At 43.0% G+C, this 288358-nt stretch overlaps 2 protein-coding genes and 1 pseudogene across 17 annotated transcripts; 1 reads left to right on the top strand and 2 right to left on the bottom strand.

Annotated features, from left to right (window-relative positions):
* Positions 1 to 61807: 61807 nt before the first annotated feature.
* On the top strand, positions 61808 to 91468 carry FOXN4 (forkhead box N4). 5 transcript variants are annotated; one of them, XM_056528841.1, is made up of 10 exons: positions 61808 to 62584; positions 63759 to 63860; positions 83555 to 83718; positions 83805 to 83905; positions 83990 to 84100; positions 84548 to 84672; positions 84761 to 84857; positions 85924 to 86131; positions 86671 to 87042; positions 89836 to 91468. In XM_056528841.1, exons 2-10 carry the CDS (start codon positions 63778 to 63780, stop codon positions 90084 to 90086), a joined length of 1512 nt encoding a protein of 503 aa, XP_056384816.1. In that variant the 5' UTR covers positions 61808 to 62584; positions 63759 to 63777; the 3' UTR covers positions 90087 to 91468. The 5 variants fall into 5 exon arrangements, with proteins under 5 accessions (XP_056384816.1, XP_056384815.1, XP_056384818.1 ...); XM_056528840.1 differs by having other exon boundaries at positions 61809 to 62584; positions 63762 to 63860; XM_056528843.1 differs by lacking the exons at positions 61808 to 62584; positions 63759 to 63860 and adding an exon at positions 65639 to 66189.
* Positions 91469 to 120773: 29305 nt separating this feature from the next.
* Positions 120774 to 274639, bottom strand: ACACB (acetyl-CoA carboxylase beta). 12 transcript variants are annotated; one of them, XM_056528828.1, is made up of 54 exons: positions 274559 to 274639; positions 258138 to 258645; positions 216986 to 217118; positions 214937 to 215075; positions 214534 to 214643; positions 213739 to 213820; positions 213155 to 213253; positions 212971 to 213080; positions 211721 to 211831; positions 211245 to 211454; positions 210767 to 210937; positions 208590 to 208751; positions 207916 to 208079; positions 206638 to 206788; positions 204496 to 204599; positions 203734 to 203815; positions 195869 to 196014; positions 195170 to 195320; positions 190562 to 190696; positions 189743 to 189889; positions 189425 to 189613; positions 187110 to 187210; positions 186842 to 186930; positions 185917 to 186041; positions 185204 to 185317; positions 183920 to 184033; positions 183657 to 183746; positions 183334 to 183452; positions 182779 to 182802; positions 163751 to 163888; positions 163357 to 163447; positions 159738 to 159845; positions 159343 to 159399; positions 149702 to 149743; positions 149397 to 149612; positions 148807 to 148962; positions 147502 to 147705; positions 147088 to 147243; positions 146814 to 146936; positions 141483 to 141752; positions 140982 to 141079; positions 140778 to 140898; positions 137730 to 137840; positions 129833 to 129976; positions 129336 to 129456; positions 129157 to 129253; positions 128980 to 129076; positions 127188 to 127323; positions 125880 to 126057; positions 125362 to 125474; positions 125096 to 125250; positions 124294 to 124464; positions 123973 to 124109; positions 120774 to 123854 (listed from the first exon to the last, which is right to left on the bottom strand). In XM_056528828.1, exons 2-54 carry the CDS (start codon positions 258635 to 258637, stop codon positions 123728 to 123730), a joined length of 7239 nt encoding a protein of 2412 aa, XP_056384803.1. In that variant the 5' UTR covers positions 258638 to 258645; positions 274559 to 274639; the 3' UTR covers positions 120774 to 123727. The 12 variants fall into 12 exon arrangements, with proteins under 12 accessions (XP_056384803.1, XP_056384805.1, XP_056384802.1 ...); XM_056528830.1 differs by having other exon boundaries at positions 274554 to 274620; XM_056528827.1 differs by lacking the exon at positions 274559 to 274639 and adding an exon at positions 259249 to 259385.
* On the bottom strand, positions 145569 to 145701 carry LOC130337678 (U2 spliceosomal RNA; annotated as a pseudogene).
* Positions 274640 to 288358: the final 13719 nt, after the last annotated feature.

Here is a 288358-nt window from a genome sequence, read left to right as displayed (position 1 = left end):
TTCCTCAGCGTCAGCCAGGACAGGTCTTGGTAAAGCTGGATGGGGGCTCCGTCAAAGTCAAAATTCCACAGTGAGCGGGCTTTAGCCATGATAGCCTGCTTCACTTGGAAATCGTGCACGCAGCAGACAACATCTCGGGGGGGCCCCCATGGCTGACTTGGGGCAGAGAGCCCTATGAGCCCTGTCCAACATAATCTTGTGAGCAAGCGATTCCCCTAGGGTCAAGTTAAAGATGGTTTCCAAGGTGGAAAATAAGTCCTCCTCTCGAGTCGCCTCCGGCAGCCCGCGAACTCGGATGTTGTTGCGCCTACTCCGGAAGTCCTCTACATGGGCAAGGAGGTCACAGAGTGACCTGGGAAGCAATAGTGTAGTGGAGCTGGGCAATGTAAGCTCTGGTGGTGTCATGAGTGTCCTCCAGGCCCTCCACCTGGTCAGAAACATGCTGTAGGTCCTGCCGCATAGATGCAATTTCCGCCCGACAGGTATCCTTTATCTCAGCAATGACGGAACGTAAGTCCTCCTTCATCGAATTTGGGAAAGCAACTGGCTAAGGTCTGGAAAAGAAGAGGATAGCACATGTAGGCCTGAGCAAGGCAGGTCAGCCTCAGAGCCAGCATCCCAGGACAAGGAGGCCGCTCCCGGAGGAGAGGGCCCAGGGGGGTCCAGGAGTGTGAGAAGGGGATCCCCGGGAAGGCAGACAAGGAGCACCAGCATAATAAAATCCAAACAAGAAAAACAGACCACACACTATTGTAGAGAGCACACCAATAATTTATAAGAATTCCATAATTTTATTAAGTACAAAAAAGGGGGGAAAAAGGCACATATAAATTTAATACATGTACAAAATTGTGAACAAAGCTCTAAAACCATACAAACTTCCTACCAGTACATACAACCATTACTGGGCCGGCACAGGGACTGCGATCCCGTTCAAGGCCTCCTGCTTCCGCCCCGCACTGCTCCCCTGCTGTGCTCTCTTCATCGGGACCGGAGTCCCCTGTGCCCCCTGTGCTGCTCCTTCTGCGGACCCCTGCAGACTCTAGCCAACACCGTGATCCAGCCCGGCCTCCGCAGCTTCACCATACCCTGCTGCCGTCGACTCCTGCTGTGGATTCTGCTGCTGGCGGGTTAACCTCTGCAACTCTGGACTGCCATAGAACGGGGGTGAATGTATGTGGACCCCTGCCACACAGCTGCTTCCCCCCCCAGCCTCCCACCCCTGATGGTCAGTCTTCTTCTCCTGTGTCCCGGACTGTGGGCCCGCCATCTTGGGCGCATGTTGCTGGAGCCCTTAGACCTCCCCCTCCAGCCCCTCTGCAGCAGCCATTGCTCACCTCTCCTGGACGGGCCCTCGCTGTGTCCTCCTGTTCTGCCTGGGGGTCTGTGTTGCTCACTCCTCAGCAGTTTCCACCGGACCTAGGGACCTTGGCCCCCTCACCTCTTGCCTCCCTAGGGGATCTGGCTGCACATGAGCCACCGGTGCTCTCCCTCAAACAACAGAGGACCACCCTATCTGCCGCCTTGTCCGCTGGTGCTCCTTAAAAACAGTGGATAATGGGGGGCTCAATCTATCCAATACATAACATGGGTGCTCTATAAGTGTGCAAAAAAGCAATATAATCCAAACAAGAAAAACAGACCACACACTATTGTAGAGAGCACACCAATAATTTATAAGAATTCCATAATTTTATTAAGTACAAAAAAGGGGGGGAAAAGGCACATATAAATTTAATACATGTACAAAATGGTGAACAAAGCTCTAAAACCAATTAAAAAGGCTCATTGGGAGCCACAACACAGTCCTAGCCAGGGGCCATGAACCCCTTCGGCTAGTAAGCCACCGTCCTGGAATATACAATGAACATATGACATATACCATCCGTGTCACAATAAATAAACAGCACTATGTATAGGTAGGAAGGTATGATGCAATAGTATAGTCTAGCAGAATCAAATCATCAAATATCAACTGAATGTATACAAAATAGAAAACCCTGACCATACAAACTTCCCCCGTGGCACCGTCCTGTTCTATTTGTTTGATTCTTCCCATGCCGGTCACCTCTATATGTCCACAATCAGGTTGTATGTACTGGTAGGAAGTTTGTATGGTCAGGGTTTTCTATTTTGTATACATTCAGTTGATATTTGATGATTTGATTCTGCTAGACTATACTATTGCATCATACCTTCCTACCTATACATAGTGCTGTTTATTTATTGTGACACGGATGGTATATGTCATATGTTCATTGTATATTCCAGGACGGTGGCTTACTAGCCGAAGGGGTTCATGGCCCCTGGCTAGGACTGTGTTGTGGCTCCCAATGAGCCTTTTTAATTGGTTTTAGAGCTTTGTTCACCATTTTGTACATGTATTAAATTTATATGTGCCTTTTCCCCCCCTTTTTTGTACTTAATAAAATTATGGAATTCTTATAAATTATTGGTGTGCTCTCTACAATAGTGTGTGGTCTGTTTTTCTTGTTTGGATTATATTGCTTTTTTGCACACTTATAGAGCACCCATGTTATGTATTGGATAGATTGAGCCCCCCATTATCCACTGTTTTTAAGGAGCACCAGCGGACAAGGCGGCAGATAGGGTGGTCCTCTGTTGTTTGAGGGAGAGCACCGGTGGCTCATGTGCAGCCAGATCCCCTAGGGAGGCAAGAGGTGAGGGGGCCAAGGTCCCTAGGTCCGGTGGAAACTGCTGAGGAGTGAGCAACACAGACCCCCAGGCAGAACAGGAGGACACAGCGAGGGCCCATCCAGGAGAGGTGAGCAATGGCTGCTGCAGAGGGGCTGGAGGGGGAGGTCTCAGGCCTCCAGCAACATGCGCCCAAGATGGCGGGCCCACAGTCCGGGACACAGGAGAAGAAGACTGACCATCAGGGGTGGGAGGCTGGGGGGGAAGCAGCTGTGTGGCAGGGGTCCACATACATTCACCCCCGTTCTATGGCAGTCCAGAGTTGCAGAGGTTAACCCGCCAGCAGCAGAATCCACAGCAGGAGTCGACGGCAGCAGGGTATGGTGAAGCTGCGGAGGCCGGGCTGGATCACGGTGTTGGCTAGAGTCTGCAGGGGTCCGCAGAAGGAGCAGCACAGGGGGCACAGGGGACTCCGGTCCCGATGAAGAGAGCACAGCAGGGGAGCAGTGCGGGGCGGAAGCAGGAGGCCTTGAACGGGATCGCAGTCCCTGTGCCGGCCCAGTAATGGTGGGCAGGCGCACAGGAGCCGAGGCTGGAGACGACTCAAGGAAATGTCTGATGCCTCCGGAGGAGAAATTCAGCTGTCCGGTAGGTGCTGAAGGGGTCCAGGGCTTACGGGAGGTCCTCACCATGAAAAACGGCTAGGTCACCAACGATATGCAGGCAGATTTACGGGCACAGGAGCTCACTCAGAATGCGGCCATCTCACAGCGTGCCAAGCCACGCCCTCCTTATCAGCTTTTTTGATAATATTCTCCTTGTTATTTTTCAAGCTCTTCAATGAGTTAATTCTTTCTTATTTAAATTGCTATTCACATTATATGTTGTAACAGCATTATTTTGGAACTATATGGAACTCCCTATTTTTTATATGAAAAAAAAACGCTTCAAAGTCAATTCCTTATAAATTCATTCAGATCCACATACACTTCAAATAGATCAGTTTTTTCAGCAGGACAAAAAGAAAGCCCTTTTCTTGGTACCTCAAACTCTTCCCATGATACTACATGACTAGATAAATTAAACACCACTCCTTTCCTCAAAATACTATCATCTGGATTTTTCATATTTTCTCTTTGCTGTTCTCTTTTTCTTTTGCATGTGCTTACCTCCCCATTTTCTTCCTCTTCCAACTGGAGTATTTTCCGAGTTTTTATTCTCCCTACTGGAAGAAAAAATTCTGTCACTTTCTTTGGGATGTTCAAGATGGTGTGAATTCTCTTCGATTTCTCCATAATCTGCAACTGGAGGTTGTTCTTCACACTATGTAGAATCTTAAAGGCCATCTCCACCAGGGATATTTCCCAGATTCACTTGGTCAATTGATGGCAACAGGCTAGCCAGTTTGATGTTGACATACAGTCATGGCTGTAAATGTTGGCACCCCTGAAAGTTTTCAAGAAAATGAAGTATTTCTCAAAAAAAGTTTTGTAGTAACACACGTTTTGCTATGCACATGTTTATTCTCTTTGTGTGAATTGGAACTAAACCAAAAAAGGGAGGAAAAAAAGCAAATTGGACATAATGTCACACCAAACTCCAATTATGAGCTGGACAAAATTATTGGCACCCTTAACTTAATATTTGGTTACACACCCATTGGAAAAAATAACTGAAATGAGTTTCTTACTATAACCATCAATAAGCTTCTTACACCTCTCAGCCAGAATGTTGGACTACTCTTCCTTTACAAACTGCTCTAGGTCTCTCTTATTGGAAGGGCTCCTTTTCCCAACAGCAATTTTAAGACCTCTCCACAGGTATTCAATGGGATTTAGATATTAACTCATTGCTGGCCACTTCAGAACTCTCCAGCGCGTTGTTGCCATCCATTTCTGGGTGTTTTTTGACATATGTTTGGGGTCACTGTCCTGCTGAAATACCCAGGATCTTGGACCCAAACCCAGCTTTCTGACACTGGGGTGTACAGTGCAACCAAAATCCGTTGGTAATCCTAAAATGTCATGATGTTTTGCACACATTCAAGGCCCCCAGTGCCAGATGCAGTAGAACAACCCCAAAACATCATTAAACCTCCACCATATTTCACTGTAGGTACTGTGTTCTTTTCTTTGTAGGCCTCATTCTGTTTTTGGTAAACAGTAGAATGATGTGGTTTAGCAAAAAGCTCTATCTTGGTCTCATCTGTCCACAAGACATTTTCCCAGAAGGATTTTGGCTTACTCAAGTTCATTTTGGCAAAATGTAGTCTTGCTTTTTTATGTCTCTGTGTCAGCAGTGGGGTTCTCCTGGGTCTCCTGCCATAGCGTTTCATTTCATTTAAATGTCGAGGGATAGTTAGCGCTAACACTGATGCTCCCTGAGGCTGCAGGACAGCTTGAATATCTTTGGAACCTGTTTGGGGCTGCTTATCCACCATCCGGACTATCCTGCATTCACACCTTTCATCAATTTTTCTCTTCCGTCCACCCCCAAGGAGATTAGCTACAGTGAAATGGGTTGCAAACTTCTTGATAATGTTGTGCACTGTGGACAAAGATCTAGATCTCTGAAGATGGACTTGTAACCTTGAGATTGTTGATATGTTTCCACAATTTTGGTTCTCAAGTCCTCAGAAAGTTCTCTTCTCTTTCTCTTGCCCATGCTTATTGTGGCACACACAGACACACAATGCAAAGACTAAGTGAACTTCTATCCTTTTTATCTGCTTTCAGGTGTTATTTTTATATTGCCCACACCTGTTACTTGCCTCAGGTGAGTTTAGAGGAGCATCACATGCTTGGAACAATCTTATTTTTCCACAATTTTGAAAGGGTGCCAATAATTTTGTCCAGCCCATTTTTGGAGTTTGGTGTGACATTATGTCCAATTTGCTTTTTTTTCCTCCCTTTTTTGGTTTAGTTCCAATACACACAATGGGAATAAACATGTGTATAGCAAAACATGTGTAACTGCAATCCTTTTCTGTGAGAAATACTGTACTTCATTTTCTTGAAAAATTTCAGGGGTGCCAACATTTACGGTCATGACTGTAAAAAAAAAGCCCAGGTCATCTTCCCATTGTGTCATAAAAGGCTGCTTCTTGTTCAGTTTTGGCTGATTAAATGAGGAATATAAAATAGAAAGGGAACCTTGAAGGAGGGGGCTGTATAAAGCTAGCACTTTAAAAGATGTAGGAGCTATTTGGGATCTGGAGCCAAATCCCAAATAGAGATGAGAAGCCTTTGGTAAGTCTAAGGATTTAGAGGGGGGCTGGGAAGTCTAAGGATTTAGAGGGGGGCTGGGAAAAACAGGTTTAAAACAGGGAACGGGAGATTACCTGTTTTCAACTAGGAGGTCTAGCTGCCTGGTAGTATTTTATCAGGATAGGGAAACATAGGCCCCCAATTTTTTTTATCTTTATACATAATCGATCTCAAAATCCGAGGTTTGAGGCCACGCCAAATGAACCTGAATATGTCACATTGGCGGGATCATAGATCCACCAAGCGGACCAGTATATGAATAGTGCGGAAGACATAAAAGGTGGGGTAGAAGAACCATTTTCACTGAGTGAATACAGTCCAGCCAAGAGATATGTGGCATATTCCATTTGTTTAGGTCTTCCCAGATTGACTATAAGAAAGGAGGATAGTTCAATTTATATAAGGAAAAGAGATCAGCAGGAAAGGAAGAATGAAGAAGGAATGCTTATGTTCAAAGGGCAATAAGTACCTGAAATTTTACTGGCCTCAGGTGGCATGGTGGGGAACTCTGACAGTAGTTATGGCACTTTTTGTGCTGTGAAATTATATGGCACAACCGCAAACCTACTAAGACAGACCCGTCCACCTAAAATGACAAGCCGAGCAAGGAGAAAATTTATCACAGAATCAACAGTCCATAGTAACTCTAAGAGGGCTGCAAAGATCAACTGTTGAGGAAGGAGAATCTGTCCACAGGTCCAACTATTAGTTGTATTTTCCACAAATCTGGCCTTTATGGAAGAGTGGCAAGAAGAAAACAATTGTTGAATGTGAGCAACATGAAATCCTGTTTGGAGATTACTACAAGCCTTTTGGGAGACATAGCAAACATGTGAAAGAAGGTGCTCTGGTCAGGTAAGATTCAAATTGAATTTTTTTGCCTTCAATGGAAAATGCTATGTTTGGTGGAAACTAAATACTGCCCATCACCCTGAGCACACCATCAGCATTAATCTCATTGTTGTTTATGTCAATTAAAGGTGGGTTGTACTTTCAGATTACTATGCATTTTATGTTGATTAAATGGTAAAATCATATTTAGGTCTATTTGAATTCCAATTTGTAACAATAGCAAAATGGGCAAAAAGTCTAAGGGGATGAATACTTTAGCAAGGAACTGTATATAGCACTAGCAGTACCCTAGTGGTTAATTCTGTTTTGCAATTCAAGTCAGTGGTAAAAGCAACACATGCATATACTTTCTACATGACACGTGTGAAACCCAATTCCTGGTGAGGTAGTGTACAGCAGACTATGCTTTGATTACAGTGGATGAAATAATTCAAGAGAAGGTTGGGACTTTACGGCTATCGTGGTAATCGGAGCTCCCAAGGAAAGAGCTTGCTATCATCTAGCCTAGCAACGGAGAGTAGCATCTGCTTGCAGCATTCCAATATGAGCAGTGGGCATCACTTACTGTATTATCCTATATTTCTATATTTGCATTCAATGTACTCAGCCGCAAGGCAAATGTACAGATTTGTGTAGCAAAGGAGAAACTTTGGATTACTGTATTTACTACAGAGTAAATAGTTCCTATTTTTTAGAAACAAGCTCTGTAAATCCTGCTTCATAACGTATTTGGGGTGTAAAATATTTCAGAACATAACAGAGTAGTTCCCATCGTTTTTTGTCTTGGGGCACCCCTTGCAAAAATAATTTTTTTGCGGCACAACCCTTCCAAATAATATTTGCCGCGTGACAAAAAATGGCTAAAAAGAAGCAATACACAACACATATATCTGTTAGATATGTAGATTAGAGTGCTGCTATATGCAGGACTCACAGGTGATGTTATCTCTAATCAGAGTCGTTCACTTTTCTTTTTCTTCTTCATCTGGCCCGGACCGTCATGATGGTTTCCTTCAGCGACAATTCTTTACCACAGAACCTGGGGGGGAAAAAACATATTAGGCTCTGCACTTTTCCAGCATTATCCTATCTTTTTTCCCACAAATACCTCCAATCTCACACACACACAGTGCCTCCAGCAGCCTCACACACACACAGTGCCTCCAGCTCCCCTCACAAAATTCCCCCAGCAGCCTCACACAGTGCCCTCAGCAGCCTCACACACACAATGCCTCCAGCAGCCACACACAATGCCTCCAGCTGCCCCCCCCCACACACACACACAATGCCTCCAGTAGTCTCACACACAATACCTCCAACCTCTCTCCCACACACACAATGCCTCCAGCATCCCCCCAAATGCCTCAAACCTTTCTCCCCCACCCACACACAATACTTCCAGCCTCCCCCAAATGCCTCCAGTCTCCCTCTCACACACAATGCCTCCAGCTTCTCCCTCACACAAATACCTCCAACCTCTTTCAAATGCCTCCAGCATTTCACCCACCCCTATTGCCTCCAGACTTCCACCCACCCACCTACCACTATTGCCTCCAGACTACCAGCCACCCCCCACTATTGCCTTCATACTCCCTTATTGCCTCCAGACTCCGACCCACCACCATTGCATCCAGCCAACCAACCACTCACACCTTTTGCCTTTAGCCTCCTACCCAAATGCCTCCAGTCACCCACCCACGTTGCTTCCAGCCTCCTCCCCCCCAGCGCCATTGCCTTCATTCACCCCCCAGCCACCCACCCTTGCCACTGCTTCAATTCACCCCGCAGTCACCCATCCACCCCTGCCACTGATTCCATTCAACCCGCAGCCACCCAACCACCCATCCCTGCTTCCATTCACCCCCACTCCCCCTGCTTTCATTCACCCATACCCTGACCCTGCTTCCATTCACCCCCAAACTGCCACTGCTTCCATTCACCCCCACCATGCCCCTGCTTCCATTCACCCCCACCCTCCCCCTGCTTCCATTCACCCCCCATCCCCCACCCTGCTTCCATTCACCTGCCCCATCCCCCACCACTGTTTCCATTCACCCCCATCCCCCCTGCCACTGCTTCCATTCACCCCCCAGCCACCCACCCTTGCCACTGCTTCCATTCACCCCACAGCCACCCATCCACCAATGCCACTAAGTCCATTCACCCCAAAGCCACCCATCCACCCACCCATGCTTCCATTTATCCCCACTGCTTCACCTTCACTGCCCCTGCTCCCATTCACCCCCACCCTGCTTTCATTCTCCCCCACCCTGCTTCCTTTCACCCCCATACACCCTCCCTGCTTCCATTCACCTGCCCCTGCTTCCATTCACTCCCCATCCCCTTCCCTACTTCCATTCACCTGTCCCATTCCCAACCACTGCTTCCACCCCCCATCCCCCCAGCCACTGCTTCCATTCAACCCGCAGCCACCCATCCACCCCTGCCACTGATTCCATTCAACCCGCAGTCACCCATCCACCCACCTGCTTCCATTTACCCCCACTGCTTCCATTCACCCCCACTCTGCCCCTGCTTCCATTCACCACCACCCTGCCCCTGTTTCCATTCACCCCCACCCTGCCACTGCTTCCATTCACCTCCCAGCCACCCTTCCACTGCTTCCATTCACCCCCAGCCATTGCTTCCATTCACCCCACCAGCCACCGCCATTACTTCCATTCACGCCCAGCCACCCTGCCACTGCTTCCATTCATCCCCAGCCACTGATTCCATTTACCCCGCAGCCACCCAACCACCCCTGCTACTGATTCCATTCACCCCCACTGCTTCCATTCACCCCCTGTTCCCATTCAACCCCCTGCCCCTGCTTCAATACACCCCCCCTGCCCCTGCTTCCATTCACCCCCCCTGTGCCTGCTTCCATTCACCCCCCTTCCCCTGCTTCCATTCACCCCCCTGCTTACATTCACTCCCCTTCTTCCATTCACCCCCCCGCCCCTGCTTCCATTCACCCCCTTCCCCTGCTTCCATTCACTCCCCCCGGCCCCTGCTTCCATTCACCCCCCTGCCCCTGCTTCTATTTCCCCCCCCCCGCCCCTTCTTCCATTAACCCCCCTTGCTCCTTCTTCCATTAACCTCCCTGCTCCTTATTCCATTCATCCACCCCTCCTCCCGCCCCTGCTTCCATTCAAACCCCCCCCCCCCCCCCGTTTTCATAAAAAATCTCCGCTCCCCACCATTACCTGTGTGCTGTTCTGTACACGGGCTGTCGAGAAGCATCCCACGTCGTCGCTGCAGTGGACGCTTCCCTGCCCAGCATCCGGAAGCATGATCCTCTCTGGCGGAAGCGTTCAGCGCATGATGCTGACGCTTCCGCCAGGAGGGAATTTAAAATTAAAAAAAATTTAAACATGAAAGTTTTTGCTGCCGGAGCCCAAGGCACCCCGGGCAATGCTGAACGGCACACCTGTGTGCCGGGGCAATCCGGTTGGGAATCACTGCCATAACACAATGCACTGTCAAGCAGGGGCTCAGAATATATATTGAAGGTAATGGGTGATGAACAGCAGTAACCCAGGTTGGCCACTGCAAAAAAAAAAAGTGGAGCTGTCTGCTTTCGACAACATTTCTCCGTGTATGCGCTTTGGCACCCATCTAGTTGGTGGGGGGTGTTGGATTCCCACTGATAAGATACTGATGGCCAATTCTGAGGACAGTCCATCAATGAATGTCCATGTATCAAATAGTATCAAATCTTATATTAATTGTAACACAACCTCAGTCATTTATTTAGAGTCCTGTGATATGTGCCAGCAGCAATATGTAGGATTTATGAGTAATCAGTTAAAGAGCAGGATCAGACGGCATATTTCCGAATAGAAAAGTTAGGGATTTCCGCTTTAAGCAGACACTTCAAAGAAATACATGCAGGAGACACTAGTAGTTTATGTATTATGGGCATTGAGAAGGTCAGAAGTAACGTGAGAGGAGGTGATCTACGAAGAAAAATACATATATGTTCTCTGGCAATGGAAAATGCATAAAAGCATAATGAAAATTAATTTAATTTCCTCCTTGTGTTTGTTTGTTTTTTTCCTATGTGAACAGTGACATATTTATTTGTACAACCTGGTTGTGAATCCGTTTCAGGTATTCGGTTTATCTGGTTCAGGACTGGATTTTCCATTGGTAATGTCATGGACATGTGACTAGTTTTTTAGTATTTATATGTGTCTTATGCAAATTTTGTTACTCTATGACTAAGTGCGAAAGGGTGAAACGCGTCAGGGTTTTTATCATGTTTATGCAAGTTATCCAATAAAGAAATACCCTGTTTTTACTTCAACCTGGAAGCTGAAGTAGTTCAGTACTGTTCAGTAGTGAAACCGGCGGCGGGACCGGCGGCTCCGTGCAAAGGTGCGGAAGCTAATCTGGGTGAGCTGTCGTTACTACATGTATTGTAATCGTATGGAACTATAGAATAAAGATAACATGTAATTTCAACTATGAAGTGCACCACATAGAAACAAGCCCCTCCTGTGCTTTTTTTATTTATTTTGCCCCTCAAATAACTTTATAACAAAATGAGTGATGTCATTAGAAAGCAAAATTCGTCCCATATAAAACAAGCCCTAATATGGTTCTGTAGGAGGAAAATTGGAAGTGAGGAGGGAAAATTAAAAAAAATTGCTAAGTCCTTTAGGGGTTTAAAAGGAAGAACGAGAAGGAAATAGCATTCATTGCATGAATATGTTTATATTCATATTTATGAAACAAAACTGCTGTGAAAAGTGTTATTTGAAGGTATTAAAATAAAACACAGAAAAAAGAAAGCTATTGACTATGGAGGAGATTTATCAAAACCTGTCCAGAGGAAAAGTTGGTGAGATGCCCATAGCAACATCATCAGCATCAGATTACTTCTTTCATTTTTCAGAGGCATTTTCAAAAATGAAAAAAGCTATCTGATTGGTTGCTATGGGCAACTTTTCCTCTTGACAGGTTTAGATAAACCTCCCCCATGACTGTGTGAGTATTGCATTGTCTGAGTAACCTTGTGCATTCATATACAACTTTGCAACAAAAAATTATTTTCACTACCAAAAAAAAAAGGACCATGTGGTAAAATAAAATAAAACAATAAAATGTTAATTTTTTATTCACAAATATAGTCAGCTTTATTCTAGTCCTCTGAAACACGTCAGCAACTGAAAGCCATAATACAATAGAGTACTTGGTAAGCAGAAATAAGACACTTCCTTGGATCCTAGATTCTACTTTTACGTTAGGTTTTCTCTGCCTGCCGGTCTGTCTAGATTATGTCGCATATATCCACTGAAAGACAAAAGCAAGTTGTGTGCAATCCATTTTTCTGGTCCAATTAAAATTAATGAGGTCTGTCCCTGGCTGTCAGCCCTTGTTTGAGGTAATGGGAAGTGATGAGGGTCGGATGACATGTAGATTGTGTCAGGAAGGGGAACTGGAGCCAGAGGCCTAGCAGGATGTATGTAACAAACAAAGGCCCAAAATCAGTGGCTTGTGGGTCTTCCCAGGTATACAGACTAATAATCAGAAGTGTCATTTGGGTTGTCAGAGTTCTGGAGTCCTAATTTAAAGCAAATAGATCCTTAAATTACACACTAAGTATAACTGCTTAAACTTTTAGAAGACCTGAAAGTTATTTGAGGAGGGGTTTGTCAATTTTATCTCTGGCTTGAACTATCTTAGTCCATTAACAGGAATCACAAAGACATGCCTGAAGCCTAGTCTTTAGATCTATTGGTTTAAGGACTTTTATCATAATATTATAGTAAGGATAGTGCATTTAGAGATAAGATAGTGCCTTCTCCGGGCGCAAAAAATGTTGCACATGCGCCTAAGAACTTTTGTGACTTTTCTGGGTATGCATTAAATAGCAAACAGCCTTACTTAAGAAACATAGGCATTAACCTGTTAACGACCATGGACGTCTATACTCGTCCATGTGCCGTTAACTGGGTATGGCGCGGGCTCCCGAATCGAGCCCGCGCCATACCGGCCGGCCCCCAGCTGATTCCTGTAGCTGGAGGCCGATGTTAATAGCCGACATGCAGCGATCGCCGCGGCCGGCCATTAACCCTTTAGATTGCCGCTCAAAAAGCTGACAGCGGCATCTAAAGGTGCCTTTAAACCGTCCCTGGTGGTCCAGTGGGGTATAAACATAATAAAAATAAAGACATGTGGTATCGCTATGTAAAAAATGAATAAAAAGTGATGATAACAAAAATGATACCGATAAAAACTTCAAATCACGGCGCAAAATATGAGCCCTCATACAGCCCCATACGCAAAAAAATAAAAAAAAGTTATAGGGGTCAGAAGAGGACAATTTTAAATGTATTAATTATTATGCATGTAATTATGATTTTTTCCAGAAGTACGACAAAATCAAACCTATATAAGTAGAGTATCAATTTAATCGTATGGACCTACAGAATAAAGATAAGGTGTCATCTTTACCGAAAAATGTACTACGTAGAAACGGAAGCCCCCAAAATTGACAAAATGGCGTTTTTTCTACAATTTTGTCATTTCGCCGTAAATTTTTGGGTATAATGACAGATGTCATTAAAAAGTAGAATTGGTGGCGGAAAAAAAAAAAGCCCTGATGTTTTTTTAGGTGCAAAATTGAAAGGGTTATGATTTTTAAAAGGTAAGGAGAGAAAAACGAAAGTGCAAAAACTGAAAAAAGCTTGGTCCTTAAGGGGTTAAAGAAGTCACAAACCACTCCAAAATGTTACAAACCTAAACCAGGTCAGCCTTTGAACAGCACTCACAACTGAGATTTTTTATGCAAAAAGGAGAGGAGGAAACATACAAAATGATGTTCTGAAGTGATTTTTTTTTTTTTGCTTATGTGCGCCAAATTTATCAACTTTGATAAATGTGTCGCACATAAGCAAAATCAAAGCAAAAAAATACTTTAAAACTCATTTACCAAAGACAACAATGATAAATGTCCCCCTATAAGTCTTATGTCCCCCTATGATCAGCATTGTCTTAGTTGTTCAGATCTGTTAGTTCCAAGATTCCAGTGCATGTTGCTAATTTTAGGACAATATGGTTCGATATAATAGTTAGTTAATGAGATAAGAAGAAAATGTTACAATGCCCTCTGTAATGGATATATGTTTAGTATATGACACAGTGGTACTGTACTGGTCATTAACCAGTGGCTCTCAGTTAGAGTCTGTGGGGTGTTGTAGTGCCAAAACAGGTGAAAACTACATGTTGTAGACCTCTGCCCTGCAGAATTTCATCCTGTTTTACCACATCTTTATCATTGAAATGTCCAAACGACCAGATTCATTTCTTTCCAATGTTATGTTTAATTGGGGACCAGCCAAATATTTGTCATAAATTGATGAAGTCCCCGGTCACACCCTTGTTTAGTGTGTTGAACGATATGGTCCAATAACATTGTGACATGAAAATAATAGACTACAGAATTTATATTATGTGCTCAGCTTGTTAAAATGAGCTTGCCAATGGAGTTCTGCCAGACACCAAATTTATGCAGTGTCAAAGTTAATGTTGCACACTATCAACTGTTTACTTAATTGGGATTAATTTATAGCCTATGTCATTTTCAATTAAAGGGCAAATGATGCAAACAGCAGTGATTTACAACAGGTCTGGATACTGTCAGCACACTCATTCTACACTATATACAGAATATAACTAATTATGTAAAAAGAATTGTATAAAATATATGTAATATCTGACTACAATGAGCATGTTTTAGACACGAGCTTGGCATGCTGATGTTTTTTTTGTTTCTAGAGGCATTTGACTTTCTTTGTTAAAGGGGTATTCCAGAAAATGTATTTTACATTTAAAGTGTTCCTGTCATTTACAAAAACGTTTTATATAATGTAGATAATACCATTATATGTATATTTGTAATATACATTAATTAAAAAGTTTGTATATTTTTGGATGAAAAAATTCTGTCGCTGCATCTATTGCCTGTGTGTCTCTATGAGGAGTCCAAATACAGGAAGTCAGAGTAGGAGAAGCAGGGCTCTGTGCAGGCTCCTGGTTTGTCAATCTATCTCATGTGTGAGTCAGGAGTGTGTCACAGAGACTCACTGCACAGAGCCCAGCTTGTCCTCACTGCACAGAGCCCTGCTTGTCCTCACTGCACAGAGCCCTGCTTGTCCTCACTTTACAGAACCCTGCTTGTCCTCAGTGTAGAGGGCCCTGCTTGTCCTCAGTGTACAGAGCCCTGCTTGTCCTCAGTGTACAGAGTCCTGCTTGTCCTTAGTGTACAGAGCCCTGCTTGTCCTCACTGCACAGAGCCCTGCTTGTCCTCACTGCACAGAGCCCTGCTTGTCCTCACTGCACAGAGCCCTGCTTGTCCTCAGTGTACAGAGCTCTGCTTGTCCTCAGTGTACAGAGTCCTGCTTGTTCTCACTGTACAGAGCCCTGCCTGTCCTCACTGCACAGAGCCCTACTTGTCCTCAGTGTACAGAGCCCTGCTTGTCCTCAGTGTAGAGCCCTGCTTGTCCTCAGTGTACAGAGCCCTGCTTGTCCTCACTGCACAGAGCCCTGCTTGTCCTCAGTGTACAGAGCCCTGCTTGTCCTCAGTGCACAGAGCCCTGCTTGTCCTCAGTGTACAGAGCCCTGCTTGTCCTCAGTGCACAGAGCCCCGCTTGTCCTCAGTGCACAGAGCACTGCTTGTCCTCAGTGTACAGAGCCCTGCTTGTCCTCAGTGTACAGAGCCCTGCTTGTCCTCAGTGTACAGAGCCCTGCTTGTCCTCAGTGCACAGAGCCCTGCTTGTCCTCAGTGTACAGAGCCCTGCTTGTCCTCAGTGCACAGAGCACTGCTTGTCCTCAATGCACAGAGCACTGCTTGTCCTCAATGACAGAGCCCTGCCTGTCCACCTACACTTCTTGTATTTGGACTCCTCACAGAGACACACAAACAATAGCTGTAGGGACAAAAATATACACATTTTTTAACCAATGTATATTACATATAGACATATAATGGTATTCTCTACATTATATAAAATGTTTTTGTTAATGACAGGTACACTTTAAAAGAGTTCTGGGTAGGAAGAAAAAAAAATAGACAGGATACTACATGTTTTCTACTCTTTCATCCCACCCGTAGCTTTTTTAAATAAAGTACCGTATATACTCGAGTATAAGCCGAGTTTTTCAGCACGATTTTTCGTGCTGAAAACACCCCCCTCGGCTTATACTTGAGTGAACTCTCCGCCCTCAGTGGTCTTCAACCTGCGGACCTCCAGAGGTTTCAAAACTACAACTCCCAGCAAGCCCGGGCAGCCATCGGCTGTCCGGGCTTGCTGGGAGTTGTAGTTTTGAAACCTCTGGAGGTCCGCAGGTTGAAGACCACTGCGGCCTTCGACATCATCCAGCCCCCTCTCACCCCCTTTAGTTCTGTACTCACCTCCGCTCGGCGCTGGTCCGGTGCTGCAGGACTGTCCAGTGGGGAGGTCGTCCGGTGGGATAGTGGTTCCGTGCTGCCATCTTCACCGGGGAGGCCTCTTCTCCGCGATTCGGGCCCGGCCCCGGAATAGTCACGTTGCCTTGACGATGACGCAGAGGTACGTGCATTACCAACGTTCCTCTACGTCATCATCAAGGCAACGCCTCTATTCTGGGCCCGGAGCGCAGAGAAGAGGCCTCCCCGGTGGTAGCTCAGTCGGGTTGATCGGGACCATCGCGGTGAAATCGCAATGTCCTGATCAGCTAGAATACGAGTGGAGGTCCCCTCACCTGCCTCTGTCGTGTCCGATCGGCGATCGATTGCTCCAAACCTGAAATCCAGGCTTGAGCAATCGACCGCCGATTACACTGATCTTTGCCGTGTCAATGCAGATCGGTATGTGCAGTGAAATAGCCACCAGGGGGGGGGGGGGGCAATAACACTGCAAAAAAAAAAGTGTAAAAAAAAAAGTTAATAAAGATCATTTAACACCTTAAAAGTAAGAATCGCCCCCCTTTTCCCATTTAAAAAAAAAAAAACTGTGTAAATAAAAATAATTATATGTGGTATCGCCGCGTGCGTAAATGTCCGAATTATAAAAATATATAGTTAATTAAACCGCACAGTCAATGGCGTACGCACCAAAAATTTCCAAAATCCAAAATAGCGTATTTTTGGTCACTTTTATATAATGAAAAAATTTATAAAAAGCAATCAAAAAGTCAGATCAATATAAAAATGGTACCGATAAAAACTTCAGATCACGGCACAAAAAATAAAAAAGTTATAGGGGTCAGAAGATGACAATTTTAAATGTATAAATTTTCCTGCATGTAGTCATGATTTTTTTTTTTAAAGTAATACAAAATCAAACCTATATAAGTAGGGTATCATTTTAACTGTATGGACCTACAGAATAAAGATAAGATGTCATTTTTAATAAATAACACATACACATTAACCGCACCTCCAGGATACTGCCCTGCTGTGCACACAGTGAAAAATAAATGGAAACAGTTTTTTGAAAGTTTTTTTTAAAATGTGGAATATTTATTAAAATTAAATTAAAAATTACCTAAAAAAGAGCATGAAATATATCATATTCGTGACCATAAATCAAAGTACAATTCTTATGCCATTGGGCCCTAATGGCAAAAAATGTAAAAAATACATATGTAGTACTGCCGATGTTACAACAGTCCGCAATTGTGTTTGTTGTAGAAAATGCCAGTATCCAGAGTCTTTGGTTCCGTGCTGCGACGGGCCGGTATTAGTAAATCTTATAGTTGCTAGAAGGTCACTAGCGTTTGTTGTATAAGGAGGTATTCACAAGCCTGTGGAGCTCTGGCATGAGACTCCTCTGCGGGGGATCCGTGGTTGGCAATGTACCCGAGTTAGCGTGTAGCAGGATACTCGTGGTGAAAGCAGGTAACCTGGAAGTACACGCAGTGAGGAAAACAGATGATTTGGGAAGCAGGTGCAATGGGCGGCCTCCTTCTTTTCTTTGTATGTCGGCTGCAGTATAGGCGGCAGTGCTTTAATATATCGCTCAATTCAGACTTGTAGATGAGCCTAGACGCATTTCAGGGGGCTAAAAACGACCCCTTCCTCAGTAGGCAAATGGTATGGAGGATGATGAAATTCCTCCATATATATATATATATATATATAGAGTAAAACCACATGTGGTACTCATAATGGAACAAATTTGATTCAAACTTTGGCAGTGTGGAGTGGACTCGGCAATAAAAAAACTGGTTGAATTATTTAAGAGAACAGGGTTGTCGGCAACAGTGTATTAAACAATTGCTTCTTTTTCTTTTCATTACACATTTTTATTATTGCCGAGTCCACGCCACAGGTTGAATTGAATTTGTTCCATTATGAGTACCACATGTGGTTTTACTATATATATGGAGGAATTTCATCATCCTACATACCATTTGCCTACTGAGGAAGGGGTCGTTTTTAGCACCCTGAAATGCGTCTAGGCTCATCTACAAGTCTGAATTGAGCGAGACATTAAAGCACTGCCGACTATACTGCAGCCGACATACAAAGAAAAGAAGGAGGCCGCCCATTGCACCTGCTTCTCAAATCAGCTGTTTTCCTCACTGGGTGTACTTCCAGGTTACCTGCTTTCACCACGAGTATCCTGCTACAGGTCCTGCAGCAAGGGTCCGACACGCTAACTCGGGTACATTGCCAATCACGGACCCCCCGCAGAGCAGGAGTCTCATGCCAGAGCTCCACAAGCTTGTGAATACCTCCATATACAACAACCACTAGTGACCTTCTAGCAACTATAAGATTTACTAATACCGGCCCGTTGCAGCAAGGAACCAAAGACTCTGGATACGGTGAGAAAACCATTCATTTGTGCAAAAGACTATGGGCAATATGTTTTAAACCTCCGCAAAGAATTTAATACTCTTAAATTTCAATTGTCGGATTATCAGATCCCTCCGGATTACCGGCATTTTCTACAACAAACACAATTGCGGACTGTTGTAATATCGGCAGTACTACATATATATTTTTTAAATTTTTTGCCATTAGGGCCCAATGGCATAAGAATTGTACTTTGATTTATGCTCACGAATATGATATATTTCATGCTCTTTTTTAGGTAATTTTTTATTTAATTTTAATAAATATTCCACATTTTTTCAAAAAACTGTTTCAAAAAACTGTTTCCATTTATTTTTCATTGTGTGCCCAGTAGGGCAGTATCCTGGAGGTGCGGTTATATGTGTTATTTATTAAATTTGATCGGTGGGGATCGATCTTTTAGCCGCATTAAGCCTCGGAAACCTGGTTGTGAGCTGCACACATTTTCTCTTTAGTCCAAGATGTCATTTTTACCTAAAAATGCACTGCGCTGAAACGGAAGCCCCCAAAAGTTACAAAATGGAATTTCTTCTTCAATTCTGTCACACAATGAATTTTTTTCCCGCTTCACCGTGGATATTTTGGTAAAATGACTAATGTCACTGCAAAGTAGAATTGGTGGCACAAAAAATAAGCCATAATATGGAATTTTAGGTGCAAAATTGAAAGCCTTCTGATTTTTAGAAGGTGATAAGTAAAAAATTTTAATGCAAAAACGGAAAAACCCTGCGTCCTTAAGGGGTTAAAGAGGCACTGTCACCAACAGAAAATATTGATATGTTGTAGATATGGTAATTCTATCTCTAATAATTGTCTTTTAGAAATAATGTGGTTTTTACCTTATATTTGGCTGTTATATAAGATATCCCCATAACTTATGTACTTATAGCACTTAATCTTCGTTCCTGCAGAGAAACATAGTCAAGAAGTGAAAGCTGACATAGCTCACTGTCACACCCCCTGCTAGGAAGAGGAATGCAGGAGACCTGAGCAGCACAACAGGGCTGTTATCTAGCCAGAACTAGAGTCCACATGACCATAATTACAGTGTGAGTAACATCCTTGTTGTCTTTTTTTTTTCCCCTTGGTGACAGGTACACTTTAACTGGTTAACAACCAAGGATGTGTATACACGTCCTTGTGCCGTTAACGGGGTATGGCCCCGCGTCATGCCAGCCCCCAGCTGATTCTTGTAGCTGAGGGCCGGTGTTAATAGCTGACATGCGGTGATCGCTGCGGCCGGCTAATAACCCTTTAGATCGCCGCTGTCAAAGCTTCAAAGATCCACTGCTGAGGTAGCCAGGGGCTTACCTCTGTTCCTCCGCTGGTCACAGCTCTCGCATTGATAAAGCCTGGCTGAACCAGGCTTTATCAATCGAGTGCAGAGTACACAGATCACTGTGGTTCTATGGAACCACATTGATCTGTATGAGGAATCTAATGACTCCTCCTAAAAGTCCCCTTAGGGAACTAATAAAGTGTAAAAAAAAAAAGTTTCATAAAAGTTAAAAAAAAACACATATTAACCCCTTCCTTATTAAAGTTTAAAACACCTCTTTTCCCAAATTCCATATAAAAATATAAAATCATAATAAAAATAAACATATCTGGTATCGCCACATGCGTAAATGTCCTAACTATGAAAATATAACATTAATTAAACCGCATGGTCAATGGCGTATATGTAAAAAATACCAAAGTCCTAAATTGAGTAATTTTGGTCACTTGGATTACCCTAAAAAAAATGTATAAAAACTGATCAAAAAGTCCCATCAAAACAAAAATGGTACCGATTAAAACTTCAGATCATGGCGCAAAAAATGAGCCCTCATATCGCCCTGTATATGGAAAAGTGCCAGACGTGTCCCCCTGCTTAAAAAGTTTTAAAACACACATAACCCCTTCCTTATTAAAAGATTAAATTACCCCCCTTTTCCCAAATTCCATATAAAAAATATATAAACATAATAAAAATAAACATATGTGGTATTGCCGCGTGCGTAAATGTACGAACTATAAAAATATATAATTAATTAAAAACCCACTCTAAATAGGTGGCCTTGACGTGGCGAGTGGGCTTTGTACTTTTTGATCAAAACGTATATACTGTACTAACAACCTGTCAGTTTTTCAAATTATGCTGAGAAGCAATTAGATCATTATACAAGATTGTAGATGTGCGACCATGTCTGTCTTCTACCTAAATTCACATTGTTTTCTATCCCTTTTTTTTTGTTTGAACATGTGTCTGCACTCTTCCCCACCTCCTCAGCACAACCCTATATAAGTAGTAGTTAGCTACACATGGGCCATTTCTTTCCTAGCAGCCTCCCAGTCTGACTGGGAGAGCATGGTAAGTGAGCTGTAGCACCCTGTTCACACTGGTGTGGTGCTGTGCGGCGTCTGTTGCTGCCGTGGCGCCGTGTCTGTGGGGAGGTGCGACCCATAGACTGGTTTGAGTGGCATTGGGGCCGCTCTGCCAGTGGGTCGTTCCCCCTGTGGGCACTGGTGTCGCGGCGGTGGTGGTTGCCGCCCAGTGCTACACCATTTTATGCTAGGGACGTTAGGGACCCACTCTAAATAGGTGGCCTTGACGTGGCGAGTGGGCTTTGCACTTTTTGATCAAAACGTATATACTAACAACCTGTCAGTTTTTCAAATTATGCTGAGAAGCAATTAGATCATTATACAAGATTGTAGATGTGCGACCATGTCTGTCTTCTACCTGAATTCATATAATTAATTAAACTGCACGGTCAATGGCGTACGCGCCCAAAAATTCATATTTAAAATAGCATATTTTTGGTCACTTTTTTTACTTAAAAAAAAAAATGAATAAAAAGTGATCAAAAAGTCCGATCAAAACAAAAATGGTACAGATAAAAACTTCTGATTATGGCGCAAAATATGAGCCCTCATACAGCCCTGTATGCAAAAAATAAAAAAGTTATGTAGATTTGTAGATTTAGAATTGGTAATTTTAAATCTACAAATTTCCGTGCATAAAGTTATAATTTTTTAACAGAAGTAATCCAAATCAAACCTATATAAGTTGGGTATCATTTTAATCGTATGGACCTACAGAATAAAGATAAGGTGTCATTTAGATCCGTGAATCAACTCTGATTGCGAGATCCAAAGGGTTAATGCCAGGCATCAGAATGATCAACTCTACCTGGCATTAACTGTATATCCTAGCTGCTGACAGCAGCCATTTCTTACTGTTGCTTCACAAAGTGTTAATGCTAAATAACATTTATAAACACTATTTCGCATTAACGTATTGCCGCCAATTATATAACTATACATCATAGAACAGGAAAGGGTTAAGATCACACAGCCACTTCAAAAGTTTTGATTGGCCGGGGTCTCAATGCTGAGACCCCATGATCTAGAGATATTGCCAGGAGAAGCACACAGCTGTGTGCTTCACTTTCTGGCTCACAGCTCTAACTCATTGCAGGAGACAGGCTGAATAGACTTATAATGGAGCCCTTGTCCTGCAATAAATTGGATCAAGTGAAGAGCCACATGCTTGTCTCAATATCTAGCGATAGGTGCATAGGCGCGCACAGCCAACTGCATAACGTCATGCACTCAAAAGCACAAACAAGCATACACATATATATTTTTATATATTCATAGACAGACCCACACTTATATCTACATAGACAAAAAATTGAAAAACTTAATGAAACATTTATTATGACCATACATATCACCATCATACTGTTACTGACCAAACCTGTATACTGAGACTAATATTAACAATAATACCAGTAAACAAGGAAGAATATATCACCATAGATATTACCATCATACTGTTACTGACCAAACCTGTATACTGAGACTAATATTAACAATAATACCAGTAAACAAGGAAGAATATATCACCATAGATATTACCATCATACTGTTACTGACCAAATTCTGTATACTGAGACTAATATTACCAATATCAGTAAAAAAAAAAATAATATTATCTCCATACATAATACCCAATATATAAAACAGAACTACTAATAAATCTGGTGTAGTTAAGTCCAGTGACTCACAGAAGGCATCTTTTCTGAGTGAACTGCAGGTGACATTTTGACAACTTCTCCCAGCCACAACTCTTCCAACAGAATCTGCCGAACATTTTAAGCTACTTGCTAAGGAATCCTCCTTACCTTTAGATGAACTCCCCATCTGTATAAATTCACTTATGTGGCCAATTTATGCCCCCAATTTAGCAGTATGGCCTCCTCTGATCCCCCCTATAGTATTAGGCCCCCTCTGTGCCACATACAGTTGTTAAGCCCCCTTTGTGTCCGCTCATAGTATTTAAGCCTTTCTGTGCCCCTCATTGTAGTTAAGCCCCTGTGTCCCCATAAAGTTGTTAGGCTCCTTTCCCCCTCGCCCCCCCCCCAAATAATTGTTAGGCCCCTCTGTGCCCCCATATGGCATTAGGCACACTTTGTGCCCCACATATTGTAGACAGGCCACTTCTGTTTACTCATATAATAGCCATGCCTTCTTTGTGCCCAGATATAGTATTGGACCTCTTTTGTGCCCCAATATCATAGACAGTCCTTTGATGTGTCCCCCATATTGTAGACAGCCCTCCTTTGTGCCACCATATAGAAGTAGGCCCCCACACTGCCCCTTTATAATTGACAATTCCAAAGAACCAATTGTGCACTACACTATTGGAAAATGGGTGCTGATGATGTTTGGTCAGACCAAATTAATACCAAAATAATAACAATTGCACATCATGCATATCAATGCTGTTTTTATTTTAAATATTTTATTCTTTTCCAAAGAGGGTATCAATTAGATCTATGTGGCATATATTTTTTTCAGATTACACATTGTGAAAGAAGACATGTAGACAAAATCATCCTTCATGCATTGATCATGCCACTTCCATGGTTGATACCCTTAGCAGGACGTTTTGGTCATTGAGACCTTACTCAACAGGCATTAACATGATGTAATAAGGTAAAAATAGAGAAGGAAAGAAAGGGAATCCACATAGTCTGGTCTTCTGGATGAACCTCACACCCTGGAAGCCACTGCTTAAATATGCATGGTGTGCAGTTGTTGCTACTATCCTATATCATAGACAGGCCTCCTCTGTGACACCCATATCGTAGAAAGACCCCTCTCTGTGATTACGTATTGTAGACGGCCTCCTTTGTGCTCCTTAATGCACCTGGGGCGTAAAAACCTTCGGGCAGAATACAGAATATTTGACACAGTCCTGACCTCAGTATCTGAGGAAAGGGATTTAGGAGTAATAATTTCAGAAGACTTAAAGGTAGGAAAACATTGTAATAGAGCAGCAGGAAATGCTAGCAGAATGCTTGGATGTATAGGGAGAGGTATAAGCAGTAGAAAGAGAGAAGTGCTCATGCCGCTGTACACTGGTGAGACCTCACTTGGAGTATTGTGCGCAGTACTGGAGACCGTATCTCCAGAAGGATATAGATATTCTAGAGAGAGTTCAGAGAAGAGCTACTAAACTAGTACATGGATTGCAGGATAAAACTTACCAGGAAAGGTTAAATGACCTTAACATGTATAGCTTGGAAGAAAGAAGACAGAGGGGATATGATAGAGACTTTTAAATACATAAAGGGAATCACCATGGTAAAGGAAGAGAACATATTTAAAAGAAGAAAAACTACCACAAGAGGACATAGTTTTAAATTAGAGGGGCAAAGGTTTCTGCAGTAATATCAGGAAGTATTACTTTACTGAGAGAGTAGTGGATGCATGGAATAGACTTCCTGCAAAAGTGGTCGCTGCAAATACAGTGAAGGAGTTTAAATATGCATGGGATAGGTATAAGGCTATCCTTCATATAAGATAGGGCCAGGGACTATTGATAGGGTTCAGATTATTGGGCAGACTAGATGGGCCAATTGGTTCTTACTTGCCGACACATTCTATGTTTCTATGCTGCCATATAGGAGACAGGCATCCTCTGTATCTCTATAAAGTATTAGGCTTCCACACTGCCTCCATATAGAATTAGGCCCCTACGTTGCCCCTATATAGAAGACAGGCCTCCTCTGTGACCCTCATATCGTAGACAGACCTCCTATGTTACACCGATATTGTAGAAAAGCCTCCTCTGTGACCCTGTATCTTAGCTAGGCCTCCTTTGTGAGCCCCAGATCATAGATTATATGACTAAGATAAAAGAGAAAACAGCAGAGCTTCTCATAGGGAAGTGTGTCTATATGCAAAGGCAAACGTTAGGGGGCAACAAGGCTTATGGAGTTGTTTGAAAGACAAAACTACTTATCCAGGCATGAGAGTCGGTGGTGCAGACTTCCGGATTTCGGCATGGAACTTGGCTGGCCGAATAGTACAAGTGATTCTGAGTGAAGAAAATTACAGCTCCCAGGCGTGATCCACCAAGCAAAGCGTGGTTGAATAATCACAAATGTTTTTTAATTACACATAAACCATAAAAACAGGGCTTAGGAGCCCCTTCATCAGGTAAACGGTATGTATATGTTTTATGTCACAATAAAAGACATCTGTGATTATTTAATCATGCTGCGTTTGGTGGATCGCCTGGGAACCAGGATTTAATTCACTAAGGATCACCCATATTGTAGACGGGCCTCCTCTGTACTGCTGTTATACAGAAGACAGGCCTCCTCTGTGACTCCATGCCATAGCCAGGCCTCCTTTTTGAGCCCCACATCGTAGACGGGCCTCCTCTGTGCACCCATATAGTAGACAGGCCTCTTCTGTGCTCCAATATAGTAGACAGGGCTCCTCTGTAACCCACATATCATATATAGGCCTCCTCTGTGACCCCATATAATAGACAGGCCTTCTCTGTGACCCCATATTTTACAGAGGCCTCCTATGTGCCCTTATTAAGTATTAGGCTCTCATAATTCACCTATGTGAGAAAAAAAAAACTCACGTGTTGCAACGCTCCCCGCAGTTCTTGTTTTTCCTTCAGCACTCTTGCCTGGGGATCTGGGACATACATCCTGGATCCCAGGACTTTCTTCCTCTATAGGCCCATTCACTTTAAAATGTGGTGGCCACAGCACATATCGACTAGCGAACTGGCCCAGGAGGCATGTGCCCCCTTGCTCACCCAGGATGATATGGGTGTGCCCAGGCACACCCAATATGCATACCTATGGATAGATGGAGTCTCTGCACCAAGACCCTAACCGATCAACACTTTTGACATCTCTGTTTGACATGTTAAACAAAAAAAAGTCATACTATACTCCAGCGAATGATTAAGCTGATGTAATGAGATCATTACACTGCCTGCATCTGAGAAAAAGCACTGACTGAATGCTTCATAAAGATGCATATACAAATGAATGAAGTGGGGTATGGGTCCGGATCCCTTTTCTCCCCAGTTCAACAGGTTAAGGAGAACTAAGGGAAACTGTCTGAAAAAAAATAAAAGTGGGGGGCTCAAGCAACATCACCATAAGTACCTAGGGATGCTACCTAGCATAATACACAATCTATGAACAACATGAAAAGCTAAATGCTATACCAGATGCACACCCAATATCAAATGTAATAAATCAATTACATATGTTATTAATCCGATAATGACCATGGACGTCTATGCTCGTCCAATGGCCGTTAAAGGGGTATGATGCGGGCTCCCGGCCGGCCCCCAGCTGATTCCTGTAGCTGGGGGCCGGCTTTAATAGCTGACATGCGGCGATCGCCGCGGTTGGCTATTAACCCTTTAGATCACCGCTGTCAAAGTTGACAGCAGCGTCTAAAGGTGCCTGTATCCCGTCCCTGGTGGTCCAGTGGGGTGGATCGCCCCCTCGCAGCGCGATCGCGGGGGGAAAATCCACTACTGAGGTAGCCTGAGGGCTTACCTTTCTTGCTGCGGTTGCTCCGGTGCTCAGAATGATAAGGCCTGGCAGGACCAGGCTTTATCAATCGAGTGCAGAGCACACAAATCAATGGGATTGTATGTAACCCCATTGATTTGTATGAGGAATCAAATAATTCCTCCTAACAGTCCCCTAAGGGAACTAAAAGTGTAAAAAAAAAAGTTTAAAAAAAGTTTAAAAACACACACATTAACCCTTTCCTTATAAAAAGTTTAAATCACCCCCCTTTTTCCAAATTCCCTATAAATAATATATGACCATAATAAAAATAAACATATATGGTATCACCACGTGCGTAAATGTCCGAACTATAAAAATATATCATAAATGAAACCGCACGGTCAATGGCGTACGCGCAAAAAAAATTCCAAAGTCCAAAATAGCGTATTTTTGGTCACTTTTCATACCATAAAAAAGGAATAAAAAGCGATCAAAAAGTCAGATCAAAACAAAAATGGTACCAAAAACTTCAGATCATGGCCCTCATACCACCGTTATAGGGGTCAGAAGAGGACAATTTTAAACGTATACATTTTCGTGCATGTAGTTATGATTTTTCCCAAAAGTACGACAAAATCAAACCTATATAAGTAGGGTATAATTTTAATCGTATAGACCTACAGAATAAAGATAAAGTGTCTTTTTTACCGAAAAATGTACGGCTTAGAAACGGAAGCCCCCAAAATTTACAAAATTGTGTTTTTTCTTCAATTTTGTCGCACAATGATTTTTTTTTCAGTTTCGCTGTAGATTTTTGGGTAAAATGACTGATGTCATTACAAAGTAGAATTGGTGGTGCAAAAAATATGGATTTTTTGGGTGCAAAATCTAAAGGGTTATGATTTTTAAAAGGTTAGGAGGAAAAAGCAAAAGTGCAAAAACAGAAATACGCATGGTCCTTAAGGGGTTAAGCAAAATTCCAATACAAAGACATCAGAAAGAAGACACACAAAAGTAAAAACACTTAAAAAGGCTCCACAGAGCCACATTACAACACAGGACCAAGTAATGGTCACCAAAGGACATGAGTAAGAATATGATGTTACATCCCTATCCAACAAAGTGCCTGTGCAATGCCACTGTGAATGGAAAAAGCCCTAGCTGGTAAACAATGTATAATTTACAATGAATAAATAATCATGTAAAAAATTGATGTTGAAAATGAAGACAAAATGTAGGTATTCAGTGCAATATTGTTATACCAAAGAGGGAACACCTATGTAACAAAAAAAAAAGCAAAATATAGTGATGTCAGCCCAACTCAAGGTAATTCAGTAAATATAAATAACAATCACAGTTACAAACACAAAAGTTGCTGAAATATCACCACAGTTAGCGGGGATCACAGACAGAGGAAGGAATGGTAACCCTGGTCAGCCCATGTCCATAGGAAAAAAAAAACACGCATTCCGTCACTAGATGTGACTTCCTCAGGGGTGTCCTCCCACCCCTGTACTACAATTTTGCAATCATTGTGCGAACATAATTTGGTTAATATTTTAATGTACTGTGATAAAGGTTTAGAAATGATGCATCCCATCTTCCTGACCTTTAAAACATTCTGCATTGTCATCTTTTCAATGGCACTTATGGCTTTTGTTGTGTGCTTCTGATTTATTTGCTACTTTGTGATTCCTGTTAGTCAAGTATGCAGTGTTACTGTTTAGAGATATTAAAGGGATTATCCAGGATTATAAAAAAAAGAGCTGATTAATAAAAATAAATAAATAAATAAAAAACAGCACCACATCTGTCCTTAGGTTGTCCATGGTATTGCAGCTTAATTCCATTGAAGTGAATGGAGCCAAGCTGTAATGCCACACAGAACCTGAGGTCAAGTGTGGTGCTGTTTTTGTGAAGAATTTTCTCTTTTTTTCTATTTCTGGATAACAACTTTAATGAAATGTGACTATACAATAAAATGGCATCTGAAGCCCAACAGCGGGCCTTTATAAAATATACAGCAACTAAGCCAAAAGTGCAATACTTTCTCTAATATAACATTTGACAAACTTAACCGAATGTTATAATTAGTTAAAAACTGAGTTCCAAAAAATGCATTTTATTAGAAAAGGAGCATTACATTTTCAGCAGTTACCAGTACTATATGGATGTGTCATAAAAACTTCTGGTCCCTGACAAACATTAAGAAGGAGATTTATCATTGTTTTCAAACGTATGGCTTTTATACGACAATTTTTTTTAACTTACTTTTGCTTACTTGAGACCTATTTATCAAATAGTCACATGACCTTGATAAATAAATCACACGTAAGCAAAACCCGAGAAACCCGCTTACAAAAGCATTTTTTAAAGCAGAAATATTTGCCCTTATGTTAATAGCCAAAGTTCTTTATCTACCCTTTATTACCAGTAGCGTTGCTAGAGAGTGACTGGGAGGGGGGGGGGGGTGTACCGCATCAGGTGACACCTGACTGGCTGGCCTGGCACTAAATAGCTGCACTCCAACTATCCCGCAACAACCCATCCACCCTCCTCAGAAATGAAAAAATATTAAAAACATATGCCGCACCATGAATATCCAAACTCTGGAGGCTTTTTTGTTTAATTTTGAACCCGCATTTTGTGACGTTGGTGGGCAGAGTCTTGCGTCGCTGCGCTGAGGCCGGAGTTTACCTCAGGAAGGAAGACAGTGCAGCACCAACAGTCACATAAACAATAGTGAAGCCTCAAAAAAAAAAAAATGCTCGGTACATTGCTCACCCCAAAATGTGCATGAAGCTGTATCACTATGGATGTTTCTTTTTTTTTTAAGGAAAAATTTTTGTGCCACATATGGGTTATTTACGTCGTCTGTAAAAATTCTTACACAATTATTTTGTGCCTTATTCTATTTAAACACAACATTAATTTTAAAATTTAGTGGGTACGCCAGCATGTACGTGTCCTTAAATTAATGTGTGCAGTGTGTATTTTCAATCTTAAAATGAATAGTTTTTATTTATATAATTATTTTTTTTTATAATTAACATTAACGTAGTAGCTTTGTTTCATGATGCAGAACAAGAACAGTTGTTAAAGTGGGTGTTAATTTCCTTTTCTGCAGACGTATGCACTTTCTGTAAGCCAGGTTGGACCTGGAATACATATGCAACTTTTAAATTAATATTTTACTTTTTTTCTTCATAAATAGCGACTTTCGCATTTGATAAATACATGACCTCTGCAAAGTAAAAAATTATAAAAAATTACTACGTGAGCAGATTTCAGAAATGTGCTTTTGAATAAGCAAAAAAAATTTATGGAAAAAAACTCTACTACAGAGCTTGATAAATCTCCTTCAAAGTTTTTATAGTGAATATTTTTTATGAATTTTTTTTTTTTTCCTGGTAATCTTACTTCCCTATAAATGTTGCCTTTCAATATATAGAGGAATATAATACATCATTCTTATTGTAACATATATGTTTTTGTTACACTTTCTTGTTCTCTTTTCCTTCACAGATTCGTTCAACCTTATCAGTGGACAAATCAGGTTGTTCTTGTCTGGAAATAGCCCATAAAAAGCTGATCCATTCATTGGGTTTTGTGAACCTCAAGGCCCTGTAGGTCACTGAGCAAATCCTATCCCGCTGAATTGTTGACAGGTCTTTGCAGGGTTCCTTACTAAACACCAACACTTAATTGACTGTCTTCCCTCTAACCATGAAATGATTCAGAAAATGTTCGTTTTTAAGCCTATTATCCATCACAATGAATAACTCAGTCTGTCCCCATGACGGTGTCTGAGTTATGATTACTATAAAGAGTTGAACGGGATGAACAGATTTAAATGTTATCACGCAGGAACACTCTAGTACTTGCTTTACATAAGCCTCTTTATTTGTGTAGGGGGGCTGCAAACAAAAATTCTTTTACCTGCATTTAAATGTGGCCTGAATAATTACCAACAATGTCCTGAATATAATATCTAAAAATAGGCAAATGCTGGAAAAAGTCAGAATTATATTCTACCTAGAGAGTACAACAGCAGTAAGTAATACAAATACTAAATTCTTTTTTTTTCCCCTTTTTTCTTTTTTTTAAGTGGGGGTATTCAAATATGTCTAGGAAAGGGACAACATGTTATATAGTAATTACACACACACATATACATATATTCTCCTTTAGACATATAGGGAAAGTAGCTAATATAAATCAATTCTTCAACTCGTACGTCTGATATATCCTTATAGCTCACAGATTCAGATAGTCATGCCATTGGCAGACAGTGTTTATTACACAGGCTGGGGTGCCCAATCACCATATAAAAGGAAGATATACAATAACTGCTTTGTTATTGTAACTACTTTGTGAAGTAAAAGCAGTATACGAGTGTGGCTAGGTTGGCATTTGTACTCAAGCTTTTATTGCACTAAGAATAAAGTACAGTACAATATCAGCCCATTGGATGGTGAGTGCCTTATTATATCTTTCTATGCAGATCCAAATATATGTAGCTACATGTTAGCTACATTAACAAAGGGAATTATCTAAATGCCAAGAAAACCATTCATTGAGAGGTGCTTTAAATGTGTCCATTAACCCCTTTAAAACCTGACATGCGTCCACTTATTTGGTAATAACTTTTGAACGCTTTCCCTTATAAAAGCGATTCTGAGAACGTTTTTTCGTCACATAATGTCCTTTACATTAGTGGTAAATTTTGATTGATATATTTAGCAGTTTTTGTAAAAAAAAACAACAAAAATGTTTCTAGATTTGATATTTTCTGCTCATACGACAAATAGCCATGTCGCACCAAATTAATGATTAATTCACATCTACAATATGTCTACTTTATGTTCCCATTATTTGGTACACATTCTTTGACTTTTTTAGAATGTTAAAGGGTTTATAAGTTTAGTAGCAATTTTCCAGATTTTCAAGAAAATTGCAAAGTCAGATTTTTCAGGGACCAGTTCAGTTCTGAAGTGGAATCGAGGGGCCTGTATGTTAGATACCCCCATAAATCACCCCATTTTATAAACTGCACCCCTTAAAGTATCAGAATCACACTAAACAAGTTTATTAACCCTTTAGGCGTTTCACAGAAATAAAAGCAAAGTGGCGGAATTTAAAAAAAAATCTATATTTTTTTTATTTTTCATTTTAATCATTTTTTTTTCTGTAGGTGGGTGTTGACAAAGAAATTAAACTCAAGATGTATTCCCCAAATTCTGATGTACTTAGAAATATCCCATATGTGGCCTTTGTGTGCTATGTGTCTCTCACACAGGCCTCAGACATGAAGGCGTGCTGTGTGGATTTTGGGGCATCCTTTAAGTTTAGGATATTTTGTTGGCATCATATAAAATTACAGGGGCCTTGGGGTGGAAAAATTTTTTTGGGAGACAAGTTGACGCTTTCATTGGTACCATTCTGGGGTACATGTGACACGTTTTTTATGAGGTGGTCTATTCTGCGGTTGTTTTTCATTTTTTAGGTTTTTCGTCATGTGGTATAAATGTTAATGTTAAATAAATGTTGGTATAATGTTAACGTTACACTGCAGGTTGATACGATTATGGCGATACCAAATTTATATACTTTTTTTTTCATATTTTAGTTCATTTATAAAAGCTATTTTTATTTTATTTTTTTTAAATCATGTTAGTAAGCTGCCGCATTCTGTGAACTGTAACTTTTTAATTTTTTTAACACAATTGTGTGAGGACTCTTTTTTTGCGGGACATGTTGATGTATTTGGGGGGGGGGACTATTTTTGGGGAAGCATTATACACATATATAATTTATTTTCTTTTTTATATATATTTCTTTCAAAAACAAAAATTCTTTTATTTTTCACATTTTATTTTATTTCTTTTTAAAAAAAATTTTTACTTTTTTATTTTTTCCACTTTAGTTTTTTTTACTATTATACACATAATTCAATGGAGTACACCTCTGTACTCCATTGAATTATGCCTATGTCTGTCAGTACTGACAGGCATAGGATAGATCAGTCCTCCATGACAACCATCGGCGCTCTGCTTTCACTTTGCAGAGCGCCGATCAGTGACAGAAGTGGCTCCCTCCCTCTGTTACCCTAATAGACGCTGCGGTCTCAGTGACCGCAGCATCTACAGGGTTAACAGGGTGCAGCTCCGATCCGGAGTGCCCGCGGGTGGCCTCCTAAGATGAGGCTCCCCTCACCACTGATCACTTCACACAGTGAAGCAATGGAGGAGAGGGGGACGGAGGAGACCCGCACCAGATCCCTGCTATTGGTCTGTCTCTACTGACGGACCAATAGCAGCGATCGCCGGCTGGGACAGCTGCTATTGGTCAGTGGCCGGCTTCAGGGAGACTCGGCAGTGCAGCACAGCCGAGCTCAATAATCTGTTTATTCTCATCAGGTACATGTACGTAGTGATGCAGGAAGTCATCCCAAATCATCACATACATGTACCTGATTTTGCAAGAAGAGGTTAAAGGGTACGTTCAGCAGAAAAAAATTCAAAAGGGTGTAGACTGGATTGAAAAAACAAATAAATAAGCAGTACTCACCTCACCAATATCCCACAGCTATGATTTCAACAGTGCAGGATCTCTTCTGGTCCCTCTCTCTATGGGGACAACCCTTTTTACCTCTAAAACTGCTATTAGATGGAAACCTTTTTAACCCCCACGACTAAGAGCTAGTGCTATAGCTCAAAACATGTCAGCATGTCTTTTGTCTTTTTATCCTATTCTCACTTTATGCATTATCTTTGTTTTTAAGTAACTTGGATTAAAGGTTATGTTTTAACCCACTACTAGTTATACCTACACTTGGAGAAGCCGGAGGCATACTCTTACGTTAACCCCTTAAGGAAGCACTCATTTTTCATTTTTTCCTCCTTGCTTTCTTTTTTCAACTGTAATTTTTTATTAAGAATTGTCAAAATATAGTAAGAAACCAAAGAAAAAGGCAATCAGTTGTCAAAAACAACACCAAGAAGAGAATATCAGCAAGGAACGCCAACAGATGGAATAAAATGCTGTAATAACAATATGAGAGAAAATGACTTCCTCCTTGCTTTCTAATAGCCATAAAGCTTTTAACTTTCCACCTTGAGACCCAAATGTGGGCTTGGTTTTTGCACCACCAACCGTACTTTGTAAGGACATCACTCATTTTACCACAAATCTACAGTGAAATAAAAAAAATATATACCGTATTTATCGGCGTATAACACGCACTTTTTAGGCTAAAATTTTTAGCCTAAAGTCTATGTGCGTGTTATACGCCGATACACCCCCAGGAAAGGCAGGGGGAGAGAGGCCGTCGCTGCCCGCTTCTCTCCCCCTGCCTTTCCTGGGGTCTAGAGCCCTGCTGCCGGCCCTTCTCTCCCCCTGGCTATCGGCGCCGCTGCCCGTTCTGTCCCCTAACTATCGGTACCGGCGTCCCATTGTCGGCGCCGATAGCCAGGGGAGAGAAGCGGCGCCGACAGCCAGGGGGAGAGAAGGGGCAGCGGCACCCATTGCCGGCGCCGCTGCCCCGTTGCCTCTCCCCATCCTCGGTGGCATAATTACCTGGGTCGGGTCGGCGCTGCTGCAGGCCTCCGGCGTGCGTCCCCTTCGTCGTTGCTATGCGCTGCATGGCGCGGCGCATGACGTCAGTGCGCCGCGCCGTGCATAGCAACTCTCCCCCTGGCTATCGGCGCCGGAAATGGGGCGCCGGTACTGATAGTCCGGGGGACAGAACGGGCAGCCAGCAAAAGTGTGCCAGCATCCAGCTAGGGTCAGGCACAATGTATGTAGCATACAGGCAAAACATGCGATGTTCAGGTTATGTTCACACGGCAGAATTTCTGTGTGGAATTCTGCAGAAGAATTCCGCAGCAGCAGAGTCCCATTGATTTCAATGGGATTCTGCTGCACTGTCACATGGCAGAATTTCTGTACAAGTTGTTTCTAGAAACATTGAACATGTTTAATGTTTTTACGGATTCCACAAGGAAATGCATTGCCGTCTATGAGATAGTACCGCCATTAGTCAAATGTGCAAACATTCCACACATTTTTTTCCCGTGTAAACCTGTTCTTAGAACCTGTCCTTAAACAATCAAAAAATTTAAAGGGGTTATCCAGCATAAGGTGATTTTAGTATGTACCTGGCAGACAGTAATGGACATGCTTAGGAAGCATCTGCGCTTGTCTTGGGCTAAATGGCTATGTTATGAGATTACCATAACACTGTGGCTAGCTATTTTCTCTGAACTTGTATTTCCTGTTTTCAGTTTTCTTGTTTGCCTACAAATCCCATGATACCAATTTTCTCCTTCCCACACATCAGCTACCCCACCCATTGAAACATAAATGAGCTGCAGACCTGTGGTTTTCAATCAGAGTGCCTCCAGCTGTTGCATTACTTGCAGATTGCTCTCTCCACCCATTGAAGCAGACAGGCTCCCTATCATCAGCTGACTAGTGAGTCAGGTCTCGACCGCATTGCAAGCTGGGAAAAATTCGAGACAGCAGTCATTTTGTATGCTGTTAAAAATAAATATTGGGATGAAAACCACATAAGAATTGTGAGAAAACTGTCACACACAGGTAAAGACACTATATTATGAACTACACTAACTTTACAGCCCCTGTAGCATAGTCAAATAAAAAAAATTCCCGGAATACCCCTTTAAATGGTCCTCCAGCGGAAAGCATTTTTTCCCACAAACATTCTAAGGCTGCACTGCTGGGGGTTGATCTATCACAGTGCTACTCACTGGCTAAGGCGGGACATAGATTCGGCAAGTAATTGGCTGAGTGTCACTGTGACAAACTGACCCTTAGCTTTGGTCTCAGCCAGCCCTCCTGGTGCTAAATGTGTCACAGGGCCGCTTAGTCAATCACTGGCTGCAGCTGTGTCCCGCCTGAGCCAGTGAATGGGTGGACGGCACTGTGATGGATCGACCTCCAGCACTAGGATGCAGTGATACTGAGGCATCGAGGGAGGTGTACATGTTTCTTTTTTGAAGTCCCACAGCCAGGACATGTTCTTGTATACAAATCTTACCACTAGAGTACCCCTTTAAGCCTATATTCACACGAATGGAGCTTGTGCGGAATGTTCGCACGGACATTCCGTTCCACCAGAGTCCCATTGATTTCAATGGAGTTCTGCTGCACTGTTCACATGACAGAATTTCAGCGCCAGATATTTCTGCCGTGGAAATTCTGATTCCGGCATCGGAAGAAAGAATAGACAAGTCCGCAAGGAAATTTATTGGCATCTATGAGACAGCACATTTCCGAGCATTCCTAGCGCCCGCCGGATATTTCAAATGGGGTTTTGCATGTGTATTTGGTAAGGCTCATCATATATTTGTGTATTACTTATGGTGTATCTATCTCCCTTTCTGCCTATGTATTCCCATTATTAGGATTGTTACTGGTTACTATTACAGAATATAGGGTGTGATACCTTCCTTGTTCATAATTTTCTACTGGCTTACCTTTTTGCATGTATTCCGTGATAATAAAGTTGGTTTATATTTTCATTATAATTTTGAGTATATATTTCAAATGTGCAGAATGTCCGCCGGTATTTTCCAGCGGACAATCTACACATCTTACGCCTGTGTGAACATAGCCTAATTCAGAAAACCTACAATAAAAACTTTTATCTATTTACTGTATTGTAATTTGTGGCTGCTGTCAAAACATAGATACAGTGGGGCAAAAAAGTATTTAGTCAGCCACCAATTATGCAAGTTCTCCCACTTAAAATGATGAGAAAGGACTGTAATTTTCATCATAGGTATACCTTAACTATGGGAAACATAATGAGAAAAAAAATAATTTATTTGCAAATTATGGTGGAAAATAAGTATTTGGTCACCTACAAACAAGCAAGATTTCTGGCTCTCACAGACCTGTAACTTCTTCTTTAAGAGTCTCCTCTGTCCTCCACTCATTGCCTGTATTAATGGCACCTGTTTGAACTTATCAGTATAAAAGACACCTGTCCACAACCTCAAAAAGTCACACTCCAAACTCCACTATGGCCAAGACTAAAGAGCTGTCAAAGGACACCAGAAACAAAATTGTAGACCTGAACCAGACTGGGAAGACTGAATCTGCAATAGACAAGCAGCTTGGTGTGAAGAAATCAACTGTGGGAGCAATTATTAGAAAATGGAAGACATACAAGATCACTGATAATCTCCCTCGATCTGGGGCTCCATGCAAGATCTCAGCCGTGGTCAAAATGATCACAAGAACAGTGAGCAAAAATCCCAGAACCACAGGGGGGGACCTAGAGAATGACCTGCAGAGAGCTGGGACCAAAGTAACAAAGGCTACCATCAGTAACACACTACACCGCCAGGGACTCAAATCATGCGGTGCCAGATGTGTTCCCCTGCTTAAAAAGTTTTAAAACACACATTAACCCCCCTTTTCCCAAATTCCATATAAAAAATATATAAACATAATAAAAATAAACATGTGGTATTGGCTCGTGTGTAAATGTACGAACTATAAAAAAATATATCATTAATTAAACTGCACAGTCAGATAGCATATTTTTAGTCACTTTTTATACCTTAAAAAATATGAATAAAAAGTGATCAAAAAGTCAGATCAAAACCAAAATAGTACCGATAAAAACTTCAGATTATGGCGCAAGATATAAGCCCTCATATAGCCCCGTACGCGAAAAAATAAAAAAGTTGTATGGGTCAGAAGAGGACCATTTTAAATGTATTTATTTTCATGCATATAGTTATGACAAAATCAAACCTATATAAGTAGGGTATCAATTTAATTGTATGGACATACAGAATAAAGATAAAGTGTCATTTTTACCAAAAAATTTACTGCATAGAAACGGAAGCCACCAAAATTTACAAAATGGCGTTTTTTCTTCAATTTTGTTGTACAATGATTTATTTTTTTTGTTTCACGGTAGATGTTTGGGTAAAATGACTGATGTCATTACAAAGTAGAATTGGTTGCCCTCATATGCTTTTTTTAGGTGCAAAATTGAAAGGTTTATGATTTTTAAAAGTTAAGGAGGAAGAAAACAAAAGTGCAGAAACAGAAAAACGCTTGGTCCTTAAGGGGTTAAGCCAGTAAAATTTTGGGGGTAAAAACTCAACTCGTCATGTTTGGAGGAGAAAGAATGCTGAGTTGTATCCAAAGAATACCTCATGAAGAAAACATCATGCTTTGGGGCTGTTTTTCTGCCAAGAGACCAGGACGACTGATCCGTATAAAGGAAAGAATGAACGGGGAAATGTATCGTGATATTTTGAGTGAAAACCTCCATCCATCAGCAAGGGCACTGAAGATGAATTGTGGCTGGGTCTTTCAGCATGACACTGATCCCAAACACACTGTCTGGGAAGGAGTGGCTTCGAAAGAAGCATTTCAAGGTCCTGGAGTGGCCTAGCCAGTCTCCAGTTTTTAATCTCATAGAAAACCTTTGGAGGGAGTTGAAAGTCCGTGTTGCACAGCAACAGCCCCAAAACATCACTGCTCTAGAGAAGATCTGCATGGAGGAATGGGCCAAAGTACCAGCAACAGTGTGTGATAACCTTTTGAATACTTACAGAAAATGTTTGACCTCTGTCATTGCCAACAAAGGGTATATAACAAAGTATTGAGATTAACTTTTGTTATTGACCAAATACTTATTTTCCACCATAATTTGCAAATACATTCTTTAACAATCAGACAATGTGATTTTATGGATTTTTTTTCTCATTCTGTCTCTCATAGTTGAGGTATATCTATGATGAAAATTACAGGCCTTTCTCATCTTTTTAAGTGGGAGAACTTGAGTGGAGAACACAATTTTGCACCACTGTAGCTATAATAACATAGCAGAAACCCTTATGGTATATCTTGCACTATTTTTTGTCTGTTTGGACCTTCTGAACCTTATCATTATCTTGAGTTGAACTAATATATAATGTATGATATATGCAATACAAACATAACCCAAATTGCATCATTAACTGCAACTCAAAGCCCCATGAATGCCAGCTTTGGGTAAATAACTTATAATGACACAGTAATCCACTAGTGGGGACAAAAAAGCCAACTTGACTTTTGCTCCTCTGTATTCAGGCATCCTTGATTAGTTCACTAACGCCTTTTGTCAACTTTGTTTGTTTTCCTTTCCATTGTTCTATTTAGTTTTTTCTATAGTATTGTAGAAATGTATAGGTTTAAAATCCTCTAGCAATGATTTAAAAAAAAAACTAAAACATTTAATTTTTTTATTATATGGCTAACAGATCAATTCAGTTTTAGTTATTATTGTAATAGATATTGCAATAATAGCTAAAAGAGCATGGTAAAACTTGCAATAATACTCAAATATTGTGATACACAGCACCAAAGCTGTGTAGTGGATGTTCTGTTAGGTGCCTCTGCCAAAAATACCAGAATACATTAGACATTAATGGTTGTGTGTTATTTTGAGGGGACACAACATTAAAGGGGTACTCCGGTGGAAAACATTTTGTTTTAAATTAACTGGTGCCAGAAAGTTATACACATTTGTAAATTACTTCTATTTAAAAATCTTAACCCTTTTACTACTTATCAGCTGCTGTATGCTCCACAGGAAGTTCATTTATTTTTTAATTTCCTTTCTGTCTGACCACAGTGCTCTCTGCTAACACCTCTGTCCTTGTCAGGAACTGTCCAGAGTACAAGCAGATCCCCATAGCAAAACTATCCTGCTCCAGACAGTTCCTGACATGGACAGAAAGGAAATTCAAAAAGAAAAGAACTTCCTCTGTAGTATACAATAGTGCTGGGCTTTATACTGGTTCATAACAAATACCGGTGTGTTTTTCCTTTACAATATCAATTTTTCCATATTCCGCAATACCGGTGGACCCCCCCGCAGCACTCTGTCCCCACATCGGTGAACTAATCATATGTTACCCTGCAGGCGCTGCTCTGCTTCTCCTCCTGTGAGCGCTGCACATCCTTCCCATGTCGGGAAATGAATGATTTGTGAGTCGCGGGTGCAGGGCTTCCGTCCTGATCGGAGAACAGAAGCTGTCACCTCCCCCTGCAAGCTGCTAATTAATTTGGGGGGGGTTTGGGGGAGGAGAAGCCGAGCAGCGACTGCGGGTCATATATGATTAGTTTTCCAGCCGCTCGAGGGGGAGAATGAGTGAAAAAAATTATAATACCGTTAAATACAGTGAATCCGTCATAATTTAGAAAAATACCGTGATACAGCATCTGATAAGTACTGTATGGGTTTCAATTTTTAAATAGAAGTAATTTACAAATCTGTTTAACTGTTTTAAACAGACACTGGAGTACCCCTTAACACACTGTTATACAGACTGTGCACTCACTACATTGTAGCAGAATGTCATTTCTTCAGTGTTGTCACGTGGAAAGATAAAGATAAAATATTTGCAAGTACTCATTTATTTGAGATACTGGATATACATTTATTTATAGACATACAGCCCTAAATGTAAAAAAAAAGTATATAACATTATCTTGGTATAATGTCAATAGACATATATGGCAGCTAATAAACAGTTTTTACAAGCAGGAAAAAATGGGCAACTTTGACAAAAAAAACTAACTGTGATGGCTACACGACAGGGTAAGAGCATCTTCAACACTGACAGGTCCTGTGGGCTGTTCTGGGTATGTAGAATTTAGTTGACCAGAAGTGGTCTAAGTAAGTGAACTGGTGAAAGGGTCATTGGCTCTGGATGGTCAGGTGCATGTGTGTAGCTTACCAGGGGAATATGGCATAGACCGCACTATGACATTCTTGTGGATTAAACCTTCACATGTACTTCCCCCTGTGGCCAACCCCCAAAAATGAATTGAGATATTACTGTCATTAAACATTTAAGGGTGCCCTGGTCACACACTTGTTACAGTTTCTTGATACATCCTTCTGTTTCTGATTTATGAGAGTCAATATTTCATCTCACAATTTAGGGAATCAGTAGAATTCATTTTAATAATGGAAGTGAATATCAGATAATGGGCAGGGTTATACAGTCAGGGAGTGAATGTTTTACACCGAGGGACATGCATGCCTAATCCACACCTCCTGACTATATAATCCCGCCCCATCTCCTGATATTTACTGCTATTATTAAAATTTATTTCATGCCAATTTGACTGATTTCTTGAATTGTAAGACAAAGTGTAAACCCACGTATTTAAGGATATGAAGGACATATCAAGAAACTGTAACAAGGTGTGATTAGGGCAGCCTAAGTTATGTTAAGTTTTTGGTTGGCCACAGGTCCTCTTTAATGGCACAGGTATTACCTGAAGACTATGGCCTCATTCAGCAGGATAATGCACCCTGCAATAATGCAAAAATTCTTAAAGAGTATCTGTCATCAAAATTTTTTTTTATATGGTATCGTTCATTCCATATTAAACAACTTTCTATGTGACGACAGGGGAGGCCAGAGGAAGAGGTTTTACCCGTGAAACCAGCTGTTTGCCGCCCCCCCTCGCACAGCTGTTGCGCTCCTTGTTTCCCGATCCCACCAGGCCGGCTTTTATTTTATGATGATGACGAAATAAAAGTTTTACACAGGTGAGTGCAGATGTGAATTTCTTTCCACGGATAACTTTCTAATAGGATTTTATTTTTTAAAAAATGCTTCCTTGTATGTCTTTTTACATTTTGAAAATGTGGCCACTAGGGGTTTCCCTAGGAGTCCCTGGCTGCAAGCTGTTGCATTGATTTCGGACTCACGCCGGCCTGGCTGTGAGTCTGAAATCGAAGACCGCTGGCTGAGCACGTGACCAGCTCAGCGCAGCTCCCTACCTGCCAATCAGACAAGCAGGGCTCTGTACACTGAGGAGAAGCAGCGCTCTGTGCAGTGAGGACGCAGGGCTCTGTACACTGAGGACAAGCATGACTCTGTACACTGAGGACAAGCAGGGCTCTGTGCACTGAGGACAAGCAGGGCTCTGTACACTGATTACAAGCAGGGCTCTGTGCACTGAGGACAAGCAGGGCTCTGTACACTGAGGACAAGCAGGGCTCTGTACACTGATTACAAGCAGGGCTCTGTGCACTGAGGACAAGCAGGGCTCTGTACACCGAGGACAAGCATGGCTCTGTACACTGAGGACAAGCAGGGCTCTGTGCAGTGAGGACAAGCAGGGCTCTGTGCAGTGAAGTAAAGCAGGGCTCTGTACACTGAGGACAAGCGGGGCCCTGTACACTGAGGACAAGCAGGGCTCTGTGCAGTGAGGACAAGCAGGGCTCTGTGCAGTGAGGACAAGCAGGGCTCTGTACACTGAAGACAAGCAGGGCTCTGTGCAGTGAGGACAAGCAGGGCTCTGTGCAGTGAGGAGAAGCAGCGCTCTGTGCAGTGAGGACGCAGGGCTCTGTACACTGAGGACAAGCAGGACTCTGTACACTGAGGACAAGAAGGACTCTGTGCAGTGAGGACAAGCAGGGCTCTGTACACTGAGGACAAGCAGGGCTCTGTGCAGTGAAGACAATCAGGGCTCTGTACACTGATTACAAGCAGGGCTCTGAGCACTGAGGACAAGCAGGGCTCTGTACACTGAGGACAAGCAGGGCTCTGTGCAGTGAGGACAAGCAGGGCTCTGTGCAGTGAAGACAATCAGGGCTCTGTGCACTGAGGACAAGCGGGGCTCTGTACACTGAGGACAAGCGGGGCTCTGTGCAGTGAGGACAAGCAGGACTCTGTTCAGTGAGGACAAGCAGGGCTCTGTGCAGTGAGGACAAGCAGGGCTCTGTGCACTGAGGACAAGCAGGGCTCTGTGCACTGAGGACAAGCAGGGCTCTGTGCAGTGAGGACAAGCAGGGCTCTGTGCAGTGAAGACAAGCAGGGCTCTGTACACTGAGGACAATCAGGGCTCTGTGCAGTGAGGACAAGCAGGGCTCTGTGCAGTGAAGACAAGCAGGGCTCTGTACACTGAGGAGAAGCAGGGCTCTGTGCACTGAGGACAAGTGGCGCTCTGTACCCTGAGGACAAGTGGCACTCTGTGCAGTGAGGACTAGCGGGGCTCTGTACACTGAGGACAAGCGGCACTCTGTGCACTGAGGAAAAGCAGGAATCTGTGCAGTGGGGACAAGCGGGGCTCTGCAAAGCCGGCTCACTCGCACTCCATCCCCCACCCCTCTGCTGTACTCGGCGAAGTAAGGGTGAAAGCAGTCCCCCCAGCAGGCTTCAGTTACGTAACACCTGCTGGGGCACGCCCACATCCTCCTGCCGGCAGCTCACACTATGTGAGCAAGAAGAGAGGTAAGATACAGAGCTTTTTAAAGCTCTTTATAAAAATTTAAGGGGGGGGGGTTAGGAGTAATTATCGAACATAGCCTTAGTTAGTTTAGAAAAGTTTATTTAGAGACAGGTACTCTTTAAGGAACAATCTGAGGAACATGACACAGTGTACATTCAGATAGGCCAAAATGCTGAAGTATTTCCATCTGGATTTGAGGGCTAAAAATCTGCATATTACTTCCAGAGGCAGATTCAACCCAAGAAAACACACACCAAAGTGTGCTGAAAAAAATGAAAGTAAAAAAAAGCTACAAAACTGCAGTTGCTAATTTTGTTGCAGGTCCACAGCTTTTATACAGCAAAATATGTAACAGCATTGCATTGCAGATTATTTGCAGGTGTTTACTTTCCCATTGTTGTCAATAGGACAAATCGGCAATGTATGCCTGACATGAACTAGCATGTTGCAGACTTAAAATTTCCACCAGTTACCATAATTTGTCGATTTCCACCGACAAATGTATGGTTGAGAATTTCCCCTCAAAGTTCCCCAGAACTCAATCTAAATAATAATATGTGAGGTGTGCAGAAACACGTCATTTTACGGTTCATTGTGATGTTAATGTTTCACTTTTCCAATGAAAAATAAGTATCTGTAATAAGTGACTAGAAAAACATAGGTGGTAACATATAATCCTCATATACCTTGGTAGAGATGCTGTAATCCAGTGTTTACTAGTCATAATTGTCAAATTACAGAAACACTAACAAGGATACAAGGCCATGCCACAATTCCCACGAGATGGTACAGATGGTGCCTGTTACTCCTACAATACACACAATCCAATGATTAAATAGATGGATGTAACGGAACAATGTGAGAATGGAAGGAGAGAATTAGACCTGTCAAGGCAAAGGTTCAAAAGATGCGCTTATCCCTGACTTGTTCACTATTGCCAAAGGAGAAGTCTGGATTTTTTGTGTATGAGTGAAAAAAGGGCATTTGTTTAATTTATGAGACATAATGAGTTCAGTCACTAATGAAATATGACTTAGTCTGCATGTAACATTTGTAAACTGCTGGTATTCATCATTATTCTCATCTATGAAAGATATATTAGTATGCAGGTTTACTGATCTGTTCACATATGATTGTGCAGTTATCCTGCAGTGGAAAGTATTTATCATTTACTTTACATAAGATTTATATGGGAGTACAAAGCCCTGTATATTATCATTTATAGCATAGAATGCAGCCCATTATGATAAATAATGCTGATATTGGGCCTGCTTTCTTTTATTTTTCAAAGCCATGTTTCTATGTAACTGGAATCTGTTTTTGGCTGCATTTGTGTTTTATGTTTAATGTATATGTTTTATACTTTTAACCCCTTAAGGACACAGGGATTTTTCATATTTGCACTTTCGTTTTTTCCTCCTCGTCTTCTAAAAATCGTAACTCATTAAATTTTATACATACAGACCCATATGAGGACTTGTTCTTTGTGCCACCAATTTAACTTTGTAATGACATCAATAAATTCACCACAAAATCTACAATGAAATGAAAAAAACATTTGGTAATTTTTGGGGGCTTCTATCTCTATGAGGTGCACTTTTTATTTTTATTCTGTAGATCCATACAATTACAATCATACTCAATTTATATAGTTTGACACAAAGAAAAAGAGCAATAGCTACTGAAAAAATTATCACTTTATTTAGATCATTTTAAAATACCTGGGAATTGAAAATTCTAAAAACATGCAAAGAGCAGTGTAGCTAAACACCCTTAAATCACAAAGTATATATTAAATTAATAACCATATCAAAAAAGTGCCTGGGGTGATAAAAAGGTCAGTATACATCTGATCACTATATAACTGCAATAAGGTGCACTGAGGGTCTGGGACAACAGTCCTAATACTGACCTAGTGGTACAAGACTCTCTATTAATGTAGATGCGCATACAATTATAACATCACACAGTCATAGATACTGTTACGCCGAGCGCTCCGGGTCCCCGCTCCTCCCCGGAGCGCTCGCTACACTCTCCTCACTGCAGCGCTCCGGTCAGATCCACTGACCCGGGGCGCTGCGATACTGCCTCCAGCCGGGATGCGATTCGCGATGCGGGTAGCGCCCGCTCGCGATGCGCACCCCGGCTCCCGTACCTGACTCGCTCTCCGTCGGTCCTGTCCCGGCGCGCGCGGCCCCGCTCCTTAGGGCGCGCGCGCGCCGGGTCTTTGCGATTTAAAGGGCCACTGCGCCGCTGATTGGCGCAGTGGTTCCAATTAGTCTGCTCACCTGTGCACTTCCCTATATCACCTCACTTCCCCTGCACTTCCTTGCCGGATCTTGTTGCCATCGTGCCAGTGAAAGCGTTTCCTTGTGTGTTCCTAGCCTGTGTTCCAGACCTCCTGCCGTTGCCCCTGACTATGATCCTTGCTGCCTGCCCCGACCTTCTGCTACGTCCGACCTTGCTTCTGCCTACTCCCTTGTACCGCGCCTATCTTCAGCAGTCAGAGAGGTTGAGCCGTTGCTAGTGGATACGACCTGGTCACTACCGCCGCAGCAAGTCCATCCCGCTTTGCGGCGGGCTCTGGTGAAAACCAGTAGTGTCTTAGAACCGATCCACAAGCACGGTCCACGCCAATCCCTCTCTGGCACAGAGGATCCACTACCTGCCAGCCGGCATCGTGACAGTAGATCCGGCCATGGATCCCGCTGAAATTCCTCTGCCAGTTGTCGCTGACCTCACCACGGTGGTCGCCCAGCAGTCACAACAGATAGCGCAACAAGGCCAACAGCTGTCTCAACTGACCGTTATGCTACAGCAGTTACTACCACAGCTTCAGCAATCATCTCCTCCGCCAGCTCCTGCACCTCCTCCGCAGCGAGTGGCCGCTTCTGGTCTACGCCTATCCTTGCCGGATAAATTTGATGGGGACTCTAAGTTTTGCCGTGGCTTTCTTTCCCAATGTTCCCTGCACCTGGAGATGATGTCGGACCAGTTTCCCACTGAAAGGTCTAAGGTGGCTTTCGTAGTCAGCCTTCTGTCTGGAAAAGCCCTGTCTTGGGCCACACCGCTCTGGGACCGCAATGACCCCGTCACTGCCTCTGTACACTCCTTCTTCTCGGAAATCCGAAGTGTCTTTGAGGAACCTGCCCGAGCCTCTTCTGCTGAGACTGCCCTGTTGAACCTGGTCCAGGGTAATTCTTCCGTTGGCGAGTATGCCGTACAATTCCGTACTCTTGCTTCAGAATTATCCTGGAATAATGAGGCCCTCTGCGCGACCTTTAAAAAAGGCCTATCCAGCAACATTAAAGATGTTCTGGCCGCACGAGAAATCCCTGCTAATCTACATGAACTCATTCACCTAGCCACTCGCATTGACATGCGTTTTTCCGAAAGGCGTCAGGAGCTCCGCCAAGATATGGACTCTGTTCGCACGAGGCGTTTCTTCTCCTCGGCTGCTCTCTCCTCTGGTCCCCTGCAATCCGTTCCTGTGCCTCCCGCCGTGGAGGCTATGCAGGTCGACCGGTCTCGCCTGACACCTCAAGAGAGGACACGACGCCGCATGGAGAATCTCTGCCTGTACTGTGCTAGTACCGAACACTTCCTGAGGGATTGTCCTATCCGTCCTCCCCGCCTGGAAAAACATACGCCGACTCCGCACAAGGGTGAGACAGTCCTTGATGTCTACTCTGCTTCTCCACGTCTTACTGTGCCTGTGCGGATGTCTGCCTCTGCCTTCTCCTTCTCTACTATGGCCTTCTTGGACTCTGGATCTGCAGGAAATTTTATTTTGGCCTCTCTCGTCAACAGGTTCAACATCCCAGTGACCAGTCTCGCCAGACCCCTTTACATCAATTGTGTAAACAATGAAAGATTGGACTGTACCATACGTTTCCGCACGGAGCCCCTTCTAATGTGCATCGGATCTCATCACGAGAGGATTGAACTTTTGGTCCTCCCCAATTGCACTTCTGAAATTCTCCTTGGACTTCCCTGGCTTCAACTTCATTCCCCAACCCTGGATTGGTCCACTGGGGAGATCAAGAGTTGGGGGCCCTCTTGTTCCAAGGACTGTCTAAAACCGGTTCCCAGTAACCCTTGCCGTGACTCTGTGGTTCCTCCAGTAACCGGTCTCCCTAAGGCCTATATGGACTTTGCGGATGTTTTCTGCAAAAAACAAGCTGAGACTCTACCTCCTCACAGGCCTTATGATTGTCCTATCGACCTCCTCCCGGGCACTACTCCACCCCGGGGCAGAATTTATCCTCTGTCCGCCCCAGAGACTCTTGCCATGTCTGAATACGTCCAGGAAAATTTAAAAAAGGGCTTCATCCGTAAATCCTCCTCTCCTGCCGGAGCCGGATTTTTCTTTGTGTCCAAAAAAGATGGCTCCCTACGTCCTTGCATTGACTACCGCGGTCTTAATAAAATCACGGTTAAGAACCGCTACCCCCTACCCCTCATCTCTGAACTCTTTGATCGCCTCCAAGGTGCCCACATCTTTACTAAACTGGACTTAAGAGGTGCTTATAATCTCATCCGCATCAGAGAGGGGGATGAATGGAAAACGGCATTTAACACCAGAGATGGACACTTTGAGTATCTGGTCATGCCCTTTGGCCTGTGCAACGCCCCTGCCGTCTTCCAAGACTTTGTTAATGAAATTTTTCGTGATCTTTTATACTCCTGTGTTGTTGTATATCTGGACGATATCCTGATTTTTTCTGCCAATCTAGAAGAACACCGCCAGCATGTCCGTATGGTTCTTCAAAGACTTCGTGACAATCAACTCTATGCCAAGATTGAGAAATGTCTGTTTGAATGCCAATCTCTTCCTTTTCTAGGATACTTGGTCTCTGGCCAGGGACTACAAATGGACCCAGACAAACTCTCTGCCGTCTTAGATTGGCCACGCCCCTCCGGACTCCGTGCTATCCAACGCTTTTTGGGGTTCGCCAATTATTACAGGCAATTTATTCCACATTTTTCTACCGTTGTGGCCCCTATCGTGGCTTTAACCAAAAAAAATGCCGATCCCAAGTCTTGGCCTCCTCAAGCGGAAGACGCCTTTAAACGACTCAAGTCTGCCTTTTCTTCGGCTCCCGTGCTCTCCAGACCTGACCCTTCCAAACCCTTCCTTTTGGAGGTTGATGCCTCCTCAGTGGGAGCTGGAGCTGTTCTTCTACAAAAAAATTCTTCCGGGCATGCTGTCACTTGTGGTTTTTTTTCTAGGACCTTCTCTCCGGCGGAGAGGAACTACTCCATCGGGGATCGAGAGCTTCTAGCCATCAAATTAGCACTTGAGGAATGGAGGCATCTGCTGGAGGGATCAAGATTTCCAGTTATTATTTACACCGATCACAAGAACCTCTCCTACCTCCAGTCTGCCCAACGGCTGAATCCTCGCCAGGCCCGGTGGTCTCTGTTCTTTGCCCGATTTAATTTTGAAATTCACTTTCGGCCTGCCGATAAGAACATTAGGGCCGATGCTCTCTCTCGTTCCTCGGATGCCTCGGAAGTTGAACTCTCTCCGCAACACATCATTCCTCCTGACTGCCTGATTTCCACTTCTCCAGCCTCCATCAGGCAAACTCCTCCAGGAAAGACCTTTGTTTCTCCACGCCAACGCCTCGGAATCCTCAAATGGGGTCACTCCTCCCATCTCGCAGGTCATGTGGGCATCAAGAAATCTGTGCAACTCATCTCCCGCTTCTATTGGTGGCCGACTCTGGAGACGGATGTTGTGGACTTTGTGCGAGCCTGCACTATCTGTGCCCGGGATAAGACTCCTCGCCAGAAGCCCGCTGGTTTTCTTCATCCCCTGCCTGTCCCCGAACAGCCTTGGTCTCTGATTGGTATGGATTTTATTACTGATTTACCCCCTTCCCGTGGCAACACTGTTATTTGGGTGGTCGTTGATCGATTCTCCAAAATGGCACATTTCATCCCTCTTCCTGGTCTTCCTTCAGCGCCTCAGTTGGCTAAACAATTTTTTGTACACATTTTTCGTCTTCACGGGTTGCCTACGCAGATCGTCTCGGATAGAGGCGTCCAATTCGTGTCTAAATTCTGGAGGGCTCTCTGTAAACAACTCAAGATTAAATTAAATTTTTCTTCTGCATATCATCCCCAATCCAATGGACAAGTAGAAAGAATTAACCAGGTCTTGGGTGATTATTTACGACATTTTGTTTCCTCCCGCCAGGATGACTGGGCAGATCTCCTTCCATGGGCCGAATTCTCGTATAACTTCAGAGTCTCTGAATCTTCCTCCAAATCCCCATTTTTCGTGGTGTACGGCCGTCACCCTCTTCCCCCCCTCCCTACCCCCTTGCCCTCTGGTCTGCCCGCTGTGGATGAAATTTCTCGTGACCTTTCCATCATATGGAGAGAGACCCAAAATTCTCTCTTACAGGCTTCATCACGCATGAAGAAGTTCTCGGATAAGAAAAGAAGAGCTCCTCCCATTTTTTCCCCTGGAGACAAGGTATGGCTCTCCGCTAAATATGTCCGCTTCCGTGTCCCTAGCTACAAGTTGGGACCACGCTATCTTGGTCCTTTCAAAATTTTGTATCAGATTAATCCTGTCTCTTACAAACTTCTTCTTCCTCCTTCTCTTCGTATTCCTAATGCCTTTCACGTTTCTCTTCTTAAACCACTCATCATCAACCGTTTCTCTCCCAAATCTGTTCCTCCCACTCCTGTTTCCGGCTCCTCGGACATCTTCTCAGTCAAAGAGATTCTAGCATCTAAAAAGGTCAGAGGGAAAACCTTTTTTTTAGTGGATTGGGAGGGTTGTGGTCCAGAAGAGAGATCCTGGGAACCTGAGGACAATATCCTAGACAAAAGTCTGCTCCTCAGGTTCTCAGGCTCTAAGAAGAGGGGGAGACCCAAGGGGGGGGTACTGTTACGCCGAGCGCTCCGGGTCCCCGCTCCTCCCCGGAGCGCTCGCTACACTCTCCTCACTGCAGCGCTCCGGTCAGATCCACTGACCCGGGGCGCTGCGATACTGCCTCCAGCCGGGATGCGATTCGCGATGCGGGTAGCGCCCGCTCGCGATGCGCACCCCGGCTCCCGTACCTGACTCGCTCTCCGTCGGTCCTGTCCCGGCGCGCGCGGCCCCGCTCCTTAGGGCGCGCGCGCGCCGGGTCTTTGCGATTTAAAGGGCCACTGCGCCGCTGATTGGCGCAGTGGTTCCAATTAGTCTGCTCACCTGTGCACTTCCCTATATCACCTCACTTCCCCTGCACTTCCTTGCCGGATCTTGTTGCCATCGTGCCAGTGAAAGCGTTTCCTTGTGTGTTCCTAGCCTGTGTTCCAGACCTCCTGCCGTTGCCCCTGACTACGATCCTTGCTGCCTGCCCCGACCTTCTGCTACGTCCGACCTTGCTTCTGCCTACTCCCTTGTACCGCGCCTATCTTCAGCAGTCAGAGAGGTTGAGCCGTTGCTAGTGGATACGACCTGGTCACTACCGCCGCAGCAAGTCCATCCCGCTTTGCGGCGGGCTCTGGTGAAAACCAGTAGTGTCTTAGAACCGATCCACTAGCACGGTCCACGCCAATCCCTCTCTGGCACAGAGGATCCACTACCTGCCAGCCGGCATCGTGACAGATACCATACACTCATCCATAAGGTGCGCTGGCACTGCCTGCCCCAACGTACGTTTCGTCTGGCTTGACTTTATCAAGGGACGTGCAGTAACTGTTACCATCTCTACTATTTATGCAATGCTGTAAGTGGCGTTTGACGCCAATAAGAACTGAAACTGTGTCTATTGGCGCATGTGCCGGGTCCCGGAACAGTCACCCGCCGCCATCCCCCTGCCGCGTCACAGCAACTGCGCGCAGGTCCTGGAAAACGTCATTTCCGGTCATGCGCACAGAGCCACAAGACGCCCGGAGGATGGGAAGAGAGGCCCGGACTTCCCAGCGCATGCGCACCACACTGGTGCAGTATACTATTACAAGCGTAGGTTCCCTTTGCTGCCATCTAGTGCCGAAAAGTGCTCAGTGCAACTCTTCATATAGGTTCTATTTTATTTTACTTCTTTAAAACAATAAAAAAAATTATAACTTTTTGAATGAAAATGAGTATGTTTAAGACCCCTTTCACACTACAGTTATCATCCTGTAAAAAACTCAATGGGATTTTTTGAACATCCTTTTGCATGAGGCATGTCCGTTTTACTAATGTCAGTTATTTTCGCTGGCACAAAAGACAGTGCATGCATTCATTTTTGGTCCAGCAAAAAAAGAAGGTGAAAAACCGGACATTAAAATTTAACATAGAAGTCTATGGGAACCGGATGTTAAAAAAAACATCTGGTATCATCAGTTATTGGCAGGTTTTTTAGCATCCGTTTTTTTTTTTCATGAACATGCTCGGATGTAAATGGTAATAACAGATGATAATGTATAAACATCCAGTTTTTTAAGAAAAAAAACATTAAAAATAACAGATGATGGTCATTAGTTATCATTGATTATTACCAGTTATTGCATCAGTTTTTTTTCATCCGTTATTGTAAAATAACAACAATAAAAAAAGCAGAATGATACCTGTAGTGTGAAAGGGGCCTAAAGCATACCTGTCAAATCTCACACACAAAAAAACAAGAATTTTTTACACAGAACCTAATCCTGATCATGTACATGTAATTTGTATGCCTCTATTACCTATATTTACTATAAAATCCCTTTTTTCATTAGCTCACAACGTTAGAAATCATCTCAGAGGAAGGGGACGTGTCTCTCCCTTGTTGTGGTGGGAGATGATTGGTCTGTCTGCTCATGAAGCCATGACTCATGGACAAGCCTGATGCTGCAGCAAGACTGGTTAGTGTCCCAGTAGGTATGGGGACCACTAGTGGTGGGATTATAAAAAAATCTTTATTAAATATTCAAAAAATTAAATTAAATAACCATATTCCAAAAAGGTCTTTAATTTTCATCAGTAACAACATATAAAAAGTTTTTGGATCTGACAGTACCCATTAAAATTTGTCTTTTTCTGAACCCTGTAACTCTTATTTTTCTGTATACGGGAATGTGTGATGGCTTATTTTTTGCGCCGTGATCGCTTGTATTTATTGGTACATTTTTGTTTTGATACCATTTTATGGTATATGAAGAGCCAAAAAATACACAATTCTGGACTTTGGTATCTTTGCCGTATACGCCATTGACCGTGCGGTTTAATTTACATTATATTTTTATAGTTGGGACATTTACGCATGCAGCAATACCACATATGTTTATTTTTGTTTACATCATTACATTCAAACTTTTATTAGGGAAGGGGTTAATTCAGGTTTTTCATTTAATTCATTTTTTTTTTTACCTTTTTTTAAAAATTTTGGGTCCCCACAGGGAACTATTACTTGCAGTCTTCAAATTGCATACATTGATAAATGCTGCTTCATAAAACAGGCTGCTGAGGCTGGAGGCAAGCCGGTCGGCGAGTAGGCAGGTAAGGGCCCTCCCGCCGTCCTCTCAGCTGATCAGGACCCCACGATTTCACCGTGTAATGAACAGCCCTACTGACTAGCTGGGATGTTTATTTTACATTTTAGATGCTACAATCAACTTTGATTGTGGCATCTAAAGAGTTAATGCCAGGCATCACATTGTTCGGTGATGTCTGGCATTAGCCATGGGTCCCAGAGCCTAATAGAAGGGAAGCGGGCACAGGGCATACATGTACGCCCTGTGCCTCTAAGGGGTACTGCAGCTACCTGCATGATCTCTGTCTCCCCACTTTGCTGTACCATCTGTTTAGACAATTGAATAAATAAGATTTGGTTACGGATACCCGGTGAGTACTTCATCTATCTTTTTTACTGTACACTTTGCTTTTATACACTATGGGCAGGGTCATAGTGGGCACATCCGCGTACATCCGTGTATTTGATGCTGCGGATGCGCAGACAGAAGTCACAGAGGGACTGCAGAGTGAGCTACTGGCTGTGGCCAGGTATCTCTGTGTGTCCACTTGTAGTGGCGGATTTCCCTACTTGCTATGCAGCCCCTCTGTGACTGCTGTCGGCGCATCCACAGTGTGAAATATGCTGCGGATACGCCCCTTGTGACTCTGCCCTAAGTCTATGTTTCCACTTCGCAGCTTTTTTGGTAAACTGCCACTGCGGTTTTTGACCCAAAGTCAGAAGTGGATCCAGCAGGAAGGAGAAGTGTAAATCCTTCTTTTATATTTTGTTATATTGCTGGCTGTGGATCAAAAACTGCAGTTGCAGTTTGCTAAAAAAAAAAAAAAAAACTGTCAAGTGGATACACACCCTAACAGCTATCCAACAGTGTCATTAGCAGAAAATACAGGATGTTCATATACCCCCTGGCTGCCTGGTACTTAGCGCACTAGGACGTACATGAGTGTCCTACAGCGTGTATGATCTATGAAGCGAGCACATGAGCTCAAGCACGGCGAAGTCCAAGTTTGGCCAGTGATTTGCTAAGCGGCAGTATGACTCATTGTGACCCGACTTGTCAAGCTGCAGCTAAGGAAGACGACTGCATCGGGGGTCCGAAGCAAGACTCCGAAGGCACAGTGGAAGCGCTGGAGGATAGTAGAGGTTTAGTCTTTTATATACCACACAATGGGCATAGTTAGGCACTTTTTCCTTATAAATGCAGACTAATTTGCCTTTTTAGATTTGTGTCAGTATTTGTTTCAGAAATGCAAAACAGGTGATCCCATATTTTTCTCTTATAACACTATCTGAAAAAACCTAGGCCATTTTGTAACTTTTGGGGACTTCCGTTTCTACGTAGTACACTTTTCGGTAAAAATGACACCTTATCTTTATTCTGTAGGTCCATATGATTAAAATGATACCCTACTTATATAGGTTTGATTTTGTTTTACTACTGTTAAAAAATTATAACTTTTTGCATGAAAATGTATATTTGAAAAAAAGTCCTCTTCTGACCCCTATTACTTTATTTTTCTGCATACGGGGCAGTATTAGGGACTCATTTTTTGTGCCGTGATCTGAAGTTTTTATCGGTACTATTTTTGTTTTGATGGGACTTTTTGATATCTTTTAAAACATTTTTTTAGGGTATACAAAGTGATAAAAAATACGCAATTTTGTACTTTGGAATGTGTACGCCATTGACCGTGCAGTTTAGTTAACATGGTATTTTTATAGTTCGGACATTTGCGCACGTGGCGATACCACATATGTTTATATTTATTTTTTACAAATTTTTTTTCAATCTGAAAAGGGGGGTGGGGAAGTCTGCCTGGTAAGTGAGCACACTACCAGGCAGACAAAATGGCATTTCTAAGATAGTGAAAAAAAAAAAAATTTTAAAGCAGGGAGGGGTTTAGGGATAAATGAGCAATAGGCAGGGACAGAAAAGAAAAAAAAGGATGGTGGGAGCTACTGTGCTTTATTGTACAGTATGACAATAGAAGTGATGGTTACAAACAATACACCAATTTGTACAGGTAATAGAAACACAAGTGTGAAATAGCCATGGTATTTCTTTGCCAATAAAAAATAGTGCAAATGTAGTAATTGAAGACAAAAATTAACAAGACATAAATTATTTATTTAGATATTGTTTACATGTGCATATCTACCAGAGTAGCACATATAGCAGCTGTTATGGGACTCACCTCCTTTGTTAACTGAGCACTACTACAGCGTTATTCCCACAATGTCCTTTCACGATGGAAACAGTGCAATGGCAATGTTACATAGCTAAGGTAGGATGTAGTGGCATAGAATAGTACATAGCACATTTTTGGGGCTGCAGTGAGTCATAAGGCTGGGTTTCCAGTTTTTTTTTTTTTTTTTTAAAGCCTGGTGTAAAAATGCTGTGGCCAGATGTTAGCTGCAAGTCAATAGAGATTTATGAAACGCCATACCCCCTTTGTGCAATGGGGGATTTACATTGGCGTTTTTTTGTCTTTCTTTTTTTTTTTTTATTAAATAAGAGTTTAAAAAAAAAAAAAAGGTGGACACAGTAAGAGAAAAACTGCCAAAGAAGGAGAAACAGTTTTCACACAAAGGCAAAACCCCAGAAAAAAAAGGCAAAAACGCAGACACAAAAAAGTGGAAACCCATCCTTAGACTGGATATAATATGTTATTTTGCTGCAGTTTTTAGGGTGCAGTGAGTGAACCCAGCCCTAAGGCACAAAAAGAAGAGAAGAACAGTTGAGCCATGTATTTAGTGTGTGAGGAGGATCGGGACAGGAAGAGAAGAAGTTCTTCACAGCTTAAATCCTTCACAAAACCCTTATTTGGAACAGGCAAACCCAAGTAGTGTCCCTTAATAATTTTTAGTGTTGAGCCCTAATATTACTTAGGACAGGAAAGGTCAGCTCTCAGGATTCCCAACACGGCTATATTACTCCAGCATAAGCAAGAAAGGGAAGTAGCCAGTGGTAACGAGGAAATTCTGTTTATTCGGATCCCATAAAACCGCGTGCAAGCGGGATTCAGCCAGCAAACAACAACCATAAGTCAGCGTGGACACATTTCGGGTATGCACCCTTTGTCTTAGCACTAAGTGCTAAGATAAATTGTGCATACCCGAAACTAGGGATCAACCGATATCGTTTTTTTAGGGCCGATACCGATAATCGGTGGAGGTTAGGGCCGATAGCCGATAACTTATACCAATATTTCGGTATAAGTTATCGGCTATTTATCCCCCCGCGACATCGCTGCAGATCATTGATTTAAAGTGGGCTCTTTAAATCAATGCACTGCAGTGGCTTTTGCGGTGCCATAGGCCGCCGCTTCTTTCCCCCTGCCTGTCCAGGGGTCCTGAGTCCTGCCACCGCTCCCCCCACCGCCACACCGCACAGCGACGGCAATCCCCCTCCCCCCCGACTCGCCGCACCGCGACCGCTACATTGGAGGAGGCAATGGGGGGTGCGACACGGTGCGGCGGGTCGGGGGGGGGGGGCGGTCGCGGTGCGGTGGGCGGTCGCGGTGCGGGGGGCATTATTGGCAAGCTAATTGCCGATACCGATAATGCCCAAAATCGTGATTATTGGCCGATAATATCGGCCATACTGATAATCGGTCGATCCCTACCCAACACGCGTCCACGCTGACTTATGGTTGTTGTTTGCTGGCTGAATCCCGCTTGCACGCAGTTTTATGGGATCCGAATAAACAGAATTTCACCGTTACCACTGGCTACTTCCCTTTCCTAATATTACTTGTTTTAACTCCTGGCTATATGCTTTATGTGTAGTTGCCTTTGAAGGTATATGTAAATTTATAGTAGGAGGTAGGGATCGACCGATTATCGGTTTGGCCAATATTATCGGCTGATATTCACGATTTTGGACACTATCGGTATCGGCAATTATCTTGCCAATATGCCGATAATGCCCCGCCCCCTGGCCAGAGACCGCCGGCGCCACCGCTGCCCCATTGCCTCCCCCATCCCCAGTTTTATAATTACCTGTTCCTGGGGCACGCGCTACTTCTGGCTCCTGCGACGTCCTGCGCGCTGCGCAGCGCAATGACGGGTGACGTCCTCAACTTCACCATCAGTGCGCACAATGACAGCTGACAGCTCAGGAATATCGGTATAAGTTATCGGCTATCGGCCTGAAAGGTCACAGATTATCGGTATGGGCCCTAAAAAATCGATATCGGTGGATCCCTAGTGGAAGGTAGGTTTCACATTTGAAAGAGTGTGTATGTCCTGGTGATTAAACAGCCATGGAAGGGCATCTGCCATTGACAGCCATAGCCCCACAATAAAGACCTTTCCTAGGAATGCTCATTCTCGATAATCGTCCGTGTCAGCCGGAGAATGAGCAACCAGCTTATCAGTTCAACCAATTTCCAACCGGACAAATTCCGGACAGAGATTCTCAGTCTAACAGGTACTAAAAAATGATGCAGTGGAAATTCATAAGCACAATTTCTGCAGCAGAAATCCTAATGCTGAATCCCATTCCCAAGTGGAAATTCTTAGGCCATGTTCACAAATTGGAATTTCCGTGGGGAATTCCGCAAGGAGATTCCACAAAGCAAAGTCCCTTTGTATTCAATGGGATTCTGCTGTGCTGTGCATATGGCGGAATTGTTTCTGCAAACTCTGCACGGAATGAAGACGGGCATTCCCATGTGGTCCTAGCACCGGCGCCCGCAATCTGCAGAATGACCACACAGAGATTTTCTGTGCGAACATTCTGAGGTGTGAATATAGCCTTAGTTTACTTAACCCACTGGGGAATTCTGTGAGATGAATTTGTAAAGGTAAAATCCGCAGATTTGCGACAGACCCGTTGAAGTCAATGGGTAGAAACATAATTGACTTGCAGATTTTTGGATACAGAAAACCCACTGTGGATTGTGTATGTGTGAACATACCCTTAACCTCTTCAGGACATAGGGCGTATGGATACGCCCTGCATCCCGAGTCCTTAAGGACCGAGGGCGTATCCATACGCCCGTGGGAATTCCGGCCCCCACCGCTAGCCGGTTGGGGACCGGAGCCGGATGCCTGCTAAAATCGTTCAGCAGGCATCGGGGCATATCGCCCAGGGGGGTCATTATGCCCCCCCATGTCGGCGATCACCGCAGATCGCTGGACAATTCAGTCCAGCGATCTGCGGCGATTCCGGGTCAATCGGGTCTCCAGTGACCCGGTGACCCGGAATTACTGGCTGTTCGGGGCCGTCTCTGACGGCCCCGAACAGCCAGAGCCTGCAGGGGTGAGGTGGCACTGGTGCCACCTCACGATCGCCCTGATTCGTCGGCCGGATTACCGGCCGACCAATCAGGGCGCCTGCTGCGGGTGTCACTCCCGCACCGCCCCTCTTCTGGAGGACGTGAGCGGGTGCGGGACGTGCACCCCGGGTGCTGGGGACCCCGATCCCCGGCGCCCCTGTTGGGATCGGGGCCCCAGGAGCAGCTGCGGCGGCGAGGGACGACGAGGGACTGACCTGCAGCGTCTGGATCGTTGGAGGTGAGTGACAGCCTCCTGCTGTTGCTTAGCAACAGCTCCCAGCATGCAAAAAGGGCATGCTGGGAGCTGTAGTTATGCAACAGCAGGAGGCAGACAACCACAACTCCCAGCATTCCCTTATGGGCATGCTGGGACTTGTAGTTTTGCAACAGCTGGAGGCACATTCTTTCTATGGAAAAGTGTACCTTCAGCTGTTGTGTAACTATAACTCCCAGCTTGCACAATCAGCTAAAGTGCATGCTGGGAGTTGTAGTGGTGCATCTGGTGGTTGCATAACTACAACTCCCAGCATGCCCGTTGGCTGTCGGTGACTGCTGAGAGTTGTAGTTTTGCAACAGCTGAAGGCACACTGGTTGTGAAACTCAGAGTTTTTTTTTACCTAACTCAGTGTTTCACGACCGGTGTGCCTCCAGCTGTTGCAAACTACAACTCTCAGCAGTCACCGTACACCATGCACCGTACATGCTGGGAGTTGTAGTTTTGCAACCGCTGGAGGCACACTGGTTGTGAAACACTGAGTTAGGTCACAAACTCAGTGATACATAACCAGTGTGCCTACAGTTGTTACAAAACTGTAACTCTCAGCAGTCACCGACAGCCAACGGGCATGCTGGGAGTTGTAGTTATGCAACAGCTGGATGTCCCCCCCCCCCCCCAATGTGAACGTACAGGGTACACTCACATGGGCGGAGGATTACAGTAAGTATCTGGCTGCAAATTTGAGCTGCCACAAACTTTCTGCTGCAGCTCAAATTGCCAGCGAGAAACTACTGTGAACCCCCGCCTGTGCGACTGTACCCTAAAAACACTACACTACACTACCACAAAAAATAAAATAAAAAGTAAAAAACACTACATATACACATACCCCTACACAGCCCCCCTCCCCTCCCCAATAAAAATGAAAAACGTCTGGTACGCCACTGTTTCCAGAACGGAGCCTCCAGCTGTTGCAAAACAACTCCCAGTATTGTCGGACAGCCGTTGACTGTCCAGGCATGCTGGGAGTTTTGCAACAGCTGGAGGCACCCTGTTTGGGAATCACTGGCTTAGAATACCCCTATGTCCACCCCTATGCAATCCCTAATTTAGGCCTCAAATGCGCATGGCGCTCTCACCCTGTCGTATTTCAAGGCAACAGTTTAGGGTCACATATGGGGTATCGCCGTACTCGGGAGAAATTGTGTTACAAATTTTGGGGGGTATTTTCTGCTTTTACCCTTTTTTTAAATGTAAAATTTTTGGGAAAACAAGCATTTTAGGTAAAAAAAAAAATTTTTTTTTTACATATGCAAAAGTCGTGAAACACCTGTGGGGTATAAAGGTTCACTTAACCCCTTGTTACGTTCCCCGAGGGGTCTAGTTTCCAAAATGGTATGCCATGTGGGTTTTTTTTTGCTATCCTGGCACCATAGGGGCTTCCTAAATGCGGCATGCCCCCAGAGAAAAATTTGCGTTCAAAAAGCCAAATGTGACTCCTTCTCTTCCGAGACCTGTAGTGCGCCAGCAGAGCACTTTTCACCCCCATATGGGGTGTTTTCTGAATCGGGAGAAATTGGGCTTCAAATTTTTAGGGGTATTTTCTGCTATTACCCTTTTTAAAAATAAAAAATTTTTGGTAAAACAAGCATTTTAGGTAACATTTTTATTTTTTTTTTACATTTGCAAAAGTCGTGAAACACCTGTGGGGTATTAAGGTTCACTTTATCCCATGTTACATTCCTCGAGGGGTCTAGTTTCCAAAATGGTATGCCATGTGGTTTTTTTTTCCTGTTCTGGCACCATAAGGGCTTCCTAAAGGTAACATGCCCCCCAAAAACCATTTCAGAAAAACGTACTCTCCAAAATCCCCTTGTCGCTCCTTCCCTTCTGAGCCCTCTACTGCGCCCGCCGAACACTTTACATAGACATATGAGGTATGTGCTTACTCGAGAGAAATTGGGCTACAAATACAAGTAAAAATTTTGTCCTTTTACCCCTTTTAAAAATTCAAAAATTGGGTCTACAAGAACATGTGAGTGTAAAAAATGAAGATTGTGAATTTTCTCCTTCACTTTGCTGCTATTCGTGTGAAACACCTAAAGGGTTAAAACGCTGACTGAATGTCATTTTGAATACTTTGGGGGGGTGTAGTTTTTATAATGGGGTCATTTATGGGGTATTTCTAATATGAAGACCCTTCAAATCCACTTCAAACCTGAACTGGTCCCTGAAAAATACTGAGTTTGAAAATTTTGTGAAAAATCGGAAAATTGCTGCTGAACTTTGAAGCCCTCTGGTGTCTTCCAAAAGTAAAAACTTGTCAATTTTATGATGCAAACATAAAGTAGACATATTGTATATGTGAACCAAAAAAAATGTATTCGTAATATCCATTTTCCTTACAAGCAGAGAGCTTCAAAGTTAGAAAAATGCTAAATTTTCAAATTTTTCATCAAATTTACGGATTTTTCACCAAGAAAGGATGCAAGTATCGACAAAAATTTACCACTATGTTAAAGTAGAATATGTCACGAAAAAACAATCTCGGAATCAGAATGATAACTAAAAGCATTCCAGAGTTATTAATGTTTAAAGTGACAGTGGTCAGATGTGCAAAAAACGCTCCGGTCCTTAAGGCCAAAATGGGCTCCGTCCTGAAGGGGTTAAAGGGGTACTCCGGTGGAAAACTTTAGTTTTTTTAATCAACTGGTGCCACAAAGTTAAACAGATTTGTAAATTACTTCTATTAAAAAATCTTAATCCTTCCAGTACTTATTAGCTGCTGAATACTACAGAGGAAATGGTTTTCTTTTTGGAACACAGAGCTCTCTGCTGACATCATGACCACTGTGCTCTCTGATGACATCTCTGTCCATTTTAAGAACTGTCCAGAATAGGAGAAAATCCCCATAACAAGCATATGCTGCTCTGGACAGTTCCTAAAATGGACAGAGATGTCAGCAGAGAGCACTGTGGTCATGATGTCAGCAGAGAGCACTGTATTCCAAAAAGAAAAGAATTTCCTATGTAGTATTCAGCAGATAATAAGTAATGGAAGGATTAAGATTTTTTTATAAATATAATTTACAAATATGTTTGACTTTCTGGCACCACTTTATAAAAAAAAAAAAAAAAGAAAGAAGTTTTCCACCAGAGTACTCCTTTAAAATGTACCTTGCAATTACTATCAACTATCAGTTTTTATCAGTCAGGGTCTAAATCAGTGGTCTTCAACCTGCGGACCTCCAGATGTTGCAAAACTACAACTCCCAGCATGCCCGGACAGCCGTTGGCTGTCCGGGCATGCTGGGAGTTGTAGTTTTGCAACATCTGGAGGTTCGCAGATTGGAGACCACTGGGATAAATGGTCTGCTGCTGCTGGGGGCTATATCTAGAGATGGGGGGGGGGGGGGGGTCTCCACACTATGATCCTGATCAATGAAAACCGTGACATATCGCAAGACATGTCAACAGTTTGTGTCAATAATGGAGATGCTTTAAGAGCATTGGGAGCCTGCTCTTTTGAGTCCTCCAAACTATATACACTTGGAAATGAGCAGAACATAGGGTGAGATTTATACAAACCTGTACAGAGGAAAAATTGCTGAGTTGCCCATAGCAACCAATCAGATCGCTTCTTTCATTTTTGAAAAGGGACTCTGAAAAATGAAAGAAACAAATGCGCGGCCCCTATAGATCAGTGGCCAAGGCACAGGTATATGTCAGAAGGGGGAGATTTATCAAAACTAGTACAGGAAGAGTGGTGCCGTTTCCCATAGCAACCAATCAGATAGCTTCTTTTGTTTTTCACTGGCCGTGAAAATGAAAGAATAGATCTGATTGGTTGTTATGGGAAACTGCACCGCACTTTTCTCTACACAGGTTGTGATGGATCTCCCCAGATGTTCTTTCACTATACAGACCTATCCCTCAAACAGCACTACTTATCGGGTGTGAAGGCGCCATGATAACGTCTGATGGATGTGCAAATGTACATAGTACCTGTCCCACAGCTCACGTCAGCGGAGAAGTGAAATCATGACGTCATTAGGTTACTAGTAGTTTGCTATTAGTGATGTAGGTGCACTGTGGTAGTATACAGAGGTGACAATACAGGATAGATGATTGTTGTTGTCCCTGTGAGCGCCTCCCGTCCCTCCCTTTCTCTCCCCCTCCTGCTGCCGCCTTCCCACCTGGCTTTCCCGGGCTGCGGCGCGGGTCTGGCGGCGGGTATGGGCAGCGCGGGCCGGGCGGGCTCAGTGACTCGCCAACGGCTGAGCAGTGAGGAAGAGAACGGGACAGCGGCTCACACACCTGCTCCCCACACCGGACCAGTCCACAGCTGCAACACCCCCCGAGCCGGCCTGATTCTAGTGAACTTTCAAAATCGCAACGGCTATTGTAGCGGCGGGCACGTACCATCGGCAGCACTGCGAGGGGTGTTCTCTCCCGTGTCGGTGGACAAGCAGGTGACACCGGGAGCACTTGAAGAACACTATGGAAAGGTGTAAGGTCCCGGGCAGGGGTGTTTAGGAGCCCGCTGACTCACATTACACTGTGCTGAATCATAACGCTAAAAGAGCGTCTCTATCTACTACCTTATTTGCCTCAACGTGGCGATTACCGTGGCATAACCAGATGAGAGGACCTGTGCCAGGACAGATACCAGAGGGCACAAAGGCGACCTTGTTAGGGGCGAGGGTTTACAGAGCACTACCAGAGACAAGTGGCCTCTCCTGCCCTGCTAGTGACCCAGGCCTCATGTGCGCATGCGCGGTGCTGGACAGCTCCTGAGAGGGAAATTTAAAAACGGTTTGGGGACCAGATAGAATTCACACTACAAAGAGGAGGACGCGGCCGGAGACTGGACTGCTACACTGCACCGGAACCCCGACACCAGTACGTATTACTACAGATACACCGGGGATAGCTTCCTATTGTATCTGTTCCCTGTGCAAGCAGCATATGCTCAGATGTGACAATTGTGCTGACACTCTTAAAACAAAGGGTTAATCTATCTAGTGTCTGTCTAACTCTATCTATTATGTATCTATCATTTATTTTTCTATCTTATGTATTATCTATCTATTTTATATATATATATATATATATATATATATATATCATCTATATATCTGTATGCCTGTCTGTCCTATTTATTATCTATTACATATCTATCATCTGTTTTTCATTTATTTATCCTATATATTGATCTAGATGATCTATTACATATCTATCATCTATTTATCTATCTAACCATCTATCTATTATTCATCTTTCATCAGTTTATCTATCATATATTTATGCTTCTAATGATCTATTATTTATCTTTCATCTATTTATTTACCTATCTGTTCTATATATTATCTATCTATCTGTCTATCTATCTATCTGGTATCTATCTCCTATCTATCTATTACGGTATCTATCTCCTATCTATCTATCTATCTATCCTATATATTATCTATCTATCTCATAGCTATCTATCCTATATATTATCTATCTATCTATCTATCTCATATCTATCTATCCTATATATTATCTATCTATCTCATATCTATCTCCTATCTATCTCCTATCTATCTATCTATCTATCTATCTATCTATCTATCTATCCTATATATTATCTATCTATCTCATAGCTATCTATCCTATATATTATCTATCTATCTATCTCATATCTATCTATCCTATATATTATCTATCTATCTATCTCATATCTATCTATCCTATATATTATCTATCTATCTATCTATCCTATATATTATCTATCTATCTCATATCTATCTATACTATATATTATCTATCTATCTATCTCATATCTATCTATCCTATATATTATCTATCTATCTATCTATCTATCTATCTATCCTATATATTATCTATCTATCTATCTAATTTCTATCTATCCTATATATTATCTATTTATCCTATATATATTATCTATCTATTCTATATAAGATCTATCTATATCTATCTCTAATTTGCATCTATTATTATCTAATGATCTATCTATGTATTTATTATCAATCTCATATCTATCTGTCATTCTCTCCATCTATTTCTATACCAGCAGAATTTTCTTCTTAAAGATGATAGACAGTGACATCTCAGGAATTATGTCTGGCATTATCAGGACATCAGAAGAAAATCGCCCCCCCAGCCAGGAATACAGGTACCTGCTAGCATAAATGGCCCACCTATATAGTAACTGCTTGACAATATACAAAATGGACTATGGTGACGTGTATTTGTATTAAAAAGAATAATGTAATGAAAAATGTGAAATAACTTGGGTACAGAGCGTTAGGAATCCTGTCCATGTATACATTACAGTGTGTTTTATTGATCTTCCAACTGCTGTTTTCAGAATTTAGTGGAGTAACTGCTGTCTGTATTGTCTCTATAATATGTCTACAGTTACATCACCATTTGGAATATATGTAGAGAAGGAGTCAGTCAGAAAAAAAGGAACGTGAGAAAAATGGATGAAGCTATTACCATAATAGGAGCCAGTATTGAAAATAGTAAATGTAGTGAATGACTGAATATGGTGAATGTAGTGAATGACTGAATATGGTGAATGTAGTGAATGACTGAATATGGTGAATGTAGTAAATGACTGAATATGGTGAATGTAGTGAATGACTGAATATGGTGAATGTAGTAAATGACTGAATATGGTGAATGTAGTAAATGACTGAATATGGTGAATGTAGTAAATGACTGGATATGGTGAATGTAGTAAATGACTGAATATAGTGACTGTAGTAAATGACTGAATATAGGGATTGTAATGAGTGAATATAGTGAATTTAGTGATTATTTTCCACCTGAACAATCACGGAAACATTTGTTCTATACCTACAAAATAAATAAGGAAGCCATACAAAATTACTTGGCACTCTAAGTAACTTATACGTAAATACAACAGGGTCGTTGCTATTTGTAACTGAAATGTATCAATCTTTCCTTTGAGGATAAAGATTTTAGCACCCCCTGGTGTATACAGAGTAGACTATTGTAGAAGATGGGCATTGCTTATATTAGAGTTGGGTGGATATGTTTTATAGGGAGGTGACTGAGTGGAATCCCATTCTGTTTCTGCAGTATTTTTGGCAGTTTATTATGACAATAATTTGCAGTCCCCTCTGTCTATCCGTAGTGCCATAGCAGACAGGTGTTTGGCATCTTATCTAATAATTCACCTTGTTTATGTGTGTTTTGTGTTATACATTTCATAAATGAAAATGTAACAATTCCTAAAAAACTAAATGTTATAGGAGAATATAACATGGCCCCGATTTGTCCCACAATGTGTTAGTAATATATTGCACTTGAGGCTATATGCAACTTCTCTTAGCTGTGTTTCCGTTAGTTAGGAATGTTAGAAATACCTTATAATAACTTATAATGCCTCAATATTCTGCTAATATGTAAAAAAAAAACTGGCGTCACTTTGTATTGGAGCTAAACATGTAACAACAAATCCCACCATTTGATCACAGACAGTTTTTATACCTGACCCCCTTTATGTAAGCTGGGTTAACTGCATCACAGGAAAAGGCCTATTTTTATGTATTTGTTGTCTGTTTATTTATTTATTTATTTATTTATTTATTCATTCATTCATTCATTCATGTATTTCTCAACTATTTTTCTATTGAAGGGTTACACAGGTAGCATTGGATATATCATCTTGTATTTTTAGGGAACAAAAGTACATGATGAAAAGTTTGCAGTCTGTTGCGAAAAACATTGAAATATAGTCAAATATATAATTAAATAGAAAGAAATATTGGAAGGTTCTCTTTTACAGGATTTCGTGCAGGAAGTAAAGACATTTACAGTTAAAGTTTTTTTTTCTAGTACATATGGTAAGTCAATGGCTACAATAAAGTTATCCTAGTAATATTTTTGCATACTGGAGTTTTGTCTTGGAATCCATAGTCCATTTATTCTAAACCAGTAGCCACCATTGTACTTCTTTTCCAGTAGTTGTGATTGCTCCTGAGAGAGCTGCGTAAATAATGGCAAGTTTTTTTCATGAGGCCTGACAGAGGAAAGAATAGAGCTGTCACTTTGTATGAGTGCTGTTTACACTTGCCTTGTCACTATGGCACATAACGGGATCCGAGGATCACTGCGGGGTTGCTCTGCAGTCCCACATAACAGGGAGAAGAGAATGGCTCCCAATTAAAGAGAAGGCCTGTGTGAATTTGCCTCTGTGCGGGGATCTCTAGGATAGCATCTTTTGGAGCAGTCAAAGCATATTTAGGGTATGACTATTCAAGCTTTAAATGATGTACGAGTGGTTTGTCCTAATAACTGCAATAACAAGCTCTTAATATCTTAAGTGGCATGAAAAGAGACTGGGTCTTTGTCCAACCGCAGTAAAATTGCTGGAATGCAGAAATACGCTCTACAGATGTTCATGGATTGCCATTTGCAATACAGAGTGAAAGGGAGAAAGGACATTGAGCCGAGGTTACTGGACTGAATAAGTAAGCACCAGTTATCTGCTAATATGTGACTGAAAATGTTCTGTATAAGCTCCACATAATGGAACAACGTTGCAGTGTAGTTATCCCCAAGAATGTCAGAATTCTGGGGTAGGACTCGTTGACAAAAAAAAACTCCCACATTTGAAATAATACTAATACAGTGACATCCTTCACTCTTATGTTTGTAAAAAAAAAAAATCCATATACTTTACATATTTCTCAATAAATACCTCTGTATGGAATAGCACATTCTGCATTCCTTTTATATAGAGCAAAAATAGATATACAGATATATACCAATCAAACAGGGTCCAAAAGCGATTCTCTTTTGGCCCTGGTTGTTCGAATACGGGCTTATAGATGTACAGATGTTAGATGTACAGTCATAACCGTAAATGTTGGCACCCCTGAAAATTTTCAAGAAAATGAAGTATTTCTCACAGAAAATGCGATGCTCCTTACTTGGGGCAAGTAACAGGTGTGGGCAATATAAAAATCACAAAGCAAGACTACATTTTGCCAAAATGAACTTGAGTAAGCCAAAATCCTTCTGGGAAAACATCTTGTGGACAGATGAGACCAAGATAGAGCTTTTTGGTAAAGCACATCATTCTACTGTTTACCGAAAATGGAATGAGGCCTACAAAGAAAACAACACAGTACCTACAGTGAAATATGGTGGAGGTTCAATAATGTTTGGGGTTGTTTTGTTGCCTCTGGCACTGGGTACCTTGAATGTGTGCAAGGCATCATGAAATCTGAGGATTACCAACAGATTTTGGGTCGCACTGTATGTACAGCCCAGTGTCAGAAAGCAGGGTTTGCATCCGAGATCTTGGGTCTTACAGCAGGACAATGACCTCAAACATACATAAAAAAGCACCCAGAAATGGATGGGAACAAAGCGCTGGAGAGTTCTGAAGTGGTCAGCAATGAGTCCAGATCTAAATCCCATTGAACACCTGTGGGTTGATCTTAAAATTGCTGTTGGGAAAAGGCGCCTTCTAATAAGAGAGACCTGGAGCTGTTTGCAAAGGAAGAGTGGTCCAACATTCCGGCTGAGAGGTGTAAGAAGCTTATTGATGGTTATATCAAGGGACTGATTTTAGTTATTTTTTCCAAAGGTTGTGTGCAACCAGATATTAAGTTAAAGGCGTACTCCGCTGCTCAGTGTTTGGACAAACTGTTCCGAATACTGGAACCGGTGTGAGGTGGTTTTTTGCGCCCCCGTAGATCCATGCGTCCGCTCCTCCCCCAGCTCTCCGAACATTTCCGAAGCTAGAACTGGGGGAGGGCAGAGCAAGGGGAGAGAGAAGGTCCACGCCCCCTCCCTCATCTCCCCTCCCTGAGCTCGGCTGCTCGGCTGGACGCAGATCTCTACGGCACGCCCCCTCCCTGAGGACATAGATCGCCTCGGCAGGTCCCCTCCCTCATCTCCCCTCCCTGAGGACGTAAATCTCCACGGCAGGTCCCCTCCCTCATCTCTCCTCCCTGAGGTCATAGAGCAGTGCTCCCAATGAGCTCTATGTGTAAAGGGGGACATACTGCACGGGCTAAAGGGGACATACTGCACGGGCTAAAGGGGACATACTGTAGAGGCTGAAGGAGGACATACTGCATGGGCTAAAGAGCCCATGCAGTATGTCCCCCTTTACACATAGAGCTCATTGGGAGCACTGCTCTACGTCCTCAGCTCGGGGAGATGAGGGAGGGGACCTGCCGTGGAGATCTATGTCCTCAGGGAGGGGGCGTGCCGTAGAGATCTGCGTCCAGCCGAGCTCAGGGAGGGGGCGTGTACCTCCTTCCTCCCCTTGCCCCAGTTCTAGCTTCGGAAATGTTCGGAGAGCTGGGGGAGGAGCAGACGCATGGATCTACGGGGGCGCAAAAAACCACCTCACACCGGCACCGGTAGCTTGTGATGTCACACCCCACCCCCTCAATGCAAGTCTATGGAAGGGTGCGGGGCTATGACGTCACAAGCTCCCAGCGCTGTCTCCAGCGTTCGGAACAGTTTGTTCCAAACGCTGAGAAGCGGAGTACCCTTTTAACCCCTTAAGGACCAAGGGCGTAAACTTACGCCCTTGGTCCCGCTCCCGTGATATAACGCGGGGTTACACAATAACCCCGCATCATATCACGGCGGGCCCGGCGTCATAGTGAAAGTAAAATGTGCCGGTTAGCTCAGGGAGCTGTTCGGGATCGCTGCGGTAAAATCGCGGCATCCCGAACAGCTATACTTCAGGAGGAAGGTCTCTTACCTTGCTTCCTGAAGTCCGATCGCCGATTGAATGATTCAAGCCTGAGATCCAGGTTTGAGCATTCAATCGCCGAAAACACTGATTGATGCATTCCTAAGGAGATGCATCAATCATTGTTAAAGATCAGTACATGCAATGTTATAGCCCCCCCTAGGGGCTATAATATAGCATAAGAAAAGTGTAAAAAAATCACTAACCCTTTCAATGATCCCTTCCCCTAATAAAAGTTTGAATAACACGGCATTTCCAAGAATTAAAAAAAAACTGTGTAAATAAAAATAAACATATGTGGTATCGCCGCGGGCAGAAATGTCCGAATTATAAAAATATACCACTTTTTAAACTGCACGTTCAATGGCGTACGCGCAAAAAAATTCCAAAGTCCAAAATAGCGTATTTTTGGTAATTTTTTTATATCATGAAAAGATGAATAAAAAGCGATCAAAAAGTCCGATCAATGCAAAAATGATAGCGACAAAAACTTCAGATCACGGCACAAAAAATTAGCCCTCATAGCGCCCTGAACATGGAAAAATAAAAAAGTTATAGGGCTCAGAAAATGACAATTTTAAACGTATACATTTTCCTGCATGTATTTATGATTTTTTTTCAGTAGTAATACAAAATCAAACCTATACAAGTAGGGTATCATTTTAACCATATGGACCTAGAAAATAAAGATAATGTGTCATGTTTACCGAAAAATGTGCTACGTAGAAACGGAAGCCCCTAAAATTTACAAAATGGCATATTTTTTTCAATTTTGTCGCACAATGATTTTTTTTCCCGTTTTGCCGTAGATTTTTGGGTAAAATGACTGATGTCATTACAAAGTAGAATTGGTGGCGCAAAAAATAAGCCATCATATAGAATTTTAGGTGAAAATTTCAGGTAAAGAGTTATGATTTTTTAAAGTTAAGGAGGAAAAATTGAAAATGAAAAAACGGAAAAAGCCCAGGTCCTTAAGGGGTTAAGAGTGCCAATAAGTTTGTCCAATTTTGTTTGTTTGGTGTGACATTATGTCCAATTTGCTTTTTTCCTCCCTTTTTGGTTTAGTTCCAATACACATAAAGGGAATAAACATGTGTATAGCTAAACATGTGTTACTGCAATCCTTTTCTGTGAGAAATACTTCATTTTCCTGAAAAATTTCAGGGGTGCCAACAATTACGGCCATGACTGTATATGCTGAGAGCTTTCCTGGTGCATATGACAAACCTATATTCCATACACAGTGTGAAAGAAGCCTGTAAATCAGTGTCTAGAGGGTAAATGAACCCTCAGCTTTTGAATAACCTGGACTTCTAGTTCACAACGATCATCTTGTGCTGTAATTAATACAATTATGTTCTATAGAATAAAACAAATCAACATATAATAGTGAAAGTTAGTAATTTTGTCACTACTCTTCAATGGGAACCTGTCATTTGTTCACATTTTTACAAATTTTCCATTTAACTTTATTATAAAATTATTCTGAAATGTTGCGGTTTTCAGTCTGGCTTCTAAACATATTAAAGAGTACCTGTCATCCTCTAAACTTTCCCTGATCCCCCTTCCCATCTGTCCCTTTCTCTAACTATGCCTATCCCTGTGTTTATTGAGGTTTAAAATGCTGTGGAAATACCTTTTTTTTTTATCCCTCTTCATTAGCTCAGGAGCACTGTCTTTCTGAGGGGTGGAAGGAGGTGGGTCCCGGCAGGCATGATGTCACATGAAGCTTGGCTGGGACTCTGCTTCTGCCAGTCTTCCTGTATGCTGCTCTCCCTCTGCAGCAGTGTTTCCCAACCAGGGCACCTCCAGCTGTTGCAAAACTACAACTCCCAGCATGCCCAGACAGCCAACAGCTGGAGGCACCCTGGTTGGGAAACACTGCTCTGCAGTGTGCATACAGACTAAGTACAGGGGAGGGACAGCAGCCTGTCTTTCTCTCTCTCCTGTGTCTCACTGCACTAAAAAAGTCAATGCTGAGAACCAGGGGCTGAGGGAGCAATTACAGAGGCAGTGATTAAGATGAATGTGGGGGGGGGGGGGGGCACAGAGCAGGGAGTGCAGTGAGATAATACAAAGTATAAGATAACGTGTGGTGAGGGGCAGGGAGAACACAGAGCAGGGGGAGGGGGAGGTGACTGACCTCTGTTATATGAGAAGCATGTTAAGGCTTGTAGCTCACAGGCTGGGAGAGAGTCCTGAGCTGAGAGTACTTAACTTCCTGTGGAAGGACCAGAGCCTTAGTCCTAAAAGCTGTACTATGAAAAGCATAGGATGCTGCTTGCAGACCAGGCATAGAAGAGTGACCCCTAGTGGCCAACAGTATAAAATGAAAAAACTGGTATAAATATTAATATTTTTTAATGAAGATATATTACAATATCTCTTCATTAATGATTATGAACAACATATTAAAAGTTTTTGTTGATGACAGGTACTCTTTAAAGGAAATATGTCACCAGTATCACCTGCACTAACCTGTCAGTACCAACAGATAGTGCAGGTGACTCTGATGACAACGGAACTTACCTTGTCCCGTTCCGTGGCAGGGATCTTCGGTAATCTCCTCCGTTACCTCCGCTCCGGGCTCCCGGCTTGGGTTATGGGCAGAGCTTAGTGACATCACCGCTGCTGTTCTCTCACAGTGGGACCCAGCAGGGAGCAGCAGCGGTGACGTCACTAAGCTCTGCCCGTGCCCCAAGCCGGGTGCCCGGAGCGGAGCTAACGGAGAAGATTACCGAAGAGCCACGGAATGGGACAAGGTGAGTACCGTTGTCATTAGTGTCACCTGCACTATCTGTCGGTACTGACAGGTTAGTGCAGGTGACACTGGTGACAGATTTCCTTTAATAAGCTGACACTTTCTGTTCTGTAGAGAAAACTTTTAGGCAGTCTCCTCACTATGATCATAGACAGGATTGCCAGTGTATAGATAAGACTGGATCAGGTCATTCACATTATGTTATGGAAACAGTTCACCTTTTTCTCCTCCCTACACAATTACTTTTGCACAGAGCCTGCCTAGAAAACTCTCCCATGGAAGTCAGTGGGTCAGCTCCAGTCTGTTGTTTTCTACTTCCTTGGGGCTTGATATAAATTGTATCACTAAATACTGTGCAGAAAACTCAGGCAATATTACTGCTCTCATAATAATGTACAAAAAAAATTACAATCAGGTTAGGAAAAAACTAGTTTTGGTATCTAGCTCACCCCAACATGTCATAAAAGGAATATCCTGACAATGAGGCAAATAAATGGTTGTTACAGTTACAAGTGGGTACAGAAATCCAAGTGTAGCACCAACTCTAGAAACCAGTTGTCAGAATCTATTAGGACATACAAGATGGATGTGACTTGTTATTGTCAATCGTTTTTGGTAATGCAATGAGAAATAATAGAACCTGCAGCTCCTGAGCAGCAGTAAAGAACTTATAATATAAGAAATGGTATTATACAAGGTATTTGGGCTAATAATCCAAGGCTACTAATAAAAACTAGGACCACATAATAAGCCTAGTTTTACATAATTATAGCATGTCCACAAAACCCTATGATGATCTGATCTTGGTTCAGTAGACCTGGTAGGGGGGTGTTTCTGGTGTTATTGTTGTTATTCCAATGCTTAAACCAGGATGTATTATGGGCATGTGAAACCAGTGATACAAAATAAATGATATTCATCTGACATCCCCAAAACATGCATACTTAGATTGGCTAGGTAGGTATGTTTATTTTCATAGTGATCACCTGACCCCTGTGATGACACTTATTTCACTGGGAATAAAGGGCCAGGCACTTATTAAATATAACATGTTAATTCTTGGACTCCTCCCCATTTTAAACAACATGTAGTCAGAACTAATAATGTTACACCAAACCACCAGCCAATGCTTACATTGTTCCATCTAAGCATATCCATTTCATAAGGACCACCCTGATGCAAAAATCCACAAAGAGGCAGACATGCCAAAGAACAGCATAGTACCATGGGAATGCTGGCACGTCAGACTGGATTAGGATTATATTGTGGGCTCCTCCCCACTTATTAATGGGACAAGTTGATGGGCGTCAGTCATCTGTATGTCTTCTCTCATGTATGCTGCCATGTGGGTGTTCACAGGGATGTTTGTTGATATAAAGCATTTATAGGTATAGCCATTTTCCCAACCACCAATGAAAGATTTGAAGGTGTGAAATATAATTTGTAGTTGAAAGATTGTTTGACTGCTTGAGCGTAGAATAAATGACATTTACCAAAAGTTATTGATAGCATATACATCTTATATTGATTTACAATAGGGAATAGTTTTATCATTTCTTGTTGGTCTCATTGTGAATTTAAACTTGTCAATAAGTCTCACATTTATTTGTAAAATAAGGTATTAAAAAACTATTGCTCCATGTAAATAGGCTTAACCTAATGCCTCTTACAGCAGTCCTTGGGGAAGTGTTTCCTGTGCATCCCTCTTCATGATCTGCATTACACACAATGCCAAGCTTGAGGGGGTGTCACAAAACGCTCCCCTAGGGCCTGCCCCAAGTGCCACTAGAATTTGTGCTAGGTCGGGTGACTAACAGTGAGAGCCTGCTGCTGAATGTTGTGAACCGGAAACACAGGAGCAGGTTAGACATGGACAATAGTCCAGGCAAATCTCCAAAACTGGGTAAGTCCTATCCACAATGATAAGCTGTGTAGACCTATACCTAGAAAAACAGATCAGTATCTATTTGCAGGTTGCATACATAAAAATTGTACAGAAAATTACAGTATGTCATATGCTTTCCAAGTTTTATATGTCCTCTGGCCTATACAAATTACCTTTAGCAGTAACTGGCCTATACTCACAAATTACCTTTAGCAGTAACTGGCCTATACTTACAAATTACCTTTAGCAGTAACTGGCCTATACTTACAAATTACCTTTAGCAGTAACTGGCCTATACTTACAAATTACATTTAGCAGTAAATGGAGAAGGTACCTAAGTGGTAAAATAGTCTGGAAGCAATTGTACTGCCTGTATAGCTATTGTGTTTGTGCGTTATCAGAACTTTATATTTGTCAGAGAATTTCAGTAGGCAGGAAAATGTGTTGTCAATAGGATGACTCAGTTATTAATATGTGACAGTATTCATTTTATGCATAATAAAGCCCTAAAGTTGAATGCATGTTTTTAATGATGATGTGCAAATAGTTACTACGTTAAAAAAAAAAAACTATCTGCCACATGATGTTGAGCAAGTAAAAGAGGGGTCTTTCTTAAATATATTACAAGTTAAGGTTACTAGATTTCTGAGGATGGGACAGTAATCGAAAAATGTATTCTTCTTGTTATATATGAAGTTAGGAACTTTCCCTCTAATACTGAGCAACTGACATCCACCTCCTAATGGTTTTTTGCCTTCCTCTGGGATTATAGGTTGAACCTAATGGACTCATATAATATAACCTTATAGAGTAGCATATAGTTTTTTGGCCATGCAATAGTAGTGCCTAATACACATAGGATGGAAATCAGCAGCACCTAATTTGTATGGGGATGTCCCTGCTTTCCTTTGGGCTGGTGTTGGGAAAATGAAGATTTGGGCATACTGGATTTCAACATTCCTAATAGTGTACTATGTCCTAATACTGTACTGTACTATAGGTCTCTGGCAGCAGCCTGTTCACCTATCCTAATTGAGAACACATGCACACTAAGCCAACCAAATGAATATGTATGGGTGTATCAGGGGGAGTATCAGGAAGCTGAATGAGTGTTCAGCCTACAGCCATCTAGGCTGATTCTATACTGTGGATTACTCCCAGTGCATACTTCTAAAGTGCTCATAGTCCCCAATTCACTCAACAGAGGCCTATACAGTGGCATGTGTTGGAAGGATAGGTAAAGAAATCCCCCACCCCATCAATGTATATTTCTTGATCGACACTGCAAACATTGTTGGAAAACACCCAAAGGGTAGGGTCACATGTAGCGTATATGCCGCATATTCCAGTTCTAGCAAAGTCTAAAGGTGTTTATTATTACTCCCATAGACTTTGCTAGCACAGAAATGAGCAGTGTCAAATATGCAGTGGATACGCTATGTTTAACCCAGCCCTAGAGTGTATGGCCATTTGTCTTTCAGTGATAATCAATTTTTACATTCTTTCCAGATAAGCTAACAATTTAAGCGATCACCATTACATAACATACATTACTGTCCTATGACATATTTTTAAAGGGCTATAACCCATAACCCTATAACCCATTGGGGGGGGGGGGGACAAATAAAAAAAATGTGTGATTCTGAGCTTAGACTCCCTACAAAGGCACCAGATTTGTATACATGATGTAGGCTTTTTAAGGTGCATCTTTAGACTGTCTAGTTTTAGTTTGCGCCATCTTGAACTGGTTTAAAGTTTGGCACTTTTGCCACACCCCTTTCATGTAAAAACACACCTACTTTATGCTTAGCCCTGCCCTGTGTCAGACAAAGTGAAAAAATCCTTTTGTTTAAATTAGTTTTAACTGTCACATTTTGCACCAAAATTCAGGGCACATACCGTACTTTGATTTCTTCCATTTATTGTCTACAAAGAGTACACTTTCCAACATACTTGAAGGAGAAATAAAATGGATAAGGGGTAAGCCTCAGAAAGCAGATGGGCAACGCTCCAAACTTTTTTTTTAATTGATATAAATGTCTAATCGTCATCTAAAAGAAAAATTAAACCAGTCCCTGAAGTGGTCTAAGCGGCTGCTAAATTCTACAGTAATTGACCAGCTAACCATCTCCCATCATCCTCTTAAAAGCTACCAACCCTCCCTGGGACCTGCATATACATTTCTCTTAATGTAGCTTTGTAGTACAGAGTCTTTAGGCTTTGTAGTTAATATTAAATCTTTTTGCAATCATTGTTAAGTATGCTTTCTTGTTTGTAAGTACAACAGAAGAATGGTCTCCTATAGTGAACTAGGCCTAGACAAACCTCTCTCGCCATATGAGTATGTCCTTCTGTGATGTAATATAAGCTCAGTTTAGAAAGTGCTTTATTTTCTCAAACTTTATGAATTATGTTTCTAGATTTGATGCCTTATGCATGAAATCATCTAAAGCAATGGACTTCTCACCCATTATAATGTTTCACGTGCAGATACTCCATGGACAGACCCTATTCCTTATTCTTCTTTAGTTTTTCTGATGGTGCTTTTCTTTACCTGCTCATTGTACATTTAATTTAGCATACATAAGCAATACTAAGAAGGAGATTTATCAAGCTCCATAGATATTTTTTGCATAAAAAAGTGTACTTGCGCACGTGTGACTTTTCTATACATGCTGTGACTTTTAGATTTTTGCTTATTCCAACGCACATTTCTGAAGTCTGCTCACGTAGTAATTAAAAAAAAAATGTTTTTACTTTGCAGTGGTCATGTATTTATCAAAAGCGATAGTCCCTATTTATGAAGAAAAAAAGTTGCATCTCCGTTTAAAAGTCGCATATGTATTCCAGGTCCAACCTGGCTTACAGAAAGTGCATACATCCATAGAAAAGGACATTAACACCCACTTTAAAGGGGTACTCCATTTTTTTTTTATCTACTGGAGCCAGAAAGTTAAACAGATTTGTAAATGACTTCTATAAAAAAATATTAATCCTTCCAGTACTTATTAGCTGCTGAATACTACAGAGGAAATTCTTTTCTTTTTGGAACACAGAGCTCTCTGCTGACATCACAAGCACAGTGCTCTCTGCTGACATCTCTGTCCATTTTAAGAACTGTCCAGAGTAGGAGAAAATCCCCATAGCAAACATATGCTGCTCTGGACAGTTCCTAAAATGGACAGAGATGTCAGCATAGAGCACTGTGCTCGTGATGTCAGCAGACAGTTCTGTGTTCCAAAAAGAAAATAATTTCCTCTGTAGTATTCAGCAGCTAATAAGTACTGGAAGGATTAAGATTTTTTTAATAGATATAATTTACAAATCTGTTTAACTTTCTGGCACCAGTTGATTTAAAAAAAAAAAACTTTCCACCAGAGTACCCCTTCAACAACTGTTCTTGTCCTGCATCATGAAACAAAGCTACTACATTAATGTTAATATTCATTAAAGAAAAAATGAATTATATAACTAATAACTCTATTAATTTAAGGACACGTACATGCTGGCGCACCCACTAAATTTTAAAATTAATGTTGTGTTAAAATAGAATTAGGCACAAAATAATTGTGTAAGAATTTTTACAGACTACGTAAATAACCCACATGTGGCACTAAAATTTTTCCTTAAAAAAACCCAAAACATCCAGAGTAATACAGCTTCGTGCACATTTTGGGGTGGGTAATGTAACGAGACTTTTTTTTAAAACTATTGTTTATGTGCCTGTTGGTGCTGCACTGTCTTCCTTCCTGATGTAAACTCCGGCCTCAGCTCAGCGACACAAGACTCCGCCCACCAACGTCACAAAATGCGGGCTCAAAATTAAACAAAAAAGCCTCTAGAGTACGGATTCATGGTGCGGCAAAGGATGTTTTTAATATTTTTTAATTTCTGAGGAGGGTGGATGGGCTGTTGCGGGATAGTTGGAGTGCAGCTATTTAGTGCCAGGCAGGCCAGTCAGGGTGTCACCCGATGCAGTACGCCCCCCTCCCCGTCACACTCTAGCAATGCTACTGGTAATAAAGGGTAGATAAAAAAACTTCGGCCATTAACATAAGGGCAAACTTTTCTGCTTTAAAAAATGCTTTTGTAAGCGGGTTTCCCGGGTTTTGCTTACGTGTGATTTTTTTTTTATCAAGGTCATGTGACTATTTGATAAATAGGTCGCATGTAAGCAAAAGTAAAAAAAACTATTGTCATATAAAAGCCATACGTTTGAAAAGAATGATCAGGGTGCGTTCACACGGGCGTATTTGTCAGCGGATCCGCAGCTGCGGATGCGCTGACAAAGGCCCCCAAAGTGCTGCCCTCTTTGTGCCTGCTAATAGCGGCAATCAGCCGCTACCAGCAGACACACTGCGATGTGCGAGTTACCCTGCAGTGTACTCGCACACATCGCGGCCGCTCTCTGTGTAGCTCAGGGAGCCGGGGGAGCGGCCGCGATGTGCGGATACACTGCGGCTCGCACATCGCAGTTTGTCTGCTGTAGTGGCGGATTGCTGCTATTAGCAAGGACACAGAGGGCAGCACTTTAGGCGCCTTTGTCAGTGGATCCGCAGCTGCGGATCCGCTGACAAATACGCCCGTGTGAACGCACCCTGAATCTCCTTCTAAGAGTCTATCTTTCTGAGAAGTCTGTCTGTAGGCATCTACAAGCTGCCCTGGTATTAACCTCCCCACCATTCTTTATATATAACAATCGATATGTGGCCTCTTGTCTCCCCCTGCTGTAATTCTTTTCATAGCTCTTTTTACCCTCCATGTGAATGGTTTACAACTGCAATACTCTTGTTATTCTGCCTGTCTCTTTGTACTACTTGTAGTGATTCCTTTCCAATTATATTCTTTCTATTGTATGTCCTCTTTCACTTTTTCTGTTTGGTATGTATTAATACTCCCAGCACTCCAAACGCTAAAATACTCTGTTAACTACTCTGTTTACTATGTAAACCGCTTGCAAAATCCCTTAATGGTAGGGTCACACACAGGGTAGCATTGTGTGTCCACTCATAGTGGCGGATTTCCCGCCGGCAGTCACAAGAGCTACCCGGCCGCAGCAGGGAGCTCACTCTGTGACTGCCGGCAACGCATCTGCAGTGTCAATTACACTGCAGATGCTCTGTGTGTGACCCTACCCTAAGGGTACATTCACACATGCAGATTTTTTAGCGGGTTTTCCGCTGCGTATTTGAAAGTGGGCGGGCTCTTCTCGGCTGTCCGCAGCCGATTTTACACGGCGGAATGTACACTGCGGAAAATCCGCCGCAAACTCCACTGAAGTCAGTAGGGACTGTGGAGGATTTTCCACAGCGTAAATTCCGCCCCGGAAAATCTGCTGCGGACAGCTGAGAAGAACCCGCCCACTTTCAAATACACAGAGGAAAACCCGCTAAAAAATCCGCACGTGTGAACGTACCCTTAGGGTGTATTTACACACACAGAATCCTGTGCATATTTCATGGCAGGATTTGGAGCTGCAGATTTTATGCTACAGATTTCAGTGTAAACTAAATGACTGAACACAGATGCAGCTTCAAATCCTACAGTACAGGATACTGTATGTGTGAATAGACCCTTAGGGCACGTTCACATATACAGGATCTGCTGCATATTTTTGCTGCATATTTTGTGCAGCACATTTTGCTACCAAAATAGCTAAATCAGCTGCAAAAAATATGCAGCTGATCCTGTACATGTGAATTATTTTTATTATTTCCCAATAATAAAAATAGGTCTAAACAGATACACTATGTGAAATTAAACTTATTTCAAATGTACAATCTTTTCTAAAAATGTCTTGTTTGAGAGATATGGACTTACAAATCCTCCATGTGCCTGTATTGCTTTGATAACCTGCTGCCCTTGGTTACGACCTACATTACTGCGGGCCACACATGCTCAGTTCAACTGCAGTCCTCTGAAAGTATTGGCAGTTGGCCTCCACTGTGCTTGTTACCAAGGGGGGTTGTAGGAAAGTGTGTGCTCTGGGGTATAGCAACAGCAGGAAACCAGGACATGATCAGATCCATGGGGGAAAATACAGGGATATACTGTAAGTTACTTTACTTTAAGGGAAGCTAACAACAGGTGACACTATTTCTAATGCTTCTAATGAAAATTGGTACAACCGTTAAGGAGATATCCATCTTGTTACCAACATGTTAATCTCGCTTTGTATGCTGCTGCTGTATGTGCACTGCTTTCTTCTGCCCACTTTGGCTGATAATGTTATTGGCAAAAGGGGATGGGGGTTATCGCTGGAACACGCGGCAGAAAGCATTGCACATGAAGCAGCAGCCAGCCGCATTGCACATGAAGCAGCAGCCAGCCTCCATTGTAGATAAGAAGAAATTACCATAAAAATATCTCCTGAACCACTGCACCGATTTTCATTTGGCAAGAAACGTTAAAACAGGGTCACCCGCACTATGGGGGAGATTTATTAAAACCTGTCCAGAGGAAAAGTTGTCCAGTTGCCCATAGCAACCAATCAGATCGCTTCTTTCATTCTTTTCATTCAAGGTCTCTGCAAAATGAAAGAAGCGATCTGATTGGTTGCTATGGGCGACTGGACAATTTTCCCTCTGAACAGGTTTTGATAAATCTCCCTCTATGTACCTGTATATTCAGGTTAGTGCGGGTGACCCTGCTGTCAGTTTCCCTTTAAGGGTCTAATCACACGTACAGTTTCCTGCACATATTTGAGTATGCAGAATTTGATGCTTCATATTTCCATGTAAAGTAAATGATTAAACACAGCTTCAAATCTGCAGCATCAAATCCTACACATCAAATATGTGCAGGATACTGTACATCTGAATAGACCCTAGGTAAAGGAGCACATTTGTACTCCTTTACATAAATGTATGCTGTATACATTTAATTTACTTTGTGGGACAACCCCTTTAATTGTTCCTTTACACTTCACACATTAAACGCCCACTATATCTCCACTATCCATTTATAAACCTCTCCCTTTTTTTTATATATTCTTTTTAGTATTATTGTCCTATCCAACCCTTAGTCATTTCACTCTGTCCCTTTATGACTTTAACAATTTGAGATTAGTTGTTTTATTTAAAGTGGTTATCCAGGATTGGAAAAAAAAAACATAGGGGGAGATTTATCAAAAAGAGAAAAAGTTGATCAGTTGCCCATAGCAACCAATCCAATTTCTTCTTTCAATTTTCAAAGGCATTTAAAAATAAATAAAGAAGCGATCTGATTGGTTGCTTTGAGGGATTGGTCAACTTTTCCCTCTGCACACGTTTAAAAAATTTCCCTCATAGCTTCCAAAAACAGCACCACTCTTGTCCTCAGTTTGTGTGTGATTTTGCAGCTCAGTCCCATTGAAGTCCCATTATTAGAGTCAAGTTGTAATTCCATACACAACCTAAGGACCAGTGAGGCGCTGTTTGTGGAAGAGAGCAGCTTTGTTTTCGAATTCTGAATAACCCCTGTAATGGGGCTTGTAAAAGGTCACACTGAAAATGCTGTTCAGTCTGCAGATTTCATGTGATAGAGCTGAGCAGATTGATATATAGTCTGGGAAGAAAAGTCCCAGGATAACTTGTCATTTTGTTCATGGACATATCCTCTCATTCTGAGCTTAGTAGTCAGGTGGGCGGTCTTACTCAGTGATTGACAGCTCTCTCTATAGCTACACTTTTACACAGATAGCCCATAATGAGCAGAGGTTTCTGTGAATAAATGACAAGTTATCCTGGAGCTTTTCCCAAAAAATGAAATATCCATGTGCTCAGCTCCTCCTGCACATCACATGATGCCTACAGATTGAAAAAATAATAATTATATATATATATATATATATATATATATATATATATATATATAAGAAAAACCAAGAGGAAGCAGCACACCTAAAGTTGTGGGTGCTATCGGTGCAGATCCCTGGTCACGGGATGTAACGTAGATAAATCCAAAAGAAGACCGCAGCACTCCAAGTTGTGGTGAAAAAACGTGAGTAGCGTTTATTCCATCAAGTTCAAAAGGGCAATGTTTCAGCTGCGTACATGCAGCCTTTTTGACTTGAAAAAAGGCTGCATGTACGCAGCTGAAACGTTGCCCTTTTGAACTTGATGGAATAAACGCTACTCAGATTTTTCACCACAACTTGGAGTGCTGCGGTCTTCTTTTGGATATATATATATATATATATATATATATATATATGACATTTCATATTAATATAATTTCTTCAAGATTATGCGAGATAGTCAAGTCAGTGGTACAAATGGTTGTGGAATATTAGACGCTCTTCTTTTATTAAGCTGTTGTGTAGCATATTTGTTGAATATTTATTTATGCATTATCATTTTTCATATGCACCTTATTTCAGGACACTTTAGATTATACATAAAAGAACTGTTTGCAGCCAATACATATACTACATTTCTGTCTTACCAACAGACTGGAGACTACATGCTCCCTAGTATTTTAGCTAACCATGAACATTAGATAGCTTTCAACCACAACTATGACTCTTTTCATAAAAATCCACATGCGGCTCTACTGAATGCAAATTTCAATAGAAGGACAAATAGGTTGCTACAGGTGCTGTATATCGCAGGGGGAAACTAAGTTTTTTTTTTAGGAATATTACTGTCTTCCACAGACTATAGCTCAGTGTTTCTTAACCAATGTGCCCCCAGCTATTGAAAAACTACAACTCCCAGCATACCCGGACAGCCAAAGGCTGTCTGGGTATACTAGGAGTTGTAGTTTTGCAACATCTGTAGCACTCTGCTTCCCAAGCAGGGTGCTACAGATGTTGCAAAACTACAACTCCCAGCATACCCGGACAGCCTTTGGCTGTCCGGGTATGCTGGGAGTTGTAGTTTTTCAATAGCTGGAGGCACATTGGTTGGGAAACACTGAGCTATAGTCTGTGGAAGACAGTTGAAAGCAAATGTGAAACAGCTAAAGATATAAAATACACACACACACACACATATATATATATATATATATATATATATATATATATATATATATAGCCTTCTGTATTGATGTGTGAACAGCTTCTACTTTGCGGGTCTCATTGGAGGAGCTGGGCACACGTGTATAATGTGGGCATGTGGGGCAGGGGCACGTGTGTAATGTAGAAGACTGGTCATTACTTGTATAATAAATAGAATGCAGCTCAATGAGAACTGAACAGCTGCCTTTTTTTTCCTCTGATCTCAGGGCCAAAAGGGTACGGACACCTGGGTTGCCGCATGAGTGATTTGGCAATTTGTATTCATAATAAAAAGCCATTCATTGCCGAATAAAATGACTGTAAACAGCAAAAGCGCGGAAATATCTAAAAGTTGCCAGAGCACGAAGAATACAGTAATATAGTTTGCGGTCCTAGGAGCCATCTAGTGATGTTTGATGGGAAGTGTTAACACGTTGCATGATAGCGTTTTACAATCCTGGAAGGAGGTTTGCCACATGACAGGAGGCATTTGCACAGGGTTTTGACTCTTAACACCCCTTATCCGACCTTTCGATTTGAAATAAGGAAAAATCACAAGCCTCTTCTTTCAGGCCAGTAGGCGCCAGGCGGGTGGCAGATGGCATGTTTTTGTGCGTTGCTTGTCTGCTGTCATTCAGCTAGATTAATGCAGGGTCTTAGTAGAGGGGTAAAGGAGAGGGGGAGGAAAATGAAAAAGAGAAACAATTAACCTAAAAACAAAACAATGGAGACACGTGTCAGTCGGCTCTAGCCGTTTGCGGACACAATAGGCAATCATCTTTCAATAACAGAACCAACTGTTGCAACCCAGCCGGGCCTGCCCGGCTTTCAAATCATTGCGTTTGATCTTGTTTGTTTATGATTCAGCCAATGGGAGCGCTGGAATAAAGGTCAGCTGGCCCCTTTCTCCCCTTCACCCTGCAAAATTGCAAAGGGATATTATGAGCATGAATGGTAAAGCATGCTGTTCTGATACAAAAGCAGCTTCAGCGCAGACTGGTCAGAATCAAAACAGCTCACTGTACAGAGCCTGGCACATACTGGGCACCACAAATAGCTGCATCTACATTTCACTCTTTATTTCGCCTGGTTTTACCTGCATTATACAAATGCACTCAGAAATGAGTAACTATTAGTCAATGGAGTTATCAGTATGATATTATCATATATTTTTTTTATATATATTTCTATATATATTCACATTTTCATATATCAGATATTATCATATCATCATATGAATACATTATAGAAAATGCAAAGCTCAAAAGAAGACATCATCATTATTATTTGTATTATTTATATAGCGCCAACAAATTCCGCAGTCATTTTGTGTTTTCATTTCCTGCAAAATAAATTTCAGTTTCTATAATGAATCCATTCGTTTCAGTGATCATTAAATGGAGATATGTAACTATTACCTTGTTATTTTGATATTAAGTAGAAACAATATACAAGATGCTTTTTCTTACCTATAGTATTAATTCTTTTAGGCTAGTGCCCTCTGACCCTTCCCAAATGCGAGAAGATGATCTTCCGAATGACTTACAGTCACTGTCATGGCTGACCTCTGTGGATGTGCCCAGGTTACAGCAAATGACCAGTGGAAGGATGGAGTACAGTATGAACTCGCAGAATATAGTTATACCACAGCAAGGTAGGATATGTGTCCTTTGTATGTAGACTTACAGTCAGACAGATAGTATCCAGGTTCTTTACCATTTCATATGATTTTTTTCATAGGTCAACCCTCAAATACCATGTCTGGACAAATGATTCATATACCAGCAAGTATGCAGCAAGGCATCCTGGGTCTTAACACAATGACTTCCCATGTTTCCAATGTAAGTGGATAGATAAACTGTATATGTACATGTTTTCATTGATCAAAGCAAAGTCACTGATTTGTTTTTTGTTTTTCTGAACAGATCAGCCAGTACACGATGGGTGGACATCAGTCTCCCAGCCTTCAGTCACCACAGCCTTTGTATCAGTCCCATTCACAGCAGGTCTATGCACTATCTCAGGGCTCCCAGCAGGTACGTCACTGTTATTTCTAGGATGCACTGCTCTTTCTAGGGTTGTGAGGCCCTGACTGTGCTTTAGTATATTGCATATAACACTATATGGGTTATCCAGGATTAGAAAAATAGCACCAGAAACTGTGTCACTCTGATCTTCTTTGTGTGGTATCAAGGCTCAGTTTTACTGAAGTGCATGAAGCAGAGTTGTAATACCACACACAACCTGAAGACAGGTGTGGCGCTATTTTTGGAAGAAAACTGATGAATTTTTCTAATCCTCTTATGACCAAAGAAAATGTTCACCTTCAGAAATACTGCAGAGTGCTTGTTTAGGGGTTTTACTGATTTGAGCGGGTAGGAACAGTTAACCTGTCTGCATTACTGACATATAAATAACTGGTAAGGTAGACAATCCTTGTGATGTTTCCTCATCCTCTGTGTCTTATTTTCTTTTTAATGTAGTGTTCTGCTGGATTATTTAATAATTCCTACAGAGCACAACCTCCTTTTCCTCAAGCACGCCTGGCAGCTCATTCTACACAGGACCTACACCCAAAAAACTACCCTAAGCCTATATATTCATACAGGTGAGTGTCCAATTTCTGCATGAATGTACAAAAAATCTGCAGTTTTGTAAAGCTGCAGTCATAGTCACCATTTGCTGCTTTGTTTTAGCTGCCTTATTGCAATGGCCTTAAAGAACAGCAAGACTGGCAGTCTGCCCGTGAGTGAGATCTACAGCTTCATGAAGGAACACTTTCCATATTTCAAGGTAAGAGAGTTAAAACAAAGTGAGTTACATCAACAGTAAGTAGAATAGCAGTTCTGGATGCACCGCTGCATTACAGTGGGTACAGGGAAACTGGTCAGTTCAAAATTAATAAAACATTGCCTGGTCAAACATGTTGTAATTCCAGCTGCACCAAAAAACTGTGTATTCTCCTTATTATTATTCCCCGTTGTGGGGCATGTTGCCATACAGGTCACTTGTAATAACCATTGAACCAAGTGCCCCAGTCTATGTCAGTATTGCTGGTCATATATACACCTTTAGGGTATGTTCCCACTTGGTGTATACGCAGCATATTTCACGCTGCAAAAAATCTGCAGCAGCAGCGGGAAATAAGCTGCGTATCCCTTGCTCACCATACACACAAGGCTTACCGGCGGCAGCCCTATGTATGTAGTGAGTTTTGGACTGTGACTGTGACGCGCGGCTCCGCCTCCAAAACTCACTGCACACATAGGGCTGCCCTTATGAACAATTTGCTGATGGGAACTGTTGGCAGGATAAAGCAGTAACCTGCACTTACCCAGATCTCTGTGTAAGGGTTCGTTCACATAAGCGGATTTTTTTGCGGGTTTTCCGCTGCATATTTGAAAGTGGGCGGGCTCTTCTCGGCTGTCCGCAGCAGATTTTCCGCGGTAGAATTTCCACTGCGGAAAATCCGCCGCAGTCCCTACTGACTTCAATGGGGCTTGCGGCGTATTTTCCGCTGTGTAAATTCTGCCGTGGAATATCTGCTGCGGGCAGCCGAGAAGAGCCCGCCCACTTTCAAATACGCAGCGGAAAACCCTCAAAAAAATCCGCCCGTGTGAACGTACCCTAATAGAGCACAGTAATGTTTGAGTCAGGACATGAATGTACCACATCTGCTGCGAGAGCTGAAAACTGCAGTTATGTCCATTTTGTTTTGTAGTATTTGATATTATTGTAGTGAATTACAGTACATATATACTAAAGTCTCCAATTGTTTAATACCAGTAAATCATATTTACAATAATAGCCTGGCCATTGAGACATCTACTCTTCATTAATTTGTCCTGTGCCTTTACAGACAGCACCTGATGGCTGGAAAAATTCAGTGCGACACAACCTCTCCCTGAACAAATGCTTTGAAAAGGTGGAGAATAAGTTAAGTGGATCTTCTCGCAAAGGATGTCTGTGGGCACTGAATCCTGCTAAGATAGAGAAGATGGAAGAGGAGATGCAGAAGTGGAAGAGGAAAGATCTCCCAGCCATTCGCAGGAGCATGGCTAACCCAGGTATTTATGCGTTTACCAACTGGCAAGATCAGTTAATTTAAATACAAAAACATAAATAAATATCTAACACAGTACTCAATCCTGACCTGACCATGTACCTCTAATTGTTATGCCTCTATCAACTATATTTATTATGAAAATACATATTTTTCATAAGCTCACAGTATTAGAAATCCTTTCAGGGGAAGGGGGCATGTACCTCCTTGTGGTGGTGGGAGGTGATTGGTGTTTCTGCTCATGTAGCCTTGTCCATGAGTTATCTCTTGTCCATGACTCAGGGACAAGCCTGATGCTGCTGCAGGACTGGTTAGTGTCCCAGTAAGTATGGGGACCCCTAGTGGTGGTATTTTCAGGAGCCGTTTTCTTTTTAATATATTCAAAAAATGTAAACAAACAAATTACAAAAGGTCTTTAGTTTTCATCAGTAACAACACATTAAACGTTTTTGGATCTGACAGTGCTTATTTAAGTAGAAACTAGGCATCTGAACTTGGGTATAAGTGCCTCTAAATTTCTAAAACCCATTCATTTTATGACAGATGAACTGGACAAACTGATTATGGACAGACCTGAAAACTGCAAAGCTCCAAGCAAGTTGGCAACCTCAGAACCACCAGTAATGACAAATATAGGAAGCATTCCCATCCAGCAAGTTCAGCCACACCCAGTCATGACATTGTCTTTGCAGTCCATACCATTGCACCATCAAATTCACACTCAGTCTAGGATTGCATCGAGTTCTCCTGCACCTGCCCAAAGCCCTCCTCTACATGTGGTTCAAGACATGACTCAAAGCCCGATGCACCAGCATATGATAAGTAGGGCGGCTTCTGACTTCCTCAGCATTACCTCGGACATGAACACAGAGGTGGATTCCATTGATCCCAGCATTATGGATTTTGCTCTCCAAGGTAGGATATAAATGTTAATATGTTGTGAGGATAGAGGTAAACCTATGTTATATACAAAAGATGAAGACTCGCAAAATGTATATTTTTTGTTATTAAAGGAAGCAAGTCAGAAGGTGACTTGTTATATTTTCTTTGTATGCAGGTTATACACTGCTCAAAAAAATAAAGATAACACATCCTAGATCTGAATGAATGAACTAATCATATGAAATACTTTCATCTTTACATAGTTGAATGTGCTGACAACAACATCACCCAAAATTATCAATGGAAATCAAATTTATCAACCCATGGAGGTCTGGATATGGAGTCACACTCAAAATCAAAGTGGAAAACCACACTACAGGCTTATCCAACTTTGATGTAATGTCCTTAAAACAAGTCAAAATGAGGCTCAGAAGTGTGTGTGGCCTCCACGTGCTCGTATGACCTCCCTACAATGCCTCGGCATGCTCCTGATGAGGTGGCGGATGGTCTCCTGAGGGATGTCCTCCCAGACCTGGACTAAAGCATCCACCAACTCCTGGACAGTCTGTGGTGCAATGTAGCGTTGGTGGATGGAGCGAAACATGATGTCCCAGATGTGCTCAATCGGATTCAGGTCTGGGGAACAGACGGGCCAGTCCATAGCATCAATGCCTTCCTCTTGCAGGAACTGCTGACACACTCCAGCCACATGAGGTCTTGCATTGTCTTGCATTAGGAGGAACCCAGGGCCACCTGCACCAGCATATGGTCTCACAAGAGGTCTGAGGATCTCATCTCGGTACCTAATGGCAGTCAGGCTACCTCTGGCAAGCACATGGAGGGCCATGCGGCCCCCCAAAGAAATGCCATCCCACATCATTACTGACCCACCGGTAATGCATGAGGATGTTGCAGGCAGCAAAACGTTCTCCACGGCATCTCCAGGCTCTGTCACGTCTATCACAAGTGCTCAGTGTGAACCTGCTTTCATCTGTAAAGCTAAAACAAAGGAAAGTGCTCCATAGTGGGATAATAAAGATAAAAATGTAGAAATGAACAGTTGTTCAAGTGCTCACCAGCGGTGGTTGTACTAGACCATGTACAACAATGGTAAGGATAGTGTCCATAAATGTGTCTCAGATCCGGCAGCTGCTCCTGGGATAATACAGCAAACACATAAAGACCACCAGGCCTGATGAAGTGGTCTTCTGCGAAATGTGTTGCATTGTGGGTAATAAACCTTTTTACTCTACGCGTAATCCATGCACCCTGCTTGATCCTGTGGTTTCCTTGGAGGTCTTTGTGTGTTCATCTGTGAAGAGCACAGGGCACCAGTGGCGAATTTGCCAATCTTTGTGTTCTCTGGCAAATGTCCTGCACGGTGTTGGGCTGTAAGCACAACCCCCACCTGTGGACGTCGGGCCCTCATACTACTACCCTCATGGAGTCTGTTTCTGACCGTATGAGTCTGTTTCTGACACATGCACATTTGTGGCCTGCTGGAGGTCATTTTGCAGGGCTCTGGCAGTGCTCCTCCTTGCACAAAGGCAGAGGTAGCGGCTGCTGGGTTGTTGCCCTCCTACAGCCTCCTCCACATCTCCTGATGTACTGGCCTGTCTCCTGGTAGTGCCTCCATGCTCTGGACACTACGCTAACAGACACAGCAAACCTTCTTGCCACAGCTCGCAATGATGTGCCATCCTGGATGAGCTGCACTACCTGAGCCATTTGTGTGGGTTGTAGACTCTGTCTAATGCTACCACTAGAGTGAAAGCACTGCCAGCATTAAAAAGTGACCAAAACATCAGCCAGGAAGCATAGGAACTGAGAAGTGGTCTGTGGTCACCACCTGCAGAACAACTCCTTTATTGGGGATGTCTTGCTGATTGCCTATAATTTCCACCTGTTGTCTGTTCCATTTGCACAACAGCATGTGAAATTGATTGTCAATCAGTGTTGCTTCCTGAGTGGACAGTGGGATTTCACAGAAGTGTGATTGACTTGGAGTTACATTGTGTTGTTTAAGTGTTCCCTTTCTTTTCTTTTTTGAGCAGTGTATATGATTCATGAGCATATTGACCTGGTAGAGAACAGTTTGTCTTGGACTTATGAGCAGACAATTATTTACATATAGGAAGGGGTCTGACCAAGTTCAACTGTAATAGGCACTGGAACAAGGACCTTATGTCTTTGGTTCAGTTTAGTCAACACCCGTATAGCTCTGGCCAGGAAAAGATTGTTATGGTATAAAATATAAAATGTGACAGAAGCAACTGGTCCATTGAGGTATTGTATAAAAGTGGCAGCGCTTGGCCTTTGCTATGCCCTGTGGATTTATAAAGACTAAGATGAACATATTCCAAGTAGCCTAGATTTTCAACAATTAAAAGATGGCCCAATGCAGTACAACTAAGGATTGTTGTGTCAGTATTTTACGCATTGACCTACATCACATATATACAAATACTGAACTCGCACAGGATAAACTATAAAGCTCTGACTCAAAGGACCATGTATCACTTCCCCAGGGCAATTCGTAGACCTTTTGTGGGTAATGCAATTTTCTGTTCTTCATATAATGCAAATAAAATATATCAAAGGACCGGACGAAATTTACTTTCAAACACATGGAGATCAGATATAATTCTTACAAGCACTTAAATAAAGTTCTTAGAAATACCATAACATGCCTATTGTATTGTATTGCATAGGCATTAACAATGCATTACTTATATAGCACTGCATAGCTATACGTTGTAAATGAATGGTTTTTAATACCCATGCAAACATATGTCACATACTTATGATGAGATTTTATTTTGTAAGGTAACATCTGGGAAGACATGAAGGACGACAGCTTCAATCTGGACACATTGGCAGCTTTCAGCAACTCTCCTCTGCAGCTGTCAGACTGTGATTTGGGGACCATAGGTCTGACCCCAGTGTCTAGTAGCAGTGACCATTCCTTCACAGACTTCCAAGTAACCAGCCTGTATACTACATATGCCAATTTGGACAATTCAACACCCTCCCAGTGTGTGACGGGACAAGGCAATAAACCCATTGCTCTGTTGTAAATCTGCATATGCACCAGAACCAAAATGACTTGGAACAGAATGTGAAAGTGAACACAGTTTACACATATAAAGACTACTGTACACATTTCCAGTGCTGCCTTGTTTATCTGGTTTGGCATTTTTGACAAGAAATTTGCATATCTTTTATCTATTTTCCTATACCTATTCTTCTTGATTTAAGTAAAGAGAAAGATACCACTTATTTTTGGGTATAGAGACTTTTTTTTTTTTTATTTGGATCTATTTTCTCTACTGTAAAAAAAAAGATCATCAACTGTGAAAGGCTCTATAGTATTCATCACACAGACGTCCTGCACTAAAATCTTAAGTACTTCAATGTGGCCAAATAACAGAATACCAGATCAGTAGCACTGATGAGAATCATGGAACATATCAGTACCTGGTTGCTTGGCACTGAACAGATTATTGTGTATGTAGCATACCTGCTGGACTGAATGCAAAGTGTCAGAGTTTCACTGTGAGCAGCTTTATACTAACTAAACTCCTTATATACAATAAAGACAGAATCATTGCACCCACTTTATTTACAGGGATAAATTTACACTACAGACAAATGTGGTGTTTTTTTTTTACTTACCGTAACCAGGATTGCACTAAAACCAATATCATGCTTTTTGGGCTGCAATAAGTGTGTGATAAAGAAATAAGTGCAATGTGCCAGGGGCGATTTTTTTTCTTTCTTTTGGATCAAAAAATAATAAAATTAAAAATCTGTCAAAAAAGGTCTTTGAGTGCCTCAGTAAGGTCCCACGCATCTCTGTGTGCCCTCTCATGACTTGTTAAAACTTCACACAATCCAGCCATGTGCATGAAGTCTAAACTGTATCAAACCGCACATATAATACCTGCAGAGAACTCACCTGAATGTGAAGGATGAAGACAACCTTGCCCTAAAACTAGAGGAACAAGTTTATTACTGTCTTACATGTTCATCTTTTCCAAATTTGTTACAGAAAAGAACTTTTTATAAGGGCCACAATCCAGTGTAATTCCCTGGCTCATCTACAATATTCAGGGTAAACATTTATAATACTTCTCAGAATATCACAAAATCCAGACTTAGTTTGCCAAACCATTCATCGGCCTTTGTGCTTTGTATCATTGTCAAAATCACTGTACAAAATGTATTCTTCTCCGACTGTTCCTCAGCTTCGTTGTAGGCTGGTAGAATAGATTTACCTTGTTTTTTTTTCTATGTGTAATAATATTGTACTAGGCAGTATTATGTGTACATTTATTTATATTTATTATTTTCAACAGAACAATGTAAATTAAGCAACTTATTATTTCTGTGAAGCGTCTGTTATGTTTTTGTATTTGTAATGTCTTCTACTATTAGTAAAGACTTCATTGAGAAATGACTTTGTTTTGTTGTCTGGGGCTTAGAGAAATGTTGTCCTTATACTCTGCATGTGATACGTGCATACTTTTTAACCCCTTAAGGACGCAGCCCTTTTTCACCTTAAGGACTGAGCCCTTTTTCGTATGACCACTGTCACTTTACAAATTAATAACGTGAAAACGCTTTTACCGAATACTCTGATTCTGAGATTGTTTTTCCGTGACATATTCTACCTTATTTTGGTGGTATGTCGGCATCATAAAATGGACATACTTTTGCTTTTTGAAAAAATTAGAGGGCTTCAAAGTAGAGGAGCAATTTTCAAAAATGTCATGAAAATTGCTAAATCTGAAGGGACAAATGTTACAGAACTACAACTCCCAGCATGCCTGGGCAGTCGAGGCATGCTGAGAGTTGTAGTTTGGCAACATCTGGAGGGCTACTGTTTGGGCACCAACAGTGGTCTCCAAACTGTGACCCTCCAGATGTTGCAAAACTACAACTCCCAGCATGCCCAGACAGCCTTTGGCTCTCTGGGCATGCTCGGAGTTGCAGTTTGGCCCCCCCTAGTGGTTGCCACAGTAAAGATCGTTTTACTTTCACTTTCAATTCCCCCCCTCCCCCCCCCCCACTGTCGATTCCCTACCTGATCAAGATCCTGCAGGCTCCAGCGAAGATCCCAGGTCCCCAGGCATCTTCTCCTGCAGGAACGGCCTCCATCTTCTTTCCAGAGCCCCTCGACATCCAGGGGCGGGCAGAACGGTGGGTTGCCATGGCAACCCCCTGTCCTGCGCTGCCATTGGTCAGAACTCCGTTCTGACTAATGCCAGGGGATAGGAGTAGATCGCAGCTTTGCGACCTCACTCCTATCCTTTAGGCTGATCGGGGCTGTTGCTGACAACTCCGATCAGCCCTATTTTCCGGGTGATCGGGTCACCAGAGACCCGATCAGCCCGGAATTGGAGAAAATCGCATGTCTGAATTGACATGCGATTTTCTCCGATCGCCGACATGGGGGGTCAGGACCCCCCTGGGAGATGTGCCAGGGTGCCTGCTGAATGATTTCAGCAGGCATCCGGCTCCGGTCCCCAACCGGCTAGCGGTGGGGACCGGATTTCCTACGGGCGTATGGATACGCCCTCGGTCCTTAAGGACTCAGAATGCAGGGCGTATCCATACGCCCTGTGTCCTGAAGAGGTTAAAATATGATTTTACGGAGCACTGATTTTTGTGTCTGCCTAGAAGAATTTGAGTGTTAAAATGTTATTCCGGAATAATAACTTTTTCATATTTTGCTTGGCAATTTGTAAAAATAAACAAGTGATACTTACTGACCCTGGTCCCCCACAACACACGTTCCGTAGATTTTTGGTCCCACACTGCTCTTCTCTTCTGCCTTTTTCCAGGACCACTAGTTCAAGCAGTACCTGCCCGCTCAGCCAATCACTTGCCACAGCGGTGTCCAGTCTCCGTAGCTGTACACATAAGTTAGCTGTTGGCCAACTACGCTATCTCCCCTGATCCCACCATACACATGAAATTTCAGTTCAGCTGAGCATTCATTTATGTAGAATGTAGAGAGAGAAGTCTACCAGCAGCTTATCTCAAGAAAACTATTTTAACAGATCGAGTTGATGGCTGTACAGCAATTGACACACAACTAGATGGAATAGCAGACATTTTTTTCGAATCCTGGTTAGCCTATAAAACATGTACACTGATCCCTTAACTTATAATGGCCTCAACATACAATAGTTTCAATATACAATGGTCTTTTCTGGACCATTGTCAGTTGAAACCAGACTCAACATACAATGTTACGGACAGTCCAGATCTGTGAAACTTGTCAATAGCCGGAAGAACTGACCGATCAGAATGAGCAATTTACTGGTAAAACACCTGTATTACTGAAGCGTATGCACTGACTGATGTCTGGTAGCGCCCCCTGCAGTACAGGAGGTATTACATGTTCTGTACACTTTACCTGTAACAGGGTTACCTGCTCCTTTGGACACCAGGTGAGGGCGACTCCATGTTACTTTTTTAGGACATTGTGTGTACTGTACAGGACCTCGAAGAAGCTCCTGTCCTCTACATAGACCAGTGTTTCCCAAGCAGGGTGCCCCCAGCGGTTGCAAAAATACAACTCCCAGCATGCCCGGACAGCCTTTGGCTGTCCGGGCATGCTGGGAGTTGTAGTTTTGCAACAGCTGGAGGCTCTCTGCTTGGGAAACACTGAAATAGACAGTGATTACAGCTCCCAGCAGATCTTTCTTTTATATGTAAGGATTTGCTTTATCTATATTAGTTATCTACTTATTTTTCTTTAATTCTCACTTTTTCCTATTTTTGGATGACATTTTGGTGCCTTTAGAACCAATTACCAGGTTTCCATAGAGTTCTGGTCTCAACATACGATGGTTTCAACATACAATGGTCGTCCCAGAACCAATTAATATTGTAACTTGAGGGACCACTGTATTTAAAAACCTATACTTTATATTGCAATGAGAAAAGCTTGTGTAAACTCAACTTTACACAAATATACATGCCCATAACCATACTAAAGAGAAATCCATAAAAGAAATGCATTTCGATGTCATGACCACAGTGCTCTCTGCCGACCTCTACTGTCCATTTTAGGAACTGTCCAGAGCAGCATATGTTTGCTATGGGGATTTTCTCCTGCTCTGGACAGTTCCTAAAATGGACAGCAGATGTCAGCAGAGAGCACTGTGGTCATGACATCAGAGGAAATGCATTTCTTTTTCGGATTTCTCTTTAGTATACAGCCCCTAAAAAGTACTGGAAGGATTAAGATTTTTTAAAAAGTGATTTACAAATCTGTTTAACTTTCTGGCACCAGTTGATTTAAAAAAAAAAGTTTTCCACGGGAGTACCCCTTTAAACCTATTATATGTATTTGTGTTGTGTCTTTCTCTCGACAAAGAAATGAGGCAGAAGATCGCATGTAAAAAAAACCACAGACCTTGTGGTGCAGCGGTGGCAGTTTATGCAGTTTTCTAAGAGTAAGGTTGCACAGTCCATATTTGTTGCAGTTGTCCATATTTGTTGCAGTTGTCCATATTTGTTTAGCATGTTACATAAAAAAAATACATCATGCACTTTCTACAGTGCGCCTTCCCTGGTCCTCCAGCTGGTCTTTTGTGCCATTAGAGGTGATGTTTTTATTGCATGTGACCAATGCAGCATGTGAGTCAAAGGACCGAGTAAGCATTGCTAGGGGAGGTAAGAATATATATATATATATATATTTTAAATAAATGTTTAAAGGGGTACTCCGCTGCCCTGCTTCCGAAGCTCCGCTCCCCAGCGTCCAAAAGTTTATTGTTCCAAACGTCGTGCGCGGGCTTCCATGTTCAGGGCCGCCTCTCGTGGCGTCACGCCCGCCCCCTCAACGAAAGTCTATGGGAAGGACTTTCCATAGACTTTCGTTGAGGGGGCGGGCATGACGTCACGAGGGGGCGGGCGTGACGTCACGAGGGGCAGCCCTGAACACGGAAGCCCGCGAACAGCGTTCGGGACAATAAACTTCCTGCTGGGGAGCGGAGCTCTGGAAGCAGGGCAGCGGAGTACCCCTTTAAGCAAATCTGTGGCTAATCCACAGCAAAATCTGCAGCAGTTGAATTTTGTTGCACATTTTTATTTCCCTGCAGTTGTAATGGAGAATACAGATGAGGTTTGCTTAAAGGGGTACTCCACTGTAAAACATTTTTTCTTCAATCAACTGGTGTCAGAAAGTTAAACAGATTTGTAAATGACTTCTATTAAAAAATCTTAATCCTTCCAGTACTTATGAGCTGCCATATGATCCACAGGAAGCTGTTTTCTTTTTGAATTTACTTTCTGCCTGACCACAGTGCTCTCTGCTGACACCTCTGTCCATTTTAGAAACTGTCCAGAGTAGGAGCAAATCCCCATAGAAAACCTCTCCTGCTCTGGACAGTTCCTGACATGGACAGAAGTGTCAGCAGAGAGCACTGTGGTCAGGCAGAAAGGAAATTCAAAAAGAGAACAACTTCCTGTGGATCATACGGCAGCTGATAACTACTGGAAGGATTAAGATTTTTTAATAGAAGTAATTTACAAATCTGTCTATTTTTCTGGCACCAGTTGATTTAAAAAAAAAATGTTTTCCAGTGGAGTACCCCTTTAAATATCATCCACCTTGTTGCTACTGTGTTTTACATTTGAATTACCTTCCTGCAAACCTGGATGGAAAACCAGTAGCAAATATGCCACACGTGCAGACTAAAACAGCATTGTAGGGGCACTAATAGTTTCAAACCAGTACTCTGCAGCTGTGCAGAATTATATCTCCTAGCAATAGGTGACAATCAAAGTTTTTCGAAAATAAATACCAACTACATATTATTGCCCAGCTTGTGTGGCGTGAGAGGTGATAAGGAGCCGGGAGTCTTACCAGCTGCAAACACAACGGCAGATGATTGGCTGGATGTAATTGAGCTGTTGATTGGTGCTTGAGATCCTGCTGAGACTTCACAGTAGAGGAGAGGCAGACAGCTGCCTCATTCAATGGCTACTGCAGTAACCTCTAATGTATCGGTAAATTAAAAAACAATTACTGGAGCAATTCTACAAGTAATAATGTAACCGCACAAAAGAAAGTACAGTTTGATGCATAATTTACAAAGCTTTTCACTACAATTTTGATGCACACCTTCACATTGCTATTACAATGTCATCCATGTGGCCACTATGTAAGTACAATAACACTTTTCTTGCTGGAATACTGTGCATACTGCCCTAGTTTATAAGTGATCAAGTACTGACCTGATGATCTGTATACAAAGTCAGTGTTTGCAGGGCAGTACATCACAAGGGAAAGGTGGCCACTGGAATATGGACCACTGGTCAGTTTGCAAGGGAGCCCAGCCTGTCCCAACAGTAAACACATTCACAGTTTGATGAACTAACTTTATTTAACCTATCTAGGAGAATAGGAAATATTAAAGGGGTATTCCAGTGAAAAACTTTTTTTTTTTTTTTCATATAAACTGGCTCCAAAAAGTTTAACAGATTTGTAAATTAGAAACAAAAACTTTTGCCCGGACCTGCTAGGTGAGTATAGGTATACTATATTTGAATTTATAATTATAAAATAGATTGCTGGGTCGTGCTTCAATAATAATGTAATATATTTATTAAAATGACAATGTATAAAAGGTTACTCCTCACAGGGCCCGTGTGTGGAGAACACATAAAATACAGGCAATAAATAATAGAAGTAGATAAAATAATAAGCATATAATTATACCACTGGCGTAAATATGTGGTTTCTTGTGTGCAACAAGCAAATGCCTATTTGGAATAAGCAGATACCTATTGCACAAATAATACTTAAGTGGCTATTTACCACATTAAAATATGCATATGTATAAATGTGTCCTTTTTATGATACTAGACAGTTTGTAGCAATTTAAATATGTTACCGGTCTCTTGTAACAACTCCGGCAGTTCGCACTGGAAACAGGTATTATTATAGCAGGGTGGATGGTTGATCACCCTGGATCCTCTATGCGGCGGTCCCAGATGATGATGAAGAAATAGCCTAGCAGAGTCCTATTGTGAAGCGGTGGTGGTCATCACGGGCTAATGGCGCTAGCGTGCGCCGATGTACACGAGCTGCCGGAGGACAGTTGACTAGATCCGCTGTAGTTTGCAGGTTCACAGAAGGTAACTAGCCATTAGTCATGGACACAGTTCATAAATAGCGTTCATGCCAGTGGCTATGCATACAGGACTGGACGTGTTACCTTCTGTGAACCTGCAAACTACAGCGGATCCAGCATTTGTCCGGTCCAGCTTTTACAAGGCCTACGCAGGTGCAGTGTTTCCAGCTTCAACATCTGCTGACGTCACACACCGACAACACGAGGTGAGCTCCTTGTATCCAGCGTGCGGTCCTTGGTCCCACACAGCCAGCATCGTAGCCCAGCGGTGAGGATCTCTCCATCTACAGCGCCTGCCAGCGCCAACTGTCGTGTACACCGGCGCCCGCCAGCGCCATTAGCCCGTGATGACCACCACCGCTTCACAATAGGACTCTGCTAGGCTTTTTCTTCATCATCATCTGGGACCGCCGCACAGAGGATCCAGGGTGATCAACCATCCAGGCACTGCTATAATAATACCTGTTTCCAGTGCGAACTGCCCGAGTTGTTACAAGAGACCGGTAACATATTTAAATTGCTACAAACTGTCTAGTATCATAAAAAGGACACATTTATACATATGCATATTTTAATGTGGTAAATAGCCACTTAAGTATTATTTGTGCAATAGGTATCTGCTTATTCCAAATAGGCATTTGCTTGTTGCACACAAGAAACCACATATTTACGCCAGTGGTATAATTATATGCTTATTATTTTATGTACTTCTATTATTTATTACCTGTATTTTATGTGTTCTCCACACATGGGCCCTGTGAGGAGTAACCTTTTATACATTGTCATTTTAGTGACAAGCATTGAAGCACAACCCAGCAATCTATTTTATAATTACAAATTCAAATATAGTATACCTATTCTCACCTAGCAGGTCCGGGCAAAAGTTTTTGTTTCTGGTTTTCCCTTTTTTGCAACTAAGGTATAGTTGCATGCCCTAGTTTGACCTCGGTGTGTATTATTAATTGTGAGCTGCACATACACATTTTTTTTCCCCCAGATTTGTAAATTACTTCTATTAAAAAATCTTAATCCTACCAGTACTTTTCAGCTGCTGAAGTTGAGTTGTTCTTTTCTTTCTGACAACAGTACTCTCTGCTGACACTTCTGTCTGTCTCAGGAACTGTCCAGAGTTGGAGCAAATCCCCATAGCAAACCTCTCCTGCTCTGGACAGTTCCTGAGACAGACAGAGGTTGCAGAGAGCACTGTTGTCAGAAAGAAAAGAACAACTCAACTTCAGCAGCTGATAAGTACTAGTAGGATTAAAACATTTTAATAGAAGTAATTTACAAATCTGTTTAACTTTCTGAAGCCAGTTGATATGAAAAAAAAAATTGTTTTTAGCAGGAATACCCCTTTAATTCTGGTAGAGTTTTGGCATATCGACTAAAAATTAAACTGCACCAACATATTGTACTTAAAGGGGTACTCTGGCCCTAATACATCTTATCCCCTATCCAAAGGATAGGTAATAAGATGTATGATCACGGGGGTCCCGCCGCTGAGGACCCCCGCAATCTGTCATTGCGCACCCACCTTTGTGAGCTCCGAGTGTGTAGCATGACGACCACGGGGCCGGAGTATCGTGACGTCACGACTCCGCCCCCTGTGACATCACATTCCGCCTCCTCAATGCAAGTCTATGGGAGGGGCGTGATGGCCCCGTAGTTGTCACGCTACATACTCGGAGCCTCCAGTACTGAGAAGAGCTCACAAAGGTGGGTGCGCAATAAAAGATTGTGGGGGCCCCCACGATCATACATCTTATCCCCTATCCTTTGGCTAGGGGATAAGATGTATTAGGGCCAGAGTACCCCTTTAAAATCCACATACCCCATAAATGGGTTTCATATTACCGGAGCACTTAGATCAGCTTATCGCGGGCTGATAGGACCTTTTAAACCCAATTTGACCATGTCTTTCCTAAGATAAGAATTGCTTGCTTCCTAAATAGTTCAGTCTAGTGCTGTTGTCTCTATTTTCACCTTCTGGTTACATTGCCTGACCAGTGTATAGATTTCAGCAGTTTTCATGAGTTTACCTGCTGGCTTTTTTTGGCATCTTGGCCCTTGGTGATGTTAGTTGTTTGTGTGTTTGTGCACCAAAAATCTTGCCGTGTGCACTGCTTTTTCATCTTCTCTTTTTTATTTTTTTATTTTTGTAGTGTTTCTGTCTCTTTTGAAGTTTAAGTACTGTTATGTATATTTCAAAATAGATTCTGTGGCTGTGGAAAGTTAAAGGGGTACTCCGGTGAAAACCTTTTTTTCTTTTAAATCAACTGGTGGCAGAAAGTTAAACATATTTGTAAATTACTTCTATTAAAAAATCTTAATCCTTCCAGTACTTATTAGCTGCTGAATGCTACAGAGGAAATTCCTTTCTTTTTGGAACACTGATGACATCACGAGCACAGTGCTCTCTGCTGACATCTCTGTCCATTTTAGCAACCATACAGAGCAGTTGTTAAGGGCAGCATGGTGGCTCAGTGGTTAGCACTGCTGCCTTGCAGTGCTGGGTACTTGGGTTCAAATCCCACAAAGGACAACAATAAATAAAGTGTTATTATTATTATAATGTCAGCAGAGAGAACTGTGCTCGTGATGTCATCAGAGAGCATTCCAAAAAGAAAAGAATTTCCTCTGTAGTATTCAGCAGCTAATAAGTACAGGTAGGATTAAGATTTTTTAATAGAAGTAATTTACAAATATGTTTAACTTTCTGCCACCAGTTGATTTAAAAGAAAAAGGTTTTCACCGGAGTACCCCTTTAATTAAGGAATTAAAAGGGTTAACCATCAGGTGGGAGGTTTTCAAAGCTATTCACATTGTGTGGGCTATAAGAAAATAAAAATTAGCTCCATCGCTCCCACAGACCCAGTGTGTCATACTACAGCTTAGCGAATCATAGGACATAGCAATGTCCAGCCTTGGCCAATGATTCGCTGAGCTGCACTATGACACATTAGGCCCAGGTGCTTCCCGGGCCCGACAGTCAAGATGCAGCTCAGAAAGACAATCGCTGCAGATCAAGTGCACAGGACACATACAGATCCTGGCCTGCTCCAGAGCCACCTTATGCAAGTAGTGTCCTCTCTCCTCCAGCATCAGCCCGATGAAATCCAGGGGGAAGCCAAGGTTCCAGCACAGAGACCATGCCACACCAACTGTGGCTACAGCAAGCTGCAAGAGAGTGTAGAACACTTTAAGTCTTGGGCTCAGTCTCACAATCTGATCCTGAAATCCCAATAAGTTCCCAGTCATGCCAACAAAATGTCAGATGCCTTGTCTCAGGACTCGATGTCTTCTGTGACTCTTCACTGACATGAGTTTACAAAGATAGAGCATATGTTCGGTAACAGGGAGATAGACCTCTTTGCTTTATCAACAAATGCTCAGACTCAGAGGTTCGTTGTGAGGACTTGGACTCAACAGATTGGAAAGCAAATGCCCTTTCAAATAAAGATGCTTCCAAGTAGAGATACTAGTCCTCATATACACGCTATGGCCCTCAAAACTGTCCTCTAGCTCCCACAGCAGATTGCTTCCAATGGAACTACTTTTTTGGCTTCCGCAATCAATGTGGATTGTTCTCCTTACCAGGCTTATCCGACCAGGTAAACAACCTATTTGAGGTTAGTTAAAAGGAGCAGCAACAATTTGTTCTTCAATTACAAATATATCGTGACTTGTGCGGTAGATTTACTCTTTAATTAACCCATTTAAAATAATCAAGGTGGGATAGTGCCCCTTTGAAACAGGAGTAAAGCTTGCATGTCTCCTGGCCTTGGTGGCCACGACTTATGAGCTTAATCTTTTTATATTCCCAAACCTTGGCTGTCGAAGACACCACGTGTCAGGATCCGGGCTAGCGGCTGGTGATGACACTGGAGGTGGACTGTCAGGATCCGGACTAGCGGCTGGTGATGACACTGGAGGTGGATCCCCTGTACCAGAGAGGCGATGACGCGGGCCGTACTGGGGAATCGGTTCTAAGCAGTTACTGGTGTTCACCAGAGCCCGCCGCAAAGCAGGATGGACTTGCTGCGGCAGTAACTACCAGGTCGTGTTCCTCAGTAGCGACTCGACCTCTCTGGCAGCTGAGACTGGCGCGGTACACAAGGACTAGACAGAGGCGAGGTCAGACGTAGCAGAAGGTCAGGGCAGGCAGAGAGGTTCGTAGTCAGGGGCAACAGCAGAAGGTCTAGGTACACAGGCTTGGGACACAGTATAACGCTTTCTCAGGGCACAAGGTAACAAGATCCGGCGAGGAGAGGAAGGGGAAGTGGGTTTTTATACGTTAGGGAGTGATTGGGCCAGGCACCAATTAGTGGTGCACTGGCCCTTCAAATTTAAGCAAGTCAGCGCGCGCGCCCTAGGGAGCGGGACCGTGCGCGCCGGGAGGAAGCAGACGGGGGCGAGAGGTGAGAGAGACGGGGCACAATCCGAGGGCGGACACGAGCCGTGCCTCGGATCGCGTCCCCTCCGGGGACCAGAGAGCAGCGCTCGCGGTCAGCAATGCCGTCCGGAGCGCTGCAGCCAGAGGAACGCCGTGAGCGCTCCGGGAAGGCAGCGGCACCCGGAGCGCTCGGCGTGAAAGTACCCCCCCCCCTTGGGTCTCCCCCTCTTCTTGGAGCCGAGGAATCTGTAGATGAGTTCTTTGTCTAAAATATTGTCCTCTGGCTCCCAAGACCTCTCCTCGGGACCACAATTCTCCCAATCAACAAGAATTTTTTTTTTACCTCTGACAAACTTTGAAGCGAGAATCTCTTAAACCAAGAAGACGTCAGAGGAGCCCGAGACAGGAGCAGGAACGGTGACCTTGGGAGAAAAGCGGTTAAGAATGAGAGGCTTGAGGAGGGAAACATGAAAGGAGTTAGGAATATGAAGAGAAGGAGGAAGATGAAGCTTGTAAGAGACAGGGTTGATTTGACTTTTGACCCTGAATGGCCCGAGGTAACGTGGACCCAGCTTGTAGCTAGGGACACGGAACCGAATATATTTGGCAGAGAGCCACACTTTGTCACCAGGGGCAAAGACAGGAGGAATTCTTCTCTTCTTGTCCGCGTGTTTCTTCATACGAGAGGAGGCCAGCGAGAGCGACCTCTGAGTCTCCTTCCAGATAGAGGAAAAGTCCCGGGTCAAATCATCTACGGCAGGGACTCCAGACGAAGTGGGGATAGGTGGGTGACGGCTGTACACCACAAAGAATGGAGACTTGGCGGATGACTCAGAGTCTTTGAAATTGTACGAAAATTCGGCCCAGGGTAACAGGTCAACCCAATCATCTTGGCGGGAGGAGACAAAATGTTGCAGGTAGTCACCAAGGATTTGGTTTACTCTCTCCACTTGTCCATTAAATTGCGGGTGGTAGGCGGAGGAAAATTTAAATGTAATATTTAATTGGGTGCAGAGTGCTCTCCAGAATTTTGAGACGAATTGAACGCCTCTATCGGAGACGATATGTGTAGGCAGTCCCTGGAGACGAAAAATGTGCAAAAAAAAATGCTTCGCCAATTGTGGCGCAGAAGGGAGGCCAGGGAGTGGAACGAAATGGGCCATTTTGGAGAATCGATCAACGACCACCCAGATGACAGTGTTGCCATGGGATACAGGAAGGTCAGTGACGAAGTCCATCGCTATGTGTGACCAAGGCTGTTCGGGAACTGGCAGAGGAAGTAGAAGACCCGCGGGTCTTTGGCGAGGAATTTTATCACGTGCGCAGACAGTACAGGAGCGTACGAAGTCAGTTACATCTTTTTCAAGGGAAGGCCACCAATAGTGTCTGGCAATCAACTGAGTGGATTTTTTGACTCCAGCGTGACCTGCCAGGTGGGAGGAGTGACCCCATTTGAGATTCCGGAGGCGAAGACGTGGAGGGACAAAGGTTTTTCCTGGAGGAACTGGTGCCAGGGAAGCCGGAGCAGCAAAGATCAGACACTCAGGGGAAACGATGTGTTGAGGAGCGGTTTCTGCCTCCGTGGCATCAGTGGAACAAGAAAGGGCATCCGCCCTGACATTCTTGTCTGCAGGACAAAAATGTATCTGGAAATTAAAGCGAGCGAAGAACAATGACCACCTGGCCTGGCGAGGATTTAAACGCTGGGCGGACTGCAGGTATGACAGATTTTTGTGGTCAGTGTAGATGGTGATCGGGTGGAGAGACCCTTCCAGGAGATGCCTCCACTCCTCGAGTGCCATTTTAATGGCCAGCAATTCTCGGTCACCAATAGCGTAATTTTTTTCAGGAGGGGAAAATGTTTTAGAGAAAAAACCGCAGGTGACGTTTTTCCCTTTAGCATTTTTCTGAAGAAGAACCGCTCCGGCTCCAACTGAAGAGGCATCCACCTCGAGGAAGAATGGCTTCCGTGGATCAGGCCTGGTCAAGACTGGTGCGCAGGCGGCCTTAAGGCGAGTAAAAGCTTCTTCTGCTTGGGGAGGCCAGGATCTCGGATTCGCATCTTTCTTGGTCAAGGCCACTATGGGGGCCACGATAGTGGAGAAGTGGGGGATAAACTGACGGTAGTAATTAGCGAATCCGAGGAAGCGCTGGATAGAGCGCAGTCCAGAGGGGCGTGGCCAATCCAAGACTGCGGGGAGCTTATCGGGGTCCATTTGAAGACCCTGTCCTGAGACCAGATATTCTAGGAAAGGAAGACAGGTACGTTCAAAGAGGCATTTCTCAATTTTGGCGTAGAGATGGTTAACTCGGAGGCGCTGGAGCACTTGGCGAACATGGATGCGGTGTTCCTCTAGGTTGGAGGAGAAGATTAGAATGTCATCGAGATAGACCACCACGCAGGTATACAACAAGTCCCGGAAGATCTCATTGACAAAGTCTTGGAAGACTGCGGGGGCGTTGCAAAGACCGAATGGCATGACCAGTTATTCGAAGTGACCATCTCTAGTGTTAAAAGCAGTTTTCCACTCATCTCCTTCACGAATTCTGATGAGATTGTACGCGCCCCTGAGGTCAAGCTTGGTAAAAATCTTTGCTCCGCGCAGCCGGTCAAAGAGTTCCGAGATGAGTGGCAGAGGGTAGCGGTTCTTTATGGTGATCTTATTGAGCCCGCGGTAGTCAATACAAGGGCGTAGCGACCCATCCTTCTTGGCAACAAAGAAGAATCCTGCTCCAGCAGGTGAAGAAGACTTCCTGATGAAACCTTTTTTGAGATTCTCCTGAATATATTCCGTCATGGCCTCCGTTTCAGGAGCGGAGAGAGGTTAAATCCTGCCACGGGGCGGCGTGGTCCCAGGGAGCAAGTCAATAGGGCAGTCGTAGGGCCTATGTGGTGGTAGGACCACTGCCTGTTTTTTGCAAAAGACGTCAGAAAAGTCTTGATAGGCCTTTGGAAGACCGAGCAAAGGAGAAGCAACAGAGACTTGGCTGGTGGGAAGCGACTGAAGGCAGCGTGAGTGGCAGGAAGAACCCCAGGATTTTATGTCCCCCGTGGTCCAGTCGAGGGTAGGAGAATGCCGCTGGAGCCAGGGTAAGCCAAGGAGGATGTCTGAGGTGCAATTAGGCAGGACAAAGAACTCAATCCTTTCTTGATGGAGAACCCCCACGGTCATGCGTACGGGGGCCGTGCGGTAACGCACGGTAGAATTCAGGTGTTCTCCGTTAACTGAGGAAATGTAGAAGGGCTTGACTAGACGGATAACAGGGATGTTAAACCGGTTAATGAAGGAGGCTTTTATGAAATTTCCTGTTGAACCAGAGTCCAAGAATGCCTCCGCAGAGAAGGAGGCTTTATCAGCTGGAGAAATCCGCACTGGAATAGTCAGGCGTGGAGAGGAAGAATTTACACCCAGTGACACCTCTCCCACGATCACTAGGTGCGAGCGTTTCTCTGACGCTGAGGACGAATGGGACAGTCCTTTAGGAAATGTTCAGAGCTCGCACAGTATAGGCATAAGTTCTCGTTCCTCCGGCGAGTCCTCTCTTACTGGGTCAGGCGAGACCGGTCCACTTGCATGGCCTCCTCAGCGGGAGGCACAGTAACAGGCTGCAAAGGATGCTGGAAGAGAGGAGCCAGGCGCGGATATCGCCTGGTGCGAACGAGATCTTTCTCCTGGCGGAGCTCCTGACGTCTCTCAATGTAGCGCATATCAATGCGGGTAGCCAGGTGGATTAGTTCAGTCAGGGAGGAGGGTATCTCTCGTGCGGCCAGACAATCCTTGATATGGCTGAATAAACCTTTTTTAAAGGTCGCGCAGAGAGCTTCATTGTTCCAGGCCAACTCAGCGGCCAAAGTCCGGAATTGTATGGCATATTCGCCCACGGTTGAGTCTCTTTGGACAAGGTTCAGTAAAGCAGTTTCTGCGGATGAGGCACGGGCAGGTTCCTCAAAGACACTGCGGACTTCAGAAAAGAAGGACTGGACTGAGGCAGTGGCAGGATCGTTGCGGTCCCAAAGCGGCGTGGCCCAGGCCAAGGCCTTCCTGGAAAGTAGACTGACAACGAACGCCATCTTAGACCGTTCAGCTGGGAATTGGTCAGACAACATCTCCAAGTGCAGGGAGCATTGAGACAGGAATCCCCGGCAATTTGTAGAGTCCCCGTCAAACTTGTCTGGGAGAGACAGGGGGACTCTAGTGGAAGAAGCAGCAGCTTGGAGAGGAGGACAGGCAGGAGCTGTTGAATCATGGCGGTCAACTGCAACAGCTGTTGTCCTTGTTGAGCAATTTGCTGGGACTGCTGGGCAACCACGGAGGTGAGATCAGCGACGCTTGGCAGCGGTACCGGGCTAGCGGCTGGTGATGACACTGGAGGTGGATCCCCTGTACCAGAGAGGCGATGACGCGGGCCGTACTGGGGAATCGGTTCTAAGCAGTTACTGGTGTTCACCAGAGCCCGCCGCAAAGCAGGATGGACTTGCTGCGGCAGTAACTACCAGGTTGTGTTCCCCAGTAGCGACTCGACCTCTCTGGCAGCTGAGACTGGCACGGTACACAAGGACTAGACAGAGGCGAGGTCAGACGTAGCAGAAGGTCAGGGCAGGCAGCGAGGTTCGTAGTCAGGGGCAACAGCAGAAGGTCTAGGTACACAGGCTTGGGACACAGTATAACGCTTTCTCAGGGCACAAGGCAACAAGATCCGGCGAGGAGAGGAAGGGGAAGTGGGTTTTCATACGTAAGGGAGTGATTGGGCCAGACACCAATTAGTGGTGCACTGGCCCTTTAAATTTAAGCAAGTCGGCGCGCGCGCCCTAGGGAGCGGGAACGCGCGCGCCAGGAGGAAGCAGACGGGGGCGAGAGGTGAGAGAGATGGGGCGCAATCCGAGGGCGGACACGAGCCGTGCCTCGGATCGTGTCCCCTCCGGGGACCAGAGAGCAGCGCTCGCAGTCAGCAATGCCGACCGGAGCGCTGCAGCCAGAGGAACGCCGTGAGCGCTCCGGGAAGGCAGCGGCACCCGGAGCGCTCGGCGTGACAACATGGTTTTCATTTAACCCTCAAGGGATAACTTAAAACTAACAGCCTTCAGGGTTGAATTTAACTTGATTTGATCAGGGATCCTGACAACCAATCTCTCTGTCTAATCCATACTCTGCAATTATACTTAGACTCCTCAGCTCCCCATAGGGGAAGGATCCAAAATCTCCTTAGTATCTCCAGACATCCTTTCCGCAAGACTTAAAGAAGTTGTACAGTATCAAAAAACGTATCCCCTGATCACGGGAGGTCCGACCACTGGGACCCCCCCTACCCCCCGCAATCTCCCGTACAATGCACCGATCTCCTCATGAATGGAGGTGTGTCGACCCCCGCACAAAATGGTGGCCAACCTGCCCACTACATGCATCTCTATGGTAAAGCCAGAGATACAGTGTTCAGGCATCTCCGGGTCTTCCATAGAGAAGCATGGAGGGGGTGTGTTGGACACAGCTTTTTGCCGTGGTCGACACACTGTATTCATGCAGAGAGCCGGGGCATAGATAGAGAATACGTTTTTTTGATACTGGACTACCTCTTTAAGCAAATAATCTGTGAGGCTGGATAGTAAGCGCAATATTCAAGGCAGGCATTGACATGGATACCTTTAACACATCCAGGACACAGGGCGTACAGGTATGCCCTCGCGTCCTGGGACTTAAGGACCGAGGGCGTACCTGTAGGCCCTGGTCCTGTTAATGGGGTTTAAACCGTTCTCACGAGCGGGGAACGGTTTAACCTCTTCAGGATTTAGGGCGTACCTGACGCCCTGCACCCGCTTCCCCGCTATGAGGCAGGGTCACGAGCTGACCCTGGGTCATAGCGGGTCGGTCCCGGCGGCTATCAACAGGACCCGTGTCTAATGCCGAACATCACCGATCGCGGGGATATCTTGCATTAACCCCTTAGACGCGTCGACCAAAGTTGATCGCCGTGTCTAAAATGAAAGTAAAGCCATTCCTGGCAGCTCAGTCAGGCTGTTCGGGACCGCTGTGGTGAAATCGTGGCATCCCTTACAGCTGAGAGGACGGCGGGAGGGCACTTACCTGCCTCCTCGCCATCCCATTGGTGATCTGCTGCTCCATGCCTGCTCAGCAGGCTGGAGCAGCAGAGTGCCAATAACACTGATCAATGCTATGGCAAAGCATTGAAAAGTGTAGAAATTGTAAAAAAATAAAAAGTTAATAAACGGGATTTAACCCCTTCCATAATAAGTTTTCCCATTTAAAAAATAAAATAAAATATGAAAACAAAAATAAACATATGTGGTATCGCCGCGTGCATAAATGTCCAAACTATAAAAATATAATGTTAAATAAACCACACGGTCAATGGCATATATGTAAAAAAAAATTCCAAAGACCAAATTTTGGGTGATTTTTTTAAACCCCAAAAAATTTATAAAAAGCGATCAAAGTCCAATCAAAACAAAGATGGTACTGATAAAAACTTTAGATCACAGCGCAACAATGCGCCCTTATATAGCCCCTTATACTGAAAAATAAAAAAGTTATAGGGGTTAGAAGATGAAAATTTTAAATATACTAATTTAGGTGCATGTAGTTCAAATTTTTTTAACCCCTTAGGGACTTTTCGTTTTTGCATTTTCATTTTTCCTCCTTCCCTTTTAATAATCATAAGGCTTTCAATTTTGCACCTACAGACCCATATAAGGGCTTCTTCTTTGCGTCACCAATTGTACTTTGTAATGACATTACTTATTTTATCATATAACCTGGGAGAAACAAAACTAAAAAATATTTGTAACATTATTTGGTAAATTTTGGGGACTCCTGTTTCTACGCAGTACACTTTTCGGGGAAAATTACACCTTATCTTTATTCTGTAGGTCCATACGGTTACAAGGATACCCAATTTATTTAGGTTTTATTTGATTTTAATACTTTAAAAAATTATAAACTACATGCACCAAAATTTGTATGTTTAAAACTGGCATCTTCTGACCCCTATAACTTTTTTATTTTTCCGTGTACGGGGTGCCGTCGTCTGTAGTTTTTATCGGTACCATTTTTTTTTTATGGGACTTTTTGATTGCTTTTTATTAATATTTTTATGGTATATGAAGGGAACAAAATGCACAATTTTGGATTTTGGTATTTTTTTATGTGTACGCCATCGACCGTATGGTTTAGCTAAGCTTATATTTTAATAGTTCGGACATTTACGCACGTGGCGGTACCACATATGATTATTTTTTATTACATTATTTTATTTAGAAAATGGGGGTGATTCTAACTTTTAATAGGGAAGAGTTAATGAACTTCTATACATTTTTTTTTTACACTGATCAGTGTAATCGGCGATCTGCTGCTCTAGCAGTAGATCATCGATCGGATGACGGAGAGGCAGGTGAGGACCTTCCCATGGTCCGGTAAGCTGATCGGGACATCGCGATTTTGTCACCATAGTCCTGATCAGCTCCGCTGAGCTGCCAGGATTCTTTTACTTTTGCTTTAGACGCCACAATCAACTTTAATCGCGGCATCTAAAGGGTTAGCCGTGGGTTCTGGCTGCCCATAGCAACCGGGACCCACCAGGTTAAACCCGTTCTCCGCCGGTGAGAACGGTTTAAACCAGTTAAACTGGACCAGGGCATACTGGTATGCCATGAGTCCTTAACCCCTTAAGGATCAGGCCATTTTACACCTTAGGACCAGAGCGTTTTTTGAACATCTGACCACTGTCACTTTAAACATTAATAACTCTGGAATGCTTTTAGTTATCATTTTTATTCAGAGACTGTTTTTTCGTGACAAATTCTACTTTAACATAGTGGTCAATTTTTGTGGTAACTTGCATCCTTTCTTGGTGAAAAATCCCCAAATTTGATGAAAAAATTGAAAATTTTGCATTTTTCTAACTTTAAGCTCTCTGCTTGTAAGGAAAATTGATATTCCAAATACATTTTTTTATTCACATTTCCAATATGTCTACTTTATGTTTGCATCATAAAATTGACAAGTTTTTACTTTTGGAAGACACCAGAGGGCTTAAAATTTCAGCAGCAATTTTCCAATTTTTCACAAAATTTTCAAACTCACTGTTTTTCAGGGACCAGTTCAGGTTTGAAGTGGATTTGAAGGGTCTTCATATTAGAAATATCCCATAAAAGACCCCATTATAAAAACTGCACCCCCCAAAGTATTCAAAATGACATTCAGTCAGCGTTTTAACCCTTTAGGTGTTTCACAGGAATAGCAGCAAAGTGAAGGAGAAAATTCACAATCTTCATTTTTTACACTTGCATGTTCTTGTAGACCCAATTTTTTAATGTTTACAAGGGTAAAAGGAGAAAATGTATACTTATATTTGTAGCCCAATTTCTCTCGAGTAAGCACATACCTCATATGTCTATGTAAAGTGTTCGGCGGGCGCAGTAGAGGGCTCAGAAGCGACAAGGGGATTTTGGAGAGTACCTTTTTCTGAAATGGTTTTTGGGGGGCATGTTGCATTTAGGAAGCCCCTATGGTGCCAGAACAGCAAAAAACCCTACATGGCATACCATTTTGGAAACTAGAACCATTGAGGAACATAACAAGGAATAAAGTGAGACTTAATACCCCACAGGGGTTTCATGACTTTTGCATATGTAAAAGAAAAATGTTTTTTTTTTTCACTAAAATGTGTTTCCCCCCAAATTTCACATTTTTGCAAGGGTTAATAGCAGAAAATACCCCCCAAAATTTGTAACCCCATCTCTTCTGAGTATGGAGGTACCCCATAAGTTGACCTGAAGTGCACTACGGGCGATCTACAATGCTCAGAAGAGAAGGAGTCATATTTGGCTTTTTGAGAGCAAATTTTGCTCGGGGGGGGGCATGTCGCATTTAGGAAGCCCCTATGGTGCCAGAACAGCAGAAAAAAAACCACATGGCATACCATTTTGGAAACTAGACCCCTTGAGGAACGTAACAAGGAATAAAGTGAGCATTAATACCCCACAGGGGTTTCACGACTTTTGCATATGTAAAAAAAAAAATATTTTTTACTAAAATGTGTGTTTCCCCCCAAATTTCACATTTTTGCAAGGGTTAATAGCAGAAAATACCCCCCACAATTTTTAACCCCATCTCTTCTGAGTATGGAGGTACCCCATAAGTTGACCTGAAGTGCACTACGGGCGAACTACAATGCTCAGAAGAGAAGGAGTCATATTTGGCTTTTTGAGAGAAAATTTGTCGCATTTAGGAAGCCCCTATGGTGCCAGAACAGCAAAAAAAAAAAAAAACACATGGCATACCATTTTGGAAACTAGACCCCTTGAGGAATGTAACAAGGAATAAAGTGAGCCTTAATACCTCACAGAGGTTTCACGACTTTTGCATATGTAAATATGTAAAAAAAAAAAAAAAAATAAATGTTTCACTAAAATGTGTTTCCCCCCCAAATTTCAAATTTTTGCAAGGGTTAATAGCAGAAAATACCCCCCAAAATGTATAACCCCATCTCTTCTGAGTATGGAGGTACCCCATAAGTGGACGTCAAGTGCACTACGGGCGAACTACAATGCTCAGAAGAGAAGGAGTCACATTTGCAAACTTTGCTGAAATGGGGGGGGGGGGGGGGGGGGACATGTCGCATTTAGGAAGCCCCTATGGTGCCAGGACAGCAAAAAAAAAAAACACATGGCATACCATTTTGGAAACTAGATCCCTTGAGGAACGTAACAAGGTGTAAAGTAAGCCTTAATACCCCACAGGGGTTTCACGACTTTTGCATATGTAAAAAAATAATTGTTTTTTTTTCACTAAAATGTGGGTTTTCCCCAAAATTTTTAATTTTTACAAGGGTTAAAGGCAGAAAAGACCCCCCCAAAATTTGTAAATACATTTCTTTGGAATAAGGACATACCTTAATTTTTGATGATTTTCGCTCCGCGGGTGCACACCAGGTCTTGGAGTGGGAGGTCAGTCAGGGGCCATGAGCTTATTATAGCAGCCAGGATGTGGGACCCCCCCTCAAGGAGCGTTAATGGGGGGAGCACTGAGCCCTAAAATAGGGGAACACTATGGGGGACAACGGGCCGTAACTGGGGTAGACAGGTGGGGTACAGAGGCCCGTAATATGGGGTACAGTGGGCCAGAAAATTTATAAATTATAATAAAAAAGGATATATTCCCAGAATGATGACCCAGAGCATAGCCAAAAAAAAAAAAAAATATGCCCACCCCAAACCCTATGCCCTGAAGCATCATTCTGGGAATGTGATGTGTGTGGCCGTCCCTAACCTGTTGCCTTAAATGCGCACCCGCTCAGGTGGAGAGAGAGCGCTGCGCATTTGAGGCAACATAAAAAAGTCCCTGATGATAGTGACTCAGTGACCTATGACCCATTTTTGAAAAAACACCCCCAGAGGTCTTATCAGGTATTTTTTTTTCCAGTTTTTTGGGGGGCAATTTAGTGGTTTTAGGAGGTTAACAATTTGGAATGTACTCTGAACTTGGTACATTGGTCAAATTATGGAAAATTAAACTGAAAAGGGAAAATTTAGGGCTCCATGGAAGTGTGATACTCCCTGAAGCAGCCTATGCAGAGGCCCGGATTATCTGGGCAAGTGTCGCATTGATATGTGGTGTCCTTCCGTATCCCCCTCCTGCTACACACACTGCATCTTTTCTGGGTTTGTCCCTTCTTTCCAGTGTTGGGGATCACACCTGGAAAGTGTTGGCCTGGAACGATCCTGGCGCCTATAACTCCAGACCCTTGGGAAGTCCGGCCTGCTCTTTCCCGGTCGCCAAAGATCAGGAACCTTAGGACTTCTTCTTGGTACTGGAGGAATGTCCCTGTGTTGCCAGCGTACTGGGATAATACAAAAGCGTTGTACATGGCAACCTGTACCATGTAGACCGCAACTTTTTTGTACCATGCCCGTGTTTTCCGCATGGCGTTATATGGCTTAAGGACTTGATCTGAGAGATCAACTCCATCCATATACCGATTGTAGTCCAGAATCCAGTCCCGGGCTTGAGGACCGGTCCCACGGTACCTCGCACAGGGACAGGGGTGCTGCCGTTCCCATGAATAGTGATGAGTATAAGGACATCCCTCTTATCCTTATAGCTGACCAACAACAGGTTATCATGGGTAAGGGTACGGGACTCACCCTTGGGGATAGGCATCTGGACCAAATTTAGAGGGAGGCCTCTCTGGTTCTTCCGCACGGTCCCACAAGCGGACGTGGATCTGGCGGAAAGGGATTTGAACAGAGGGATGCTGGTATAAAAGTTATCCACGTATACGTGGAAACCCTTATCCAGCAATGGGTGCATAAGGTCCCAAACGATTTTCCCGCTAACACCCAGAGTGGGGGGACATTCTGGGGGTTCAATACGGGAATCTCGTCCCTCATATACTCTAAACTTGCAAGTGTACCCGGAGGTACTCTCACAAAGTTTATAGAGCTTCACGCCATACCGCGCCCACTTCGAGGGAATATACTGGCGGAAGAGGAGTCTCCCCTTAAAACTGATAAGAGACTCATCTACCGAGAGGTCCCTGAGCGGTACGTAGGCCTTCAAAAATTTGGCCCCAAAGTGATCGATGACTGGCCTCACTTTGTAAAGCCGGTCATGGGCGGGATCACCTCGAGGCGGACATGCCGCATTATCTGCATAATGCAGGCATTTCCGAATGGCCTCTAACCGCCTCCGTGTCATCTCCATACTGTAAAGCGGGGTCTGATAGAGGACGTCCCCGCTCCAGTAATGACGAGCACTTGGTTTTTTGTCCAGGCCCATATGCAGCGTGAGGCCCCAAAATGTCCTCATTTCTGCTGCATCAATGGCGCGCCATTCATTGGGCCTGGCCAAAAGCGAATCGGGGTGGTGGGCAATGAACTGCTGGGCATACAAGTTTGTTTGCTCCACCATGTGTTTGACCAGGCTGTCACTGAGAAAAAACTTAAAAAAGTCCAGATCAGTGAAGCCAGCAGTGTCAATCCGGATTCCTGAGTCGCCAACAAAGTCAGGAAACCGTGGCTGATAACCCTCTGGGGGGCTCCAGACAGGGTCATCGGAAGGGGGTTCCGGTGCACTTGTCTGGGGGGCCGGACTCCTATTACGAGCGGCATTGCCACTCGTACTAGTGTCGGCCACTGGGTCACTCTCAATGGGGGTGCGTGGCCTCGCCTGGCGGCATCTCCGCCGCCGTACAGGGGACTCATCATCACTACTAAATGATGAGGAGGACGAGGAAGAACACAAAAATGTAGGATCTTCCTCGTCCTCACTGGCAGATTCGGAGTCGGAGGCTAAAAGAGTGTAAGCCTCCGCTGCTGAAAATGCCCGGTGGGCCATCGCCTTTTTTCTACGGTGGCGGGGGGGAGGGCAGTGGAAGGAGGAGGGGGTGTGTGCGGGGGGGGGGGGGGGGGAGTATGTAGTGTGTGGTGCTTGGTGCTTTGAAAACGTGTACTTCAGTAATAGAAAAAGCTGTGGCCCCCCAAAAAAAGGGGTGGCGCAGGCAGCTCCCTGAACCACTAATAGGACTCGGGGTAAGGGATCAGACCCTAATAGGACCCTGGGGGACCTATTAGGGGGTCAGGGGGGGGATTTTTTTTTTTTATTAAAAGAAAAAAGCTGCGGCCAAAAAGAAAAACGGATGGCGCACACAGCTCCCTGAACCACTAATAGGACCCTTGGGGACCTATTAGGGGGTTGGGGGGGGACTTTTTTTTACTTTATTAACCCCTACCTGTCCCTGCAATCCGCTGTCCCTATTCTAAAGCTGAAGGGGGGGCTCTGGAGCTCCGAGGGGGGATCCACGGTCTTCTTCTCACTGCTGCACCCGCTGACTGAACACAGAGAGCAGGTGCAGCAGCGGGAAGGGACCGTTAACCCCTCCTCTGCCGCGCTACTATTGGCCAGACGATCGCCAGCCAATAGTAGCGTTGCTGGGGAGGTGACAGTGTTGTCACCACTCCCCAGCAACGGCAGATGATTGGCGGTGTATCGTACACCGCCGATCACCATCTAGTTCCGGGTCATCGGGTCACCACTGACCCGAATGACCGGAATCACCGCAGATCGCCCGCACGATTTTGCGGACGTTCTGCGGCAATCGACGACATTTGGGGGGCCCGGGACCCCCCTCGACATTTGCCTAGGACGCCTGCTGAACGATTTCAGCAGGCGTCCGGTTTCGCAACCCGCCCGGCGGGATGCGAAATTCCCACGGACGTATGAGTAAGTGCCTGGTCCTTAAGACCCAGGGCGCAGGGATGTACTCATACGTGCCTGGTCCTTAAGAGGTTAAAGGGGTTATCCAGGAAAAAACTTTTTTTTATATATCAACTGGCTCCAGAAAGTTAAACAGATTTGTAAATTACTTCTATTATACTTACTTCTACTCCTAGATTGGTGAGGCCCTTGAGGTATAAGCTATTATTTTGATTAAGATTTGTAAATTACTTCTATTAAAAAACCTTAATCCTTTCAGTACTTATGAGCTTCTGAAGTTAAGGTTGTTCTTTTCTGTCTAAGTGCTCTCTGATGACACGTGTCTCGGGAACCGCCCAGTTTAGAAGCAAATCCCCATAGCAAACCTCTTCTAAACTGGTCGGTTCCCGAGACACGTGTCATAGTTACATAGTTAGTACGGTCGAAAAAAGACATATGTCCATCAAGTTCAACCAGGGAAATAAGGGGTAGGGGTGTGGCGCGATATTGGGGAAGGGATGAGATTTTATATTTCTTCATAAGCATTAATCTTATTTTGTTCCAGGAATGTATCTAATCCTGTTTTAAAGCTGTTAATTGTTCCTGCTGTGACCAGTTCCTGAGGTAGACCGTTCCATAAATTCACAGTCCTCATGGTAAAGAAGGCGTGTCGCCCCTTGAGACTAAACTTTTTCTTCTCCAGACGGAGGGAGTGCCCCCTCGTCCTTTGGGGGGGTTTAACCTGGAACAGTTTTTCTCCATATTTTTTGTAAGGGCCATTTATATACTTATATACGTTTATCATATCCCCCCTTAAACGTCTCTTCTCAAGACTAAACAATTGTAACTCCTTTAATCGCTCCTCATAGCTAAGATGTTCCATGCCCCATATTAGTTTAGTCGCGCGTCTCTGCACCCTTTCCAACTCCGCAGTGTCCCTTTTATGGACAGGTGACCAAAACTGAACAGCATATTCCAGGTGAGGCCGTACCAATGCTTTATAAAGGGGGAGTATTATGTCCCTGTCCCTTGAGTCCATGCCTCTTTTGATACATGACAATATCCTGCCGGCTTTGGAAGCAGCAGCCTGACATTGCATGCTATTCTGTAGTCTGTGATCTACAAGTACACCCAGATCCTTCTCTACCAGTGACTCTGCCAGTTTAATCCCCCCTAAGACATACGATGCATGCAGGTTATTAGTACCCAGATGCATAACTTTACATTTATCCACATTGAACCTCATTTGCCAAGTGGATGCCCAGACACTTAGTCTATCCAAGTCATCTTGTAACTTATGCACATCCTCTATAGACTGTACTGTGCTACAAAGCTTGGTGTCATCTGCAAAGATAGAAACAGAGCTGTTAATACCATCCTCTATATCATTGATAAATAAATTAAACAACAGCGGTCCCAGTACTGAACCTTGGGGTACACCACTAATAACCGGGGACCAATCAGAGTACGAATCATTGACCACCACTCTCTGGGTACGATCCATGAGCCAGTGTTCAATCCAGTTACAAACTAAAATTTCCAAACCCAAAGACCTTAACTTACCTGTCAGACGTCTATGAGGGACAGTATCAAATGCTTTAGCAAAATCCAGAAACACTATATCCACAGCCATTCCTCTGTCAAGGCTTCTATTCACCTCTTCATAAAAGCAAATTAGATTGGTTTGACAACTTCTATCCTTAGTAAACCCATGCTGGCTATCACTTATAATACAATTATCCCCTATGTATTCCTGTATGTAATCCCTTATAAGTCCTTCAAACAATTTACCCACAATGCACGTTAAACTTACCGGTCTATAGTTTCCTGGGGAAGACCTAGAGTCATCAGAGAGCACTTAGACAGAAAAGAACAACCTTAACTTCAGAAGCTCATAAGTACTGAAAGGATTAAGGTTTTTTAATAGAAGTAATTTACAAATCTTAATCAAAATAATAGCTTATACCTCAAGGGCCTCACCAATCTAGGTGCTTAATGATATGGGTAGAAATGAATATAACAAACAGCATCAATATAAAAATGTAATGAATATAAAAGAATTAATACACATAACAAGGCACTAGAAAGGATAACTCCACTGGACCCTAGTGGGTTATCAGATAATATTGATGTATACAATAAACTGCTAAAAAAAATGGTAATAAAAATAATCCGATGGTCCGGCATAAGCAGATACAGTCCGTTGGTCCGGTAACTGTGTTAAAAGTCCCGCTATATATCAGATGGCAAAAATAGGCTTATTGAAAATATTGCAGAGTCAATTTCCAGATGGGTGGTATAATATACAAACAATAGTTGAATTTCTCACCGTCTATGGCCGCCTGGTTCTCACTATGTGGACCAATGTATGGTGGCTATAGAGTCCTCTCCCGTATGTCCTCAGATGGTTAATAGCGATCGCACGCTGTGACTCGCAACCCCGGTGGCAGTGGGGTGCGACGTGATGTTCCGTGCAACAGACTGCGGCCGCTCTCTAGCTGCTTGCTGGTGGTATGATGCCGACACTCTGGCAGGAGTGACGGTGAGAACGGGAGCGGCGTCCCACATGGAGACCTGGACTGCGGGAGGTAATTGGAGGTGAGATACCGCCAGACAAGGCGGAAAGAGAATGGATTAACTCCTCAGATGCTGGGACTTTCACAGTTAGGTACGGACACTGGTATGAGTAAGATGTGTGAACAGTGCCAAAACCTAGATGCGTTTCGGGGTTCTGGGAATAGTAGTCCTCCGACCCCTTCCTCAGTAAATAAATGTGTAGTTTAACTTTCTGGAGCCAGTTGATATATAAAAAAAGTTTTTTCCTGGATAACCCCTTTAACCCCTTAAGGACCAGGTTTTTTTCCGTTTTTGCACTTTCGTTTTTTCCTCCTTACCTTTAAAAAATCATATCCCTTTCAATTTTGCACCTAAAAATCCATATTATGGCTTATTTTTTGCGCCACCAATTCTACTTTGCAGTGGCATCAGTCATTTTACCCAAAAATCGACGGCGAAACGAAAAACAAAAAAAATCAAAATTGAAAAAAAAAACGCCATTTTGTAACTTTTGGGGGCTTCTGTTTCTACGCAGTAAATTTTTCAGTAAAAATGTCACCTTCTCTTTATTCTGTAGGTCCATACGATTAAAATGATACCCTACTTATATCGGATTGATTTTGTCGTACTTCTGAAAAAAATCATAACTACATGCAGGAAAATGTATACCTTTAAAATTGTCATCTTCTGACCCCTATAACTTTTTTATTTTACCGCGTATGGGTTGGTAATGAGGGCTCATTTTTTGAGCTGTGATCTGAAGTTTTTAGCAGTACCTGTTTTGTATTGATCGGACTTGTTGATCACTTTTTCATGATATAAAAAGTGACCAAAAATACACTATTTTGGAATTTTTTTGCATGTACGCCATTGAAATTGCGGTTTAATTAACGATATATTTTTATAATTCGAACATTTCCGCACGCGGCGATACAACATATGTTTATTTTTATTAATAGGGGAGGTGTTAAATGATCTTTATTCACTTTTTTTTTTTTGCAATGTTATAGCTCCCCTAGGATCCTATAACACTGCACGCACTGATCTCCTATGCTGATCACTGGTTTCTCATAGAAAACCAGTGATCGATGATTCTGCCGCTTGACTGCTCATGCCTGGATCTCAGGCACTGAGCAGTTATTCGGCGATCGGACACCAGGAGGCAAGGTAGGAGACCCTCCTCGTGTCTAACAGCTGTTCGGGACGCCGCAATTTCGCCACGGCGATCCCGAACAGCTCCCTGAGCTAACCGGCATGGTTTCACTTTCACTTTAGATGCAGCATTCAACTTTGAACGCCGCGTCTAAAGGGTTCATAGCGCGCGGCACCGCGATCACTGCCGCGCGCTATTAGCCACGGGTCCCGGCCATTGTTAGCCCCGCGTTATAGAAAGGGAAAGGACTCAGGACGTACTGGTACGTCCTTGGTCCTTAAGGGGTTAAGGATCGGGGATGCAGGGTGTACGCGTACACCCTGCATCCCCAAGAGGTTAAGCCATAAAATAAAACCTACATAAATTGGGTATCCTTGTAAGCGTATGGACCTACAGAATAAAGATAAGGTGTAATTTTAACAGAAAAGTGCACTGCGTTGAAACGGAAGCCGCTAAAAATGGCGTGTTTTTTCAATTTAATTCACAAATAATTTCGTTTTGGTTTCGCCATAGATCTTCTGGTGAAATGACTAATGTCATTACAAAGTAAAATTGGTAGCGCATAATACCAGCCCTCATATAGGTCTGTAGGTGGAAAACTGAAAGCGTTATAATTTTTTGAAGGTGAGGAGGAAAAAACTAAAGTGCAAAAAATAAAAACCTGAATACTTAAGGTGCTAAACCCGTTGGGTCCCGGTTGCGACGGGCAGCCAGGATCCACGGCTAATGCCGGGCACCGCAGATTGTGCCGATGGCCAGCATTAACTCTTTAGACGCCATGATCACAATTGTCTAAAATGAGGGGTTAACAGTGTCGGTATCTCAGTGGAGCTGATTGGGACATCCGCGGTGACATTGCATCCGCGGCGATCAGCTGAAGGGCGGGAGGGCCCTAACCTGCCTCCTCATGGTCCTATCATTCTTCTGCTGCTCCTAGCTTGCTATGCATGCTAGAGCAGCAGAGCTCTGATAACACTAATCTATGCTATGCTGTGCTATGCATAGCATTGATCAGTATATGCACCCAGAAGATTGCATGGTATAGCCCCTTAAAAAAAAAAAAAAAAAAAAAGGGAATATTAGTGAATTAACCCCTTCCCTATTAAAAGTTAGAATCACCCCACCCCACCCGTTTTCCCATTTTTTAAATAAAATAATGTAATAAAAATAATCATATGTGGTACCGCCGCGTGTGTAAATGTCCGAACTGTTAAAATATAAGGTTAGTTAAACCACACGTCGATGGCGTACACATAGTGCACAAGTCTAAAATTGTGCAAATTTTGTCAGTAGTAAAATAAAATAAAACCTACATATATTGGGTATGCGTATGGACTAGACATAAGCGAACTTACAGTAAATTCGATTAGTCACGAACTTCTCGGCTCGGCAGTTGATGGCGTTTCCTGCATAAATTAGTTCAGCCTTTAGGTGCTCAAGTGGGCTGGAAAAGGTGGATACATTCCTAGGAAAGAGTCTCCTAGGACTGTATCCACCTTTTCCAGCCCACGGGAGCACCTGAAAGCTGAACTGATTTATGCAGGAAAAGTCATCAACTGCCGAGCCGAAAAGTTTGTGACGAATCGAATATACTGTAAGTTCGCTCATCTCTAGTATGGACCTACAGAATTAAGATAAGGTGTCATTTTTACCAAAAATTGCACTGTGTAGAAACAGAAGCCCCCAAAATTTACAAAATGGTGTTTTTTTATTTCACCCCACAAATATTTTTTGGGGGTTTGGCAGTAGATTTTGTTATTAAATGTTTGATGTAATTTTGCTTGCACAAAAAGCAAGCCCTTATATGGGTCTGTAGGTGCAAAATTAAAGAGTTATGATTTTTAGAAAAGGGAGGAGGAAAAAAACGAAAGTGCAAAAACGAAAATTGGCCGGATCCTTAAGGTCAAAATGGGCTTCGACCTTAGGGGTTAAGGCACACTCCTTTAGGGGTGTGGCAGCATCTAAAGCTGATACTTGAGGTGTTCCCTTGGAAAACATGGGCTAAATAGTCTTCGAACAAAACTTTTGGCATGCATTACTGGTATCATTCTGAACCTGAAGGTCTTGAGTTCATGAAGGCTACCACTAGTTGCGTGATAGTCTACCCTATTGCCATTGATAGATGGCTGCCTCCCCAAAGAACATAAAAAGTTTGCAGGAATTAATGATTGGCAAATGGTTGTTCTAAGGGACCAGACAGCCACCTAACAATGGCACCCACCCTATATATGACCTGTCGTTAGACACATTTTGTTTTTCTGTTCTTCGGGTTTTCAAAGAACCAGAAACAAGATCAACTGACAGGAAGATTTAAAAAAAATCTGTTTATTAGTTTTAGGAGCGTGAAATGACCTGACAGAGTTCCAAAGGCAAATACTTGCAATGGGACTCAGCGTTATCAGCCTGGTACCTCATGGCCTCTACCTCCCTGCCAGCCCTATTTTATCAGTTTTTTCCTATTTGGGTATAGGAAGAGATCGGTTATTCAGTGGTTGCAGCATGGGGAGAAGCCGCTGGGGACCTCCCTATTTCTGGCCAGCTCTATAACTGATTCCTCTGAACCGTTAAATCGTGAATTATAGGTCACTGTACAGAGGGAGTTTCAGGTCTCAGGTTGCCTGTGGTTTGAGCAGCATGAAATTGTTGGCAGGAATCTTAATGACCACAGACACACTGTGTTATGGCGCTTGCTAAGCCCGCTCACTAGCTAAGCCCGCTTTATATGTGGTGGGTGTCAGCTGAATATTACAGCTGACACCTGCCTTCAACTGCCAGCATCAACTTTAGCCTGACCCTGGTAGTTTAACTCTCTATGTCATGATCTATAGTGATTGCAGCATGCAAACAGTAAACTACCATGACATATTATAGTTAAATTAAGGGTGTCTTTAAAAAAGTAAAATTGGTCCAGTATGTGTAAAAATAAGATACTGAGATATTTGAGACTGTTTTTATTTAATAATCTAATGTATGCAATTTTTACTTTAGTTTCACAAAGGGAGAAAGCCTGCTAAGCAAGTAAAAAAGGATCATACTCCTGGCTGCCCTCTGAAATCAAGTTTGACACTAAAATATAGATGACTAGTAAATTATATTATATTACCCTACAATAAAAGGGTGTCAAGAATTAGTAAAATGTTGGTAAGGGCTCGTTCACATTAACGTCTGTCCCCGTTACGGTAAAATCCATTCTTGCCTTTTGCAAACGGCTGTAAATTAATCCCATTGATGCCAATGGGATTTTTTTTACAGTCCTTTGCAAGCTGTTTGCACCGTTATTGAAAGACGTTGCATGCAGTATTTTTCCCCCGTCAAAAATAACAGAATAGAAACAGATATTATAAATTTAACATTGAAGTCTATGGCAAAACGGATGAGCCTTTAATGTCATCTATTAGCACCCGTTTTTGAACCATTATTACTTCTGAGCATGATCAGAAGGTGAAAGCAGAAGACTCCCGCAGTGCTGCGGGACTACTACTACTACTCCCATCATGGAACAGACTTGTTACCATGATGGGAGTAGTAGTTCCCCGGCTGCGGGAGTCTGCGGGCGGCTACATTAGTGCTTGTACTACTACCCCCATCATGGAACAGTCTGTCCCATGTTAGGGGTAGTAGTACAGGGGCTGAGGGATTGATCACTTCTGAGACCTGATGCGATCAGAAGTTATTAAACAGGGGAGTGGGCGGCATGTTTAACCCCCCCCCCCCACCCCCCCTTGATGTATATAGTGTGTTTTTCTTTCATTTTCAAATACCCCACCAGGAGCCATGAATGGCCGCCACTGACTCCCGCAGCCGGGGGAACTACTACTCCCATCATGGAAATGAGTCCGTTCCATGATGGGAGTAGTAGTAGTCCCAGCTGCAGGAGTCTGTAGGCAGCTTTTCTAACGGATGAAAAACTGATGCAAAAGGATGCCACTAAATGGCACCCCTATGAATCAGTTTACATCTGTTAGTAGTATGGTCCGTTTAAGAGGCAGTGACGGTTTAAAATCGGGACGGGGACAACGGCCGTGTAAACCTGGCTTAATATTGTTAATATTTCATACAAAAATTCAAGTACAAACCAATCTAAAAAATATTAATTAAAAGGAGAAGACTCGTGGTGAAAAACGTATCCACTATCCGCAGGATAGGGAATAGGTTTTAGATCGTGGGGGGTTTGACTGCTGGGGTCCCCACAATCTTCTGTAAGGAGCCCTGGCTCTACCCCAGAGCGCTGTGCCACACCCCCTCTCCATATAGCTCTATAGGAGAACCGAAGATAACGGCTCTTACATAGAGCTATATGGAGGGAGCATTGTAGCCCCCACTTTGTGCGGGGGTCGTGATGCGCCACTCCTGGCGAGAGATGGGCTCCGTTCACAGGGGCTCCATTGATCAGACCCCCATGATCTAAAACTTATCCCCTATCCTGCAGATATGGGATAAGTTTTTCACCATGAGACTTCTCCTTTCAAATATGTCCAAATTACATATCTTTGCGTTAAACATACATACATTGATTCCTTTAGTAGCTTGTGTTAAAAAAAATACATGCATGCTGAAAACGGTAGTGCCTAGGAAGCAAATCTAGATCCAACTACATAAAAAAATCTTCCAGAAATGTCTTCAAGTCGATTTTACACTAACACACTGTATAGCCACCTGTTGGAGAACGAGGCTTTTACTAGACTTGTACAAGGTGATAGCATATTCCTGAGATTGCAAGTGTTAATATATGTAGCTACATTATTGATACTGTTAGTTCTCTCTCCTCCTTTACTTTGATCTTTATCCTTGTGGTTCATATAACAACATTAACATAGAAACCTGACATGATTACAATTGTGCGTATACAAATGTATTTTTAATTTACAACTACTACACAGCATGGATTTAATGAATGATCTTGGGATATAAAATGACAAATACTTGATCAAAGTGCATTGTGAAAGACAGCAGCTTTTTGTGAACAATTTTCTTCAGCTTACATGCTTTGTGCTAAAGGTGTATAACAGAACATAAACCTATGAGCTTAAAAAGCGTTGAGATCAGTTACAAGAATCACATTGTATAGCATAAAGCACATGGTGTCAGTAACTGTTGCTCTTTAGGAAATACTGAGTACTTATTAAGTACATTCATAAAAGGCACCTATTGGCAAAGTTCGGTAGTAGTTCTCATGATCAATCTGGACGGCAAGGCATATCTAATGGTAATCGCAATGTTTTTTGGTATCAGTCAGTGTCTCCATGACCTCATGTCAGCTGGCATTTGTGTTTTCCATAGTTGATAGAAGTCTTGTCAGCTGGGCTCGCTGTGCTGCTGTAATCTGCTGGGTCATATGCACAATGCAGTCCATTGTTATTTCCGGGTTAGCTAGGACCAGACTGTAGACGGTAAAAAAATATATATTTATACACAACCCTTATTAAATATTTTTATCTATTATACTGCTGTAATATATTGAAACCCTGACCAGAAACATTGTTAAAAAGTTAGACTCACCCTCTGATATGCTTCAGGGCATAGTCTCTCTTCAGGTATTTTATATTCTCCCGAATAGCAGATCTTGCACCATCTTCTTCTTGCAAATGTTTCTCTAGCCACTCCACCACCACTTGGTTATTGTCCCACAAGTATGCCTTGAGTATAAAAAGAGAAAAAACTAGTTGATTTAACTGTTTCTTCTCTAATATGATCTTCTAATTCTAACTCCTCCATTACACTGCAACAACTACACTGCTCCAATGTATCTAAAAGAAAAAAAAAATATGAAGCACATTTGCAAATTGTCTTAACTGCAACTTTCAAAATAAAATACAGTACCTTGACAGCTCCTTCTGTCTCCATAAACCATCGGCGAAGCATGGACTGGATGTGAATGTCACTGAGCTCACTATTTGCGTGAAGAATCTCTCTTTTCACCTCTTCCTCCAGAAGGAGGCGTCGCAGTCTCCAATACATAAACGTCCTTGCCTCCTTCCACACCAGTATATCCTAATGTTTAGAGGAGATTAAATATCTAAAATGTGACGAATTCTATTACACAATGTTATGTACTCATACTGCTCAAACAATGTCGAAAGATATCAATTCCTTTTGGTTATTATAATAGAAATTAAATGTATCCATTAATAAATTAACAGATGCCAATGGAAGAATCTGCAAATCTGACATACAATTTGCTATATACTATACAATCAGCAAAAAAAAGTATCTATAATCAGCAACAAATTATCTATAATCATCATTCTGGACTTAATACCCCATAATTAAAAAGTTAAAACTGAGTTTTAGAAATTTTTGCATCTGATTAGGAAAGAGACTTCCTGGTCTATATAAGGTCAGCTGATCAGAGCTAATATATCATAGCAAAAGGGTCTGAAAACTTTCCAAATGCACTTTATACCTCCAATGTATGTTACTGAAAAGCCATGTATGAGGCTATGTTAAAAAAAGGTTTACCAGACTGACAGAATCCAAAACAACACTCATTTGGCCTTTGGTGGGTGAATGGGTGCGAACACCAGGAGCTTTCTCGGCACATACGACAAACAGACATTGCAAATGTAGTGTGAATTTAGTCTTACTTTAAACGAATAAAAGTAAGAAATAGGCTATTCTTAACTGTAATGACGCCTTTCTCCTGCATTCTCCCAGGGGTATCATGTAGATCTGCAAACTTCACAGCAATCTGGTGGTAAATAGGAAGAAGCTGTTCCTCTCTTGCCTTTAGCTTTTTTTCTAAACTCTTACGCTCCAACTCTGACAGCTCAGGAGTACCTAAAGAAAGTTAAAGATATGTTGTAATTTAAATGAAGTCCTGAGTTTGATACAATGTGCTACACAATACAAGCGACGGGAAATTTCTTAACTTCTTGACACAGTACTCACCAAGCTGTTCAACAATCTGGGTATACAATGGGTCTAGTCTTCTCATGGTCTTAATAAGGTCTTTCCTTCTGAAGCGGATTTCCACTGTGCCTTCTGCTTCCAAGACACCACCTCTACCAGGTCACAAAAGGCAGTTGATAAGTCATCCAGGAAAGACAAGAGAGAACAGAAACATCCTTACTCGCTCCAGACCCCCTGTGGCTCCTTCGAGTCCCCAGAATGTTTGTCTATTTCCTGCTTCTTAGATGAACAAATGCTACAGGACATGCCAGCAGAGCTAATCATAGGCCACAGCACTGTCCCATCTCAGCCAGTGATTGGTTGAGCTAGCATGCCCTGCTCAGAGCACTTGTCTCAAAAGCAGTAAGAAGACAGAAGGTCAGGGGACCAGATGAAGGCAAACAGGAGCTGTGGGAGACCAGAACTAAGCAAGCTGTTTTTCTTTTCTATTACTCTCACCCCTTCTGTTCCTATTCCTCAATACCCCTTTAAGTGCTTATAAACTAAGGTTTACCTACCTGCTATCCTTGTCTGCATAAAGCTCCATATAAAGAGGGTTGATTGTAGGATCAATGACAACCCATGATCCTCCTCTTAGCTCAGCATAGGGTGGGATGTATACCAAGACAGGCTGCTTAAATTCTCTCAGGCTGTCTACAATGTATGCTCCAAATTTTAGTACCTGATCGTACATATCTGAAAAAGAAAATGTATGATTAAAGGGACTTTCCCACCTAAAACTTCTGATAGCCTATCCACATTTTAGGACACCAGTAGTTGAACGGCAAGGTTCAGACACCTGGCACCTTTGTCAATCATCTGATCGACACAGAAAAAAAACAAGGTACAGGTATAAGAAGCCTCGGCTCCATACACAGTAGTGGTGGTGCTGGGTAGCTGCTTAGCAGCTGCCACAAAAGTGAATGGGACCTGCTTTGCAGTTATCCAGCCGCACCACTACAAACAATATAAAGAGCAAAGGCTTCCGGATCCCGTACAACTGTTTGTAGTGGTGGTGCTGGATAGCTGCAGAGCAGTTACCCAGAGCCACTACTATAGTGAATGAAGCTTTTGGCATCCGCCAAATCAACTACAGATGGCATATAAAATGTATGTACTTTTCTAATTCTTTTAAATAAGTTTGAAAGCGTGTTTTATTTTTTTTCAATTGTCAGGAAACATGAATAATGAAACCATTATTCACATTTCCCACTGTTGGCCAGCAGAAGGCGCTAACATGAGAATCTGGTAAAAGCAAGCAACATATACAGTAAGGCTAAGTTCTCATTGCCGTTGTTAAAGGGCTGTTCAATGGCCCCAAAAATGAGTTGGAGCAAAATGGACTTCACCGGGTCCCGACGGATCCCAATTACTTGAATTGGGTCCGTCGGAGATCTGGTAGTTTACCGCGGGGAAAAAATAATTGTGTATGCACAATTTTTTTTCCTTTTGCAGCTAAAAGCAACAGAATTGCCAGCATAGCTTCACACAGAGGAGCCCAACAGCAATGTGAAAAAGGCCTAAATACAAATTTGACCTCATCCCTCTCCCTACAGGTGACCTCACACCTCCCTTTCTCATGTGGTCTTGAGGCAAAAGGATGCAGTACTTTTTTTTTTTAACCCCACCAGTAAAGGGAATGTTCTTTTCAGGCTTCCTGCAGACATACTTTTTTGTGTGTTTCTATAGGAAGAAAAACAGCACTATTAATTGTAAGAATAACATTTCTATTGACCCCCAGCTACCATGTTAATGCTGTGGATTGGTTAACTGCTCTGGGCTCCAGATTTTGTTACATTTAGCCTCTTCCAGTGTTTTAATCGTACCTTTCATACCACCAGAGAATCCCCTCCAGTTGGCAAAGATGATTATAGGCAGCCCCTCACGGTTGAAATCTTTTATGGCTTGTGCAGTTTTAAATGCTGAATCTGGGAACCATACCTGTCCAGCCTGTTGGATTATCTGAAATAAAAACATCACATTCTCAAACCCATAATCTATTTTAATGTATTTAAAGCTACATACAAGTATGGTCCTTAATCATTGGTCTATTGGTCCTTAATCACAGACCTTCCTCACTCATGATTAAGGACCGCTAAGTCAGGAATGCATTAGCAGGAGAAAAACAAACGAAAAACACTTTTGCTGTGTGTGGCTTTACAACTGTCTGTATAGGGATTTTAAAGAGGTTATCGAGTGTTTAGTAAAAACTAATAAGGTGCTGAGGAGGGAAGAGTGTGTTTATATAAAAAAAAAAAAAAAAAAAAAAAACTTACCTAGCCCCGGTCCCCATCAGTCCCCCGGCCTTCTCTCTTCTTCCTGATTCCAAGATGGGTGCTTGATGCAGGACCTGTCGGTGATTGCAGAACCTGCAATCACTGGCAGCATCGTTGTCCGGTCTCGACCAGTAATTGGCTAAGCCTCCAGGTTCTGCACATGCACTTGTCTCAAAAGCAGAAAGAAAGAAGAAGAGTGGGGGGACCATACTGAAGTGAACTGGACCTGCGGAGGACTGTGGCTAGGTATTTTTTTTTTCTATTTCCCCCCCCCCTGCCCCAGCACCCTATTAATTTTTATTAAAGGTAAACTGACAACAGGGTCACTCACACTAGCCTGAAGTGCAGGTGATCTTGTTTCTAACGCTTTTTACAGGATGGAAATCGGTGCAGCCATACAGGAGATATTCATCTTGTTGCTAAAATGGTAATTTCTTCTTAAACCATTACTGTCATTTCATTAAAACTAATTTTGACATGTCAATCAGACATGCCAAAAGTTGTTAATCGCACTGGGTCTCACTCCTAATTGTGAGTTATTAGCCTGGAAAGCAGAGATCTCTCCATTTTATTTGCATAGAAATCTATGCAGAAAAATGTGCAGATCTCTCGACCAGCCAGGAAGAAAAGCGCAATGCTGCCTAGTTCCCGGCCTAATTACTCATGATCAGGTGTGAGATGCAGTGCGATCAACAACTTTTGACATGTCTGGAGTTGTTTTTAATTTCACTAATGCTTTAAATGCAATGCTGCTGTAAGTGCAACACTTTCTACCGCCTGTTTCGGTGATAACCCCCTTCAGCCAATAACTCTGTGGAGTTATTGCCGAAGCGAGTGGGAGAAAGCATTGCACATACAACAGCACTCTGCCTCCATTGCAGTTAAGAGGAGAGTACCTCAGAAGCAACAAGATGAATATCTTCTGAATGACTATTCTGATTTTCCCTGGTAAGAAGAGTAACAAACAGGGTCACCTCCACTATATACCTGTATATTTAGGTTGGTGCAGGTGATTCTTCCCTTTAAGCATTCGATAGCCCCTTTTAAGTAAGAAAAACAAAGAATACATTTTTAATTAAATGGAACTCAAGTCCTGGTTACAATATTATTGGTGTTGAAGAATTTGTTGCATCAAAAAAAGAGGGCTTCAGATATGTGCACTGATTGAGTTGAGCTGACATAGATTTATTTTGTATCTTAACTTACTAAATATGACGAGAAATATACAAAGATTAGTAAACTTATTCACAGAGCCTATGAAGTGGTACGTATTCACTTCATGGTGTTGTTCAAGCGCCTAGAGAAACTATACCTTACAAAACCACATGGTAACTGAAATCACCTTAGCTTCAGATTCAGGGTTTGCTGGATCAGCTGGTACCGCCATCTCTACGCTCCGGGTCTCCACAGCAATAACTCCCAATGGTATTCCTCCTAATCTAAAAATCAAATCATAGATGTCAACATATCACACCTAAAATCAAAATTTATCATATTAGCATTGCTTCACAGGACATACCTTGCCCGTCCCACTACTACAGTTTGTGCCCAGCGTTGCATGATCTCCATGAAACTTCCATGATCAAAGAAACCCCTCTGCCATGTCCCTTTGACAGCTACAGAAAAAATGACGTTGCTTTAACAGTAAAACATATCAGGAAATGATGTAGAAAAGAGGAATATATCCTGCAGACTTACTGGGATGAGGTCTTCCAGCAAGCATCCAGCGGGGATCATAGGGAGCCTTTGTTGGAATAAACTCAATATCACGGTCAGTTGGATCAGAAGGCGAGATGACAGGGACTGGACTGTGCTTGTCCTTCAGATATAGGCAAACACACATATGAAAGTAGATGTATTAGGGGAGATTGTCTAAAATATGGCAAGAATAGATAGCATATGATGAAATAATGGGAAATCTGGTCTTTATACCGGGGTGGATATTGTTTTTATATACAGTATATATACATACCTATCTAGGTAGATATATACAGTAGATATCTACATATCTTTGGAGCCTGCTGTCCTTAGTTAAGGGCCATCAGGTCATTGTCAACTTATAAGGACCAAATGGATAATTTCCCTGTAGTGTGTTCACCCAGAGGACTAAGCACTGATATTTTTATATTTGCTGGGGTTGCTAAGGTGCCAAGCAAACATATGACAGATCTTAATCTGTGACAAAAGAATCTTACCTTTGGCATATAGGAGAGCCACTGAAGAATTGTATACACTCCCTCAAAATCATCAGGGACCATAGTGTGAGACACTCCATTATTACACATGATCTGAACTCCTCCCAGCTGGTTATTAGAGGTATATACTTCACGCCCAAGAACCTAGCACGGAAATGTATTTCATTGCTTTATTGATTCAAACATTTTTAAACTTCATTTTTTTTAAAGGAAGCAATATTATGAAGGGTTTTTAAAATCATTGTAAAGAAAAACATAATAAAAATATTGTAAATACGAGGGTGCGGCTTGGCTGTGGAGCGGAATGTTTTTAAAGTCACTGAGCTCATGCATTCAGCGATCATATTCAGTGACAAATAGAACCTTTCTTAGCCTTTTCTGGGTGCTGTTTACAAGATGGTGTTGTTCTGTCTTCTTCAGCCACATGGGCAGCAGGCCAGGCCTCTCCACAGCAGTCTGCCCATCACAGCTACCTAACTCAAAACAGCGGCCTAGGATGGACTCTTTAGGGGGTGAAGCAGGCCGCCACCCAGATCTGGAGGGCTGACAAATAGTAAGACTTTTTTCACTCCATTCCTGCCTCAGATATCCCAGTGACTGAGGTAACTTTAAAACGAATGCTCCAGCTATTGAGCACGTCCATTAATACTAATATTGCTCAGACATTTCATCCTATCCGCACTACTATATCTGATCTGGAAACGAGGGTAGAGCACTCTGAATCTAAGATGGCTGAAGTGACCTCTTCCCACAGTTAATTTATTGATGCACACAATGATTTGGAAGTGGAGTTTCTTGACCTACGCTTAAAGGTCCCGGACCTAGATAGGTCCCGACAAAACAATGCAAAATTCAGGGATATCCCTGAGTCTGTTTCTGCTAAAGAGCTCACTGACTACATATGTGACTTCATGAAAGCCTTATTTCTGGACAGAGACTTTCTCAAAAATAGTGCACAAAGGGTGATGATGACATTACCAGAGATGTATAGGCCAGAGTACACTTCTTTCACACCAAGAGACTCCTGAGCAGTTTTGCATGGTTTCCCTGTTCAATGATCTGCCAGCAGCAACTGTGCAAATATACCACAATCTTGCTCCAGTGACTCTTTGGAATTCTCAGATCAAGTATTAATTGTCTATTAATCCAATGCAAAAAGGTGTTGCATGTAATTCGTTCCATGGAAGATGGAATTGCAACTATGAAGGCTTGGCATGAACCTGTGGACATCCCGGGAAAGTAGTTGCCTTCCTCCCCTACTCATCTGTGACCTGACTAGAAAGCTGTTGGTGGTCACCATTCGGGTCTAGACTGAAAAGCGATGCAGGACTGATCTTTAATAGTTCCCCCCTGCTTGGCATAAAAGGGACATTTCTCCCCCCCCAAAGTGCCTGATTATAATGGATGCTCATCAGTTCATTCTCTGTTCTCTTATGCTCTTAAATTGGGGTTGGAGCCAATTTCTTTTTGATGCAGTTTTAGGCTGGGTTCACACTACATTTTTGCCATACTGTTTTCAATCCGTTTTTCTTAACAAAACCATATGGCAAAAAAACGGATGGAACAGTATGGAAAAAAGTAAACCATATGCGTTTTTAAACAGTATACTGTTTTTAAAAGTGCATACAGTTCCGTCAGTTTTTATAGAAAAAAAAAAACCATACGTTTTTGAAAATTTTGTCCATTTTTAATGGGAGGGGTCTTGGGTGGGGACTTTAGGATTCAAATACGCATGTGCAAAGTAAAAACGTATACGTTTTTCCCGTATGGAACCGTATACATTTGCGTTTCCCATTGACGTCCATGTTAAAAAAAAACGTATGCGGTTGCAGTACGGTTTTTAAACAGGAGTCAAAACCGTGGTTGACCACAATTTTGTCTCCGGTTTAACCCCTTAAGGACCCGGGCTTTTTCCATTTTTTCATTTTCAATTTTTCCTCCTTAACTTTAAAAAATCATAACTCTTTAAAATTTTCACCTAAAATTCTATATGATGGCTTATTTTTTGCATCACTAATTCTACTTTGTAATGACATTAGTCATTTTACCCAAAAATCTACGGTGAAACGGGAAAAAAAATCAATGTGCGACAAAATTTATGAAAAAACACTATTTTGTAAGTTTTGGGGGGCTTCCGTTTTTACGCAGTACATTTTTCGGCAAAAAAGATACCTTATCTTTATTCTGTAGGTCCATACGGTTAAAATGATACCCTACTTATATAGGTTTGATTTTGTATCACTTCAGAAAAAAATCATAACTACATGCAGGAAAATTTATACGTTTAAAATGGTCATATTCTGACCCCTATAACTTTTTTATTTTTCTTTGTTCAGGGCGCTATGAGGGCTCATTTTTTGCGCAGTGATCGGAAGTTTTTAGCGGTACCATTTTTGTTCTGATCAGACTTTTTGATCACTTTTTTGTGGTATAAAAAGTGATCAAAAATGCGCTATTTTGGACTTTGGAATTTTTTTGCACGTACGCCATTGAACGTGCTGTTTAAAAAGCGGTATATTTTTATAATTCGGACATTTCCGCACGTGGCGATACCACATATGTTTATTTTTATTTACACTGTTTTTTTTATTCTTGGAAATGCCGGGTGATTCAAACTTTTATTAGGGGAAGGGATAATTGAAAGGGTTAATGATTTTTTTACACTTTTTTTATTGCAATATTATAGCTCCTATAGGGGGCTATAACATTGCATTAACTGATCTTTACCACTGATTGATGCATCTCCATAGGAATGGATCAATCAGTGTTTTCGGTGATTGAATGCTCAAGCCTGGATCTCAGGCTTGAAGCATTCAATCAGCGATCGGACTGCAGGAAGGAAGGTAAGAGACCTTCCTCCTGTGCTACAGCTGTTCGGGATGCCGCGATTATACCGCGGCGATCCCGAACAGCTCCCTGAGCGAACCAGCACTTTTTACTTTTACTTTTAGCCGCGTGGCTCAGCTTTGAGCGCGCGGCTAAAGGGTTAATAGCGCGCGGCACCGCGATCAGTGCCGCGCGCTATTAGAGGCGGGTCCTGGCTTCACTATGACGCCGGGCCCGACGCGATATGATGTGGGGTCACCGTGTGACCCCGCGTTATATCGCAGGACCGTGACCCAGGACGTACTCATACGTTCTGGGTCCTTAAGAGGTTAAAAACCGTACTGCAACCGCATACGTTTTTTTTTTTTAACATGGACGTCAATGGGAAACGCACATGTATACGGTTCCATACGGGAAAAACGTATACGTTTTTACTTTGCACATGCGCATTTGAATCCTAAAGTCCCCACCCAAGACCCCTCCCATTAAAAATGGACAAAATTTTCAAAAACGTATGGGTTTTTTTTATTATGAAAACTGACGGAACTATATGCACTTTTAAAAACAGTATACTGTTTAAAAACGCATGCGGCTTACTTTTTTCCATACTGTTCCATCCGTTTTTTTGCCATACGGTTTTCTTTAGAAAAACGGATTGAAAACAGTATGGCAAAAACGTAGTGTGAACCCAGCCTTAGTTTGGTCTAAAATTATGTAATGTTTACCTTTGTGTCAGTTTAGGCACCCATTCAAGGCCAACCAGTGCTGCACTTTATATGAAAGATTTTAGTTTTAAACATAAATACGAGCAGGGTCATTTAGTGTTAACTATTGACTTTAATGCAGTCCCTGACTTGTGTGTGGATGTCTCCTTGCACACTAGGAGTCAGTCTGGTCTATGTCTGTTCAGGTGCTTTTTCATCAGGATGATGCATTTGATACATGGCGACTTCTCCACGCCAGTCAGTGTAAGCAATTTTTTATATACTCAGATGTTCAATAGCTATTTGAGAATTTGTTGTAGATAGGCCACTTGTTGACTTGGTCAAATCCTCCACTACTGAACCATTCAAATGGTCTCACCATATCCCATTACTTTGAAGATAGAGGAGAGTAGCATTCCACCCTATACTTACCTGTGGGTTGTAACAACTTTTTACTGCATCACCCTAAATATAGAGCTGAATTGTTGGTGGACTTATCGCTGTATTTTTCCACTAACCCTACCCCTGAAGTTAGTGCTACAAAGCTATGGAATGCCTATAAGGTAATTATATGGGCATCCTTCATTAAACTGGGCCACGTTCTTAAAAAGCAATGTACTGTCCTTATAAGATTACTTGCAGTTTGAGCAGAAGTGGTGGAGGATTTGAATACACAAAACACCCACTTCCTCCTTGGCCTCTTAGCTCCGCTCTATTGAGCAAAAGATTCTAGAATGATTTTAAGATGACTATGCTAGAAGAATGGGTAAACTCTGATCTCAATTTTATGCGTTTGACAGTAAGGTTGGTAAAATGTTAGTGACACGCTTGAGAGACAAACATATGAAATCCAAAATCCCATATTGTGGAACTGAAACCACCAATGAGATGATGCTAATAGCTTAATGCCATATTATTCTGCTTTCTATAACTTATCACGAGAGACAGCCACCCCACAACCAATTCACCTTGCTATTAAAGACTTTCTGAGCCACTTAACCCTCCCTTGCCTTTCAGCCGAACAGCTAGCCTCCCTTAAGGCTCAAATTTCTGTTGAGAAAAATTACCCATATTATTAAAGTGTTGCCAATGGGCAAGTCCCTGTCCAATCACAGCTCTCTGCAGGAAATATGAATAGGTGTATATATACGTCAGTGCAGGGGACCATAGAAGAGCGGTCGGCCGCATCTATACATTATACAGGAGGATCGCAAGGGGCGATCAGTCAGTTAGTACAGGTACTACTACTCCCATCATGGAACAGTGTGTTCCATACTGGGAGTAGTAGTACTACCGAAAAAAATGTAAAAAAAATAAGGAAAAAAAAAGTGAAAAACACACACACACACTAAATTTTTATTATTGTCGGCTACATTTTTAGGTCCCTGCCCGCCCACATTAATTGATCCCTGTTTTAAAAATTATTAAAAATGTTGTTATAAAAAAGGAAAATTTAGTTAGATACAATTTTTTCCTTCACTGCTGTATCTTTTTTATTTTTTAATGCAAGAGGTGAAGATCCCCGGGGCTCCGGTTCACGTGAAAAAAAGGTGTGTTCGTGCGCTCACTCCTGTAGAATAGCTTGGCTGGGATCGTGGCAGTATGGAAGTAGCCGGACACGGTTGAGGATATAATAACCGGATTTTATTTGGATAGATCACAGATAACGCGTTTTGAGGGGTGGGACCCCCTCTTCGTCAGATCAATGATGTGGCAGATGTGGGAGGCCACTAATTTATGCAAAAAAAGCCAGCGAAATTTAACAGCAATTACCGGGTACAGATTAAAATACAAACATGCATCTGTGCAATACAATTTCCACAGTGTTGAGGATGTCTCAAATCCAAAGTAAAACATAATTTTAACACATATTACATTTAACATGAATGGTGCTTGGGTGGCAGATCAAATAAGGTATTACTACAATTAGCCTGGCTTTCAGTTTGGGGAGCAGAGCAAGTAGAAAAATCAAAGCGCCGCTCTCCATGAAGCGGCGGCATCTCAAAGATAGAGGCACAACGGGACCGTGGTCCTCCCCTGTATGGGAGACCTCTCATCCGGGTGCTCAGGAGGAAACGTCCCAAATTACAAAAAAGTTCATAGTATAAGTGCATATCCTCCGCTGGATCGATTTAACAAACGCAGGCATCGGCATTGCAATAGAGCATATTCTATGCAGTGGTGCCGTGGTGTATATTGATGACATTTATCTGGTTTCCGGAGACAGCAGGAACCATAGCTAGGATTTTGGTTGTGCATGGGGTGATATGGTGTTGTCATATGCCATCCATGTTTTACTTTTTCAGTGATAGATGCTGTTGTTAGGGAATTGGTGCATGAACTAATAAAATGTTTCTGGGATGTCATAATATTCAGCCGTATTTAAGGTAAATTATATGAGTTATTTGGACGTATATTCATAGTCATAGGTTACGGGGGCCAATGGCAGACGTATGGACTGCACAATTGACGGCACTTTATATTTTCTGCATGTCCTGCAGATTTTCTGTGTGATCACACAGAGAAATATCTTTTTAGTCTGTAAACACATATGGTGTGTGTCTTCTGTGTTCGGATGCCCAAACAGACACACATACGCACATATGTCCACACATATATACATATATATATATACACGCACACATATACACATGCGCAGCCGTACACACATCCCCCCATGTGTACCCGGTAATTGCTGTTAAATTTTGCGGGCTTTTTTTGCATAAATTAGTGGCCTCCCACATCTGCCACATCATTGATCTGACGAAGAGGGGATCCCACCCCTCGAAACGCGTTATCTGTGATCTATCCAAATAAAATCCGGTTATTATATCCTCAACCGTGTCCGGCTACTTCCATACTGCCACGATCCCAGCCAAGCTATTCTACAGGAGTGAGCGCTCGAACACACCTTTTTTTCACGTGAACCGGAGCCCCGGGGATCTTCACCTCTTGCATTTTCCAGACGTCCAGGAATCCCAGGACGCCACGGTGTGAGCTGCACCCCCTGTTTTTCACTATTCCCTTTGCAATGGGATACAAGCGTGATATGGTGTTGTGCCCACTGCACAACACCAGAAGGTGAGCAAGTTTTTTTCACCTCTTTATCGTCGTTATATCTGTAAACTTTTACGGCACATTGTTGCGCTTCCTTTTTGTGTTTCCATTTTTTTCTGCATATCGAGCATTTTATTTTTAATGGTACCTTACAAAATTTTATTAAAAAAGGTATGTCCATCACTTTTTTGGATCGCTAAAGTCCAAAAAAGAATAAAAAAAGCCTGCAAAAACGCCAAAGTTAAAAACCACATATCGTTTTTCTTAGCGTTTTTTTCACTCCCATAGACTTCTAAGGGAGAAAAATCGCCAGTGGCTCAACATGCTGCGATTTTGGAAAACTGCCAAGGAGCTGAGAAACGCCAAAAAAGAGTGAAAAAACGCCAAAAGGATTTAAAAAACGCCAAAGTGAAAAACCAAGTGGAATAAGAATTTTGCGATTTCTCATTGATTTACAGCTAACATCTGGCCACAGCGTTTTTTGGCCGAAAAAACGCCATGCATTTTTCTTGGCGTTTTCCCAAAAAATAAAAAGAAGTAGAAACTTAGCCTTAGAGACAGTGTGCAGAACCAGCAATTGTCTCTCATACTCTATGGTCATACCCGATATTGACATTGTTCCGGTCTGAAGTAGAGGGAGTTTTACAAAAATTCCTGTGCCCTTCTTTTAACACCATTATTGGCCTTGTTATTGATAGGGATTTGGGGTTCACCCAAATTCCAGAATTCTTATGTGCAGAATATTAATCTTAGCTAAATTGGTTATTACCGGACACTGGAAGTCCATATGGCCTCCATCTATGTCTGAACTTGCCTCTTTGCTTCAATTATCGCATATTTGGTAAAGAGCTCGGGCTTATAATAATCTCAAATACTTGGCATCCATGTGCTCTCAATAGATAAGCCTGTATCACTGTGTGACCTGGATCTGATATTCTCGTCATTAAGCCTATAGGTACCATCAGTTCTTTCTTTTCCTTTCTCTGTCTTGTTTATACTTTGTTTCAAGGATTCTCATACCATTCTTATAAGTAGATACAGTACTGTTATTGGATTTACTTTATTATTCATAAGGCATGTTGTTTTTCCTCAACTGTTGTTTTTCCTCTACGATGCTTAAGCCTTCCTGCACTCATTCAATCTGCATATCGAAAACTGAAATGGTTACACAATAGCAATCTGTGTTTGCAATTTGTTCTGTTATTTTGCAAAAAATTTTTTTCAATAGATTCAAACAAAATATTGTAAATACAGGTTTTCTTAAAAGAAACACATATGCGCAAGATCTAGAGAATAAACCATTTCCTTACCTTGTTCAGGGCACCTGCACCAGTCAGAATAATATGGGAATTCTCTACTTGAATAACACGCTGACCTAGTCTTACCAAATAGGCTCCTATCCCAATTGCACGACACGTGACCTTAATTAAAGCAAAGAATGAAGGTTTTACCAAAAGTCAACATCTGTGCATAAAAGGAAAAGATATAATTAACTGGGCAGACACACATGTAAACCAAACATTATTTAAAAGCCATAATTTTTCACCTACAGACCCATATAAGTGCTTACTTTATACGGGACCAACTGTACTTTGTAATGACATTACTCATTATTTTACCACAAAATCTATGGTGAAACGGAAAACATTATATATATATATATATATATATATATATATATATATATATGTGTGTTGGCTAATCCGTAGTAAGTTGTATTTACTATGATATTGTATTTTTATTTTTTTGTAAAATATGTTTTACTTACACTATGCCTTTATATTCTATACTTTAGATACTCCTCATCACGGTCCGGAAGCAAGACGGCGTCTCACCTGTGACCTTCGTATGGATCCTGCCTTGAAAATAGGGTACTAAAGGAAGTTTCTCTATATTTTTTTGTTTTAAAGATTTATTTATGTATAGCATGTGGGATGACCTTATGTAGGTATTTGGCAAGGAGTATTGGTTTAATTCATTACATTGTATTAGGGAGCGGCTTGTAGGGGTAATGCATGATCCAGATGGCAGTCCTGACATGAGAGAATTGGACGAATGGTTAAGGTGCCACAATAGATTCAAAAGTCCTGGATGCGGGACTAGAACATGGTGGCCATAACTTCGCCCCTGCGCATAGGGGGTAGATCCGATAAGAATCTGTCAGACTTCAATGCCTACGAAACTGGTTTTCTGTCCATAGGACAGACCCCCACCTAATAAGCCATGACCGAAAACCATATACAATGTGTGATATTTGTACAATTTATCTTAACAATTTATCTTTGTTTAATGGAAAAAACCTTGCCGCTTTTGTGAGAATAGTATGGTCATCCCCCGTGTTATAATTTAGTTAACTGGCATTGCCCACAGTTATGCCAGTACTGGTTATGGCGGCTGAGGACTTATGACCCTGTTGCGCGTCTACGCATGCGCACATGAATTCACATATGCGCCATCAAAATATGGATACTTCCTGTTGATACTACGTCTGTTAACCTCGTGACTGGTGACGACTTCCGGCGGCGACCGAATGCGGTGAATCGGCACCTGCGCACTCGCTTTGTGTACAAACACAGCATACTTCAGCTAGAGACGATTTTGATTGGATGCCTGCGCTGTTGTCAACAGGTGAGCGCCGCCTCTGGAACCGGACCTCAGATGAACTTTATAGATTTTGCTACACGGTACTCGCCTTTAGCACTGGATTGTGTGTATAATTTGATTGCACTGTATATGACATTATATGATTATATGTTAACACATTTATATACAACCGATTGCGGTTTTATTGAGTAACTTTATAGATTGTTTTGATTGTTGTGTTGGCCACACCCCCCTCATTCACTTGTGTGATTAGAGGGCCTATATATGGACACTAATGTACACTGCTTGTTATGCTTGAGAAAGGCTCTATTGTCGAGCCGAAACGTCGCTTTCTGCACAGATGTGTGAATAAATCCACGCTTTATTGATATTTTGGAGTGCCGCTTCTACTTTGTTTTATATATATATATATATATATATTTATATTTGTGAGGCAATATGAAAAAAAAAATAATAATTTTTGCGACTTTTGAGGGTATCTGTTTTGCGCAGTGTGTACTTTTTGGTAACAATTACACATTTGGGGGGATTATTTAACAATACTTGTGCAGAGGAAAATTTGTCCACAGCAATCAATAAAGATTGCTTTAAAAAAAATCTGTGGCATTTATAAAAATAAATAAAATAAAAAAGCAATCTGATTGGTTGCTTTGAGCAACTGGTCAACTTTTACTCTGCACAGGTTTTGATAAATCTCTCCCATTATCTTTATCCAACGATACCCAATTTTTATGTTTTTTTATTTTTTTTTACTACTTCTAAAAGTATTATTTTTTTTTTATCTGTATGCTTAAAATTGCTATAACGCTATTATTTGTCTGTATAAGGGGGCTCGTTTTTGGCACCTAGATCTCTAGTTTTTAGCTGTACCCTGTTTATTTCGATGGGACAATTGCTTTTTATAAAAAAAAATCTGGTATATGAATTTTTTTTTGTTATAGTTTGGACATCTCTGAACTCAGGGAACTATTACCTGCAATCCATAGGGAACCATTACCAGCAATCATTTGATTGAAAACACTGAACAATGCTATAGCACAGCATTGATCAGTGTTATTGGAGCTCCACTTGTACAGGCTGCCTGCACAGTTGGAGCACCGATTGAAAGGTATGGTGCACAGTAAGGGACCTCTGTCAGTCTTCTCAGCTGACTAGCATACTGAGCTAACCAGAAATACATTTTGGCACTTTTAGACGCTATAATCAACTTTGATCAAGGCGTCTAAAGGGTTAATGTCAGACACATGAGCAGTGAGTCCTGGCTGCTGATTCCCAATGGCTTTGAAGTAAGCTCGGCTCCTGAGTTCATAATCCTTTAGCGGACTGGCAACATACATGTATGTCACATGTACACAGGTGTCAAAGTGTACCTGTCATTAAAAAAAAAAAAATAATCTTTTCACATGTCATAGAGACATATCAAAAGTTTTGATCAGTTGGGGTTTCAGTGCAGAGACCCCTCCTGATCAGGAGAATAATTACTTCCCAGCTCTCAGTCATCTGTCTTGCAGCCCCAAAGACCTTGAATGGACCTACAAGACAAAGATTGCTGAAAGTCAGAGAGTAAAGCGTGCTACAGATCACTTATTCTTGTTCCTTCTCTGATCAGAGGGAGTCTCAGCACTAAGACACCATGTCAACATTTTTTTTAAATATATTCACAGGAATACTTTTATATTGTTTTAAATCAAAGAAAATGTGATCTCCAGGTCTAACTGTTTATACCAAAGATAAATAGGGATGAATGCACATACCATGCTGATAGTTACAATTTCATCATATGCAAGTGATGACTCTCCAGCAATTGTTCCTGATCCTCTAAGATTTTCTACTCCAATTCCTTCCTCTTTTCCAATTATATCAGTCAGCACATACCTGTGGAGTGAAACAATGCATGGGTCTCCTGAGTCAGAAAAGACTAAATGAACAGTAAGATTCAATAAATATTACATAAGTACCTGGATTCACCTTCATCTTCCACATGCTCGCAGTGAACAGAGTTCAGAGAGCTAATCCGTGTGTAGTCTTGTGGCGTCAAATACAAATACTTGAAGCCCTGGAAAGTGAAAATCCCAATATTTTGATGAAGGGAAGCAGTTTATTGGACCACTTTCTAGATGACTGAAAAGTCATTTATGCTTTGACTTAAATACTAGATGAAAAATAAACATAGAACACGAGGAACGTGTTGGCCGCCACTTCATGTGGGGATCGACAGGCCCCGTTACTGGGGAGAGCCAGCCCCAGCGATCTAAAACTTATCCCTGGATTTATCAAAACTTGTGCAGAGGAAAAGTTGACCAGTTGTTCATATCAACCAATCAGATTGCTTCTTTTATTTTTCAAAGGCCTTTTAAAAATAAAGGAAGTAAGCAGATTTGTTACTATGGGCAACTGGCCAACTTTTCCTCTGCACAAGTTTTGATAAATCTTCCCCTATGTATATTCCTTAAACTCACTTTGTAAGGGTCAGATGGATCAATCCAAGCTACGTGAAACATGTGTCTGAGTTCCTCTGCCAATCCTATCCGGGCACCACTGTTAGCGGCAATATAAATTCGAGGAATCCCTTCCTTCCTAGCAAGCTCTGAAGCTCGCAGAAAGAGCATATCTTCCTGTGGGCCGAAGGAACCAATTTTGTAAGTGATATCATTGAGGATTACAATAATATCACGACCTTTTGGATATTCAGGAGTCTTCAGCTTCATCCTGAAAGCGACCATTCCAACCTAAAACAGAGTGAGATAGATTACTTCACACAATACAACACAGTAGTAATATAACTAGACATTTTCAGATTTTCACTGGTTGCTAAATATGCGGCTGTGGTTTCTTTATATTACTTTCTTTTTGTGCATTATAGGCAAAATATAAAATACAAAAAAAATGTAATCCTGTTAAAAATCAGAAAAAGATTTTTTGTACTCACCGTAAAATCTCTTTCTCTTAGCCTTCATTGGGGAACACAGAGTCCATGGGTATTATGCTGCTGTCCACTATGTGGCTGACACTAGGCAAAAAAAGAAGTTGGCTCCTCCCAGCAGGCTATACCCGCCTACAGGCACTGAGCTAATCAGTTGTGTAACAAAGCAGTAGGAGAAGCCAAACAACAAAGGAAATTTGTCCAAAGGACATCAAAAGTAACAACAGGCAACAAAACAACCTGACCAGGAACCATAAATGGATGGGTGCTGCGTTCCCGTATGAAGGCTACGAGAAAGAGATTTTACGGGGAGTACAAAAAAAAAATCTCCTTTTCTCGGTCACCTTATTGGGGAACACAGAGACCATGGGATGTCCCAAAGCAGTCCCTGGGGTGGGAAAAACAACCGTCAGAGAAGGGAAGAGCAGTCCAGAGAAATATACCCATTTGCACAGGAACGTGGAAGAGGTCCAGGAGGAAGCAGGAAACCCACCATCTGGAAACCCCCACAAAACATGAGGGGAGAGCTAGGACCCGAAAAGGAAGGAACCAAGCAAGGACGGAGGCCCAACCTCCAACCAAATGCGACAAGAAACAGTTGCCTTGGATGCCTGCTGGCCAGACACCCCCTGGCCGGAGAAAGCGAAACCACCTCCGAAGAAAAGACAAAGCGCAGAAGGTTTAACTAGAAGCCGCCGGAAAAGCAGAAGAGAGAGACAAACAAGATCCATGTCCAGGCCGGAACGCAGAGCAACCCAGCCCAGAAGAAGACTATGGCAGAAGAACATTGCTGACCGCTCGGACACCGAGCCACAGTCCTAAGGCCATGCTGCCAAGGGACCGGGTGGAAGGGGAAATCAAAGAGCACACAGTTTCGCCTGGAAGGGCGACGAAAATTGAGGGCGATGAGAGGACAACGTCCATCTAGGTGCAAAATGCCAGACAGAGGTAACCAGGAGGACAGAAGGGCCCTCGGCCACAAGGTCCGTTCACCCCGGAAGGAGACGATGAGAGATAAACAGGCCGGTAAGGAGGTTAGAACTGTCAGGAAACCCTGGAACAGTCGTCACGAGAACCAGAGGGTTCTAGATCCGGGAATAAGCTGAGGCTAGACAAGGCCGAACAAGCATCGGATCCCAGCGGTCAGAACGGACTGGATGTCTCCAAGGAGACACAGCCCGGAAGGCAAGGCACAGAGAGGGAGACTGACACACAGCTCTGGTGTCAGTCCAGCCAAAGCAATAAGGCGCATAAACAGAAGACATGATCTAGGCGCAGGAGGTCGCCCACCAGACTGTCGTCCAGTCACGTAACAACTGACAACCACCCCAAAAGAGGATGGACATGCCGCATCGAGAAACCGCACAAGGACTGCCCGGATGTCATCTAAGCAAGTTACCCTGAAGGAGAGTGCCACATGAGGGTCAGGGTAACTAGAGTAGAAACCACTCCAGGATCGCCAACACCCCACGCAGAAAAAAACTGGTTGGGGAAGGCAGAAACCATCCCAGCAGCGTGGAAGGCAATGTGAACGCCAGGAGAGCAACAGCCGCAACTAAGCCAATCCAGCAGCACTCTGCCAGAGGTGGGAAGATGTTGGCAGGGATAGGAAGAATAAGAGAAGAGCGGTGCTGCCGAGGCCGAAAGGGGAACCCAGGCCTCCCGCATGGCAGTACCAATGCTCCGCCACCAACAAAATAAACCATCCAATACAAGGAAGCTGGAGGACGAGGAACAGTGCCATGCCTGCAAAACTCCCTGTAGGAAGGAGAAGCGGAATGGCTGAAATCCGGATAGTCGGCAGCCCACCAAGCCACCCCGAGGTTGGTAACGGAAGGGGTCAACAAGATGGAGGGATATAGAAGATCGCTCAGAAGAGAAGAAATGCAATGACCACAGGAGAAAAAGTAGGCCACCTACGAAACCTGCCCATAAGCCAGGGTGTGAACAATGACTGCATGATGAATAGCAGGCATCGTATAGTAGGCAATAGAAATAGGTAGCAAGACCACTAATACCCATGCCATCAAGAAAAAGGTGATGGAAGAACCAGCCGGAGCAGTAGAGTAGCTACTTTCTGGAAAGGGAAATGTGAACCCTGAACTAGCCAGAGTCGGAATCCACTATACCTTAACCTGGATACACCGTCACTCCACTAATGAATGCGAACGACTCCCCCCTTGGAAGGTGGAAGAGAAAAGGCTGCAGTGACCCATGCAGGTACTTCACAAACCTGCCCTTTCTATAAAAAGGGGGGAGTACGCTGGTTGTGAGAGTCACAGCAGGTAGTCCACAAAATACTGTCCCTAGAAAACCACTGATATTTCACAAAAGGAAGGAGGTAAAAGGATGCCCTTACTGTCCAGAGCCCAGAGAATACACAGGGACACTCTACAGAGCCCCTCGTAACAGTAGCAGGATACTAGAACCGCCGCCGCGAAAGAGGCACAGGCTTACGTCCAGGACAAGAGCAGACACCACTGTACACCCATGGGAAATCACACATGGCAGCGATAAAGTGGTCGCTGCTGCTGGCGAAGGTGGTACATTGCACCTAGAGGGACAGTTATGGGACAACTCCCACAGGTAGTGGGGGATCGGAATCTCAGCTGCAGTGCGGCAGACCAAATGCTCCCCTGGATGCGAAAGAGTGCTCAGCACACACAGGATCACCCCATCAGCAACTCCCACATGCAGTGGGGTACCAGAACTGCCAGTGCGGATGTGACAGACATCGGGCTGTCTATGGGCGTCGCAGAGGGTCCATCAGAATTGGTCAACTCACACGTATAGGGGGAAACCGGAACCACAGCCGCGCATGCAGCAGGTGTCAAGTATTCCCTAGGAGTCGTAGAGGGTCCATTGTACGTCGCAACTCCCACTTACAGTGGAGTGCCGTAACTGCAAAAGCGGATGTGGTAAACATCACGCCATCCATGGGCTTTGCAGAGTGTTCATCTTACATCAGTCACTCACACGTATGGTGGGGTACTGGAACTGCAGCCGCAGATGTGGCAGGCATCACATACACCCTAGGAGTCGTAGAGGGTCCATTGCACATCAGTCAACTCTCACTTACAGTGGAGTGCTGGAACTGCAAACGCGAATGTGGTATACAACACGCTGTCCATGGGCTTCGTAGAAGGTCCATTCTACATCGGTCCACTCACACAAAGTGGGGTACCGGAACTGGAGCCACGGATGCGGCAGGCATCACGTACTCTCTAGGAGTCGTAGAGGGTCCAGTGTACAACAGTCTACTCTCCCTCAAAGTGGAGTGCCGGAACAGCAGCTGTGGCAGATGGCACGCTCACCAGTTTACACTGGACTAGTCTATGGAAGCTGCAGAGACTCCCGCGCCATGTCACCCCATTCAGGTACATCGCACAGGTAGAGGGGAGAACGAAACTTCAGGCACAGCAGACCTGTCCGGTGGTGAAGAAAATAACAGGTGCTGTCAGGTTTCCTGGAATTCCCCAAGGAATGATAAGAGTAGCATGACGAGCCATGCCGATACCTATCCCAAGGTCTGGACCACTGACAAAATTCCATACCCCAGTAAAATGACCATCAGGTCACCACGGAAAACGGGCCAGGGCCCGAAACCATCGCTCAGAAAAACAGGGGCTAGGAAAGCACATGGCTGCAGACCACACTTTATTTAATATATGGTCCCCAGATAGGGTACGTATCAGATATTAAACTGATAAGAAAAGATACGACACCTGATCTTAGCCGAAAAGCCGAGAAGCGATCAAAATGCCCTCAAGGCGGGGAGGGGGGGGGGGTATGCGAGTCCTAGACAACCCCCGGCCACAGAACCGAACAGGGGGTCGGAGGGAGATACTCCAAACTGCTAAAGCGACAGGAGCAGGAAAAGGGCCATAGAAAAAAATATGCACCTGTAATAACAATGTGTGGCCACTAGAGGGGCGCCTAACACAGGAGAGAATACAGTGCATACAATGTTCAGCCACTGGAGGGCGCAGAGTGGGTATATCCTGCTGGGAGGAGCAGACTTCTTTTTTTGCCTAGTGTCAGCCTCCTAGTGGACAGCAGCATAATACCAGTGGTCTCTGTGTTCCCCAATAAGGCGACCGAGAAATAGCCATTGTCATTTAATTTTATAAGGTGTTAAATTGAGAATGTAGATTTTATTTAAAGATGGTGCAACCTAATTAGTTGGGTTACCCATTTAGTACTAAATGAAAGTTTGCTCCTGCAGGCTTTATTTCTCAACAAAACACTTTCTTCAAAAAAAAACACTTTACCAGGAGACTGTCCTGGACCAGCAGTATCCTTAAACTGGCCTTTGACATTAGAAGAAATTTTACTTAACCTGTTGATATTGATGTTACATTCTGGCATTTCTCTGATCCTTTGTCAATATGCTCTTACGTGAGGCATGCATGTTTATAATGAGAAGGGATGAGAGAGTAAACTTTCAGACAAATTTGTTAGGCAGACAATTCTATAATGTAACTCGCAGACAGACACACAGACCATAGCCACACATCCACAACTTGTACTATGATCTACTTGCTTTTGATCAAAATGTGCAAGCCCACTCATCACGTCAAGGTCAACTGATAAGAGTGGGGCCCTAAACTAATACTGGCATAGCGCTGAGCAGCGACCATTGCCGCTGCAACACCAAGCCCACAGGGGGAATGACTCAGCGGCCTGGCAGCACCACTGTTGCCCGACCAAGCCCCCAGACAAAGATCCACAGCAACAATGGCCACTGCAAAGCACCAAACCAGTACTGAATTCCGACAGCTCTCTAATGTTTGTGGCTGACCTCAGACTTAAACAGATAATAAATAACTATATATTTCAGTCAGTTTTTTTTTTTTTTTTTAATTACCTCATTTCCACCTGGTAATCTGTTCAGCTGAACCAACTGATCCTGGCTGTCAAGAACCAACTCTGTATAGGTGAGAACATCTGAGGAATGAGGTTCACCTGGTCCCCACAGTTTAAACAAAGCCTGCAACAAGAGAACAGAAAACTAAATATAACTAGTAACAAGCAGGAAAACAAAAGTCACAAGTTACTGGAATGACAGAGATTTCGACTTTTGCTCAATGACACAATTCAAAGATGCAGCTTCGTGTCCTGCAATGATACCAAAATCTTACCTGTCTGAACATCTCAGGGAAATCATAGACATATGTGGTCCCTAGTGACTGTGCTTGGAATCTCTTAGATTGTAACAGGTCCTTGGTTACATAGGGAGTATTGATCAGCATTCCATGCATAAGTCCATGCTTATCACCATATGAATTAAACATGATCTGATAAAAAACAAACAACAGCAGTAATCTGCAATGAAACATTTTAAACTAATAAAAAGAAAACTAAAGAAGAAAGGTTTTAAAAATAACATTTCCAAAAAAAGAGCTGTCATGGGTTGAACATCTTCGCTATCACTGTGTCAATAAAGTTTATGCACTTGTGTGTCCCCAGAACACTTTCAATAAACAAACCTTTATAAGATCATGACAACAGCTACTCAACCGAAGCCTTGCTAAAGGACACAGATTATAACTGACCTGTCCAGTGCTGGGCTCTGTCACCTCTTTATAAAGGCTCATATCCAAATAGTAGCCAGACTCATTGGTAAGAAAGAGACGGATAGGGATGGCTTTGCCTGTAGGGGATAACCTGATGTTGATCTTCACTTCAGCTTGAAGAACTCGTAGCTTCCACAAACGACTTCCATATCTCATAACCATGGAGCGAACGGACTCCTCAATCTAATGAATGACAGAAGATAAAATCTAACATAGCATGCTTTCTTTGCATACCAGACTAATCTAAAATATAACCTTATCAAAACACAATATCTAAGATGACTTTAAAAAAAATAGACGTATTAAACTCTTAGAAGAAGAAAAATGAATAAGGGCATTGTGATTACTTGTTCTTGCAGACAGGTGCGGTTGCGGTATAGAGGCATGGAAACAGGACTTTTCAACTTAAAGATCAGTGTTTTATTCACAGTTGGCAAACAGCAAACAGTCTTTAAATGCAGAACAAAGGAAAACGTAACAAAAGTCCACCTGTATTCATTAGATGTTTGTTCACACCTCAGTCCGTGCCATGTGGCATCAAGCAAGTCTTTTCCACGCCTCCAGACAGTCTACTGACCAGCTTCCAAACTCTCAGGGAAGAACTCCACACTCAGCTCTCTCTGGCAGTGTGAGCTGCAACTAGCAAATCCCCCTCAGCTGGTGAGGCAGCCTAGCTTTAAGGCCAACAAAAGACGGCCTGGATTGTGGGGAATGGCCCCCACCCTACAGTTGACCATTCCCAGTAAGAGCCGTCCCGGATTGGCCTTCCAGCCATTCTACGGCCACAGTGTCAGTCTGCATCGCAGCACTGACACTGAATAAATACCTGCTCTTACTTCACCAAGGCCAGGAGCCTTGGTGACACATATCGACAGTCCACTATTATCCCTTTCACCTTCTCACAGCATTCAAATACAGCAGGAACCTCACATTTCCCTCTTTTAAAACAGGCAGATCTGGTTAAAGTGCACTTATACAATCCATGTCTCACAGATGATTGTTTTCTTTAGAGAAAAAAAGTATATAACACAAAAATGCATTTGACACTAAACAGTGATAAAAACATAACCACTGCTGAATTTGTTTTTTGTTATCAGATATTTCTAGTTAATTTATTATCAAATACATAAAAAATACATCAGACCTTTGAAGGTCCAACAACAAAGATGAATAGAAAAACACCAAACTATATAGTTAAAATATGCTACTTTGAAATACTTTAGTAGCACCCCTTGACCACTTTGTAGTACTCTTAGGGTGAGCACCCATTCGTTCATGTAATACCTTTGAAGGGTCCATGATGACAGTGGGAACAAAGTTCAGGAAGATATGATTGCAGTCAGTGCGGACACTGGTATTATTGAAAGCAACTTCTAGTTCATCCATAGCCTCAAGCAGCAGACGCTCGCCTTCATTTTGTAAGTACTCAAAAGAAGCTTCCTGAAAAAAAGAAAGATTCAAACAATAATGGGGGAGATTTTTCAAAACATATGCAAGAGGAAAAGTTGACCAATTTCTGCTGCTCTGGGCAATTGGTCAACTTTTCTTTGGCACAGATTTTGATTACATTTCCCCCAATGTTTCTTCATGACAAATATTCTTTAATATACCAGAGTCCCATTAATTTTACTAATTTAGAATTTATAGGGTTATCTAACCAGCTGTTTATTTTATACCTAAAAAACAAAACCATAATTACTTATGCCAATGAGAAAAGAAAGAAAAATCTTGACATGTTTTTAAGACAATATTTACTTTGTTAAAGCAATCTAAAGAGATTAAACTACAGGATGAGCTAAACAACTGTTCGAGGATGTCTAGTAGAACATAAAATCTCTCAGCTTGAAGATAAATGACTGAAAACAAAACAGTACCTTTGTAACAAGGTCAGAATGACGAATAATGGCACGGACGAAGAATCTGTAATCAGTAACCTCTATACCCGCTGCTACTTTAGCTGCTCCAAGATAGAGGTGCATTTTATGGTTGGCACAAGGGACCGCAGTCAGGTCAAAGTTCCTCATTCTATTCAATTCCAGCTGGAAGGCCAGAGCAGGCTCTAAATGTCTGTAAATTCGATCCTCAGCAAACTAAGCAGAGCAAAACAATTATTTCATTACAGACACACACAAAGCACACTTTAGGTGGAATTTGTCCAATAACTGTCCAATAGTCAAACCTCATCTCGTGCTCTAAACGTGAAGAATTTAGGAAACTCTCTCTGCAAGAGAACACAAAAAAAAAATCAATGCAAATGAATCAACTTGGTAAACTACCAAAAATGCATACTATATAAAACTCCTAGAGGGACAATGGAATAGTAATAAATTGTTTGATTCAAGCCAAACTTTTTAACCCTTATTCAGTTTGCTAAAATGGGTATTCTATCTCTAACATTTATTCCATATCTACAGGATCTGCCATAAACATTCAAGATAGCAATACCCCTTTAGGGTAGGGCTACACGTACCGTATTGACTTTAACCCCTTAAGGACCAAGCCCATTTTGACCTTAAGGACCAGGCCAATTTTATTTTTGCGTTTTAGTTTTTTCCTCCTCGCCTTCTAAAATCCATAACTCTTTTATATTTCCATCTACAGACCCATATTAGGGCTTGTTTTTTACGTGAACATTTTACTTTGTAATGAAACCTCTCATTTAACCAAAAAATGTATGGCGAACCCATTTTTTTAGGGAGGAAATTTAAATGAAAACCACTATTTTGCACACTTTGGAGGGTTTCGTTTTCACACTGTATACTTTACGGTAAAAATGACATGTGTTCTTTATTCTGTGGGTCAATACAATTAAAATGATACCCATGGCTAGATACTTTTCTATTTTTGTACCGCTTAAAAAAAATCTAAGACTTTTTGTACAAAATCATTAATATAAAATCGCCCTATTTTGACCACCTATAACTTTTTCATTTTTCTGTATATGGGGCAGTATGAGGGCTCCTTTTTTGCGCCGTCATCTGTACATTTTATTGATACCACATTTGCATATATAAAACTTTTAGATCACTTTTTATTCATTTTTTTTGGACAAAAATGTGACAAAAAAGCATAATTTTTTTTACTTAAAATTTTTTTTTACGTTTACTGTTTACCGTACAGGATCATTAACAATATATTTTGATAGTTCAAACATTTACGCACGCGGCGATACCAAATTTGTTTATAAAAAAAAATGTACATGCTTTTTTCGGGGTAAAATGGGAAAAAGGGACAATTTTCGTTTTTTATTGGGGGAGGGGATTTTTCACTTTTTATTTTTCAACTTTTTAATTTTTTTAACGCTTTTTATATCAATAGCAATCAGTTGATTGCAAATACTGTTCAGTGCTATGCATAGGGCATAGCACTGATCGGTGTTATCGGCTATCTTCTGTTCTGGTCTGCTCAATCTCAGACCAGAGCAGAAGACGCCGGGAGACGGCCAGAAGCAGGTGAGGGGACCTCCGGCCGCCATTAGAGATAATCGGATCCCCGTGGCAGCGCTACGGGAGATCCGATCATCTATTTTAGCATGTGTATTGCCGCAGATGCCTTGATCAGTATTGATCATGGCATCTGAGGGGTTAATGGCGGACATCCGCGTGATCGCGGATACCCGCCATTACCGGCGGGTCCCCGGCTGCTGATAGCAGCCGGGGCCTGCAGTGTATGACGTAAGCACCCCTCCGATGCTAGGGGTCATACACAGGACGTAAATGTACATCCTAGTGCGCTAAGTACCGCCGCACCAGGACGTACATATACATCTGTGGTCGTTAAAGGGTTAATGGGTAAGAAGCAGCAGCTAAATACCGCACAAGTGACCCTACCCTTAGGGTGTATTTCGCTGCTGCTTCTTACCCATTAACCCCTTAACAACCACGGATGTGAATGTACTTACTCTATGTGCAGGATTTGAAGATGCAGATTTTATGCTGCATATTTCAATGTAAATGAAATGACTGAACACAGCTTCAAATCCTGCTTATCAAATATGTGTAGGATACTGTACACGTGAATACACCCTTTAAGATGAAAATGACCACAAGTCATTTGTTGAATAACTACAACTCCCAGCATGCCCTTCGGCTGTCAGAGCATGCTGGTTTTGCAACAACTGTAGGCACATTGGTTGGGAAATACTGAGCTAGAGTCTGTTTCCTAACTCAGTGTTTCCCAACCCGTGTGCCTCCAGCTGTTACAAAACTACAACTCCCAGTATGCTTTGACAGACCGTGCATGCTGGGAGTTGTAGTTTTGCAACAGCTAGAGGCACCCTGGTGGGAAAACACTGAGTTAGTCTGTTACCATCCAGTGTGCATACAGCTTTAGCACAACTACAACTCCCAGCATGCACGGTCTGTCAGTGGATGCTGGAAGTTGCAGTTTTGCAACAGCTGGAGGCATCCTCCCCACACCATGTGAATGTACAGGGTACATTCACACGGGCAGGGTTTACAGTGGGTTTCCTTCTGCAAGTTTGAGCTGTGGCAAATTTTCCGCCACAGCTCAAACTCCCAGCGGGAAATTTTCTGTGAACTCCTGCCCATGTGACTGTACCCTAAAAACACTACACTACTCTAACACAAAATAAAGAGTAAAACACTAAATATACACACACCCTTACACTGCTCCCCCCTTTCCCAATAAAAAAAAAGTCCATCAATATGCAAAACCCTAATTTAGGCCTTAAATGCGCATGGCGCTCTCTCATTTCAAAGCCCTGTCGTATTTCAAGGCAACAGTTTAGAGCCACATATGTGGTATCTCCATATTCGAGAGAAATTGGGTTACAGATTTTGGGGGTCTTTTTCTACTTTTATCCCTTATGAAAAGGAAAAGTTAGGGGCTACACCAGCATGTTAGTGTAAAAAAATAAAAAAATTTACACTAACGTGCTGGTGTTGTTGCCCCATACTTTTCATTTTCATAAGAGGTGAAAGGAGGAAAAAGACCCCTAAAATTTGTAACGCAATTTCTCCTGAGTATGGAAATACCCCATATGTGGATGTAAAATGTTCTTCAGGTACACAACAAGGCTCAGGAGTGAAAGCGCACCATATACATTTGAGGCCTAAATTAGTGATTTGCACAGTGGTGGCTGATAGTTACAGATGTTCTGACATGAACGCAGTAACGAAAAAACCCACATGTTACCCAATTTGGGAAAGTACACCCCTCAAGGAATGTAACAAGGGGTACAGTGATCCTAAACACCCCACAGATCTTTGACAAATTTTCATAAAATTTGGACGTGAAAATGAATAATTCGATTTTTTTCACTTGAAATGCTGCTGTTACCCCAAACTTTTGATTTTCACAAGGGGTAATAGATGAAAAAGCCCCACAAAATTTGTAACCCCATTTCTTCAGTTTTTTTGGAGAGAGAATTTGGCTGGAATTGAAGGCCATGTGCGTTTACAAAGCCCCCATGGTGCCAGAACAGTGGACCCCCCCCCCCACAAGTGACCCCATTTTGGAAACTACACCCCTCATGGAATGTAATAAGGGGTGCAGTGAGCATTTACACCCCACAGGTGTCTGACAGATTTTTTTTTTGAACAGTCGTCCGTAAAAATGAAAATTTTTATTTTTATTTGCAGTCTTTTATTGCACAAAGGTCTGTCAAACGCCAGTGGGGTGTAAATGCTCACTACACCCCTTATTACATTCCGTGAGAGGTGTAGTTTCCAAAATGGGGTCACATGTGGGGGATCCACTGTTTTGGCAGCACGGGGGCTTTGTAAACACACATGGCCCCCAACTTCTATTGCAACCAAATTCTCTCTCCAAAAGCTCAATGGCGCTCCTTCTCTTCTGAGCATTGTAGTGCGCCCGCCGAGCACTTTACATCCACATATGGGGTATTTCCTTACTCAGGAGAAATGGTGTTAAAAATTTTTGGGGTCTTTTTCTCCTATTACACCTTGCAAAAATGAAAATTTGGGGTAACACCAGTATTTTAGTATTAAAAAAAAACATTTTTCATTTTCACGTCCTACTTTAACGAAAGTTCGTCAATCACCTGTGGGGTATTAAGGCTCACTATACCCCTTGTTACGTTCCTTGAGCTGTGTAGTTTCCAAAATAGTGTGCCATGTGGTTTTTATTTGTGCTGCTCTGGCACAATGGGGGCTTCCTAAATGCGACATGCCCCCAAAAACAATTTCAGCAAAATTCACTCTCCAAAATCCCATTGTTGCTCCTTCCCTTCAGAGCCCTGTAGTGTGCTTGCAGAGCACTTTACATCCACATATGAGGTATTTTCTTACTCGAAAGAAATTGAATTACATAAAGATTTCTAACATAAAGACCCTCAAATTAACTTCAAAACTGAACTGGTCCCTGAAAATTTCAGATTTTGAAATATTTGTGAAAAATTGGAAAATTGCTGCTATACTTTTAAGCCCTCTAATGTCTTAAAAAAGTAAAAACATCTCAACTTTATGATGCAATTATAAAGTAGACATATTGTATATGTGAACCAATATATAATTTAATTGGAATGTCCATTTTCCTTACAAGCAAAGAGTTTCAAAGTTAGAAAAATTTTAAATGTTAAAATTTTTCCTGAAATTTTGGAATTTTTCACCAAGAAATGTAGCAAGTATCAACGACAATTTACCACTAACATAAAGTAGAATATGTCAGGTTTGCAAAAAATGCTCCCATCCTTAGGGTCAAAATGGGCTCCATCCCCAAGGGGTTAAGAGCCACGCTCTCAGCCAAACTGCTTATAAATTTGGTCACAAATGGCATGAACATGATGAGATGCCCACGTTTCTCCAGCTTACTTAAACACAGACTCTCCTTTGTATTTCATTGAGACTATATCCATGGTATCTCACATGACTAACCAAATCCCTGCTTTGTGCAAATGTGGCTGAAAGATATGTTGACATACGTCTCTCATTAGATAACATACATGTCCTTAACCTGGTAAAGACACAGGGCATACAGGTATGCCCCCGTTCCCGAGTCCTTAGGGTGAAAATGGGCTTAACCTCTTAAGGACCCAGCCATTTTACACTTTAGGACCCGGCCATTTTTTGAACATCTGACCACTGTCACTTTAAACATTAATAACTCTGGAATGCTTTTAGTTATCATTCTGATTCCGAGACTGTTTTTTCGTGACATATTCTACTTTAACATAGTGGTAAAAAAAATTTGTAACTTGCATCCTTTCTTGGTGAAAAATGTGAAAATTTTATGAAAAATTTGAAAATTTAGCATTTTTCTAACTTTGAAGCTCTGTGTTTGTAAGGAAAATGGATATTCAAAATATTTTAATTTTTTTTTCACATATACAATATGTCTACTTTATGTTTGCATCATAAAATTGACAAGTTTTTACTTTTGGAAGACACCAGAGGGCTTCAAAGTTCAGCAGCAATTTTCAAGTTTTTCACAAAATTTCCAAACTCATTATTTTTCAGGGACCAGTTCAGGTTTGAAGTGGATTTGAAGGGTCTTCATCTTAGAAATACCCCACGAATTACCCCATTATAAAAACTGCACACCCCCAAAGTATACAAAATGATATTCGGTCAGCCTTTTAACCCTTTAGGTGTTTCACAGGAATAGCAGGAAAGTGAAGGAGAAAATTCACAATCTTCATTTTTTACACTCGCATGTTCTTGTAGACCCAATTTTTGAATTTTTACGAGGGGTAAATGGAGAAAATGTATACTTATATTTGTAGCCCAATTTCTCTCGAGTAAGCACATACCTCATATGTCTATATAAAGTGTTCGGTGGGCGCAGTAGAGGGCTCAGAACCGAAGGAGTGACAAGGGGATTTTGGAGAGTACGTTTTTCTGAAATGGTTTTTGGGGGGCATGTTGCATTTAGGAAGCCCCTATGGTGCCAGAACAGCAAAAAAAAAAACACATGCCATACCATTTTGGAAACAAGACCCCTTGAGGAACGTAACAAGGAATTAAGTGAGCCTTAATACCCCACATGTGTTTCACGACTTTTGCATATGTAAAAAAATAAAATAAAATTTCACTAAAATGTGTGATTCCCCCCAAATTTCACATTTTTGCAAGGGTTAATAGCAGAAAATACCCCCCAAAATTTGTAACCCCATCTCTTCTGAGTATGGAGGTACCCCATAAGTTGACCTGAAGTGCACTACGGGCGAACTACAATGCTCAGAAGAGAAGGAGTCATATTTGGCTTTTTGAGAGCAAATTTTGCTCGGGGGCATGTCCCATATAGGAAGCCCCTATGGTGCCAGGACAGCAAAAAATACCCACATGGCATACCATTTTGGAAACTAGACCCCTTGAGGAACGTAACAAGGAATAAAGTGAGCCTTAATACCCCACACGGGTTTCACGACTTTTGCATACGTAAAAAAAAAATTTCATTAAAATGAGTGTTTCCCCCCAAATTTCAAATTTTTGCAAGGGTTAATAGCAAAAAATACCCCACAAAATTTGAAACCCCATCTCTTCTGAGTATGGAGGTACCCCATAAGTTGACCTGAAGTGCACTACGAGCGAACTACAATGCTCAGAAGAGAAGGAGTCATATTTGGCTTTTTGAGAGCAAATTTTGCTCGGGGGGGGCATGTCGCATTTAGGAAGCCCCTATGGTGCCAGGACAGCAAAATAACCCCCACATGGCATACCATTTTGGAAACTAGACCCCTTGAGGAACGTAACAAGGGGTACAGTGAGCATTTACCCCCACTGGTGTCTGTCAGATATTTGGAACAGTGGTCTGTACAACATTTTTAATTTGCACAGCCCACTGTTCCAAAGATCTGTCAGACACCTGTGGGGTGTAAATTCTCACTGCACCCCTCATTACATTCCGTGAGGGGTGCAGTTTCCGAAATGGGGTCACATGTGGGGTTTCGTTTTTTTTGCGTTTGTCAAAACCGCTGTAACAATCAGCCACCCCTGTGCAAATCACCTCAAATGTACATGGTGCACTCTCCCTTCTGGGCCTTGTTGTGCGCCCCCAGAGCACTTTGCGCCCACATATGGGGTATCTCCGTAGTCGGGAGAAATTGCATTACAAATTTTGGGGGGCTTTTTTCCCTTTTACCTCTTGTCAAAATGAAAAGTATAGGGCAACACCAGCATGTTAGTGTAAAAAATGTATTTTTTTACACTAACATGCTGGTGTAGACCCCAACTTCACATTTTCATAAGGGGTGAAAATTTGTTAGGCAATTTCTCCCGAGTACGGCGATACCCCATATGTGACCCTAAACTGTTGCCTTGAAATATGACAGGGCTCCAAAGTGAGAGCGCCATGCGCATTTGAGGCCTAAATTAGGGATTTGCATAGGGGTGGACATAGGGGTATTCTACGCCAGTGATTCCCAAACAGGGTGCCTCCAGCTGTTGCAAAACTCCCAGCATGCTTGGACAGTCAACGGCTGTCCAGCAATACTGGGAGTTGTTGTTTTGCAACAGCTGGAGGCTCCATTTTGGAAACAGTGGCGTACCAGACGTTTTTCATTTTTATTGGGGAGGGGAGGGGGGCTGTGTAGGGGTATGTGCATATGTAGTGTTTTTTACTTTTTATTTTATTTTGTGTTAGTGTAGTGTAGTGTAGTGTTTTTAGGGTACAGTCACATGGGCGGGGGGTTACAGCGAGTTTGAGCTGCCGCGCAAAATTTGCTGCATCGCAAACTTGCAGCCTGATACTCACTGTAAGCCCCCTGCCCATGTGAATGTATCCTGTACATTCACAGGGGGGGGACCTCCAGCTGTTGCAAAACTACAACTCCCAGCATGCACAGTCTATCAGTGCATGCTGGTAGTTATAGTTTTGCAACAGCTGGAGGCACACGGGTTGGGAAACACTGAGTTAGGAAACAGACAATGTTTCCCAACCAGTGTGCCTCCATTTGTTGCAAAACCACAACTCTCAGCATTCTCAAGCATGCTGGGAGTAGTAGTTCGGCAACATCTTTAGAGCCAGATGTTGCCGAACTACAACTCCCAGCATGCTTGGAGTTGTAGTTTTGCAACATCTGGAGGACTACAGTTTGCAGACCACTAATACAGTGGTTCCCAACCCTTCCAGATGTTGCAAAACTACAACTCCCAGTATGCCAAAACTGTCCAGGCATGCTGGGAGTTGTAGTTCTGCAACATCTGAAGGGACAGATGTTACAGAACTACAACTCCCAGCATGCCTGGACAGTAAGGGCATGCTGAGGATGTGTAGTTTTGCAACATCTGGAAGGGCACAGTGGTCTCCAAACTGTGGACCTCCAGATCTTGCAAAACTGCAACTCCCAGCATGCCCAGACGCCAAGGGCTGTCTGGGCATGCTGGGAGTTGTAGTTTACAGGATCCCATTACAGCAATGCATGTCGCTTTACGGCGACGTGCATTGCTGTAAAGGGCCCGACCGCGGCTGAAGATCAACTCACCTGTCGCCGCCGTCGGGATCCGGGTCTTCAGGGACGAGGTAAGTACCGGGGCCGGGCCCCAGCACTCCCGCATCCTCCGGTCTTCCTCCCGTCCTCTCCGGACTTTCAGGGGCCGGGCAGGACGGGAGGAAGTAACCGCCCCCCCCTCCTGCGATTGGTCGGTTAACTAACCGACAGATTGCAGGGTATAGGAGGAGGTGGCCGGCTTGCCACCTCGCTCCTATACTTCAGCATGGTCCTGGCTGTCTGTGACAGCCGGGATCATGCGAAATTACCGGGCGGTCGGGTCCCAGAGACCCGATCAGCCCGGTATCGCCGCAGATCGCAAGGGCGATTTCCCTTGCGATTTGCGGCGATCGCCGACATGGGGGGCCTACATGGCCCCCCTCGGCGTTTGCCCTGGATGCCTGCTGAAGGATTTCAGCAGGCATCCAGTTCCAATCTCTGCCATGCGCGGCAGAGACCGGAAAACGCCAGGGCGTATGGATACGCCCTGGGTCCTTAAGGCCCAGGGTGTGAGGGCGTAACCATACGCCCTGGGTCCTTAGGAGGTTAAGGGGTCCTTATATAGGCACTGTCAGATATAAAAACTTTTGATATGTTGTAAAGCATGCAAAACCAATAGGTTTTGCAATTGCTTTCATTAGAAAATTTTCAGTATTTCATACTGAAAAAGCCAGTCAATGAACTGCCCCCACTGCAGGCTCATGTGAAGAGAAGGGGAGGGGGAGGGGCAGGAAGACTGCTGCAGGGCTCTCACTGATGTCTGCTGTGTGAGAGAGGCAGAAACACATTGCATTGCAGACGAAAAAGTAAGTGTCCATGCACGTATGTGTGTGGATATATATGTATGTGTGTGTGTATATCAGTGTGTCTATCTAATGTGTATGTGTAAGAATATATGAAGCCAGTGTGTGTGTGTGTGTAATAAAGGGGGACTACAATCATATGCCTCCAGCTGTTGCAAAACTAAAACTCCCAGCATACCTGCACAGCCAAATGATGTGTGGGCATGCTGGGAGCTGTAGTTTTGCAACAGCTGGAGGCACCCTGGTTGGGAAGCACCGGACTGACGAGAGGGAGGGTGAGGAGGGGGAGTGTTTATCACAGTGAGGACCCCCCCCCCCCCCCCTGCCTCTGGTGGACAAAATTAAGGTATTTCAGAAATAAAGCTAATTCTGAGAGAAATGTAGGTCACAGTCAGACACATAAAAAAGTACATGTACATGATCAGGATGAGATACTGAGCAACATATAACAGTTTTGTTTTTTTGAGTGATCTGACGGGTACGCTTTAAGGGTTTAACTGACTCGGTAGACATGCAAATAACAGTCAGTGTCCTTCTTCTTGAGCTGAACTATTTGTGCATATCACTAGGTTACAAATATTTTACAGTAATAGCGTAGTTACCAACCTGCTGGGCTATTAAGAAGGTAATTCTCCGAAGACCATAGTCCACCAAGATGTTTTTCTGGAGAAACAGAATAGTGGTTAATGACAAACTGGCAAACTAAATTAAAGGGGTATTCCACAGAAATTTGTAAAGGTGCACCAAACACTCGGCTCGAAAGAAAATCAGGGGACCAGACAGAGGTGAATCGGAGTTTCGGGGGACTGGGGCTAGGTAAATATGCCTTTTCTATTTCCCCCTCACCCCAGCAGCATATTGTTTTAAGCAAACACTGGAATACCCCCCATAAAAGAATTAACAGACTTATGTTATTAAAATAATTTATCATAATTTGAGGCCTTAATCAGCAAGACATTCTACAGAAACTATAGGTATATGATAGATATTACAGTACACACCTTTGACTGGGAGAAAGTTCTAAACATTGTCACCAACTCCTCGTCCTCCATTTGATCTGCAGACCTTATGGCCACATTTAGAATGTGGATAGGTTCTTCACGGATGCTCTAAAAGACACAAATGTACAAAAGTGCTACAATTTAATCATTTTGACATATTTGAATTCTAAAAGGGTTACTGTCTTCAGTAAAAACTTTTGACATGTTGCCAACACACGTTAAACCATTTGATTGCACCAGGTTTCATTCCTGAAACCCACTGTGATCGCTAGTTATCAGCTGGCATGCTACTCACTACATGGCTGGTCAATCAGTCTGCATAATGACTTGGTTGGAATTAAAGGGGTTCTCCGGTGCTTAGACATCTTATCCCCTATCCAGAGGATAGGGGATAAGATGCCTGATCGCGGGAGTCCCGCCGCTGGGCACCCCCGTGATCTTGCACGCGGCACACCGTTTGTAATCAGTCCCCGGAGTGTGTTCGCTCCGGGACTGATTACCGGTGACTACAGGGCGGGCGGCGTGTGACGTCACGCCCCTGCCCCTGTGTGATGTCACGCTCCGCCCCTAAATGCAAGCCTACGGGAGGGGGCGTGACAGCTATCATGTCCCCTCCCGTAGGCTTGCATTGAGGGGCGGAGCGTGACATCACACGGGGGGCAGGACGTCACATGCCGCCCGCCCTGTAGTCGCCGGAAATCAGTCCCGGAGCGAACACGCTCCGGGGACTGATTACAAACGGGGTGCCGCGTGCAAGGTCACGGGGGTCCCCAGCGGCGGGACTCCCACGATCAGGCATCTTATCCCCTATCCTTTGGATAGGGCATAAGATGTCTAAGCACCGGAGAACCCCTTTAAGGAACTAAGGATTGGAAAAGGTTGGAAAGGTTGGAACAGTCGGCCAGCCAAGGAGTGAGCAGCATTCTGCTGCTGCTCCCTTCCCTGGCTGATAACTAGCAAGCGCAGTGGGTCTCCGAAGCCCTAGTGTGAATAAAAACTTTTCACATGTGTGGGCAACATGTCAAAAGTTTTACCTTGAGACAGTAACTATTTATGTGCCGCTAGGGCTGTGCAGTATGGCCTAAAAGGAAATGAGTCATCAGAAAATGACCTGTTGTTGAAATCAAGTTTTTATCTTAAAAATATTTTTTAAGAATTTTTGATGTTTTTTTTTTTTCTAGTTTACCATTATGCGATCTATATTACAGTATATAATCATATATTTTTTTGTTTTCAGTCCAGCTACTATGCTTAATAAATAGACTGATGCATCCTGTTCTGTAAAGATTAGCATTTTCCTAATTATTATCACAGACAGGATTAGAGTGAAAGGTGACTCCAGTGTATAGATGAGATGAGATCAGGTCATTCACAACAGGTGATTCTAAGAGCTTAGCCTTCTCTCCTACCTACACCATGATATCTGCACACAGATATCTATACATAATACCAAGAAAACTCCTCCACAGAAGTGAATATGGTCGCCTCCAGTCTATTTTGCCTATGTCCTTGTGGCTTGTTGTAAAACATATCGCTAAATTCTGTAAAAAAAACAGCTCAGGCAAGGGGACTGTACTCCCTTTTTTTCAAATCAACTGGTGCCAGAAAGATAAACAGATTTGTAAATTACTTCTATTTAAAAATCCTAACCCCTCCAGTACTTATAAGCTGCTGTATGTGCAACAGGAAGTTCTTTTCTTTTTGAATTTCCTTTCTGTCTGACCACAGTTCTCTCTGCTGACACCTCTGTATGTTTCAGGAACTGTCCAGAACAGGAACAGATCCCCATAGCAAACCTCTCCAGCTCTGGACAGTTCCTGACATGGACAGAGGTGTCAGCAGAGAGCACTGTGGTCAGACTGAGAAGAAATTCAAAAAGAAAAGTACCTGTGGAGCATACAGCAGCTGATAAGTACTGAAATGATTACGATTTTTAAATAGAAGTAATTTACAAATCTATTTAACTTTCTGGCACCAGTTGATTTAAAAAAAATGTTTTCCACCGGAGTTCCCCTTTAAAGGGAATCTGTCAGCTCCAACTCATGTTCTAATTTTTTTTTTTTTTTTTTTTACAAACCAGAATAAAGAGTGAGAATAGAACGGGTGCGTTCATGGATTCCAGTAAATCAGATTACTGGTGAGTTGTAATTAATTTTCCTATCACCTATGACAGAACCAGGAGAGATTTCTGAGAATTAAATCCCTAGATTGGGACCTCCACTTGTGAAACCTTACACATAATGGAAAGGTAGAAGAGATATAAAGTCTGCAATGTCTGAAACATTTGAAGAAAGTAGTTGCTTTACAAGCAGCTATAAGGCATATGCTTATTTCTGCCCCAGGCTACCCTCCGCTTCAAGTGCTGATGTGAAGAGGGATGAAGAACTAAACACCAGCAAATTATGGTCTAAAACATAAGTCCTAAACTCTGCCTAGAGGAGGGGGCAGGGACAACAAGAATGATAAGAGGAAGTCACAATGGAAAACGAAAAAGCATTGGGTCTATGTCAGGACAGATCCACAAAGGAGAAGAGGACTAGAATCAGGTACATCATCTAGGAATGCAATAATATGGCCTGAGTCCTTAACACTGCATAGCAGAGGACTAAGAACTAGGTAACTCAATGACCCATCTGGGAATGGAATGTGACTGGTTCAAAAGAGAGGTAGTTAAACCATGAGCAGAGGAGTAGGAAACTCAGCGACACCACTTTGGAAAGAGTACTGTGACTGGTGCTGTATCAGGTGGTTTGCACCCTGAAATTGAGGGATAGGATTCAGGACTGCTACCTATGTAGCTGAGGGCTAAGACTCAAGTAACCCAAGTAAGTATACTTTCTGAGAGCAGGCAATGTAACTTGTGATATATTATGCGAGTTACCCATTTAACAAAGGAGTAGAACTGACGTGTGACAATTACACTGCCTGGGGATGGGTGATGTGGCTGTCTCTGTGTAATATCATTTACACCACTCATCAGAGAGTAAGGCCAGTGTACACAATTGCACTGCCTGGGAACAGGTAATGTGACTAGTATTGTGTTGTGTTGGAAACATTATGTAACAGAAGAGTGTGATCCAAGTAACACAGTTACACCAACTGGGAAGTGGTAATGTCACTGGTTCTGCATGGGCTAATGGAGTCCTGGGCAGAATTGTTGCCATGATGTAAAGTTGCTGGCCAGGGGCAAGTAAGGGTTTGCAGCCCATAAATATTATAGGCTGTGTCCTGGTCACATAGGGAGGGATCGGAGTCAGTCTATATAACTCACTGTGCCCTAGATAGAAAACAATAACTGAAAACTAAAGGAAGAACTGGTCTGCAGCAACCAGACCTGTGTCCACCTTCTACTCACAGAGATAAAACTGAGTGGTTCAGTGCCAGGGGGTGCATTCTGCTCAGGAGGAGTCACTTAGTGTCACTATACCTGGTTCCTGTGTCCCCAAATAAAAATGCTGAGAAACAATTTTTTTTTTCATTGTTATTAGTGTGTACATGAAGTACTTTGTCACAATACCTGGTTCCTGTGTCCCCCATTCAAAGGGGCGAGATTTTTTTTCTAGAATACCCATTTATTGTTATCCGTGTGTACACAAAGTTTTAAAGGCAGGGCACATACCTTGTTGTCTTCTTCATCATAAAAAGTGGATCGGGCTTCAGTGAACAAGGGAGGAGGGTCTGCAAAGCAGGAAATTACCTCATCGAAATTCCTACAAATGAGAGATAACTGTCAGAGCTGCATCATTTGGAATTGAAACTCCATTTTGCTGGCAATTACTGTGAGACCAACATTTTAAAGTGTACCTAAACTTTAAGCAAATTTATAACGTCATATAGATGCCATAGAGTTTAGGTACTCCTTAAACAGGAGGACACTAACTAAATTTAAGCAAATCATATGCAAAAAAAAAGAAGGCCATGAAGTGCAAACTAAATCAGCTCAGCAAAAGGATACCCATTCATACCTTTATGCACATTTCAACAGGAATATTAGGCCCAACTTCTAGAAATACCTTGTGAAATCTTCAAACTTGTCAAAAGCCAGCATGACTCCCATCCTCTGGCACAAAGGAGAGAAACCATTGTCCATAAAAAGCTCACTACTTTGACGGTTCAACTCTAGGTGTGTGGCATTGATCGGCAGAGACATCCTGCATGAAAAGACATAGGAATGAGAAAAACAAGATTGCTGGTTCTTGCTCATAGTGCTTTACTAGCAGTGTCACCTCTCCTAACATTCCAAATTGACAGGGATATTTTAGAAAAAAGCATTCTATAACTAAAGAAGGAAACAAAAATGGGGAAACACTGAGGCCTTATTCGCAGATAAAAGCTTTTCAGGTTAGTTATTTGAATCAGAACGACTGTATTTTGAAAATATGGCTCATAACATTACACAAAATGCTATCCTAACTACATATGACACAGTCATGCCACCCGTACAGACAGCATGGCTGCAAGTGCGAGGCTGACACATTTTATGACTGACCTAATATATTTACAGACCTTGAGTTGTTTCAAAAAACAACACTGCTAATTTATAGCTCTTCTAGGCAAAGCAGGACATGAACATACAATGCATTCGGAAAGTCTTCAGACCCTTTCACTTTTTTTTACATTTTGTTATGGTGAGGTGCTTAAATAAAATTAAAGTTTTCCCCCTCACGCTGCATTAATACCTTATAAAGAATTATTAATAATAATAATAATGACAACTGCCAGTCTATAGGTCTCACAGCTGTTAATGCATATCAGAGCAAAAACCAAGGCACAAGGGGGTAAAACTACCAGTAGAGCAGAAATAGGATTGTGTGAAGGCACAGATAGGTAGATGGGTACAAAAAAATCTCTGCTGCACTGAAATTCCCAAAAACACAGCTGTCACGCCCCCTCCCATAGACTTGCATTGAGGGGGCAGGACGTGACGTCACACGGGGCGGAGTCGTGACGTCACGATCTTCCGTCCCCGGGGTCAGGAGCCAGACCCTCCAGCGCTTCCGAAGCAGTAACAGGTGGGTGCTGCGTGCTATATTGCGGGGGTCCCCAGCGATATTTTATCACCTATCATTTGGATAGGAGATAAGATGTCTAGGGGTGGAGTACCCCTTTAAAGAAAAACCAGACATTTACAATCCTAGGGAGATAGATTTATTATCAATTGCCACAAAACCCAGCTAATACAGTGGTTTAATTCACCATTAAGGTACGTTCACACGTACAGGATCTGCTGCATATTTTGTGCATCTGATTATGTTACCCATTAATGTTAATGAGTAGCAGAAAAAACAGCTACACAAAATATGCAGCAGATCCTGTACGTGTGAACCTACCTTAGGCTGGGTTCACACCACGTTTTTGCAATACAATTCCCGTATCAGGTTTTTGATGAAAAACGGATTCCTCAAAACTGGACTAAACTGTATCAAAACGTGTGCACAAATTGTAACCGTATACAGTTAAAAACCGTATACGGTTTGAAAAAAATGATGTCCGGTTACATCAGTTTTTTAATTAAAAAAACGTATACGTTTTTAACTTTTCACCCCATTATGAATAAAGTTTCACTTGTTTGATTGAAATTCCAAGAAAAAAACTTCCGGTGTCAAAAACCGTATGGTGCAAACCGGATGGAACCGTACGCACATAAGGTTCTGTACGGTTCCCATTGACTCCATTGTTAAAAAAAACGTATACGGTTTTTCACCCAGACCAAAAACAGTGGTAGGCTATGGCTTTGGGCACAGGAAAAAAACTGGACAAAATTGTACAGGATACCAAACGGACACAACCGGATGCATTGTTTGGCATACGGTATTCAATAAAGAGTCAATGCATAGAGTTTTCAATACGGTTCCATACTGTAATAATGCATGTGTGAATGTACTTTTAGGTCGCGTTCACACAGCGGAAAATCCGCACATGTGCATGAATTCTGCATCCAAATCTGGTTCCGTGCAGAATTCTGCAGATGTTAAATAGATGCCGAATTGATGCAGGATTTGTGCGGAATCCGTGCGGAAATGTTCACACTGATTCTGCAGGGATTCAGCACCTTTACTCCGCAGCTAGCCGGGACTCCTGCACTTCTGCGGAACTACTACTACTCCTATCATGGAACAGAATCTGTTCCACGTTGGGGGTAGTAGTACATGGGCTGAGGTATTGATCTCATCGGGTCTCAACATTTTATTCAGAGCGCCCGGAGCCTGAGGCCGTGATCGTGATGTCACGGCCGCGCCTCCTGAATTCATGTCTATGAGAGGGGGCATGTCAGCCATCATGCTCCCTCCCATAGACATGAATGAAGGGGGCGTGGCATGATGTCACAAGGGGCATGGCCGTGACATCACGACCACTGCAGAATGCCAGGTGCTGCAGGAGTTCAGGGTGGGCCCCAGCAGTGGGGACTCCCGTGATCCTTTGGATCGGGGTTAAGAAGTTTGGCAGTGTAAAAAAAAAAAATACAAAACTACAACTCCCAGCATGCCCTGAAGACATGCTAGGAGTTGTAGTTTTGCAGCTGGAAAGTCATAGTTTGGGAACGCTGCCCTAACATGAGTCCCTCTATATGTACACAACTACAACTCCCAGCGCCCCGAGTTTTAGTAAATGTGAATAAGCCTCTCCCCTAAAAAAAATTTAAAAAATGACCCTCATTTCCCATTTTACCAAAAAAACTTAATACAATATAAAAATATATTTGGTGTCACCAGGGGCGGAAATGTCAGAACTATTAAAATAAAATGTTAATGATCACATGCAGTGAATGGTGTAAACGTAAAAAAATCACGGCAAAAAAAGTGACCAAAACTTCACATATATGCAAAAGTGATACTGCTAAAATCTACAGACCATGGCGCAAAAATAAGAAAGTTATAGGGGTCAGCAGAGGGTCAACAATACAATATTGCAACATGCAGCACTTATCACAGCCACTTTCAAGAGAAAGGAAAATTGACTGTGTTGAGGTAATTTCCCCTAGCTGTGTATTGCTCAGACAAATTTATCATATGCTCTGTGCCATGTCATCAATTAGACGCACGTCAGCACTTTCACGTCTACAACAGACAACAATGATAAATTTCCCCCAATGATTATTGGAGATTGCCTGTACTCTACCACCCATGACAATATGGCAAGCGTATAACTTAGATCTTACTAAATCAGTGCAAAGGTTTAGTGCTAAAAGTACAGTAGTGTTTCATGCATACATTTTCTATATGTTCCTGTGTTATTCATGTGTGTCATCCTTAGGCAGTCCTGTCATGCTGGGACTTGTAGTTTTGGAATAGCTAAAGGTACAGTGTTTGGATGAGTACAAAGTTCAGCTCACCTCCCACGCTGATATTCATGGACCTGCACCCGGCTTGGTGCAAACAAGATCAGGAACAAAAAGCGATGATCCAGCACTTCAAAGTAATTTGCAGCTTTATTGGATATAGTTTTAAACAGCACACAGGTAAAATCGTTCACTAAGGCATATGCGTTTTGCGTGCTCTTCACCGTTGAAGAGTGCGCATGCGCTCGAAACGCGTATGATGCCAGAGTGAACTATTTTACCTGTGTGCCATTTGATACCATATCCAATAAAGCTGCAAAATTACTTTGAAGTGCTGGATCATTGAGTTTTGTTCCTGACAGTGAATTGGATAACTCTTTTTTACAGTAGTGTTGCCTTCAGCTGTGTGCCTTTGACTGTCCAGGCATGATTGAAGTTGTAGTTTTGCAACAGCTGGAGGCACATGTTTGGTACAACTCTGTGTACAGCAGTGTTGCTGCAAGCTGTGTTCTCCTGCATTCTTGTCCATCAGCCATCTCTTGTCCATGACCCTTGGACACGCTCATGCTGCTGTAGTACTCATCAGTGTCCCAGGAGGTATGGGGACCCCTAGTGGCGGGATTTTCAGTATTTTTTGCAGTATTTTTTAAATTAAAATGTGAAATTTATTTTAAAGTATATTTGAATAACTATCGTTTTGCCAAGACAACATAAAACATTATTTTTTTTTATATTTGACAGTGGCCATTTAAATTAAGAGTTAAAGAGGTGTTGACCAACTACATCTGTTAAAGATAAACCACTTTGTAAGTTTACAAAGACACTTCATGTTCTGGCGCCACCATGGCAAGTCACGAGTAAGTGCATGCCGGCTCTCACTGCCCTCTGCAGCACCAGGTTGACACATGGAACTCTATCTCCTGTGCAGGAGATGAGGTACTGGCAGTGATAAATGAGCTGAAGCAAGAAAAGTTGCCACAAGGTTGTGCCGAAATAATCTGTGTATAGTGGAACTGCTTGAAGTGTTGACAGTGTCTAATGTGCTTTACTTATGTAAGAGTGACTACCCTGTGCCATATTTGCAGGGTAGAGAGGGTGCACATGATAGATCCGAGCCTACAACTGATACCATGGAGTCTACTAGTTCTGCTTCACCTGAACGCTGTCTCTCCCGACAGATGATCTTCAGGAAAGAGCTCCTCGGAGCGTATAGTCACTGCAAAAATCCCCAGCTTTTAGGTGGGAACCCAGTGTTGCTTTTTGAGGAAGTAGTGGCACAACGCAGAGCCTTCAGAAGGATCTGCTCTGACCTTTTCCAAAAGCAGGAAAGCTTTCATTTGCAATACCCTGCTGTAAGAGTGTACCATGAGGTCAGGACTAGAGATGAGCGAACTTACAGTAAATTCAATTCGTCACAAACTTCTCGGCTCGGCAGTTGATGACTTTTCCTGCATAAATTAGTTCAGCTTTCAGGTGCTCCGGTGGGCTGGAAAAGGTGGATACAGTCATAGGAGACTCTTTCCTAGGAATGTATCCACCTTTTCCAGCCCACCGGAGCACCTGAAGGCTGAACTAATTTACGCAGGATAAGTCATCAACTGCCGAGCCGAGAAGTTCGTGACGAATCGAATTTACTGTAAGTTCACTCATATCTATTGGCCGGAAGAAGCGTCGTGCCGTGACGTGAAACTAGTCGCCTCCTGTTGTATACCCCGTGTCTGAGGGCGTGTGCCCTCGCTCCCCGCGTGTCAGTGACTCTTTATCCTGTCATCCACTGCTGGTGTTAAATAAAAAGATTTGATTCTTGCATCGAACTGGGTGAGTGCGACTTCTCTTCTCTTGCACAACAAACAAATTTACTGTAATTTCGCTCATCTCTAGTCAGCCCCCTCCCATAGACTTGGATTGCGGGGTGGTCTGTGATGTCACAAAGGGGGCGGAGCCGAGATGTCCCGATGCTCCGGCCCCTGTATCGCCGGTCATTTTGCACAGAGCGAGTTTGCTCTGTGCAGTAATGATAGCGGGGCGCTGCAGCAGAGATCCCGGGGGTTAGGGGATAAGATGCTAGGGGCGGAGTACCCCTTTAAAGGCTTATTTTTTGATTGATAGCTGACCAGCTTAGTGAAGCTATGTCCTCTCTTATTGGTCATTCCCAGTGGGATTCATTAAACCCAAACACTTGGTTTCTAATATACAAAAGGTATTACTTATTTTGGACTGTCTCAAGACTGGTACCTCACCAATTTTGCTGGCACTAGATGCCAGAAAAGCCTTTCCCAATGTACATTGGGACTGGCTTGGGGCTGTGCTGGACTGGTTCGGGACAGTTGTCCCCACTGCCCGCTTCATGCAAATCATTTTCCTATGTGTTGAAAAGTGAGCATCTGGATTTGGGGGAGCCACTGTCCTGTGCTACTTGGTCTCTGGGTGTGGGTTTACAGGTGCTGAAATCTGCTATTACTTATCTGGTTATTTTAAAGGGACGGGATCCCCATTCTCTTTATTAGGGATCAACCGATATTGATTTTTTAGAGCCGATACCAATAATCTGTGAACTTTCTCAGGCCGATAGCCGATAACTTATACCGATATTCCGTGCATTTTAATCCCCCCCCCCCCCCACATCAATCAATGAACTGCAGCGGCTTTTGCGGGGCCAGAGATCGCCACCGCCGCTGCCACCCGCTTCTCTCCCCCTGCCTGTCCTGGGGTCCTGAGTCCAACCCCGCCGCTTTGCACAATGGAGATGGAGAAGCTGCTGAGTGAGTTCAGCCCCAGCCGCCCCTTCGCAGCCCTGCCCCGGCCCTGCACTCTGCTGCCCTGCGGCCGGAGCATGCTGTACCAGGACACCGGAGTATGCTGTCCCCAGTCACCGGCCTGGCCTTCACCATGAACAGACTCACCGGCCTGGGAATTTAATTATAATTACCTGTTCCCGGGGTCCGCACTATTTCTGGCTCCTGCGGCATCCTGCGCTGTTGCTGTGCGCTGCACAATGAAGAGTGACATCCTCAACGCGATGTCACCGTCAGTGACCCGGCGCACAGCGACAGCTCAGGACGCCGCCAGAGCCAGAAGTACTTATTAGCTGCTGAATACTACAGAGGAAATTCTTTTCTTTTTGGAACACAGAGCTCTCTGCTGACATCACGAGCACAGTGCTCTCTGCTGACATCTCTGTCCAGAGTAGGAGAAAATCCCCATAGAAAACATATGCTGCTCTGGACAGTTCCTAAAATGGACAGAGATGTCAGCAGAGAGCACTGTGCCGGTGATGTCAGCAAAGAGCTCTGTGTTCCAAAAAGAAAAGAATTTCCTCTGTAGTATTCAGCAGCTAATAAGTACTGAAGGATTAAGATTTTTTAATAGAAGTAATTCAGAAATCTGTTTAACTTTCTAGCACCAGTTGATAAAAAATAAATAAATAAATAAATAAAGTTTTCCACCGGAGTACCCCTTTAAAGGGGTTATCCAGGAATAGAAAAACAGATCTGATGTCTTTCAAAAACAATAGAAAAGTAGAGGAATGTCCAGCACAAAGCACGATGCAAGATGGAAATTTATTGAAGATACACACAGCAAACAGCAACACGGATCATAGAGTAAAGTGACGCGTTTCAGCAACCTTGGTCGCCTTAGTCATACAATGGTATACTCAGATCAGTTCGGCTCTTATAGTAGGCGGCACCGCCCACCTCACCAGGTGAAAACACCTGAGTGGGACGGGGCGGCGCACACCCACACACAAGGGCCAGACTGACGTCTGCGTTCACACTAAACAAAAAAAGGGGGAGGAAAAGAACACTAAATAGAATGTACATAGCTCACATATGAAATTAGCTGTGAAATATCATAAACGAAAAATAATAATGTACATAATCAAAATTTCCAGGGATAGGGACTAACCAACATATATAAAAGACATGATAATAAATCGAAAGTTTAAAACCACATGGTAATATAAACTGTCAGTCACATCCTAGGTGTGCTCAGATTAGTCAGTGTAAAACACAGTATAGAACCAATACCATAATCATTTTTGAGATATCAAAAACAAGTCACTTCAAGTATGGTAAATAATATTAATGTATTAGAAAAAGAAAGAAGGACTTGGTACAAATGTACTAAAAAATATAACATTAAATAAATTAAGATCCAATCCCCTGGATATATCCCACATCCGAAAGCAATAGCCACAGAAATAACAAAAAATAGAAATAGGCTAATATAAATATGATATAAACATTAGCTATCTGTATAGGTGGGTGTGGGACAATCCATAGGAAGATATCTAGGTTCTATAGAAGAAACAAAATGGAGGAAGGGAGAAGGGTCACACACCCAAAGTCTATAACACCACATATAATTGAATATGGTATATGTGAAAAATAAAAACATATATATAAAAACATATATAGTGGTAGATGTAGACCTATGGGAAATGTCAGCCAATGGGACAGGAAGACTAGACCAAGTTGTATGATATACTGTACGGGAAGGGGAATATGAAATAACTATATTATATATTAAGTTATAACAACCCTATACAAGTAGGTTTAGTACGGGGGTAGGGACAAAGGCAGGACATCAAGGAAGTTCGAAAAATAAAACGAACTAACAGGAAGTATATTACATTGTATACCAATCTAATAATATAACATGGTGTCTTGCCTTTTGTTCAAACCCCTAGGAGCCCTAGTATCAAGTTTCAAAATCCAAAACACCTCACGGTCAAGTAACTTTTTTCTATGGTCTCCACCGCGCAAAGGCATAGTCACTTTCTCTATGCCCTGAACATATAAGCTGCGAGTAGATCCAGAATGTTTCTCTGCACAATGTCGACTCACCATGGACACGTGCCGGGAGTTAAAATGGGGGATGTCCGACAGGTGCCTGCGAACTCTCACCTTCAGTGCACCCGTCGTGCATCCCACATATTGGATGTTACATTCCCGGCACGTGATGAGATAAACGACATGGTGTGTGCTACAATTGACAAATTGTGTCATGTTGAATTGTTCACCATTGGATGCTGACACGAAGCTCGTGCTGTTAAGCATAATAGAACAGCAAGTGCATCTGCTATGACCACATCTAAACGAGCCCCGGTGTTGCAACCAATTAGTCTTATGACATCTAGTGTTCAAAAAGAGACTGGGAGACACTTTATTAGATATAGTTTTGGCTTTCTTAGAAATACATCTGAAGCCGCCACTGAATATTTCAGAAAAAGACGGATCACCTGAAATCATAGGAATATATTTCTGTACTATATTGCGGATAGCATGAAAGTCATCACTATACTGGGTCACGAACGTAATGGGGTGATGTCTTTGCATCCCCGCAATGTTGTCATTGGTGGGACAGGACAAACGCTTCCCACCAGATAGAAGTTTTGGGCGATCACGGTCGCGGGCAATATTTATCGCCCGTTGAATGTGCCGATCGTGGTAGCCTCTTGATTTCAAACGAGATGAGATGACTCCGATCTCACGATCAAAGTCCTCCTCTCTAGAACAATTACGTCTCGCACGAATCATCTCACCCACGGGCAAATTTTTTGTCACGTGGGTGGGGTGGCACGAGTCGGCTCGTAGGATAGAGTTCACATCGGTCTCCTTCCTATATGTGGACGTCACTATCTTTCCGGTGATAATATCACCAGTCAGATAGAGGTCCAGGAAGGAGACAGTGGGGACATGAGATAATGTAGTAAATTTCAAATTAAGAGCATTATCATTCAAATAATCTGAAAATAAATCAACGGCCGCCACATCCGAATTCCATATAAATATAAGGTCATCGATGTATCGGCCGTAAAATAAAATGGATGAGGAGTGAGGGTTAGTGGGGGCGAAGATAGTCTCTCTCTCCCACCAACACATATAAATGTTGGCGAGAGAGGGGGAGAACTTCGCCCCCATCGACGCCCCAGTCGTTTGTAAAAAGAAATGTTGGTCAAATTTGAAAAAATTATGTGTTAGTAAAAACTCTACCACTAAGATAACATATTCGCAGAGATCAGCCGAATACTGCGAATATGTTTTCAGAAACCAATTCAAAGCCGGTCTGACTAATGCGTGAGGTATAACTGAATAAAGGGAGGTGACATCAGCAGTTATCCATATATAATTATCTTGCCAGGTTATATCCTCACACATAGTCAAAATATGTCCGGTATCTTTGATATATCCCGGAATTTGACCGATCAGAGGTTGAAGCAGGTTATCAACCCATGAGCACATTCTTTCATTAAGGGAAGATATCCCTGCCACAATAGGTCTCATAGGTGGGGGAAATACACCCTTGTGGATCTTGGGGAGCGAATGGAATATGGCAATCGTAGGGTGTTTGATTTTAATATATTCAGCTTGACGCTGGTCAATGAATCCATTGGCTACCCCAAGATCCACAAGGTTATCCAAAATGAGTCTAAAGAAACTGGTGGGGTCACCAGATAATACTTTGTAGGTGGTAGTATCTTGCAACATAATCATATTCAATTTGTGATAAAGTCCTTTGTCAAGGACTACAACTGCCCCCCCTTTGTCAGCTTGCCGGACGATAATATCGTCCGACTTGCTGAGGTGGTCAAGCGCTACCTTTTCCTGGGGGGATAGATTACCAGCTAATTTGCAATTTTTCCTTTTGGATAGCATCAACAACTCCCGTTCCACCACTTCTTGAAAGTGATCAAGGACGGGAGTCCTTGACATTATCGGATAAAAATCCGGGTTGGACACAGCAAATTCAGGTACCCCATCAGTGTAAGACATATTGTACAGTTGTTGTAACTCAGAGGCAATACATTGATCACTAAAAGTGTATGTATGTTGGTTGACATTAGACCTGGGAGGGAACGTACTAATATCTGTAACATAGTTATCAGACGTGACCACATTTTCATGCAAATTACTTGTATTGAAATCACTATTTGTATCGGCATCAACATAGCTATCAGACATATTATGAAAGTGCTTCTTGATCGTAATGTCTCTCACTAACTTGTTAATGTCCAACAGAGTGTTGAATAAGTTGAAACGACAAGAAGGTGCAAAGGTAAGTCCTTTTGAGAGAACACTCAGTTCATAAGAAGATAGTATCTTTGCCGATAGGTTGAAAACGGGTATTGAGCTCACCTCCTCCTGTAAGACCGCGGGCTTCTTCTTGGACGACCGGTGCTTCCTCCCCGCTCGGCGTTTTTTGATGACGTAGAGCGACTCACCGATACCTGGGATGACGTGGGTAACGGGGAGGAGGAAGCTGCCGGAGTGACAGGTCCAGAGGCGTTGGTCTGATCTCCGGAATCTATAGAGTCGCCATCCGTGCATGTAAAACTGACTCTAGAGTCCTTAGCAGAAACAGGATTCTTATTCTTAGAGGTATGCTTGCGCCCGCGACTCTTTTTTAGGATGGATTTAGGGATGGGTCTGTTATCCATTGTTGGCCACTGGTAAACTGTACTGGTTTGATAATCCTGCAGATCCCTCATGAACTTTTTCTGTTTGATCTCTGTGATGGTTGACTCAGCTTTAGCGATATTTTCTTTAATTTTACTGTCTTGCTCCATGAAAGCGGGGTGATTTTCATATTGTTGTAATGACAGTTGCAATTTTGTAATATTCTCATCAGCTTCCAACAGAGCTTGTTCTTCATATGCAATAATTAACTTCATAAATTTAAGTGATGATTCTGTCATAAGTTGTTCCCAATCAGCTTTGAACTGCTCCCCAAACACAGTGGTAGGAAACTTTCTAAGTCGTAGTCCTCTAGGAACCATGTTATTTTCAACGTATTTTTTGAGGGTGGAAACATCCCACCAAATACGGGTCTCCTTGGTAAGAGCCCTCTCCAATTCCTCCATTAAAATCTTAAGATCCACTGTTGCTTTCGTACCTGTGTCTTGCATGTTGAACATCAGAGACATCTTTGCAATGCGTGCTTGGCGGTCGTCATCCACGGGTTTCAGGCAGGCACTTGTAGCCATTTTCGCTCCTGAACACGTATCTCCGGGATAATATGGTGGGTGCACGGATAGTCCGGTAGATTGTAGAAATAGAAAGGTCATCCAGCTCTCCACCGCCGCCTCAGTGCACGGACTCGTGCGGACACCACGAAGACGAACAATAGAAAAGTAGAGGAATGTCCAGCACAAAGCACGATGCAAGATGGAAATTTATTGAAGATACACACAGCAAACAGCAACACGGATCATAGAGTAAAGTGACGCGTTTCAGCAACCTTGGTCGCCTTAGTCATACAATGGTATACTCAGATCAGTTCGGCTCTTATAGTAGGCGGCACCGCCCACCTCACCAGGTGAAAACACCTGAGTGGGACGGGGCGGCGCACACCCACACACAAGGGCCAGACTGACGTCTGCGTTCACACTAAACAAAAAAAGGGGGAGGAAAAGAACACTAAATAGACCTTTCTATTTCTACAATCTACCGGACTATCCGTGCACCCACCATATTATCCCGGAGATACGTGTTCAGGAGCGAAAATGGCTACAAGTGCCTGCCTGAAACCCGTGGATGACGACCGCCAAGCACGCATTGCAAAGATGTCTCTGATGTTCAACATGCAAGACACAGGTACGAAAGCAACAGTGGATCTTAAGATTTTAATGGAGGAATTGGAGAGGGCTCTTACCAAGGAGACCCGTATTTGGTGGGATGTTTCCACCCTCAAAAAATACGTTGAAAATAACATGGTTCCTAGAGGACTACGACTTAGAAAGTTTCCTACCACTGTGTTTGGGGAGCAGTTCAAAGCTGATTGGGAACAACTTATGACAGAATCATCACTTAAATTTATGAAGTTAATTATTGCATATGAAGAACAAGCTCTGTTGGAAGCTGATGAGAATATTACAAAATTGCAACTGTCATTACAACAATATGAAAATCACCCCGCTTTCATGGAGCAAGACAGTAAAATTAAAGAAAATATCGCTAAAGCTGAGTCAACCATCACAGAGATCAAACAGAAAAAGTTCATGAGGGATCTGCAGGATTATCAAACCAGTACAGTTTACCAGTGGCCAACAATGGATAACAGACCCATCCCTAAATCCATCCTAAAAAAGAGTCGCGGGCGCAAGCATACCTCTAAGAATAAGAATCCTGTTTCTGCTAAGGACTCTAGAGTCAGTTTTACATGCACGGATGGCGACTCTATAGATTCCGGAGATCAGACCAACGCCTCTGGACCTGTCACTCCGGCAGCTTCCTCCTCCCCGTTACCCACGTCATCCCAGGTATCGGTGAGTCGCTCTACGTCATCAAAAAACGCCGAGCGGGGAGGAAGCACCGGTCGTCCAAGAAGAAGCCTGCGGTCTTACAGGAGGAGGTGAGCTCAATACCCGTTTTCAACCTATCGGCAAAGATACTATCTTCTTATGAACTGAGTGTTCTCTCAAAAGGACTTACCTTTGCACCTTCTTGTCGTTTCAACTTATTCAACACTCTGTTGGACATTAACAAGTTAGTGAGAGACATTACGATCAAGAAGCACTTTCATAATATGTCTGATAGCTATGTTGATGCCGATACAAATAGTGATTTCAATACAAGTAATTTGCATGAAAATGTGGTCACGTCTGATAACTATGTTACAGATATTAGTACGTTCCCTCCTAGGTCTAATGTCAACCAACATACATACACTTTTAGTGATCAATGTATTGCCTCTGAGTTACAACAACTGTACAATATGTCTTACACTGATGGGGTACCTGAATTTGCTGTGTCCAACCCGGATTTTTATCCGATAATGTCAAGGACTCCCGTCCTTGATCACTTTCAAGAAGTGGTGGAACGGGAGTTGTTGATGCTATCCAAAAGGAAAAATTGCAAATTAGCTGGTAATCTATCCCCCCAGGAAAAGGTAGCGCTTGACCACCTCAGCAAGTCGGACGATATTATCGTCCGGCAAGCTGACAAAGGGGGGGCAGTTGTAGTCCTTGACAAAGGACTTTATCACAAATTGAATATGATTATGTTGCAAGATACTACCACCTACAAAGTATTATCTGGTGACCCCACCAGTTTCTTTAGACTCATTTTGGATAACCTTGTGGATCTTGGGGTAGCCAATGGATTCATTGACCAGCGTCAAGCTGAATATATTAAAATCAAACACCCTACGATTGCCATATTCCATTCGCTCCCCAAGATCCACAAGGGTGTATTTCCCCCACCTATGAGACCTATTGTGGCAGGGATATCTTCCCTTAATGAAAGAATGTGCTCATGGGTTGATAACCTGCTTCAACCTCTGATCGGTCAAATTCCGGGATATATCAAAGATACCGGACATATTTTGACTATGTGTGAGGATATAACCTGGCAAGATAATTATATATGGATAACTGCTGATGTCACCTCCCTTTATTCAGTTATACCTCACGCATTAGTCAGACCGGCTTTGAATTGGTTTCTGAAAACATATTCGCAGTATTCGGCTGATCTCTGCGAATATGTTATCTTAGTGGTAGAGTTTTTACTAACACATAATTTTTTCAAATTTGACCAACATTTCTTTTTACAAACGACTGGGGCGTCGATGGGGGCGAAGTTCTCCCCCTCTCTCGCCAACATTTATATGTGTTGGTGGGAGAGAGAGACTATCTTCGCCCCCACTAACCCTCACTCCTCATCCATTTTATTTTACGGCCGATACATCGATGACCTTATATTTATATGGAATTCGGATGTGGCGGCCGTTGATTTATTTTCAGATTATTTGAATGATAATGCTCTTAATTTGAAATTTACTACATTATCTCATGTCCCCACTGTCTCCTTCCTGGACCTCTATCTGACTGGTGATATTATCACCGGAAAGATAGTGACGTCCACATATAGGAAGGAGACCGATGTGAACTCTATCCTACGAGCCGACTCGTGCCACCCCACCCACGTGACAAAAAATTTGCCCGTGGGTGAGATGATTCGTGCGAGACGTAATTGTTCTAGAGAGGAGGACTTTGATCGTGAGATCGGAGTCATCTCATCTCGTTTGAAATCAAGAGGCTACCACGATCGGCACATTCAACGGGCGATAAATATTGCCCGCGACCGTGATCGCCCAAAACTTCTATCTGGTGGGAAGCGTTTGTCCTGTCCCACCAATGACAACATTGCGGGGATGCAAAGACATCACCCCATTACGTTCGTGACCCAGTATAGTGATGACTTTCATGCTATCCGCAATATAGTACAGAAATATATTCCTATGATTTCAGGTGATCCGTCTTTTTCTGAAATATTCAGTGGCGGCTTCAGATGTATTTCTAAGAAAGCCAAAACTATATCTAATAAAGTGTCTCCCAGTCTCTTTTTGAACACTAGATGTCATAAGACTAATTGGTTGCAACACCGGGGCTCGTTTAGATGTGGTCATAGCAGATGCACTTGCTGTTCTATTATGCTTAACAGCACGAGCTTCGTGTCAGCATCCAATGGTGAACAATTCAACATGACACAATTTGTCAATTGTAGCACACACCATGTCGTTTATCTCATCACGTGCCGGGAATGTAACATCCAATATGTGGGATGCACGACGGGTGCACTGAAGGTGAGAGTTCGCAGGCACCTGTCGAACATCCCCCATTTTAACTCCCGGCACGTGTCCATGGTGAGTCGACATTGTGCAGAGAAACATTCTGGATCTACTCGCAGCTTATATGTTCAGGGCATAGAGAAAGTGACTATGCCTTTGCGCGGTGGAGACCATAGAAAAAAGTTACTTGACCGTGAGGTGTTTTGGATTTTGAAACTTGATACTAGGGCTCCTAGGGGTTTGAACAAAAGGCAAGACACCATGTTATATTATTAGATTGGTATACAATGTAATATACTTCCTGTTAGTTCGTTTTATTTTTCGAACTTCCTTGATGTCCTGCCTTTGTCCCTACCCCCGTACTAAACCTACTTGTATAGGGTTGTTATAACTTAATATATAATATAGTTATTTCATATTCCCCTTCCCGTACAGTATATCATACAACTTGGTCTAGTCTTCCTGTCCCATTGGCTGACATTTCCCATAGGTCTACATCTACCACTATATATGTTTTTATATATATGTTTTTATTTTTCACATATACCATATTCAATTATATGTGGTGTTATAGACTTTGGGTGTGTGACCCTTCTCCCTTCCTCCATTTTGTTTCTTCTATAGAACCTAGATATCTTCCTATGGATTGTCCCACACCCACCTATACAGATAGCTAATGTTTATATCATATTTATATTAGCCTATTTCTATTTTTTGTTATTTCTGTGGCTATTGCTTTCGGATGTGGGATATATCCAGGGGATTGGATCTTAATTTATTTAATGTTATATTTTTTAGTACATTTGTACCAAGTCCTTCTTTCTTTTTCTAATACATTAATATTATTTACCATACTTGAAGTGACTTGTTTTTGATATCTCAAAAATGATTATGGTATTGGTTCTATACTGTGTTTTACACTGACTAATCTGAGCACACCTAGGATGTGACTGACAGTTTATATTACCATGTGGTTTTAAACTTTCGATTTATTATCATGTCTTTTATATATGTTGGTTAGTCCCTATCCCTGGATATTTTGATTATGTACATTATTATTTTTCGTTTATGATATTTCACAGCTAATTTCATATGTGAGCTATGTACATTCTATTTAGTGTTCTTTTCCTCCCCCTTTTTTTGTTTAGTGTGAACGCAGACGTCAGTCTGGCCCTTGTGTGTGGGTGTGCGCCGCCCCGTCCCACTCAGGTGTTTTCACCTGGTGAGGTGGGCGGTGCCGCCTACTATAAGAGCCGAACTGATCTGAGTATACCATTGTATGACTAAGGCGACCAAGGTTGCTGAAACGCGTCACTTTACTCTATGATCCGTGTTGCTGTTTGCTGTGTGTATCTTCAATAAATTTCCATCTTGCATCGTGCTTTGTGCTGGACATTCCTCTACTTTTCTATTGTTCGTCTTCGTGGTGTCCGCACGAGTCCGTGCACTGAGGCGGCGGTGGAGAGCTGGATGACCTTTCTATTTCTTTCAAAAACAGGTTCACGTCTGTCCACAGGAATGGAACTGAGCTGCAGAACCATACCCAACTTGTAGACAATCGGAAATATGTTTTTGAGAGAAATTAGCTTTGTTTTTTTAAATTCCTGGATAACCCCTTTAATGATTCCCTAAGGCTTGTTTACACATGGACATTGTGCCAGTGGAATTCAGAAATGCCAGCATACATACTTTATGCTGGCGGATATCCAGCCTTATACTGCCTACATTTTCCATAATTTCTTTGGCTTTGGAGCGAGAGGATGGAGTTTTATGACTGAATCTGATTATCTAATTAACCCCTTAACCTCTTCAGGACACAGGGCGTATGGATACGCCCTGCATTCCGAGTTCTTAAGGACACAGGGCGTATCCATACGCCCGTGGGAAATCCGGTCCCCACCGCTAGCCGGTTGGGGACCGGAGCTGGATGCCTGCTGAAATCATTCAACAGGAACCCGGCACATCGGATTTAAGGACACTGACAATCAAAATTTTGCTTATCCCTCCTCGAGTTCTAACTTGGGGTTGTTGTTTTTACTCCGTGCACTTTACGGTAAAACTGCCATGTTTCCTTTATTCTGTGGGTTAATATGATTAAAATAATACCTATGTTTATATGTGTTACTATTATCGCACTGCTTTAAAAAAAAATTAAACTTATTTTTTACAAAATAAATAGGTTTAAAAAATGTTTATGAGAAAAGGGGAAATTCTATATTGTTATTGGGGAATTACACTTTTTAAGCCCCCCAAGGGGACTTTTAATTGTGATCATAAGATTGCTATGTACTAGTCAGTACTATTGGTGATCTTCTTGTATAGCCAGGATCTCCAGGCTGCACAAGAAGCTTGGCAATCCTGCATGCCAGAGGGACGTAAGAAATTTTAGGCAGACATTTGCCCTTAACGGACCCCAGTGATTGCACAGCGGGGGTCCGTTAAGCCAACCGTAACTTCATGTTTTGCTATAGATGCTATGATTGGCATTGATCACAACAACTATAGGTTTAATGGTAGACATCAGCGGGATTGCTGATGTCCACCATTATCAGTGAGTCCTCGGCTGCTGATGGCAGCTGGAGCTTACCCCTTATGTAGTGAGCGCTGCTCCTGTGCTCGCTACATAGCCGCACTGTAACTGTACGGAGCTGTGAGCAAAGTTACTTGCTGCAGCACTGTACATTTACGGAGCTTGTCGTAAAGGTGTTGGTGGAGTTTACCAAGGTGAATTCCAACTCATAAGTGGGATGAGGTCAGTTCACATTATGTGCATTTTTGATGCGTTTTCTTATTCAAAGTGCGTGTTTTTTAGAGATATATTGCCATGAGATAAAAAAGGGATTTAAACCTAATATCACAATTAAGGTGCTTTATAAAGATCTAAAGTCTTAAGGCCGTGTTCATGTGTTGAATTTACAGTATTTTGTACTCTTTTATAATGCATTTTGTCTGTTTTCAAAACTGCAGTAAAAATGACATTTTACTGTAATTTGCATAATTGGGGTTAAATATAATTCTTCTCACGGTGTTGGGAAAATTACAGCGAAAACAGAAAGGTAGCAAAAAATGCAAGGTGTGAATACAGCCTCCGAATAGGTGAATAACTACTATATATCTGGATGGGAAAACACAGAGTTTGATCAGCTCACCATAAGATTCATGTAGGCATCTGGTAATAGTCCCGGAGCACGGATGCGGGGAGCAGCCACTCCCCGTAACACAGTGAAATAAAGGAAAAGAGGGGATTTCCAGCTCCTGGGTGTGCCAAGGAGCTGGATCCCCTCCTCTTTTCCTATATATCTGGATACTTATAGAGATAGTAGTAGCAGTATACAAAGTAAGCTGTGAAGGGTCTGGGAGCTAGCAGGATTGATCGGGTCAGTTATCTTGTCATCCGGTAGTTCACAGGATGGCAGCTGACCCAGAACTGACTACAGTACATGCTTTGACACATTAAGTCATGTAATCAATTGACTCATTAACATTAATGAAACACATGAATGCGGCTGTGCTGGAATAAAACAAAATGGCACTGTAGGACTAGTATGCCTGATAGGGGGGGAAAAAACAGAGCGCTTCTTTAATGTAACATCATGACATCTAATTCTGGATGACATAGATACTGGCATTTTTAAGACAAATTCAGAGTCTGTTCTAAAGTTCTCAGCAAATAGCAGTTCTTTCTGGCAGAGAAGAAATTAATTTTATTAGCAAGTGAAGGGAGAAAAGACCATAGCATTAGCATCATATTGCCCTCAGAACTAACTAAGGATGGGTTTACATTGCATTTTTGTTTCCATTAAACTGATTCTCTTAAAGTATGTATAATTTTGCTGTATACAAAAACTTGGGGAACAACATTATTGGGTATGGTGAAAAAACATATACGTTGCAATTTTTCTTTTTTATGCAGTCAATGGAAAATGGATTCTGTTGTATGACAACCAGCAGCATCCATTTACGTATAAGTTTTTTTACCTGTTTAAATGTATAAAATATATAAAATAGAAACAAAAATGCATTGTGAACCCACCCTCATAGGGCAATGCCCATAAGAGATGCATTGTTAAAGGACTCCAACTACTGCTGAGAAGAGCTTTAAAGCAAGAGCTGAAAGCACAAATGACAGCAGTATTGAACAATGGAATGTAAATATTTCCATGCTATGAAAGTAGAATTCTGCACTCATACCTGCTCAGTGTTGGGCTGATCTCTCTGTAATTAAATGGGCAAATAACAGGACAATGAGTGTTACAGGTCTAATAGGTTATACTACATTTCTTACATTAGTTATTAAGCCTAGAATTTACAATTAACGTATCACTTCGGTGTTAATCATATACACCTATAGATCTTAGAGCTCAGCTTCTCTATCCACTATCATATCCTGATCTCAGAGAGGGCAGCATAAATCAATGACAGGTTCCCTTTAACAAAAAGGTGTTAATGGGTGATCATGTATGTACCCACTAAATGCCCCCACAAGCCCTCAATCAGGGGTCCCTATTGATATAAAAATTCCAAAAGACACGGTCCTGTGTAAAAAAAGAATGGCAGAGTGATTGCAGGTTAATGCCATGCTTAACACAGTGTTAAATAAATGTTTAGAATAAGTGCAAACTGAAATCTGCATTTGGATGAATTAGAAGATGTGAATTTTCAGGCATAAAATCATGCTTCCCAATACATACTATCAAAATCTAATCTTGGGCAAAAAATTATAACTTTGTACACCAGTCAATATACCTGTTTGGATGAGAAGATGGCAGCATAAACTGAAATTCCACCACACATGTACCATCCAGGAGTTGATGGTGTTGCAAGCTGTTTAATTCATAGGCAATATAGCCCCTCCTCACATACACCTAAAAAAACATAGATGAGTAATTAAAAAAACACCTCACTCCAACTGTAACCAAGAACAATTTTACCCAGAGAGAAAGAGAGACGGATCTACAGAGACGTTGACATCCCCGATCAAGGAGGGTAGATCACAATAAACTCTGGGGGCCCGTAATGTTAGACATTATATGTATATACCTAAAGACATGAAATAAGTAAATACTTACCTCCAATGCAGCCATGCAAACCACCTGGTTAACATGGTAGAAAAAATTTGGCAGTACATCAAAGATTGAGGTCTCTGACAGAATCAGTTTCTGGAAATAAAATGCAAAAAAGTATCATAACTTTTGCAGAAAATTTTCAGTAAGCCCCATGTGCTTATTTTTTTCAATTCGGAGTGGGACCCCCAATGATCATACACTTTTAACCAATCTCGTGAATAAATAGTAAGTATCGATTACAGGACAACCAGTTAAGCTTCACTGACCTTCAGATTTTCTGGGCAGAACTGATGTCCATACATGTCTATGGCAGAAAGGAAAATTGATTCCACTTGATTGTGTCTCAGTTCATAGGAGGGGAGGTGAGAGGCAATCAGAACCTATTGTTAGAGAAACACAGAGAATTGCCTCAAAGATATTTCAACTATTTTCTTGCAGATCTGAATCTCATGCCCATGAATGGATAAAAACAGTAAATCCTGTCTGTCCAGCTGCGGGATATGAAATGTCTACTAAAAAAAAAAAAAAAAAAAAATATTCCCAATAAAGTTTCATATTTAAGTTATTCAGAATTCACCAAGGAAAAATTCCACTTTAATATTTAGCAGCAACATATCTCCTCATATGTTAGCAATGCATTAGACAAAATAGTGTAAAACATCTTAATTCCCTTTATTTATACCTGTTCACTTACAAAAACCTAATATACTCGGATATCTGTCTGTCTGTCTTAAATTATACTTGACCACCATTAGCAACCCAAAGATTATGACTGCTTGTTCTGTTTGTAGAAAGTTTACATTAGCAGGGCTTTCTGATGACACCTACCTTATCTCACACAGTCCATTTACCATTATACTGTATACTAGCTCTAAGGGCCCTATTACATGGGGAGATTAGCCAGTGATCATTCCTGCCTAATACAGAGCTGTGTAATAGGCTTGTTAAACAAGCACCGACTAGCACCAAACTTAGCGGGGAATTTATCAAGGGTGGTGTAGGTGAACGATATTTCTGCTCCTTTAATTTGTATGTTGGAAATGTGTAGGAGCACCAAATTTATTAAATGATTGTATGCCATGTGATAAATATGGTGCTAGTACACATTTTCTTTAAATTACACATCAGTACACCACTTTGTATGGTTTCTCTTCTGTGACTTTTGAACTCAATGTGACAAAATGTGTGACTCATTACAAATGCTGTCCACAAGCAGTTTTGTAAGTCAGGGCTGGGCTGGTGTAAATTTGCGACAAAGTGGGAGCTTTGCGACAAATTATGTGACAAATCACACATGATAAATTCATGACCAATGAAAAAAGTTTACTAGACTATGGCATAGCAACACAATTTTAGAAAAAGCTTCTAAAGCAAAAGTCGCAATGTAAAGTTTCTAATCAGCAACTGCAAAAAATTGTGCAACTAATCAACAACACAAAAACTGGATAAACCAGATAAATCCCCCTTTATGTAAATTATGTAAAATTTTTGCTCCCTCCTTATAATACAGTATTTCTGCGAGTTTTCTTTCCATCCAAGCACCATCTTACCTGCCGGGCCCTCAGCGCAACCTTTGAGTGCTCAGTCTTACTCAGCTGAGTCAGTTCATTAAGAATAGTCATTAGTTCATCTGTTAGTGTCGGATCTCGACCACAAAGCTGATCCTGAAGTTCCAATAAAGAATATATTAGTAATTTCCCTACAGATGGCACTAATATACTAAAGTGGTACTCAAAAATAGGGAAACAGAACACATCCACAACTTGTACTATGCACTAATGTATTACAGCGAGGTTTTTGTAATTCCTGGTTATTGCACTTCATGGTATTTATCAATCTTGATGATAGAAATTACAGCAAATATGTCCAGATTTCTAATGAACTAATTTGCTTTTGAGTCACCAAAATAAAGTGTTTGGTTACATAGTGAAGCATTCTGAGAAATCACAAATACAAATCAACATAAAACTAAGTCTGAAAGTATAAATTGTAACTATCTTTCGAATGTGCTTGATCAGGGCCTAAACATATCAAAGTATTCTATAACCAGAACTGGCAAGTACTGTACAAATATCCCTTACCCACAAATCTCCTTTAACTAGGATGCCTTATTTTTAAGGATGGATTCACATCACATTGGAGGTACCCATTGGCGGTATAAGTTTTTGCAACAAAACATACAGAACCATATGATGCCTAAAATTCTGACTGGAAAACCCCAAATAACTGAATTTTCAAGGAGCCAAGCAAACGCGATACTCACAATTAGCATGGTAACAAGGATATTCTTCTTGGCCACCTGAGCATGTGAGAAGATGCATTCTAACACAGGAGTCATATCTGGTTTGTATTGTTCCCGCAGGTGTATTACACATTTGTCATAATGGGCTGGAGAAAAGACAAAGATGAACCACGTAAGAAATATGAAATAGGTAAAAAAAAAAAAAAAAAAGTGATTACTGTGGACGCTACACAAAATCTCAAGTGTTTGAACAAAATGTTGAAAATATAATCTAAAGAAGATTTACATACAAAGTTGAACAACAATATATTCTATTATTTAGGTTGGTGTAAAAGTGATGGTAGTGTGAAACCATGTGTTTTCCTGGTGCATGCATCCTTATACTGTACTCATTTTATCTTGAGTTAAAGTGGACATAGTTTATTAACAGATATTTCCAATATTTGCTTAAAGGGGTACTCCGGCCCTAAGACATCTTTTCCCCTATCCAAAGAATAAGGGATAAGATATCTGATCGTAGGGGTGCCGCCACTGTGGACCCCCCGCAATCTCGCATGCAGCACCCACCCCACGGCCACCATGCCCCCTCCTATACACTTGCATTGCGGGGGTGGGGCGTGACATCACATGGGGGTGGAGTCGTGATGTCACGATACTCCAGCCCCGTAGTCGTGACCCGGCAGACTCAGAGGCTGCAGCGCTGCATGCAGCTCTCCCACAGGTGGGTGCTGCATGCGAGATTGCGGGGGTCCCCAATGGCAGAACCCCCGCGATCAGACATCTTATCCACTATCCTTTGGATAGGGAATAAGATGTTTTAGGGCCGGAGTACTCCTTTAATATTTTAGCATAATATGGTTTATTACAAGATTATAGCCAGGAAATATTAACATGGAGAAAGATGACATTCATGTACAGCCAATGATGACAAAAATTCACTATTCACCATGTTGGAATTGTGTTTCAACTTGTAAGTATCTTCTTAGTAAATCAAGCACCACAGACTTCATATAACCACGGATTCCACTTCGGTACCTGTTAAAAAAGGCAAAACGTTTATGTTAAGGATATGCTACACCTAACTATCAAGTATAATTTTCTGTACTCAAGGACTGAAAGTGCCAAATATGTGTCACTCTATGCATAGGCCTGGTCCTGTCTTTACTAGCAACACTTTAATTGGTAGAATTCAGATATCATTAAAATAGATTTACCTTTGCACAAGCTGCACAATACTTTGAGTGTTCATAAAGAACACCTCTCTGTCTGCTTTTCTCTGCAGAGTGGCTGCATAGCTATCCAGGATATTGGCAATCTGAGAAGACAGCAGAAATTACACCATAAGATAACATGTATGTTTATGTACTTTCAATTAAGTCGTCATTCACATTCATCAGACTTAATAAACCACAACATTATTGAATGCCTTTTTATTGTGCATTACATGTACTTACAATATAATGTCCTATAACATTTTTCAAAAAGGCTACTACTTAGACCTGGTCTAAGATGGCAGGAGGTGCTCAACCCCAAATGTGGATGTGTATTTATGCTGGGGGGCAGATCCTGCACTTGTGGTCTGTTGCTATGGGCGATCCCCAGCATACAAATGCATACAATGGAGGATGCCTGCAAACGACCACAAGTACCACAATGGCATCCCTCACCAGATGAATAGGTGTGGATGTGAAACATATAGAATACTACAACAACACTACAGGAATATAGGTACACTACTGTGGTGGATGTAAACAATGACATTGACTAACCCTCAAAACTGATGTAAAATTGAGACATTAGCTAGTATATCCTTATATGAAGGACATACCTGAGCCCGCACACCACGCCAAAGTTTCTCAAGTGGCACGGGACCTAACACTAACCTACCTGTGTATGATAAGCAAAACCAAAGGCGCAATTACAGCAGCATTAGGTTACTGCTCCCAGTTTACCTCCAGTGTGACTGAGCACACATACAATTGGAGGAGGGAGACAGGCTATGAGCCCCACCCAAGTTGGCTGATATGTTGCTGGCCTCACAGGTGTACCTTAATGCTTCCAAAAATGATAATAAAGGCGCATTAGTATACATTTTCAAAAAGGCTACTACTTAGACGTGGTCTAAGATGGAAGGAGGTGCTCAACCCCAAATGCAGATGTGCATTTATACTTGGCCCCTGGTTTTGCTTATCATGCACAGGAAGGTTAGTGTTAGGACCCGTGCCACTTGAGAAACGTTGGCGTTGGTGTGCATCCTTCATATAAGGATATACTGGCTAATGTCTCAATTTTACATCAGTTTTGAGGGTTAGTCAATGTCATTGTTTACATCCACCACAGTAGTGCACCTATATTCCTGTAGTGTTGTCCTATTACATTTTTGTCATAGATTTTGCAAAGTTACAACACACTCCTTTTGAATTTCTTTGAATTGTAGCAAAAGCAAAATACAATGTGATATGTAAATATATCCTTATAAATATTGGATTTAAAGGGATTGACCCACAGCAGTGTACTATATACAGGATAGGTGATAAATGTCTCATTGCTGGGGCCCTACTGCTGGAAGTCCCTACTGATCACTAAACCCGCAGGTCCAAGGCTTCAAATTCTCAATTTGTTTTTGTGTGTTGAGGAAGAACAGAAAGAAGCCTTGGGCCTCAGGGTTTAGTGATCAGTGAGGAGTTCTAGTATTAGGGCCCCAGCAATTAGACATTTATCACCTATCCTATACGAATGTAATAACTAACCATTGTGGGTCAATCCCCTCAAATCCTTTACTTCTAAAGACTATTCACATAGTAGTTTGATCTATTCAGTGTCTATAGGGCTGTGTGACTTTAAATGGAGCAGCAAAAAGCATGCTGCCCTACTGATTTATTCAAAGTTCTCATCCCTGCTGTTGTGCAACAAGATGGGACAGGGCCTCAGGTCCCCCATCCTAGTGATAAGTGGGGCCCCAGCGATCAGACATTTATCATCTATACTGTGGAATAATGTTCACTGTGGGACAACTACTTTAAAGCAAAACTGACAGGATGTTCCCCTGCACTAAACCCAATATACTAGAGTATAGTGTGGGTGAAGAGAAATAAAATTAGGGATAATTTACGCGAATTAATTAAGTATTGCCAGAGTTACGAGTCTTCTTTCTTCTTTTTCTATTGTGCATGTGAGAGTGAATACTTGTGCTCATTCATTTCTGGGGCAGCCAGAGAGGTGGAATAACGAGGAGGCAGGGGAGTGTGGTGAGCTAGCTTTCCACCTTCCCTGTGCACAACTGCGCAATAGAAATAGAAGAAGACGCATAACTCTAGCAATACTTCAGAGTCACGTAAGTGACCACTCATTTTAATCCTGTTCACCTGCACTATAACTCAGTATATTGAGTTTAGTGTGGGTGAACAGCCTGTCAGTTTTACTGTAATAACCTTGACTGTAGCAGCCTAAATGACTGCATGAGTAATATCATCATCCTTGCCTGTACTGTGACTGAAAAGATTATGCAATAAAAGGCAGCCATTCATACCTGTTGGCTAGGGAACTGGCACAAGACTGACGTGATATTGCTGGCATACTGAGCCATGACTTTGCGTATAGCCTTTTCTACAGTGGGTGGAATCCTAGTGGATACACTGGTCATAATCTCTTGCAGCTCTAGAAGAGGAAGAGAAGGATCCCGCAGCGTTTTCATCAGCTTGTACACCCATTCCTTTACCTTAAATTAATACATAGTTAATGATACATTATAGGCATAAAAGCAGTGCAATAGATTATTAAAGATTACTTATTAACAAAATACATTTATAATCGTTTTAGGTTTTATCAAGTAAAATTAAATACTAACTTTGGTAGTGAAGTATTGCTCTGGCAAACAGTATCCATTCATCACATTGATCAGATTATCAAGCACACTGTGGAACACCTGGTGAAGCTTCTCTCCAATGATGGTCAGAGTCTGCTGAGGTGGGAGGGTCCCAGTATACAGTTCTGCCTAAAGACCAAACAAAATAAGGTAAACCAAACTCTAAAAATATGAAACCAAAAGGGGTACTCAGGGGAACTAACCTCATAGCCCATCCTTTCCCTTTCATGAACCTATTTCATTTTTTTAAATATAATTTATTAGCTATATAGATCAGTTTCCCCTCTTTGGTTGTCATGCAGGAAGTGAGGGAATGACATCATCCAGCCACCCACTCTATCTATGTGCCCAAATCCCTCTGAAAAACAGCTCCCACCCTCCTAAGAGACACAGATCATGTGGTTTCTGCCCTGCACTGATGAGTTATGCTCTCTTTAGTGCTGAGAGCTGGGAGGTGTATGCAGCCTCTGCCAATCACACACTGAACCTCTCTCTGCTGCTGAGAGCAGGAGGGTGGGAGCTACATAGCCTAAACCCAGAAACACATGAGTCTTGTTCGTACTCTCCATTACGTACCTAAGTTTAATATTCTTCTCTATGCATTAGCTTACCCTGTTTGCAAGGAAATGCAAGTGAGTAGAAAGTTTAAGGAGAAAAATAAAAGTTCAGGTTAAGAGACAGCGTCTTTTAATATTTATCGATGTCTTTAGTTTAGGAGGGATTTAGAAGTTGACAAAGTTCCTTTAACATTGCCATCTAAAAACTAAACAAAGATATCTTGACACAGCACATTTAACTTACTTGAACGACTTTTGATGGGTCATCCAAATCAATTCGGGCCAAAACACAACCAGATTCTAGAACAGCTCCGGGACGCTTCACATAGTGAATGTGACCAGATTCCTTTACTACTAAAGTCATGACCATCTTCATTACCTGCAAACATCAGATAAATACATATAGCCAAAGAAAACATTCACTGTACGTGACTTAATACAAGGTACCAGGATTTATTAATGTCTAAGCAAAAAAATTATTAGTCTTAATTGGCTATAGCAACAAATTACAACTCATTCTTCCTTTTACAAGAACAATCACAGCTGATTTACTAATGTGTCACACGTGTCGGTTCATTTTCTGTTGCATGTTTTTTTTTTTTTGTGTTGCATGGGAAAATGTGTCGCACATCACATGGGAAAAAACTAAAAAACATTGGTATAGAATACAAACCATCAATAGCAAGCGCCAAACCAAACAAGCAATACACAAGATTTAACGGGAATTAAGCAACAAAATAGAACCAACATTTTTTTATGGACTTAGACCATCTAAAATAGGAGTTTATCCTTCTTATCTCATTATCAAAATTTCTTATAACCTGTACTGGATTCTCTTTTGCATCTCTCTTTGTCCTGCTTAATTATCAGTCTCTACCCTGCTTCCCCTCCCCCTTTTTCTCATTCTTATCTATTTAGTCTGTGTTCCTATAACAGGACAATTTATGGCCCATCTTAGGCTGGGTCCACACTACGTTTTGTCCCATACGGGAGCGCATACGGCAGGGGGGAGCTAAAAGCTCGCGCTCCCGTATGTCATTCATTTCAATGAGCCGACCGGAGTGAAACGTTCGGTCCGGTCGGCTCATTTTTGCGCCGTATGCGCTTTTACAACCGGACCTAAAACCGTGGTTGACCACAGTTTTAGGTCCGGTTGTAAAAGCACATACGGCGCAAAAATGAGCCGACCGGACCAAATGTTTCACTCCGGTCGGCTCATTGAAATGAATGGCATACGGGAGCGCATACGGTAACATACGGGAGCGCGAGCTTTTAGCTCCCCCCTGCCGTATGCGCTCCCGTATGGGACAAAACATAGTGTGGACCCAGCTTTAGTGTGAATTCTCCACATCTATTGTCTTAACCCCTGCATATTTGTGAGATGTAACCTGTGTATTCTGCTTGTGAGGTTAGATTTGCTTTGGGCTTGATAAAGTGAGGAATCCCGAAAGCTTGTCTCTACAAAATTCCTTTAGTCCAATAAAAAAGGTATTACACAATACTGTAACATTTTACAATTAAAGGCATATTTTAACGTTTAAAATTCATTGCATATTCTAAAAATCCTTGTGTAAAACTGTAAAACAATGAAAAAAAGAAAAGAAAATAGTTTAAGCTCTTCCCACTACATTAAGCTGTGAATTTTGCCAAAATCACTTGCTTTTGGTAGTTTTTACAAATCCTCTTGGCTGCCGGTTATTCTGTGAGCCAAACTCACGCTTTTTCAGGAGTGATTTTGGAAGTACTCCGAGTAATTTCTGCTTTTTGTCGGGAACACGCCCATTTTTTTGTTAACCCGCCCATTTTCTTGTAATAAAAAACACTCCAAGTGTTTCAAAAGTGTTGGTTGTGCGGTGTAAAATTTTGGCGCAGAATTAGTCGCACGGATGGTGCGACAAAAATTTTGGCGCATAAACTGAGAAAAAAAGTCGGTTGGACTTTAGTAAATCAAGGCCAATGTGTTTTGGCATGTTTCCATGCATTTCATTTGCTTTCTATTTTCCACATTCTTTACCATCTACTTATCTATTTCATAAAATCTCACTCTTGTTGTTTTTATTTTTATCCTTGACTATCATTTATTAAGTTAAAGAGAACTAACAAGCTGTTCACCCACACTAAACCCAGTATACTGGTTATAGTGCGAGTGAACTTCTTTAAAAAAGTGTTCACTTCCAGCAATCTGTGCAGTATTTGTAAAGTTATGTGACGACTTTTTTGTAGTTGTATTGCGGAACTTTGTGCAATGGAGGCGGTGACCCGGCTCGCCAAGCTCCCCTACCTCTGCCATATTCCCCGACCGCCCTATCTCCATAATGATTATGCTAATGTCCAGTGGGTGTCCATGCAGAAACCCCACGTGTTACGTCACCCAACTGGTGACTTCCTCAGGGGTAGTCACCGGTTGCATGAAGGGGTTTCTGCATGGATACCCACTTATGATAAGTATTTGTGTTTAAAGCTGCATTTCCATCTGTGCTTGGTCTGTTCTCTGCATGGATATGTGTTACACTGCTGCAAATTTATACTGATAATTACAGTTTACTAGTCCAACAAACAGGGCTCATACAGGGCTCTGATTTGTCAGTGTGGGGAGATGTGATTGGGCAGGAAATGAAGCTGCATCACACACACTGCACAGTATATTTAAAGTGTGACATCGGGGAAGATAAAGGCTGTTTATTTATGTTAGGTATTACAGGAGCAGTGGGGTCCCCCTCCCCCTGCCTGTCAGTGTGGTAGAAATCCAGACTTTTAAAAGGAAAGTGACAGCATTTAAATTGTGTTATAAAGTTATTATAGTTTATTAAAGTGTCTGATTGCAGGGGGGTCTGACCGATGGGACCCCTGCTATCTCCTGTATGGCACCCATGCTTTACTCGTGTATGGGGCAGCCTCGTCACACCACTCCATGCATTCTCCATGTGCTGGTGAAACAGGAGCGCTATACTCTGCTGTTTCTGGTGCTCCCTTGAAGAACACATGGAGATGGCTTGTTCACTCCACTCCGTGCACGAGGAGAGCTGGGGCACGGTTCAGAAGATCGCTTGGGCACTGATCCCCTATCCGCCACTTCTTTACAGCAAGATGCATCTCCGAGGATGGGGGCCAGAGCAAGCTGTGGAGAATCATGCTCTATATAACAATATTCTGTTGTTACATCACATCTTACACTTCAGTCACCTCCAAAGCTGCAGTCACTATTCTGTTGGTATATAACATCTTATCATTCCAGTCACCTCCAAAGCTGCACTCGCTATTCTACTGTTATATAAAACTACAGTCACCTCCAAAGTTGCACTCACTATTCTGCTGTTATCTGTGTTATCCTGCAGTCACCTCCAAAGCTGCTGTTACATCATGTCTTCTCCTACAGTCACTTCCAGAGCTGTACTCGCTATTCTTTGTAACAGCAGGTCTTAGGCTCCAGTCCCCTCCAAAGTTGAACTGACTATTCTGCTGTAATACAACATCTCATCCTCCAGTCACCTACAAAGCTGCTGTCAGTATTCTACTGTTACATAATGTCTTATCCTCCAGAGCTGTACTCACTATTCTGTTACAGCAGGTCTTATGCTCCAGTCACCTCCAAAGTTGCACTCACTATTTTGCTGTGATATAACCTCTTATTCTCCAGTCACATCCAAAGCTGCACTCACTATTCCTCTAATGTAATGTCTTATCCTCTAGTCACCTCCAGAGCTGCACTTACAATTCTGCTGTTACATTGTGTCTTATCCTCCATTCACCTCTAAAGCTATGACTCACTATTCTGCTGTTAAACAACGTGTTATCCTTCAGTTGCCTCTAAAACTGCTGTTATATCATGTCTCATTCTCCAATTGCCACCAAAGCTGTAGCCAGTATTCTACTGTTACATCAGGTCTTATTCTCCAGTTATCTCCAGAGCTGCACTCACTATTCTGCTGTTACAGCAAAAGTTATGGTCCAGTCCCCTCCAAAGCTGAACTCACTATTCTGCTGTTATATAACATTTTATTCTCCAGTCACATTCAAAGCTGCACTTACCAGTATGTTGTTATATAACATCTTATCCTCCAGTCACCTCCAAAGCTGCATTCACTATTCTGCTGTTATATAATGTCTTATCATCCAGTCACTTCCAAAGCTGCACTCACTATTCTGCTATTATATCATGTCTCATCCTCCAGTTGCCTCAAAACCTGCAGTCAGTATTCTACTGTTAAATCATGTCTTATCCTCCAATCACCGTCAAAGCTGCACTCACTATTCTGCTGTTACATAACGTTTTATCCCATCGTAACCTCCAAAGCTGCAGTCACTACTCTGTTGTGGGCAACAAACATCTGGCAGCGGGAGGCAGTGGGCACAGACGTCTGGCAGCGGGAGGCAGTTGGCAAGAGAGGTTTGACAGCAGAAGACAGTGGGCAAGAGAGGTATGGCAGTGGGAAACAGTAGGCAAGGGTCATCTGGTAGTCTGTACTTTACCACTATGCAGATACCAACAAAAGGTGCACACAATGGAATAAAAAAAAACTACAACCCCCCCTTTCCCCTCTCCATTTGTACACAGACACAAGAGGAAGGTGTAGACTGGTGAGGCCAGATTTGCAGCAGTCAATTTACAAGGTGCTTCCCTTCACCAGATTACTCATGTTAGCTGCCTCTGCTGGTCAATAGTAGGAAATATGACAAGTTATTAATTAATTGTACATATTTTGTGGCAAGTAAATATTTTTTTTTAATATTTCCAGAAATATTTAAAAAATTTGAAAAATGTATGTAACCTCTAATAAAATAAAAATTACATTTGGTGACACCTTCCCTATAGGAAAAAATTGGTAAAAACAAATGTTGTTTAGAATAATACCTCTATCTCTGCAAAACAATCTCCTGCATTAACATGCGAACCATCCTCTGCTGTATATTGTAGCAGTTTGCCAGTAGAGGGTGATCTCAGTACAGTGGGGTCGTTTTCCTTTTCAAAAACACAGGTCTTGTTACCAATTGTGACACGGTAGCTGTAAAAGCAGAGAGAATTGAAAAACATTTGTCACCAATGTTCCCTTCCAGTGCTGGATCCTGGCTTTAAATCTGACCTAGGGCTGTATATTATAAAAGTGTAGGATTTCCTACTCTATACATAATAATAATAAAATAAAAAAGCCATTAAAAAAAGTGGCAACCCCTTAAATAGACAAAAAATAAAAAAAAGTTGTCGTAATCCCAACTTAAAGGGATACTACGCCCATAGACATCCTTTTACCTACTGAAAGGATAGGGGATAAAATGTATGATTGCGGGGGGGGATCCGGCCACTGGGAACCCCCCCTCTCATGGTTTTTGCCTGTGTGGACATGCCCTAACTAAAATCAGCCCTGTGTCCATCATATGACAAGAGCAGATTATATCCAACAAAAGTAAACAATAAAAGGACCCCAGTGAATGGCCACAAACAGAGATCTTAACTATAAAGCATTGATATAGAAATTATATTGAAGAAAAACTATTTGCTAAAACCAGAGTATCCCTTTAAGGTTATATGTAGATGTGATGGACACATACTTACCGATCTACCTCTTCCTTCATATAGGTTGTGTAGCTATTACCATCATAAGACAGCAGCAAACCACCATCACTTAGACGATGAACATCTATTTCTATGTGAGAGTTATTCATGATGATCACGTAGGTAGTGAGAGACTGTCGGGCAATCTGCATTGGAATAACACATTGATAAACAATAAATGTTTCCAAAGTTTCCTTAAAGGGGTACTCCAGTGGCAATTTTTTTTTTTTTTAAATCAACTGGTGCCAGAAAGTTAAACAGATTTGTAAATTACTTCTATTTAAAAATCTAAATCCTTCCAGTACTTATCAGCTGCTGTTATGTTCCAGAGGAAGTTATGTTCCAGAGGAAGGTCTGACCACAGTGCTCTCTGCTGACACCTCTGTTCAGGAACTGTCCAGAGCAGGATAGGTTTGCTATAGGGATTTTCTCCTGCTCTGGACAGTTGCTGAAATGGACAGAGGTGTCAGCAGAAAGGAAATTCAAAAAGAAAGGAACTTCCTTTGAAATATACAGCAGCTGATAAGTACTGTAAGGATTAAGATTTTTAAATAAGGAGATTTTTGTTTACTTACTGTAAAATCTTTTTCTCAAAAGATCCATTGGGGGACACAGACCGTGGGTGTATGCTGCTGTCTCTAGGAGGTGTGACACTATGGTAATAAAGGTCGGCTCCTCCCAGCAGGATATACCCGCCTTCAGGACCTGAGCTAATCAGTTTAAGTTCCAGAGCAATAGGAGGAGACCAACAGGTCAAAGAAAAACCCCAAACTGTCCGAGAACAAGAAGAAAAAACATAACTGAACACACCCTCGGACATAGAGCCAAAAGGAAACCCCAAAAAGGGCGGGAGCTGTGTCCCCAATGGATCCTCAGAGAAAGATTTTACATTAAGTAAACAAAAATCTCCTTTTCTCTATCGGCTCCATTGTGGGACACAGACCGTGGGACGTACCAAAGCCGTCCCTTGGGTGGGCAGATAAGCAGTCAGGCAGACGGCCGATCCACTGCCGCCTGCAACACTTTACGACCCAGACTAGCATCAGCCGATGCAAAAGTATGAACTCGGTAGAACCTCGAGAAAGTGTGCAAAGATGACCAGGTAGCCGCCTTGCAAATCTGCGAGGCCGAGGCTCTATTCTGGAGAGCCCAGGATGCCCCAACAGAACGGGTAGAATGAGCCACAACCCTGAAAGGAGGAATCTTCCCCTTACAGCGATAGGCTTCCGAAATGGCGGACCAAATCCACCGAGAAATGGTGGCCTTGGAAGCAGGTTGTCCCTTGCGACGACCTTCTGTAAGGACGAAAAAGGAATCACACTGACGAAACGAAGAAGTGATTGAGAGATAAGACCGAACAGCCCGAACTACATCCAGCTGTGTAGTAAGCGCTCCTTAGGATGAGAAGGAGCAGGACAAAAAGACGGGAGGACAATGTCCTTAGGCAAAAAGGAAGGATCTGGCCGGAAAACAACCTTGTCCTGGTGGATCACCAGAAACGGAGAATGGCGGGAGAGAGCTGCCAATTCAGACACCCTCCGGATGGAGATGATAGCAACAAGAAACGCCACTTTCCAAGAAAGGAGGCGGAGAGACACCTCTCTAAGGGGCTTAAAAGGTGCACCCTGGAGGGCACTCAGAAACAAATTCAAGTCCCAAGGGGGAGAGGGTGACCGGTAAGGAGGAACAGCATGCGCCACTCCTTGAAGGAAGGTCCGGACATGAGAATTAGAAGCCAGGGGCTGCTGGAAAAGAATAGCAAGGGCCGAAACCTGACCTTTAAGGGAACTAAGAGACAACCCCAGTTCCAAACCCGACTGCAAAAAGGAAAGAAGACGGGGAACCGAGAAGGTTACAGGGGATATGTCCTGCGCTTCACACCAACGAAAATAAGACCGCCAAGTACGGTGGTAAATTCTTGCGGAGGAGGGCTTACGAGCCCTGAGCATGGTGTGAATGACTTGGGAAGAGAACCCGCGGGCCCTCAAAACCGCAGTCTCAACCACCACTCCGTCAAATGCAGCGACTGTAAATTGGGGTGGCAAAGAGGACCCTGAGAGAGCAGGTCCGGATGGAGCTGAAGGCGCAGTGGAGCTTCGTCCAGGAGCCTGACTACGTCGGTGTACCACGACCTTCGGGGCCAATCTGGAGCTACCAGAATGGCGGGGACGTCCTCTATTTTGAACTTCCTCAGAACCCTGGGAAGGAGCGGAAGGGGAGGGAACAGATAGGGTAGGGCAAACCCCGCCAAGGAATCACTAGGGCATCCACGGCCAGAGCCTGAGGGTCCCGGGACTTGGACACAAAAGGAAGGATGTTCCGATTGTGTCGGGACGCGAAGAGGTCCACGTCCGGAATGCCCCAGAGGTCGCAGAGTTGCGCAAAGATCTCTGGATGTAGAGACCACTCACAGGGGTCGGGTGAGGACCGACTGAGGAAGACCGCTTCCCAGTTGAGCATGTGAATCGCCGAAATGTGAATCGCCGAAATGGCCGGAACATTGCTTTCCGCCCAGATGAGAATCTTGGTCACCTCGGCCATGGCTGCCGAGCTGCGAGTGCTGCCTTGTCGATTTATGTATGCCACTGGACACGGACATGACGGGACTGAAGCCGGGACTCCCAATGAAGAAGAAAAAGAAGAATCGCCCGTAATTCCAATATGTTTATCGGAAGAAGGGCCTCTCGGGGAGACCAAAGTCCCTGAACCGTAAAATCCCTGAACTCACCGCCTTAGCCCGACAGGCTGGCATCCGTTGTAACAACCTGCCAGTGAAGGTGAAGAAATGACCGCCATTGGAGAAGAAGGGGGGAGCAACCAAAGCAGAGACTGAAGGACCATGCGAGGGCGAACAATCTGACGATCGGGGGACAGAGGAGACCTGTCCCATCGAGAGAGAATCGCCAGTTGAAGGGGGCGGTAATGAAACAGGGCAAAGGGTACGGGCTCCATAGTTGCCACCATCCGACCCAGGACTTCCATACAAGTGCGGATGGGGACTGAGACCTGGGTCCGAAGGGAGCGGACGCCCGACAGAAGCGCCAGACGTTTGTCCGGCGGGAGGCAAATTCAGGCAGAGGCCGCCTCGAAGCGAAGTCCCAAGAAGGTTAGAGATTGGGTAGGACAGAGGACTGACTTGTCCTGGTTGACAATCCACCCGAAGCGATCCAGAGTGTGGAGAGTGACGTCCACATTCTCCAGAGTCTGGGCTCTGGTTGGAGCCTTGATGAGAAGGTCATCCAGGTAGGGTATCACCGAGACTCCCCTCGACCGTAACAGGCCCATAACTGGCGCAAGGATCTTGGTAAAGACCCGAGGAGCCGTGGCCATACCAAAGGGGAGGGCTACGAATTGAAAATGCCCCTACGCAACCGCAAAGCGGAGGTACAGATGATGGCCTGGAAATATTGGCACATTGAGGTAGGCATCCTTGATGTCCACCGATGAAAGAAACTCCCCTTGTTCCAGTGACGCCACCACCGAACGGAGAGATTCCATTCGGAAGTGGCGGATAAGAAGATGACGGTTGAGACGCTTGAGGTCTAGGATTGGACGCACAGAACAGTCCTTCTTGTGAACCACAAAAAGATTTGAATAGAAACCCCGAAACCGTTCCCCTGGAGGAACGGGAACGATAACCCCCTGGAGAAGCAGAGACGGAGAGCCTCTCGAAATTGCTCCGCCAGAGAAGGACACCGGGGGGCCCGGGATCGAAAAAAAGCGATCCCTCGGAAGGGAGGCGAATTCGATTCGGTAACCGTTGGACACCACGTCCCTGACCCAAGAGTCCTGAATGTGTGAGGTCCAGATGTCTCGAAAAAGTAAGAGACGACCTCCCACCCGAGAAGAAACCGCGGGTGGGGGCCTCACTTCATGCAGAAGTGGGTTTGTGGTTGCCTGATTTTGGCGCAAAACGGCCGGACCGGTTGGAGTCCGACTTCCAAGACGGGCGTGCCCGGAACGAGGGAGCCCTCTTGTCACGCGAAGGCGTCTGCCCGGACCCTTTGCTGGAGCCAAAGGTCCAAAAGGAAGAGGACTTCCTTTAGGAAGTAGGGTGAGCCTTATTTTGAGGCAACAAGGAACTCTTACCTCCCGTCGCCTCAGAGATAATCTCATCAAGGCGCTTGCCAAAAAGATGGCCACCTGTATAAGGAAGCTCAGTGAGAGACCTTATGGAAGCAGCATCCGCATTCCAAGCTTTAAGCCACATAGAGCGGTGGAGAGCCGCTAGGTGACCCAAAGCAAAGGCAGAACAACGGGCTGACTGCATGGAAGCTGCACACAGGAAGTCCCCAGCTTTAGAGCATTGGAGAGCCAGAGCAGATAGATCCTCTGGGGGGGATCCCACTAAGATATCCTGATGGAGCTTTTGGCACCACTCCGACAGGGCCTTGGACACCCATGTCGAGGTGAAGATGGGAAGAAGAGAAGAGCCAGCTGCTTCAGAGGCAAACTTCGCTAAGGATTCTACCTTCTTGTCCGTGGAATCCTTGAAGGCAGCGGCATGTGGCAGTGTAGTCGCCTTAGAGATCCGAGAGATTGGTGGATCCACTGAGGGAGGGGAAACCACCTTAGAGACAAAGATTTCCGGGAACCTCTTGTCTGGATGTTTCCATGCAGATTCCAGAATGTCGTCAAAGTCAGCGTGAGAGCTGAACCTTTGAGGTGCTGGCTTAGCACGATGACAGGATACTCCTGGAGTGACATCTCAAGATCCTGGGTCCTCTAAGTGAAAGGTATCTCTTATGGCTGTCACCAATGAGTTCACCGTTTCAACTGAATCCGAGCGGTAGTCTGAGTCAGATGCCGGGTCGGAAGCCTCGTCCGCCAGTTCACCCGGAGAATGTGAACGAGTAGAGGCAGTCCTGGAGGGGGGCGATCCTGACTGGGTACACGGCTCTGGCGTGGCAGAGCGGTGACTCCGAGAACGTCCTCTGGAGGAGCGACGTTTGTGCCCAGATGACAGGGGGGCGGGACCCACGAGGTTAACGCCCACGTCTATCTGAAGACTCAATGGAAGAGTCAGACGAGGCACCCCTAGTACACTTGTGACAGTGTGAAGTATGTGGAGACGAGAAGCGGGCCCTCTCAGAGGCCCTGCGCAAGGAAGACCCCTTCAAGGCGGACACCACTTCCCGGGAGGCCTCAGCCACCGAACGGGAGACTTAGGTCAAGTCAGCCATATACTGGGTCAGGGAAGAAACCCAGGCTGGTGGAGCAGCTGAATCCACCGGAACCAAAAGGGCATCAGGGGGTACCAGGGGGTCTGGGGAGCAGTGGAGCAGGCAGGGCAAGTGGGCTCAGTAGAGCCAGGCATCTTGGTATTACAGTGCTTACAGACAAAATAAGTCACTGACGAACCAGGTTTCTGTTTAGAGGGAGGAACAGCTCTGGGTACAGACATAATGAGAAAAAAGACAGGAACTTTCTCACCCTAGTCTGTGTCCCCTGGCAGCTGCAGTGAGAAGAACGGCTCCAAGCAGCTAGTGTGAGAAACAGGCTAGCCAATAGAGAGAGAGGGGTGTGCCTGAAGCAGAGGCACTAAATAATTGGCCCCTCCTAACTGAAAATCGCGCTGATTGGAGGCTACTTCGCACCTCTGAAGAGCTCCGACAGCCCTGTGGGCGGAGCTATAGACTGGCCGAGAAGAAGCTGTAACGGCGCCCGCTCCTTGTCCCGAGCGCACATGTCAGCTGCATATGCGCTCGGGGAAATAGAGCGGGCAGCCTAATACGCAGGCAGAGACTGCCGGAGAAAGTGAAGTAAGCCGGCGCTGACAGCGCACGGCCCGTACCAGCGCCGCGGCTGTCAGCCGCATACAAGGCGCTGCCGGAGAAGGTGAAAGTAAGCCGGCGCTGAGAGCGCCTGGCCCGTACCAACACCGCGGCTGTCAGCCGCCTAAAAGGCGCTGCGGACACAGCCGCAAGTAACCACACACACAGTGAAGTGCCCAATGTAAAACATAGATGACATGCCCCCTAAGGTGCCACTGCTCCCCCAGAATAAAAGTCCAGCCCCTGTATAAGTCAGCTCCTTAACCTGAAAGGTGGGCCAAAAACAGGGGGTCTCCAGAGGTTGCAAGACCGTACCTAAGAAGAAAAGGGGGGAAAGTACTTACCTCAGTCAGAGGGGGGAAAGAACTTACCTAATGGAGTCTTCAGTGAAGTCTTCAGTCAGTTTTAGTCACCTGCATCACGCCTGGCTGCTATGCGCGAGCGAGGCGAGCAGGGGAATATGGGGACCAGGACCCATGAGGTACCAACCCAGGCGCTGACCGTTGGCGAGGGGGGGTGAACAGCGAATATACGCAATGTTTGTGCCCCTTACTCGCAATGCTGAAACAGGGAACCGGAGTCCCTGAGTCCCCACCTGAAAACAGGAAAGAAAAAGGAATAAAAAACTAAACACGTCCCTATACTAGGAAAAAAAAAAAATCAGAAGACCTGGTCTGGAGAATTCCAGACCATGTCCACCTTCTTCAGACACTAAGCTTAAACTGATTAGCTCAGGGCCTGAAGGCGGGTATATCCTGCTGGGAGGAGCCGACCTTTTTTATTACCATAGTGTCCCACCTCCTAGAGACAGCAGCATACACCCACGGTCTGTGTCCCCCAATGGAGCCGATAGAGAATGACGTAATTTACAAATCTGTTTAGCTTAATTATGATTTAAAAAATATATATATTTTCCCCTGGAATTCCCCCTTTTAATACTACATATATTTTTATTACATATTCAGGTAATATAAGTACATTTCTACATGAGGTAACTACTTACAAAGAAAAAAAGAGTAATTAACTTAAATTACAGGGTTGCAAGAAATGTATCTTTCCCACAGTCAGACTGCAAATCCATGAGCATAATTCTATGTACACATTTGCAATACTTTGCAACACAGTTTTTATTTGCAATATACTGTTGACTGCTAGTGATGCAAAATACAGTTTATTCCCAACTCAAACATTATACCTTTTTCTAGATCAAGGAAACCCACATCCCAGTTCAGCCTGTTTGTGGTGGCCCCAAGATGTCGTCCCACCTCTGGAACCAGGAACTATCAGACATTTATGGCATAGCCACAGGATGTGTGAGATGGGAATAGCCCTTTAAAGAGTACCAGTCAAAGTAATCTATCCCTAAATCACTCTTACATCTGTCCCCAAGTCATGATTAGCATCATCCTGCTTTTTTTTTCCAAAAACGACCCCTTTTTACTGGCCTCTCAGCCTGCTCACTGTCCAGGGCTTAGTTGAGGGAGGAAAGGGGCTTGGCCCGGCAGGTGTGACGTAATCTCACTTTCGCCCCTTCCTCATCTATGTTGCGCTCCCTCTCGGAAGCATGCATAGATGATTCATCCCCCGCTCGGCAGGCTGCTACTGAGTCTCCTCCTCTCCGTTTAGCACTGCACGTGCTATACAGAGAGGAGGAAGATCATAGCATAGACCTGCCGATGCTGCATCCCGGGCCCTGCCGCATCCCCGGTCATGCGCTGCGGGCTCAGTACATGTCAGGAGGGAAAGGCAGGGTGCGGGGCTTTGTTAATTGGTTGCACCGCGCTTGCCCATGCTCGGAGCTTGTTCTTGCCTGTTTCATATGCAGGCAGAGAGCGAGCTCTGGGGAGTGTTGGTCCAGACTGCATTTCCTGACTTTGGACTTCTGTCCGGCAAGCAGAAGTCTAAAGTCTGTGTGAAAAATGCATTCTGGACCAGTAGAAATACACATAGAAAACAAAAAAAATTTTAACAAATATATTGGAAAAATTTTTACACATAAATTTGTTAATTTTAATGACCGTGCCCATTTAATGACATATTCCTATGCAACTTATAGCAGTTAAAAGAGAGACACAAATGAAACTATTTTACCTTTAGAGTATATTTTACACCCTCGGAGATAAGCTCCACATCCACAGTGTTAAGTAGTGTGGCTGCAGGAAGTACTTGACCTCTAGAAAAAAATATTATAAAACTTTGGTAGGTATTTAAAAATGAATCATAAATATATCAATGTAAAGCTTACAATGTAGATTGCCAACCTAGATATACAGGCAGCCTAGAGCAAATACATCAGTAATGTATGAAGAAATCTACAACATAAGAAGAATCATGTTTCTCCTTGAGCAAAGCGTCCTAAAGACATTTGGAGAGTTAGTTATAGGCAATTCATGCACAACGGAGAATTGTGGGCAGAAAGGATATGCAAAGCAGCTTACTCAACAGTATTGATGAGAGACAATAACCCCAAAACAGCTGTCTGCAGATGAGTACTGTATTCTTTATTTCAGGAGAGATTTTTGGCCTGGCATACATTCCTAGTCACATTCTAAGACTCCTAAATGAAGTGAAGGCTATGTTGAGATGGTGTCATAAGAGCTGCTTTGCATACACATGCCGCCATAACCGCTCTGACAACTGGATGGACAGAAGAGGCATTAACCAAAATACCAAAAAAGATTCAGGACTCAAGGAGCATACTATGATAATACATTGAAAACTAGTTTTCCTGAATAAATTATGTGGACCGCTTGAATACTTGATAAAACTATGACAACTAAATGTTCACTGACTGTCCATGCTCCCAGAGCAACAAAATAATACATAGAAGAGAAGAAAAAAGCAATACTTTACCTTTCTAATGAGTGAAGGAACTCATTCATACAGGTTTGAAACAAGGCATCTGCAACATTGAGAGCACCACAGACCACTCCTAGCATCACATCTGGTTTCTCAGCCTTAGAAAAACATGGAAAGTAAACTTATATAAACTTCTCCATACTACACTCAATACCAGCTGCCCAGTCCACTGACTGGAAAATGTTTTTGGACCACAAACAGTATTATTATTAGTGGGTGCGAAAGAGTAACTATTCATAGGCTTCAACACCGTTTCAAACTACCACTTTCCCTATACAGTTAATGAAGAGAAACAGCAGTTTGAAAATCGTGGAAACATCCGTTGGCATGACTATTGCTGGGTTCATGCTGGGGGCTTTTAGACACCAGTACAAACTTATTGGAGAAAGCATGCCAGTGCTGAAATATTGATTCAGCTCTGACATCTGAATAGTTACTTTTGTTTTATAATGTTGCCAGTGCACTATGCATTCAACTTGCCTGAGAAATACAATAATTAGGGGACTTTTACCTTAGAAACCCTAGTTGAGCACCCCTTTTGTTACAAAATAAAGGGACAATTTAGGTTCTGGCGGCCAGCATACAGTCAGCCAATCACAATAAAATCTATAGGTTCGCTCAACAATGATCTAATTGTGCAAGGTAACTTTTAGATACAGGAAGAAACAATTAAAGGGAACCAAGCATTAGATTTTACCATATATAACGCTTGGCAACTGGTTACATATGGTAAAAATTTTATCCTCACCATCCCCGGGGGAAGTTTTGTGCCCTCAGGAATGGTGGTTATATTAAAGCGTTACTGTCGTTAGAAACAACCTTTTTCGAATGAATACTTTCTTAAAAACTAAGCATTTTCCTAATATACTTCATAAATTTTTTTTTATTGCTAATGATGTGAAAAAGATGTTTAAAAACATGACCACTAGGGGTCTCTGTCTCTTTAATTTTGAAAATGAACCCCGGTATCTAGGGGCTCCTTGGTCCTGGTTACTAAGAAAAGGAATGAAATTCTGAAGGGATGGGGAGTGGAGGTGTGGTTTTCTCTCTCCTCTGCTCACTCAGTACAGTGTATAATCCAGCTTTCAACTGTGTGAGGAGACAGCTTGTAGCCTATTGAGGAGAAGCATTCACATGTACAGTGACAAGCAATACAAAGTGGTAAACTAATATTTATATGCAAAATGTTTTTTCTTTGGTCATTTTATGAACTTATTTCTTGTGTATCTGCACCATAATGGTTCACATGGCTGCTTTAGGGTTATAAAAAGCATGCACTGTGGTCACAAAGCATATGTGAAAATGCATATAGTTTTACATGGCTGCATTACAGTTATATAGAGCAGTGTTTCCCAACCCAGTCCTCAAGGCACACCAACAGTCCAGGATTAAAATTTTTCCCTGTTCTATTCCAATGGAGTAACTGAAAAAACCCGGAATGTTGGTGTGCCTTGAGGACTGGGTTGGGAAACACTGATATAAAGCATGCATTTAGGCAGAAAGTGTAAAAATGTTTGTGCAGACCTCGTGACAGGGGGGGAGCTCATCATACTCCACGGGAAACACCCCAGGCCTCTGAGAGAAATTCAGAAGGCTGATCACAGATATACATAGATCAAAAGGTATTTTAATTATTAACACATACATATTATTATGCACACAGGTCTTAGGGCACATTACTACACTGATTTAGGCAGCATTTTTTTTTTTCTTACTAATTACAGTAATGCTTTAAGTTTGTAAGTTACCCCCTCCATCCCATTAGGGAGCTATACTTACCTAGTCCTAGGGAGCTATAGTTACCTAGTCCTGTTGCTCTGGCCATAAAGGTGCCCCCTAAGCATGATGGACAGCCCCTCTTACTGCTCTGCTCCCTAGGCAAACAGAGGAGAGCACAGATGTGGGCGGTGCCCGGGCTGTCCATCACGCTGTGGCGGCGTGATTACAGCAGAGGATATGGTACTAGGTGAATATAGCTCCCCGCCCAGGAGATTACTTACAGGGTCAGCGAGGGAAACTTTTAAACATCCCTGCAGGCAGAAACATCTCCCCATATATAACGCGTTATCACACGTTATTATATGGTGAAATCTCATGATTGGTTCCCTTTAAGTGGAAAATAAGAATAGTCTTTACCCTGACTTTTTCTGCAATCAGGTGATCCAGCCACCCAGTGTCAATTTCATTATTTTGGAAGCTCTCGGTCTCCAGTAACTTGATGAGGTATTCTACGGTTGTCCTGAAGTCTCCTCGTATAGACAGCTCTTTGAGAGCCACAACCATGTTCCTGTGAAAGCAAGAAAATACTGTGTAAAATAAATCATTTCACAAATTGCTGGTGTGCAGTATCCATTAATGAAAAGCCCATTATCCCTATTAAAAGGCTAATCTATTTTTCTACTGTCCCCCTGTAAACTTAGAACAATTTTCCCATTACATATATTGTTCCAGAAACTGAAAGAATATTATAATGAGGTCAGCTGAGGGGTGACCTAATAACAGTGTAAAATGCATTTTACTGAGCAAAATGCATATTACTGAGGATACCGATAATAACGTCTCTAATAACTACTTTTCTGAAGTTATGCTCCAGCCTACAAATTAGTTAAGTCCTGCCCTTTTGTCCTGCCAGCCTTGTATCCTGTCAGAATGGCGCTCCCATTTCTAAGATGTAGGCAGATAGAGAGGCATGTGACCATGGCTCCCCCACTATGCCTACCCTACTTTCCTATGTGCCCCTATGGGGGAAGTGCCCCTCTATCTGTCTCAATATTATAATATAGATTATTCTGGCTGCTACATGCAGAACACAGAACACAAAACTATGTGACCAAGTTACTGTATATCTGCATTACTATTCCAAAACGATGAAGACTACAATCAATCAAGTCAAAAAAATTCTTTAGAGGAGTAGTCCGCTGTCGAACTTTAAAAAAAAAAAAAAAAATTATCCCTAGGATGCAGATATATAAAACCAAAACCCAGACTTACCTGCCTAGCCCAGAGCTTTCGTACTTGTTGCAGGTGGTCAACACGTCAAAGTGTGCTCAGCTAATCGCTGGCCACAGTGATGTCACACCTCAATTGGTGATTGGCTAGGAGGAAGTGAGAATTGGTCTTCTTCCTGGTGCCAGGGCTCAATTCATCACTCTGCCGCTCAGACAATCAGCAGCTGTGGAGGAACATCGCTGCGGTTGGTGATTAGCTCAGTGCAGATTAATGTGTCCACCACCAGCAACAAAGAAGACCGGGGCCAGAGAACAGGAGCAGCGCTACCAGGCACTGTGAGAGTGGCGGAAGGCAAGTCCGGGTTTTTGTTTTATATGCAGGCAGCCTGGGGATAATGTTTAAAAAAAAGGTTTGGCAACAGTGTACCCCATTAAGGCTTAGCAGGATTTTAATTTCACTACTTACGAGATAGCCTCTTCACGGTTTTCTCCCCAGGAGAAGCAATGGCCAAACTGAGAATCAGCAAATTCATGTAGTCCACCAGCAGCTGCCACACTGAAGTATCCCCACACATTTTTGCTACTCCGAAAGTTAAGTTCCTGAACTGTCCCAGAACTGGGCTTGAAACCCTGTAAGGAAAAAAATAAATAAATAAATAAAAAAAACATGAATGTTAAGGCCTGCTTGATACAATTAATAACAATATGGTACATGTACCTGGATAAAGACATCTCGTTAAAGTGTATCTCTCATCAACAAAAACTATTTATAGATAACACCATTAGATGTATATTTGTAATATACATCGGTTAAAAAAATATGCATATTTTTTGACACTGCAGCTATTGCCTTTGTGTCTCTATGAGGAGTCCAAATAAAGGAAGTGAGGGTGGACAAGCAGGGCTCTGTGCAGTGAGGCTCTGTGACCTGCTATGGGCTCACACATGAGGATGATTGACAAGCCAGGAGCCTGCACAGATCCCTGCTTGTCCTGTCCTCACTTCCTGTATTTGGACTACTCAATAGCTGCAGGGACAGCACTTTTTCACCCATAAATATACACGTTTTTAGCTGGCATCAGCATAACTAAATTGCTAACCCTTCAAACATCAATAAATATTAGGTTATCAATAGCTTACCTCATCAGGGTTCTCACTGGTTATTCTGGCAGCAATGACATGACCTCTTGGATTTGGTGCATTGGTGGGGTTCTCAAAACATATAGGGAAATCTCCCCATGGAGACTCTCCATACAGCACTCTTATGTCTTTTATCCTGTACAAGGGGACTCCCATGGAAATCTGGATCAGGAATAATATTTGATAAAAATGTTTTACTATTGTTCCTTCATGTAGGAACTCTACCTGATAACACATTTTTATATTATGTTATTTTATCATGATGAGCATAATGACTAGCTGTATGTCTACGTTCTTGTAGAAAATATTGTAGAAAATATATTGCTTATTGAACAATTCCCAACTGGATGCTTAAAAGGTGTTGTCTGCTTTGGACATTCCCCTTTTGTTAGCCGGGATCTCTGAAAAAGAAGCCCCTTGATGGGATCCATTAGCTGTGAGCTGTAGAGTATCCTAAGGAGAATTAGGCACTATTTATGGTGCCCAGTAAAATCAATGGGCTGTTTGTGTAAAGCACACCCAGGTCAGGTACTGCAGAGAGTTGCTCTAACCATTGGTATTGATGGTACCACTCAAACTCAGAATATCCTAGCAGTATTTTACTATGCAATTTCTATATTAAAAACCCCTTTAAAATAGATCTTTCAGATGGTTTCATGTAGTTTAAGTCGTCACAGCAACAAGAAGCTTTTTGTTTGATTTTTGAGTAACAAGTGCCGAGAGGGCAAGGCCAAACACCTCAAGTGCCCATCATTTCCATCACCTACAGTACAGAGGTTGGCGATCAAATGCAGGAGAAAGCTTAATTTGGGATTGCCCATTCCTGTGCTAATGTTGGACTAAGGTGCTGGATCTATTGCCCATAATCATGACTTGCTCTGACAGTTATACACCTGAGACTTGTCTGTCCTGGATGGGGAGGAATGGTCCCATCATCATAGGATCTTCTTGCATGAGATGCTTTTTCTGGATGCAATGCTATTTCAATGCAAAGAGAGTTAAGTGAACACGTGGGCACTTTTAATAGTTTATAAGGGAGATTTATCAAAACCTGTGATGAGGAAGAGTGGTGCAGTTGTCCAAAGCAACCAGATTGTTTTTTCATTTTTTTTTTTTAAAAGGTCTCAGAATAAGCAATCTGAGTTGTTGCTATGGGCAACTGCACCACTCTTCCTCAAGACAGGTTTTGATTAAATATCCCTCTCAATTAGTAAGTTTATTTTGATTTGTTATGTCTGGTTTACAAAAGTTTATTTTGCTTTCTGTTGGTACACAGCTGATTTCAATCAACATTATTGTACGGTGTTCAATAGCATAGTTTCACTATGCTTCTCTATGAACCTAGATTTGTAATAAAAAAGTTTTTTTTTTAAACACAGTAGGAAGAGGCACACAGCGTAGGTAATGGAAATGCTGGGCACTTGAGATAATCAGACCTGTGTGACAAATATAACAAAAAGCTAATTGTTTTGGCTCATAAAATAAAAAGTTCACAAATGTAAAAGGTATGCCTGTGAAGGTGCTGTTAACTCCTACCTGGCACTTTGATTAGTGACACTATGTGAAACCATCTGACAGATTCCCTTTTGAGTGCTAACCAAAAATTGAACATAAATTCAAAGAAACAAAATAGCTAAAATTAATCTTTTATTACAAAAATGCAACAACACAGACCCTAAAGTTAAAAATAAGTACCGGTTACAAACAACACTAAAGATACTGGTAAGGTCATATCTTTAGTGTTGTTTGTAACCGGTACTTATTTTTAACTTTAGTGTCTGTGTTTTTGCATTTTTGTGATAAAAGATTAATTTTAGCTATTTTGTTTCTTTGAATTTATGATTTGAGAGTAGCTTCTGAGGTAAATATCAAAACAGTCTGTGATAGTATTTCAAAAATTGAACATGTAACCTCGGTGAAGAATTTTGGACCTGACCACAAGAACTTTTTGACACCCTAGCAATGGTGTCTATTGCTCTTAGCAGAAGAAAGCACCTAAGCTGACATTTTAATAGGGCAATGTCCAAATATTATTTTACTTCAGTTTGTAAAAATAGTAATGTAAAGCTTTTACTGGCTGCCAGCCATGGCTACTGTAAGCCTGAAATTCATAAAAAAAAAATTATTGAAAAAATAAATAAAAATTGTGGGAAATATCATCAGCGTTTATTTCATACCTGCAACTGGGCAGCTGGAAGGTTGACATCACAAATCATTTCAGTGCAGGGATGTTCCACCTGCAGTCTAGGGTTCAGTTCCAGAAAGTGGAAGCTTCCGTCTTCACTGTAAAGATATTCCACAGTACCTGCACTAACATAGCCGACCATCTTCGCCAGGCGAACCGCACACTGTGTATGAGGCAAGGTAATATATGGTAACAAATAGAACATATATGTCCATTGGATGATCATCATAAATGAAAGAGTTATGAAATTTGCAACTTTTTACAGTATCAGGCTTAGAACAGGCCTATTTGTATCAAAAGACATGAAGTTCTCACAGAGAAGTACATTTTGACATTTAAAATAGCAAACCGTTTAGTCCAACCAAATATTAGCTTATGTTGTAACGTACATCCTTTTATTCAAATTGTTTAATATCCTAATTGTTTATATTTTACATTGACATCTATGGGTACGTATTAAAAGAACATACCTGTTCCATATATTCAAAAACAGATGGAGCAGCAACAGTGGCTGGCGCTTCTTCAATGATTTTTTGGTGCCGACGCTGTATGGAGCAGTCACGGCCAAAGAGAGAAACAGCATTTCCAAACTGATCTGCCAATATTTGGACTTCTAAGTGTCTGGCATGCTGAGCTAACTTCATCACAAAGATGGGGGATCCAGGGACCTCTGTTTGAACCTGTGCAAAGAGAAAAAATAAATATATTGTACAGCAAATGAAAATATGATGTATTCAATATTGTCCTAATTCAGTGTTGATTACAAACACTATTGATCTTACAATAAATACAAAATGTGGTTTAATAGTGATTATCTACTGGTGTAGGTCAGACTTTGGAAAGCAAACAGAGTATGCATTGAAAATTGTGTAGTTTGTTTTTTCCATGAAGTTCACATCAAGGCTACAGAATCACAAAAACTGAGAATTACATGACAAATTCCCACCTGTCTAAAAAGATTGGGAAAATCTTCTGCTCGCTCTGCCATTCTGATGCCTTTGCCTCCACCACCCTCAGATGCCTTTATCATAACTGGGTAACCAATTCTTTCTGCAGACTGGAAAAACAAGTAAAATCAACATATATTCAATATATATATATATATATATATATATATATATATATATATATAAACACCCCATCTTTGTACATTGCCATTATACACTTAACAATAAACTGTGTCATTACAATGAACTGAACATAATGTTAAGTACTCCATTTAGTGAATAATCATCAAGGATAAAGAGGGGAATTCATCAAGCTGTTTAGAAACTTTTTTTTTTTTTATCTAAAATTGTCGCACAAAAAGTCTCAGTCACTTCCCATGCGACTTTTGTGAGACTTTTGATTATGTTTGAAAGTCAATTACCATTTGCAGTGCTTTAGACTAGTTTTATGCAGTGTGTACTGATTCATTATGTGTGAACTTTTCTCTGAAAGTCTCAAAAAAGTTGCAGCGCCGTGATTTACACACAAACTCACACCATGTCACTTCAGCCCTGGAAAGCAGTCTAAACGAGTAGCATGGGCATCAGTACTGTGGGGGACAGGTGGAACACATCCCCCCAAAGAACTGACGTTGTGTGCGTCCTCTGATGCCCCCCCCCCCCCCCCCACCCAACCTTCAATTGTGCCCGCAGTATAATTTTGGATAACGGGTGGCAGGGGGAGGATGATTATGCCGAGCAGGCAAGTGAGGCAGCCTGTTTACATTTCCTGACGCTTGGCTGCTTAGTTTATTTCCAGTGCCGCATGCTGAAGGAACAGGTGGGAAATAAAGGAGGACTCAAATAACGTTCCTGTGCACCAAATTCATCAAATGGCAAGCGATTCTTAATTAATTTGGTGCAGGAAGGTGTATTCTTAGACAAATTTTCACATCTATAATAGTATATAAACTAGTAAAATATTGATGAATGCCCCTCAAAGTGTCTAAGCTTATGTTCATACTGCATTCTTTGAACTATGCACTGGAAAACCTACAGGTGCATATGCTAAAAGTAGCAATATTCCTCCATTGATCTGACAGAGGCCACAAGAGTGTTTTCTATACAGTGGAACACTGCAAAAAGATTTATACTGCATGGGATAGGGATTTGTTCTTATAAGTCTTATGTTGGAGATATAGATCAAGGAATAGTCCAAACTTAAATCTCCAGTATATAGAACAAATGTGATCTGAACTGTGACCGTTACCTCTAAACCTTCATCCACATCTTTCACACAACCTCGTTCATACACTTCAGGAGGGACGCCAATAATGCTTGGATGCTCCTTGTCTGCCAAGTCATATTCTATTGTAAGACCTAAAGCACAAAACACAATCCATAAATGTTTACAAATAAAAGCAGATACTTAACATAATTGGTAAACATCTTACCATCTCCACTCCAAGACATCGTGGGGATTCCTACAGTCTGAGCAACAATTGTTGAAGCCACTTTATCTCCTAGTGCCCACATTGCTTGACTAGGGGGTCCTAGATTGAAAGATAAATGATAGAAGTATAGCTTTTATTTATTATACCCTAAGTCTTTAAGTGAGTACTTGCACGTATCCATCAGAATAAAAAAAAATTTTTATTTAAAAAGCATGTGAATTAAATATTTGAAAAACATTCAATCAAATAAAGTATACTATATCAGGATGTTTATGGTATTGGTAGAAGAAAAAGCAGTGTTTAAATGGGTCATTCCCTTGATAGTCATCAATATAAGATTAAATAGGGGTCCAATTCTTGGCAGACTGAAGAGTTCCAATAATTTTTTACCAGATTCAGAAATAAACATTTGGCAGGGGCTGTTTTTGGTGCTGCAGCTCACTCCAATTTACCTGAAAGGACTGAGATGCAATACAATGGGTAACCCTTTTAAAATGTAAACTAATATATTGACAGGAAAATGTCTCAAAGTTCCATGCAGCCAGCTCATAAACATCTTCTAGTTTTTAACCAAGTGACCTTACCCATGAACGCAATGTTCTGCTTCTGCAGAAGTTCTGGAAGCTTGGGATTTTCTGAGGCATGACCCCATCCAGCCCACACAGCCTGCAAAAAAAACCCAATTCATGATATTTAGTTAAAAAGCAATAAAAGAGTCACACAATTATAATATCAGTAAATGTTACTACGGTAGTTACATATTTGTTGGGGCTGAAAAGACACAGGGCTATCAAGTTCAATGTATAATCTCACTGTGTTGGCCCATAGGAGGGTAAAACACTTCTATGAGGCTGATGCCAATTGCTCCATATTAGTAGAAAAATTGCTTCATAACTACAAACAGATATGAGAATACATTCCTGGATTTATAGGTTCCTACTACAGTGGGCAAATATAGGCTAAAAAGACTAATATCACTCTGTAATAGGGCCAGCGATTACTCGCTCGCTTCTTTTTGACAGGTTAAAAAAAAACATTTTTCCTCAGCTGCACATCTTGTCTAATAGCGGATTTTTGGCCAACAAGCAAAGGGCCACAAGCAATCCAGCAATCATGTATGCAGCTCTTACTGCACTGTGCTGGTTTACAGTGTGCACCAGCCTATATAACAGGACTCGAAAAGTGAAAGGATATAGATACAGGTGCAAGATGCAACTTTGTCACTTTTATGGATAGTGGATGAATAACCAGTGTCAGGCCTGAAAATAACTGCCTTACAGAAGCTCACATTTCTACATTCTGTGCACTACTTGATAAGACTATGTTTAAGCTTATCAGCCAAAGCAGCATTACAAGCAGACTAAACCTTATACTTTTACCTGAACTGGAATTCTTTTGGCAATGTCAACAATTAGCTCAACATTGGCATAGTTGTTATTATTGGATCCTCCAGGGACTGGAACATAGTGATCTGCCATCTTGATGTATTCTGCAGAGCAGATTAATGAAATAGGAATAAGAAAACAACATATGGAAAAACTTCTAATGAATACCAAACTATTGTATAACCTGCAAAAATACTGGTAATAAGAATTATATTACCAGTTTACACTAGTCTATTGCTTAAAACACAAGCGACACTGTATCTGCAAGGTAAGTGGATTTTCATATTGGAAACAAACAGGTTGTAATTTTTCTTAAAAACTATAATGCAATTTGCTTAGTATGGGCACTTTTCCCTTACATCACATTTAATCATTTGCTCAGCTACTGTAACCGTACCTGCATTTGCTTTAAGATCTTCAGGGGTAACCATAACCACAAAGCGTATTGCTCTCTCATTGCGGAACATTTCATAAGACCATCGCCGAATAGAACGCATACATTTGACAGCAGCAATGCCATTATTGGCTATTAGGACCTGTAAGGAACAAAATAAGATAATTGTAACAATGTTATAATAACAGCAATTTCTGCTTCTTGAACTATGGTTCACTTTAAAAGCTGAGCTTGTAGTATATATAGTAACCATGGAACTGCCTGTATGCATTGGACTTAAGGGTTGGGGTTCTATAACAAATAATAAATAAAAAATTCTATGCTGCATAGTTATTGCAATATGTGAAATCTCAGTGCTTAAAGGATGTACCATATATACTCGAGTATAAGCCGACCCGAGTATAAGCCGAGACCCCTAATTTCAACCCAAAATCCCAGGAAAAGTTATTGACTCGAGTATAAGCCTAGGGTGGGAAATACATCATCCCCCCCTGTCATCATCCAGACCCGTCATTAACATCATCATCATCATCATCCCCCCCTGTCATCATCCAGACCCCCCGTCATTAACATCCTCATCATCATCATCATCACCTGTCATCATCCCACACACCCCCTTCATCATCCCCTTGTCATCATCCCCACCCCCCTTCATCATCCCCTTGTCATCATCCCCACCCCCCTTCATCATCCCACACCCCCCCTTCATCATCCTCTTGTCATCATCCCCACCCCCCCTTCATCATCCCCTTGTCATCATCCCACACCCCCCCTTCATCATCCTCTTGTCATCATCCGCCCTCAGTGGTCTTCAACCTGCGGACCTCCAGAGGTTTCAAAACTACAACTCCCAGCAGGGAGTTGTAGTTTTGAAACCTCCGGAGGTCCGCAGGTTGAAGACCACTGCGGCCTTCGACATCATCCAGCCCCTCTCACCCACTTTAGTTCTGTACAGTACTCACCTCCGCTCGGCGCTGGTCCGGTGCTGCAGGGCTGTCCGGTGAGTAGGTCGTCCGGTGGGATAGTGGTTCCGGGCTGCTATCTTCACCGGGGGCGCCTCTTCTCGCGCTTCGGGCCCAGAATAGAGGCGTTGCCTTGACGATGACGCAGAAGTACATTGGTAATGAACGTACCTCTGCGTCGTTGTCAAGGCAACGTGACTATTCTGGGGCCAGGCCCGAAGCGCTTAGAAGAGGCCTCCCCGGTGAAGATAGCAGCCCGGAACCACTATCCCACCGGACGACCTCCTCTCCGGACAGTCCTGCAGCACCGGACCAGCGCCGAGCGGAGGCGAGTACTGTACAGAACTAAAGGGGGTGAGAGGGGGGCTGGATGATGTTGAAGGCCGCAGTGGTCTTCAACCTGCGGACCTCCGGAGGTTTCAAAACTAAAACTCCCAGCAAGCCCGGACAGCCGATGGCTGCCCGGGCTTGCTGGGAGTTGTAGTTTTGAAACCTCTGGAGGTCCGCAGGTTGAAGACCACTGCGGGTGGAGAGTTCACTCGAGTATAAGCCGAGGGGGGTGTTTTCAGCACGAAAAATCGTGCTGAAAAACTCGGCTTATACTCGAGTATATACGGTAAGTTAAACAGGTCTTGGTCCTCTGCTCCAGCCTACTAAGTTCTGTGACCAGTGGAACACAGGGCCAGGCCACAAATATAGATGTACCCCAGTACATTTTACACAGTCCCAAATTACACCTTTAAGGGTTAGTGTATTAGGGGTAGTATTGTCACCCTGTCTCCACAGCATCAATTCATATTACTATAGGACCCTTTCATTTTTTTCAATCCATTATACTGTACAAGCATATGACCCATATTACTGGATATAACGAGGGTTGTCCAACAATGAGAAAAGCCCTTTAAGAACACCCAATTCCTCCAACAAAATTATTTTTAGTCCAGTAAGTGGGGGTATAAACTTTACATCCATCATATTTAACATAACACGATCAATATCTCACACTTTGTTCGAATATTAATATTCCTTTATGTAAGCAGTTTGATTGTTAACCAAACAATGAACATAAAAATGAGAAAGTCTTATGCACCTTGTCAATAATGCGGTTACCCCCAAACCGTGTCACAAATTCAGCTGGGGAAGCCACAGTGAAGTCTCGATGGAGATCAAGTTTCTTGTGCTCTCTGCCTTTCTTCACAAGGTGTAATCCAGACATGCTGGATCTAAACAGAAAAAGGGACACACATAAACATTGGGAGAGATTCATCACTGAGTTTTCTTGTATGTCATTTTTAAAGTCCCTTTTGTTGCAGGTTTTTTGGTGAACACAGAATATTCATAAGAAAGAAAGGACTATCTTGCACTCACCGTTACTGTAGCTTTCATGTCACGATCATTCCATGCAGCAGAGAGGTCTGGGTGATGCGGGGCGCTCAGAGGCAAACAGCCATTTTTGCACACAGCCGTGTGCTTCTTCTGGCCTCTGGCTGTGTGTGAAAACGGCTGTTTGACTCCGAGTTCCCCACATCACTCAGACTTCTCTGCTGCATGGAATGATCGTGACATGAAAACTACAGTAACGGTGAGTGCAAGATAGTCCTTTCTTTCTTATGAATTGTTACATAGCACTGCACTTTATAGCTTAGCACCCCATTAGTAGCAAAGATACTGTAGCCCCGGCTGCTGTCTTATTGCTCTGAGCTTGACTCACCTGATTAGCTGGCACCTGGACAGTTTTGGAATTGTGCTCTCAGCCTTTCTTTCTATATCGATGAGATAATTTATAATGTGTAATAAATAATGTGCAAGTCCACTAAAACTAACAAAATGACTTTAAAACACCATTTCTCACTTTATAAAGCAGGTTTCAAGAGCAGCAGTGAAGGTGGTCTATGTTTGCAGTTTTTTTTTTTAAGTCATTGCATTTTAACTGCATATTAAAAAAAAGAATTAGCAAATGATAAATTAATGACTACTCAGGAGTGTGGAAATAAAAAAATAAAAAAAACTACTTGTCCAAGGGAGTTAAACGGAACACAATCTACTTGTCCCTCATGACGATCAACTTGTCCTGGTACATAAAATAATTTGAACCAAAATAGTATGTAAATAAGTATCTTTATTAATAAAAACTTATTTGGCAGACCAGCTGCAGCACAAACGCACGCACGCACGCACGCACGCACGCCCCCCCCCCCCATATATCCTATAGAGATACATGGAGGCGGCATTTCGGATGCCGCATCATGCTGGGGACACTCTCTTCATGCCGACTGCTGGGTCCCAGTACATGGGATCACAGGGGGATCCCAGCAGTCGGATTCACAGCAATATATCACTTATCCCCTATCAACTTATTTTGCACTACTGCACTACAGTATTCATTTAAGCAGGTAGTCCCCCCTTCAGGTAGGTATGTCCCTTTTTTTTTTTATAAACATATTTTATTTGGATTTTTGTGAAATAACAAAAAAAATTAAGAAAACAATATAAGTAATCACCTGCAGGTGGTGCATGCAGAATATAAAAACAATATAACAACCATTGAGCAGAGTCAGGGTAGCCATATCAAAGTACAATTCAGCTGTATAGTAAAGTAATGGAGGGGGGACAGACCAGGGAGGGGGTACCCATAGAACATTTTCCCAGACTGACTAAATAGTGGATGTCCAGGAGCATCTCGAGTTGACGTGAGACAAGAGCAGAGAGATATAGCAATAAGAAAATGTTCCAAGCTGTGCTTACGCTGGAAGTCGCAAGGCCCCCAGATTGTCTCCCAAGAAACTCAGACAGTACCACTAGGGGAGCTAAATGGTCTAACGATATCCACAATCCCGGGTGCTGTATATTGTGTAACAACAAAGACTTTCTATTTGTCAAAAAATTTACCAGTATGTGTGTCCTTATGGTGTTCTGTGTCCAGTCTGTCAATCCCACAAAGTAGTTTAAGTTGGGATATTACCATGGCTAGGGAAGGGATCAGGGGAGACAACCAATTGGAGAAGAGGCAACGTAACGCTACTAGGAGGACAATGTACACTAGTTGAGGTATTTTGGGAAGAGTAGAACTGTCCTTTTCAGGAGGTCTACACTGGTGAAAGAGTAAGGCTCTCGGAGTACAGGGTAAGCACAACACCCGGGTGTCTTTATTGTAAGCAATGACCATGCGCCAAAAATATTCAGTATGTGAGTACGTCCACACCCCATGCCATAGGTTAGTCAGTGGGGTAGAAAATTTAGGGCAGGCCGTGATCCTGTCTGGAAAATCTGGGGACGGGAGGCTATGAAAGCCATAGAGAGCTTTATGTGCTAATTTTAAGTAAGTTTCACGCCAGCGCTCATTAATGATGCAGCAGCGTACTACTTGCCATCCATTCAAGATACAGTCAGAAATATCATCTCCTGGTACCCAGGTTGACCAGGAGGAGAAGATGGTGGCTGGGTCTAGCTTAAGGAGAACTCGTTTAAGAGTCGGCTATATATCGGAGATAGTTACCTTATGAGGACTAGAGCCTATAAGGAGATCTAATGCGTGGTTTTGTGACTCTTTGGTTATGTCTTTCAAGCGAGCAGTCATAAAAGAGTGCAGTTGGAGTAAAGGGAAGGCATGGAAAGAGGGCAGGTTATACTTGGACTGAAGAGACAGCGGGGAAAGCCACCATTTGTTGGGCCTGTCGATAAGGTGACGGACTGTGGTCATACCATTGGATGCCCAAAAGGGATACCCCGCGGGTATTCCGGGTGTCCTACAAGCGGAAGGTGTTTAGAGACCAAGAATGGGAGCTGGAATAATTTCCTGACCTCCTTCCATGTCACCTCCGTGTCATGTAGTAGAATAGAACGCTTCAACAGGGAAGGCAATTTAGAATAGGAGGTATGGAGAAGGGCAGTGAGATCCCAAGGAGCTGGCAAAGCCCCCTCTATGTCCGTGATGGTATGGAAGGAGGAACCGTGGATCCAATCTATAACAAAACAAAATATGCATGACAAGTTATATCCTCTCAGTGAGAGGAAAGTTTAGACCCCCATCCTGTTTACCTACCATCAATTTGGTTAAGGCGAATCGTGGCCTCTTGCCTGCCCATATAAATTTAGTAAAGGCCGAATTCAAACTACGGACATCTACAGTGGGGATCAAAAGTTTGGGAACCCCAAGTAAAAATTTGTATTAATGTGCATGAAGAAGCCAAGGAAAGATGGAAAAATCTCCAAAAGGCATCAAATTACAGATTAGACATTCTTATAAGATGTCAACAAAAGTTAGATATTATTTCCATCATTTACACTTTAAAAATAACAGAAAACAAAAAAATGGCGTCTGCAAAAGTTTGGGCACCCTGCAGAATTTATAGCATGCACTGCCCCCTTTGCAAAGCTGAGACCTGCCAGTGTCATGGATTGTTCTCAATCATAATCTGGGAAGACCGGGTGATGTCAATCTCAAAGGTTTTAAATGCCCAGACTCATCTGACCTTGCCCCAACAATCAGCACCATGGGTTCTTCTAAGCAGTTGTCTAGAAATCTGAATCTAAAAATAGGTGACGCTCACAAAGCTGGAGAAGGCTATAAGAAGATAGCAAAACGTTTTCAGATGTCAATATCCTCTGTTCGGAATGTAATTAAGAAATTGCAGTCATCAGGAACAGTGGAAGTTAAAGCAAGATCTGGAAGACCAAGAAAAATATCAGACAGAACAGCTCGCAGGATTGTGAGAAAAACAATTCAAAACCCATGTTTGACTGCACAATCCCTCCAGAAAGATCTTTCAGACACTGGGGTTGTGGTACACTATTCCACTATAAAGAGATACTTTTACAAATATGGTCTTCATGGAAGAGTCATCAGAAGAGAACCTCTTCTACCACAAAAATCAGCGTTTGAACTTTGCAAATGAACATATAGACAAGCCTGATGCATTTTGGAAACAAGTTCTGTGGACCGATGAGGTTAAAATTGAACTTTTTGACCGGAATGAGCAAAGGTACGTTTGGAGAAGAAGGGGAACAGAATTTGATGAAAAGAACCTCTGTCCAACTGTTAAGCATGGGGGTGGATCAATCATGCTTTTTTCGGTTGTATTGCAGCCAGTGGCACAGGGCACATCTCACGAGTAGAAGGAAAAATGGATTCAATAAAATTTCAGCAAATTTTGGATGCTATCTTGATGCCATCTGTGAAAAAGCGGAAGTTAAAGACAGGATGGCTTCTACAAATGGATAATGACCCTAAACACACCTCAAAATCCACGGGGAATTACATCAAGAGGCGTAAACTGAATGTTTTTCCATGGCCTTCACAATCTCCTGACCTCAACATAATTGAAAATCTATATATAGACCTTAAAAAAGCAGTGCGTGACAGACAGCCCAGAAATCTCAAAGAACTGGAAGACTTTTGTAAGGAAGAATGGGCAAAGATACCTCAAACAAGAATTGAAAGACTCTTGGCTGGCTACAAAAAGCATTTACAAGCTATGATACTTGCCAAAGGGGGCAGTACAAGATATTAACTCTGCAGGGTGCCCAAACTTTTGCAGATGCCATTTTTTAGTTTTCTGTTATTTTGAAAGTGTAAATGATGGAAATAAAATCTAACTTTTGTTGACATATTATAAGAATGTCTAATCTGTAATTTGATGCCTTTTGGAGATTTTTCCATCTTTCTTTGGCTTCTTTATGCACATTAATAACATGTTTTACCTAGGGTGCCCAAACTTTTGATCTCCACTGTATACTTTATACTGGCCACATACTACAGTACTGCATATTAATCTATAACGTGTTATTACATTTAGTACATTGGTATCCTTGCCCTCTCCTGAGATGGATTCCACAGCCTCATGATCCCCTGCGTGGATGCGCAGAATCTCGCGCTAACACAGAGGCCGATCATGTGACCGCAAATCCGGTCATGTGCTAGTCACTTGATGCAAAATTTGGACCTTACACATTATGAACACTGAGACGATATCTATACAGTAGCCGGTGAGCGTCCATTTATCCATATGATGTTGTTTTTAATCCCACTGTGATTTTATTGTACACAGCTGCTAATGAACACTAATTAACTATGTTACGAGTTTTATAACCTTGTACATTTATGTATATTAGTTTTATTATGTATTTTGGATTCATATGCACTTTTGCACTGTCTGGCACCTACTGTATATTTTTTGTAATATTCAGTTATTGTACACATGCTAATGAGAATTTGATTTGTATTAATTATATACCATATATATTGTATCACTTGTAACCAGTTTGTCATGCTTGATAAAGATGGCGTGATGTCGTCGAAACGTCGCACCTTTATGGGTCAATAAAGCACCTTAGATTTTGCACTTTAGCTTGAGAGTGCAGCTGGAATGTATTTGTTTCTAGATCGATAGATAGATAGATATAAGATAGACAGACAGATCAGTGTTGCCCAACCAGGGTGCCCCCAGCTTTTGTAAAACTACAACTTCCAGTATGCCAAAGACATGCTGGGAATTGTAGTTTTGTTACAGTTGGAGGCCCCCTGCTGGGAAACACTAAGATAGTTCCCATTTACCACCACTGTCTTCCTGAACCTGGCCCAGCCTCAATGTCAAACAGGGTTGTCCAAGTTTCTTTTGCAGTGGGCCATTTCACCGAGAAAAAAAATATGGTCTTTTAGCTGTGTAATGCAGAGCAACACATATCAAAGAAAGGTTTAAAATGTTATACATATTCATCAGGAGTGGAATTATATATATGGACCCAGCATACAGGTGCACGCTGCTAGGTTAAATATACACAAGCAGGAGAATACAACAGCACACTGCTAGCACAAAGATAGAGCATGCTATATTGCTACAATGAAAAATGTAGGTACTTTGCTCACCATTTCGCCAAATAGTTTGGAGTTAGTATGCCGGATCCATGCAATAGTTTGTTATCAATTTGTGCTGGGCAACTTATCCTTTTTTGTGTTATACATATGGGGGAGTAACTACCTCCATGTTGGTTCCTGCACCCCACCCATCTTGTAAGGTGCTGGGTGTCTCAGACCTTACAAGCCTGGTAACTGACTGCACAGAGGCACATTGACAGTGTAGGGTCCCTCCCAATGAGGTCACCTTAACGTGGTGGGATGGTCCAAACTACTTAGCCAAATGGTGAGCGGAGCACCTCATTTTTTCATTTTTCATTGCAGCAATATAGCATTTCATGTTTTATCTGTATCTTTGTGCTATCAGTGTGCTGTTGTATTCTTCTGCTTGTGTATGTGGGAACCAACTTTAAAAAATAAAAGTATAATATACATATACTATAAGAAATATGATAGTTGTTGGGGGCTTAGGAACTCACTTAAAGGGGTACTCCGGGGAACTAAACCCATAGCCCATCCTTTACCCGTCACCAACCTGTGTATTTATCTAAATATCGTTCATTAGCTATATACAGCTGTTTCCCTCTTTCAGATGTCACTTATAGGCAGGAAATGAGAGAAAAATTAATTGAATTCTCAAATCTACCTTGTCTTGGTGTAAGCCCCTCACTGAGACTAGCCCCCACCTTTCAGGACAACGCCACCTGATTTCTGTTTGGTCTGGCTGTACAGCCACACCTCCCCTCCCTGTGTGAGGAGCTTGTGAGCTGTGAGAGAAAAGCAGTGAAGATTCTTAGTCACAACTGAGCACATAGCTGCTGTTTTTCTGCTGAATATCTAATCACTGACTTCTGCTATTTAGAGCATAGCAAATTCATTGCTGGAGGAAGGAGAGTCTGAAAGAAAAGACATGTACAGTGTGTGTGAGCTGCAGTGTAAGCATGCACACAGATAGTGAAAGCAGTTGGCTGACTGCCATTACACAGAGCTGCACCGACTTCTGGGAGTTGTAGTCTGTGCTGCAAACAAGGAAAAGTATTTAGGAGACATCAGGGGCCAAAGGAGCTTCAAAAACCACACAAATAACTACAGAGGACACAGAACAGGTATTTTGGTAGCTTTGGGGCATTTTTATTTTTCTTAACTTCCCTGGAGTACCCCTTTAAGGACAAGGACACTTAAGGACAATGGATAAAAATGCACTTCCTTGTGCCCTGGTAGTTAATGACCAAGGACGTACAGTTACGTCTTAAGCAGCATTATGCCTATAAAGTGAGCAAAGGAGCTGCACGTCCTTCACTGACTGTGAGGGATGGCTGCTATCAGCAACGTACTAGCAGTACTAACGTACTGGCAGACATTGGCAATTCTGCTGATGTCCCCATTAACCCCTTAAGTGCTGTGAACAATAGTGATCATGGCAATTAAGAGCCTAAATGACAGCTCTTTTGACTGATATATTCAACATACATGCGGTGGTCCAATCAGTTTTCATACCAGCTGGAGGTTCCCTCATCTGTTTCGTGCTGGCTCTGGCATGACCTGCTGATAGAAGCTGCCTTGGCAGACTTTATTAGCAGAGCTCCAATCACACTGATCAGTGCTATGCAATAGCATAGCATTGTTCAGAAATGATTGTTTGCATTCGTCCCCTATGGAGAATTAAAACATTTGTAAAATAAATTATTAAAAAAGTGTTTTAAAAAATATCCCTCCTAATGAAATTTTATAATTACACCCCTTTTCCCATTTTACAAAATGGAAATTAAAAAAAAAAATGAAAAAAAAATTGATATAGCCACATGTACAAATGGCCAAGTTTATAATCACGTATCGTGAATAGTTTCAACGTAAAAAAAATACCAAATGCTAGAATTAGGTGACAAAATATAAAAATATAAATAAATAAATAAAAGTGATCAGAAAGTCCCATAATGTGGATTTGCTCCTGGGAAAATTCATGACACGGACAGAGGTGTCAGCAGAGAGCACAGGGGTCAGATTGGAAAAGAACTACACAACTTCCTCTGGAACATACAGCAGATGATAAGTACTTTTTTGGGGGCTCTGGAGTACCCCTTTGACATGCTGCAGGTTAAATTCCACACCGTAGGTCAATTTCCTTGCAGCTTGCAGACTCATCTGATCTCCAGCTGAGGCAACCATACAACACTCAAAGAGTTCTGTGCACAAAGACATTTGTAATTAATAGGACTTGTGCAAGGAACTCACGGGGCATCATATGGTTGCCTTGGCAACCTGACAATCCAGCAATCTATGCCTGAAAAAATGGGAAGGAGTTCAACTTTAGAGGCACCCTTTAAAATCTCATCCACAACACTGATACAGTAATATGCTTTGGATTTTCTGCATGCAAACCCGCAGGCATACCTGTCCCATGTAGAAGCACCCTCATGTTTTTTGCTGGTAGCTTGTCACAGAGTTTTGTTTAACAACAATCAGCTTTTTGCTGGGAGGCAGTGAAAACATAACAGGCAAGGCCATAAAAAACTAAGGTTAGAGACGCACTGATGTATTACTGATGACTAACTGTAGAATAACACTGAGCAGTGTTTATTGTTCTCAAGTTACCATGTCTAAGGGCCCTTTCAGATGGGCAAACCCACGTCCAACAAAAGTGCTGAATTAGCAGAGGTGAAATGGCCCACAGAGTAGGAAGGAGAAGCAGGCTGCACTGACCGGAGGGGGGTGGACTCCGCACCCAGATGAACCCTATTGGAAGAGCGCTTTAAATCAATGAACTGCAGCGGTTTTTGCGGTGTCATAGGCCGCTGCCGCCACCCTCTTCTCTCCCCCTGCCTGCCTGGGGGTCCTCCTGAGTCCTATCACTGCCACTGCGACTGCCCGCCGCACCGCGTTGCACCCCCCACCGCACCGGTCGGTGCATTATCGGTGCACCGGTCGGTGCATTATCGGTAAGGTAATTGCCGATACCGATAACGCCCAAAATCGTGATTATCGGCCGATAATATCGGCCAAACCGATATTCGGTCGATCCCTAATAAAAATGAATGAAAAATCCCCTGGGGCCCCAGTATAAGGGGCCTAAGTAAGAAAAGAGAAGGAGGGGGATTGGAGATACTCACCCAGTGACCAGCACATACTCATCTAAGATGTCTTAAGCCAGCTATTTGTCACCTGCATTACGTCTGGTTGAGACAGCAGGGAGGATAGGGGGACCCGGACCCAAGGTGCAACCCCAGGCACTGGCAGTTGGCGGGAAGGGGTTAACGGTGCATACTCTATGACTTGTGCCCCTTAGCTGCATATGGGGGAACAGGTAGCGCCATGCTCCTGAACCCCCACCTAAAAAAACAAGAAATAAAAAGGAGAAAAGAACCTACAACAGGCCCTAGCTTATAAAATAAAAAAAGAAGACGAGGTCTGAAGAGCGCCAGACCTGTGTCTGCCTCCAACTGACACTAAGCTAACAACCGATTATCTCAGGGTCAGTAGGCGGGCTATATCCTGATAGGAGGGGACAACTTTCTTTTTGAATGCCTAGTGTCAGCCTCCTAGTGGCAGCAAGATATACCCACGGTCTCTGTGTCCCCCAATGGAGCCAACCGAGAAACTTTTTTTTATTTTTTTTATCAACTGATGCCAGAAAGTTAAACATATATGTAAATTACTTCTATTAAAAAAATCTTAATCCTTCCAGTACTTATTAGCGGCTGTATAATACAGAGGAAATTATTTTCGGATTTATTTTCTGTCAAGACCACAGTGCTCTCTGCTGACACCTCTCTCCATGTCAGGAACTGTCCAGAGTAGGAGAAAATCCCCATAGCAGAGGTGTCAACAGAGAGCACTGTTTTCCACCTGAGCACCCCTTTAAGGTTCTTTAAAATTAAACCATGATAGCGAGCCAAGCTTGTTATAACTTTTTTGAGCCAGAGTGGCCTCCTTTTGCCGCTTTCATTAAAAGGTATGTACATATAAATGCATGCAGTGAAATACCCTAGTAGTTTAAATTCTGGTAGAAAGTATAATCAAGTTATCATCTAATACCATTTTGTCTTTGCGCAGCACAAACATCTGCTGCAGAATTTCCACACCAGATATTTCTGCTGTGGAAATCCCGATTCCAGAGTACGCAGAAAAAATAGACACGAGACGGCGCATTTCTGAGTGGCCCTAGAGCCGGCATGCTCTGCCAGCCCTCCAATGTCGGGGGAATTTCTGTACGGACATTCTTCTGTGCGAGTATAGCCTAAATGAATAAACTTTATTGAATCTATACACTTGGTAAAAACCTCAGGGGGGCAGAGTGTTTATTATAATTGCGTGCAGTATACCCAAAACTGGACTGTGTGCGCACAGCAGTGAATTGATGTACAGAGATCCCCCGACATACCATGGCCTCTCAGAAGCAATCGCATGTTGAAGGCAGCATCAACATACGATGCTTTTGTCGGGGCCATCGCATAAACCGCTATCAGACTGCTTCAGCTGCCACCGGATACCCGTTTAATGTGCCCCGTGTGCTCCGGTGAGTGTCACTCACCTGTCCACGCTGCTCCGGACTGTCCTCTTCATGCTCCGCTGCATAGCCGTCGCTCTCCTTTGTCATCATTATGTCGCCGCGCGTGCCGTCACGTCATCCAATAGGAGCAGCATGTGCAGCAATGTGATGACGGCGATGGAGGGCGATGATCCAGGGCAGATGTGACGTCAGGAGCAGCAGGGACACCCCGGGGACATGATGATGGAGAGTGACAATCCAGTGCAGCAGTGACAGTCCCGAGCAACGGGGACACAGGAGTATAACTTTTTATATTATTATTGCACGAATCCCTCAACATACATAAATTCAAGTAATGATGGTTCATTTGGAACAAATTACCATTGTATGTTGAGGGATCAATGTATAAGTATCGTACACAGCAAGCTGGTTGATATTTATACCTATAACATGACACTACATCTGGATTCAGGCGCAGGCTTATAACAAATGTGTAGATTCAATAAAGTTCATTTGTTTAGGGTACATAAGAAGTTTAGGGCTACCTTTTAAGTGGTCTATAGGAATAATTCTGTGTTATTCTATTCTGCTCCTTTATTCATCAATGAGACCCACTGTAACAAACCATCATATTCTGATAAGAATATGTATATTATTATTGTTCTACATTGGGGATTATTGGAGGAATATCATGGTTAGATATGCTTAGTAACATATCTGGTAAGAATATGGGTATAATTATAGTGCTGATAAATATACAGTTGTATTAAGGAATCATAGTAAATTATATATAAATAATAGATAAATTTGTCAACACATTTGTATAGCTAGATTACTGATTTCATAGTGGAACCTGGGAAAATATTTTTAACCCCTTAAAGTGTACCTGTCATAGTGCAAAAAAAAAAAAAGTTATGTTACTCAGTACCTAATTCTGATCATGTACATATAATGTGTGTGTGTCTAGGACCTATATATCCCTAGCAAATAGCATTTATATTTTGCTCACTTGCTTTTTGTTCTTCCTTATGGAGGGGGCGTGTCTGTCTCTCTCCCTCACTGATGACTCATCTGCTCTGAGTTTGTATAGTCATACATTTTCTATCTGTTCCTAGTAAAGCTGGATGCTAATCAACATAGCTGTCACTATGTGCGTCATTCAAATTTCACAGACTCCTGAATGTCTTATCAGCTTCATTGTCATTCTGCATGCTGGGAGTTTTAGTTTAGCATCGCAACAGCTTCAGCTGCAGTGATTGTAAAGCACTGTGTTAGAGCAGTGTTGCATTTAGTTGTTGCAAAACTACAACTCCCAGAATGCCCACACATTTTTGTGTTTTCATAATGACAGTGTCTCTTTAACCATTTAAGGCATACCTGTACGCCCTGAGTCCACTCCCTTTCTACAATGGCCGGGACCCGTGGCTAATAGCGTGCGGCACTGATTGCGGTGCCGCGCACTATTAACCCTCTAGGAGCGGCGTTCAAATTTGATCGCCGCGTCTAAAGTGGAACTAAACTACTCCAGGCTAGCTCAGTGGGCTATTCGGGACCACCGCGTCGAAGTCACGGCGTCCCGAACAGCTGTAACACACAAGGAGTGCCCCTACCTGCCACCTGCGTGTCCGATCGCTGGATGACTGCTCAGTGCCCGAGATCCAGGGAATAACAAAGATCAATGTAAAAGATCAGTGTTTGCAGTGTTATTGCCCCCTATGGAAGCTATAACATTGCAAAAATAAAAAAGTTAAGAAAAAAAGTGAAGATCATTTAACCCTTTCCCTAATAAAAGTTTGAATCACCCCCCTTTTCCCATTTAAAAAGAAAAACTGTGCAAATAAAAAACATGTGGTATCGCCGCGTGCGAAAATGTCCAAATATAAAAATATATCACAGTCAATGGCGTACGCGCAAAAAAAAAATTCCAAAGTCCAAAATAGCGTATTTTTGGTCACTTTTTACATCATGAAAAAATTAATAAAAAGCGATCAAAAAGTCCGATCAATACTAAAATGGTACCGATAAAAACTTCAGATCACAACGCAAAAATGAGCCATGATACTGCCCCGTACGCGGAAAAATAAAGTTATAGGGGTCAGAAGATGACAGTTTTAAACGTATTAATTTTCCTGCATGTAGTTATGATTTTATCCAGAAGTACGACAAAATCAAACCTATATAAGTAGGGTATCATTTAATCATATGTACCTACAGAATAAAGATAAGGTGTCATTTTTACCAAAAATGCACAGAAACGGAAGCCCCCAAAATTTACAAAATGGCATATTTTTTTTAATTTGGTCTCACAATGATTTTTTTTTCCTGTTTCGCCGTAGATTTTTGGGTAAAATGACTGAAGTCATTACAAAGTAGAATTGGTGGTGCAAAAAATAAGCCATCATATGGATTTTTAGGTGCAAAATTGAAAGGGTTATGATTTTTTAAAGGTGGTGCATGAAAGTGCAAAAACGGAAAAAACCCTGAGTCCTTAAATGGGCACTGTCACCAACTTTATTTTTTGATATATTGTAGTACTTATGTACTACAACATATCTCTAATATACTTTTATTATTTTTTTTTTCATTAAAAAGGTTTAATTTACATTTAAAACAGGCCACTGGAAAAGGACTGATTTTGGAGTGGCCATCAGTCCTTTTTCATATAGGCTGCACTCGCTCCATGCCTGTCAATCAGACAGGCGGAAGCGAGCGCATTGGCTCCCTGGCCACTGGCTGGGAGGCCACTCCTCCCGCACATTGCCGCCGCTGTCCCTGCGCACCCACTGCCGGACTCTGCAGTAACTGCAAGTGTAATGAGGGGGAGGGGAGGGGGGGCGTTAACGGGCTAGCAAAAAAAAATAAAAATTGGATGGTGGGAGCTACCCTTTAAGGGGTTAGGGACACAGACCATTTTGGTCTTAAAGACACAGCCAATTAAATTTTTTACATTTTCTCTTTTAACGCCATATTTTAAACCACAGGCCCATATGAGGGCTTGTTTTTTACTTGACCGATTGTACTCCATAATGACACCTTTCATTTTACCATAAAATGTACGGCACAACCAAAATAATATTTGTGACATCAGTAAGCTAGCCCTACAAATAAATTTACTTATCTTTCTATTATTTGTATAGAATTTCCTATCATTCCCTTATACCAGTGGTCTTCAACCTGCGGACCTCCAGATGTTGCAAAACTACAACTCCCCGCATGCCCGGACAGCCGTTGGCTGTCCGGGCAGGCTGGGAGTTGTAGTTTTGCAACATCTGGACGTCCGCAGGTTAGAGACCACTACAATTGAATATTTATCATCAAGTGAAAGGTTAAATATTTGTAACTTCTTTTTGCAATTTAGGATCAAACACTACAAAACAGAACATATTTTGGTTTACAAGAGTCATTGCTAGGTAAAAAGTGTAGTGACACCTAGTGATCCTGCTGAGTACTGCAGCCACTCATCCCAATGTGCAAATCCTCCTGATTCCATTCCTAATATCTTATATAGCTGCCCTATAGAATCTCACACAAGGACATCACTTTCACCTTTATGTGTTCGCAGGGCGGAAATTTTAGGACACATTTGATCAGTGTTCCACAACCTAGGGCTCTCCCCTGACACCCAGCTATTGTAAAACTACAACTCCCATCATGCCACACTGTTATGATGGGAGTTGTTTTGTAACAGCTGGGAGGCAGGTTGGGGAACACTGGCATGGACCCTATTGTAATGTATATGTATTATAGAAGAGCTGTCCGAGTGTGGTAATCCAATAGCTCTTTATAAGTAATTCAGCAGGCAGGGTTTATATAGGACACCAGAGGCCATACCTCAGTTTCCTATATGACTATGTGTTCCTTATCTCCCTGCCACCATGTCTATGCGCCCGAGCTCCAGCATTACCAGCCCGGCTCCTGCAGCCACTGGTCATCCTTTGCCCCGGAAGCCCTCGGAGACAGCCGCCAGTCACGGCCCGTGCACCGTGACCTGACCGAGCTGCGGCTACAGGACTATGCAAGAGATAACGCAGCTGTACGTGTGCGCGTTCACACAGGATATAAGGCGCTTGAGGTGCGTTAGTCCCTACTGACCTCTTTATAAAGGGAACCCAGCGACTGTTCTCCTGACTGTCCATGCCGAAACATGGCTTTCTACCCACAGCCCTCCCCTTCCCACCAACATCACAAACAGCCCGCACACTTTCCTCTCCACACAGCTCTTTACCCACTAGCGGCCTCCAGCGGTCAAGTGCTGGATAGCAGGAGTAAACGTGGAAAATGCTGGGTGGAGTGCAAAATACAGAGGGCACAGGTGGTGATCGCTAAATACAGAGGGCACAGGGGGTGATCGCTAAATACAGAGGGCACAGGGGGTGATCGCTAAATACAGAGGGCACAGGGGGAGATCGCTAAATACAGAAGGCATAGGGGGTGATCGCTAAATACAGAGGGCACAGGGGGTGATCGCTAAATACAGAGGGCACAGGGGGTGATCGCTAAATACAGAGGGCACAGGGGGTGATCGCTAAATACAGAGGGCACAGGGGCAGATCGCTAAATACAGAAGGCATAGGGGGTGATCGCTAAATACAGAGGGCACAGGGGGTGATCACTAAATACAGAGGGATCAGGGGGTGATCGCTAAATACAGAAGGCATAGGGGGTGATCGCTAAATACAGAGGGCACAGGGGGTGATCACTAAATACAGAAGGCACAGGGGGAGATCGCCAAATACAGAAGGCACAGGTGGTGATCGCTAAATACAGAGGGCACAGGGGGTGATCGCTAAATACAGAGGGCACAGGGGGTGATCGCTAAATACAGAGGGCACAGGGGGAGATCGCTAAATACAGAGGGCACAGGGGGAGATCGCTAAATACAGAAGGCACAGGGGGTGATCGCTAAATACAGAGGGCACAGGGGGTGATCGCTAAATACAGAGGGCACAGGGGGTGATCGCTAAATACAGAGGGCACAGGGGGAGATCGCTAAATACAGAGGGCACAGGGGGAGATCGCTAAATACAGAAGGCACAGGGGGTGATCGCTAAATACAGAAGGCACAGGGGGTGATCGCTAAATACAGAGGCCACAGGGGGTGATCGCTAAATACAGAAGGCACAGGGGGTGATCGCTAAATACAGAGGGCACAGGGGGTGATCGCTAAATACAGAGGCCACAGGGGGTGATCGCTAAATACAGAAGGCACAGGGGGAGATCGCTAAATACAGAAGGCACAGGGGGTGATCGCTAAATACAGAGGGCACAGGGGGTGATCGCTAAATACAGAAGGCACAGGGGGAGATCGCTAAATACAGAAGGCACAGGGGGTGATCGCTAAATACAGAGGGCACAGGGGGTGATCGCTAAATACAGAAGGCACAGGGGTGATCGCTAAATACAGAGGGCACAGGGGGTGATCGCTAAATACAGAAGGCACAGGGGGTGATCGCTAAATACAGAGGGCACAGGGGGTGATCGCTAAATACAGAAGGCACAGGGGGTGATCGCTAAAAACAGAAGGCACAGGGGGTGATCACTAAATACAGAGGGCACAGGGGGTGATCGCTAAATACAGAAGGCACAGGGGGTGATCGCTAAATACAGAGGGCACAGGGAGTGATCGCTAAATACAGAGGCCACAGGGGGTGATCGCTAAATACAGAAGGCACAGGGGGTGATCACTAAATACAGAAGGCACAGGGGGTGATCGCTAAATACAGAGGGCACAGGGGGTGATTGCTAAATACAGAGGACACAGGGGGTGAGCGCAGACAACAGAGGGCACAGGGGGTGAGTGCAGACAACAGAGGGCACAGGGGGTGAGCACTAAATACAGAGGTCACAGGGGGTGATCGATAAATACAGAGGGCACAGGGGTGAGCGCTAAATACAGAGGGCACAGGGGTTGAGCACAGACAATAGAGGGCTCAGTTTCTACAATTTTTTTTTTTTTTTTTTTGTGCGCCCCCCCCCCCCCCCCCATGGCATTGTTTCATTGAAAAAACGCTATGGCCAGATGTTAGCTGTAAATCAATGAGAAATCGCAAAAAAAAAATTCCACTTTGCGTTTTTCAGTTTGGTGTTTTTTTTTTAATCCTTTTGGCGTTTTTTCACTCTTTTTCAACTCCTTGGTGGTTTTGCAAAGTCGCAGTATGTTGAGCCTATGGTGTTTTTTTCCCCTGAAATAGTGATGTTTTTCTCCCATAGAAGTCTAAGGGAGTAAAAAAACACCAAGAAAAACTATCCAAAAAAGTGATGGAGATACCTTTTTTAATAAAATTTCGTCGGGTACCATAAAAAAAAAAAAAAAACAGTAGTGATGAAAAAAAATTGTATCTAACGAAATGTATCTTTTTTATACCAAAATGTTTATTAATTTTTAAAATAGGGATCAGCATCTGCGCCGCTTATGAATATTCATCCCCCCTCTCTCCAGTTCTCCCTCTCTTCGCCACTCCTAACTGGGGGGAGGAATATTCATAAGCGCCTCTGACCTCAGTGCCAGATAAGCACAGAAGCCCCGACCGTGCAAGTTACAGGAAGATTTCAACAGAAAATAGAACTACAATTGCGAAAGAACGGCCGCGCAGATCCAATCAAAGTAGGGCTTGTCTTAATCAGCGTCTTCCGCACTATCCACCAGTACCTGTGGATAGTGCTGGAGAAAATATCTGACAGTTTTCATTTAAATAAATTTTTTTTGCACCACTACTGCATCCTTTTTAAAAAATATATATTTTTTTGATACCCAACAAATTTTGAAAAAACATCAAATCGGCAAAAAATTCCAGAAAAAAAACGCAAGAAAATAACGCCAAACACAGTAAAATGCTGTGGCGTTTTTTCTGGCGTCTTTTTGGGCCACAAAAAAAAACAAGTAGAACCTTAGCCTAATAGTAAAAATAAGTCTGAGCATCCTGATGAAACGTTGAGGTTTTTTCTTAAAAAGAGGAAGTTTTTATAAACGGTCCAATTTCTTAATAATTTTTTAACAGATTTGTTTGCAACCACTTCATAAGGTAACCATTGATGACATAGACAGAGAGCAGAAACCCTGTGCAGCAGTGATGGCTCCCTGTGGAGTCACCTGTGACAGGAAACTGTAATTGCATCTTCTCACACTGTCCTGCTGGGGTAGAGATGGTTGCTACCAGTTCCCTAGGGGAACAGTTTAGGTGCTGCACTTTAACCTCCCATGCTTAGTATAGAGTGTGACTGGTAGGAGATTGTCTATCTATCTAATCTATTGCCTACATCTATCTATAATATATACCGTATTTATCGGGGTATACCACGCACCGGCCTATAACATGCACCCTAATTTTTCCAAGGAAATTTTGGTAAATATCCCACCACCCCACGGCCCAATTCCCTTCCCATCCCCGGGGAGGGAATTGGGCTGTCACTGTGCGCCGCGCACTGACTGACGAGTGACGTCGTGTTGAGGACGTCACTCGTCATTGCGCAGCGCAGATTGACAGATCAGGAGGTTGCCGGAGCATGAAGGAACGCAGTCCCCAGGGCACATGTAACTATAAAACCGGGGGCGGGGAGGGAATTGGGCAGTGGCGGCAGCGGGATATTTAACTATAAAATCAGGGACGGGGAAGGAATTGGGCCGTGGCGGCGGCGGGAGATATAACTATAAAACCGGGGACGGTTAGGGAATCTGGAAGTGGCAGTGGGACTCTGGCCAGGCATAAGCTGCTGCAGTTCAATGATTTAAAGCGCCCGCTTTAAATCATTGAACTGCAGCGGCTTTTGCGGGGTCACAAACAGTCTATCGGCGCATAACACTCAGATAGACTTTAGGCTAAAAAATGTTGCATAAAAAATGTGTGTTATACGCTGATAAATACGGTAATATCTATCTATCCTATATAACATCTATCTATCCTATATAATATCTATCTGTCTGTCTGTCAGTCAGGGAGCAGTGCTGAGCTTGTCTGTGTCCCGGCTGAAGTCTGAGATTTAGGACTCCAGCATAAGTCTGAAATCTATAAAAAAAAAAAAAAAAAAAGGATTGCAGCCAGAACTGGTAGGGAGACCCCTAGTGGTCATTTTTTAAAAGTAGAAAATTAAATAGAAAGAAGTATATTTTTAATAACATGCTATTGGAAAGTTATTCTGCATACATTAATCTGTAAACCATAAATGGTTGGGAACATGAATGAAACGGATGAAAAAAAGGTGCGAACATAAAAATGGCTGAAAATGAGGCCCAAAATACTGTGTGTGGACCCAGCCTCAGGTTGAGTTCATACTATTCCAATATGGGTTTAATGATCTGAACTGGTAACTCTCATTTCAGGTCATCAAACCTGTGGTCAGGCTGAGACTTGCATTAGTAATATGCAGTAAAAAACAGCTGTAGCCTAGCTAATGTACATGACAGAGAGATGAGCCCACAGCCATCATGCACTGTCAGGGTAGGATGACACGTAACGGATCCGCAGCATATTCCACGCTGCGGATCTGCCAGTAACCCGACCCATTTTGTGCCTCCAGCTATTGCCACCCCCCCTTCCCCCGACTTGCCCGCCCTGGCCTGCGTGTCGCCGAGTCCACTCTGACATCGCAGAGCAGCCGCGATTTCTGAGTGCACTGCATACACATGTGCAGTCCCACTGTGTGGCTGCTCGTAGATGGCGAATTGCCACTGCGAGCAGGCCAGGGGTGGGGAAAGGGGGGTAGCAACAACTGGAGGCACAAAATGGGTCGGGTCACCGGCAGATTCACAGCATGAAATACGCTGCGGATCCGTTACGTGTGACCCTACCCTCATACAGGTGCTGATGTATGAAGTTATTTTCCCCTCAAAGTAGAACACTTCTGCATATGTGGAATTCCATGTTCCACTATACATTTTTTCAGATATTTATTGAATACTACAGAAAGAACTACCATATTCCCCTGTATAAAATCATAGGCATACAGAGGTACACCTGTACAGGCATTACAATTGTTCCAGAATATATATGTGCTAAATATAAGTGCTAAATGGAAATGTGTGGTTTGTGTTGTGAAAATCATTTACCTGCACTTTATACAAACTAAAAAATATTTTAAAAAAAACTAGTGTATTACAGTATAAGCCGGCTTTATTATTTGATAGGATGCAATAATCTCCACTGTTTGTTTGTGTTACACTGATATAGCTATTGTAATGAATGAACCTAGATGGAGGTGAGCTTAATGTCACATTGAAATCTCCTTCAACATCTAATGTAATGCATAGAATGCACAGGCTCACTCAGAGAAACACCTCTTTGGGCTGCTCCCCACTTTGGCACACACACAGTGAAAACAACCTGGATGGCTAGATCTACACTGCTCAAAAAAATAAAGGGAACTCTAAGATAAATAAACTAATCATATGAAATACTTTCGTCTTTACATAGTTGAATGTGCTGACCACAAAATCACACAAAAATTATCAATGGAAATCAAATTTATCAACCCATGGAGGTCTGGATATGGAGTCACACTCAAAATCAAAGTGGGAAAACACACTACAGGCTGATCCAACTTTATGTAATGTTCTTAAAACAAGTCAAAATGAGGCTCAGTAGTGTGTGTGGCCTCCACGTGCCCGTATGACCTCCCTTCAATGCCTGGGCATGCTCCTGATGAGGTGGCGGATGGTCTCCTGAGGGATGTCCTCCCAGACTAGGACTAAAGCATCCACCAACTCCTGGACAGTCTGTGGTGCAACGTGGCGTTGGTGGATGGAGCGAGACATGATGCCCCAGATGTGCTCAATCGGATTGAGGTCTGGGGAACGGGCCGGCCAGTCCATAGCATCAATGCCTTCCTCTTGCAGGAACTGCTGACGCACTCCAGCCAATTGAGGTCTAGCATTGTCTTGCATTAGGAGGAACCCAGGGCCAACCGCACCAGCATATGGTCTCACAAGGGGTCTGAGGATCTCATCTCGGTACCAAATGGCAGTCAGGCTATCTCAGGCAAGCACATGGAGGGCTGTGAGCGCCCCCCCCCCCCCCCAAAAGAAATGCCACCCCACACCATTACCGACCCACAGCCAAACCGGTCATGCTGGAGGATGTTGCAGGCAGCAGAACATTCTCAATGGCATCTTCAGACTCGTGCTCAGTGTGAACCTGTTTTCATCTGTGAAGAGCACAGGGCGCAAGTGGCGAATTTGCCAATCTTGGTGTTCTCTGGCACATGCCAAACGTCCTGCACGGTGTTGGGCTGTAAGCACAACCCCCACCTGTGGATGTTGGGCCTTCATACCACCCTCATGGAGTCTGTTTCTGATTGTTTGAGTGAACACATGCACATTTGTGGCCTGCTGGAGGTAATTTTGCAGGTGGCAGTGCTCCTCCTGCTCCTTCTTACACAAAGGTGGAGGTAGCGGTCCTGCTGCTGGTTTGTTGCCCTCCTACAGCCTCCTCCATGTCTCCTGATGTACTGGCCTATCTCCTGGTAGCGCCTTCATGTTCTGGACACTACGCTGACAGATACAGCAAACCTTCTTGCCAGAGCTCGCATTGATATGCCATCCTGGATGAGCTACACTGGTGTGGGTTGTAGACTCCATCTCATGCTACCACTAGAGTGAAAGCACCACCAGCATTTAAAAGGGACCAAAACATCAGCCAGGAAGCATAGGAACTGAGAAGTGGTCTGTGGTCACCACCTGCAGAACCACTCCTTTATTGGGGATGTCTTGCTAATTGCCTATAATTTCCACCTGGTGTCTGTTCCATTTGCACAACAGCATGTGAAATTGATTGTCAATCAGTGTTGCTTCCTGAGTGGACTGTGTGATTTCACAGAAGTGTGATTGACCTGGAGTTACATTGTGTTGTTTAAGTGTTCCCTTTATTTTCTTGAGCAGTGTATATACTGGTTTCCACGTGAAAGTAAAACGGTCATAGACTTTAGATTTTAGCTGAAGGATACCACCAAAAGTTGAACAGGGGCTGCCAGAAAAGACATTTCCTGTGTGGAGATCATGGACCACCCCAGGGGCGTCACTAGGTTAAGACATTCGGGCCCTTGCCCAGACTGTAAAGTTAGGTGCCCCAAATGTCAGCTGCCAGTAATCTCCCCCTTGCATCATGCAGGTCCTGGTCGGGCAGTCACTAAGGAGCACAGATCTCCACATACAGCACAATGGCATTGACTGCCCAACTAGGATCTGCTCTGCACTGCAGAATGCTGGAGGTGTAGGACCTTTAATGATGTCACAATCATGTGACCAGGACTTGTGGGGGCGGAGCTGAAGGACCTGTAGAGCAGAGCAGCCAGGAAACGAGGAGTCTGGTGAGTTCTTCTTCCCTAACTGCTCTGCTGGTGTGGAGTCATACAGCAGTGTTTCCCAACTAGGGTGCCTCCACCTGTTGCAAAACTACAACTCCCAGGATCTCTGGACAGACTTTTTGCTGAAATCTGCCCTTGTCCTACTTCTACTATGCCATTCTGTACTGCTACCCTGCTATGCACCCCCATGTGCACAGTGACATAACTGTACTAGTACATACTGTACTGTGACATCACTGTGCATATTTACTCTGGACTGTGTCTATCACTGTACTGTTATGTCACTATGTACTGTGACAACAATGTGCATATTAACCTTGTACAGTAATAATGTGACATCACAGTACAGGGTTAATATGCACAATGACATCACATAACAGAGTTAAAATGCATAGTGACATCACAGGGACGGGACCTGCGCACATTCTGGAGGAGTAAAGCCAAGCAGGAGTTTGTGTGTGGGAGGCCACGACAGTAATTTTCCAGCACGCCACCTTCAATAGTTTGACCACTGCTCCTCCGGTTCAGGGACCTACCGCTAAGTAGGTCCTGACCCCGTACCGGAGGAGCAGAGGTCATGACAGGAGGCAGTACACACACCTACAGCCTACAACCATATACAGTATATGGCTTGAGGCAATACGTCTATATATGGGGGCACAGAGGGGCCTGTAACTATATACGAGGCACAGAGGGGTCTATAACTATATGTATGGGGAACAGAGGGGCCTACAGCTATATATGGGGGCACAGAGGGGCCTATAACTATATATGGGGGCACATAGGGGCCTACAGCTATATATGGGGGCACATAGGGGCCTACAGCTATATATGGGGGCACATAGGGGCCTACAACTATATATGTGGGCACTATTACTGTGGGGCAATACAAATGGGGGATTTGTATAGAGGTATGCATTGTGCTGGAGAAAGAAGCTTAAAATGTTTGTCTGGCAGGTTCTGTGGCAGTGAGTCATGACCGGGAGAAGTCATTATGATGGTCTTGACCGGATAGAGAAGAAAAGGAAAAGTGAGTGTCACAGCCAGCGCTCCGGTCCCCGCCTCCGGACCGGAGCGCTCACTTCCCCGCTCCCCCTTTCCGGGATCCCGGTGCCTCCCGCACAGTCACACTGACCGGGAGCACGGGGTCCCTTGTGTCGGGGACGCGGCTGCCGTGGCGGCTGGTCCCCGCTCACGAGCCGCGTCCCTGTCTGACTTACCTGGCTCCTCGTTCCCGGCGCAGACTGGCTCTGCCTTCCGGCGCGCGCGGCCCCGCTCTCTAGGGCGCGCGCACGCACCACCTTCTGTAAATTATCCCTGCCTCCTTCCCTAATAAAAGTCTCCTGCCCCTTCCTGCCCTTGCCGGATCTTTGTGCCCTAGTGCCTTTGAGAAAGCGTTCCATACTGTGTATACTGCCCTGCCTGTTGCCGTACCCTTGCTACTGTCTACTCGCCTTTGAACCCTTGCCGCCTGCCCTGACCTCTGCTACGTCCGACTACGCTCCTGCCTGCTCCCTGTGTACCACGCCATATCAGCTACCAGTGAGGTCGAGTTGCTACTGGAGGATACGACCTGGTGGTTACCGCCGCAGCAAGTCCATCCCGCTTTGCGGCGGGCTCTGGTGAAAACCCGTAACCACTTAGAACCGATCCTCTAGTACAACCCGCGTCATTGCCTCTCTGGTCCAGAGGATCCACTACCAGTCCTGCCTGTACGTTACAGTGAGGTCCTCAGATCAGAGAAGATGCCCCCTGTGAGTCTATAATATCATGCTGTATTGTGACTGTGTCCCATCAGAGCTGAAGTCACTTGTACATTCTGCAGTTATATTAAGTGAAACAACTAATATCAGCATTCCCTTACCACTACCTATATCATACTGTAGTTTCACATGGTTAAAACATCTTTAGCACTTTTTCCTTTCTTGGCAATTTGTATATTTGATTATTATAGTTGAAATAATTTTCCGCAACCCTCTACACCACGAGCGTCCATCACACCAAGTAGGGTCCCTGGCTTGAAGTAACATCAGCTGACAGCCAATAAGACTAACCCCTCCCTCAGACCTTTATGCGTGGAGCAAAATGTTGTATGGTCATGCAATATTGAGTGGCCAAGCCCACTTGGCCCTCCTTTTTGTGGCTCCACTATCAGCCACGCCCCAGGGCCCGTGACCTAGACCTTTTGGAGACCTAGCAACACCCCTGTTCCACCCCATCCCCAACTGAACTGCCATGCACTTTCAACCAGATGGTACATACATTTTAGCTGAACAGCTACCTAAGGCAGGGTTCACATGGCAGAATTTCCATGCCAGATGTTTCTGCCATGGAAATTCCCATTCTGACATCTGCAGAAAGAATATACATTCATATTCTTTCTGCGGACTCCGCATGGAAATGAATTGCCGTCTATGAGGCGGCATATTTCCGAGCGGTCCTAGCGCCCGCCTGATCAGGCAAATCTGCAGAATGCACGCCCGTGTTTTCACATGTGAACGTACTCTAATACTGATAACTACCTGTCATAACCTCCATATGATGCACTTAAAATTTATGACACTCAGATTTCCCTGAGTGTCATAGGTTTTAAGTGCATCATATGGTGATCTAGTGGCAGTTAGAGGAGTATCAGTAGCAAGCTCAGGGGAATGGAAATGTACTGTCAATAATTCAAAGCAAAATAATATTCCACACAGAAATTCCGCTTCAGCAGAGTCCCATGGAATTCAATGGGAATTTATGTGAGTCACGGATACACACCCAAAGGTAACATCCACACAGAGAAGATTGCTGCCGGTTTTTAACCTAAGAAATGTATTTCATTTTCACACAGCAGTACTTGGCATCTCCTTCATGAATTAAACCCACTCCTGTTTTTCTATAAGTTTTTATGCAAGTGTTTCACTGGGTTTTCACTTGACAGTTTTTTTGAGCCAAGGCCAGTGGTGGATTCAAAATGAATTCTTCTTCATGGATCCACTGGCTTTGAATCAACCTGCAGTGGCAGTTTGAAAAACAAAAAGATTTGGCAACAAATTCACAAGAAAAAATGTATGAAATGGGGACGGAAATGCTGAGCAATAGAGACGGCCATCCATGCCTAGAGGGCACTTTCTGCTCATTTGTATATATGGAAAAACACTAAATCCTCAGCCCACAAGCAGAAAATTGCAAATATAAAGGTAGAGATTAAAATCTTTAAATGGGCACTGTCATGAAAAATTATTTTTGATATGTTGTAGTACTTAAGTACTACAACATATCTCTAATATACTTTTATTTAAAAACAATGCCTTTAAAACATTTTAAAAGCAATTTGAAATTCGGCCACTAGGGGTCGCCCTCCTAGTGGCCGAATGCAGTGCGGAGTGATGTCACTGCAAAATTCCGACTGATTCCGGCAGAGCATCAGTCGTAATTTTGCGCAGGCGCAGGAACATCCAGGGCTGCGCATCGGCTCCCCGCACTCGCCGACGGCCCTGCTGCAAGGTACGGGGGAGGGGGTTGGGTGATACTCACCGAGCGGCAGGAAGAGGCTCCTCCACACCCGTCCCTCCCGCATCGGCTCCCGGCTCACTCCTTCCCCCATGAAGCTCCTGTCCTGGGTACCTCCAGTTGTTTTACCACTACAACTCCCAGCATGCCCTGACAGCCAATAGATGTCAGGGCATGCTGGGAGTTGAAGTGGTGAAACAGCTGGAGGCACCCTGTTAGGAGAACGAAGGGCGAAAGTTGGCCCCCCCAGCAGGCATCAGTGACGTGGTGCCTGCTGGATAAGTCTGCCTGGTAGTGAGCACACTATCAGGCAGACTAAATGCCATTTTTAAAATAGTAAAAAAAAATAAAAATAAAGGCAGGGAGGGTGTTAGGGATAGAAGGGCAATAAGCAGGGACAGAAAAAAAAAAACATGATGGTGGGAGCTACCCTTTAAAAAAAACTGCACCACAGTTATTCCAGAGAATCCATCGGTACATGACTACCATTTGCAAAGCAATGACCGCTCGTCCCTGTCACCTGACAGCAATACCTCACAATGCTACTGCAATGCATCTGGGCGAGCCCAGCAAAAACCACCTACCACTGCATGGTCTTAATATCAAATATTAAAATAAAAATCCAGATCTATGCTGACCTACTCTTCCGAGGTTGTGGGAAAACAAAGGGAAATTATTTTTATAGAGTTAACACTTATTTGTTGACAGAAAATTCTTTATACAGTTTCCTATCAGGAAAGCTGGGACTGCAGTTTAGTGGAAGATACAGAAAGTGGGATCTTACTTTTTAGTAATTGTGTATGATATTCTGAAAGCACAGAACATTGCAGAACAGGAAGATTTTTACAACTCTCACTTACCCCAGAACATAGACCGGATCCATATTTGAAGACTTAGTACAGAACGAGCTGATACATCCTAAGTCGTCTTCCTTCTGTGTGTCACCTTTGTTACTTCAGTTATCAGTGTTCTCCCAACTACTTACTTGGTAAGTTATAAAACACAGATAAGTTAAAAGGTGCAGCACATTTGCTACATTTACGTGAAAACACTTTTACTGTGTACTGTGTTTTTTATGCATATGATTAGAGAAAGGCGATAAATACTCAAGAATACGGAGCAGAATATACAGCCTTTCTCAGTGTGCAATAGATAAATATGAAGAAACCAGTCCAACAAAGGGTAAACACAGTAGATACTACCAGAGAACAGCATCCTGTATATAGGCATGTTCATACTTAGTAGGTTCATATCGGCTGTATAGAAATGTAAACCCGAGTTAAAGCAGTCTCAGTAAAACAATACAGTGACCCCCCGACCTACGATGGCCCCGACATACAATAATTTCAACATGCGATGGCCTCTCAGAGGCCATCGCATGTTGAAGGCAGCATCAACATACGATGCTTTTGTATGTCGGGGCCATCGCATAAATGGCTATCCGGCAGCGCAGACTGCTTCAGCTGCCACCGGATAGCCGTTTACAGTGCCCTGTGTGGTCCTCTGACGATCACTTACCTGTCCTCGGGGCTCCGGCGCGTCCTCTTCGGGATCCCCTGCATAGTCGGCACTCTCCATCGTCGTCATCACGTCGCTGTGCATGCCCTCCAGTCCTCCAACGTCATGGCGGCGATGGAGAGCGAGGATGCCGGGGAAGCAGAGGCCTTGCCGGAGCGTCGGGGACACCAGGGGACGCGGCGACAGCGATGGAAGGCGACATCCAGGGCAGCGGTGACGGTCCGGAGCGGCGGGGACAGGTGAGTACAACTTCTTATACAGTGCAAAACTACCACTCCCAGCATGCCCGGACAGCCGTTGGCTGTCCGGGCATGCTGGGTGTTGTAGTTTTGCAACATCTGGAGGTCCGCAGGTTGTAGACCACTGTCCTATACTTTAACCCCTTAAGGACCGGGGGTTTTTCCGTTTTTGCATTTTCGTTTTTTGCTCCTTGCCTTTAAAAAATCATAACTCTTTCAATTTTGTACCTAAAAATCCATACGATGGCTTATTTTTTGCACCACCAATTCTACTTTGTAATGACATCAGTCATTTTGCCCAAAAATCTACGGTGAAACGGAAAAAGAAATCATTGTGTGACAAAATTGAAAAAAAACGCAGTTTTGTAACTTTTGGGGGCTTCCGTTTCTACGTAGTACATTTTTCGGTAAGAATGACACCTTATGTTTATTCTGTAGGTCCATACGATTAAAATGATACCCTAGTTATGTAGGTTTGATTTTGTCGGACTTCTGGAAAAAATCATAACTACATGCAGGAAAATTAATACGTTTAAAATTGTCATCTTCTGACCCCTATAACTTTTTTATTTTTCCGTGTATGGGGCGGTATGAGGGCTCATTTTTGTGCCGTGATCTGAAGTTTTTAACGGTACCATTTTTGCATTGATAGGACTTATTGATTGCTTTTTATTCATTTTGAAATTATATAAAAAGTTACCCAAAATGCACTATTTTGGACTTTTGAATTTTTTTGCGCGCACGCCATTGACCGAGCGGTTTAATTAATGATATATTTTTATAATTCAGACATTTCCGCATGCGGTGATACCATTTATGTTTATTTTTATTTACACTGTGTTTTTTTTTTTTATTGGAAAAGGGGGGTGATTCAAACTTTTAATAGGGGAGGAGTTAAATGATCTTTATTCACTTTTTTTTTTCACTTTTTTTTTTGCAGTGTTATAGGTCCCATAGGGACCTATAACACTGCACACACTGATCTTCTATGCTGATCACTGGTTTCTCATAAGAAACCAGTGATCAACGATTCTGCCGCATGACTGCTCATGCCTGGATATCAGGCACTGAGCAGTCATTCGGCGATCGGACAGCGAGGAGGCAGGTAGGGGCCCTCCCGCTGTCCTGTAAGCTGTTCGGGATGCCGCAATTAGCCGCGGCTATCCCGAACAGCCCGACTGAGCTAGCCGGCAACTTTCACTTTCGCTTTTAGCCACGCGGCTCGTCCTTGGTCCTTAAGGGGTTAAATTGCACGGATCCCTCAACATACGATGGTTTCAACAAACGATGGTCCATTTGGAACGGATTACCATTGTATGTTGAGGGACCACTTGTAAATAGAGAGATAAAAAAAATATACAATGTAAGTTGCTCTGGGAAAACTATGCAAATGAGAAGAAATAATTTTTGGATATATGCCCAGGAGGTATGGAGAGGTTGCACAGGACTGCAATTTACATATTGGCCCTGACTTACTATTGTAAACCCGACATTTTTTGTCGGGTTGTGCACCAGATTGTCTATGCCAGAATTTGCGTCAGAATTGAAAAAAACCCGACCAACTCTCCATTTTACTGAGAGAACCAGAAAAAGGGGTGTGGCTGTTGAGAAAAGGGGGTGTGGTCACTGAAAAGGGGAGTGTCCCGACATTTTCGAAAAATCCCAAGGTTTCCACAGAAAATATGGTGGATTTGAGGTGAGGAAAAACCTACAGCTCAGAGCATGTGTAAAAAAAGCAAAGTGTAGGGAGAGTGCAAAATGTAGGGAAACATTAGTAAAAACCGTGGAAAAAAAAACCACAAAGAAAACTCCACTCTTCAGGGCCATAATCTTCCAGTGCCTTTAGGCTGAAATCACACATGCGTGGATACTGAAGTGGATTTAATATGGAGAACTACAAGTCTATGAGTGTTTTGGTTATAGAAGAAGGTATCAAGTAGTCCTATCAAATTTTCCTAGTCTTCTCTCACTTTATTTGGATGAAAAGTGTTTGACATGAATGGAGGGGGCGTGGCGTGTCATGTCCTCAGTCACGGAAACCCGGAGGTTTCCGAATCTGGAGACGCAGCTCCCGCATAGAATGCGGGTGCTGCAGGGAAATCGCAAGGGGCTCCCCCACGATCAGACATATTATCCCCTATTCTTTGGATAGGGGATAAAATGTTTTTGCCCGGAATACCCCTTTACGTCTGTAATATTGTGAATTATTTATTGGAATTATTCATTGGAACTCATGGATACAGAGAAATTGCAGGTATTCCTGAAGCAACCAATAGGATTCTACCTGTAATTTTTCTAGCACAGGCTAGAAAATAGTAAACGGAATCTGCAACACTTCCTGTAAGGCACTAGTTGCTCTACATTTAGGCAGAGATGTGAACCTAATATTTGAGCAGTGGGCTGCAGCAAAAGTGGACGTAGCACAGCTTGAATAAAAGTGCATGGCTAACCTGAAGAGGGGTGCAGGATTTTAGGATACAATGGCAGTATTTAAAGGGAATCTCTTAGCAGCATTACCGCACTAAACTGTTTAACCAAGGTAATAGTGCAGGTGATGCTGAATCTATTGCAGTTTACCTTTCTGAATTCTGTTGTGCCCTTACGGAGAAAAATCCAAATATTCAAATGATGTTCTTTGTGCAGTCCCAGTCCCTTGGTGCACCTTTCTGACTGCCCAACTGGTCCCTGTAATCCAACCCCTTTATGAATATTCTTCTTCTGTCCTCCAGCACAAGGACGTAGTGGCGCATGTACGCTCGTAGTCTGGGGCCATAAGTGATGACATGCACACAGCACGTATGGACCAGTTGGGCAGTCAGAATGGTGCACCAAGGGGCTGGGGATGGCACGAGTTCACCAAGATCATCATATGCATATTCAGATTTATCTATTTTTCTCCAGAATGGTAAAACAGAATACAAAAGGTAAACTGAATTAGATTAGATTCAGCAGCACCCTGTATTACCCTGTATAGACAGGTTTGTGCGGATGATGCTGACAGATTCCCTGAAGAATACGTTGCTGTTTTATAAAGGTGACAGTATTGCTTTACATCTCCCAGAATATGCCCACAGGGTTATCCCATGTTATATTTACAGAATAGTGTTGGACAGGTATGGCATCAACATTTCTTATTTAGGTGTATTATGCTTTAGTTGGAACTAAGCTATTTATTACGTATAATTTTTAAAATGCAATAAACAAATTACTAAAACTTTTTTTATATGAAGAATAATACTTGTCATTATTATGTATTAATAATTAGTACTAGGGCTGCAACAATTATTCAATAAAATCGATGAAATTCGATAACGGGATTCGTTGTCTGGGCGCTGGCGGTCATAAGGCTGCTGCGGGCGGGCGCGCGGTCAGATGCTAGGCCGCACCGCCGCAGCCTCTGTTCAAGTCCCATTCCCACCCTCAGCTGACTCACTGCTCACCAATCACGCATGCTGCTGCTTATCTCTCCTCCCATCCCCCGCCGCTTGTGGACGCCCTGTACATTGTGCTTCCATTTTATGGAGCCTCAGCCTAGCCTGGAGGACCTCACCCGCACTACTGCCGCCGGTAGGCCAGTTTCCTGCTGTTTAATGCGCCCTGCCACTATTACTGCCGCATTGCATATTGACACACACATGGGGGTATCTGCAGAGCATTTCACCCTAGTGTCATCTACAGACACTAGGGTGTAAAGTTAAAAAAAAAATGTAAATAATACGTTCCCCCAATAAAAATAAGCTCCCCTTTTCCTATTGCTATACAAAAAAAGTAAAAAATCAATAAATTTTTTTACATATCTGATACTGCCACATGGATAACTGTCTGAACTATTAAAATGAAATGTTAGTAAATCATTAACATTTTATTATAATAGTTCAGACAGTTACCCATATGGCAATATCAAATTTACCCTGGTTTCTGTACAGGATCATTAATAATGATCCTGTACATCACCCGGCGTAAAAAAAAGTACAAAATTGCTGCTGTTTGGCCACATCACATGCTAGAAACTTTTAATATGGCCATTGTACATAATTTTTCAAGTAGAATCAGCTGAACCCATTTTTTTTTTTGCCATTTTCAAAATGCTTCTATTTTCTCGCTGACCACAATATTGTTCATGTGGCCAAAACTAATTGTTTGGAGGCAGAGACAGAAATTCTTAAAGGAGGGCTTAAAATGGGGTCTGATTCCTGCCACTACCTCTGATCAGTTGTTTGAAGAGGCCATGACAGTACTTTGCACTAACACTACAAATAACACAGAAAAATACAAGCTAATATAAACCTTTACAAGTGCCGCAGCTGCTTTAAACAGCTGATCAGCAGCCAATATCAATACATCAATACAGTACTGATTTCCTATCCTTTTGTGCCAGCTACTCTTTGCCCGCTGGGCTTGGTTGATCGGTCTCCCCCTATCTGTGTATAAAGAAAGACCTGTCAATCAGTGAGGCAGGGAGAGCTGGCAGAGAGCTGACCTTGACCTTATGCCCCATTCAAACTTGTCATCAAACAGTGATCTCTTTAAAATATATATATATATATATATATATATATATATATATCTCACAGAAAAGAAAACGTCCGGCACTCGAGAAGATGCAGGTAAAACTTGTCAATGGCTTTATTCACACGCTTAGGCAGGACACAATCTGACGCGTTTCGCACCCTCAGGTGCTTAGTCGTAGATAGACATACACTCAATAATGCAGGTTAAAATACACATGAGTTTGGTCACATGACCACATGAATCTTAATTAAAAACAGTTGGTTACAAAACATGGCATTGGGAATCATGATCACATTTAATCGTTCGGAGAGAGTTCACACCAGGATGCAATCAATGCGGCTTTAAATTTCACATTACAAGTAACGTTCAAATTTCAAACTTGAATAGTCCAAAGGCTAATCTACCAATACTACCGATATTCATATTGATTTAGGGGTGCATATTTAACCGCAATAACAATTTAAACTATATCTACACATAGGAATCCGAGATATTTTTATATATAAATCAATAACCTCATGGTGTGTATCATACTATGTGAACAACCCCCTATAATTTGCGACAATTCAAAATTTATTATATGTACCGATATTCATATTGGTTTAGAGGTACATATTTACCGAAATACGCACTTTAAACTATATCTAAACATCAAAATCCGAGATATTTTTATATATAAATCGATAACCGCATGATGTGCATCACGCCGTGTGAACATCCCCCTATAATTTACAACAATTCGAAATTTATTATATGTGCACAAGAAACGAAGAATGTAAGTTAAACCGGGGACTAAACTTGCGTGATTAATGATAAATTGTGTACATCCACCATATTTACTTACTCGATTTATGCACACGTTAACATTAAATCCAATCTTTTATTTAATCCTTGCGGGAATCTTGTTCCCAAGAGGAACATCCAATGTGCCTCTCTATTGTATAATTTCTTTCTGAGATCGCCTCCCCTAGGTCCTAAGGTGACTTTTTCTACTCCCAATACTCGTAAATGGGTAGTGTCCCCTGAATGGGACTCTCTAAAGTGACGTGACAGCATAGACATGTTTGTCAAACTACTTTTAGCATCCGTAATATGTTTCCTGAACCTCACTTTTAATGAATTCCCCGAGCATCCTACATATTGCAAATTGCACGCAATGCATGTGGCTACATATATGATGGATTTAGTATTACAATTGATGTATTGGTGTATATTGTATGTTCTATTTGTTGTGCAAGACGTTACAGTATTTGTATTCACCATATGCGTACATGTGATACATCTGGTATGACCACATTTGCGATTACCTATATTATCAGAAGGTATTTCTATTGTGTCTAGGAGAGGCCCCACTATTGGAACCAGAGTCTCACCCAGTCTATTTATTAGTCAAAAGGAAAATGTAAAGGATCGGGACTGGTTGAGGAATATAGGTAATCGCAAATGTGGTCATACCAGATGCATCACATGTACACATATGGTGAATTCAAATACTGTAACGTCTTGCACAACAAATAGGACATACAATATACACCAATACATCAATTGTAATACTAAATCCATCATATATGTAGCCACATGCATTGCGTGCAATTTGCAATATGTAGGATGCTCGGGGAATTCATTAAAAGTGAGGTTCAGGAAACATATTACGGATGCTAAAAGTAGTTTGACAAACATGTCTATGCTGTCACGTCACTTTAGAGAGTCCCATTCAGGGGACACCACCCATTTACGAGTATTGGGAGTAGAAAAAGTCACCTTAGGACCTAGGGGAGGCGATCTCAGAAAGAAATTATACAATAGAGAGGCACATTGGATGTTCCTCTTGGGAACAAGATTCCCGCAAGGATTAAATAAAAGATTGGATTTAATGTTAACGTGTGCATAAATCGAGTAAGTAAATATGGTGGATGTACACAATTTATCATTAATCACGCAAGTTTAGTCCCCGGTTTAACTTACATTCTTCGTTTCTTGTGCACATATAATAAATTTCGAATTGTTGTAAATTATAGGGGGATGTTCACACGGCGTGATGCACATCATGCGGTTATCGATTTATATATAAAAATATCTCGGATTTTGATGTTTAGATATAGTTTAAAGTGCGTATTTCGGTAAATATGTACCTCTAAACCAATATGAATATCGGTACATATAATAAATTTTGAATTGTCGCAAATTATAGGGGGTTGTTCACATAGTATGATACACACCATGAGGTTATTGATTTATATATAAAAATATCTCGGATTCCTATGTGTAGATATAGTTTAAATTGTTATTGCGGTTAAATATGCACCCCTAAATCAATATGAATATCGGTAGTATTGGTAGATTAGCCTTTGGACTATTCAAGTTTGAAATTTGAACGTTACTTGTAATGTGAAATTTAAAGCCGCATTGATTGCATCCTGGTGTGAACTCTCTCCGAACGATTAAATGTGATCATGATTCCCAATGCCATGTTTTGTAACCAACTGTTTTTAATTAAGATTCATGTGGTCATGTGACCAAACTCATGTGTATTTTAACCTGCATTATTGAGTGTATGTCTATCTACGACTAAGCACCTGAGGGTGCGAAACGCGTCAGATTGTGTCCTGCCTAAGCGTGTGAATAAAGCCATTGACAAGTTTTACCTGCATCTTCTCGAGTGCCGGACGTTTTCTTTTCTGTGAGAGTTCTACTAAGCCGGGAGCGGTACCGGTGTCCGCAGCACGAGATAGCGCAGCAAACACGAGAGTGGTGAGCAGCCTGACCCTATCTGCATCATATATATATATATATATACATACATATATAGCTTATCCCCTGACTCTGAAATGTAAACAAGAATTCTTAAAGGGGTACTCCGCCCCTTGAAATCTTATCTCCTATCCAAAAGGATAGGCGATAAGATGTCTGATCGTCGCAAGGGTCCCGCCGCTGGGACCCCCGCGATCTCCCTGCAGCACCCGGCGTTCATTTAGAATGTCGGCTGCAGCACTGGAGGCTTATGACGTCACGGCCACGCAGCCTCATGATGTCACGGCCACGTAAGTCTATGGGATAGGGCTTGGCGGCTGTCAATGCATAGACTTGCATTCAGAGGGAGGGCGTGGCGTAACAAGGGGGCGTGGCCATGACATCAGCACCGCATCGCTAGTCACCAGGCACAGAGCGAAGTTCGCTTCATGCACTGGATGACTGCAGTGCCGCAGCAGAGATCACGGGGGTCCCCTATCTATTGGATAGGTGATAAGATGTCTAGGGGCGGAGTACCCCTTTAAGTTCAACTGAAGTCAGCATTGACCTTAGATACACTGAAAATAAAAAAATGCTTCAAGAAATAAAGCAGATAAGTGTTTCAAATGACATTGAGCAAATGTATCATCAAACCAGTTACAGAAAATGGTTCCTAAGACAACTGAGCACAAAATATGTTTTACATAGAATTTACTTTTATAGAATTTTTCTTTAAATATTATAATATTATCCCTCTACCCCTTGGGACACCGAATTTCTTCTGGATACATAAGGGACTCTTGGATGGTGTTTAGAAAAGTTTGAATACATATATTATGGATGTATGCCAATTATTTGCATATGATATTGGCCCAGCCATGAAATAGTACAAGAAAGAAAAGTGTGCTTGGTTGTGCCAGATTTACAAACATGCTCAATCCTGGTGTTGTTTCTGCTAACTATACAATGGAGATCATGTGTCATTGTTTATTAAAGGGGTATTCCAGGCAAAAACTTTTTTTTATATATATATCAACTGGCTCCAGAAAGTTAAACAGATTTGTAAATTACTTCTATTAAAAAATCTTAATCCTTCCAATAGTTATTAGCTTCTGAAGTTTTCTGTCTAACTGCTCAATGATGATGTCACGTTCCAGGAGCTGTGCATGATGGGAGAATATCCCCATAGGAACTGCACAGCTCCCGGGACGTGAGTCATCAGAAAGCAGTTAGACAGAAAAAAACAACTCAGACAAACAACTTCCCCTTTAATATGACCCCTTTAATATGACCTATTTGTGTCCAAATCCAGAAAACTCCTTTAACATGTTGTTACTAGAAATAAAAGTGCCAATTTTTTTGCTTCAGCACAAACGCTCATGTAAGCAGACAACAGGAAATTTCAGTTTTCAGGGTCAAACAAGGTGATGCGGAGGGGCATTTAGCCAAGAAAGTTGAACTGCGCAATGCAGACACCACGCTGAAAATTTTTAAGGCTCTTCTTCCACACGTCAAGGATACAGAACACCATAGTCACACATGAATCCTGAAACTTAAGATGTGTTGTCAGATCAGTATGTGTTGTGATGGCTTTAAAAAGGTACTCCGGTGAAAAACATTTTTTTTTAAATCAACTGGTGCCAGAAAGTTAAACAGATTTGTAAATTACTTCTATTAAAAAAAATCCTTACTCTTCCAGTACATTTTAGAAGGTGCATTCTACAGAGGAAATTCTTTTCTTTTTTGTCTTGTCCACAGTGCTCTCTGCTGACACCTGATACCCGTATCAGGAACTGTCCAGAGCAGGAGAAAATCCCCATTGCAAACCTATGCTACTCTGGACAGTTCCTGACACGGACAGAGGTGTCAGCAGAGAGCACTGTGGACAAGACAAAAAAGAAATTCAAAAAGAAAAGAATTTCCTCTGTAGCATACAGCTGCTAAAAGGTACTGGAAGGGTAAAGATTTTTAAATGAAGTAATTTACAAATCTGTTTAACTTTCTGGCATTAGTTCATTTAAAAAAAAAATGTTTTCCACTGGAGTACCCCTTTAAGTACAACACTGTTTTCATGTAAAGGCCTTAACACAATGAACCCATTATAACCAAAATACAGGTTTACCCAATAAGAAAAATACTCACAAAGAGAGCTGCAAAATAAAGACTATGATCCAGATCAGTGGATAGGCCTAGTGCTAAATACATTTTTTTTTTTGCAAAAATCATGTTTTCCCCCATGATCCTGCCCTCAATACCCCATAATGACAAAGTGAAAACAGCCATCTTTGCTAATTTATTGAAAATAGAAAACTAAAATATTATATTGACATAAGAATTAGACCCTTTACTCAGTACTTGAAGCACCTTTGGCAGCAGTTACAGCCTCCAGTCTTGTTGGGTATGATGCCATAAGGTTTGCACCCCTGGGTTTGGTATTTTTGTATATTTCTATGAGTATGAAAACATGACTTGATTTATGGCAAATCTGTTTTTATTAAACAATCTTAGAATAACAGTATACACCAAATAGTCAAAACAAGGACCTAGGCCTCTGGGCAAAATGAAATGGCGCAAAGTGACCACACAGGGCTAAAATAAAGTAAGTCTTATCCAAATTTAGACAACAGAGCCTGCTGCACAGGTCAAAGGCACCACTTGCTTCAGCCACAAACATATAGAAAGGGGAACAATGAAAGGCGCCATCAGGTGGTCACTGAAAGAAACGGCATATACTCAGCAAGAGGTCAAGCAGATCATTTGATTTAAAAAAAGCAATGTTTAATGATAAGACTAAAAATAAATTGAACTATTAAAATATAGAACAATTTGTTCATAACTGTAAATAGTGAGGCTATACTTATAAATGGAAATCACAACACTGTCACATCCATTATACAATGAACACCAGAGGCACCCAGTCAAAAATGATCCCCTAGTCACAGCAAAAGGTATATCAAGCTGATCGTTGTGACCCACACCAGTCTCGATGATGAAGGAACAATGCCGCCAAAATAAGGGGTGCTCAATGCTGAGCAATGTTTAGAAGCACTATAGAAAATAAATGGAGTGTTGGCCACACACATGCACTTTGTTTTGTATATATATAGGGGATCAGCCAAGCGGATATGGTATAACCCCCTTAAGATGTCTGCTGTTTTTTTTTTTTTTTTTTTTTAAATGCTGCATGCATGTTTCCTCTTAGAAACTATGGAATCTGCAGCAGAGGAGACTCCCCCACAGATGTCAATATGGCCTTAAAGCAGTATTCCCATTATAGACTGTTATGGCATATTACTAGCATATGCCATAACATTGTTATCAGTTGGGGCTCCCCTAAATTATTGGTACTGTGTTGCAGTCCCTGATTAGCTGAAGGTCGTGAGAGTTACTATAAGGGTACATTCAGACGAGCGGATACACAGCGTATTTTACACTGCGGATCCGCTGCCGAAAGACCCCTACAGGGAGCTGTTGGATGTGCCTGCTCTGAGCGGCACTATGCCGCTACGAGCAGACACGCTGCTGTGTTGTGCGAGTCGCCGCACATGTGCAGTGTACTCGCACATATCGCGGCCGCTCCCCCTGCTCCCTTAGCTAGGCCGAGAGCAGCCACAATGTGGGAGTATACTGCACATACGCGTGGCGACTCGCACATCGCAATGCGTCTGCTCGTAGCGGCATGTTGCCACTCTGATCAGGCACATCTAAAGGCACCCTCTAGCGGTCCTTCGGTGGCCGATCCGTTGTGGATCCGCTCGTCTGAACGTACCCTAAGGCTTTGTTCACAAGGCATAATTTCCATGTAGAATCCGGAGGGAATATTCAGCACTGAAATTGGGCTTCATTGATTTAACATTATCGTGAATGAAATTTCTGCTGCCCCATTCAAACAGCAGATTTGTTGTTGCAGAATTTCCACTGTGGAAACTCTGCATTCCAGAGTCTGCAAAAACATTGAACCTGCCAATAGTTTTTGCAGAATTCCTCAGCGCTGAAGTCAATGGGACTCTGAATTATGTTCAGAATCTGTGTGTTGAGCTCAAGAAATTCTGCAGAAATTCAGAACAAATTCCACGCACAATCCACATGGAATGTGCAAAACTGCCGGCCTGGCAGAGAAGAATTTTAGTGAAAGCACAGCAATTCCACTGTGTGAACATAGCCTAAAGGGAAAATCTGTGAAGGAGATGCAATGCTAAACTAGCACTGCAGCCCCTTCATTCTATGAATCTGGAGCCAAAAAAGTTGGACCCCTACCTAGCCGGCCCGAGCTCCTTACATGACACTGCGATCACTGACCGAGGCGGGACATCGCTCCAGCTGGCGATATGCTGACTGTAGTGTGACGTTTCCAGCCTAAGATGCACGGAGCCCAGCAACAGCAGAGGAACGGGATGTTGATACCGGAGCAACGAGGGAGCGTAGGAAGGGGACATAAAAGTTTTATGCTGCATATCTCCTTTAATAATCAATCTTCTTATGCTTAAAAATATAATTTGGGGCTTTATTAGCTGTAAACCAGCACCTGTCAAGCATGGAAATATCTTCAAAACACATATTACAAGGCTTGAGCAGCATGTGTGTGGGCGGGGGTGAGGTAGTGTTGTTGCTGTGGCCCTTTCTTGCTACCACCAATGACCGACGTCTTTTTTGCAGGGTCAAAACGTCTCAGTCAGCCAACAAACAGGCATTTGCTCATTACTCGGCCGATCACTGGCCCTTTTACACAGGACGGTGTGTGCCTGTTCCTTCAATAATTGCCCCATATAATAAAGACAATAACCGCTATACATACTGTACAGTGGACTAAAAATCCATTGCATGAAATCTAATCTGTATAAGGAGGTAGTCTTCTGGTAGAGGTTTCACTCCACAGTTTTTGCAGGGAACAGGCTCTTTGTCATCATTATCACTTTTAAAGGGGTGCGTTGAGGAGTAATTTTTATGATGAATTATGCTGAGGAGGTTACCCCTTTCTATCTATGCCCTTTTCAATTATTCAAGAAATTCTTCTTTGTGAGAACAAGAAGACAAGGGTGAGGGAGAAGCAACTAAACTTACCTGTCCTTGAAGAATGAAAACATGTAGCATTTGGTCACTAATACTGTTACTTATGGACAACAATAATATGGAACTTAGGGCTGGGCGGTATACCGGTTCGTACCCAATACCGACATTTTTGGGCTGCACGATATTCATTTTCCCATACCGCAATACCCGTTGGGCCCCTCCCTCTTGGTAATGAATTATCAGCCCAGCGCTGCGCTGTCCCCACATCGGGGAACTAATCATACGTGACCCGCCAGCGCTGTTCTACTCCCCCCAATAATTATCAGCCCAGCGGGGTACTACTCACATATGTCAAGCACTGTCCTCCTCCTCTTTGTTAGGTGCCGCGGTGCTGGAACTCACTGTACGCCAGTGGTCGCCAACCTGCGGACCTCCAGCTGTTGCAAAACTACAACTCCCAGCATGCCCGGACAGCCAACGGCTGTCCGGGCATGCTGGGAGTTGTAGTTTTGCAACAGCTGGAGGTCTGCAGGTTTGAGACCACTGCTGTACACTGTATGCCCGGGCTGCAAAAGATTAAACAAAATAAACTTTAAGACTTACCTACGTCGGCCTTACGCTGGGGACGTGAACATCGGACAGCCGTCAGCCTATCACCAGCCGGATCGATGTTCCGCCCCGGCCAGTGATAGGCTGAGCCCACTGTCATGTATCTTTATCTTTTGCAGCTCGGGAATAGGGATACAGCGTACAGCAGTGGTCTCAAACCTGCGGACCTCCAGCTGTTGCCCGGGCATGCTGGGAGTTGTAGTTTTGCAACATCTGGAGGTCCGCAGGTTGGAGACCACTGGCATACAGTATAGAGTTCCAGCGCCTGGCGGCCCCCAACAGAGAGGAGGAGGGCAGTGCATGCGAGTGACATATGTGAGTAGTACCCCACTGGGCTGATCATTAATTGGGGGTGAGCAGAACAGTGCTGGCGGGTAACATGATTTGGGGGGGGGGGTGAAAGAAATACCGTTATATACCGTGGAACCGCCATAAGTTGCAAAAATACTGTGATACATAAATTTGGTCATACCGCCCAGCTCTAATGGAACTATAACTAAAGTTTATCTAAAAAAAATAAGATGTTTTATATTAGGGATGTAAGAAAAAATCGATTCTCGCGATAATCGCGATTTTTCATTTGCCGATACAGAATCGATTCAAAATATTTTTGAATCGATTCTTTTAGGGATGTGGAATTTTTATCTGCGGACGCCCGGAACAGCATGTCATGTCTTGGGCATCAGGAGATAAAAGTTCCACATTTGTGGAGCCGGGCAGGCCGGATCTGACACGGCTATGGAGCGGGCTCCGACTCGTGCCCACTCCGTACTATGCGACCCCCGGCTGATTTCAGTAGCCGGGGGCCGCCGCTAATAGCCAGCATGCGGCAATCGCCGCGGCTGGCTATTAAAGGAGTATCCGGTGCGCACTTTTCTCATTTTATCCTATCCAGGCTGCAAAATAAAACGCACTTTATCTTACCTGCCAACGAGCCCCCGGAGCTTCGGTACAGGTGTTCGGTCCCCGGGCTGTATTCTTCTTACTTCCTGTTAGTCCGGCACGTCACATGGAGCTTCAGCCTATCACCAGCCGCAGCGATGTCCCGCCTCCGCTGGTGATAGGCTGAAGCTCCATGTGACGTGCCGGACTAACAGGAAGTAAGAAGAATACAGCCCGGGGACCCAACACCTGTCCCGGAGTGTACCGGAGCTCCGGGGGCTCGTTGGCAGGTAAGATAAAGTGCGTTTTATTTTATTTTGCAGCCCGGACGGGATAACATGAGAAAAGTGTGCACCGGAGTACTAGATCGCCGCTGTCAAAGCTGACAGCGGCGTCTATTGGGATCTATGAATGCTCCCAGGTGGGCGATATATCGGGATATATCGCGATGTAACGTCACCTAGACGGTATCGCGATATATCGGGATATATCGAATCGCCACACTGGTATCGCGATTCGAATCGAATCGCCAAATTCTTGGCGATTCACACCCCTATTTTATATGGTAGAGCACATAGTCCTAGACATGACATACCAATGTTCTGCTTACCTTATTGTAGTGGTCAATGGCCCCATCTCCGGTAGTGATGATAGGGATGGAGTCTGTGATCCACTACTGGTGAGACTGCTTTTTCTTGGGCTCTTAAAAGAACCAACCGCACACTCATCATCGGAGGAGTTGTCCTCAGAAGAACCCAGGATAAACCTTGAGAGAGGTGGCTTCTTCACGTTTGGGTTCCTTGGTACAGAAACACTTCCTTTCGAGGGGCCAAATTTCAACTGTTTCTGTTCTGGTTTTGCAGAAGGAGATGAAACAGCAGGCGGTAAAGCCGGCCCGGCATTCGGTGCCTGATTTATTTGTATATTGGAATGATCTCCTTGTACTGATGGGCCAGATGCTTCATCCTGCTGTAAAGTCTCTGTATATGATTTATCTCCATCCATGACTGTTTCATCAAAACATACTCTGTATTTCTTACACCAGAATCCCCATGTTTTGCAGATAAGCCATAACCCAGCCAATAATAAAGTTGAAATCAATGGCACCATTCAGCAACCTAGAAAAAAAAATAGACATGGTTATGTAATCTGTATAATAATGCTACAGTCAAAATAATGAAACAGTTCTGTGTTTTGCATTACAGAAGAAAATACTGGCCAAGAGGCATGTCACTTGCTGTGGATTAGCACCATAATTGTCATGTGAATGTAATATACATTCGCAAAAAAAATGTAAAAATTAAATAAAAGTCTAAAAGCACTTCACAGGAACGGACTGGGACATAAAAGCTGCTTCGGCATTTTTAGCAAATAGGCCTATTGCAAGATATACAAACTATCAGTGTCAGCCTGAAATACTGTATCAGTGCCCTTGTCCTTAAACAGTAACATGTTACATGCACCGTTCATGTACTACACACATATCACATACTAAACATATACTGCACACCAGACTGTACGAGAAGAATCATGCTACAAAAATCAATCCTACACTGCACTTCAGAGCAGAGGAAGGAAGAAAGAGTACAGACCCTGTTGTCTAGCTAAACACCCTTCCATCCAGGTATCACCCCTAAGCAGGCTGCCTGTAGATGCAGAGAATAACCAGCATCATGAGTGCATACACCCATAATGGATACACTGACTGACGATAAACCGACCTGGTGGTGACTGCTTGAGGAGTCTTCTGCTCCACAGTCAGACTGCAGCCTTGCTGTTGAGGCAGAGCAGAAAACAAGCCTACCACTGACTTGCTGAGAGTCGCCAGCAATGATTCCTACATGTATCAGGGCAGTGACTGGTCCTCTGCCTTTGCTGGGCTAGGGATGTGCAGCTGTGAGCTGATAGGCTGGGGAGCAGTCAGAAAAGAAGGCTAGCACTGAAAAGCCGAGGCTCAGCCAACCAGGACTATGCTTGATTTCTGCACTGCTCTCTCCAAGTATCTCCTGGTAAAATGTCGTTCTAAACACTAGAGGGCAGCCACTCGACGTTTATGCCTCAACCTGACAATGTCTAATACTTATTTTGTGGGCCCGACTGGCATTTGCCAGAACTGCCAGATAGCCAGACCGATCCTGTTTATAGGCAAAAATGCAGTCCAATCTGCAGACAGCATGTAATAAAGAAGGAAAAGATGAACAGATTGATATATAGTTTTGTGGTAAAAGTTCCACGATAAGGCTAGGTTTACACTACTGTTAGGAGCCGCCCTGTTATGGACCTTTTATTATGAAATAATGGATCATGCAAAAACGGATTACATCACGGATAACAACGGATGACAGATGTCCGTTAATTTAACGGATATTCCGCTAAAATAACAGACATGTTGCATCCGTTACTGTCAGTTATTTCATCCGTTAACCCCTTAAGGACTGAGCCCTTTTTCACCTTAAGGACTGAGCCCTTTTTTGCAATTCTGACCATTGTCACTTTAAACATTAATGACTCTGGGATGCTTTTAGTTATCAATCTGATTCCGAGATTTTTTTTCCGTGACATATTCTACTTTAACATAGTGGTAAGATTTAGTGGTAACTTGCATCCTTTCTTGGTGAAAAATCCCCAAATTTGATGAAAAAAATGAAAATTTTGCATTTTTCTAACTTTGAAGCTCTATGCTTGTAAGGAAAATGGATATTCAAAATATTTTTTTTTTTGGATCACATATACAATATGTCTACTTTATGTTTGCATCATAAAATTGACGTGTTTTTACTTTTGGAAGACACCAGTGGGCTTCAAAGTTCAGCAGCAATTTTCAAATTTTTCACAAAATTTTCAAACTCGATATTTTTCAGGGACCAGTTCAGTTTTGAAGTGGATTTGAAGGGTCTTCATATTAGAAATACCCCACAAATAACCCCATTATAAAACCTACACCCCCCAAAGTATTCAAAATGACATTCAGTCAGCGTTTTAACCCTTTAGGTGTTTCACAGGAATAGCAGCAAAGTGAAGGAGAAAATTCAAAATCTTCATTTTTTACACTCGCATGTTCTTGTAGACCCAATTTTTTAATTTTCGCAAGGGGTAAAAGGAGAAAATTTATACTTATATTTGTAGCCCAATTTCTCTCGAGTAAGCACATACCTCATATGTCTATGTTAATTGCTTGGCGGGCGCAGTAGAGGGCTCAGAAGGGAAAGAGCGACAAGGGGATTTTGGAGAGAACATTTTTCTGAAATGGTTTTGGGGGGCATGTCACCTTTAGGAAGCCCCTAGGATGTCAAAACAGCAAAAAAAAACACATGGCATACCATTTTGGAAACTAGACCCCTTAGGGAATGTAACAAGGGGTAAAGTGAACCTTAATACCCCACAGGAGTTTCACGACTTTTGCATATGTTAAAAAATATATATATTTTTTACCTAAAATGCTTGGTTTCTCAAAAATGTTACATTTTTACAAAGGGTTAAAGCAGAAAATACCCCACAAAATTTGAAGCTCAATTTCTCCCAATTCAGAAAACACCCCATATGGGGGTGAAAAGTGCTCTGCTGGCGCACTACAGGTCTCAGAAGAGAAGGAGTCACATTTGGCTTTTTGGAAGCAAATTTTGCTTTGGGGGCATGCCGCATTTAGGAAGCCCCTATGGTGCCAGGACAGCAAAAAAAAAAACACATGGCATACCATTTTGGAAACTAGACCCCTTGGGGAACGTAACAAGGGGTAAAGTGAACCTTAATACCCCACAGGGGTTTCACGACTTTTGCATATGTAAAAAAATATATATATTTTTTAGCTAAAATGCTTGGTTTCTCAAAAAATTAACATTTTTACAAAGGGTTAAAGCAGAAAATACCCCCCAAAATTTGAAGCCCAATTTCTCCCGATTCAGAAAACACCCCATATGTGGGTCAAAAGTGCTCTGCTGGCGCACTACAGGTCTCAGAAGAGAAGGAGTTACAAATTTTGCTCTGGGGGCATGCCGCATTTAGGAAGCCCCTATGGTGCCAGGACAGCAAAAAAAAAAAAAAACACATGGCATACCATTTTGGAAACTAGACCCCTCGGGGAATGTAACAGTGTTACAGTGAGTACTTACACCTCACAGGTTTTTTGAACAGTGGGCCATAAAAGTGAAAAATTTGATTTTTTTGCACTATATTGATAGTGTTACCCCAAATGTTTCATTTTCACATTGGGTAAAAGGCCCCCAAATTTTGAAGAACAATTTTGTCTGAGAAAAAAAATACACCATATGTAGATGTAAATTGCTCTGTGGACGCACTACAATGCTCAGAATAGAAGGAGTGAAAATGTTGTTGAAATTGAAGTCGGGGGTCATGTGCATTTATAAAGCCCCCAACAGAAAAAAAAACACATGTGACACCATTTTAGAAATTACACCCCTCAATGAACATAACAAGGGGTACAGTGGGAAATAACAACTCACAGGTTTTTTGAAAAGTGGGCCATAAATTGAAAAATTAGATTCTTTTACAGTAAAATGCTGGGGTTACCCAATTTTTAACATTTTCACAAGGGGTAATATGAGGAATTGGGTTACAAATTTTGGAGGGCTTTTCCCCCTGACTATAAAAATACATCCACATATGGGGTAAAGTGCTGGGCGGGCGCACAACAAGGCTCAGAAGTCATAGAGGTCACTTTGTATTTGTGGCCTATGGCATATCAGTAGCTGACGGTTACATACATTCCAAGGAAAATACAAAAATGAAACCCCCACATGTGACACCATTACAGAAAGTACCCACCCAGAGGAATGGGTATAGGGGTAAAGAGGACATTTTGAACGCACAGGTGTTTCCTAAATTTATTTTCCAGGAATGGATGAAGGGTAGCTTTTGAAAATTGCAATTTTCAACCTATGCTCTGCTTCATTTTTCTGGAAACAACAAACATGTGACTCCGAATTGACACCTGGAAATACGACAGAGCTCATGAGGAAGAACTCTTCGCATTTGAGGCAGATGTTTGTTACAGACCTAACAGTTACATACATTCAGAGGAAAATACAAGAAAGGAACACCCACATGTGAGAATACTACAAACAATACACCCCCTAGGGAAGGTGTATAGGGTGAAGTGGAGATTTGGAACAGACGGGTGTTCCCTTCATTTATTTTCCAGGAATGGATGAAGTGTACTATGGGGGGGAAGAAAATTGCAATTTTTGTACTGATATGCCAATTATTTTCCCAGAATGATGACCCAGAGTACAGCCAAAAGTAAAAATGATGCCCGCCCCAAACCCTATACTCTGAATCACCATTATGGGAAGGGGATGTGTGGGGCCGTCCCTATTCTGTTACCTCAAATGCGCAACCCGCTCAGGTGGGGAGAGAGCGTTGCGCATTTGAGGTAACTGCAAACCCCCAATGCTGTTGACTCTGTGTCCCATGACCCATTTTTTAGGGGGAAGAAATAAAAAAGATATTGGGGGTATTGGGAAAAAGGTGTTTTTTTTTTGTTTGTTTTTGGGGGGGGTTGGTATAAAATTTGGAAGACAATGTACTCTGGACTGGTACATTGGAGTCGAATTTTGGGGAATGAAAATTAGGACAAAGGATGGAAAATTTAGTACTCCATGGAAGTGTGATACTCCCTGAAGCAGCCTATGCAGAGGCCCGGATGATCGGGGCAAGTGTCGCATTGAGTGGTGGTGTCCTTCCGAATCCCCCTCTTGCGACACACTCCGCATTTCTTCTGAGATCGTCCCTTCTTTACAGTGTGGGGGATCACACCTGGAAAGTGTTGGCCGGGGACGATCCGGGGACCTGAAGTTCCAGAGGTGCTCTGACCCGCTCTTTGGCGGTCACCAAAGATGAGGGCCTTTAGAACTTCCTCTTAGAACTGCAGGTATGTCCCTGTGTTGCCAGCGTACTTGTACAGTACAAAAGCATTGTACATGGCAACCTGTACCATGTAGACCGCAACTTTTTTGTACCATACCTTTGTTTTCCGCATGGCATTATATGGCTTGAGGACTTGATCAGAAAGATCAACTCCCCCTATATGCCGATTGTAGTCCAGAATACAATCGGGCTTGAGGACCGGTCCCACGGTACCTCGCACAGGGACAGGGGTGCTGCAGTTCCCATGAATTGTGGTGAGCATAAGGACATCCCTCTTGTCCTTATACCGGACCAACAACAGGTTCTCATGGGAAAAGGCACGGGACTCACCCCGGGGCATAGGAGTCTGCAGGGAATAGGAAGGAAGGCCTCTTTGATTCTTCCGGACTGTCCCACAAGCGACCGTGGATCTGGCAGCGAGGGATGTGAAGAGAGGGATACTAGTATAAAAGTTATCCACGTAAAGGTGGTAACCTTTATCTAGCAATGGGTGCAAAAGGCCCCAAACGATTTCCCGCTAACACCCAGAGTGGGGGAACAATCTGGGGGTTCAATGCGGGAATCTCGTCCCTCATACACCATAAACTTGCAAGTGTACCCGGAGGTACTCTCGCAAAGTTTATACATCTTCACGCCATACCGCGCTCGCTTGGTAGGGATGTATTGCCGGAAGCTGAGTCTCCCCTTAAAGCTGATGAAAGACTCATCAATAGCGACCTCCCTTCCAGGGACATAGGCCTCTTAAAATCTGGCCCCGAAGTGATTGATGACCGGCCTGATTTTATACAGGCGGTCATACGCGGGATCAGTTCGCGGGGGGACATGCCGCATTATCAGCATAATGCAAACATCTCCGAATGGCCTCGAACCGGGGACGTGTCATGGCCATATTGTAGAGGGGTGTCTGGTAAAGGACGTCCCCACTCCAATATTGCCTGACACTGGGTTTTTTAACTAGACCAATATGCAGCGCAAGGCCCCAAAAGGTCCTCATTTTGGCTGCATCGACTGGAGTCCAGCCGGCGGGTCTAGCTAAAAGTGAGCCCGGGTTAGCGGCGACGAACTGTTGGGCGTACAGATTCGTCTGTGTAACAATTAGATTAACAAAGTCGTCACTGAAAAAATTACCGAAAAAGTCCTTTTCAGTGAACCCGGCGATGTTAATCTTGAGTCGCCAACAAACTCAGGAATCACGGGCTCGTGGTCCGCTGGCTCAGCCCAGACAAGTTCTCCGGTACGAGGTACCAGTGACCTTGGCAGGGGGACTCATACTAGCATGGGGCACAGGGTCAAGGGCAGAGGAGGTTTGCGGCGCCGCACAGCGGCGTCTCCGCCGCCTTGGTGGCTCATCATCAGAACTAGATGATAAGGAGGACGATGAAATAAGGAAGGTGTGGTCTTCATCGTCCTCTGAGCCGTTCTCGGTGTCGGAGGCAATTATGGCATATGCCTCCTCCACCGAAAACGCTCTGCGGGCCATTTCCCTACTCTAATGGGGATACGGGTGTGTGTGTGTGGGGGGGGGGGGAAACTTTTATTGGTGTATGTGCTGTGTGTGGTGTGGTGCGAGACTACCTCCCTAACCCGCCCTAACCCTCCCTAACCTAACCTAACCTAACTAAACTAACCCGCCCTAACAGAAAAAAAAAATAAAAAGGGGACTTTTTTTTAAAAACAAAAAAGGGACTTCTAGCGCAAAAAAGCCCTGCGCCAAAAAAAGCGTTTATCCAATCAGTGGTGTGTGCACTGATTAGCGCTTGTGGCGGCAGGGGGCGCAGAAGTCAGTGGGGGATCCGGCCACTCATCCCAGAACAGTGGCTGGTGGCTTGTACACAGACCCCCACACAAAAAACCCGAAAAATAAAATTAAAAAAACGCTTAACCCCGAAAAAATGCACCCGCCTGAATCCCAAAAAAAAAACGCTGATCAGTGATAAATCACTGACAGCGGTGGGACAGGCTGCACACACAGGTACGGTCCGTCCACACAGTACACGCCTGCTACTGGTGGCACGGACCACCCATGGGTGCAAAAAAAAAAAACGCTGATCAGTGATAAATCACTGACAGCGGTGAGGCACCTCACACATACAGGTAAGGTCCGGCAACACAGTACACGCCTGCTACTTGTGGCACGGACCGCCTATGGGTGCAAAAAAGCGATAGAAAACACGAAAAAAAAGCGCCGGCACCACAAAAAAAAAAACGCTGATCAGTACTATGGGACTGATCAGCGGCGGGTGGGCTTTAACAAACGGTGGCGGACCGCTCTTTTATAACTAAGAGGGTCTGCACACACGCTTAGGGGGAAAAAAAAAGATCTGCGCCAAATAAAAAGGCTGGCGGCAGACCGCAGCGACCCAACAGGGCCGGGGTCACGCAGCTAAAGGTGCTACGGACCCACGGACACCCACTGAGGTACGCTGAAAAAATTTTTTTTTTAACTTTTTTTTTTAACCCTAGCCTGTCCCTACCTAAATCTAAAGCTATCCCTGGGGATTTCTGTGCCAAGAGGCACTTTTTTCACACTGAGGGGATGGTGGCAGCACGGGGCTCCGTCCTGCTCGCCAAATCTCTGTGGAATGGCGGGCAGAACGGAGCAACGTGCTCCTAGCCCCCACCATCCCCTCCCATTACTATGTGATTGGTGTGGCCACTTTGGCCACCCAATCACAACTGTACTGAGGGGGGTGGCCACAATGCCAGCCCCCAGTACAGCATGGATGGTGATTGGTGGTGTATACTACACCAACAGTCACCATCTATATCCGGGTCACAGGGTCACACGTGACCCTGATGACCCGGAACCGCTGCAGAACGCCGGACCTCCTCCAGCACACTGCCGGGATGTATGCTGATTGAAATCAGCAGACATCTGGCTCCGATCCCCGCCCGGCGAGCGGCGGGGAACGGAATCGCAGCACATCGCTCATCTGAGTTGATGAGCGATGTGTTGCGATCGCCGACATGGGGGGTCCTGTTGACCCCCCTGGGCGATATGCCAAGATGCCTGCTGAACGATCTCAGCAGGCATCCGGCTCCGGTTCCCAACCGGCTAGCGGTGGGGACCGGATTTCCCATGGGCATATGGATACGCCCTGCGTCCTTAAGGACTCGGAATGCAGGGCGTATCCATACGCCCTGCATCCTGAAGAGGTTAAAAAAACATTTTTGTCAATTTAACAATATTTTTGTTAAATTTAACCCCTTTACAACCCCCTCACTTCCCTATGGGACTTCTTGGTTGTGAGACTTTACTGAGCATGCTCAGTAGCAATAACAGATCATAACAAAATATGAAAATAACGGAGCATAACGGATGCCATTTGTGGTCATCCGTCATCAATAGACTTCAATGTTAAATTTATAGTGGCCAGATGTTAGCTGTAAATCAATGAGAAATCTCAAAATTCTTTTTCCACTTTACGTTTTTCAGTTTTGCATTATTTTTTATCCTTTTGGCCTTTTTCACTCTTTTTTTATTTTTTTAATTTTTTTATTTTAGCTCATTGGCGGTTTTGCAAGGTCACAGCATGTTGAGCATATGGTGTTTTTTTCCCCTGAAATTGTGGCCAGCGCGCTCGAGCGCTCATGTGACCAGCGATTATGAATATTAAAATTCACCCAGCGGGCCATCTCCAGTGCGCAATTCACTGAAGATAGAAGCGGACCTTTAGAGGGACACTGCACCGGACTGAAGGTACGTTTTTAACCGACTGACATTGCATCGGTCTCCTGTTCCCCTACACTATAACCCAGTGTATTGGGTTTAAAGTGGGTAAACAGGATGACCATCAGGTCATCAGGTTCTGTCCCCTCTCTTTTCTCCCCTGTTAACCCTTCAATTGATGTCCCTTTGCTCTTACTCTGTTAACCCTTCAGGTCCTGTCCCCTCTCTTTCCGCTTGTTAAGTCTTTACAATGCGGTCCCCACTTCCTCCCCTCCTCCCGGTAACCTATCCCTGGTCCCCTAATCCCATTTTGTTTTTGTTTTTTTAATCCGATTAATCAAACCAATAATCGATCAACTAAATAATTGTTAGTTGCAGCCCTAGTGTTTATTCATTATACAAAAAAAAAAACATATTATGAAAATCAGTTCTGAAATAGTCTAATAATCTGTGTGTCCAATGAGTCAAGGAGACAGAGTTTCCAAATAGACTAATACCAGAGTCTAGACACAAAATGTAATAGGATTGCATGTAACCATGTGACATGTGACCTTTCACACTACAGATGTCATGAATATGAGAGGACGCCGTTATATTACACCATGAAACTTTCCTATTGATTTAACAGTTACCAAGCAATCCCTGAATTCATCCAAATGGACTGTTCATATTCTGACTATAAAACTGATGTAGTATTATTTATGAGGCCTGTACAAAAATAGAATTAGTATAATATTGGCATCATCACATAGGACTTGGTACATTCAGTGCTGGTACGTGAAGTCCATGAAGTATTTGTTATGACCTTTTATTTCCATTTAGTCTTGGTTGACAAATTAATATTGGTATAAGGTATGTGCCATGATTTTGTATTGGGGGCATTGTTTTGTGCTGGATCCTGAAACGGTCACTTTTTACCTTTATCACTATCAGTTGTGGAGTAAAAAGTTAAAAAAACAAAACAAAACAGAACTGCTATACACCACACTTATTTGCTGGATTTGAACAGATAATTACAGAGCAGGTTACAGAAAGCAGTTCAGAAGACATAGCTATTATATTCATTATGGCGATAATATCAGTACAGAAATAATAATAATAATTAATAGTACTAATAGGTCAGTTTCCATCACTGTTGCAGGTAAGAAAGAACATCACATTTGTGATCCACATATGTTAGAATCTATGCAATACACATTTTCATTTTCTCATTGCATTAACATTAATCTGGATTACAATGCTTACACTGAAAAACAAAAAGGTATGCCATACAGCATGTTTTTTCACTGGTAAGTCACTTACACTGGCTCTTGTTCAGTACTGTGCTTATTGCAGCAATATCCAGTATGTTGTAAGCCAAAACACTTTAGAACAGTGTTTCATAACCAGGGTGCCTCCAGGCAAAGGCTGTCCTGGCATGCTGAAAGTTGTAGTTTAGCAACAGCTGGAGGCACCCTGGTTGGAAAACACTGTTTTAAAGCATTTTTGCTTGCAATATTGAATTTGCAAATCCAATCATAAATTGTTAGATGTGTTTTGCACACGTCTCAAATATCTTTAGGGACAGCTCCTACTTTAAGGTGAACTCTGGTACTAGACATCATATCACCTAACCCCAGGATAGGGAATAAGTTTCTGATCATGGGGGTTCCGGTGCATTGCCGTGGAATCAGATTTGCCATAGAATGAGATGGTCCGCCTCCATCACATCCTATTGGCTCTCTCTTGTCACGTGACATATTTAAACGTCACACATCGATGCGCACAGTGGTGTCAGTTTGGCTATCACAGGGAGAGGATCTCCTCACCCTGTGATAGCTGAAGCTGCACGGAGCTCTCATGGCCTCTGTGGCCCGACAGAAGTTCACACATGTACGCAGCTCATACGGCTGGCTCATATACATTTACTCTATTATTACATCCACAGCGCTATCGGGATCCCTATGCTCGATGGCGCTGTCATCAGTGTGCGTCCCCGCGAGCGCCCCACGCCCGCAGTTCCACTCCCCGTCCCCCGCAGCTCTACTCCCCGTCCCCCGCAGCTCTACTCCCCGTCCCCCGCAGCTGTACTCCCCGTCGCCCGTAGCTCTACTCCCCGTCCCCCGCAGCTCTACTCCCCGTCCCCCGCAGCTCTACTCCCCGTCCCCCGTAGGTCTATTCCCAGTCCCCTGTTAACGCTCAGGGAGCGATCAACAGCGCTATGGGGATTCCTATGCCCGATGCCGCTGTCATCAGTGTGCGTCCCCGCGAGCGCCCCACGCCCGCAGTTCCACTCCCCGTCCCCCGCAGCTCTACTCCCCGTCCCCCGCAGCTCTACTCCCCGTCCCCCGCAGCTGTACTCCCCGTCGCCCGTAGCTCTACTCCCCGTCCCCCGCAGCTCTACTCCCCGTCCCCCGCAGCTCTACTCCCCGTCCCCCGTAGGTCTATTCCCAGTCCCCTGTTAACGCTCAGGGAGCGATCAACAGCGCTATGGGGATTCCTATGCCCGATGCCGCTGTCATCAGTGTGCGTCCCCGCGAGCGCCCCACGCCCGCAGCTGTACTCCCAGTCCCGTTAACGCTCAGGGAGCGGGGAACAGAAAATAGAGCATCGGGCGCAGAATAACTTAACCTGCGCGAATAACTTAACCTGCACCCGATGCTCTACTTTCTGTTCCCCGCTCCCTGAGCGTTAACGGGACGGGGAGTACAGCTGCGGGCGTGGGGCGCTCGGGGGGAGGCACACTGATGACAGCGGCATCGGGATCCCGATAGCGCTGTGGATCAACAGTAAATGTATATGAGCCAGCCGTATGAGCTGCGTACGTGTGAACTTCTGTCGGGCCACAGAGGCCATGAGAGCTCCGTGCAGCTTCAGCTATCACAGGGAGAGGAGATCCTCTCCCTGTGATAGCCAAACTGACACTGCTGTGCGCGTCGATGCGTGACGTTTAAATATGTCACGTGACAAGAGAGAGCCAATAGGATGTGATGGAGGCGGACCATCTCATTCTATGGCAAATCTCATTCCACGGCAATGCACCGGCCACTGGGACCCCTCGCAATCTCCTACCCAGCACCCCGGTAATCCGCATGCATGGAGCAATCTCCGCTCCGTGCCAGATTACTGTTGATCACTGCCCAAAGCTGTGGTTGACACATCCACTTCATACATCTTTATTAGAGATCCGGAGATACACTAACGCTGTATGTTCGTCTCTCCCATAGACATGAATGGAGGGGGGGTGTCGACCATGGCCCCTCTGAAGCCTAGTAAAGACGACGTTCTGAACATAAATGTTCAGAACGCTGGGGTGCAAGGCTGGAGATCCCCGTGATCAGTCATCTTATTTCCTATCCTGTGGGTAGGGGATAAGATGTCTAGTACCGGTGTTCCCCTTTAGGGTACACTCACACATACAGGATCCTGTGCAGATTTGATGCGCAGGATTTGTAACTGCAGATTAGAAGTTGTGCTCAGTCATTTAGTTTACATTGGAAAATGCAGCAGAAAATCCTGTGCATCAAATCCAGCGCATCAAATCTGCGTACGTGTGAACGTACCCTTAAAGTAAAAGCCAAGCATGTACCATGGCTATGGTAAGGGGAACAAGACCATTGCATTTGGCTAGAAAACTTCTGCAGCCACAATTGCATTAAAAAAAAACCTTGTCCACTGTAATGCATTAATCAGCCAAATGGATCACAGCAGCTTGTGGTTCTGGCTACTACAGTAGGGTCCAGTGTGTGCTCTGCTTATAGGGCATATATACCTCTGAAGTGCATGCAGGGGTAGTTGCATTGGTGAGGCACTTAATATATTCATGTGTACTTTTGTGGTTCAAAAGAGCATTTTGGAAAACAAAAACAGCTATCTAGAATTAGAAAAAGGAGTCTGGAATTCCAGTGAAAAGCAAAGTCAATATTGGGGGGAGATTTATATAAAACTGTGCAGAGGAAAAGTGGAGCAGTTGCCAAAAAGCAACAAATGAGATTGCTTCTTAAATTTTTCAGAATAAAAGAAGGGCTCTGATTGGTTGTTATGGGCAACTGCTCCACATTTCCAGTGCTCTCCCAATAACTTTTCAATACAGTTTAATCAAAGAAATACCAATGCATAATGGGCTAACTTACCACAAGGGCGGCCCATCTATCTGATGCCCAGCAGTCTATGGGCATCTTAGGTCTCATTCTCATCAACGCTGAGCTTCGCTAAAGGGACGCCATCACGAAAAGACGGGATATGAGCAATTCTGTAAGTCTGGTATTTTTCTCTGCTCATCTCCCCTAAAGACACCTGATGACCTCATTCAAGTCAATGTCAGTTGTGATCTGACCGGTTCAGGGTCTGTTTGGCGCAAAAAAAAAAAAGAGCTGAACGGGGCAGAACTCAGGAAAGATGTAAACTTAGCCTTAGGCAAGGTTTACATTGACCCTAAACAGGTCATAGCACAACTGACACCACCGGGTCACGACGGATCCCATTGACTTGAATGGGGTCTGTTGTGGATTTGGTAGTTTAGCGGAGAGAAAACAACAGTTCATGTACCACTTTTTTTCTCTTCGCTATACTCTTGTAGTTCCGACGGACTGGCCGGCGGCACGTGAACGAGCCTTTAGATGTATTCTTCAGAAGCCATTTTCCTGACATTGACACATAAAACATGGCGTGATTTTAACCTTACTGATAATGTTTACCAAACATCCCAGCTAGTGAGGAGCTTGTTCTCATAATACAATATGTACATGTAACAAACTGTTCAGGATCAGTTCTGTTACATATGTCTTTGGGGACATCTAAAAGTTCCAAAAATATTCTTATTCCTGCCTCCAGCTGTTGTAAAACATCAACTGCCAGCGTGCCCGGACAGCCAAATATTCTTGTTGCTTTGCAATACTATTTTGTAACTCTATATCAGGGTTTATGAACCAGGAAGCCTCCAGCTGTTGCAAAACTACAACTCCCAGCGTGCCCGGAGAGCCAAATATTCTTGTTGCTTTGCAATACTATTTTGTAACTCTATATCAGGGTTTATGAACCAGGAAGCCTCCAGCTGTTGCAAAACTACAACTCCCAGCGTGCCCGAACAGCCAAATATTCTTGTTGCTTTGCAATACTATTTTGTAACTCTATATCAGTGTTTATGAACCAGGAAGCCTCCAGCTGTTGCAAAACTACAACTCCCAGCATATCCGGACAGCCAAATATTCTTGTTGCTTTGCAATACTATTTTGTAACTCTATATCAGGGTTTATGAACCAGGAAGCCTCCAGCTGTTGCAAAACTACAACTCCCAGCATATCCGGACAGCCAAATATTCTTGTTGCTTTGCAATACTATTTTGTAACTCTATATCAGTGTTTATGAACCAGGAAGCCTCCAGCTGTTGCAAAACTACAACTCCCAGCATATCCGGACAGCCAAATATTCTTGTTGCTTTGCAATACTATTTTGTAACTCTATATCAGGGTTTATGAACCAGGAAGCCTCCAGCTGTTGCAAAACTACAACTCCCAGCGTGCCCGGACAGCCAAATATTCTTGTTGCTTTGCAATACTATTTTGTAACTCTATATCAGGGTTTATGAACCAGGAAGCCTCCAGCTGTTGCAAAACTACAACTCCCAGCGTGCCCGAACAGCCAAATATTCTTGTTGCTTTGCAATACTATTTTGTAACTCTATATCAGTGTTTATGAACCAGGAAGCCTCCAGCTGTTGCAAAACTACAACTCCCAGCATATCCGGACAGCCAAATATTCTTGTTGCTTTGCAATACTATTTTGTAACTCTATATCATGGTTTATGAACCAGGAAGCCTCCAGCTGTTGCAAAACTACAACTCCCAGCGTGCCCGGAGAGCCAAATATTCTTGTTGCTTTGCAATACTATTTTGTAACTCTATATCAGGGTTTATGAACCAGGAAGCCTCCAGCTGTTGCAAAACTACAACTCCCAGCGTGCCCGGACAGCCAAATATTCTTGTTGCTTTGCAATACTATTTTGTAACTCTATATCAGTGTTTATGAACCAGGAAGCCTCCAGCTGTTGCAAAACTACAACTCCCAGCGTGCCCGGACAGCCAAATATTCTTGTTGCTTTGCAATACTATTTTGTAACTCTATATCAGGGTTTATGAACCAGGAAGCCTCCAGCTGTTGCAAAACTACAACTCCCAGCGTGCCCGGACAGCCAAATATTCTTGTTGCTTTGCAATACTATTTTGTAACTCTATATCAGTGTTTATGAACCAGGAAGCCTCCAGCTGTTGCAAAACTACAACTCCCAGCGTGCCCGGACAGCCAAATATTCTTGTTGCTTTGCAATACTATTTTGTAACTCTATATCAGGGTTTATGAACCAGGAAGCCGCCAGCTGTTGCAAAACTACAACTCCTAGCATGCCCGGACAGCCAAAGGCTGTCCGGGCATGCTGGGAGTTGTAGTTTTCCAACAGCTGGAGGCACCCTAGTTGAAAAACACTGGTCTATATTAAAGGGTTTATCCAGGAAAAAACGTTTTTTTATATATATCAACTGGCTCCAGAAAGATAAACAGATTTGTAAATTACTTCTATTAAAAAATCTTAATCCTTTCAGTACTTATGAGCTGATGAAGTTGAGTTGTTCTTTTTTTGTCTAAATGCTCTCTGATGACACCTGTCTCGGGAACAACCCAGTTTAGAAGCAAATCCCGATAGCAAAGCAATTCTACTCTGTGCAGTTCCCGAGACAAGCAGAGATGTCAGCAGAGAGCACTGTTGCCAGACAGAAAAGAACAACTCAACTTCAGGAGCTGGTAATTATTGAAAGGATTAAGATTTTTTTTATAGAAGTAATTTACAAATCTGTTTAACTTTCTGGAGCCAGTTGATATAAAAAAAATATATAAAAAATTTTTTTTTCCTGGAATACCCCTTTAAGGAGAGACCCACCTGAATTGCTAGACATACAGGTTGTACAAAATTCGGAAAACAAAGCAAGGCAGGACTACAGGAGCCAGCCAGGAATCGTTCACCCCCAGGATCTCTATTTAGTGGCACCTTTTCCAAAATACAGGCCTCTCTGTAAGGAAGCGGAGTTATGTGTGCCAAAGGTCACAGTGCCCCATAGCCGTGCCTGTACTAGTGTGGTCTCTGGTGCTGGCAGGGAACAGACACATTCAATAGGGGCACAAGTAACAATAACAACATAGGAAGCAAATACATAAATAAAGTGTCAGAGCACAGGACAGGCACAATGCTGGTGACACAACAGTATACTGATCTATCACTATGATCTTATCTGACAATGCCCCCACCTCTGACATGTGCTATATACATATGAAATATACAAATATAAGTGCACAGATGCTGATTCCATACCACACATCCCATCACACATATATAGGATCCAGGCTATAAATACCACACTCATCCAGGGGTCACCCCAGTAAAGGCTTGTAATCCAGTGCACCAGATATACCCCCATCCACCTCTATATACCTCTATACACACACCTTACCATCCATCCCTGGGCTGTTATGGCTTCTGCTCAGTATGAACTCACAGCATACACAGGAGTAGTGACAGCAGCAGGCCCCGCCCACCAGAGCGCAGGGTGGGCGGGGCTACGGTTGCCAGTTACTGTCCTTGCTTTGTGACTCGGGGCACTAGAGGGGCTTCTACGCTCTGGAAAGTTGTCTCTGGGTCCCGCAGCCATTTTGGCTGGGCAGCAGGCAGTGGATTATGATCATGACTGGCATTTCGGTGTCATGCATTTTATATATGAGTTCTGTTTTTAAAAAAACTTTCGATTTTAGGATTTTAGGAACCTGCCTTGTATAAGGGTTTACATATTGCAGAAGTAGCTCTGGGGCCCTTGGAGAGAGGGCCCCCAGCCATGGTCCTGTCCCTGTGATGCAGGGTGCTGATGGTGATGAGGGTGTAAGTGGAAAACTCAATTCTGACACCAAAACCCTAGCGCCCATTTATGATCTGTGACAATTGTGTGGTGGCCCAGTACAGGAGTTGCACTCCTGTACCCTTGTTGTCCTATGTGGCGGACCCTTATTCCAGTGACCCCTGAGTCCACCCTCATTGAAGGAGATTTATCATTCTTTTCAAACGTATGGCTTTTATATGACAATTTATTTTCTTAAAGGAGTTCTCTAAGCTAAAACTTTTAACCCCCGCTGTACCCGGGCTGTAAAACTATACATAATAACCTTTCACTTACCTGCCTACGATCCCCCGTTGTTCCGATATCGCCGTTGCGGCCGCTGATAGGTTGAGCGCAGAGTGAAGTCACCGACCCGCAGGAAGTGGAAGAGACCGGGACCGGAGAACGGGACGGCGATATCGGAACAACGGGGGATTGTAGGCAAGTAAGTGAAAGGTTATTATGTATAGTTTTACAGCCCGGGCACAGCGATGGTTAAAAGTTTTAGCTTAGAGAACTCCTTTAACTTACTTTTACTTACATGTGACCTATTTAGCAAATAGTCGAATGACCTTGATAAATAAATCGCACGTAAGCAAAACCAGTGAAAACCGCTTACAAAAGCATTTTTTAAAGCAGAAATGTTAGCCCTTATGTTACTAGCCGAAGTTCTTTATCTACCATTTATTACCAGTAGTGTTGCTACAGAGTGACGGGGAGGGGGGGGCGTACCGCATCAGGTGACACCCTGAATGGCGATTTGCACAGATTCCGGGTCATACGAGTCTCCAGTGACCCGGAAAATAGGGGGATCGGGGTTGTCTAAGACACCCACGATCCCCCTGAAGGGATAGGAGTGAGGTGGCAGGGGTGCCACCCCTCCTATCCCTCCTATTGGTCGTCCAGAAACGACGACCAATAGCAGATCGGGGGAAGGGGGTTAACTTTCGGTTTCCCCGTTCTGCCCACCCACAATAGGCTGGGCAGAACAGGGAAACCGAGGAGGACTGGCGCCGAAGTCCACCTGCTCAGTGATCTCTAAACTGTGGCCCTCTAGATCTTGCAAAACTACAACTCCTAGCATGCCCACACAGCAGTTTGCTGTCTGGGCATGCTGGTATTTGTATTTTTGCAACATCTGCAGGGCCACAGTTTGGAGATAACTGTGCAGTGGTCTCTAAACTGTAGCCCTCCAGATGTTGAAAAACTGGAAATCCCAGCATGCCCAAACAGCAAACAGCTGTCTCGGCATGCTGGGAGTTGTAGTTGCGTACCTCCAACTGTTGCATAACTACATCTCCCAGCATCCTTTTCGGCGATCAGTACATTCTGGGAGTTGAAGTTTTGCAACAGCTGGAGGTTTGCACCCCCCATGTGAATGTAGGAGGTACATTCACACGGGCAGTTTTACAGTGAGTTTCCTGCTTCAATTTTACGTTGTACGGCAGTGTTTCCAAAACCGAGCCTCCAGCTGTTGCAAAACAACAATTCCCAGCATTTCTGGACAGCCACTGACTGTCCAGGCATGCTGGGAGTTTGGCAACAGCTGGAGGCACCCTGTTTGGGAATCACTGGCATAGAATACCCCTATGTCCACCCCTGTGCAATCCCTAATTTAGTCCTCAAATGTGCATGGCGCTCTCTCACTTCAGAGCCCTGTTGTATTTTAACCTCTTAAGGACCAATGACGTTGTGGAACGTCATGGCACCCTGGGCTTTAAGGACCAATGACGTCCCACAACGTCATGGCGTTTTCCGGTCTCTGCCGCTCGCCGGGCAGAGATCGGAACCGGGTGCCTGCTGAAATCCTTCAGCAGGCATCCAGGGCAAACGCCGAGGGGGGCCATGTAGGCCCCCCATGTCGGCGATCGCCGCAAATCGCAAGGGAAATCGCCCTTGCGATCTGCGGCGATACCGTGCTGATCAGGTCTCTGGGACCCGACCGCCCGGTAATTTTGCATGATCCCGGCTGTCACAGACAGCCAGGACCATGCTGGAGCCTAGGAGCGAGGTGGCAAGCCTGCCACCTCCTCCGATCCCCTGCGATCCGTCGGTTAGTTAACCGACCAATCGCAAGGAGGGGGGGGGGGACGGTTACTTCCTCCCGCCCTGCCCGGCCCCTGGAAGTCCGGAGAGGACGGGAGGAAGACCGGAGGACGCGGCGGGGGACGGGGGAGTGCTGGGGACCGGTCCCGGTACTTACCTCGTCCCTGAAGACCCGGATCCCGGAGACGGCGGCAGCGGCGACAGGTGAGTTGATCTTCAGCCGCGGTCGGGCCCTTTACAGCAATGCACGTCGCCGTAAAGGGACATGCATTGCTGTAATGGGACCCTGTAAACTACAACTCCCAGCATGCCCAGACAGCCCTTGGCGTCTGGGCATGCTGGGAGTTGCAGTTTTGCAACATCTGGAGGTCCACAGTTTGGAGACCACTGTGCCCTTCCAGATGTTGCAAAACTACACATCCTCAGCATGCCCTTACTGTCCAGGCATGCTGGGAGTTGTAGTTCTGTAACATCTGGCCCTTCAGATGTTGCAGAACTACAACTCCCAGCATGCCTGGACAGTAAGGGCATACTGGGAGTTGTAGTTTTGAAACATCTGGAAGGGCACAGTTTGGGAACCACTGTATTAGTGGTCTGCAAACTGTAGTCCTCCAGATGTGGCAAAACTAAAACTCCAAGCATGCTGGGAGTTGTAGTTCGGCAACATCTGGCTCTAAAGATGTTGCCGAACTACTACTCCCAGCATGCCTTAGAATGTTTGGGAGTTGTGGTTTTGCAACATCTGGAGGCACACTGGTTGGGAAACATTGTCTGTTTCCTAACTCAGTGTTTCCCAACCCGTGTGCCTCCAGCTGTTGCAAAACTATAACTACCAGCATGCACTGATGGACTGTGCATGCTGGGAGTTGTGGTTTTGCAACAGCTGGAGCCCCCCCCCCCCCCCCTGTGAATGTACAGGGTACACTCACATGGGCAGGGGGCTTACAGTGAGTATCAGGCTGCAAGTTTGCGATGCAGCAAATTTTGCGCGGCAGCTCAAACTCGCTGTAACCCCCCGCCCGTGTGACTGTACCCTAAAAACACTACACTACACTAACACAAAATAAAATAAAAAGTAAAAAACACTACATATACACATGCCCCCTACACAGCCCCCCTCCCCTCCCCAATAAAACACGTCTGGCACGCCACAGTTTCCAAAATGGAGCCTCCAGCTGTTGCAAAACAACAACTCCCAGTATTGCCGGACAGCCGTTGACTGTCCAAGCATGCTGGGAGTTTTGCAACAGCTGGAGGCACCCTGTTTGGGAATCACTGGTGAAGAATACCCCTATGTCCACCCCTATGCAAATCCCTAATTCAGGCCTCAAATGCGCATGGCGCTCTCACTTTGGAGCCCTGTCGTATTTCAAGGCAACAGTTTAGGATCACATATGGGGTATCGCCGTACTCGGGAGAAATTGCCTAACAAATTTTGGGGGGCTTTTTCTCCTTTCATCCCTTATGAAAAGGTGAAGTTGGGGGTCTACACCAGCATGTTAGTGTAAAAAAAAAATTTTTTTACACTAACATGCTGGCGTTGCCCCATACTTTTCATTTTGACAAGAGGTAAAAGGGAAAAACGCCCCCCAAAATTTGTAATACAATTTCTCCCGACTACGGAGATACCCCATATGTGGGCGCAAAAAACTCTGGGGACGCACAACAAGGCCCAGAAGGGAGAGTGCACCATGTACATTTGAGGTGATTTGCACAGGGGTGGCTGATTGTTACAGCGGTTTTGACAAATGCAAAAAAAACAAAACCCCACATGTGACCCCATTTCGGAAACTACACCCCTCACGGAATGTAATGAGGGGTGCAGTGAGAATTTACACCCCACTGGTGTCTGACAGATCTTTGGAACAGTGGGCTGTGCAAATTAAAAATTTTGTACAGCCCACTGTTCCAAAGATCTGACAGACACCAGTGGGGGGTAAATGCTCACTGTACCCCTTGTTACGTTCCTCAAGGGGTCTAGTTTCCAAAATGGTATGCCATGTGGGGGTTATTTTGCTGTCCTGGCACCATATGGGCTTCCTAAATGTGACATGCCCCCCCGAGCAAAATTTGCTCTCAAAAAGCCAAATATGACTCCTTCTCTTCTGAGCATTGTAGTTCGCCCGTAGTGCACTTCAGGTCAACTTATGGGGTACCTCCATACTCAGAAGAGATGGGGTTACAAATTTTGGGGGGGTATTTTCTGCTATTAACCCTTGCAAAAATGTGAAATTTGGGGGGGAAACACACATTTTAGTGAAAAAAATAAAATAAATGTTTACGTATGCAAAAGTCGTGAAACCCCTGGGGGTATTAAGGCTCACTTTATTCCTTGTTACGTTCCTCAAGGGGTCTAGTTTCCAAAATGGTATGCCATGTGGGTATTTTTTGCTGTCCTGGCACCATAGGGGCTTCCTAAATGCGACATGCCCCTGAGCAAAATTTGCTCTCAAAAAGCCAAATATCACTCCTTCTCTTCTGAGCATTGTAGTTTGCCCGTAGTGCACTTCAGGTCCACTTATGGGGTACCTCCATCCTCAGAAGAGATGGGGTTACAAATTTTGGGGGGTATTTTCTGCTATTAACCCTTACATAAATGTGAAATTTGGGGGAAACACACATTTTAGTGAAATTTTTTTAACACTTTTTTACATATGCAAAAGTCGTGAAACACCTGTGGGGTATTAAGGCTCACTTTATTCCTTGTTACGTTCCTCAAGGGGTCTAGTTTCCAAAATGGTATACCATGTGGGTATTTTTTCCTGTTCTGGCACCATAGGGGCTTCCTAAATGCAACATGCCCCCCAAAAACCATTTCAGAAAAACGTACTCTCCAAAATCCCCTCGTCGCTCCTTCGCTTCTGAGCCCTCTACTGCGCCCGCCGAACAATTTACATAGACATAAGAGGTATGTGCTTACTCGAGAGAAATTGGGCTACAAATATAAGTATACATTTTCTCCTTTTACCCTTGTAAACATTCAAAAATTGGGTCTACAAGAACATGCAAGTGTAAAAAATGAAGATTGTGAATTTTCTCCTTCACTTTGCTGCTATTCCTGTGAAACACCTAAAGGGTTAAAATTCTGACTGAATGTCATTTAGAATACTTTGGGGGGTGCAGTTTTTATAATGTGGTCATTTATGGGGTATTTCTAAGATGAAGACCCTTCAAATCCACTTCAAACCTGAACTGGTCCCTGAAAAATTGTGATTTTGGAAATTTTGTGAAAAATTGGAAAATTGCTGCTGAACTTTGAAGCCCTCTGGTGTCTTCCAAAAGTAAAAACTTGTAAATTTTATGATGCAAACATAAAGTAGACATATTGTATATGTGAATAAAAAAAATGTATTTGGAATATCCATTTTCCTTACAAGCAGAGAGCTTCAAAGTTAGAAAAATGCAAAATTTTCAATTTTTTCATAAAATTTTGGAATTTTTCACTAAGAAACGATGCAAGTATCGACAAAATTTTACCAATAACATAAAGTAGAATATGTCACGAAAAAACTATCTCGGAATCAAAATGATAGGTAAAAGCGTCTTAGAGTTATTAATGCTTAAAGTGACAGTGGTCAGATGTTCAAAAAACGCTCTGGTCCTAAGGTGTAAAATGGCCTGGTCCTTAAGGGGTTAAGGAAACAGTTTAGGGCTACATATGGGGTATTTCCTTACTCGGGAGAAATTGCACTACAAATTTTGGGGGCTTTTTCTCCTTTTACCCCTTGTGAAACGGAAAAGTTGGGGGCTACACCAGCCTGTTAGTGTAAAAAATTAAAAAAATTTACACTAACATGCTGGTGTTGCCCCATACTTTTTATGGGTAAAAGGAAAGAAAGACCCCCAAAATTGGTTATGCAATTTCTCCTGAGTACAGAAATACCCCATATGTGGGTGTAAAATGCTCTGCGGGCGCACAACAAGGCTCAGGAGTGAGAACGCACTATGTACATTTGAGGCCTAAATTGGTGATTTGCACAGGGGTAGCTGATTTTACAGCGGTTCTGACATAAACGTAAAAAAATAAATACCCACATGTAACCCCATTTTGGAAACTAAACCCCTCATGGAACGTAACAAGGGGTATAGTGAGCCTTAACACCCGACAGGTGTTTGAAGAATTTTCATTAAAGTTGGATGGGAAAATGAAAAAAAAATTATCACAAAAATGCTGGTGTTACCCTAAATTTTTCATTTTCACAAGGGAAAATAGGAAAAAAGCCCCCCAAAATTTGTAACCCCATTTCTTCTGAGTAAGAACATACCCCATATGTGGATGTAAAGTGCTCTTTAGGCGAACTACAATGCTCAGAAGAGAAGGAGCGCCATTTGGATTTTGGAGAGAAAATTTGTCCAGAATTGAAGGCCTCGTGTGTTTACAAAGCCCCCATAGTGCCAGAACAATGGACCCCCCCACATGTGACCCCATTTTGGAAACTACACCCCTCACTTAATGTAATAAGGGGTACAGTGAGCATTTACGCCCCACAGGTGTCTGACAGATTTTTGGAACAGTGGTCAGTGAAAATGAAAACTTTAATTTTTCATTTGCACAGCCCACTGTTCCAAAGATCTGTCAAATGCCAGTGGGGTGTAAATACTCACTGCACCCCTTATTAAATTCTGTGAGGGGTGTAGTTTCCAAAATGGGGTCATATGGGTGGGGGTCCGCTGTTCTGGCACCACGGGGGACTTTGTAAACACACATGGCCCCTGACTTCCATTCCAAACAAATTCTCTTTCCAAAAGCTCAATGGCGCTCCTCCTCTTCTGAGCATTATAGTGTGCCAACAGAGCACTTGATGTCCACACATTGGGTATTTCCATACTCAGAAGAAATGGGGATACAAATTTTGGGGGTCATTTTGTCATATTATCCCTTGTAAAAATGTTAAATTAGGGGGAAAACCAGCATTTTTGTTATTTTATTTTTTATTTTTTCATTTACACATCCAACTTTAACAAAAAGTCGTCAAACACCTGTGAGGTGTTAAGGCTCCCTGTACCCCTTGTTACGTTTCTTGAGGGGTGTAGATTCCATAATAGTATGCCATGTGGTGTTTTTTTTTTTTTTTTTGCTGTTCTGGCACCACAGGGGCTTCCTAAATGCGACATGCCCCCCAAAAACCATTTCAGCAAAATTTGCTTTCCAAAAGCCAAATTTGATTCCTTCTCTTCTGAGCATTGTAGTCCACACGCAGTGTATTTTACGTACACACATGGGGTATTTCCATACTCAGAAGAGATGGGGTTACAAATTTTGGGGGGCATTTTCTCCCATTACCCTTTGTAAAAATGGTAAATTTGGGGGAAAAATTGCACTTTAGTGAAAAAATCTTTTTTTTCATTCACAATTCCCAGCATGCCCAGACAGTCAGGGATGCTGGGCGTGTAGTTCTGCAATATCTGGCCCTTCATAGGTTGCAGAACTACAACTCCCAGCATGCCTGGACAGTCTGGGCATGCTTGGAGTGGTAGTTTTGCAACATCTGGAGGGCTACAGTTTGGAGACCACTACTTAGCGGTCTCCAAACTGTTCTTCCCCAGTTGTTGCATAACTAAAACTCCTAGCATGCCCAGACTGTCCAGGCATGCTGGGAGTTGTAGTTCTGCAACATCTGATGGGCCAGATATTGCAGAACTACATGCCCAGCATCCCTGACTGTCTGGCCATGCTGGGAGTTGTAGTTTTGCAACAGCTGTAGGCACACTGGTTGGGAAACACTGAGCTAGAATCTGTTTCCTAACTCTGTGATTCCAACCCGTGTGCCTCATGCTGTTGCAAAACTACAACTCCCAGAATGCACTGACAGACCGTAAATGCTGGGAGTTGTAGTTTTGCAACAGCTGGAGGTACACGGGTTGGAATCACTGAGCTAGAGTCTGTTTCTTAACTCAGTTGTTCCCTCACCAGTGTGCCTACAGCTGTAGCAAAACTACAACTCCCAGCATGTATGGTCTGTCAGTGCATTCTGGGAGTTGTAGTTTTGCCACAGCTGAAGGTTTGTGGCGCCCCCCCCATGTGAAAAACTACACCCCTCACGGAACGTAACAAGGGGTATAGTGAGCCTTAACACCCCACAGGTCTTTGGTGTTACCCCAAATTTTTTATTTTCACAAAGGGTAATAGAAAAAAAGTCTTCCAAAATTTGTAACTCCATTTTTTCAGAGTCTGGAAATACCCCATATGTGGATGTATAGTGCTCTGCGGGCGAACTACAATACTCAGAAGAGAAGGAGCGCCATTGAGCTTTTTGAGTGAGAATTAGGCTGGAATTGAAGGCTATGTGTGTTTACAAAGCCCCCATGGTGCCAGAACAGTGGACCCCCACCACATGTGACCCCATTTTGGAAACTACACCCCTCATGTAATGTAATAAGGGGTGCAGTGAGAATTTACACCCCCACAGGTGTCTTACAGATTTTTAGAACAGTCATCTGTAAAAATGAAAAATTTCATTTTTTATTTGCACAGCCCACTGTTCCAAAGATCTGTCAAATGCCAGTGGGGTGTAAATCCTCACTACACCCCTTATTAAATTCTGTGAGGGGTGTAGTTTCCAAAATGGGGTCACATGTGGTGGGGTCCACTCTTCTGGCACCATGGGGGCTTTGTAAACTCACATGGCCCCCAACTTCCATTCCAACCAAATTCTCTCTCCAAAAGTCCAATGGCGCTCCCTCTCTTCTGAGCATTGTAGTTCGCCCACAGAGCACTTTACACCCACATATGGGGTATTTCCATACTCAGAAGAAATGGGGTTAAAAATTTTGGGGGCTTTTTCTCCTATTACCCCTTTTTTTTTTATGTCCCAATTTTACGAAAGTTCGTCAATCATCTGTGGGGTGTTAAGGCTCACTGTACCCTTGTTACGTTCCTTAAGGGGTGTAGTTTCCAAAATAGTATGCCATGTGTTTTTTTTTTACTGTTCTGGCATCATGGGGGCTTCCTAAATGCGACATGCCCACCAAAAACCATTTCAGCAAAATTCGCTCTCAATTGTCACCCAATGTCGCTCCTTCCCTTCTGAGCCCACTAGTGCACCCACAGAGCACTTTACATCCACATATGAGGTATTTCCTTAATCAAGAGAAATGGGGTTACAAATTTTGTTGGGCATTTTCTCCTATTACTCCTTGTGAAAATTAAAAGTTTGGGGTAACACCAGCATTTTAGTGTTAAAAATAAAAATTTAGATTTTCACGTCCCACTTTAACGAAAGTTCGTCAATCACTTGTGGGGTGTTAAGGCTCACTGTACCTCATGTTACGTTACTTGAGGGGTGTAGTTTCCAAAATTGTATGCCATGTGTTTTTTTTTTTACTGTTCTGGCATCATGGGGGCTTCCCCCATAAACCATTTCAGCAAAATTCGCTCTCCAAAATGCCATTGTCGCTCCTTCCTTTCTGAGCCCTCTAGTGCACCCACAGAGAACTTAACATCCACATATGAGGTATTTCCTTACTCGAGAGAAAATTAATTACAAGTTTTGGGGGGCCTTTTTACCTTTTACCCCTTGTAAAAATGAAAAATAAAATGGGGCTACAATAACATTTTAGTGTAAAAAATTTAGATTTTTATTTTTCTCCTCCATTTTGCTGCTATTCCTGTGAAACACCTAAAGGGTTAACAAACTTTTTGAATGTAATTTTGAATACTTCGAGGGGTGCAGTTTTCATAATGGGGTCCATTATAGGGGATTTCCAACATAAAGACCCTCAAATTCACTTCTAAACTTAACTGGTTCCTGAAAAATTCAGATTTTGAAATTTTCGGAAAAAAATTGGAAAATTGCTGCTATACTTTTTGAAGCCCTCTGAGGTAAATTTACCACTAACATAAAGTAGAATATATCAAGAAAAAAACTCTCAGAATCAAATTTATAAGTAAAAGCATGCCAGAGTTATTAATACATAAAGTGACTGTGGTCAGATTTGCAAAAAATGCTCTAATGTTATAATAGGCTCCGTCCCCAAGGGGTTAACAAGGTGTGCAGTGTGTATTTTCAACCATAAAATTAATAGTTATTAGTTATATAAAAATTTTTTTCTATAATTAACATTATAATGCGGGGTCATAGCGGGTCGGGCCCGGCCTCTATCAATGGCCGGGTCCCTTGACTAATAGCGCGCTATTAACCCTTTAGAAGCGGTGTTCAAAATTTAACGCTGCGTCCAAAATAAAAGTAATACGTTGCAAAAAAAGCGCAAAAAAAATTAGCCCTCATACCACCCCGTACGCAGAAAAATAAATAAGTTATAGGGGTCAGAAGATGACAATTTTAAACGTATACATTTTCTTGCGTGTAGTTGTGATTTTTTTCCACAAGTACGACAAAATCAAACCTATATAAGTAGGAGCCCCCAAAAGTTACAAAATGTAACACAATTTTTTTCTTTAATTTTGTCGCACAATGATTTTTTTTTTCCTTTTCGCTGTAGATTTTTGGGAAAAATTACTGATGTCATTACAAAGCAGAATTGGTGGCGCAAAAAATAAGCCATCATATGGATTTTTAGGTGCAAAATTTAAAAGGTTATGATTTTTTAAAGGTAAGGAGGAAAAAAAGTGCAAAAACGAAAAAAACGCTCAGTCCTTAAGGGGTTAAAGTAGTAGATATGTTTCATGATGCAGCACAAGAACAGTTGTTAAAGTGGGTGTTAATGTCCTTTTCTGCAGATGTATGCACTTTCTGTAAGCCAGGTTGGATCTGGAATACATATGTGACTTTTAAATGGAGATGCGACTTTTTTCTTCATAAATAGCGACTATCGCATTTGATAAATACATGACCACTGCAAAGTAAAAAAAAAAATTACTAAGTGAGCAGATTTCAGAAATGTGCTTTGGAATAAGCAAACATCTAAACGTAGAAGCATGTATAGAAAAGTAGCACGTGCACAAGTACGTGCGACTTTTTAACGCAAAAAAAAATCTACTACAGAGCTTGATAAATCTCCGTCATTATGTGTATCGTAAATGGTTAATAAATGCCTTATGTTATGTATGAGATTTTCTTTATAATGTTCATATGCCTTTAAATGTTGTTATCAAGTTATGTAACCAGGGAAGGTATCAGTGACCAGGTGACTTGTGTGGTGACCTATGGGATTCCTCCAAATTGCTCCCTTATAAACCCAGGGAGGTGCTAGCTAGTTCTCTTGAGTACAAGCTGAGGAACAGTCAAGACCTGAGAGTGTCTGGTGTCCTGAGGAGACCCAAGGCCTAATCACGCAGCCACGCTTCCATCACCAAGTGCCCCACAGGTGACTCTCAAAGCCTGGTAAGCTACACAAGGGTTGAAGTCTAGTAAGTCCCAGTCAAGTCAGTCAAATCTGTCTAAATTCAGTGTGGGTCTCCAGCATTCTATCCAAGTTTACTAAAAGTCCCAGCGAGCTCTCAAGTCTCCAAATTCAATGGTCACCTCCTTGGGCCAACTGAGCTGTAAAGACTATTCCATCTGTCTGCCTCAGTAAAGCTGCCGTTGTTCCGTAACTTGGCATTGGAGTAATAATTTCTCCCGCGCCTAGCCCAGGATCCAGCGACCATACCTCGGGTGGTGCAGAGGTTAACCACGCCCTGGCATCACGAATACAAGGGGATAATGTAATCTGCCCCTAGGGTAATAACATCTGCCTTCATCACAACCTCACCAGAACTGTTTATATACAGTGGGGGAGATAAAAGGAAAGCTTTTTAAAGGTATATAACCAATAAGGAAGAAGAAAAGTACGGAGCACTCACTCAGGTCTTGGGAGTGGTAAACTTCTTTATTCGTTCATCATAACTGGTGCGGGAAACAAGGTGCGGGGAGGCAGGAGGTGGAGACTCGGTGGTACAGAGCAACGGGCCGAGGCGCTTCGTCAGGCTCAGGTTAAGTGCCGGAAAGGGAGTGTTCGTCAGGCTCAGGTGACGTGCCGGAAAGGGAGTGTTATAATACAGGTAGGTTACCATGGTTACACAGGTAAACTATTCACAATTTAACAAGTGGTTACACACATGGTTAAAAACAACATCCTTAGAATGGAATCTTTAACAAGTGAAGATTTCACATCATAGCACTGTACTTTGACTTCTCATTAAGGCTATGTTCACACAGGAATTTGCGAGGAATTAACGCTTACAAAAATTCGCGAGTAAAGTGAAAAATCTTTCCACGTGAATTCCGTGCGGAATTCACGCGGAAAGCGCGCTTACATTACTCGCGAAAAACGCGAGGAAACTAGAGGGGAGGAAGAAGGGGAGTGGAAAAATCGGTGGGAGGACCTAATCGGCCATTTTCTGTTATCACAAGTCAATACACCTGTTGTGAGCTCCCTATATAAACGCTGCAAAATGTCCAAAAAAAAAGACATCCAAGAGAATGCAAGTGGATCTTGATGTCCTGATTACTGAGGTAAAGTGTTAACTATTTCATCAGACTTGTTCTCTGTAGTAGTTTAGTCAAGCATGGTGGGAGTTGTACTTTAGCTTAGCTGTGGCCCTGGGTGGGAAAATGGAGGGGCCCCTGTGTTGTAACTGGCCTATACTATATACTACGTTATGTTCCTCCAGCATGGGGGTCATAGTTTAGCAACAGCTGGAGGTGCCCATGTATGGGAAACACTGGCATATACTATATACTACAATATGTTCCTCAAGCATAGGGGGTTGTAGTTTAGCAACAGCTGGAGGTGCACATGTGTGGGAAACACTGACCTATACTATATACTACGTTATTTTCCTCCAGCATAGGGGGTTGTAGTTTAGCAACAGCTGGAGGTGCACATGTGTGGGAAACACTGACCTATACTATATACTACAATATGTTCCTCCAGCATGGGGGTTGTAGTTTAGCAACAGCTGGAGGTGCCCATGTGTGGGAAACACTGGCCTATACTATATACTACAATATGTTCCTCCAGCATGGGGGGTTGTAGTTTAGCAACAGCTGGAGGTGCACATGTGTGGGAAACACTGACCTATACTATATACTACGTTATGTTCCTCCAGCATGGGGTTTGTAGTTTAGCAACAGCTGGAGGTGCCCATGTGTGGGAAACACTGACCTACACTATATGCTACTATATAGTCCAACATGCTGTGGGTAGTAGTTTTTGGTTGGGTTATCCGCTCTATAGGGCTTGATGGAAGTAGTAGTTAGTATCTTAGCTCCTGAATATCATTTTGATATGTAAAATATGAATTTACATTTTTTTTTTTTTTATTAACAGGTTCAGTTAAGACCACTGTTGTGGGACAGATCAGACCCCAACCACAGCAACAGAATGCTGATCCAAAATGCTTGGGAATCCATAGATAATGCTATGTATGATAACTTCCCAGAAATGACTGAA

This window comes from Hyla sarda, chromosome 1 (genome assembly GCF_029499605.1).
Source record: "Hyla sarda isolate aHylSar1 chromosome 1, aHylSar1.hap1, whole genome shotgun sequence".
Taxonomy (NCBI): domain Eukaryota; kingdom Metazoa; phylum Chordata; class Amphibia; order Anura; family Hylidae; genus Hyla; species Hyla sarda.
Note: the sequence above shows the minus strand (reverse complement) of the source record. Positions and strands in the feature narration are given on the sequence as shown.

What these genes read in the sequence shown, in the direction of transcription:
- ACACB (XM_056528828.1), bottom strand. Translation starts at nt 258,637, where the DNA reads ATGGTGCCATTGATTTCAACTTTATTATTGGCTGGGTTATGGCTTATC. An exon ending in TCTGCCCAGAAAATCTGAAG is followed by an intron (nt 183,747 to 183,919) that starts GTCAGTGAAGCT and finishes TTTTATTTCCAG; the next exon opens with AAACTGATTCTGTCAGAGAC. An exon ending in GAACTTTCTCCCAGTCAAAG is followed by an intron (nt 159,400 to 159,737) that starts GTGTGTACTGTA and finishes CTGTTTCTCCAG; the next exon opens with AAAAACATCTTGGTGGACTA.
- FOXN4 (XM_056528841.1), top strand. Translation starts at nt 63,778, where the DNA reads ATGATAGACAGTGACATCTCAGGAATTATGTCTGGCATTATCAGGACA. An exon ending in AACACTTTCCATATTTCAAG is followed by an intron (nt 84,858 to 85,923) that starts GTAAGAGAGTTA and finishes GTGCCTTTACAG; the next exon opens with ACAGCACCTGATGGCTGGAA. An exon ending in TATGGATTTTGCTCTCCAAG is followed by an intron (nt 87,043 to 89,835) that starts GTAGGATATAAA and finishes TTATTTTGTAAG; the next exon opens with GTAACATCTGGGAAGACATG.